Source organism: Danio aesculapii, chromosome 7, assembly GCF_903798145.1.
Source record: "Danio aesculapii chromosome 7, fDanAes4.1, whole genome shotgun sequence".
Lineage (NCBI taxonomy): Eukaryota > Metazoa > Chordata > Actinopteri > Cypriniformes > Danionidae > Danio > Danio aesculapii.
Genome location: NC_079441.1, coordinates 33,140,292 through 33,358,454, shown reverse-complemented (window position 1 = coordinate 33,358,454; position 218,163 = coordinate 33,140,292). Strand labels below are relative to the sequence as shown.

General features: G+C 36.4%; 6 protein-coding genes across 12 annotated transcripts in view; 1 reads left to right on the top strand and 5 right to left on the bottom strand.

Moving 5' to 3' along the window:
* Positions 1–34,234: 34,234 nt before the first annotated feature.
* slc9a5 (solute carrier family 9 member A5) lies at positions 34,235–75,299 on the bottom strand. Its single transcript, XM_056461751.1, has 16 exons — positions 74,883–75,299; positions 64,457–64,759; positions 62,991–63,154; positions 57,043–57,121; positions 56,786–56,963; positions 53,826–54,046; positions 52,858–53,060; positions 49,251–49,340; positions 46,120–46,190; positions 45,877–46,003; positions 41,096–41,187; positions 38,265–38,391; positions 37,798–37,947; positions 37,388–37,460; positions 37,160–37,291; positions 34,235–36,258 (listed from the first exon to the last, which is right to left on the bottom strand). The coding sequence occupies exons 1-16, from the start codon at positions 75,217–75,219 to the stop codon at positions 35,693–35,695; spliced, it is 2,913 nt and encodes a 970-aa protein (XP_056317726.1). The 5' UTR covers positions 75,220–75,299; the 3' UTR covers positions 34,235–35,692.
* A 1,819-nt stretch (positions 75,300–77,118) lies between these two features.
* fhod1 (formin homology 2 domain containing 1) lies at positions 77,119–155,679 on the bottom strand. 6 transcript variants are annotated; one of them, XM_056461744.1, is made up of 29 exons: positions 155,369–155,679; positions 151,849–151,955; positions 144,476–144,540; positions 124,271–124,338; positions 123,486–123,591; positions 122,174–122,268; positions 120,591–120,702; positions 119,683–119,777; positions 119,450–119,593; positions 117,578–117,770; positions 116,607–116,778; positions 112,557–112,661; positions 107,853–107,945; positions 107,238–107,261; positions 104,743–104,787; positions 102,437–102,573; positions 94,596–94,688; positions 91,639–92,585; positions 90,324–90,479; positions 89,907–90,089; positions 88,436–88,555; positions 85,794–85,955; positions 85,308–85,498; positions 84,944–85,136; positions 83,149–83,317; positions 82,067–82,129; positions 81,873–81,947; positions 81,384–81,557; positions 77,119–78,557 (listed from the first exon to the last, which is right to left on the bottom strand). In XM_056461744.1, exons 1-29 carry the CDS (start codon positions 155,531–155,533, stop codon positions 78,478–78,480), a joined length of 4,332 nt encoding a protein of 1,443 aa, XP_056317719.1. In that variant the 5' UTR covers positions 155,534–155,679; the 3' UTR covers positions 77,119–78,477. The 6 variants fall into 6 exon arrangements, with proteins under 6 accessions (XP_056317719.1, XP_056317721.1, XP_056317720.1 ...); XM_056461746.1 differs by lacking the exon at positions 82,067–82,129; XM_056461745.1 differs by lacking the exon at positions 107,238–107,261.
* A 2,196-nt stretch (positions 155,680–157,875) lies between these two features.
* On the bottom strand, positions 157,876–200,843 carry rfx7a (regulatory factor X7a). The gene is made up of 9 exons (XM_056461741.1): positions 200,418–200,843; positions 182,524–182,557; positions 169,629–169,714; positions 169,329–169,451; positions 166,704–166,820; positions 165,403–165,487; positions 165,032–165,239; positions 164,606–164,907; positions 157,876–164,469 (listed from the first exon to the last, which is right to left on the bottom strand). The coding sequence occupies exons 1-9, from the start codon at positions 200,531–200,533 to the stop codon at positions 161,014–161,016; spliced, it is 4,527 nt and encodes a 1,508-aa protein (XP_056317716.1). The 5' UTR covers positions 200,534–200,843; the 3' UTR covers positions 157,876–161,013.
* Positions 200,844–201,295: 452 nt separating this feature from the next.
* tex9 (testis expressed 9) lies at positions 201,296–211,726 on the top strand. Its single transcript, XM_056461742.1, has 12 exons — positions 201,296–201,483; positions 204,424–204,548; positions 205,658–205,721; positions 205,881–205,960; positions 206,042–206,090; positions 206,183–206,253; positions 206,377–206,543; positions 206,625–206,707; positions 209,530–209,703; positions 210,268–210,402; positions 211,018–211,152; positions 211,264–211,726. The coding sequence occupies exons 1-12, from the start codon at positions 201,448–201,450 to the stop codon at positions 211,348–211,350; spliced, it is 1,206 nt and encodes a 401-aa protein (XP_056317717.1). The 5' UTR covers positions 201,296–201,447; the 3' UTR covers positions 211,351–211,726.
* On the bottom strand, positions 211,515–215,103 carry calml4a (calmodulin-like 4a). The gene is made up of 5 exons (XM_056461743.1): positions 215,028–215,103; positions 214,900–214,930; positions 214,642–214,782; positions 212,296–212,484; positions 211,515–211,760 (listed from the first exon to the last, which is right to left on the bottom strand). Exons 1-5 carry the CDS (start codon positions 215,028–215,030, stop codon positions 211,663–211,665), a joined length of 462 nt encoding a protein of 153 aa, XP_056317718.1. The 5' UTR covers positions 215,031–215,103; the 3' UTR covers positions 211,515–211,662.
* A 122-nt stretch (positions 215,104–215,225) lies between these two features.
* The window catches only part of cln6a (CLN6 transmembrane ER protein a), a 5,395-nt gene continuing 2,457 nt past the window's right edge, over positions 215,226–218,163 (bottom strand). For both annotated transcript variants that reach the window (XM_056462859.1, XM_056462860.1), the window contains exons 6-7: positions 216,532–216,651; positions 215,226–215,840 (exon numbers count right to left, since the gene is read on the bottom strand). In XM_056462859.1, coding sequence (XP_056318834.1) covers positions 215,573–215,840; positions 216,532–216,651 — 388 coding nt within the window. In that variant the 3' untranslated portion in view covers positions 215,226–215,572. The remainder of the gene's footprint in view (positions 215,841–216,531; positions 216,652–218,163) is intronic.

Here is a 218,163-nt window from a genome sequence, read left to right as displayed (position 1 = left end):
AAAGACATCCCCATTTAAGTGAATGGTAATTGGAAGTGCATACTGATATGTGTATGTAGGTAATGATATACACTACCCATCAAAAGTTTGGGGTCAGTAGGATTTTTAAATGTGTTAAAACAAGCCTATCCTGCTCACCAACGCTGCATTTATTCATTCATTCATTTTCTTTTCGGCTTAGTCCCTTTATTAATCAGGGGTCGCCACAGCGAAATGAACCGCCAGGCTGCATTTATTTAATCAAAAATACAGTACAAACTGTAAAATTGTAAAATGTTATAGCACTATAAAATAACTGTTCAAAAGAGGTTTATAATTAATTTAATAATTTATTCCAGTGACTTTACAGATGAATTTTCCACTTAATTACTTCAGTCTTCAGTCGTATCACATGATCTTTCAGAAATCACTCTAATATTAATTATTGTTTATTATTATTATTATTATTATTATTAATGGTAATAGTAATAAAAGCAATAACGACTGGAGTAATAATTTCAATTGAAACTACATACAATAAGTAATAAATATATATTTAATAAATAAATATTTAAAAAAAAATTTTTTACATTTGATAAACCGCTTTGAGAAACAGAATAATTTTCTTTAAAAAAAAAAGTGCTTTTTAGTGTTGGTAGTGTGTTAGTACGTTTTTTTTTTTTTTTGCTGTTAAATTATTGTTCTGTATTGTAAAAAAAAAATAAACTAAATAGAAAAAAAATAATAAAGGTAAAATAAATGCACTCACGAAATACATGTTTTAGTCTAATTTAATTTACAAAGAACTCAGATGAGGGAAATTTACTGCATGGGGTCTTTGAGGAAGCACTGGGATAATCAGTGTAATCTGGCTTTTCAGCTCGGCAGCTTCACACACCCAGAGACTGGATCCCTGCTGATAGAATGGACACAGTGTTTTAGCGGGAGGAGAAAAGCTGTCCAAGATGAGTGATTGACAATTGATCTGCCCGCCACTGCCCAATAGCTGAGACAGGATCAACAGGGGGAACGGAGTAATGTGAACATGGGGCAGAAGGGGTCAGTGCCTCAGTCAAATGCACAGCTGGTTTAAGCAGCATTAAGGCACCTTTAACTTCATTTGAATCTTAATTGAATAATTAATTTATTGCACCTCAGTTTCCATGTTGTATGTACAAGAAAAAGTCTGTATGCCTTTTTTCCAGTTGTTAAGATTTTTTTTATTACACTTATAAAAATAAACTATTTTAATAATCTGTAATCTTTAAATAAACTTAAGTAAAACTATAATATTGTGAAACATTCTTACATTTTAAAATAGTTGGATGATAAATTTTATATTGCAATTCATTTTTTGTGATTCAGAAAGTCGAATTTTCACCATGCAGTCATCAGACCAGTCTGTCTTTAGAAATTCTTCATTCTAATATGCTGATTTGGTGGTTAAGTATTCTCATACTTAGCAAACAAAAACTCCATATTGCTAAATTTCTCGTTCAGTTGGTTCAATAAAAGTTTTTGGTACAACACTAAAACACTAAAACTGCTGACAAAGTCAATTTAGCAGTTTTCACATGTTGTAAATTAATAACTTTTTTACAATAAAACCCATATAACTATAGTACTCTGACTTTACCTGAATGCATGTGTGTGTGTTTATACATTTAAATATAAAACATTTTATATATACATTTTTTTAAATATAACATTGTTATTTTTCTACAATTATAAAAACACACAAGAGTTCTGAGTATTTTGAATGACCAAAAAGGTCAAACGAACCGTATACATTTCAGCCTCAACGACTGTTTCCTTTATCTTTGGATATGCATGCCTGTTGCCTTTTGAAAACAAAAACATAACTTTACTTCAGACATGTCTTTTAAACCCTCAAAAATAACATTTTGTCTGCAGTGAAAAAGCTCGTTTCTCCCACTTGCCAGTCAAAATGAGGTATGCACCTTGTATTGTTATTTAAAAAAATACATTCAAAGCTTAACTCTAAAATATCAGTAGAAGCTTTGAATGTATACAGTATGTGACCAAAATTCAATTCAGTGCAGTCTCATGTTTTCCTTTCAGTGCCATCTTGGATATTGATCTTCTTAAGTACCATTTGTAGGACTTTTATATTAATAAACCACATTTAACAAGATAAATTATTTCACAAATGCAGGAAATCAATAAATACATATGATAAAATGTAAAAATTACATTTGAATGAATAATTTGGTGTGTGTGTGTGTGTATATATATATATATATATATACATATATATATATATATATATATATATATACATACATATATATATATACATACATATATATATATATATATATACATATATATATATACATACACACATATATATACATACACACATATATATACATACACACATATATATACATACACACATATATATACACACACATATATACACACACATATATACATCTACTGTTGAAAACAGCATGCACTTAAAAAATTATGTTTGCTGTTTGTTTAAACTACTCTACTAAAACGAGCTAAAACAACATACTTTTAAAGGTTTTTTTTGGGAACAGTTTTTTTTTTATCTTCATTCCACTTAAATTTTTACAAACTAATAAGTTAACTTAATTCCTTCATGTTGTCCCAACACAAATCAATTGTGTGGAACCCAGCATTTTTCAGTGTGGGAAGCCATCATACTCAAACATCTATAGCTTTTATTTGAGACTGACCTGCAAGAGCTGCAAACTGCACATAAGCCTGGATACTGAATTAAGGTCATACTAAATTGAATCCATATATGTGGGTCTGTGCGTTTAGGTTATTCATCACTGGGTTTAGTCATTTGTCTATTTTTGCAGGGGTTCAGTATAAATAGAGTCTGTAAGGCGTACGACCCTGCCTCACTTAAAATTTCTGTGTCAAGCATGTGACCATTCCTCAATTAAATATATTTACTTTTAACCGGGCGTGTAAAAACACATGCTCGTTTGGCTGTGCACCAGGAGCCTTCAACCTTGTAAAGGCCAAGGATCACGGAGATGGATCAGGGTCTCATGTAGTATATAAATAAGTGCTCAATTTTAAGCATAGCCTATAATAGCATTGGTACAGTACCATATTAATGTATTTATTTACTATGTTATGATTACACTGCAAAAAAAAAATCATTATTGAAACAACTAAATTAGAAAACTTCATGCACCTGCAGAACGGATACTCGCTGAAGACACTTGAGAAGACATTAGAACAACTGAAAGAGCACTGAACTTGGATTGAGAAGATGATGCGCCCTGATAAACCTCTTTACAGATATGTTACGGGGAAAATAAAGAACCCTGTTTTTTCCCCAACTAAGCTTTTGTGAATAGGCTTGAGGAAGGGAGTTAAATGCATAACCAGGGGGAGCCAAAGTTCTCTGTAGTGAGGATGGTCACTCACATTCCAGCTGCACATGGTAACAGACCCACTCACAGCCATACCAAAAACATTAGAACTAAAAATTGTATTTAAAAAGTTAAAATTCACAAATTTTGAATCAGGGAAAGCATTTACTGTCTTTTAAAGGTGCATAATTAATTACTGTAATCTTGATTCAAATTCACTCATGAACTTGTTCCTATAAGAGAACTATTCAGTGATGTCTGCAAACAAGAGTGATCACAAAAGAAAACGTGTTTGTCAGTGAATTCAACAGATCTGTTTAAAATTACAATTCATCCAGTAATGAAACAAGTGAAATCTGAATGATTTTTATATTTGTTCATATTAAAGGGCACCTATTGTCCCGCTTTTTCAAGATTCAAGATGCGTCTTTTGTGTCTCAAGAATGTGTCTGTAAAGTTTCAGCTCAAAACATCCATCAGATTATTTATTATACCTTTCAGAATATTGAAATTTTTGGCTGCTCTTGTTGCCTGTGCCGTTAATGCTAGTTCTCCAAACCCACTGTTCCCACATGCCTGTCAGAGTGTGCCTCAATCTCCGCCTCGGCTGTGTTGGATAAACATAAGAGTGACAGACATGAAGTAAGCAAATCTCACGTAACATTTGTGAAAAACACTACAGTAAGAACTTTACCATTGCTCATTTGACGTATTTGTTGTGGAGTTAATTAAAGTCTTTCAATGATTGACACACAATGTATTTACAAAGTTCACGCACACACACAGACATACACAGCGGACACACACGCAGTGCACGTGTTTAACTTTGCACTGTTTTCGCATGCAAATGTGACAGGATACACATTAATATCCACTGCTGTATGGATATTCGTGATGTTGATCCACAAAATAAACCGAATTTAAACGTCCACAAACTGGGATTGAAGCATCTTTTATAATTGTACTGACATGTGGCTGTGGTGATAAAGTAAAGACGGTAAAAATCGCTGTAATTCATTACAAACATGCACTGTTTTAAAAACATTTTAAACTTGTAAAATTCATTCTTGATCACATTTGATGCTGATTGATGATCACAGAGAGCTCAACAGATTTTTTAATCCCAGTTGCTTTTCAACGCACGTCCCGTCTTGTTAATATGATTATACGTGTTACTACTTTGACATGTTAATACATGGCTGTCGATCAATTGGGTGGGCGGGGAAACCGCACTCTTACATCACGTTGCGGTAGGCCTCAAAATGGGAGGGATTTGGATCCTATTTTAAATTAAAAAAGAGACTTATTGTCTTTTTGATCACTCCAATATGACTGTGGACACACTATACCTACACACAGTCCTGTCCAAACAGCTTACAAAAGATGATTTTCATCATAGGTGCCCTTTAACAGAATATTTCATGAAGCTGCTGTCAAAATACTAATATATCTGTGTTTTATAGACTTTTTCATATAGAAAATATCAATTTATACAGAATGATGCAGCTCTACTTTCTCTGTTTCTGACAGTTTGTTTAATATGATATACTGGTAATGGTAATAAATAAAAATACCACTGGCATGACACTTATTATTTGCGCATTGTATGTTTAAGATTATATTCATTTCCAAAAGACTTATAACTTAACTGCATACAAAAAAGTCATAAGGTGCCCACCGGTAACAGTGTGTTTTCCTAATAAGCAACTTTTAACTTTCAGATTTGCAGTATGTTTAACCTTAAGTATGATATTACAATTCACAGATGTCAGTGTATTTTGTGCATTCTGCCTTTTCTTCTAAGACTTTACTCAGTTTGACATTGATATGCTACCCTGTAAATAGACTCAAAAGTGATCTTATAAAGTCTACAAAGTTGCTGTACAGCAGGAAGCAGAATACTGTGTTGTGAGGGTGAGTGGATATTTAGCCATGGGGCAAAAAGCAGCTCTTGTATTGCACCCTTTGTTAACGGCTTGTTATATGGCATGGTCCTTCACCCAAGGCTGTCATCGGGAAAAATGCTCAGTTCCTGTCTGTGTTGGGGGGGGGGGGGGGGGGGGTATATACAAAGAGAGTAGAGTATGAGTTAAAGCAACAGCTGATCAACGGGAATATATTCCCAGATTCGGTCAAAGGCATGAAGAATTATTTCCACAAGAAATGTCAGAGGAATCCTCTTCACAGAAGGTTTCACACACACACACACACACGCACACGCACACGCACACGCACACGCACACGCACACGCACACGCACACAAAACAAGCAGAGTAGCTGGCAGGGGGAAGGACTACCTCTACAGGCCGGAGAGAGCATGTGCTGTGATGGAGAGGTCTGATAACTTAATGGCTGATCAGCATAATAGCTCTCAAACCACATGAAAGGAGGAAGAAATAGTAAAAGAAGAGGAGGAAATGGGGGCAAATGATCAGCACAGCTGTTTTCTTACCTTTAATGGTAAAAAAAGGCCATAAATGAGGAAGTCTACCAACCTTTTCAGACATACTGAAGATAGGAATCAGCGTGTATGCTTAGGGAACAGCAGAACAACAGGCGTCAGGCAGCCAGCCAGTGAACTGTGGAGCTTTACACTATGTTTATGTTGCAACAAATAAACACCCAGAACCCTGAAGTACTTTAAGTCAGGTCACTTTTATATCTATAGAGTTTTTTTTAATATGGACTGTGTCGAAGCGGCTTTACATTGATAAATGGGAAAATAAAAAATAAAAGTTACAATATTACACTTCGTGAGACATATTCATTATGTCAGGCTGGTAAAATGCTATCGTTCTAGCTAGATTAGAATTGATTTAGTCCAGTTTAATATGAATGGTAGTGTTGAAAGACAGAAGAGCAGCTCCACCGACCCCAATCAAGCAAGATAGTGGCAAGGAATCCAAACTCCACCAATGGATGTAAATGGAAAGCAAACCTTGGGAGAAACCAGGTTCAGTCAGGAGACAAGTTCTCCCTTGGTCAAACAGAAAAGAGGTTTTATTTAACGTTAACTTGGCAGAGGTGGTGTTTTTAACTATTCCTAAATGTTGCATCACACATTTTTAGATGCAAAGACACATTCTATCTATATGAGCTTGCTGCTACTGTGGCATCTGTTGTTGGTAAGCAACCTTCAGCTGCTCTCTCCAAGGAACCACCACACACAAACAACTACTATTGCTCTCATGCAACTTGTCTTCATAGAGAAAATAATATAAAAAGTTATAAAAGTATTGAGAAAGTATCATAGTGTTTAGGTGCTCTGTGTGTCGAAGGTAATTTGTCTGCTGTTATAACTGAAATGTGTATGCTTCATACAAAGTGTGAAGCTCATTGGTTTGTCATATGACGCACATTGCGACATTCTAAAATGTCAATGTTTTCATTGAGATGTTTTTAACTCAATGCATTACCCAACACATTTGGAAATTGCATGTGCATTGTGACCGCATTGCTCTCTATTTGCGTGCACTAGCTGTGCATTTCCACTTGAATATAATAAATTTGAGCATGCAAATGTTGCAATACTGTATGTGAATGGCCCCCAAAGACATTGGTGGACACTATCTCTATGGGCTTGTTCCTGTATGCTGCAAATTTCCAACATTTTATGAACCCAAATACATTTTTACTAATCAGATTTTCAATAACTAAAAGCGAGGACTAAATTTGAGCTGTTTAATGGTAAAATGCATAATGACCACATATGTTATAGTATGCCCATCCAAAAAAAAAAGTTCAATATTTTTCATTTAAAATCAATATTACTTGCTGAAAACTTAACTCTACTAGTGCACCTTTTCAATGAAATATTACTAGCATTGATTTTCCAAGAACACATTCACAAGCATAGATTACAGAAAAACAAGACCGTCTGTCTCCAAAACTCAATTTGATTAAATGATTAAACATGAAAAGAGATGCAGTTTGCCTGGCATGACCGACTAATGCACTGCTGATACCAGTTAACCTCAAGTCCTCTGCTTTGTGATGGACTCAAGGGACAGAGAAACTGATTTATTTTTAGATTTATTACATTACACAGTTTATATAAAAGAGAACAAGAGTAAGAGCAAGCGAGAGGAACAGATGACTGCTAGAAAAAAACAGGACATGCTTCTTCCATTATAGTATTCCTATACAGTATTCAATGCAGAAATGGCCTTAAATAATGAGAAGAAAACAAGACAAACTAGAGCAGAAACTGCTGGAATAAGCACTCGTGTCTTGCTATAACAACAGCATCAATTTGTGCCAATATCTTTTACAGGACATGAACATTATCTGCCAAAACAAACAGAGATAGAGACAGAAATCTACCATTCTCAGCTCCACCCATATCAGTAATGAAAACAAGAATTAAACAGATGAATGACGCACACGTGAGGTTCACTGAATGAATAAGACAAGCGTTTGCATGTGCTGAAGCAAAGCAGAGGGAATGACAACAAAACAGTAATACATAAGAAACCTGACCAGTAATTTAACAAACCACATATCATATACATTTAATAACATTATAATCAAAGTATAATCTGCCAAGAAGTGAATTCAGAAAAAAAATCTAGAAAAAAAGATTCATGAGCTGATCCAAATCAGCACCATAGACATGCTTCTAGTAAGTAGTTATCTCTTAAGAGCAATCACTATCTGTTCATTAGTTAATTCAGCAGGGGAGTTCTCGAGATCCACCTGAGCTCAAACTCACCTCTCGCCTTGCAACGGGAGGGAGCCCCGGGCTCGAGGATCTTTTGAGCTCAGGGCTCTCTCCCGGGACAGCATGCCAAAGTAGCTTATAATTCATCATCAGCCAAGTGTGAACTCTTGAAATATTCATTCATTCATTTTCTTTTCGACTTTCCCTTCGTCCCTTTATTGAGCCTTAATATTGACTGTGTATGTAACATTCACTGAGTGTGTGCAAATACAAGCAGATTCGAACAGAATAAGAGAACAGTACCCAAATCATTGTGCCGAACCAGTGCTTCACTGTTCATTGTGTAAGGCCCCCAGCAAATACTGCTGTAATGACAAAATGCTCATTTTGAACACAAATGATAGAAACTATCATCGACAATATATTAAAAGAATAAAATTAAATAATTCTAAATGAAAAACAAGCAAATTCTACCATTTCATTTTTTTTTTTGTATTTTTGGTCATGTTGTTTTTTTAAGTAAACTTTCTTTATTTAAAATAATCCACCAATTTAAATACAAAGATTTACATATCTAGAAATATGTTTATATCAAAGAATTCCATGATCTTTCCAAATCAAGAATTCAAACATTATTAAACTGTTTTACTAAGATTCATTAATTCATTCATTTTCTTTACAGCTAAGTCCCTTTATTAATCAGGGGCCTCCACAGCGGAATGAACCGCCAACTTATCCAGCATATGTTTTACGCAGTGGATGCCCTTCCAGCTGCAACCCATGACTGGAAAACACCCATCACTCTCATTCACACACATACACTATGAACAATTTAGTTTACCTAATTCACCTATAGCGCATGTCTTTGGACTAGTGGGGGAAACCAGAGCACCCGCGTGAGGAAACCCACATGAATAAAATTAAACAATAAAATACAACTGTGTTTTAAATTCAATTTATTTAAAAAATGTAAACAAAACTACAACTGTTGAAGAAATAAATTAAAACAAGAAATGTGAGTTTACAACTTGATTTGACTGTTTTAATGGTTTTTAAATTATTGTTTTGACTTTATTATACTGTTGTCTTAGATTTGCCCACAAGAGATATGAAAGTTTAGATAAGTGTTTTTCTTCTTCACAGGAGCCTGCACTCACCTAATCCCTGAATTTTAAGGATCAAGGTCAGAATAAGGATAGGTTCCACCCCTCCTCCACACAATGCACTTGCAAACAGATATTTCTTAGAAGTATACAATCTACGGCAACTGTAAAGGACCTGAAATACTTGTTTTTTTCATCCGTAAAGCAGCGATGTTTTTTTTATTGCCAGAGCTCGTCTAAAAGCAAACATCTTTGCTTTTGTGCGAGAGGTCCATTGTGCGAGAGATTTCCTGGCTGATGGCATAACACTAGTCTTTAATATTGACTTAGGCTCTGTAAATCACTGCTGCTCCACGCGCCTGTCAGCTATAGCCTCAACAATGACAAGATTAAAAATGTGTCTTCATAATCTCTCTACCAGCATCACATAACACATGTGGACTTTAATTTATCCAATTTTAACTCAATCACAACATTCCTTCAAATTTGATCTATTTGATATTCCCGTTAAAAGAGGAATACAACAGGAAAGAATACTTTGCTAAAGCATATTAGGTGGTCTATCAAGATTCTCAAAGGTCAGTGTGGCTGTAGTGAGTGTAACATATGCTAAATAACTACTTACTACCAAATCTCCTTAAACCAGAGTATACAGCTCAGCTTTTTAAATCTAATTGTGCCACTAAGTGTCTAATGAATGGACGGTTAACCGCAGCTAGACACCCTTTTGGGGACACAAGTAATCCTCACTGAAAAGACTATAAGACTAAATCCACACATGTTCAAAAGTGCACCTGTCTGAACAGTTAAATAAAACCAGAGCATACAAGTCTAATAAACACTACAATGCTTCTTTTTATACCAAGGTGAGGTAAGGTAAAAGCTCTTGCCGGTCACCTGTTGAGTCAACATCTGCGTTTTTATGTTTGACATGAGCAAACACACCTTAAACACGTTTTCAAATGATTCTGGAGCACACGTGAGAGGTTTGCGGTCTAAATGAAACCATTTGTGAGGAATGAAGTGATCATTATTATGACCGTCATATGGAGCTGTTTTTATTTGAAAAAGAACATGCTCAGACTAAACAAGTCTAAAAACAAATAAAGCCATTAAAAAAGCAAGCAATTGTTTTGGACAAATTTCACTGGATAAATGTAATTAAAAAAAAACACACATTCTGCATTAGTCAACATGACAAAATGAAATGCGATATGACAAGATACTTCGGCCAAGTGAAATTCTTTGTGCATATTAATAATAATAAAGAAAAGCAAACAACATATAATTGTTGAATTGAGTACACAAAAAGGCAAAGATTTATGGAATCATGACTCAAGATTTCAATGTCACATGATCCTTCAGAAATCATTATAAGCAGATTTGTAATTTAATAATTATTGGTACTTAATCATTATTAAAGGTCTTGTGAAGTGCTTTGAAATATGTGCATTATTATACATTTTTATTCCATGTTTGGCGTAATCTCAACCTAAACATGATGAGAGGGTGGGACATAGAGTAGCTTCACCCATTTAAAAAAAAGTCAGGCAATAGTGTTTTGTTTTTATCACAGCTCTGCCAGTGAAAGTGGTTGAGCTCAAGTGTGTCAAATGAAAAGCAACTGAGAAGTGTCTTGAAGGGGTAAGGGCATGTCAGATACTTTAGCATTGGATTGGTTATGATGTGATGAGAAACTGTAGTGTGAGGTGACATGAATAAAACTGCTGGTCCGTCTGGGTGAAAGTGACAAACTACAAGCTTTACATGTTTGTATCAGTTTTATATCTTCTAGAGGAAAATTGTCACAGTTTTAGAGCACACTAGCTTATAGATATCCTAAAAACTAATAATACTGATACTAACATCTAAAAAAAACTCATGGGACCTTTAATGAATCTTATTATTATACTGGAAAAAAAAACTAAACTTCATATTTTTTTTAACCATAAAACAATTTACAATGACATTTTTTTAAAATACAAAAACCATTACATTAACCAAAACAAAAATATTAACTTTATTAATATCTTTACGGTCACTTTTGATCACAACAAGTATTTGATGAAACTGAAATATGAAAGATGAATAAAAAATATCATGACACTGAATTATGTGACAATTATGCTGAAAAATTAGATTTGATCAGATTTCCTTTGTATTTATATTTACATTGAGAACAGTTATTTTCTTAATATAGCCTATATATATATATATATATATATATATATATATATATATATATATATATATATATATATATATATATATATATATATATATGCTAATTTATATCGAAATACCGGAAATTGGCTTAAAAATCATATCACCGTCTATAGTGATATATATTGATATCGAATTATTGTCCAGCCCTAAACTGTACTGTATATTTGTTTAGCTAAATCCAGTCTTGGTCAGCAGTAACGATTTCTATCAGTTATGTTTAAAAAATTTCAACCAGTAATTTATAATAACAGTACTGGGTTAGTACACGTACATGCAGATTCACATACACGGGCCTTTATATGAATCTTAAGACACCAAAGCACATAAAAGGTTCAAATTGTGTAGAAGGAGACAGTTTGTAGACATCTGGGTTTCAGACAGTTCAGCCATAAGTCATTAAGTAAGACTGACCAGCGTCATTAACCCCTGACCTCAGCTTCGACATAAACACAAACATACACACTGAGGATAAATGACCAATGGAATGGTCTTCAAAGAAAAAGACTTTCCTTCATAAAATCAATGATAAACCTCCAGTCTGTACATTTATTATGGTGTCTGATTGAATGATGGGCCTGGCTGGAACACTGTGGGAGGAAACACCCAACATACTTCCCTTATTTCACATACTGTACAACCACAGTCAACATCTGCACCCGAACGTTACACCATTTCACAGACCATATCTCTTTTTCAAAAGCATTTATAGCACTTTCTGCTCAATGAAACAGACTCATATATTCAACTTATATATTTATAGCAGAGATGCCCAAACTAGGGCCCGCGGGTCAAGGTTGGCCCATTGTTACCTTTGTTTTGGCCCACCATCTCATCTGAAAAGAAAGTAAGAATTATGGGAAGAGTTGGGGAGTATGATTTTAACAGAGATTGTCATTTCTAATTAAAAATAATTTTTTGTTTGTTTGTTTGTTTTATTGCTAAGCCAAAAAAAAAAAAAAAAAAGCCAACTGAAATTGTTTTATTTAAATGTTCTTTGTAAATATGTAAATAAATCCTGTAAAAAAGTAAATACTGACACTCAACAAATAGAGGACAATGCGAGCAAATCAAGGCAAAATCGGGTGCAGCTTGACTAGTGTAACTCCATACTGCTTTAAATAATGCTTTTACTGTAATAAGTTCATTGTAAAATGTAGAAAATGTATAGTGTGATAGTTAATACATAGCAATGTTTTCTAGTTATTTTTAAATATTATGAAATAAATTAGGAAGTACCCATGGCAACAATATTTACCTTCAGCCCACTAGCCTCAATCTAGTTTGGTTTTTGGCCCTTCATACGAACAAGTTTGGGCACCCCTGATTTAGACATATTTTTCTTATATATTTAAAGTTTAGGATTTAATGAGAATTGGATACAATGAAGATAAAAATTTGTTATACAGGTAAACACAATTACAGACATTTATTATTGTACGATAATAGTTAATAGTTTTATAGATTGAATTATCATTCTCTAATAATAAAAATATCATTGAACAGAATTTATCCCACTGCACATCTAACTTCCTTCACCGTGTCTTTTATTATTTTATCATCATTGTGCATTTTCAACTGCAACAAGGGTGCAGGTTTTTATTCTTGCACTCCTTCTCTCATCTTTCACTTGCAGCAAACTAACGGTTGGACATGGACAAAGATTTTAAGAAATTCGTAGACTTATGATATCTAGCACATAATATTTCTGTGAATTTAAGAATTTTTGAGGACTAAAACTTTAATGTTTTTTTAAATATTTTTTATACCATACAATTATCTTGAATTGGCAAAAAAAATCAGATTACCTATTTTTCCACCAACTGACTTCATTTTACATATCATCGCAAAGTATTGTATGTACTTGTTCAAAACAAGTACCAACTCAGAGGGTATGTGATTTTGAAGGCAGCCAAATCCAAATTGTGTCTCATCAAATTATTTTTAGGACAGTGGATAAGTAATGTGACTAAACGAACAGAAACTAACAGGGGGAGGACTGATGACTCCGCTTACCTGTGACTAATCAGATAGGTGTGTCGTCTACATGCTGTTTCACCACCTCTGATTCACCTTTATTTCCTGAACATGAATTTGGGCAATAACGAGTGTCCTTAAACATTAAGCAATAGGTAACTAACTACTATTACATGTGCGACTAGTTCCAATAATCAGAGTAAGGACGTAAATCACAGTAAGATATTAATGCAAACCCTGTGACTTGTGTTTACATGCTTTTTAAAATTGGATTATTTGCTAAGAAGTGGGGTTATTTATTACCACCATTGTCTGCAAAAATTATGAACTCACATACAGTACAGTAGGTATGTTAATGGCCACTGTTTGAATCTACTTATTAGGCATCATGACAACCACTGAAATACCTATGAGTCTGAAGAGTGCTTGGAGAGTTGTGTTAACAAAATTAAGCTTTAGAATAGCATTTACATTTTAATCACAGAGTTAAGCATTATTATATCATTTACATTTTATTCATCTATAGTGAATCAATGGGTAGCCATAGGAATGCAGTTGTGGGTATGGTGCATTGCTCAAGGAACTCATCTCAGACTTGGTATTGAGGGTGGAAGAGAGTGCTAGTTATGCAATCCAAGCCAATGCCAGGACTGGAACCTGCAACCTTCGGATTACAAGTCCAGCTCTATAAGCATTAGGATAAGCTGCCCCAATGAATAATGTGTCAAGGAGTTTATTCATGAAGTTATGTGAACTGCACAGCATTCAAATACGCCCAAGAAGATGCGCATTTTATTTAGAGAGGTAATAATGTGATTAAGATGTTTACATGCCCGCTTATTGTGATTAAAATCATTATACACAACATAGCAATTATGCTTGCTATGCTTATGAGCTTAATTGCATTCGCTGGATCAAGTATTATGTTTACAAGAAGAAGAATTTATTGGCAAAATTACAAAACTACTGCTAAAAATTCTACATAACAGCATTATGAGAGTGCATGCAAACAGTTAAGATGACAGAGTTTCCTCCATCTTGATTATTAGTTGGAGCACTGACTAAATAAGGTAATTCTGTCAGCACAAACCATTAGACACAGTCTTAAACACAAGTGTGTTCTTCTTCTCCTTTTTCCATCACCCAGAATGGCAATTGATTCCTTGCAAACCCCAATCTGACGCAGACTCACTGATAAACTTGAGTAACTGTTTTTTCCCCCCAAGACTAGTGGTACTCAACATTTTGAATCCATGTAAATTGCAGTAAAATTATGCATTATTATATAATGTATAAACATCATTTGAAAATTGTTTCACTCATCACTTCCAAATTGAGCTTGATAATAATACATACAAATGTATACATTATAAATGAATTAAATGTATAAAAATTTCAAATCCAAAACTACAAAAACGTAGTTTTTTAGAAAACAAAAAAATTATTAAATGCATTTTTATGCAATAAATCATTTTATTTGTATTTGTTTTAGATTATTTATTACTTTTTTGCTCTTATATTAACTATATCTTGCACTGTAAAAAATAAACGTTAATTTTCAGGTAATTGTCTGAATGTTTTTACAAAATTTTCCAGTTTTTTCATTATACAGTGAAATATTGTACCTGTTGTTTTACAGATATTTTCTGTAATTAAAATTTCTAACATTAAATTTACAGTTATTGCTTGTATTTTGCTATATCGTTATTTCTGTTTTTTAAAAGGACATTTTCTGTATTTTCAGAGAGTAACATGTAATTTTATGTTAATATTTACAGATTATTTCTGTTAAAATAGGGAAACAAAAAATCTATCAAATTGTACTATTTTTAGTACTATTGAAGATAGTAATTATATGAGGATTAAAGTGAGGTTAATAATGTCAAATAATAGCCTATAGTTTGTAGGCTGCATATAATGAATGCACTGTAAACATTTTTTTGCGGTTACAATTACTTAACAACATTTTTCTTTTTTTGTGAATGAAAAGAATTGAAAAATAAACAAAGTGGCTTTTGGAACAAAATCAAGCACTTGTTAATTCGGTGTATTATTTTTTTTTTTCAGTTTGTGCTATTCAACAAGCTTTTGAATTCAATAATTTTGGCATTGTGTTAATGATAAAATGATATCGACATAACACTAACTCCCAGATTATTTACACTGAAAACTCAGTTACTAGTCTAAGTTTTAGCAAAACAGGATGACTCCAACCTTTTAACCACTAGGGGACATGAATGAAGAGAAGGAGACTAGCATGTGTTAAGAGTCAGCAGAGTTACCTCACTGTGGGACTGAGCAGGTCCACCCAAGCCCAACTGAGCTTTAAATATATGTGGATTCTCACAGTTCTCTAGCCTGTTCTCACTCCATCTACATCTTTTATCGCTCTCTGACCTTTACTTTTAGAATCTGAAATATTACTTGAGCAGAAAGAGTCAGGCAGATCCTGTAGTGGATCACTAAATGGAGATGAGACAACAGGAAACAAAAGGCCTTCATTGCGATGAAGAAGAGATTCAACCCAGACCTGGGTTTTATGAGCATCTGTTTCTGTTTTAACACTCTGCTCATTCTTATCAGATACCCCATTCATAATGATGTGGAGAAACTGAACAACATGAGGCTGTAAACAACAGTTGAGGTTTTGGGAAAAATATTACAGCCTGACCACCAGGAGAAGAGTCCAAAATATTCTTCCAATTCAACTGCTATCCCACAAACACAAATAAATTAATGTGAAAAGACAACTAGCGTAAGCATTTTCCCCCCACTATGCTTAATTACTTAAAAAAACTAAATGAAACCTTCCTCGGAATGTAATGGATGTTCAAAGTTTAAGGCTCCATAATTAAAGTAAATAAATTATTACTGGAAAAAAAGTTTAATAAAGTGAGCTGACCATTTCTTGATTTCAACATATAATGTGCATTCATGCAATGATGTGCATCTTGAGCACAGTGTAAACACTCTGTTCTGGACCTGCCTGCAGTTCTGTGAACACACTTGATCTTTTTCTGTTGAGCCAGAGGATTCACCCATGGCCAACATCTTATGCAAACCGAATGAGACCTAGATACCATCAGTGGAGAAATCACCAGACTGTTTGTGTAATTTAAACATGAAACACGGGATATGCAGAAAGAGGGAAAGAATGTGAAAAAGAGATGGGATGTGCTTTTTGATTTAAACAGAAAGTGAAGAGTTTAACCTGAGGTTATGAAAATCTAACAGTTCAGTGTTAATAATATTCCATGCCATGTTCCATAACATCACACTGCTTTTAGTATCTCTTATATATGTGCATGTGCGCGATGCATGAGCACATGGGTATTGGAGATGTGGATGGGAGAAAGCAGATGCTTAAAGCTTCAGCAAAGGAAATTGAAGTTTTAGAGCAATGTGTTCACTATTGTCCAGTACAGGCAAACTGCAATATCCTGTCCCTGGTTCTCTCCCTCGCTGTTCTTTTCTGTTCAAGCATATAATACAGACTCATAATCAACCATAACAGCAGGCAGCAGTTGTCCGAGGCCCTGTGAGGTGTTTTTTCATGGTAGAGAGGGGGCCCACCCATAAACATTTTATCCTGGCCCTGTGAACTTTAGCGACAGCGCTACCAGGCAGTGCTGATTTTGCCCACATGACACTGATAAAAATGTCAAGAGGTCTTAAACATCTACTGTGAGGCCAATCTGTGATTACTTCAATTAGCGCTGGCAGTCCAACAAATGGCTTCAAGCAACATAAATACTTTCATGTGCCTCTATGAATTCCCTGCAGCAAAAGTTCATATCATACAACTTCATTTGATAATGCCGGGTGAGACTACTGTAATATTTTTCTGTAGCGATAATCAGAGTGCGAGTTTTGTGATTTTGACTGACCAATCAACACTTAGCATCTTTACTGATGTGTGATGCTAATGAGAAGGTTTAACCAGCAACTGAGTTTCAAAAACAAGTGTTTAAACTAACAATGGCTGTCAAACTGGCATGTTTTACATTGGCTATCAAGTCAGAAAAGACCAAAGAAGATGAAAAGAAACAATTGCGAACACATCTCCTCAACTGTCCTCTAACATATACGACTATATAGGATGTTCAACAATGACCTGAAATACCACCCATAAGAGTGTAAAATTGGAAATCGGAAAAATGGCACATACCTGTAAGTAACTGCCTACTAGGGCTGTGCAATTAATCGAAATTCAGTTCCGATTTCAATTTTGGCTTCTAACGATTACGATAAAACATTAATCAAGTTAAAATTCATATTAACCCTCATTTCTGAAATAAACAAACGAGTTGAGAATCAAAAGACTTGTGAAAGTGAAACCATAAATCAGAACTGTACTGCTCTTAAAGTGACAGCGCGCAATATTCCTGCTGCCGACTGTTTATCATTATTAATCAAACAACAAAAGGACAAAATCACTCACTGCTCTTGACTGAAGGACCTTTGTAGCTATAATTAACGTTTTTTTCTTACAGTGAAGAACGATGCTCAAAGCACAGTTTGTTTCATATTTTTATTCTATTGCATTTATTCCCCTTTTCTTATTTACAGGGAGGAAAATAAATGTATATATACAGTTGAAGTCAGAATTATTAGCGGCCCTTTATATTTTTCCCCAATTTTTGTTTAACGAAAAGAAGATTTTTTTCAACCCATTTCTAAACATAATAGTTTTAATAACTCATTTTTAATAACTGATTTATTTTGTCTTTGCCATGATGACAGTACATCATATTTTACTACATTTTTTTCAAGATACAAGCATTGAGCTTAAAGTGCAATTTAAAGGCTTAATTAGGATAATTAGGCAAGTCATTGTATAACAGTAGTGTCTTCTGAAGAAAATCAAAAAATATATGTTGCTTAAGGGGGCTAATATTATTGATCTTAAAATAGGTTTAAAAATATTTACACCTGCTTTTATTCTAGCCAAAATAAAACAAATAAGACTTTCTCCAGAAGAAAAAAAAATATTATAGGAAATGCTGCTAAAAACTCCTTGCTCTGTTAAACATCATTTGGGAAATATTTCAAAAAAAAAATTCACAGGAGGATGAATAATTTTGACTTATTATAACTGTATATCGTTTTGGATAATCAAGATCACAATTATGACCAAATAATCTTGATTATGATTTTTCTCATAATAGAGCAGCCCTACTGTCTACAAAGTCCAAATAATGTGCTTTAACAATCCTGCATTTTGATTATTTGGATCATGTGTAATTTTATAATGACACACACAACACCAGAAGTATGCACATTTTAAAAGGCAACTATAGGTCTTAATAAACTGCTTGGACAAACTACCTATTCAGTCAGTTTTTGGAGGAAAATACTCTTGGTCAATACTACAGATGAGGGCACCCTATTGATAGTTTTCATGTTTCATGACACTATTAGGGGAATGCCACCCTGGCAGGCAAAACATTACTATCTCCCACAGACCGCCAAGTCTTGGGCTGACTAATTTCTCATTACAGTCATAATTGGATAATTGTTGTGCAATAAAATACAGCGTTATTAACCAGCTTGAGACAAATATTAATCTATGCAAAAATAAATGACGTAGGATATAAAGCAGGGTTGCCCAAACTTGGCTTGGAGGGCCGATGTCCTGCATTATTTTAGTTCTAATCCCAATTAAACACACCTGAACCAGCCAATCAAGCTCTTTCTAGGTATACTAGAAAGCTCCAGGCAGGTGTGTTGAAGGAAGTTGGAGCTAAACTATGCAGGACACTAGCCCTCGGACACCAAGTTTGGACACCCCTGATATAAAGCAAACGTCATACTTCACCAATGACTAAATCACCACTAAATATTCACAAGCCAGATGTAAACATCAACAAATTGTAGCTCTTACAGGGACTTGACGACAGTAAATGGTTGAAAATGGCTATGGGTACAGTATTTGGATAGCAATTTACAATTTGTGATCACATCTGTTTTATTTTTATATGATCCAAATATTAACAGCTTGAAACAGACGGAAATATGAGCAGATTGAGCTGTATTTCTATGGAAATCTCTCTTTTATTTTTGCCCACTAGGTCTCCACACAGGTCACATGAGTGAGAACTATCAATACAGAGGGGAAAAATAAATAAACATACTAGTTTCCTGTCCGGACATAGCATCCCAGGATTAGTTTTGTTTATTGTCCACGATAACACATTACATTGGATCCAACAATCAATTTTTGTGTCTGGCCCTCATTGTTATTCTTAAACCTACATCAAAAACAGAGTGCCAAAATTGAGCTGATATTATATAGACTGAACTCAACAAAATAAAGCATATCTTTCTAAAATATTTTCATTGCAGCGCATAAGATTAATTTCTCATTTTGGAGTGTTGAAAAGAAGTCGGCCGGACAGAGAGGCAGAGGGGGGGATGTTTCCCACACTTTCAGTGCCCTTTGGGTCAGAAATTTTACCTTCGCGTCCAGCTGTAGTGCATAGAAGTATCCAGCCGTGACGGCAACGCACTGTACACACACTACAACAGAGTTCACAAAGGGGTCTCAAACATGAACCTTTACCACCAATTGACCCTTTAAATTATGTGTTCTCATATCCAGGGTATTGTATCAGCCTTCAAACAAACACAGATACACAGAAACCCAACAGGGCTCAGTCACTCAAGAGAGCTCTATGTTTGTCTGATCAGGCCTTTTGTTGCGAGATTAAAGACAGTACGGGGCATGCATTTATTACGACATCCTACACTGGGTATCAGCTGTACTACATAGCAGACAGATGACGGTGAGAATCCAGAAGTGAAGTGTTTGTTCAACTCAGTCTTCCTTTCATGACTGCAAAGCCAGTGTAAATTACAAAAACGCTTGGCGGTTGGACTGGGCTGAAGCACTATTAAATCAACAAAGTCACATTCATCCTGCCACGTCCAAAAGTTCAACAGCCATTCATCTGGACTCCTCATTGACCTAGCTGATGTAAGAACGGTCTTCTTTATGTGTGTGAGGTTAATGGTGTGTGAACTCAATGCAGTCACGGCACACAAAGTCTTAACAGGGCTATTTAAAACAAAAATACTGAGCAGTGCAGGCATCTGTCCACACACACATTCCAGCACAACACTAACAGCACCCATCACACTCTGGATGGACTCATAATTCCAAAATAACTTTATATTAATAAATAACAATCATTTTATAGCATATGGATGGTTCAAGTTAAAAATATGAAACAATAAATGCTTTAGGTAACAAAAAGGGTAAAACAGCAGTGTTCTTTGACTAGGTAAGTAAAGCCACCTTGACTAGGCGGGTTCAGCTAACTTCCAAGAGAGCAAAGCAAGGGGGTGTTTCAGCAAATCTTAGCAAGATGATTAAAAATGATGTGAAAGAGATAAAAATATAATATAACAAAAGCTACAGTATATGCCTACGGTTCTAACTGTAAATGTATATTTTCATTCAGCATGTCTGCAGTTTTATCTACAGCGTTTGGATCATGATTGAAGTCCATGGATATTTTGAATTGCTGCTGATAATACAACAAAATTATACAAAATAATAATATAAAACATATTTGGCCATGAAAAATTAAATTGGGGAAACTTGCATAATGTAAAACTTTTAAAAATACAGTAACAATCATATTTAGTTAACATATTTCATTTATGCTAATGCATTAGCATTCACTAGATTACTGTAAAAGTATAACTGACAATTCTTATATTACCATAGCCCTCACAACTGTTTTTGTCTTGTTTTGTAAATTAATAAAATTTATGAATAAATTAATGAATACAAATAATAAATAATAACATTTATAAATAAATGAATAAAAACACCATAAATTAATAATTATTATTACATTTCATAATTAATAAACATAGCCTTATGTAAGTCAGACTTATTAGAATTATTGAATTTTCATTTCAAAGGATGTTTAACAGAGCAAGAAGATTTTCACAGTATGTCTGATAATAATTTTTTTTTCTGGAGAAAGTCTTATTTGTTTTATTTTGGCTAGAATAAAAGCAGTTTTAAAATTTAATACCATTTTAATTAAATACCATTTTAAGGTTAAAATTATTAGCCATTTTAAGCTGTTTTTTGACAGTCTACAGAACAAACCACTGTTATACAATAACTTGCCTAATTACCCTAACCTGCCTAGTTAACCTAATTAACCTAGTTAAGCCTTTAAGCTGTATAGAAGTGTCTTGAAATATATCTAGTAAAATATTATTTACTGTCATCATGGCAAAGATAAAATTAGGGGGGAGGGGCTAATAATTCAACTGTATATTTTTAGTTATACCCTAAAATGTTTTTAATCAGGCAGGAATGGATTCAAATATTTTTCAGATACTTTATTCAATAAATTCATGAACAACTAAAAAAAAAGTCATTAAACCTCTGGATACAGTTGTTGACATTAGGTCTTGCAGGGAAGAAAAATGAGAATCACTGATCCATGAGTAAAAGTATAATAATCAAATAATCTGTGGTGGTTTTAATTGAAAGTTGGCAAAACAATCTTATTGTTAATTAACTTTAAACTGGAGAAAAAAACTGTGTGAAACAAAAATGGAAAAGAGTGACAACATCTACAAATACTCATCTCTTATATATTTCTATATACATTCAAATGTAAAATTAGTTTGTTAACAAGTTTACAAGAATTACAGTATAATTTGGGAAGGATGAATCCAGTGAAGGCATGCAGAAGAAAAGAGGAGGAAAGAAACTGTCAGGGTGACTTGCTTGGGCATGGAGAGCTGTGACTGCAGGCTGAGTGAGTGGACAAGCTAAATTCCAGAGACAGGTGGAGAGAGACAGGCAAAATGTTCAATCTGAGAGTCACTTACCCTCAGAAGATCCTGCTGCAGCAGCTGTGTCTACTAATCCAAAGTCTTCAGTCCTACAGGATCACGCAGACCAGACAGTCAGTCTCAGAGAAGACCCTCTATGGTAAAACTGGCAGCATGTGAGAGGGAAAAATAAAACACTCCGTGAGACACTCATACACACACACTGAGACTGTCTGTCACTGTGCTAACTCAGCCGGAGAAAACTCCTCCCCTTCCCTTCTCTAAATCCTCCCACTCTCTCCCTCTATCTTTAGGGGAGTGTAAAGTTTTTTACTCACCCTTTTCCACAAACTTATTACCAAATCTGCCTGTTGGAGCATGTGAGACTCTCCTATCTGAAAGCATGAATAGCGAAGACTTGAACGTTATGTTAAGAATTACCTCACAAACATACATGGCAAGTACTGCCTTTCACAACCACCCACACACACACACAGCCGAGCCAAAAAAACTCGCACTGAAACCAGGGGAACATATTCTTGCTCAAATTACGGCATACAGGTTGTGGTTTTGGAACTGTTCACAGGCACAAGGCATCTTGATATACAACCCTTAACAAAACAACCCTAAAGTACACTTGCCCTCACACAGCTGAGAAATACACTAGGCAGGACGGAAACCGTGCCAGATGAAAATAAACGGTAATGAAGGAAAATGTAAAGAACAGGGAGTGTTATTTTACACTGAATTTTCAATCGTTGATGTCTTTTGAAAAATGACTATGAGAAAATATATAATTTTTCCTAAATCCACTTCCTAAAATATGTTTTTCAGTGCATCTATCATGTTGAGTCTACATCATGTCAGAGAAACAACCCCGGCCATTACAAACAGACAGTTCAAAAATAGATCTCTCTTTGGCTGATGATGTAAACAGCATTAATGGATGACAAAACGGATGGAAAGTGTTTGAATTCTGGCAGAGCAGGTTGATCCGCTTCTTTATGTCAACAGAAAGTGTCTATGAGAGGTGTGGATGTGTTACAGACGTAAAGAGCCAAAAACAAAAAGATTTTTTTTCTCAGATTTGTTGAAGCTTGCTTAAAGACTGACTTAAGACTGACATCTCAATGAAATCCTTCTGCTAAAGGTCACTGGAACAGAACACAGGGAGGAAATATCAACCCGGGCGCTTTTTAACCGCTTTACCGAAGTGCATGCATTATGTTCCTAGCCTGCTGTTATTACAGTTTTTCTCAGTGGCTTTGGTGCATTTCTCACAACACTATTTACATTTGCACAACAGTTAATGCATTTCTCAAAACAATTAGTCATTTGTGCACATCATAATATCAGTTTCTCATTCCTTCCAACAAACTGCAAATGCTTTTGGACATGCATCAATAGCTTTCATACAACTCTCTGCTGTTTATAACATTATCATTTGCTTATGTCATATCAGTCAAAATGAACTAAACTTGTGAATGCTGAATAGTCATTCCATAAAAAACTAATAGTCCTCATTTCATTTCTTGAGTCATTACATGCAAAAATGTTGAACTAGTGGTCAAACTCTGTCAAGCAAATTTTATAAAAATATTTTAAAACTTTTTTTTTTTCCTGAAAATCTCTTCTAAATTGAACAACTTCATGAATGATTTACAGACCTATGTATATTGTATGTTCAGTTCCAATATGTACTGCAATATTGTTTACAAATGGCTGTGCAAATAGTATAGTCCTGTCTTGAGAGCATTTTCAGGGAGTGTCACCAAAATCTGACTTTTTTGTATTGGAAAACATTTACAGAGCAAACTGTCATAATGAAAACATGACAAAGACATTTGACTATCTTGATCATAAACAATGGTGTCAGGACTCAGGACTTTTCATCTTGATGACACTGACACTTTCATTGACATGGATACTTGCTTTTGAGGAATGAGCTCTCCATTTTGAGCAAGGGAAACGCTTTTGCAGGTTATCAACTAGGTTTTGAGAAATGCATTAACTGTTGTGCAAATGTAAATAGTGTTGTGAGAAATGCACCAAAGCGGCTGAGAAAAACTCATCAAAAATGCATTTAGTATTTGTTCATGTATAAAGCACCAGTACGCATTTACATTTATTCATTTAGCAGACACTTTTATTTAAGGGTCAATGGAAGAACTCTCATGTTCAAAAGTTTGACGTTAGTAAGATCGTTTAGTTTTATGAAACAGCCATGCACTTATCTTATGCTCGATATAACACGATAACCGTTTTCAAGGTATACTGCGGTTTGGAAAAAGTCAAGGTTTTAAAACCGTCAAAATGTTCTGCTATACTGTTCCTTTAAGGTATGTGCATGATTTTTTTATTTACATTTTTTAGGACAACAGTATCTCCAGCAGAAAAGATATCCAAAGATGCCGTTTTAAATAAAGAAATCTGTGTTTTTGAAACAAATGAGGACAGCAGAAGTCAATAATTCATTTGAACTATTTAGCCTATGTTCACTGTTCCAAAATGTTTGGATTGGAATAAATGTTTCTTAAAATAAAATACATTGTGTTAAAAGGGGAAAAAAGTTTTTGTTTTTTTACCCAGACATTTAAAAAGAACATATTTTAGAGCATAACCATAATACCGCGAAACCATGATATTTTTATCCAAGGTTATCATGCCGTCGGAACCTTGTACCGGCCCATGCATCTTACGCACATTAAATTTTCCCAAAATTAAGTAATATTGCCCAAAATTAAAATTTCAAATATTATATCTATGTTAATATAATGCAATTCATTCCTGTTGTGGCAAAGCTGTACTTCTAGTAGCTAGCCGCTTCATTCCACACCCAGCAAACATTTTTGTGTTTAATAGATGTCTAATAGACATCTTAACATAGACAGCTTGGCTAAAACAAGGCTAAACTTGGGCTGTCAGTAAAAATCTAATAGACATCTAAGAAAAGCCCAAACCTAGACTAGTCGTCAAATAGAAAGATTAGACAAACTTTAAATGTGTAGTCATTCATTTCTGTTTATTTGATGACTAGTCTAGTTTTGGCCTATTCATAGATGTCTATTAGATTTTTACTGACAGCCCAAGTTTAGCCTTGTTTTAGCCAAGACGACTATGTTTAGTCATCTATTAGACATCTTCTTGCAAAATGCTTGCTGGGCAGTGTCTGTCATCTGATTGAACAAAAATTAAGGAAGCATCCAAAAGCATTGTTATCATCATTAATGTTAATAAACATTGTGCTGTTTAATCTTCATTTAGAAAAGGTGGCAGATGTTTCCCTGCACATTATAAATAAAAATTCAAAAGAATAGTATTTATATGTATTAAAGCTTTTTATGCAAATGTAAAACCATTTACTGTCACCTATAATAAATGAAATACATCCTGACTATCTGTCAGCAAAAAAAACAACAACTTCAGAACATAAATATGCTTATTCTTTCAACCGGGCTTAAGCAACTGAAGAGAAATGGCACAAGCTAGTCTGGAGAAGACATAACACGCATTAAATCTACTCAGCATCTCAGTCTGTAAAACATGAGAATACTCAGAACGCTCATCATGGCAGATGGTGCTGACAATTGGCCTGTCTGAACGTAGACAGGGGGTCTCAGATGGCACGAGTGTGTCCTGCTTTTCTCCTTTACTTCAGACTCGCTTCAACACCCAGAACACTCATCAGAATGTGGTCTTTACATCATGAGAGATTCACTGTTATGATTTAGCGGCAAGCGTGCTTCCTGTCTGGGGTCTCCAAACATAGCTAAAGGCTTCAGTGTTATTCAGAGATCCTCATCACAAGTTTCACACACGTAACTTAGAAAGCTTATAATAACCAAGACGAGACAGAGAAAAGAAAGAGTGAAGATGCAAGAGTCAGTACTTCTCAAGTGGTGAAAAAGACCTCTTTCATTGAACACTATGACATCTTAAACATTTACACCCCTAACCTTCACTTCACCGTCTGCTATATATTTGTGGTTATATTCTGAAAACCACGTCTGATGTTTGAAGTCGAATCAAACACAGAGCCAGTTTGGAAAAAAGTATCACAATGTCACTCTAATGGTTTTCGAAAGCAACAAAGGCTTTTTAAGGTGCGGTCACATTCATCTTTGTATGGTGAAATTCTGACAGCAAAACATCTCAGTTGGAATAGATGAAAAAGATCTGCATCAATTGCAACAAAGGTGCAGGGCCAATAAAATTTTTCTCAGTGAAATTCTCAAAACTACCTGTTCGATCTTGACATCATGGTGTCACTTGTGCACTAGAGATGCTCCTATCGATCGGCCGGAGATCGATATCGGCCAATAATCAGATTTCACGACTCAATCAGTACTTGTTGATCTGGCTGATCCCATGAACCAATCGCAAGTGTTTGTTTATGAGTTTACAAGCAGAGGAAGATGCACATGTGCGCAAAGGTTATGCATTAGCAGTGCTACAACACATAAGCAATGTTTCTAAATTGCATTGTTAGTCATTTTTTTATATTGTCATTTTTTATCTGTTATATCTATTTTTTTGGCAAAACTGCTTCTGACCATTATTTGAATGCTACATCCTTAATTTATTAACTTAGGTAAGGCAAGATCTCATATTTAAAGGTAAAATGTGTTTACGCAATGGCAGTTATATAAAGCTTGAAGAATCAGAATCAGTACTTGCTATCGGCCGATCAAAATGACAAGGAATCGGTATTCAGTATCGCTGCAAAAATCCTGATCGGAGCATCCCTATTGTGCACATCAAACAAGCAGTTTCTCATTCCTTTGAACATGTTGCAAATGTTTTTTGGTACATCCATGCAAATGATTACGTCCAATTCATTTCCCACATTAGCAATCGCTTATGTCATGTTGATCAAAATGTATTATTTTAGTCTCTGAACATTTAATCGTTTGTTCATGGCATACGTCCTTACATGCAAAATGACTAAACAAGTCGTCATAATATTTTGTCATATGCATTTTTCTATACATTTCCACTAGACTTTTTTCTAAATCTGCAATTAGTAAATTTCTTCCAGATGAATCTTGACTTTCTCTAATGAAGGTGCATCTCAAAAGAGGTTGTCATATGTTCACATTTTTACTTTTTTTTCTGTGTGCTATGCAGTGTTGTCTTTTAATTTCTGTATCACAATGACATGATCTGCCAACAATTTATAGTACAATCAGCAAAAACATTAAAAATAGCCATAGTTTACATTAGAAGACCCCTCCAGAGCACATTGTTATATTGACAACATGACTAAGTAAGTCTTATTCATATACACAATGACACAAGGACTTGTTATTCTGACGGCGCTGACATGTTTATTGACAAAGAAATGTAGTTTTGAGAGATAAGGATTTTAAGCAAGAGACTGGCTATGCAGGTCATGGTGTTTTGCTAATTGTATGTGTTATTTCGAGAAATGCACTTACTGTTTTGCACATTTCAGTTCTGATCTGTGAAATGTACCAAAGTGACTTAGAAAAACTGTAATAAAAAAATGCTGACAATTAATGCACCAATACTCCTATAGCACTAATTTTGTCTGATACACAGAAGTTCAACAAAAATAAAGACATTGAAGACAACATTCATTCATTTATTTTTTTTCGGCTTAGTCCCTTATTTATCAGGGGTTGCCACAGCGGAATGAACCGCCAAATATTCCAGCATATGTTTTACACAGCGGATACCCTTCCAGCAACCCAGTACTGGGAAAAACCCATTCCAATTCTCACACACACAATCATACACTATGGCCAATTTTGTTTACAAAATTCACCTACAGCGCATGTCTTTGGACTGTGGGGAAAATTGGAACACCAAGAGGAAACAAACGCGAACATGGGGAGAACATGCAAACTCCACACAGACATGCCAACTGGCCCAACTGGGACTCAAACCAGTAACCTTCTTGCTGTGAGGCAACAGCTTACCACTGAGCCACCGTGCTGCCTTGATGACAACATTTTACCATTTTTGTCACTCGTTATATCCCTAGGAATGTTACTCAACACAGTTTTCAACACAGTTGTTTCAGTTATGATTATGAAATCAGACACTTTTGAAAGCTGTAAACATAAATGCCTTCTCCAAATAGTTTTGGTGCATGCATTCTGGCTGATTACAACCTGACAGCCATAAAGCAGAGCTAACATCAAATTAAATGTGTTACAACAGCGTCTACAGACCATTGTGTTACAAGTCTAAATGTTCCAGACAGTGTAAGGTTCAGCTTCGAACATTCTGAAGGACATATGACAGATAAACACCAATAGTAAGAACGCTTATTTATAGCTATACTCTACCATCAAGAGTCATTTGACCATGATGTAAAAAATTCTAAAAGAAAGAAAACAAACCTGTAACAACCTTCACATTCACTCTTTATTGAAGTGAGAACCATCCACTTTGTTCAAAATGCCTAGTCATATGCCAAACAACAAATCTAATAATTCACCTCATCATCAGCTCAAATCTCTTACACACTGCTCCTTCTCATCTCACAATTTACTTATCTAATCCAGTGTTCTCTTGGAAATTCAGGATTCCCTCGTTCATCTGATTCAATACACAGATAAATTTGAAAAGATATTTTCCACAGAACTTATTTAACCCCGCACACTCATTACTGCCTCATGATACAAAAACAACTGAGAATATGTTCCTACACAAATAATAGGAATCCTTATAAACTATAGCATACATCTGAAATATATGAACAGATACACAAAAAGACAGACAGGCAGGCAGGCAGGCAGGCAGGCAGATAGATAGAAAGATAGATAGACAGACAGATGGAAGACGGACGGACGGACGGACGGACGGACGGACGGACGGACGGACGGACGGACGGACGGACGGACGGACGGACGGACGGACGGACGGACGGACGGACAGACAGACAGACAGACAGATAGATAGATAGATAGATAGATAGATAGATAGATAGACAGACAGACAGACAGAGTCAGACAGACTTTAATGGGCCTTTCTTTGCTCAGGACACTTTATAAACAAGAATAAACACATCCTCTTAAGCCTTTTCTCTTAAATCAAACATGTGTTCAATTTTTACAGCTGTGAAGGGTTGGGGATGAACAAACAGTTATGCAACCAAGAGAAAATACTCCTATCCAGCAAGTACACACATGCTGGAAAACAAATTCACAGGCAGTGATTATCTACACGGAGGAGTCAGGGCAAAAACGGCCACAGGCTGTACTTTTTAAAAACACGGAACATATTTTATAATAGCTCTACTTTGTTTTGAGAATAATTTTCTTTTCACACATTTGTACAAGACTGACATATCGATTGATCGTGAATGTTTTGGCAAAGACGACATGAAAGCCTTGCCAATGGAAGAGAGAGGGTGGCAAAACCTCATCTGAGATCATCCGCCTTGGTGTGTGCGCAATGAATAAAAGCACGTACATGATTTACCAAGCAATTCAGGAGAAACAAGGATGATTATATCTGTGATTACCCAGAAGGGGCCTGTTCATAGAACCCATGGAGCTCTAATCAGTTTCTGCTCCGGCCTGACATGGAAAATTCCTGCTCTGGGTTTCGGAGGTCCCACTGACAGATCAGCCAGATATCGGATGATCTGCTGCACAGTGACAATGCAAAGTGTCTGTTAAGAATGTGAGCAGGTTTTCCACCCCAGGGAGCAATATTCACCCAGCCAATAAGGAGAGAGCTGTATGAACACTGCCCTCTAATCTGCTTCGGACAGCCCCACAATTAAGCCCTGAAAGAATAGCTTCGTTCTTGGACTCCTGCACAAGGGATGGCAGCTACTGTGAGCTCCACACACCACTGCTGCTTTGATCACTTCAACGGGCACTAGGAACACACCATCTGCAGGCTGCCAATGGAATTAAATGTGCTCAGAAAGTTTGAGACTGATTGCAAATTTAGTTTTAGCCACATATGCATGCACACACACACACACACACACACACACACGCACACACACACACACACACACACACACAAAATATTATTATAGCACTGATTCTGCGTAGGGTTATCAGCAATCAAACAAAGCCAAAAATACACATAGCAGTCAATTAAATGAATAAACTACACATTCCAGACTAAATATTTATGCAGTAGTTCTAAAGTCGGAAGTTATAAAAGTTATAACTTTTTGAGCTAGGGCCTAAAATATTACATTTACAACCAAAATTGTTGTGAACCTTGAATGCTTCAGAGCTTCTGTCTTTTTCATGTTGTAGTAGTTTTTTGTTGTTTATTTTAGGTGTTTTGTTATGAAAATGTATAATACGTTTTTTTTGGCACAGTACAGAATAACAGTGTGGTTATTTTGTCTGTGAACTATACAGGTGTGAAAGTATTTTTCAGGATAATACATGTTCACATGTTAGTTGCAAAACATTTATCAAGTTTCCAATCAAGTGAAAATTTTTGTAAAAGATGAAATGCTTTACAACTCAAAAATGACTGAACAGCTTCAAAGGACTCTGGAAATATAATTTGTTCTGTACACTCTCACACACATATCTGTGCATGCACACACCCTTTCATTAGTATGTGATTTATACTGGTACCTGTCAACTAGTTAACCTGCTTGGCAGGTTAATTACATCAGTTAAGCCATGAAGTTCAAGGTAATATGAAAATTGGTACACCCTCCAGAATTATCCTTCACCACAAAATCACTTGGTGTCTGCCAGCTTTCCCACAATCACTGAAAAATGTCAAGTTCAAAGGTAAAAAAGTTTAAACACAAAAGGCAATGAAGTTAACAAAACGTAACAATATATTTTACTACAAAAGCTTTTTTCATGCTCATCTTTATAAATAGCCTTGTGAGTAAGCCTAGTATGCATGGGACCATAACCGGTTTTAAAGTTTACCACAGATTAGAAAAAGTCAAGGTTTTAAAACCACTAAAACTCTCTGTTATACCATTCCTAAGGTATATGTAAGGTAGACATGGGACGACAACTGGTTTCAAGGTTTACTGTGGTTTGGAAAAGTCAAGGTTTTAAAACCGCAAACATTTTCTGTTATACTGTTCCTAATGTATATGTGCGCTATTGTTTTTTACAACTATTTAATTTAGTTATTTTAGAGCAACAGTATATCCAACAAAAGGACCCTCCAAAACAAAAGCTACTGGTCAGCCCATGATTCATCTGAAAAACAAGTCCCTTATACACCAACATTCAGCATGTTATAGACCTGAACAGAACAGTTGCTTGATTTATATACAAAGAAAGACATATAAAGATGCCTTCTCAAGTTGTAAAGAAATCTGTGTTTTTGATAATAATGGAGATCAGAAGTCAATGATTTGTTTGAATTATTTAGCCTGACAAGTTTAAAAAGGCAAAAATATTTAAAATGGTTGTTAAAATGAAGTATATTGTGTTCAATGGGGAAAAAGTTGTTGTATTTTACCCAGACATTTAAAAAGACTTAAAGCAGTAAACACAATACAGTGTTACTGTGAAATTGTGGTATTTTTATCCAAGGTTATCATACCGTCAGAATCTTATACTGGCTCATGCCTAATATAAGGTATTTTATGTATTTTTTTATGTGTTGTAAAATGTTTTTAAAATTAATGAAGAAAGCAGAAGTGAACGATTATTTTATTTAGCCTTTCTTGTTTACTGTTCTAAAATATTATACATGTTTCCTAAAATAAAATATACTGTGCTCAATGGAGAAATGTTTTTTTAAGTTTTTTACCCAGACATTTAAAAAGACCTTATTTTAGAGCAGTAACTGCAATACTGTGATACCGTGGTGTTTTTATCCAAGGTTATCATACCATCAGAAACATTTACCAGGTCATGCCTAAAGCCTACTATATAAAATAATTTTAAAAATCCTTATCCACTGAAAAGATTGTTAAATAAAACATGGAAATGCATTTGTCAAAAAGTGTGGGAGTGATTTAAGTCATATGTGTGCTCATCAATGAATGACTGTACTATTTAAAAAAGAAAAAGCATGTGCAGCAATTCAAACACAGTAAATATTTTGCTGCATATAACAAGAAAAACCTGGTGTGCAGCAACTGCAGTGTCTTAGGAGAGCAACTGAATCTGGCCTTTGCCATCGTCATTATATGGGGTGGAGGACAGACACTGCCAACAAATGGAAACAATTTACAAAAATTAATCCACCTCTAACTGGTCTCTGTGGCCTGTGAAATATGGCTCCTGATTGAGCCTGTGTTCTTGCCCTAAAGAGCTCCAATTACACGGTGTTCTATCAGACACATTTCACGTGGTTTTATAGTTGCTTCATAATTCCCTAAAATGAGGCTATTGTGTCACATTCCTGCCACCACAATATCATTTTCCGAGAGCACTTTTCCACCCCTTTACAGGGACCGAGTTCCAGGAGCTTCACTTCAGCCACATTTTCAGTTACGTTAACGTAACTAACGTTAGACTGGCTAAAGATAATGCTAACGATACCTGTGTTACATAAAGCTATTTTCGGGTCAAACAAACACATAGAATATACGTTAGATGTAGAAATTAATACTCCAACTGAATCGTATCTTTGAATCAAATGAATCTTCATTCGGTCAAAATACAACACGCTTCTTGAGCAGTCTTCAGACGTTTGCCATAAGGCATTGATTCAAACCTGTTATATGAAAGTAACTTAACGTTAAGGACTCGTTCGCGGTTCGGACTTTTAAATCTTTTTTTCAAGCTTTTAATTGAATGTGTTTAGCCAACATATGATGTAAGTTATGCTAAAAAACGATACTGGTTATTTCTTTGCACCAAAATTTACTAAAACTTTTAATTAAGATTGCATGATAAAACCATAATACTCAAATTACCTTAGGCGACACAGGAAAGAGCTGACAGAAATCCAAAACAAGTCCAGCTTCTGTAGTACTAAGTAGCTACATTACTAGTGAGTGAATTACACTGTGTTGTTTGTTTCATACGTTATATGTTTATCAGTAAACATACAAATACGACTTTACATTCCTATTGGATGATCCTCACCGAGCCGTTGTAGTAATATTAATACGCGAAGTATCACGGCGACCTATATTATTTAGCGGAATAATTTATATGATGTTTTAATTGACAAAATAGGTTTTATCTGATGTTTATTTTATCATTTTAAATACAGCACCAATAACCCTTGCAAATGGTTTTATTATTGATCTATGGTAAAATAACACGTTTAAAAACAGTAATAAATGAGAGTGAGATAAATGTGTCAAAATGTGCATCTTTTTTCTAAACATAGGTGTTTTTAAAATTACTTCCAGCATCATTTCTACGATATCAATAAGCGCGAAGTAAATTCAATCATAAACTGGATATTAGGCCTTAATAATATTTGATAGAAATAAAATTTGTTAGTTCAGGAAATATCATTGATCAAAAATTACAGCATGTATATGTTTTTATCCATGGATGCTGTGCAGATTAATTTATTGTAAATTTCAGGTTGAATTTTTACAACTCACCAAAAGCCATGAGTGCTCATAGAAACAGTTATGTATGAACATAGTCAGTGGTGTTTCAAGTAAGCTTGTGCAGAGCAACTGCAGAAAACATTGATATTTAGTCAGGTGGGAAAATCACTTAGTCGAATCAGTTTAAAGTCTCCACATTCAAATCTAACTTTGTTCTCTCGCCAGTGACTTCATCGCTGGCTGGGATCTGTTTCAGGACTTAAGGAAGAGAAAATGGCACATTAGCACATAAATGCGCTGTAGTCTTTTGAGAATAGTCTGGGGAAGCCCTGCCTAAACCACAGGGACTCCTGGGTTAAAGGGGACTATAACTTCATTATTCTCTAAAGGTTTCCTTCACTGGGCCTCCTGAGGATCCAAGGATGAAAAACCAGCTGAGACCAACTAAATATGACAGACTGGAATGTATAAGTGATATGTTTTTATCTAAACATTAAAAAGTTAAACTGAAGTGCTCTCTTACATCAGCTTTAATTATGGATGCTATTCAGTGTCGATATTTGGGCACCTATAATTCATATAGATGCTTAACCCACTAAAATAAGCACATGGGAGAAAAGAACAGAAAATTCAATTAGACTTTAAAAGATGTGTTGTTTAATTCCATTTGAATTTCAAAGGGGTCAAATGATTAGGCTGACATTTCTGCTAATGCGACAGGTTCAAGTAAGACAACATAGCACTGAACCACCACTCCATACTGTTACAGGCACAATATAGATCAACAAGGCCTCTTTCTCAGCACAGAACACCTTCTCAAGGCACGACAACCCTCATTACATACACAGAACAACACAGCAATACAAAACAATGGGCCAGTAGCTTCAACACCATTGATACAACTGGACTAAATGGCTTTTAATTTAAAGTGCAAAACTTGTGTACAATACCATTTTATGGTATAGTTAGAACCTTAAAGGAAAAATATGTCAGACAAAAAAACCAACATCACATCCATCTCAAAGTTATAGTGCCTGCATATGGTCGATCAAACTAAACATTGCTGAAATAAGTGCATTAGATTATATAGATGAGTCTGTGCATTGTTGCTGTCAAATATTTTCGAAGACATTCACATCTGACCTACAGTGTTAATAGAAACAAGATATACAAGGTAGCCATTTCCCAACCCCCTACTGCTGATAAATCACAGAAAATGAATGATCCATAAATAACTATTCATGATTAAAAATATTATAGTGTCATAAAATTAAGCAATGCCGGACAAAACATTTTACACTTTGGTTATTAAACAGCTACGTATAGCTATGTAAATTAAAATACAGATTAACAAAGCCCTGTTTTTCCTAAAGCAAAAGCATAAAAGGTAAGGAGATGAGACGTAAATATGAAATAACTTAACACACCTTGCTGTTTCTCCAAAACACAACAACAGAGAGCAGTATATTTGCTGCATAGAATCTTATACATCCTACACGCAGCATAATTATTCCTGATGACAATCATCATGAATTATTTGTCACCTGGTGGATTTGTTATGCATATTCCAATATTTCAATAACTGTGATTAAAGACGCTTGCCTTTGTGTGCTTCATGCTGGATGAAAATGTGTTGTTCTGTCAACCCCTTCTGAATGGATAGAACCTCAGCACTGCTCGTTCTTGTTTTAAAATGGATTGGCTGATTTGAAGAATAAATCTGTGAGATTAAAGATAAACAGGAAGTGATTTGCCGTTCTTAGATGTGTGATTGAGTGACTGAGGGAGGACAGTTCAATAAAAACACTGTTCGACAGACACTCCCAGTACAAACTTGGAATGTGGTTTAGCCTTATAGATGTTCAGTCGCTTTAAACCTCGACAATCACACATGCAGAGGTACATGATACAGAGCAGATCAGAGCTTGAAGATCGCTTCAAACCAACAAATAATTGCATTCATAAAACCCATGAAGTGCTAAAAAAAGAAACCAAATGAGTAGCCTCTAAGTTATTAATTTACTGACTTCAAAAATAAAGTCTGGCCTGAGGAGGTAAATGCCTGCTGTGAGATGATTGAAGGTCCTAAAATGACCATACAGTAAAAAAGCGAGAGTCTCTACAGTTGGGTTGGCTTCCTGCTATGTGGCTCCGCACCAGTGGGTGGCACTGTCACCAGACTCCTAAGATAAACACAAGGATTCCGTCTCTTTCCTGCAGTTTGTGCAGCAGGTGGAGGAGGAGGCGGTGGAGGCCTCAAAGACGACATTAGCGGCTGCATTTCCCGCTGCTGCTGCGAAAGAGCTCCTTCCTCCTCTTCCTCCTTCCCTGTAGGGTACTTGAATTGCCCTGAACTCGGGGAACTTGCAGTGCTTTCTGATCCTGCATCAACACCAGCCCTTTTGTCCTTGGCAGGGGTGCGCAGGGGTCCTCCCAGCCTGGAGAGGGCGCTAACGCGTGGGTGAAGAGGTTCTGCGGGAGCAGGAGGAGAAGCCAGACTCTCCAGAGAGGAGATGCTCTGATTCCAGGCCTGTTGAAGGTCTACTGGGATGATTTTGGTGGCTTCCACAGACACACAGGGAGGGAGGGAACCCATGCCACTTTTCCACGGCAGGTTTTTCTCTCCGCATGTCAGTGAGGGAGGAGCTGTAATTGGGCTCTGACAGACATCCAGAGCTGCTGGTACTGCAAGAACAGACACAAACACAAGAAGTTACACAACCATTGGGAAACAATCAGTTCCAACCCAGGCTCATTATGAAAACGTACCGCTTTATACATTTCTGGAGAGCGCCAAATACATCCCAGGAGACACTTTTTTTTGCAGTTTTTGTTTTCACAAATCCACCTGAGGCTGCTGTGTATGCTTTTTCAGATCTCATATTTCTCTAACAAGTGCCATTTACGCGTGCTGTTCTTATGTAAATCCACTAGAGGCCGCTGTCGACTGACTATCTGACTGACTGAATGACTGACTGAACCATCAACTGACCCACCCTCCTCCTTTCCTAAACCCAACCAATAGTGTTTTCAAAAGCACCGATTGACCCGGCCACACTCTTTCCTAAACCCAACCGAGAGTTTTAAAAGGCAATCCAGAAAAAGAAAATCCCTCGTCTGATTTTTACCACGTTTTCAGATTTTACCACATTCTCCTCCTGTTATTTTCTTATTTTTTGGCTTCTGTTTTAGTTTTACCTGCTTTATGGAACCGTTCTTTGCTCTACCTAAACGCTGTCGTCGTGGTCATCTCCTCTCTACATTCCAAGTCCACCGTCGTACATGTGGAGCTAACTGGACAAACTGATAAGCTTGATTAGCACTTTGGGACTGAGAAAAGCGCATTTAAAATAAAATGTTATTATTATTATAAAAGCGGGAAAGCTGTCCATATGGAGGTAAGCTGTCAGCTGGTAAGCGAGAAAAGAAATGGCGTCATACCGCCCTGTAGTGTTCATTTTAAAAAATGAAATATGTACTTCTGGCTACATAATTCGCGATCTCCAGAAATGTATATGGGGTGCGTTTTCAGAATGAGCCCATGTTGATCAGTTCTCAGGTTTTCACAGCATGATTGTGTTCTCACCTGATTTCGGTCTCTCCTTTGGTGTTTCTGGGGTTCTGCGAGCCACAAAAATAATGCCCACATCATCATCTTTATCTACTTCAGTAGGATCATGTTTATCCTCCTCAGGTGCCAATGGAGCCACAAGTGGGTCTGCAGACATATGTGCGGAAACATGTTACCCATCATGCACTTATAAATATAATCCTTTATTCAAACATGAAAGCAAAACATTTCCTAACAACCAACCTTTGTCCTGCCAGCTGACATTTCGCCTGGGTTTGTCGTTGGTGTCTTGCTCTTTAGCATCTGACCCTTTCCGCTGTAATACAATATAATCAAATATTTTAAAAATAAACATTTTAAGAGACCACTTTTAGTTCTCATCTGGATGTCCTGGATTTACTAGGTATGCATGAATACTAATTTTGTATGGCAGCATTTACATTTACTCTCTCTCTCAATATCATGCACGTGCACATTAACAGAGACAAATTAGCAAGCCATCACTCAAGATACATATCAGTAATGACAAACTTTGACCTTGTCTTTACACTGCCTTTGGGCAGCTGACCTTTCTCACATAGGTATGCTACTCTGTCTAAACTAGCATGACCTCCCTCAAGTCCAGTTAACACAACTCAAAATTGAGCGCTTGCCTTTTTCTGACTGCGGTCTTTCTTATGGCGCTTGTAGCGAGTGGATTTAAAGGACTCCAGACGGTTGCGCATATTCCTCTGGAAAACCTCCCTGTCCTGTCTCTCTTTTTCACCCAATGTCATGAAGTGGCGACTGTAATGGGACTGATACTGCAGGAACAGAGAAGAAGAGGTCAACTGAAGAAAACACACCAGACAAAGTGTCTCCCATTTTACTGACACAATACCATACTTTAGAGCTCTTTGCAGTGACAGAATGTATGGTTTATTAGGACACAAACGTGAGAAATGACATGAACAACAACATACAGTTAACATGGTTTATGAGGACACTTCCTTTGTCCAGACGTTTTCTGTCAGTGCTATGTTTAGTGGTAAGATTATGGTTAGGGGAGAAAATATATAGTTTGGTGTAAAAATCTATGGAGAGAATGTGTGTTTGTGTGTGTGTGTGGCACACTCTGTACCCGTCGTCTGGGTTTGTAGAGGTTTCCAGCAAGCACATGATGTGTCTCCAGCTCTTCCTCTATCTTTGCTCCTGGCACTGTGTCAATCACCTGGAGGTCTAAACATACTCCACTGCCGTTCTCTCTCCTGAGGGGTTACACACACACGTGAGCATGCGCACTGAGAGGTTAATACAAGAACCAACACGCATGCTAACACATGTACAGTACAGTTACACCACAGAGCATGTCTGCACACACCAATACACATAAAAACATCCTCTGAAAATAAAAAAAATTTATATTGTAGTCAGTATCTTTCTTTTGTCCAAACAATCGTTTTTAATATAGTCTATATGATTTTATATTACCTTAAGGAAATATTTTTTACAACCACACCTAATAGCCTAATTTAAGAAACACTATATTAAAGGGCACCTAGTGGCCCGTTTCCACTGAGTGGTACGGTACGGTTCGGTACGCTTTTATGGCCGTTTCCACTGTCAAAAAGCGTACTGAACCAAACCGTACCGTACCACTTTTTCGGCACCCTTTCGAAAGGGTACCAAACACGAGAAAGGGTACCAAAAGGCGGAGCTAGACGCGCAGCTGAACGCTATTGGTTTACAGAGATACGTCATTCGCTTACGCAATAAGCCAGAATGAAAACAAAAAAAACGCTATGTTTGAAATGCACAGCGAGAGATTTAAGCGGAATTATATATACATATAATAATGAGCCATGGTCGACCCGGGCTCAAACAAACCTTGTCAGTCGTCTTGATAAACAGCCACAAAGCCAAGAAGAAGAGCAGATTTACCCTGTGCCCCGTAGTTTTTTTACGAGCCAGTCTGAGGCGCGAGCGGTTTCGCTTTCTTGCTAGCGCTCGCACGCATCTAACATTATATCTGAAATAACAAACTTGTTGAGCTGATGATAATAACCTGCGCTTGATTATTGACGTGCTTTTGAAACCCAATCCTGTCAGACACTGACAAACGCGAGAGTGAAGCGTAAAGAAACGAAGGAGAAGCCGAAAAAACGAGCACATTATTTTTCAGCAAACATGAACAAAATGCCATGTATAACTAACTTATTATCTTCACATTTTGGACTAATATGAACCGGGAATGACGGAATTACTGTCTAGCAGAGGCTGCATGTGCTGCTGAAGATTACAGACACAGATAAGAGGTTTTCGCTGACTTTAGGCTATATTTTGTGTTGTTTTTAACCTAAATACGGACGAAAATGTCTGCTGTGTGTGTTCTTCTGTAGTTGGTAACATATCGGAGACTGTAAGGGGCTGTATGTGTTTATATATGTTCATTTATTTAGTTATTTAATATAATTACAGATGTTACAGTAGGCTGTTTCGCACTGTCATTGATCTGCAGTTATAATCAACTCATGTTCATTGAAAAGTTAGTAATAAACATTTCTACACAAGTATTTGAGTGTAAAGCATCTGTTTTATGAGAAGTGCTTTTCATATGATATGTAAGTGACCCGTACAGCTTTACTGTAGACATTTCCTCAAGTTAGAATGACGTCGACTGAAACTTTCTGTCATACACCACGCCCACCAAAAGGGTACACTTGTTAGTGGAAACGCAAGCCTGATAAAGGTGACCCGTACCAAACCGAACCGTACCGTACCAGTCAGTGGAAACGAGCCATAGGTTACCCCTTTTTTCAGATTTAAGATAAGTCTATTGTGTCCCCAGAATGTGTCTGTAAAGTTTCAGCTCAAAACACCCATCAGATTATTTATTATTGCTGTCTGAAGTTTCTGTATCGTAGCTGGTAAAACCTTGTTGCTGTTTTACTGTACCAATTAGTATTTGATGATTTTTTTTTATGGAGTTGCAACCATGAGCAACCAAGTCTTCTTTTATAATTGTTCTGACACGCGGCTGTGGTGATGAAGTAAAGCTGAAATAAATGGCTGTAATTCATTACACACAAGCTCTTTTAAACTTGTAAAACTCACTCTTGATCACATTTGATGATGTTTCATGATCCTAGCAAACCAAACAGGCCTTTTATTCCTGGTTGCTTTGCGCACGTCCTGTCTTGTTGATATGATTGTATGCGTTAGTACGGAGACATGTTAATGCGCGTGTCAATCAATATTGGTGGGCGGGGGGACCACACGCCTACGTCGCTCTGAAAACCGCTCCAATTGGTCCACTGTTTTTATGTTGCTAAATTAAAAAAAAAAAAAGGACTGGCTGTGTTTATATCACCCCAATATAACTGTCTATACACTATATCTACATATATGTCTGTCCAAACAGCTTTAAAAGTAGATTTTTCATCATAGGTACCCTTTAATGATAGTAATAGTGACTAGATATTTATGAAATTAAGATAATAAATGATAAATGAGAACATTTCAAAACGTACTAAGATATTAAATGAGAAATGATACTTAAATATTAAGTACTTAGATAATAATCATTAATATTCACTGCTTATAATAGTGAACAAAAGTGACAGAAAATACTTTTATAGTGTTATATATCAATTAATAGTGAGATTTAACTGATTTTAAGATCAATAATAATAAGAATACATTTGTTAAGAAATGAATCAGCATATTAAAATGGTTTCTGCAGAATTATGTCACACTGAAGACTTACTGAAGAGTAATAATGCTAATAATGAAGTATTAATTCAGATTTAGCAGCACATGAATAATTAACATCTTAAAAAAATAAGTTGTAATTATTTTAATCTAATAAATGAGCACTTTTGAACTGTACAGAAAATACACTTTGTTTACTAGACAACATCATACCAATTAAGCATTTTTTTTGCGATGTCTCATATATTTTTTTATACTCACAGGTAGTTAGTAACATTTGTAACTTCAGGGAAAGATGTTCTGCTGGCCATTGAAGGCAGAGAGACTCTAGCAGAGGTCAACACATTCCCACCCTGAGAAAAACACACAGACATACCACCAGATATTAAAAATATTATATTACATTTGACTGACTGACACATAATGAACGGCTAAAACAGCCACAGGTTTAATTCAGCAGTCTGAATGCACATGTAAACCAGGGCCTGTATGTATTAAGCTTCTCAAAGTGCAAATTTAGTGTGTAAAGTGCTGAGAACTCATGACATTTGCTGCCTCTAGTTTTAAAATAAAGTATACAGATGCATGGAGATCAACATTAGAAAGCGGATTACAAAAGATTTTCAAAATTGTCCTAGGACAAGAATGGGTGTCGTTGAATAGTTTTATGACAACTTTGATGGAAGGTATTGATCCACTTCAAATGTTGACTACTGCATATATGACATAAAAGTTCATATTTGCTATTTACATATTTAAATAAGTCATATTTGCAATATTTATTTAGAAATTTTACTGCTCACGTATCTACATATTACAAAATGGCCTCTTACATACATTTGTTCTATCCATTGGAATTATGAATTTGTACATATATGGCCACATATTACACAAATATACAATTATAGCTAATATATTTGAACAAATATGTACATATTTGTAATTTCAATAGTTGGTCTTATATAACTATATAAACATATATGAAAATGAAAAACAAGCAAGTAAGCTGCAGTATTTTGAAATATATGTTGCATATATGACATATATTTTATATGTGTGAAATCCAAATATGAACTTTGATGTCATATATGTACTTTGCATACATTGATTTCAGATTTCTCTGTGGATAAAAGCAAGTTTTTAAATTTCTAAGCTAAGAATCACTTTTACTCTCACAGTAATTTAAGCCCTATAGAGAGCTATCAGCTAAGTGGTTTTTCAATCCATTTCCAACATTTTTAAAAATATTTTATTTTGAGTTAAAAACACAAAAAACCTCAAACTAGTTTGGAACCATTCAAAAGTGAGTAAATGATGGTAGGATACATTTTTTGGGTGAACTATGCCTCTAAGAAGTGTTATATGCAGTGCTTAGCATACATATACACCCCATTTTGAAAATGAATATTTTTTCCCATTTTTATCCAGTGAATATAGGCAATGTATTTTGGTGCCTTTTAACAAAACAGATTTCGTTCATTCATTTTCTTTTCGGTTTAGTCCTGTTTATTAATCTGGGGTCGCCACAGCGGAATGAACCGCCAACTTATCCAGCATATGTTTTACGCAGCAGATGCCCTTCCAGCTGCTACCCATCACTGGGAAACATCCATCACACTCATTCACAAACATACACTATGGACAACTTAGCCTACCCAATTCACCTATAGTGCATGTCTTTGGACTGTGGGGGAAACTGGAGCACCCGGAGGAAACAAAACTGATTTATTAAACAGATATATTTATTAAAATAATATTTTAGTCACCAGACATCTTTAGAAATATAAAGATAATACATTTCAATTCAAGCTAAATATTGCAAAAATAAATTACAAACTACGAAATGTCAACAAAATGTTGTATATTTTTAGTTTCTCTTGATTTTTTGCTCTTTTTTACAATTTGATTTCATATTTCTCCCTAACATTAATTTGGGCTACTGATTTTTGGACAGATATAAGTTATTTTGTTATATTAGGTACAGATCTGGCTTTAGTGCTGACTAATCCAATGTATATGCACAAATATAATATTTTAAAGCATCCTGTAGAAAACATTAATTTAAATGAGAGATTTGTGAGGTGTGTACTCATATATGCTGAGCAGTCTAACTACTAACAATTTAAAACATTTAAATAAGGCATGTTTTGTTTTCATGTCATATAGATATCATAATATATATCTTATATATTATATAATACCTTTTTAAGTCATATTGTCAAATGTGTTTTGAATGTAAACTCCTCTTATGAATTCACCATTCAATATAAATTAACCCTAAAATATTCTTAAATGAGAAAATCTACTCAGTGATTTGTCCATGTTTATGTAATCAATCAAAAGCCCTTCTGTTTCCCCCTTAGACCTAAAAGTTTACTCCTACACGTCACTTAAAGTGCAACATAAGGTGCATTCCAAATGGAATAAATCGCCCTCCTAAGGGCTCTTCAGAGTGAAAACAATTATGGGCGCAAAGGGCCCTTCAGAATTAAGAATTTCGAAGGTGTAACTGATGGACACTTCGGACCCTAAAACATTAGGTTTGTTTTGCTGTCACATGCTGTGTTCCATTCAGAAGGGCTCATCCCTAATCCCTTTGAAGCTTCTAGTGTAAACCTTTCGAAGGGGTTAGTTAGGGTATAGGGATGAACCCTTTCGAATGGAGTGAGGTGTGAGATGTATGATATTTAACTTTTAAAGGCACTCTCGCTCTCTTTGCTCTTGAGTCAATTCTTAGCACTGTTCATATGAGTAATTCTCAGAGGCTTGATAAATACGGGCCGCACTCTCCTTTCTTATCGATGGTGTCTCTTTCCACAAATGACTTTTACAGCCGACTAATCATTTCTTGATATACACAACCACTGATTATTTAAACAGTCACCTCTGCACTCTTACCAGATGACCTTACTTCACAGCACAGTGAAATATAGATAGACATTAAGCAAATGCAAAACCATGTCAGAAAAGACGGACTCTTTTTTTTAAACATGTTAGAAACTTTTACATTTTATCCCTAATTCTGTGCCTCTTTCACTGGGTGGTCCGTAAGAGAACAGAGGTTTCTCTATCTTTCAATCTTGTGCTAATATTAGCTTAATAACTCCTCTCAGGAAGCCCAGCTCTATGAAACTCAAGGGCGCAGGAAATGATCTCGCCGGAAGACAAAAGTCCTGCATGACTAAGATTCCAGGTGTTATAAAACTTTTCTGATCTAACATATTGTTTCTGCGCAGAGGAAAAGGAAAAGCAGATAAACTATTGAAAAGGTGAATCTGACATGGAAAATTACGTTTTTTCTAACAAACTAATGAACGGGGAAGCGGGTGACAATCATTAATATAAAAATATATTATATGACACTTCTAGAGGCCCTTCTCTCTTTTATTTCACTCTCTCTGTATGAAGCCATCGCTGGGCATTTAGCAGATAGGTTTGATGTTGCGTCTGACAGGTATCGGATGCCTACAAAGGAGCAGTATTGGCAGAGACAGGGTGGCGTCAGGGGAACTAACAAAGAGAGGAATTATCCTCTGCTCCTCTCAAACCACTCTCCTGAGTCTGAGAAAAGACCTCCAAGCTTTCTCTGCCCACTGTTGTAATATGGGGGATTTCAGCCTTTAATGGTTTAAGGACCCCTGAACAGACTCTCCACCAAGCCAGAGACCCCCTAATACAAGAGTTTTCAGTCTGCCTAAAGACGCCACAGTCCCCCAGATATTATCATTCTTGTGAATTCTTGTGACACCCATTCTAAAATGTAGTACAGGACATCTATATTTCTTGTATAAAGACTTAGATAAAGATTTATAGAGTAGAAAATCGTATATTTGAAATGGGTCTGTTAAAAAGATATATTTAAAAATATACATTTAATATTTTTTATTCACTTTAATAAAAAATTTTTTATTAGTTTTAATTAAATTTTTAAAATATAAAATGTGAAGTAATTGAATTGAATGTGACATTTTTTATTTATTTATGTTTCATTTTAAAATGAATATAAATATAATTATGTTACACCAATGGTCATATTTATAAAAAAAATATATATATATATATTAGAAATTAAACTTTGTTTAGCGGTCATCAGAAACTTAAATCTTCAAAAGTTTTTAATAATTATATTTATAAAAACGACATACATTTATAAAGCGATACTTCAAATTATATCAATTTTGAATTAAATTACAAAAAAATTGTTAAATAGTTATGCACAGTGTTTGCAATGTTGCACCTACGGGTGGGATAGTAAGTTTGATATTGTTCTCTCCTCTAGTTGCTGTTTTCAGTCTCACATTTATTTATTTATTTATTTATTTATTTATTTATTTATTTATTTATTTATTTATTTGAAAATCCTGAAAAGTTTTTTTTTTGTTATTTGAGTAAATTGGAATTCAAAAATGTTTTGTGATAATGTCTCATTCACTGCTCTCTAGGTTTACTAAACTATTATGACTTCCACTGCTGAGAAACCTAGAAATGTGAAAAGGGTCTACGTTTTTACCTAGTACTCATTTTTTGAGTGTGGGCGCCATCTAGTGTAAGACATTTTCAGTACAACAATAATAAAACATGGGACGCCTTACAAAAATATATACCATGACACAGCGTAGAAAGAGGACTAAGGCGAAAAATGAATGAATGAATGACACAGCGTTTGCACAAGATGGCATCATATCATGTTCCTTGACATGTACCATGGAAATAAATAATAATTGTTGTAAATTGTTGTAAAACCCTTGTCCCCGTAAACTAAACTAGAAAAAAGTGTCAGCCTGATCAACAAAAAAGAAGATATTTTGAAGAATGTTAGAAAACAGCGACCATTGACCTCTATAGTAGGAAAAACAAATCCTATGGAAGTCAGTGGTTGCCAGTTTCTGACAATTTTTAAAACATCCAATTTTTGGGTGAAGCAACCCTTTAATGACAGAATATATGCAGTATTTGAAAACACAAATCTAACGTCACCATGAGAAAAATATCAACCTTCCTTTGATATTAAATGACAAACTATGCAACTAGCACCATTTTACCTGATCAATGACACTGATGGCATCTCTGATGTTGATTTTCTGATAGGCTTCCCACAGTTCACTCTTATGGTAGACAGACTTTCTCAGGAGCAACTTACTTAAATAGTTCTTGTCAAATTGCTCCCACCTAAAGAACAAAAGTGAATTACTGACACTAACCGTGCTCGTAAATATTTGCAGAGCACATCTTTCATCCTAATAATAGATTCAGTTGTCATCTAGATTCAGTATTGTATCACTCACTTGTCCCTCCAGTGATGATAGCCATTTAGTCCAGCGATGTCCTCCACAGCTGCCAGAATGTGATCGAAGGCCTGAAGACAGGAGGATAGACGTTTGTCTCATTTTATTTTCTAATTATATTTATTTTTCAGAATATTGTATTTACTTATGATGATTTATTATGTCAGCATCCAAGGCTAAATGTATGGCAAAAACAAATATACACATACAGCTGAAGTCAAAATTATTAGCCCTCCTGTGATTTTTTTTTTTTTACATATTTCCCAAATGATGTTTAACAGAGAAGGGAATTTTTCACAGCATTTTTTCTTCTTGAGAAAGTCTTATTTGCTTTATTTCAGCTAGAATAAAAGCAGTTAAAGAAACATTTTAAGGTCAATACTATTAGCCCCTTGATCATTTTTTTAAATAGTCTACAAAACAAACCATCCTTATACAATAGCTTGCCTTATTACCCTGACTTGCCTAGTTAACCTAATTAACATAGTTAAGCTGTTTAGAAGTGTCTTGAAAAATATCTAGTCAAATATTATTTACTGTCATCATGGCAAAGATAAAATAAATCAATTATTAGAGATGAGGTATTAAAACTATTATGTTTAGAAATGTTGAAAAAAATCTTCTCTCCGTTAAACAGAAATTGGGGAACAAAAATATACAGGGGGGATAATAATTCTTACTGATATTATAATTAATTAATAATTATACTATAATTAACAATTCAACTGTAATTATATATATCAAATGAGCAGACAAGGAAAATAAATTAGAGAGAATTTACATTCATGTAGTGCATTTTTAATGTGTATTGTCATACACCTGAAACGCTTCACAGTCATATGAGGTCTTTCAATGTGAATGCAGGAATATAAATTTGACAATAGAATTTTAGGTACACTTGAATAAAAAAATACTTTGCAGACATCTTTAAACATCTGTGAGTGTTTTTCAAAATATTAAATGAAGTGGCAATTTGTTCGTTTTTGCAATTTAAATTAAAATGAGTTTGGTCTATGCAACATTCATTAATTAATTTTCCTTCGGCTTCCCGTAATTAACAGGGGTCGCCACAGCAGAACGAACTACTCCGGCATATGTTTTATCACAGCCATATTCCTTCCAGCCACAACCCAGTTCTGGAAAACACCAAAACACTCTCACATTCACACACACACACTTATACAATACAGCATCGGTATCAAACTCGAATCCTGGAGGGCCACAGCTCTGCACAGTTTTGCTCCAACCCTATTCAAACCAAGCGGCAACCTCCCGCTCTCCCTCGTGAAGCAAATACGGAAGTGACTGAAACTGCAATTCATCAAAATTCCGCTAGTCCTGGCTCCATATAGAGCAGATTTCTATTGACCCCACTGTTAAAATGGCCAAATTTACAGCAGAAAAAAGCTGTTTACTGACTGGTACAAAGAACGATTTGGGGGCATACAGCTAATATTACCCTTGATGACAACTGTGAGGGGGTGAATTTTTTTATAACTCATCCGTTTCCTTTATATTAGTTTATATTAAGTCTGCATAATTAAGGGCAATGCTGCTTGAGTGACAGCTAGGTCTTGCTGGTCGCCATCATGTCACTTCAGCTGATTCCGGCTGATTAGCCGCTGAACTCTGCATATAAATAGTATTTTTATTTTGTTTTATGTGGCTTTACTCAGTCTGCCTTTTGGAATTATTTCTTACAATTATCAGTTAATATGGTGTGCTGTGTGCACTTCATTGTGCTCAAACCATTCAAGTGGCCTCTATTTTCCAGGTGAGTGAAATTATATATGTATATACCATATCTATAAATGTATTTGTTTTATTTAAGATGATTTATCATTTATAATGTTCTTTAGACCTGTAACACACTCCAGAATCTGACAGATTGATTAGCTGTAGGCTCTAGAACAGTCATCTGAAATGTTGTCATACAGTTTTATGCCTGGATTTCAAAAGTAGCCTTGCGTTTACTAACACAGACTATATTTTAAGTATTTGGACGTAATTTGCATTTTCCTCTGGTAGAAAAGCGTCATAAGAACAATGCTTAGTGGCTCAATGTATTACAACAGTGTTTTTAAAAGTCTATGTATATCAAGTCTAGTTTATTGATATAGTGTACAACCACGCGCATGTGGTCAGAACACAAACAAGTCGCAGGTAATGAAGTATTAATCGTTCTCCCAAAGAAAAGTCTGTCAAAGCAAAATGCTAGCAGGCATCTGTAGCTCTGCTCATGCTCCGCCTCTTTGCCTTTGTTTGGTATCCTCTGGTCAGTGTGATGATGCGCAAACAAAATGGCAATGGTTGGCCACGCCTACTGGTAGCTTCTTTTGGGTTCTTCAGAAACCTATGGGTGACGTCACGGATACTACGTCCATATCATTTACAGTCTATGATTCAAACACACCTGACACAACTAATCAAGGTGTTCAAGGGTAGTCTTGACCACCTTGATTAGTTAGATCAGGCGTGTTTGATTAGGGTTGGAGCAAAACTGTGGAGAGCTGCGGCCCCTCCAGGAATTGAGTTTAAGACCTATGCACCACTGTAGGGGGAAATCAGAGCATCCGGAGGAAACCCTCACCAACACAGGGAGAACATGCAAACTCCACACATTTTATCAAAAAAACAAGGTTTATGTATTTTTAGAGATTTTAACTGGAAAACACAACAAAATGAAAAGAAATATAATTTATGAGGCACCCTATTTCAAATCTCCTGTGTCAGCTCATCTCCACTACAGTCTATGTTTAGCGCAGGTTTTGGAGAGCTCAGCAGGTAGCCTTGAGTCCCAGAGTTTGCATACAGCAGCGGCAGCAGGGCGTGTAAAGCCTTCGCTGAGAGGATGAGGGAAATGGCAAGGGCCCATGTGACCTCTGCCCATGTGTGCACAGCTATTTGTGGAAAGGCAAAAAACGCGCTCTGATGATTAATTCATTGCTGGGAAGAGTCTAACGTCAGTCTGTCTATCGCAATGCCGCTGTTTCAGTCATCAGATCACGCTGCACAGACAGCAAGGTCAACTTCATCACTCACTCATCGCACCACAGGCAGTCATGCACCGACAGGTGACGAGAAACAGACACAGAAAAGAGACAGGAGTATTGGAATAGATATTGACTTACGCGCTCGTGGATCTCTTCGTTAATGGTGGGTTTTCTGTTTGTGCTGCGTGGCACTTTCAGCCATTTCACTAAAGGCTTGATGGTTAAACCCTGGAAAGGACAAGATAAGGGAAATGTCAACAAAACAGACAGAGGTGGCTCCTCCGAATGCTTTCAAGTAAATATCTCAGGACACAACTCTAATAGAAGAGCCAGGTCTGTCTTTCTGATCTTTCAAACAAACAATCTGCCAAATCTAAGGGATAGTTCACCCAAAGTTGGGATTTTCTGTTGATTTACTTATGCTCAAGCCATACAAATATTTTGCTTTCAGTACAACATTAAAGGTCACATTGGATGCCCATTTTACACAAGCTGACATGATTCTTTTAAGTAATGAAAAGTCTACAACTTAATTTGTTTAAATTGCTCAATGATAGTGTAAATAAACACACTTTTTACCCTATCCACAGTAAATCATTTTGCTTCATTTCTCTTTAAATGCTAATGAGCTGTTTACCACACCCCTCTCAGATAGGATAGGAATGTCTGTGGTACCAATCTATTCTTAAGGAACAGCATAGCACACACACATACAGCGCTCAACCAAGCCTCGAGCTATTGCTGACATTTTTTTCTTTATGACCTGAATGGAGTATTTGAAACGTTTTCCAAATTAAAAAGTCAAAATGTGATATATCCCGTGCTTCTGCAGCCGCCATTTTCAATGTAAAATATATTGAAACAAACATACATATATGAAAAGTGACAGTGCTGTATTTAACAAATGCCCAGCTGCACAGCTCTATGAGATGGTTAGTCAGAAACCACAGCACCACACTGACAAACACAGCTCTGCACATGAAGGATGATGGATCTGATACTAAACTCGAGTACACTGAAGCTGGCATTTGATAACTGTAACAATCACCAGCAATCTAGGGACTGTAGATTGCTTGTGAACTACACACACCACAAGAACTACAACTGCTATGATGCTGTGCGACAATCAACACCTGTTCCAGCTGACCATCATCCAGACACTCACTCACACAGCTGCTGTTCATTTCCACTCATCGCAAGGACTATATATATATATATATATATATATATATATCAGTTATATATATATATATATATATATATATATATATATATATATATATATATATATATCAGTTTGTTTTTCCATTTTGTTTTTTGTTACTTCCATGATGCATGTGTGTTTGTTGACCTGGTTTGCTTAGTCTCAGTTTCGTTATAGTATTTTATTAAATATATGCACTTAGTTTTTCTCCATTGCACTACAATTTAACATATGATCAATGAAAGACTATAACAAAAACTAAGACAAGGCAAAACAGATCAACAAACACACAGGCATCAGGGGAGTCACAAAAAACAAGATTGAAAAACAAACTGATATATATTAGTCCTTGTAACGAGTGGGAATGAACTGCAGCCGTGTGCATGTGCGTGCACGCGTGGGTAATGGTCAGCTGGAGTGGGTGGTGATTGTTGCACACCATCATAGCAGTTGTAGTTCTTGTGGTGTGTGTAGTTTACCAGCAATCTACAGTCCCTAGATCGCTGGTGATTGTTACAATAACCAAATGATTCAAACAATAATTATATATTTTAATAAATGCTTAGATCTATTAGAAAAATTGTAGTTACAGATACATACTTTAGATGCAATTTTGATGCAAGTAGAGTATTGTATTGTCTGAGGCACACAAATACCCTCAGTTTATGAAAAACAAGTTGGAAGTTTTCTGTTCAACTTGTTGAAACCAAACTAAACACAACAAAATTTTTCAAAATGAAAATTCCATCCAGTGTCACCGTTAATGTAATTTAAATAACGGACTACAAATCTCACGGTTCGGATTACCCTACGAGGTTTTTGAGTCTCGGATCAGACCATTTTTTGGATCAACAAAAAAGGGAGGAGACAATGTCATTAGCTTTTCATTTATACAAAAATATTACTGCAAAAAACATTGGTTTTAACAAACAGAACCTAGAACCTGTAATTTGAATGAAAATCAAAATCAAGCAAGAACCAGTTGAAAAAAGGAAAATATTCAATACGAAAAATGATCTGTGCTACTGATGCTGATTATGCTAAATATAGAAATCTAACATCTTGTACAACATATCATATTTATTTTTAATTATTGGTTAAACAATTCACACACAAACCTTCATGTTTCATTACAGGTGGATCATTTTTGAAAACCTATTCAGTGACATAATTTTGATGGTTGTTTGTTGCCACCCATTGGTTGCACAATGTAATTGCTACAACACACCAGCGTCAAGTTCCATTAAACGGTGATTTTAATCTTTACCATAAACATCAGTGTTTATATCTGAGCTATAAACTGTTTTCCCAGTACTTATGTGTTGTTTAATTTTTTTGAAACTAACTGAAAAAGTGTAAAAACTGAATCTCTCTAGATTAAACGCAGATTTGAATGCAGCAATTCGAAAGACTAATAAACATATGCAAATCATTATCATTTATCATTCATGTTGCACGGGTATGAATTGAGATCATGACCTTTGAATGTTTAATTACACTGAATGTTTTAATGCACGCTAAACAAACAGTGACAGAAAACACCTTTAATTAATAGTCTAAGAAAGCATTCAGGTCCATCATCATTATATATTACAGGGAGAGTAAATGCTTTCATACATGTGATTTAAATGACGTTATAAATGTTGGATTAACCTACGAATTCAAAAAAAATGTATTAATGCACAGATCACGTGTGTTCCGAACTGTGGGTTGTGATCCGTACGTATCAACCGTAATATGTTACACCCCTAATATTTAGCTGAACCTGTGGTCCTTGGTGATTTATAAAATGCAAGTCCATAGCTTTGCACTACTTTGAGAGTTGAAGAATCATACACTGGTAAAATTAATATTGATGGCTTTTGATGATACATTGAGGTGCATCCATACCTACTTGCATGTAATTCCAAATTCACCAAATGAATTGAAGAATCGCTAAAAAAATGCAGTGACTTTTTCATAGACAATCACTTGTTGCCATCTACTGGTGTTCTAATGTAACACCCTAACTCAGATTCAGTTTACCCACAACCAGCTATTAAAAAAAATGACAATGAATAGTTGCCTAACCCACTGTGCATGTCTGTGGGATCTGTTGACAGATGTGTTTATAACCAAAGTCAGACAGTATATAAAAATGAATACAGAAGTAAGATGTACTATGGCATGTTGTATACACCACTTTGAAAACACCCACAGATATTCTCCATGCATGAATAATGGACGAGATTGGAATAGAGTAAATAGGCTGGCACTGGCCAGATGGGCAAATACACATGGACATTTACACATAGGCAGCATCCATTCATCATAATTGGCATCTCTGCTTCAGAGCAGCTTTGGAAATAACACCAATTTGACACGGCAGTGGGGGAAATGTCATCTCTCCAAGGCAATTACCTGCATGCTACCCACACACATTCACCTAAGTAATAATAATAATCACAGCCTAAAAAAGATGAAACACTTCTATCAACACCAAATGATTCTGTAAAGGTGAGAGGGGAAAACATGAACAGACAAGAATACAGAAAACTGTACCTGAAACATGACTGTGAAGAAAACCACAACTATGGTTGTTGCCACAAAGTAATCCTTGGCCTTCACCTGTTCTTTGTCTAAAAGAACAACCAGAGCAAAGGCCACGGCACCTCGTAGACCGCCGTATGACATCACCACTTGATCGATCTTGTCCAGGGGAACCAGCCTGAACCAGTTCAGGAACCAAGTCTGCCCTATAACGCCTGCAAATGACACGGTGAGCAAACACATAAGCTAAACGTTAGAGCTGAAGCCATTAGCAGCTGTAAATCTGTAGCACAAGATTAGCCCATTATATATAAAAAGTAAACACAGATGAACTTAATGGTACATTTGCAGATTTCATGGTTTAGAAAACCATTAGAAAATCATCATGTCATCATTTATCACCTTCAGTTATTCATATCAAATAAGACGCAAGTGAGATGTGAGATGCAAATGTAGATATTTAATGAAATCTGAGAGACTTTTGTGACTTCAATAAAACATCTATTCATCCGAACTTGTTCGAAATGTTCTTAAAAAGACTGCAGCAATTCATGTGTATTGAGCGATTTAATCTGGTCTTCTGAAGAGATATAACTGCTGGATTTGAGGAACAGATTTAATTTGAAAAAGCTTGACATATTAGAACAAACCTCCTTGGTGAAGATCAAACATACTGGCTAAGACACACATGAATCTCTTTGATTTTCGCGAATTAAGCAACAATGCTTGAGATTCTGTGACCAGATTTGAGTGCTATAAACACTGTTCCTTGATCATATGTGAATCAGATATGAAAACAAAATCTATTTATCATCAAAAAATGATCAAGAAGATGGCATAAACTGCTTAACTCATTTGCATTTCTTTTATGAGCTTTATGAGAGTTTTGAATAATATTCAGTAAGCATTCACTTTTCAACTTAACTGAAAAACTTCTGCACAGTATGTAATTTAATTTAATAGAGCATTGTCTTTCTCACCCATAGCCCTGAAGACTAAGATAAATATGAGTGTGCTGACAACGAGACCAGTGTCCCAGGCCCATTTTGACTTGTCCACAGCTGAGATTCCCAAAAAGATAAAGATGATCGTCTCTGCGATGCTGGCCAGGGTCTTCATGGTGTACTTTAAAGTGGTCCGGGACTTCTGGGATATATTGGCCTCCACATATTTGTTACAGCCAATTCCACAGAAAGTCAACCTGTGGTGAATCAACATTGTCATCAAGATATTGTGTAATATGATATAGTACAACAGAAATATTGTTGATTTGGAGTGACATCTTTGCATTTGCAATTCTTATTGTGTAGCTGTGCTTATATTTCTTAAGCAATATTATACTTGCTAACATTTCGTCATGCTTATAATAATTCACATATAAATTATTTTATTTGTGATTACGCAAAGAAATTATGTTAACTTTAGATATTGCAGTCCTATTATTTCCTATAAGATTTTGTTTGTCTTTCCTGTTTTTGCACTCTTTACTAAAACCGAAGTGATAAGATGTACTTATTAATAATAAATTAGTAAACACCTTTCTGCTTGCCAATTTAACATGTTTCTCATATGATTCTTATATAAGACAAAGATATGACATTTCCCCATATATATATATATATATATATATATATATATATATATATATATATATATACATACAGTGCATTCTCTATACTGTATATAACTTTTTTTGTGGTGTGTTTGTTATATGAATCACACAAAGAATGAAGAGTGCAGATTTATATTGATGAGATCATATTCTTATCATAAATTTTTACACGACTTTTAACCATTATTCTTCAATTGCACTGTGGCTGATTTATTTCAGTTGTAACTCAGTACCACCACGTGCAGTACATATGATGAAGAGCCACGAGGGGGCGCTCTAAGCAATGCATCAGTATATACAATCCTAAACAAAACAAGCAGATCTACACGTTTTTACTTTAAGTCATGTGTAAGAGAATAAAATCCTACATTTTTGTACTACTGATTTCTGGCCTTACAGCACCTTGAATCCAAGCATGACTCTGCATCTTAAAATCTGTTGTACTGCTGTGCTGAGCAATACTAAAATGGGTTAACAATCTAATTCCTCTGCTCATAATCTCATTATGTGATGTATGACCAAGATTTACGGGTCAGCACACATAGCTTGAAAACAATCTAACACAATCTTCAAATTGAAGTCTGTAATGGAAATATTCATAAACAACAGCATCACGCTGATCATACAAACCCACTCATCAGTTCTCAATTTAATGTATCATTGACCCTGATGTTTTCATTATCTTTTCTCTATTATACTCATATGTTTCTCTCGCTCTCTCGTTTGCTGAACTGCTCTTACAGCATGAATCATTCTCTCTATCCGCATTAATCCTGTCATTTAACTTCTCACCATTTTAAATGTCAGCCACTACAGAGTTTGTCACAGAAACTGAATTATTTTTCAACGATGGGGACCTGTCATTGACATTGTTTATACTATTACATAACCCACGTAGATCTTTCTGCATTTCACATTATCAGTCATGTTTAATTTCCACATATTGTTTGCCTTCATAACTAATGTTAAGATTTGTGTGGTCAGTGTTAATAAATATGAAGTTTACAACAACGTAGAGCCTGAATTTTAAGGGGATAGTTTACACAAAAAAAAATGCCTTCATTTGTTACTAGGCCTGCCACAATTTCTGTTTTATTGTGCAATATATTGCACCATATATATTGCGATAAACTATATTGTTGTCATGGTTGCATTTTAAGTGCACTTTATACCACTCACTGTATAATGACAGAATGACAATATAATATTATCATAATGCAAGTACACTCTTCCAAAGAACACATCATATTTTATTCTTAAGAATATTACATTTAATTATAGTCATTTTAACAACTTAATACTTAGGCAATGCTACCAGCTATTTTCCAGATAGTTTAAGTCATCAGGCACCCACATGAAAATATACTAGTAATTTATAGTAAATACTATAGTATTTTTAACCATACTGACACAGACATCTCTAATCAGCTAAAATGTTGTTAGAATTGGTTTTTATGTATGAGCGATATACAGTTGAAGTCAGAATTATTAGCCCCCCTTTGAAATTTTTTTTCTTTTTTAAATATTTCCCAAATGATGTTTAACAGAGCAAGCACATTTTCACAGTATGTCTGATAATTTTTTCTTCTGGAGAAAGTCTTATTTGTTTTATTTCAACTAATTTTTTAAACACCATTTTAAGGACAAAATTATTAGCCCCTTTAAGCAAAATTTAGTTTTGATAGTCTACGGAACAAACCATCATTATACAATAACTTGCCTAATTACCCTAACCTGCCTAGTTAACCTAATAAACCTAGTTAAGCCTTTAAATGTCACTTTAAGCTGTATAGAAGTGTCTTGAAAAATATCTAGTCAAATATTATTTACTGTCATCATGACAAAGATAAAATAAATCTGTTATTAGAAATGAGTTATTAAAACTATTATGTTTAGAAATGTGTTGAAAAAAATCTGCTCTCCGTTATAAAAAATTGAGGAAAAAATAAAAAGGGGGAGCTAATAATTTTGACTTCAACTGTATGTTGCATTACCAAAAATGATTGAGGTCATGTCCATGTATTGTTCGATAAGTCGATATATTGATTATTGTGACAGGCCTACTTGTTACAAATTTCTTTCAGTTTCTTTGTTCTGTTAAACACAAAAGAAGATAATTAGAAAAATGTTAGAATCATTGACTTCCATAGTATTTGTTTGCCCTACTATGGAAGTCAATGATTACAGGTTTCCAAATTGTTTCAAAATATTGTCTTTTGTGTTCAACAGAAAAAGGGAAACTCAAAGATTTGCAACCACTTGAGTAGATGGTCATCTTTGGGTAAACCCTCCCTTTAATTAAGTCTTATTATTCTCGATGATACTCACGAGAGAATGGCGGACAGAGAGAAGAGCTCCGCTGTCAGGTAGGCCAGATAAACCAATAGGAAGATGAACATCGGCTCTATGATGCGCACTTTCTTTGTGAAACGAGTGAAAAAGGCCAGAATAACGGCAAAGATGAGACCAACCAAAGTCCCTCCAATACTGACAACGAGGAAGGAGGCTGGAATGATAAAAGAATGTATTATTACATGTATTTTTGAGTAAATATTACATCAAACAGGACATATTTTTGGACTTACCAATTCCTTTAAAATAGTCTGCAGTGTTAACATTCCCTGGTCCCACTTCCACAAATGATATGTACACCTTATATAAGACCTGTTGAGAGAATTAGAAATGTCTCCTCCAGTTTTAACAATTCTTTACAAGACTTAACAAGGCTGTTTGATGAAAATACAGTAAAAACAATAATGGGTGAAATATTACAGTTAAAAAGTGGAAAGTGCATAATACAATTTGTCATAAACAGTCATGTTTTGTGTTAATGGCTTAAAATAAATAATAGGATTTTTTTTAACGCATAGTTTGAAATGGTTAGCCCTGTCAGATCCTCTGACAGATACATGTTCTGCGGACAGATAAGCTACTTCTGCTTTAATTTGTTTGAGATGTGACATTTTCCTCAGTGACTAAGTGTATCTTTATGACAACAGTAAGCGTTAACTGACTATTGAGTTCAAAGTACTGTCACTTTTACATGATTTCAAAAATCCTCACTAAATAAAAGTATCAAAATAAATAAAAGTGAGTGATTATTTGTTGTTACTGTAGTAAATTTGGGATTTCAGTCTCTATACTGTAGTAAATTTGTGATTTCAGTATCTATCCAGTGTTCTGTCTATTTGTCCTACCTTGTCAGATTGTCCTACCTCCCATTCAAAAAGTAGGTGGCACATTTTGATGACGCAATATGCTACCCATCAGATTTTGCTACCTGTGTAAGTTTTAATGTGGATTAGTATGACATGAAGCTGTAATATTGCCCTAACCTACCTAATCCTTAACCCCAACCTTAGAACCAATCAAATACAGTGTTGGTAGCATAATCTGATGGGTAGGATAAAATGTCAGGACACTGGGTCACGGCAACAAATTGTTGAAAATTTCAGAATCCAAGCCAGGAGACTCATTTCACGCAGAACTATTTATTTAAAACGTGTTGGCTGTTCTGCAGTCAAACAATCATCTTCAAGAAGTCTGTACAATTTTAATTTAGTCTGTGGTTCAGTGACTATCAATAACGTCAAGTGTTTAATAAGCAATAGACCACAGTAGTTTGATTGTGAAATCCCAGCAGAGTTTTATGTAACAGTTCCTAGACATTTAAGTGCATGCTGGTTTGAGTGAGTTTAGATGGCAGCTTTCAATTACAGCATCGATCTGTGTCATGACCATATTTATTGTGTATGTATGAATGAAGAAGGTTATTACAGTCTCAATAGCCCGACCTCAAGTGCTCACTGACCTGCCAGTACAACACACTCAATCACACTATAATCTGCTGCCACTTCTACACGAAGCCTGGTGAGAACCTGCTCAAGAGAGGGAAAATCCCTAGAATGTGACTGTGGTAACTTTACAACTAATCGTATAAATAATGGAGACTTATGACAGAAGTCTCATTACAATCCAGCTCAAAAAGCAGTAAGAAAACCCAGCATAATTATTATGGCTGAGATTTTGTATGGCATTTAAAGGGATAGCTGACAAAAAAATTTACTTTGAAGTTTGTTTTCATTTGCTAACCCACTTACGGTTACAAACCTATTACTTTCTTCATTCTGTGGAAGATTTTGAGGAAGATAATTTAAAGAATGTTTTTAAACAAACATTTTTGGTGCCCAAACAATATTGAATACATCTGTTGGATGAACTGGGAGAATAGGAAGCTGTCTGAAAGGGATGTCCTGGTGCCAACCCCCAAAAGATCCAAAAACATAAATTCACAGCTGCTCAACTCTCCTCTTTTCATCAAAACTGTTAACTGGGAGCTCCACAGGGTCCATATACATGGCCGGGCTTCTATAGTCAAACTTTGGTCACTCGTGCTAATGCAAAAGCAGCAGTGAAAGTATTGTGTTGTGGACAATGTGGAAACACGTATTGTTCTCAGATGAGTCCACCTTCACTGTCTATCCCCAGAGAGAGTTACGGTGTGGAGAAACCCCAAAGAGGCATACCACCCAGACTGTTGCATGCCCAGAGTGGAGTTGAATCAGTGATGGTTTGGGCTGCATTATCATGGCATTCCCTAGGCCCAATTCTTGTGCTAGATGGACACATCACTACCAAGGACTAACAAACCATTCTGGAAGACAATGTGCACATAATGGTTCAATCATTGTATCCTGAAGGCGGTGTTAAGTATCACACTGAAAACCCTAATAAGTTGACTGAACTAAATAAATTTTTGAGTAAACTCGTTGCCTCAATTTAATTGAGTAATGGAGTCTCCCAAAACTTGCCTATTTAAGTTTATTTAACTTGCTGGTTTTGTAGACTATACTAAATTGTTCAGTTCACCAAACTTAGTGTGATTAATTGTGATTTTGTGCTCACTACACTTGAAATCTTAAGTTTATGCATTTTCATGGTACATAAGTTAAATTAACTCATGTTTTTAAGTGATGGGACCGGAATGCAAAATTTTAAGTTCTGTTCAGTCAACTTTACTTGTTTAAGTCAACATTAGGGTTTGCAGTGCAGGATAATAATGCACTAATTCACACAGCAAGACTGGTGACAGAGTGGTTTAAACATGAAAGTGAAGCTTTGGGGTGTTTTGGAGAAGCGAGTCAGGAAACCTTTTTTCCACCAGCATCACATAGTGACCTGGCCACTATTTTGCAAGAAGAATGGCTCAAAATGCCACTGTGCAGGAATTTTATCTGTCATTCCCAAGGCAAATTGATTCTGTATTGTCACAAGAGAAGGCCATACACCATACTAATAAATTATTGTGGTCTAACACCACACCTTTCGATTTCATAGTCCAACTCCTGTATATATATATATACGCAAATACTCAAAATCTATTTTATGTTCCAAAGATAAAAGAAAAACAATCAGTTTTGGAACAAAGCAAATGATGGCAGAATTTTGAAGCAACTATCCCTTTTTAAGTAAGTAAATCAAAATAATATTTAGCATCAACAATTATTTTAGATCAGTCCGTATACAAAAAGGTATAAAAAAGTGAAACCAGAATGACAGACTCGCCCTTTGTGTTGGACACATTTTTAACAGCAATCACAACTGACCTATAAAGAGCAAGTGAGAAATACGCCACTACATGATTCAAGACCTTTATAGAGCACTGTAAGTCTGCCACTACAGTTTATCATATAACCTATGGCATTAAGTAGAATTGATATTCCCATGCGTTCACATTTTAGACAAAGATGGAGCTTGATGTTTTTCAGGGAAGATGATCTAAGATTAAGTAAAGGGGGAATGACTACAATGATAACTACAAAATAAAGACAGACCTGCTACTGTACAGTACATGTGAACACAATTATTTATGATAATGCTGCAGTTTTGATGCTGCAACCTGGCACTATCGAGTATGTCACTCACTTATCAAAAACTAAAAACATATTGAGAGTCTTAAAGCCTTTACTGCATGAGGAAACCTGTTAGAACACAGTTATAATGTCCATGTTAGAACGTTTTTAGTGTGTTTTGCCAATGATGACGGGGACTTTTTTCCATGATAAGCCTAAACCACTGGTACAAAAAGACACCTAGCAAAATAGACTTTAATTATCAATACAGCATATATAGGGATATAATTTACTACAAGAATGCGAAAACTGTCCACTCAATACCAGCACTGCGCACTCTACTTTAACATTTTAATGATATTAAACAACTTATAATCCCAAAAACAAGACATAGTATAAACAATTAACACAAAATCTGCTTCTACAAATCCAGTAGCTACTGTAGGTACCCAGAGTAATTATATAAAAAAATCCAAAGAAAAAAAGCAAAAGGAAATGGTTTGGGTAATTCAGTGGCAATGCCTAAGCCAAAGTCATTTACTATCGATTTGCTTCTCCAGAGCTAGTAAATGACTTTTGGGTATGTCTTATAATATAATCATGTCAGCACAACATCAGAGTGTTCTGGTGTAGAGTTACCATAACAACAGGGATACGACTGAACAGAAAGAACATAGAGGGATGAAGACGAGATTTTCTACGTCTCCCTTAAAGCTTTCCTTGAGCCTTTATAATGCTTACACGTCCACAAGACATTCATTAGGGTAAGAAGATAAACGTCAAAACTCCTCAATATCAATTATGCCAAGAATGACTGTCTATAGTGCTGTACATAGAATTAATTAAAAGTGTTATGCTGTCAAGACGATTTTTTAAATTAATAATTTTATTCAGCGAGGAAAACATTACATTGATGAAAAGTGAAAGTAAATGCTTTTATACTCTTAAATTATGAAGACTAAAATGCAATTTAAAACAAATCTTGCTCTTTCAAAATCAGCGAAAAAAATGAAATGCTGAAAAAAATTTTAAAAATGAAGCAGCGCAACTGTTTTCAACATGAATAATAAGAAATGTTACATGAGCAAATCAGCATATTATTCTGCTTTTTCCAGGATCATGTGACACTGAAGACTGAAGTAATGATGCTAAAAAATCAGCTTTGAAATGTTCATTAATGGCCTTTTAAAATAAATTAAATAATAGTAATATTGCAAGAGCAGAACATAAACTGGTGCATTTCTGGTCAGTTTTGGCAAAGTAAACATGAAACTGCAACAGTAAAGTCCATTATAATCCCTTTTTTGAAATAAATCAAACAATAAACATAGTAAAAAACCCTCTAAAAATTCGTTTCCACCCCAAGCATACTTGGGCATACGCCTCACTAATAGGCCAATCCAACCCAGACTCATTATTGATGCGTACCCATAATTACATTTCTGGAAAGTGCAAAATACATTCCAGGAGGTATGTTTTGTTTGCAGTTTTTGTTTTCGCGAATCAACCAGAGGCCGCTGTGTACACATTTTCAGTTCTCAAATTTCACTCATGAGTGCCATTCGCACCTTTTGTTCTTGCGCAAACCCACCAGAAGCCGCTGTCGATTGACTGACTAACTGACCGACCGTCCGATCCCCCATCCACCACTTTCCCTAAATCCAACCATTAGTGTTTTCAAAAGCACAGATTAACCTGCCCACTGTTAGGCCTGTCATGATAAGGAATTATTGTTGTGCAATATTTTGTCACAGAAATGGTTGCGATAAGCAATATTATTGTCATTTTGAGAATTTTTTGCCACTGATTATATAATGATTATATAACAGCATAATCAAGCAAATAGCCATAAACAGTTTAAAATACTTATCAATCTTAAGGTTATTTAGATTCTATAATTTGATGTTAAAAAGCTAAATGTCCTATTATATATACTATTAAATGTACTATAAGGTAAATGTTCAAATATAACACCGATGAGGTAGAATGTAAATGTCATTGTAAAATGGCTTTAACGTTATTTGTGAATTTGTAAATATATATTGTAATGGTAAAAATGATTGAGGTCATCTTCAAGTATTGCACGATAGGTCGATACAGATGATTGTGACAGGCCTACCTACTGCCTTCCCTAAAGCCAACCGACAATGTTTTCTAAAGCAATCCAGAAAAAAAAAGCCCACCTGATTTTACCACGTTTTCAGATCTTACCACATTCTCACCCTGTTTTTACTTGTTTATTTAAATTTTTTTGCCTTTTGTTTTACCTGCTTTTTGGAACTGTTCTTCACTGGACTCGAATCCCTTCATCATGCTAAACTCCTCTCTGCATCTCAAGCCTGCTGACATATGCGGCGAGCCACTGGTCTAACCGGTAACAGTATAAAAGCCATCCACAGGGAGGTACGTGGTTAGACAGCAGCACAAAAAGAAACAGAAGCTGTCAGCGGCGTCATATATTCATTATATGAATTATGTAGTTCTGGCTACATACAGTAATTCGCGCTCTCCAGAAATGTATACTGGGATATGTTTTCACAATGAGCCTGTTTTGGATGTATCATTTCACTCTACAAGTAGCATGTTTATCATGTAAATGCTATATGTAAATTTATAAGTTAGAGAGGAAAGCAAATGTGAGTAATACAAGAGAAGATTAAATTTTTTAAAAACTGACTCACCACAGTGACGGCATCATTGAGCAATGACTCGCCAAAGACAATGATGAAGAGTGTCTCGTTCACGTGGACTTCTTCAAACACAGCGAGCACTGCTACAGGATCCACAGCCGAGATCAGAGCTCCAAACAGCAAGAACTCCATCAAACCTGCATCCACTTTGTCATCTGCACACACACACACAACACACAAACAAATCCAGTCAATAATTACCAATTTAACCATAGCTAATTACCAATTTAACCATAGCTTAACATGCACTTGCTCCATTGGGACTGTCGTTGTGATCAGTACTGTATGAAAAATAACAAGCAATGGAGTGTTTAATGGAATACTTGGAGTGACCTTTGTTTAATAAAAATAGTATAAATAACAATATGAAACTTAATTGTACGCGCCAAATAATTGAGAAAAATATATATATAATCTCACTATGTGACCAAATTTAATCAAATGTTTAAATGCAATGAATATATAGCATCACCTGTATTTTAAGCTAAATAATGATGATGATGAATACTGCTTTCTTTTATTGCATTGGTGGTATTTACTGAAAAAAATGAGCTATTTTAGTTAATCACTCAAGTTCTCCAGTGCTCTGCAACCTGGGGTAAAAAAAAACAGCGATTAGTGTTTTTTTTTACCAGCCATAAACTGTGTGCACATTGGCTGTGTCCAAGATAGCATACTTCCATACTATGTAGTATGTATGCAAGCTGAGTAGTATGTCAAAATTTAGAGAGTTCAAAAAACAGTATGTGAGAAGTACCCGGATGACCCACTACTTCTGAAGTGTGCATGCGATGCACACTATGCTATCCCATGATTCACCGCAAGATAATTCATGAATGGGAGGGAAATGACGCAACTTACATGGGTGGGTCACATGATCATGACTAAATGGCGGATGTAGTACATCCGAGTTCCATTCATATTGCTCACATTCACACTGTATAGAATATACTTTTCTAACAGCCGTGTAGTAAATTCAAATTCAAATGCAGTACCTACTGAGTAGTAGGAGATTTCAGATGCAGCCATTGTTTTATTTAAAATGTAAACACATGCAGAAAACATATATCTTTTTCATATTTTCATTTCCTATTATTAAATTATAAAAGTGAACTGTAAAGTCTTTAATAATAATGATTCTATTTAGTTATAGTTCTACCACTACTATTGTAACTAACATTACAACTACTGCTACTTTTTTGTGGGGTTTCCAAATGAAAGAGAAGCTTTTTTTTTGCAATTCTCCTCTTTTTTTTCCCACATATTTCTAAAAATTTTCAAAAAACGTTTGTCAGATGCTGCATTTTCATGTTAGAACAAAAATCACAGCACTTGTAAAGTTCGTGTGGATCATATACCTTGAATCGAGCTGCTCAGAGACACTGAAAGCACTGTTAAATATTTTATAAAGCAATTCTATAATCGTGCAAAACCATAAAGCATCCTCAGGCACTCACCTATGACCCCTGCCATCTTGACTCCATAGAGACAGAATCCAGTGCAGAAGGCATTCCACAAAGTGCCTACTACAGCATACATCAAAATGGCACCCAGGTTGTCGAAAAACAGCCGTGCAGGCATGAAATATCCTGCATCTCCCACTATAGTTGGCAGGAGAAAGAGGAAAAAAAGCCCGGGGTCCAGTTGATATGGTTGCTTTTTGCTGGCGAGCAGAACCACTGTGCCCAGAGCCAGACCCAGCAGAATCAGCATACAGCTCTCCGGGACTGCTGTGGTGAAACGCTGAGAGAAATGGAAAACTGAAGGTCACAGACAACAGAAAAGAGAGAGCAGAGAAAAAGATTAAGAAAGATTGATCACAGAAGATCAGAGATATTACTCACTGCCATAAAACAGAGATGAATATGCTTTATTGAAATGTCACTATAGCAATTCATGAAACTTCATCCCTCTCAAACAGATATATGTGCTGCACTGTAACGCAAACGAGCTCGACAGACAATTCATCAGACTAAATAGCATTTTTTGTCTGATATGGCTGTTTCCACTGCGCAGTATGGCACCCGCTTTAAATGATATCACTCCATTGAATGGCCGTTATCAGTTAACAAAAAAAGGGTAACAAACTGTCCCATACCATACCCAGCCTATTCGAATGTTATCACTTGATTTAATGGGCGTTATCAGTGGTTATCAGCTGATAAGAGTAGGGGTCTTCTGTGCCTATTAATAGGCTCTGAAGGCTGTTATCATCCATCCACATGGTTAATCAGCTATACTAATAGACAAGACTCCAGATCCAGATCTGTTTTTACATAACTGTGACGGTTGGGTTTAGGGTTGGAGTAGGGGTAGATGTTAAAAAAATACAATGGATGGGAAATTTAATAAATAACTTAAATAATTCTTGTTAACTTCTGGCCGTATGTGATATTTAGCTGATTAACCTGTGGATGGTTGATAACAGCCTTCTAAGCCTAGTATGCGCAGAAGGCCCCTACTAGCCCATATCTATCAGCTGATAACCACTGATAACGCCCATTAAATCGAGTGATAACATTTGAATTGGCTGGGTATGATATGGTACAGTTCGGTACCCTTTTTTTGTTTCCATTGTCAAAAGGTACCAAAAAGCAAACTGTACCGTACCACTATAACAACCTTGCATCCTCGAAACATCACCACCTGTGAGAGAGTAATACAATTTTTGTGTATGGCATGTGCCAATAGCCTAGTGGTTAAATGTGCTGATATATGGCACTGAGGTATTCACGTTCAATTTCCTGCTCCATTCTCTCTGCTCCCCACACTTTCATGTCTCAACTCTACTGGCCTGTACAATAAAGGTGAAAAAAACCTAAAAAATTAAACCTCTTTCATCAATTAAACCTGAATTTTCTCCATTGACATGAATGCTTTTGTTTTGAGTTTTATATTAGGCTTTTTCAATGTTGTGGCGCAAAATAGGTGGATTACTTGCACACATCTGGCACATGTGCTGGCTTTCACTGCAGAGAACAGTGAGTTTGGAAAGTCTGTCCACTGTCATTGTGGTCAAACAATTTGAATTTCAAAGTCAAAGTGATACTGAAATGTACTGGTATAATAAATGATTTGGCCATTCACTTTCCTTCGGCTTTTTCGCTGGTCAGGGGTTGCTACAGCAGAATTAACCGCCAATTACTCTTGCAGTTTTACACATCAGATGCCCTTCCTGGTGCAACCCAACACTAAGAGTACAACCCTCAGTGCTGGAAAGCACCTATACACTCCCCCATTCACACACTATGGCCAATTAAGTATACCCAATAATGGGGAAACCAAAGCACCTTCCTGGTCCAGCTGGTAGCCAAACCAGCAAACTTTTTGCTGTGAGGCAACCGTGCTAACCACTGTGCTGACACTATGATTTCATCGTTACAGCCAGTAAAAAAAAACATTTAAAAAAAAAAATAGAGATGCTCCGATCAGGATTTTTGCAGTGGATAAGGAGTACCAATTTCCTCTCATGGTGATTGACCAATACCAAGTACCAATTCTGATGCTTCAAGTTTTATAATGCATAAAGCACATTTTCCCTGTAAGTGTGATACTTAAGTGGAGATCTTGCCTTACCTATGATAATAAATTAAATAATAAATGAATGTTGCATATAATTCCTTAAACATGTGTCTTATAACCATTTAGCTTGGACATGTCATGGTCAGAAGCAGTTTTACAGAAAATAATAGTTAAAACAAATACAAAAAACAATTGGTAAGAAAATCACTAACAAAGCAATTTATAAACATTGCAAATGATGGAAGAAGAATTCAACATGTCAGTTCAACTCAATGAATTTTGGAACGCATATTTGATGCATGAGAAGTGAAAATGCACACCTATAAATCCATTACTTCTTCACTAAAAGGAAATAGGTTTAGAAACTACTGTTTATTGCAACAAGTATATTAAGATAAGTTATATTATTAAATATTTAAGTTAATATTTTTATTTAATTTTTTTTATGAAGTTTTTTTTAATTTCCCTAATATATCCAGCCAGGTTTTCATGATCTTGCAATTATGTTGAAAACACAGAACTTTCAGTACTGATATGTAAAAAGACTTTAGTTCTTATATATCCTCTGCTTGTAAACTCGTAAACAAACAACTGTGATCAGATCATGAGCATCCCAAAAAAAAGCTACTCTTTTATTTTTTGTCATACAGATAAGAATAAGACATTATTCAAAATACTGTATGTTCATTTTATTTAACAATACAGTTTGCCTTTATTACAACAGAAAGAGAGAGAGAAAGAGTGTCTAATAGAATGCGCTATGAGGCACAGTCATACAGGTCTATTTTAAATTTGGTTTTGTTAATGTGTGAATTATTTAAGTGAAACATTCTGTGTATGGAATATGATGGATTATAGTATGTTTTATGGGTCATTAACCAAATTGAACACTATTTGGTTAAAGATCTGTGGCAAGAGTCTCTTTTAAATGATTGAGTCTCTAATAAATTATAAATATAATAACCTAGTCTGAATCCATCCTGTTTTAATGTGCGCAAGCATTTATTGCAGTAGACAGCAAAACTACAGCAAGAATTTATGATAAACAGAATGATATCACCTTCAATTGATGTGGAAGCTAACATAGTTATGTCAATTTTACTTTGAACAGGCCTTAAGGGCCAAAGGTCAACAGAAAACATCATATTCTAAAATGGCTTTTAAAGGTCAACGAAAAATTGTGTCATAAAATATCTGTTTGGACTAAAGAGTAAAGATGCACACACCAGTTTTATAGACATTTGCTGCAACACACAATAAAGCAAACCAATAGTCTGCACAGGTAGCAAAAACCCTCATGGCCCATGGCAGTCCACCAGCCTCATTCAAATATTAGTTTGTACCTTGACAGTGCTGTAATTCCATACCATGGTTTCAGATGAAACGTTACACAACACCACTCCAACCCATAATGACTTACAATGACAAATACTGAGTCAATGTGCCACAGTAAGCACAGCATGCTAAACTCACCAATAAAACGCAAGACCATACTATGGCTCCATGGAGAGTCAAGAAGTCATCACAATATTTCCATGAGGAAATGCAGCTTGTTTCCATTCTCACGTCAAACATATCAAATGACATTACAAAGCACTGTCAAGAGAGGAACAATCAGACAGCAATAACCTAGCATGCTCAACTCCCTGAAGCATGTGGTGCAAGTCAATACTTCACAAAAACAACACAAATGTAGTGATCATGTGGACAAAGAGGAAGTTAATAGTCCATGTGATGTTTCATTGTGGATATCCTACTGAAAACAATGTTAATACACAGGGCTGAATATAGCACACACTGACCTCCTTTTACACCATACAAGTGGCCCTCCTGAAATGCAAGAGAGTGCAATCACAACAGATTATAGCATAATGAGAGAATCTAATCATTATTAATGTTTCCATGATCAGAGAGATTTTGTGTAGGAGGGAAAACAGTGCACACCTCCGCCAAGAAACACAACAATCAGCGCTCTCCATGACTCATTCACACAAGGACAGAAAAACACTGACGTACACCCAAAATAAGCATACTAGACATCTGCACAAACACATGCATGTGTGCAGACAAACACTAATATATTCTGATTCATATGTCTAGATACTTTAAAAACATGTTGTAATGAGAGCAGTGTGTTCTCTTAAAAGCATACAGTACTGATATCTGTGGGTGAACCGCTCCAAACTCTCACTGTTGTGATAGAAAATGAATTCATAATGTGTTCATGAAAGTGCTGTTTGCTTTTGCCAAATCATTTTTATCACAAGATCTTCTGCTTTTGAACTATTATGTGTCTAAGCACTTAGCTAACCGTCCCACATGTAATTACAGCCATAATGAAAGAATATTAAATCCAATTAAACCAGTGGCCTTCATTTTCAGGCACAGACAGAGAGAGAAGTTTTGCACATGGAGCGACAGTAATTAGGAACAGAGTGGAGAGCTATTCTGTTATTATCTTTATTAACATTAGAACAGGCCGATCATTAAATTAGAGTGTGTGTATAATGAGATGGTGCCTTGTCTCACCCATGACTCAACAAACTTGAGTATGAATGTTTAAGCACTATGCTATGCTAATGCTATACTAACGATATGGATATCATTACTTGGTGTCTGTCTACAGATAAACTGATAGACAGACTGTATCAGGTCCTGACATTATAAATAACCAGAATTGTTTACCCAGAAATTTAAGATAGAAATAAACTCTATGAGCATTTCAAATGAGAGAGAGAGAGAGAGAGAGAGAGAGAGAGAAAGTGCTTCTACATGTGGTTTTGGTTTTATTCACCAGGATTCAGGTGTTCTCGAAAGAGATAGGGTTTTAGTTGTTGTTTAAAGGATACCATCTGGGAGTATGGGGTCAGACGTATTCTGTTAAGGGCTGTCTTGTCCCTGTATGAACAAAGTAGGAGTTTGGTTCACATTGCCAGCAATACGTCAGACTTGTTTCCAGTGCATGTTGGACTCCGACAGGGCTGCCCTTTGTCACCAATTCTGCTTATAATTTTTATGGACAGAATTTCTATACACAGCCTCAGGCTGGAGGGGGTCCGGTTCAGGGACCACAGGATTTCATCTGTTACTAGCAGACAATGTTGTCCTGTTGGCTTCATTGGACATGGACCTTCAGCATACACTGGGGTGGTTTGCTGTGGAGTGCAATGCAGCTAGGATGAGAATCAGCGCCTCCAAGTCTGAGGCCACGGTGCTCCATCTGAAAAAGGTGGTTTGCCATCTCCAGGTTGGAGAAAAGTCCTTACCCCAGGTAGGTATCTCGGGGTTTTGTTCACAAGTGAGGAAAGAATGGAACGTGAGATTGACAGGCGGATTGGTGCAGTGGCAGCAGATCAATGTATTGGTCCATTATGGTAAAGAAGGAGCCGAGTCGAAAGGAAAAGCTTTCGATTTACCGGTCAATCTACGTTTTTTACTCTCACCTATGGTCATGAGCTTTGGGTCATGACCAAAAGGACAAGATCTCAGGTACAAGTGGCCAAAATGATTTTCCTTCACAGAGTGGCAGGACACACCCTTAAAGATAGGGTGAAGAGCTCTGTCACCCAAGAGGAGCTGATTCTCCAAATTAAGAGAAGTCAGCTTAGGTGGCTCGGGTATCTGTTTCGGATGCCTCCTGGACGCCTACCTAGGGAGGTGTTCCAGGCATGTCCCACCGGGAGGAGGCCTCAGGGAAGACCCAAGACACACTGGGGGAACTCTCTCTCAGCTGGCCTGGAAACACCTCTGGATCCCCCGAAAGAGCTAGAGGAAGTGTCTGGGGAGAGGGAAGTCTGGAGTTCTCTCCTGAGACTGCTGCAACCATGACTTGGCCCAGGAAAAGCGGATGAAAATGAATGAATGAATGAATGAATGAATGAATGAATGAATGAATGAATGAATGAATGAAGGATACCAGTGAATCTGCAGTCCAAGTGAGAACGGGAAGATCATTCCATCAGCATGAAGCATTGAATGAAAAGATTTTAAAAAGTGACTTATAGCCTTTCTGTGATGGCACCTCAAGTCGATGCTCACTCCCCGACCAGAGGCTCCTGGAGGAGCTCCGTTAAAACATTGACTATTTGTACTAACATTTAGTTGAAATTTATTTAATGCATTCATATTATATTACTTAAAAATGATATCAGTCTAACTTATATAAGCCTTTATGAAATTTAGCCATTTTTATACTATATACACATTATACTATCATAATTAGATGACATTTCAGTTCTACTTTTATATCATGTGGCCTTAACTACTACTTGGATCAAAAGATAAATATGTGTGCTTACTGTGTTCATAATGTATTGCAGAACACTTCTGGTGCTCTTGAGGTGGGATACAGGTAGGTTTAGGGACAGGTTTGGTGGTATGTGTAGGTTTAAGGGTAGATTAATGTGTAAGGAATGGTAAACAGTGTAATTACAGTGCAAATGTTATTACAGAAAAAATTACAGAAGTAATTACATTCAGGTATTTAATCAATCATAATTACAATGTAAAAACATGTACATGCATTTACTGTACACAATATCGAATTTCAGTGTAAGTTCATATTAGTTAGGCCACCTAATATAAAGTGTGACCGGCAATTTAGTCAGACTGTGCTGTAAATAAATCAATATGCATACTATTCACTAAATGTCAAAAATCTACTAAAATTGCATGCAGCACATGAATGCATGGCTGAATTTCCATCATACTTCTCTAGCCTCTCTCTCTCTCTCTCTCTCTCTAGATATGCAGTATACAAACTGACTTTCAGAGAGAAACCTTGTACGTCCAGTGATTCTAGAATCATCTGTTGAAATGCAATGGCAGCTTTATATGCTGCAATAGTTAACTATTTTGCAGCTGCAGATGCTCCACTTTCTATAATGATATATTTTTGTGTTTTAGTCACTGTTGAGGGGGACATGTTGTTGCACTGCTCCCTAACACCTGGTCAGTCTGTGTGTGGACTCAGCACTTAAAGTCATCTGACCACTGTGTGCAGGTGCTCAAGATACAGTAGTGCTATTTTCTCCAGATGCAAGACAGATATTCCAAGTGGGTTTTAATGGTGTGTTACCGTAGCAATTATATCAGGGAGAAACAGATGATCGAGCTACCAGCACTAAATCATCTGATGTAACTGCATGTCTTGGCCAAAAATACAAGCTGGAGGGACGCCTGAGAAACACCCACACATGCAAATACAGGAGGCAGTGCATTTTGTGTAGGCTTGTGTACTGTATGAGTGTGTGTGTTTTCATGAATAAACGCCACAAAACATATAACCAGTAAACAATTTTGTACTGCGACTTAAAACTCTACATACAGTCCTCAATATTTAATGTGCGAGTTCTTTGCCATTACTGCACAACTTCATGTCATGGTTTGCATGCCCTATTATGAATTCCCTTGTGTCCAGAAGATATTTGTAATGTCTTTATGGCACTGATCATCACTATGAGCTCTTGCCTAGCAAATGAGCACCCAGAAGATAAATTGACAGACTGATAGATGATAGATTTTCCCATGGGATTTTTAATGGAATTGTTCAATTCATTAGTTACTGTTTAAGGTCTGTGGTAAATATACAGTACTGTAAGCTGCACCCACTCACACCTCAAATACTGTTATGTAATAATTATTCAAAACATACTTCTTTTTATCAATGTATCTGCTTTTACATGGCAGTGTGTAATACACGTTTTAAAGCAAAACACCAATGTATCATCAAGTTACATGAAACAGGACATGTTATTGAGTACAATTGGTCGTACCCAACTGAGTCTGGTTTCTCTCAAGGTTTTTTTTTCTTCACTTTCGCCAATTAGTTAAGTTTTTTTCCCTCTCTGCTTTCGCCACTGGCTTGCATGGTTCGGGATCTATAGAGCTGCGCATCGTTGGATTTGCTCTTCAGTGTTTGGACTCTCAGTAGTGATTATTAAACCACACTGAACTGAGCTAAACTGAACTGAACTTAAACACTACAAACTGAACTACACTGTTCCTATTTACTGTGACCTTTTATGTGAAGCTGCTTTGACACAATCTACAATGTATAAGCGCTATACAAATAAAGGTGAATTAAATTGAATTGAATTGAATACAATTGCTTTCAACCCCTGGTTTCTACACTGGATTCTTCAGGAATCGGCTCAATCAGCTCGCAAAAGAGGACAAATTTGTTCACAAACATGACAGAACATGAAGGAAAAAATATGAATTTTGCTGATGTATTTAATAGCTAAATAGATAAATTAAACACTTATAAATCAAATAGCACAGTAGAAAAAGATACAAATTAAAAGTACTGGAAACTACACCTTGATATGCTGATGTTCAGATCGGCAGAAATAAATGATCGTGATATAATTCTGTGATAAGACACCGGCTATGCTCATCATTGGTAATTTCTTTGACAGCATCATGAGCGCGAGAGTTAAAGAACCACAGAAACGTGGATGTGATGAGAGCAACTTTCCTCTTTGCTGATGTAAAGTTCAGCATAAAGTCTATTCGTTGACCAGTGAAAACAGTGCTGGTTTTAACTATTATGTATACTGTAGATATGATTATTTGAGTTAGTTGAGTAAAGTGTGGCACCAATTGTCTTCAATTCTGAACCTTTTCACAATATTATTATTTTCTGACAAACTGAATTTAGAGTTGGGTGGCGGTGGCACAGTAGGTAGTGATGTCACCTCACAGCAAGAAGGTTGCTGGTTCGAGCCTCGGCTGGGTCAGTTGGCATTTCTGTGTGGAGTTTGCATGTTCTCCCTGTGTTCGCGTGGGTTTCCTCCAGGTGCTCAGGTTTCTCCCACACTCCAAAGACATGCGGTACAGGTGAATTGGGTAGGCTAAATTGCCTGTAGTGTATGAGTGTAATTGAGTGTGTGTGAATGTTTTCCAGAGATGGGTTGCAGCTGGAAGGGCATCCACTGGTGACCCCGGATTAATAAAGGGACTAAGCCGACGAGAAAATGAATGAATGAATGATTGACTGAATTTACAGTTTTCATTACTTGTCATCAAAATCATTTCTTGAATGTAATTAGTCAAATAAGTCAACTTTTTGAAGATATTGTAATTATAAGACCAGCAACTGTGTTTTGTGTGTGTGTGTATATATATATATATATATATATATATATATATATATATATATATATATATATATATATATATATATATATATATATATATATGCTAAGGAATGCAAACATGCAATGTTAAGCTGCTTTGACACGATCTACATTGTAAAAGCACTATAGAAGTAAAGAAGAATTGAACTGAATTGAATTAAACTAAATACTTTATGAACTGGCTTTCTGGCTGCTCCCTTATGAAAACTAACTTTGGTTTTACTAAAACAAAACAAAAAATGGATACTGAACTTTGGTTTGACCATCACATTTGTAGTAAAACTGTGGTTATGTTAATGTTGGCAAAAAATAGTTAATACACTTTTACTATAGTAAACACATGATTAAGTTTCGTAGATATGCATCAATGAAAAACACCATCAGTACCACGAAATATTAAAAATCAATAAATACTATATTATTGGCTATATTTTAGAACAATATCTGCCGCGTCAGGGAGTGATGATGATGTCATCATGACTTAAAAGAACAACTCCACTTTTTGAACAAAAACTATTCGAAAAAATCGAATCGCGCACCTGAAGCTCGAGCTCCCCATCAGCGGATTCAGAACATAGCGTGAGACTGAGGATGATGATGATAATAGAAAGATGATGAGTCATAGCCAATCAGCGCGCGCCGTCACTGTCCGCGGAGACTCGCGCTTTTTGGAGAGCTGCCGGATCGGCGGGAACACAGAACACACGTTGAGCTCACACCGGCTCACACACTCTCAACCATAGACTGCAAAAAAATAGGTCTCAACACAGCGCTCAGAAACCTCTCACGGGGATTTACAGCATGGATTTCACAAACAGAAGATAATTACAAGTAGACAATTAGCACATCTGACCGAAACACACAATACTGTCACTTTAACGCGCTTCGCTTATCTCCCTACAGCTGAAAGCCTTTTTATTATTATTGTATCAAAATGTCCCTGAGGAAATGCACGGTTTTTATTGCCATGACAACTACCCGCGTCGGTCAATTAATGCCAGTGGAAGGGAAGCGCAGGTGGCTTGTGCTTTTTACGCACCGTTTTACACACAGCACCGGCGGCTCGCTTTAATAAACCGAGCTACACACATTCACGACACTGATAACTTTCCATCCTGTCCGCGTAATGAATCAGGATGAAGCGCGAAAGCTTCTTTAAACAATATAACATTATATATATATTCTGGAACACATAACAAACAGACTGTATTACAGAACTTACGTATTTTGGCCACACTGGCCACCAAGAGCCAGCTGGCTATAATGTAAGGTGTCTGCACGTAGCTCCATTCCCACTGCACTATCTTGTATCCTCCTCCGTGGTGGTGAGAAGACTCTCCATCCTCTATGCTCGCCGCCGTAGGTTCCTCAGCAGACCGGGCGAGCGCAATTCCAGGATGCCCATGCTCTCGGGGAATATACCGGGCGGCGACGGGGGATGTGGCGGGAGGAGCAGCGCTCACACCGAGTTTTGGCGGAAGCGATGCTCCTGTCACGTAAAGGTCAGTCGCTGCATCACGAGCCAGCGTTATGAACAGGAGCAAACTCAAGCTCCGCATCTTGCCGGCGCGTTCAGCGGCGTGTCATCTTCATTTCTTTTATATACGCTCCTGTTGCGATGGCAAGCCCTCCGCGGGACGCCCCGTTACCGGTTTACAACATCAACACACACTCCACTTGCCGGTAACTCACGAAGGTGCAGCTGGCGGACACGGACACGTGATCCGTTCGTGCACGAGGAGGATCTTGTTAAGGGGCCGTCACCCATCACAATCATCCTCATCTTCATCAAAACAGAGAGTGCGAGCAAAATCCACGTTATCAGTTAGACTCTATATATGATGATATATGATTATTAAGTGGAATGACATCGACTTTATTCAGAATAATCAACAAGTTGTTTTAGTCACGGAAGCAGCCTACTTTATTTTAAAATGATCGATCACTCAATGATTGAAGTAGTTGTGATGAAATGAATTTAAAATGACACATGCGCCCCCAGGAGGACAAAAAATCCCCTTTACTGATGCCTGTAGTTCAATGGAAAACACTCCTATTAAATAACACTTTGTGATGAGGCATTATTTGTTACAAATCAATGCATTAATTAACAAACAAAATTGGAACGTTTTTGCAGAATTGTTACGGTTGAAAATGTTCGTGTTCATGTTTTTACTGTCATTACTACATTTAGCCGTTTTCATTTATCATAAACCCACTGAAATGTCATTACACCACACTGTAGTCTTTTCATTTGGACTCGATATTTAATATAATATTTTTTTTCAGGTGAGTCAGTATTATATCATATTAGCAATGTCGCAATAGGTGAATGTGGGAAAAGTTACCTGTTATTGTACCTGGTGTATACCCCATTTTATTATCTGAAACAAAAAAGAATATTATACAAACCACAATAAAACAAAAATAATTATAACTTTAGAGTTTTAATGACATTTGGTCAAAACAAATTAGTTTTCTCTTTTCTGATATTCTTCGGATGTGTTTAAAAACATTTTTAGGTATTCAGTCGAGAGGATTTGGCTGTGAAATCCTAATTTTCAATTACTAAAAATGAAAACACAAGCTTTTTTTAGTTTGTTATTTTGACCATCTGACATCGTCTGCAAAAATGCTCACATACACTAACCGGCCACTTTATTAGGTACGTTGTAGTACTGGGTTGGACCCCTTTTTACTTTAATTCTTCAGCAGCAGACCACACCGGGCGCCACTCCTGTCAGCTAAGAACAGGAAACTGAGGCTACAATTCAAACAGGCTCACTAAAATTGGACAATAGAAGATTGGAAAAAACGTTGCCTGGTCTGATGAGTCTTGATTTTTGCTCTGACATTCATATGGTAGAGTCAGAATTTGGCGGTGATCCATCCTGCCCCATTATCAACGATTCAGGCTGGTGGTGGTGGTGTAATGGTGTGGGGGATATTTTCTTGATGCACTTTGGGCCCATTAGTACCAATCATGTCCTCGTGTCAACGCCATAGTCTACCTCAGTATTGTTGCTTACCATGTCCATCCCTTTATGACCACAGTGTACCCATCTTGTGGCTACTTCCAGCAGTATAACACCATGTCATAAAGCACGAATCATTTCAGACTGGCTTCTTGAACATGACAAGGAGTTCACTGTAGTCAAATGGTCTCCACAGTCACCAGATCTCAATCCAGTAGAGCACCTTTGGGATGTGGTGGAACAGGAGATTCGCATCATAGATGTGCAGTCGAAAAATCTGCAGCTGTGTGATGCTATCATGTCAATATGGATCCAAATCTCTGAGGAATATTTCCAGTATTTTGTTGAATCTATGCCATTAAGGATTAAGAAAGTTCTGAAGGCTCCTGGTACTAGTAAGATGTACCTAAAAAGTGGCCGGTGAGTGTCTACTGTATATACATGTGTGTGAATCATGTGAATGAAAACAGATGAAAGAAAAAGTCTAATAAAAGATTTAATTTAATTTTGAACAAAGCTCTGTCTTTGGATTCAAGGCCAACATGTCACTGTAAAACAACGGTGAATCAGAATACAACACTAAAAATGAGAAGAACTGTATTTGCAAGAAAAAAAAAACAAAACATTGCAAACAAACTTTCCTTGTGCAGGTGTCAAAAGTGATGACATCACTGAAGCACTGAAAATGATACATTCATTGTGAGGAACACATGCACGCTCATGCAGACAGGTAATAAAGTCATACAGAAAACAACCCCTAGTGTCTCCAAATTCCTAAAGCATAAAACTCTGTGCAAAAAAGCAATACTATAAAATGCTTAAAATATGTGCGTGTAACAGTAATGATAAAAAAGTGCTGCAGAAACATTCTGGCCTAAATGTGGCATTTCTCTTGCTCCATGCACATATTTTATAACACCATATCAGTGGCATAACTAAAAAAAAAAACAAAAACAAATCAACAATCAAAAACAAAAGGTGTTTAAGTGAAAGAACGCATCAAAACCTTTCTCTTGACTACAGAGCACATCAATAAATAGGACAGAAATGTGATACAGCAGAATACAGGACTGTTGTAGCATCCACAAACCTATCAAGAGAGCACTGCGATAAATAAAAGAAAAACAAACATCTGACCTAGTTTATGTCCTCTCTAATCAAGATCTCCTTGGTATAGTCAGGATTTTCAGTTGAACACCACCCATGGGTCAGCTTTCCAGACACAAATTAAACCTCATCCAAGAGTTTTCATTGGTCAATCATTTCTGACAGTGTCATTTAATCCAGGGTTTGGCTTCATTTACGGGTCCAGAAACCAGTGTTTTGAGTTACCCTATTGCACTGATCTCACGTACTGGCTTCTGTTATTCCAACCATGAGCTATTAAAACAAATATAGCAAAAGACTTGTATTTCCAAAAAAAAAAAGCAGTATTAATCTAAAATACATCTTGTTGACGTATAAACTGTGATCTAGAGTTCTATACAAACCAATTCATACTTAAATCTCTTCAACATATTAAGCATTTTACATCACTGGATCATATACACAGGTATTCTCCATCAGTAAATGTAGGCTGGTATTCAATACTATGCATTTAAAGCTTGTACCAATCAAATCATGATGTGTCTAATGAATATCATGCACACACTTCAGGTATCCATACAGCATACGAGTCGTCCAGTGAATTGTTCGCATTGGCAGGCAGATTTCAGTTCAGGGACTCCAGAGACTGTGTTTAGTGAAGATCCCTTTGTCACAGTCCTTCCTGTCATTATTGCAGCTCTCCTTATGGATTCTTATGCTGCTTTGCAAGTGTTTTTACCACGAGAGCTTCTGGATTCAGACCTTGCCATTAGAATTGCCGAGGCCGAGAGCCTGGACCACTTCCACACTCAGACCACTCTTCAGAGTCCTTCGCACTACAACACACACATACAACATGACATTAACTTTCAGTATGCGGTTTTGGCATTCTGGGTCTGTTTGAACTCAAAGACTCATTATATATATCATTATTTTGCTAAAAAAAAAGATTTTTAACCTTTATTTCTATAGGACACTATAGTGGAGACAGTAAAGCATAGGGAGCAGAGAGAGAAGGGAAGGATTGGCAAAGAACCTTGAGCCGGGAATCAAAAGTCTTGTTGTCTATCCAACTTTTAGGAACAACAAATAATACCTTGACTTCTAGTTGATCTTTTGGTCTCAGAAGTGGCTTATAAGAAAGGCAAAGGCCTCTAGATTACACTTATTTTACCCAAATGAAATATGATCATATCTTGATTTTTAATTAATTAATTAGAACAGTAATGTCAGAATTTGCTTAGATAAAAGTCTTGTCACTCAACAGAAATAACGTACAGTATAGAATATAAAGTCATGGTGCAGTGGAAAAAGAATTAATATTGTGTCTGACTCCCATGAGCTTGGAGGACTGCATGCATATATCTCTGAAATGACTCAAATAACTTATTAATAAAGTCATCTGGAATGGCAAAGAAAGTGTTCTTGCACTTGTTCATTAAGATTCTTTGAATTCATCTTCAATGCCTCCTCCATCTTACCCCAGACATCCTCAATAATGTTCATGTCTGGTGACTGGGCTGGCCAATCCTGGAGCACCTTGACCTTCTTTGCTTTCAGGAACTTTGATGTTGAGGCTGAAGTATGAGAAGGTGTGCTATCCTGCTGAAGAATTTGCCCTCTTCTGTGGTTCGTAATGTAACAGGCAGCACAAATGTCTTGATACCTCAGGCTGTTGATGCTGCCATCCACTCTGCAGATCTCTCGCACGCCCCCATATTGGATGTAACCCCAAACCATGATTTTTCCTTTACCAAATCTGACTGACTTCTGTGAGAATCTTGGGTCCATGCAGGTTCCAGTAGGTCTAATTTCAATTCTATTGTTAATGTTATTATTGTAGTTGTTGTTATTGTTTTAAGGTCACAAGTGGTTGTGTCAGCATTTCACTGCATATCATACAGTGTATGACTCTGTATGTGACAAATAAAATTCATTCATTTTATTTTCAGCTTAGTCCCTTTATTAATCTGGGGTCGCCACAGCGGAATGATCCGCCAACTTATCCACCATATGTTTTATGCAGCGGATTCCCTTCCAGCTGCAACCCATCTCTGGGGAACACACATACACTCTCATTCACACACATACACTAAGGACAATTTTAGCTTACCCAATTCACCTGTACCACATGTCTTTCGCTGCTTCGCCACAAATAAAATGAGAATTTATTTATTTATTTATATTTATTTGATGGCATCTTTGTTTGAAGTTTATAAGAACACTTGAGAATTACTATTATTAACCTTACTCGGAGAAGTAAAATACTGAATTATTTTAAATTCATAATTTCATAAAGTGAAATATTGGAAGACAATTTGTTTTAGAAATAAATTATGATACTAATATAACCTCATGAATAAGTTTTAGAGAGAGAGAGAGAGAGAGAGAGAGAGAGAGAGAGAGAGAGAGAGAGAGCATTTTGAATTTATTGCCATACCAACTTTTCCGGCTATTTCATGGCAAAACCAGCTCACACTGACAACATTTTATAAATATCCCATTTCTATAACAACAATAATAATAACAATAATAATAATTATTATTATTATTATAGAAGAAGACGACAACATCAACAGCAATAAATAATGCATAAAATAAAGATATAAAATGTTTTTTTAGGTTTATATTCAATAAAAAAAGTCTCTCCAGATAAAAATTATTGACTGATAACATAAAAAAAAGGGCATTCCTAAGGTAAAGGTTTAACACTTTAATTTCAATATTGACATTTTGGGGAACTTCTGCTTTGAGTAAATGTGGATGATTTTTTCAAAAAGCATTTCTGATATGTAAAAGGTAGAGGGGAGAAAAATCTATTTCATTGCATTATCCATTAGAGCATTTCATGTCATAATTACAGTAATTTTAAGATGACAACAGGTTATGTTTTGCTATGCGTTTCCACAGAAAACTTCCTAAATTCCTAGCCTCACTATGTGAACAGCTCTATCAGTGTCTAAATAAATCTGTCAGGTGGTACAGAGGTTGCAGGGTACACACCTTAATTCTCAGAAAATTTCTGAAAAGTCGTAACCGTAAATATGACATGGCAAGAACACACCTATTGTCTATAGTGTAATGGTGCTAGAAACTATGTTCAAAATAAGTAGCTTTCTGATGGTCAGTATGACAAAAAAAATAAAACATTTAACTGTAAATCCCCCTTTTGCAAAATTCCCAATCAAATGAAATAGAATAACTGTGACCATGCCTTAAGATACACCAGAACCAGACAGAAAAGATGGAACCAGCATATTTAACTAAAAAAAAAAATCTCATAGATGTATAAAATAATTTTTAGGTTTGGTGTTTGGAGCTTTTGCCTTAAAAAAAAAACAAGTACAGTTCCAAGAACGTGCCCTACAAAAGGCTCTTTGTGGTGTTTGATTTCTGTGTTGTCTGGCAGTTCAGTCTGGAAGAAGCTGAAGTAAAAAGGTGCTACGATACGGATCTGACAGGGAGATTTAGGGGCTTTCAAAAGCTAAGCAATAGTAGAAGCCAGATTAGGTTGTGTTTTGGACACAGGTAGTGTTGAATGCAAACAGTGACTAAATCCTTAATCTCATCCCCCAGGTTTAAGGCTAAAACAACCTTCAGAAATGGTTATAAAGTTCAGTGGTCAAAAAAAAAAACTGCACTGACAGTCAATATCTACTCACATGACTTTCGGTTAAGCCGCGAGCGTTTCCTTGTTTTTGGACTAGACGCTCTCTCATTGGGATTCTGGGTGACAGACTTTACCAGACGATCCATGATCTCATCTGTGGCATCGTCCTGTGAGCTGGCGCTGTCCTCTTTGGCTACACACATGTGTGTGCTTAGCCTGCCCACACCTGTGTAGAAATACAACAAATCTATCAGATATTTGCTGAATAACAGTAGAAACAGATCCAAGATCTTGAATGAGTGAGGCTGGTATTGCTTGGCGACAAACTGAGGAGTATCATTCATTTGCTTCACAGACATTTAGGCAAATAAGAAACGGATGCAATTCATTTTCAATCTACGGTCTATTGTTCCAGAGTTTTCATATCCTTCTTTATTATCATTGAATTAGCCCTCTAAAATCACTTCAAAAGAACTGTTTAGTCCACAATAAATCTGTTAGTTGAGCAGACCCACTCCATGCAGCCTGTGCATAGCTCTACCTTCATCGTCCTCTTCCCGTGCTGACTGGCTCTCTACTGGTGAAGTATGAGCGCTGTCAGAGTCACAAGGCTCCTCTGTGAGATCAAAGGAGCCAACCGTAATGCTCTCATTAATTATCATATTTTAGGATATGTTAAAAGCTACACAAGTGCTTTTTCTTTATACACATCCATGCATCACACAAACTCTATACCTTCATCACTCCATTGAAGAGAGGGAGAAACTGGAGATGTGTCACCAGCAGTAGTAAGAATCTCTATAAAAAAATCCCTCAAATAAATATGATTAAAAATATATGTATTAGTTTGAGTAATTATTTGAGTAATCATTTGAGGATTAATTTTAGTGCACCAAAATAAACCAAAACATTATGCATTTTGTGTAGAAATAGCCTTTTTTCACTTTAATAGTTTAGCACCACATTGGTGTTGCTGCTTAAACATTAGTATATAGATTTTTAGAGTTCTATAATGTACATTCCCACCTGATTTGAGTCAAACAGGCCTCTATAAACCTTATCAAACATTATCTCAAAATTCATTGGCCAATGGCAGCAATATTACTCAAGATAGACAGGTGCCCTCAAAGTCATGGAACTTTGGACAAAGACACAGCATCTAAATTTTCAAATGCTTGCACAAACACTCGTGTAGTACAAACATTTGATTTTTTTACACTTACTGCACCACCAAGCTTCACACTTGAACTCCCAATAACAATGAATATCTTTACAAAACAATTATTATTACTATTATTATTACTATTATTATTATATTATTTTTTAAAAAGCATTTGACAGTCTAGACTGGAATTTCACAAATGAAATATGGAGAATGCGGCAAAAGGAAACAACTCAGCTCAAAATGTTTAACAAAAATATTTCAATCTTTCCTACTCAGGACTTCACATTGCCTTTTTTATAATCTGTTATGACATTTACTAGCATATTGCTCGCTAAAAATGAGTAAAAATGGTCTCTACAATGATAATCAGTATTCATTACAAAATTAAATTGTATATCAGTGTTAGGTAACTAAACCTGTTGTGGAACCTGGAGTTCTCCATATTGCTGAAGATCTACCTCTCTGCAATGTTTATTTTGTAACTTTAATCAAACAAATGTAGATCAGCTAATGAATATTTTCAAAGCAGTAATGCTAAAGGAGAGCAAGACGAAAACTCTACAGGATGATAGAGCAGCAGCAGGAGGACTGTCTGTCACAGGGCTGAATTCATAACTCTTAAATCTGGATTTGCAGTGTTGTTCTCTCTTACTTCGTACGGCACGGCTCCTGCGCAGCAGCTTGTTGTCGTTGTTGGCGATAAGCAGGTTTTTCATGTTTTCATGCTCCTCCTGGGCTGGCTCTGATTCTACTGCTGAAGACACTGGGGATGGGCTGCTTTCCAGAGACAGCTCTGTAACTGCTCCAGAAAACTTCTCTGTCTGTGGGGGGGGGATAGTTAAGAGAATGATTAGTTACTGTCTGAATCTACTCATATGATGATTGTATGTGATACAGGGGGGTTGTGGACAATGAACACTTAAATGAACACCCTGGTATATCAATATCAGTTACACTGCATTGACAACATTTGTGGCAAAATGTCAATAAGAACGAAATTGGAGGGGGGGACGCTGTCACAGGCCTTGCTAAATGGTTTTACACTTCAAACTGCTCAGTGTTTAGACATGGACCACCATTTGTGGGTCTTTAAGACCTTGAACAGAGGAGAGTTAAACTGCTCGAGACTGAGAAAGGACTAATAAACTACTACTGTATCACTAACAATAAAAGTTACAAATTATTAAAAATATAGTACACCCAAAAACCTTATTTCACCCTGTATTCCATTTCAAAAACACACTGTAATAAAAAAATTAAATTTAAAAAATTAAATTTAAAATATTTAACAAAAATCCTGACCTTGACCCTTTCGTCTTGCATGACTATACATTTATCTATTAGCAGCAATGTTCACTCTGGCTTGCCCACAAAAAGCAACGAGCCAGCATTAAAAATACATGGAACAAAAATCCATGAAATGGCATGAAAAAGTATCAGTGTAGCTGTAGGGTTGAGCATCTCCACACTGGAGCTCGGGTTGTCAGAATGAAGTCCTTGCACACTCAGTACAAAGGTTTTGAAAAAGAAAAAATAATAAGTCCATTCAATCCTGATATGATGTAGAGAGGAAGAAGAGATGACAATCATATTAAGAATCAGTGGAATGATCCAGAGATCCAATTAATTAATCATTTATTTTTTATTTATTTCATAACAGATTAATATTTCTGATGCAGTGTATGAACATTTTTGACCCAACGTGAGGTCAATTATTTAATATGTGAAAATTGTGGACGACAATTTTGAGCTTTGTACAACAAACAAAACAGGTAAATATACTGATAACATGCTAAATCTATACATTTAGATTTCTTGAAACTTGTGTGTGTTACTTCTGGGTGAATTGGAGTGGACTGCGTACATCATGAATGCGCAGTTGTGCAAAAGACTAATGTTCAAGGTCAGAACATTTGTTAAATAAATAATAAATCAAATTTGGGTTTGTTTTGAACCAAATCACTATTGTATACCAAACTTGAATATATGAACATGGCTTATGTTATATAGGGTCATTCTTTGATACTTTTGTGTCTTTCTTATAAACCTGCTGGTCAATATTATTTACTGAAATTAATAGAGTGAACAGGACATTTCCTAAATGTGTGATCTGAAAAAGATATACAGCTTTAAAACAACACCCTTTAAACTATCTAACTAAAGATTGAGCAATAATTTAGTCTTGTGTACTTTACATAAACATCTTCTACATAAACATGTATTCAAGGATAAAATAATTCAAGCATATACTAAATAAATAAATAAATACAACAACATGAAACTCTATGATCCTCGTTTTTCTAACATGATTACTATTTTGTCAATTTTGCAGGGTGTGTGTAAACCTGATGGAATTAGACTAATGAAATAAACTGTCGAACATTTAAGCGTAATCCACGTATGCTTTCAATTCATGAAAATATTCTGAAGAGCTTTTGATTGCACACCTCAGTGATCAGCTTGCCCCGGGTTTTGGTGCGCTCTCGGTGGACGGCGCGCTTGCGTTTCTGAGTGAGGACTCTCTCACGTGTGGTGCGATACTCCAGGGCAAACTCACTGATGATCTTACAGAAATGAGTCACTTTAGTGTCCCGCACCGAATATGAGGGATGACCCAAGTACAACAGGAAAGAATGAAACCTGCAGAGTGAAAGCAGCAGAAATGAATATACCTTCCGGTTCAGTTTAATTAAAACATTAACCAAACAACATTCATGCTTATCAGCTTACAGCAAGGATCGAAAACAATTTGGTAATTTAATTTAACATGTTGAATTGAAATAAATAACCATAGTTTATCATGTATTTTACCTGTTAATAATGCGTCTGTGCACTACTTTTAGGATGATGATTCTTTCAGTACAGTCTTTCAGGAATTCAGTCATTTTGTTTTTTAAGTTGGGTTTAGTTTCATGCTTGGCCACAACTTTAAGGTTGTCCCAGGACGTTTTGCATTTTCTTTCCAACTGAATCAGGTTTTCGGATAATTGCTCAAACTCCACCTATGATAAAAGGCAAGGCAGGAGTGATAAATGATGACAATAAATGCTAAATAGATATTTCCATAAGCGCCTTCAATGGCAGAAACAGAACCAAAAAAGAAACCCATGAACACAGCAGTTCCTTCCCGAGTTATAATGCCAACCTTTACAAGATGTGCTACAGAAACAGAGCAGCTGCTATAAAAGCCTACAAGATGGATAGCATGAAAACCCCAGCACCATTTAATAATTAATGTTACTTTTAAAAGGTATGAAACAAACAGAACAAAGACGCTGCACATAAAGAGTCACCTACTTTAGCAGAGCGTGTGATGGCAGCGATCTCAGAGTAAAGGTCAGTCGTATCTGGGTAATTTTCCACCACAAAATTGCAGGTATGATGAAGCAGAGACTGTCTGTGCACAGTGTCCTTCACCTCGGTCACCTTCTCCAGATAACCAAGCTCAAAGCCCTTCGCCTGTGATACAGATGAGAAACGACATTAAAAATCACCTTGTGATGTTCTGTGAACTACTATGATGGCTTTCTCACTAAATTATATACAAATAGTGTATAAAAATGGCTTATTACAGAACAAAGTATGGCACAAATTAACAGTCAGTTTTTTTACATGCCACTGCAACATACATCAAGACTGAAGAAGAGGTAGTGCTGTAAAGACCTGGTTTAATCTGATGACACATTTAATTTATGATTAATGAGATAAAGAAAATATTCCCATATATTTAAATAGCATAAAAATATAATGATAACTATAATAATAAATAAATGAACATTGAAAATAAAGGGTGATAATGTTTTGTTTATTTTGGAGTATGGCACAGGTTTGTCATCTTCTGCTTAACAAGCTCTGATTGGCTATTAGTGTAGTCATCACTTATCAGAAAAATAAAAATAAACACTCACTAAGTGACCAGTAATATAATTCAATCCATATTTTAATATAGTGTCAAATGCAACTCATCCAATCAGGTCTTAGGGTACAAACAATTAGATTTCATTGAAAAAACTAAAATACTGTAAAAAACTGCCAATTTTCACACAATAGAAAAATTACAATAGAAAATAGTTACTTAGTTTAAGAGATATAGAAAAAAACCTGTGGTCCTTTGGGATTTACACTCTTTGAGAGTCAAAAACATAAAAAGGAAAAACAAAATGAATATTCATGGCTCCGGAAAATACAATAAGTTTTTATGAAGTAAATCATTTTAAGCCTGGATAAATAGTTCTGCCAGTGTTCACCTTTTATTTATATATTTTTTCCTGTAAGCTTTTTTTGCCTCAAAGTACCAGTGCTCATTGACTTTAATGACATGTAATGAATCTCCAAGGACCATAGTTTAAGCTAAAAAAATAAAAATAAATAAAAATAAAAAGGTGGTCCAGAGTGTATTTTTAAGGCTTTTGTTTTTTAAGATGCAAAGTAATGTGTGCTCATTATTCATTTGTAGAAAAAATACATATATCACAGTATTTTTTAATATACCTTACATTGATTATATACAGCTACTCAGCTAACATGAAAACGACTTATAATAGTTCCTTTGAATGCCCTAACATGCCCTAACATCAAGAGGCTCTAACATGATGTGCCCTAACATGCCCTAACATCAAGAGGCTCTAACATGATTAGCGAATAGGCTCCACATCACCAGGAAAAGCATCACTCCTCCAATAGCATGCTCTTTGTCTCTGCTGTGTAAATACTGTCATTCAGAGTAGCTGTTAGCCACAGCAGTTTAAGCCTGAATCAGACAGAAAATGAAGAGGACACAGCTGAACCTCATGCCTGTTATCTAAAACAAAAAATCTGCCAAGTGTCTTTCACAAATATTCGCATAATAAGCATGTGTAAATAATATGAAAGTTCTCATATCTTTTGCGAGTTAATTGAGATGTAGAATGCAGTGAAAGCAGCCGCATAGTTTCATGGATAAATGTGATTTTGTAGCTAAATTGTTAGCGGTGCCAAACAGCATTTCCTGTTGTTTACATCCTTGTTTACTTCCTTGCAACCACATACAGTTCACGCCAGAAACTGTGCATGTAATAGATCAATTTTAACAAATAAAATACAGGTTGTGCCTTTATAATCCACAGCTTCTTCGATTCTGGTTGGAGCTGCTCCTTCTTTGAAAAGTTTTTAGCCGAATCCAGCACTGAACTGGGAGAGATTCTGGAAGTTATCCTTTGTCAAATGCTAGAGCTATATATATTTTTTATAATTCTCTGGGACATAAATAAAATTAAACTTTAAGCACTTCTCTCTTTGTGCCGTGTCCTTATGATGCCCAAATTTAGAAGGCATTTTAGCCTTCTCTGCTATAACATTACAGCGCCTCTGGCCACGACCCTTTGCTGCGCAGGGTGAATGCGTGTAATCGGAACCATTTGTGACCTCATTAACCTGGATGTATTTGTAGTCCCCAAACTTTGTTTACTGTAGGCTTTGCTAGGCTTACTATGTAAAAGCCAATGACTCCTATTGCATTGAACTTTGAAAGTCTTACATTCAGTTCACACAGCTACATTACACATGAACTAAAGAATAAAATATGATATCGTAGTGGACCACCCCTTTAATGTTCCACTGACGCAAAAAAGGCATCTACATCTACAGCGTAAACTACAGCAACAGCACATTTTCATATTTGAGTAACCCATCACTTTAAATTTAAAAATAAGTGTGTCTGTCATGGTTCAAAACAACAAAAAAGTTCCACTAATAATAGTGATCGGCATCTTCCAGGTCAAGAGGTCATAAACATTCTACAACAGAGAAAATGTGCCATGCCGGGTCTTGATCATATCTAATCCTCTACAGGCAACAGCAACAGATTAAAGCGTCTGCATACTGTAGATCTGCTCTGGATAATGGCATGTGTCTGTCAGACTGTAGGTACAGTACCTCTGCAGAAGAGGTGAAGCACTTACCCTTGAGCTGTTTAGGAAGTTGCCAATGGCCAGTAGTGTTGCTAGGATACGTTTGAAGGTTTTGTTCTTGGCGAGTTGTTCCATGCCCTGCTTCAGGTCAAAAAGTGGCTCTGCAATCTCCTGCAACAATTATGGGTGAGGGACAGAAGGAGGAGGACACAGACGGAGAAAGAATGTTGGGAAATTAAAGCCAAGCTGGAAACACACTAAAGTCATTAACAATCAAGGTTGACAGAACTGCGTGTAAGCATACAATGTTTCTTTTTTAGTACAGTAATCAGGCTGAATGCAATACTAAAACACAATATGACTGTGTGTAAATCTGAAAATGGACAGAAGGATATTTAAATATGGACATACTGCTCAAGCTCACTGACACAACAAGAAATATAAAGCATGATATCAGTTCAATAGATATTTGTTAGTCATACTAAAACAGAATTTTTGTTGTTTAATTAGTAAGTGTATTGACGTTTACATCAACATAATTCAAGTATTTCAACATTGTACAATCGTTTTTAATGCAGCTAATCTAATCAGATCTTAGAGTAGGAACAACCAGAATAAAAAAAGTTATTATAGAAATAAATCAATTTTTAAATATACTTAAAAAGATATTTTTTACTATAAATGATCATTTTTCATAACAAAAATATTTTATTCACATTAAAATGAAATACTAGGTTTTTTGTATATTAGATCCCCCAAACTTTTGCCTAGAGCTCTACTCACACCATGTAATTTCAGAAATGATTTGGTTGTTTTAAACCATTTTGGCCAAATTCGGGAAAAGCTAAAATATTCCTGAAATCCTAAGCTAATATCTGTGATTGTTATTGTTGCTAATATTTTTGATTGTTGCTTTGACATGTTCATTGACAGCCGCTTAATGGCAGTTGTGATCAAATCTTCCCTCAGATTAAGCTCTGGCAGTGTCAGAAGACTTAAGCCTTGACATCAGCTACGACAATAACCAATAGGAGCGCTAAATCTGATAATGCAAACTTCAAACCAATGCGTGAAAAATCAAAACTTTTGCTGGTTTTATTATTGAGACACGCTGTGAGTAAAATTACCACTAGAGTTTGCTTATGCTTGCCGCGAGGTATTATGTCAGAAGGCAGAATAGTAAATGTGTCACAGGTATTTGAAATTCAGGTGAGTTTTCTTGCTCGTATTTTTTCCATTTGGCACACCTTTATTGTCATTCAGTCTGACTTCATGGGAGCTGAGATCTTACAGTATGACATAGAAGTAATTTTCGTGAAATCTTACATGCTACAATTGTGTAAGATTATAAAAATTTTTTGCAGTGAGGCAGACTTAACTAGAAATATTTATAAAGTGAAATACAAAAATATCCAAACATAACTTATATAAATAACCCTTTCATAATGACAATACTATTGAAGAAAACTGTTTTTGATTAATGTTTTTATTATTAAAATAGGACTTATTCCCCTGCACTGACCTTCTCAAGGGTCTCATAGTTGAGTTTGAAGGCCCAGAGCTGTAATCTGGCTGTTAGGCCGCTGATAGAGGACAGTGTGAGTAGGAACTGCTCTGCGCTGCCCAGTGGTACATCCGGATTGGCCAGCTGCGCCTCCTGAATCTTCTGTTTCTCTTCCTCTGTCGGCGTCATGGTCAGGATTTTCTAAAGACACAGTGTGAAAGCAAAGACCTTTGGTACAAGACCATATTTGATTTCTTAAATTAATCACTAAAAAACATGTCAATTAAATAATTTACCTATTTATTTCAAGTGAATTGAAAGGCCAAAAAGACTTATATTTATTGTCAATAGAGAAATGTACTGTATGTACAGTTTGCAAAAACAAATTTTAAGTGAGCCACTACTGCCCCCCTGTGGGTAAAAGGGCTACAGTACCTCGATGCCTTCTTTACTGATAGCAAACTCGTCAAAGGTGAGGATAGCACTTTTGATCACATGTATAGCAGGCAAAACAGTCATGCCGATGTTGATGGCATTGCTTCTCTTAGGATCAAGCACTGAAATTGCTGCTTTCTTCACCTCAGCACCTTTCTGTAGGAAAAGTAATAAAGGAAATTTAAATGAACAAATCCTTTATAGCATGTGCTGGTCATACAATAGCCTGCATTCAATAGCAGTCATCACCACAGTGACCCCTGATTAATCGAACAACTTAAATGTAAGAAACAAATAGCAAATATAGTAATTTTGTAGACTGTCTCAGTGCATGCCAGATCTGCATTTGTGTGTCTGATTGTTGAATGCTTCATTAAAATGTTTATATAGAGTTTAAGTTTTATTATTATATATAGTTTAATATTTTATATAGAGTATAAGTTTTATTAAATGTAGGTTAAATGCACAAAGGGTTTTAAGCATCAAAACAATAAAAGTGGAATAGAATTTTTTTCTCATTTTGGGGGGACAATTGCAGTGTATTTGGATTGATAGTTTTTTATTTTCAGCAAAAAATATTGACTATTATACATTTTCACCATGATTTACATCTTTTTACACCAAGATGCCATTCAGTGTAACAACAGTTACATATTAAAAATCTTGTCAGACATATTTATAACAAGAATAATTCAATAACATTTTAAAACATCATTAAGAATCACCGTGCAGCTCAAAAACACTAATTATCATTTTAAATATTTATACATTGATCTTTTGAAATTCTCAAATTAACCATCTGTCAAGTTTTTTTTATTATTAAAAACATATAATAGTTCATTCTGGAGTTTTTTTTCACAGCTTTTGTCACAGCATTTTTGTAAGAATGAGGTCTGGACTTAGACTGGACTATTGCAACACCTTGATTGTTTGTTGTCTTTTCTTTGCTGGTGTGCTTGGTAGCATTGTCTTGTTGCATGACCAAATTTTGGCTTTAGCAGTGTGATTTCTGTGTGATTTCTGCTGATTAAAGCATTTCATTAGCATTGCCTGACTTATTGCTATAAATTTGTATTCATCTGATGCTTTATGTTCCAAATATTTAGTAAATATCTGTCAAAGAATTGTCCTAATATGGAAAAATTTGAATTTCATAGGATGTCCTAACTTTCTTACATGACTGTATATGATGCATAAACAGTGTACCTTCACTATATATATATATATATATATATATATATATATATATATATATATAATTATCTTTTTTTATACAGATAAATAGAAAATAAATAGAGTTATATGCTCATTGCACCTTTGCTACTGGAAGATCCTTTCCCTTTGACTCAAAAAGGTGCTCCAGCTTGGCTGTATCAACATCCACTTTATCAAGTGAAGCCCACACTGTTCCCCTCCCAAACTTGCACTTCCTGGGGCTGTCAGATTGCTTCAGCTCCTTCCAGAACAACTTTACTGTTTTCCGTTTCTTCACAAAAGCTGGATCCATCCCCTGAGATGGGGACATGGAGAAGAGTCCCGGAGGAGGAGGAATGCTCAAACCTCCAGGAGGAGGAGGTGGAGGAGGAGGAGGAGGTGAAGCCACACCAACAAATCCAGGTGGAGGAGGAGGAGGTGGAGGTGGTGAAAACAGACCAGCAGGTCCAGGTGGAGGAGGTGGTGGAGGAGGAGGAGGAGGAGCAGAACCCAGTCCTGGCACTGGAGGAGGAGGTGGAGGTATTCCATTAGACAGGCCAGTATCAAAAGTGTCTATATCCAGCACATCAATATCCTCCTCCTCCATCAGATCTGAGAAATCAAGATCTTTAATCCGCAGAGGTCTGGAGCTGGGCTGCAGTTTCTCCCAGACATCCTGACTCCCTCTGGACAGTGGTGTCATCAAGGTTTTCTCCAGACTCTGTGAATGCATTTCGGCTTCAATACTGTACTGTGGACGCAGCTTCTTTAGCTTCTGTTCCTCTGCTAATCTGGCACGAGCAGCGTCAGCTGTGCCACCCAGACTCTCCAGCTCTGCCCGCCGGGACGGGTCCTCTGTGGTTTGAGAAGACAGAGAATGCAGTTTGGAGAGCCGCCCCGCCATGCTGCTGATCCCATGGCCCTCAAGTGCACTTTCCAGACTGGGACTTTTTAGAGCTCCGGAGCTGCTGTTGTTTTTGGAGAAGAGCATGTCCAGCATGAACTTCTTGTGTTCAGAGAGGGTGCTGTGCTGCTCTGCTGTGCTGCCCTGACGTTGCAAACCACCCTCTAGAGGAATCACAACATAACATTCAGTGCTGCAGTGAAAACAATGTCTTTTATCATCATATTTGTTAACTGTAATCATGAAATTTTTGATATTTGTAATTTTATCCATCCTAAAATTAGTCAATAAAAATACAACAAATATTAAGAGTTAGTAATATTAATACCCTCAATAAATAAATAAATAAATAAATAAATAAATAAATAAATAAATAAATAAATAAATAAATAAATAAATAAGTAAATAAATGATTAAATAAATAAAGAAATACTTTTCCCCTTCACAATAAGTTGCCAGAAATTGGCAGGTTTGTATGGAGTTCCATTAGGTGTTTATAATATTTTTTATTCCAAGATCTGTAAAGTTACATTCGACTCAATAAACTTTTGTTAACCACATTAAGCCATTTTACTCACATCTGACAGTTTTAAGAATGAATTTGTTGATTTTTCAATGTTGAATGTTTATACAATTAAAAACTATTTAGCTTCAAAACTTTTGGAGTAATATTTGTAATTTTGTAAACACACAAACAAACCGACAAATTTTAAATCAACAAATTTAATTTACAAATCATATTTACAAATTTTAAATGCACTATGAGGGTTAAAACATCAATAATTAAAAAAGAATATATGATTTAGCAAATGTCTATTGATCATACTGTACATTATTATAGGATGATATGTACATTTTTATTTAGCATTTACAATTAATGCTTTTAATACACTATTTATTTACACAAAATAATATATAATTAATAAAAAAATAAAATAAAGATAAGATTTGTCAGGTAATGACCATAACGAGAATATGTTTATCTGCTGAAAGATACTAACACTGATCAAAATGATTAGTCTATCAAACAATGTACAGCAGCACTCACATCTGCTGCACCACAATCAATCAGACAATAATTTAACAGATCCACAATTGATCAACATATAGTGACTTCATCCAAAAAGAAACATCCTACAGTACCTTCAAAGTAGCCAGTGGAAGCACAGATTATATTGTTTCTGCATGTTACTATCCTCTAATTTTAGAAAACTCAGTGCAGACCACCAGCAGTAACTGCTAACAGTAACTGCTAAAGCACTAACAGCATTGCATCCTCTAGTGTTAACTGCCTAAACCGCTCAATAAGCCAAAACGGAAACAAAAAAGAGGAGATCCCCTCCTACAAGTCTAAACAATTTACATATCTGCCCTCATTTGCAGCTAATTTACACTCCCAGGACGACGAGTCTGTTAGTGGCTGTGTCATTTACAACAAGGCCACTAGAGGAAGAGATGGAATCACTCAAATAGTTCCACTTTAAATATTTCTGCTGGAAATAAAGCTGTTGACCTCCCAAAGAAGTCCTCCCTGACACAGAAATGCTCAAATATTGCTCTGCGTGTGAGATTTACACTGAGCTGAAAGCTGAATAAAGAAACCCACAGGTCAATAGATGGCAAGTGGAGTAAAAGAAAGGTGTTTATTACATTAGTTTTACACAAAAATCCATGTCTCCTCTGACTAGATGCTTGAAAATGCTACTGAAATTTAGTTTTTTTAGAGTAACTGGCAAAGCAGAATAGTGAATTAGAAATGTAGACATTTGTTTAAAAGTATGTTCATGCACTGCAAAAATGCTTTTTTATCGATTTTGTCTTGTTTCTAATCCAAATATCTACAAAAATCTTAAATCAAGAACAATTTTCTAGACAAGCAAACCATATTGTCTTGTTTTTTAGAAATAATAAGTCAAAATTAAGTTTTAAATTAAAACAAGCAATAAGATAAGCAAAATAATCTTATATAATTCTGAAAAAATGTGATTATTTAGATAGTTTTATGGAAAAACTCACTTCATTTAGAAATAGTATTTCTGAAAAGAAGTCAATATTATTTACTTGTCTAGAAAATGCTTCTTGATTTAAGATTTTTTTTAGATATTTGGACTGGTAACAAGACGAAAAACTAATTATTTTGGGTGTGCTGGTGATGTTGGAATTAAATCTCTTGCCTGCTTCATTGTGGGCTGTCGTCGTGTCCTCTGGCAGCTCCAGGGTGTGCCTGCTCACGTTCTCCCCTTGAGACTCCTGACCACTAATAGATCCTGCAAGACAAACAATGGGAAACTTTGAAAAGGGGGGGTAAAAAGAAACAAGTGTCACAAAGAAAGATCTAGCAGTGCCTAAAACATACATAACTGAAAATTAAAACCTGAAGGCAAATATGCAAACCAAAATAAATCACTGCTGTCCCCACCATGTTTCAAAAAAGAAACAACATTTAGAGTTCATGTTATGCGTGGCACCTCATAAAGCATATAATACATCTAAAGACATCCAAAGGACTGTCATGGATTGGTCAGGCTCTCACGACCCCCACTCACGAAGATCACCATCACCTGACTTCTAATGAGCACACAGCTGCATCACATTCACGAGCACCAGATAAAAGCACAGCACTCCAGTCGCTCATTGTCCGGGCTCGTCTCGACGAAAGCGGACAACTGAGCGACCACTCAGCGTAGTCATCCTCAGCTAAACAAACGATTTACTTACCTGTTCTCTTTGTATTCCTCCTAGTCTTCCTGGTCCTCCCGAATCGTCCTGTCTTCCAGTCCTTCCAAGTCTGTGTCATCCTCTGTCAGCTGTATCTGGTGTGTGCTGTCCATCCTCGTGTATTCCTGTTACCCAGCCACGGAGGAAAAGACCCCAACATCATTCCTGATCCTCCTGGCTATCCTTCATGTGCTCCTTGTTGTCATTCAATAAACACCCTAACGTTTCCTTACCTCTGTCTCCTGTCCGCTTCATAACAGAAGCCCGGACCCTTAACGACGACAACATGAGCACCCCCGATCACCTTCAAGAGCTGGTGGACCAGTTGAAGCGGATTCTACAGCCACCAGCTCCACTTTCCAACGCACCACCAGCACCGAGCACTTCCGCCTCCACAGTTTCTTCTTCGGCCCTTCCTTCCAGTCCCATGGCCCGACCAGCGCCCTACTCAGGCGGAGCGGGGGAGTGCAATGGTTTTCTGTTACAATGTTCCCTCATATTCGAAATGCAACCTTCTCTATATCCCACAGATAAGTCGAAGATCGCCTACATCGTATCTCTACTCTCTGGACCTGCACTTAAATGGGCTGAGACGATCTGGAACCAAGCCGGGCCGGTCATGAATTCCATCACTACCTTCACGGAGTATTTCAAAGAGGTGTTTGGACGTTCTGATGGGGAAGTAGCCGCTGGAGAGCAGCTGTATCATCTAAAGCAAGGTACTCTATCTACACAGGAATATGCTCTCCGGTTTCGCACTCTAGCAGCTGCAAGTGGATGGAATGAGAGATCGTTGTTGACCACGTACCGGCTCGGCTTGGAACCCACGCTCCGAATCCAACTGGCCACATTAGATGATACAATGGGTCTGGAGAGATTCATCCAACATTCTCTCCGATGTTCCGATCGTCTCCGTTCCTATCAACAGGACACCATCACCCCCTCGTCTGCACTCCTCCAATCGCCTGAGTCAACAGCCTCTCCAGAACCAGAACCCATGATAATAGAGTCTGGAAGACTGACATCAGCGGAACGACAGAGGAGGCTGACCCGGGGTCTGTGTCTATACTGCGGTGTCAGTGGACACACCCGTATGGAGTGTCCCCTTCGTCCCATTCGGACTTCAGTGAGTGTATTCAGTACGAATATTGAACAATGTAAACCACTTACTACCACCGTACAAATAACTACTGCCTCTATTTCTCTCCTTGTCACAGCCCTCATCGACTCCGGGTCAGCAGGGAACTTCATCTCCCAATCCCTCTGTCGTCAACTCCACCTCCATACTGAGGCGTCCTCGCATATATACCAGATACAACCGATAACCCAGTGCACTCGATCTTCGACCCGTATCCATCGACAATGCGAAGACATCCTTCTTCAAGTGGGGTTGTTACATCAAGAGAGGATTCAATTTCTGGTTCTGGAGGGTGCAAATATGGACATCATTCTAGGGCGCCCGTGGCTGGTGAAGCACGATCCCATCATCTCTTGGGGCACAGGAGAGATAAAGAAATGGGGATCTGGATGTACACCTGCCTGTTTTCCAAATCTCCCTCTTCAAGGTCGGAACCCCATTTCTTTGTTTGCAACATCGGTCGAGAGCCCTCCTGAGAAGCAGTCTATCCACATTCCTAAGGAGTACAGCTCCTTTCATGATGTCTTCTGCCCCAAGAGAGCTTCCCAGCTACCGCCGCATCGGCCATGGGACTGCGCGATCGACCTAGTTCCAGATGCCCAGTTGCCAAGAGGTAGGATCTACCCGCTCTCGCTTCCAGAGAATCAGGCAATGGAAGATTACATAAGGGAGGCTCTGAGTCAGGGGTACATACGTCACTCAAAATCACCAGCCGCCTCAAGCTTCTTCTTTGTGGCCAAGAAGGACGGAGGGCTGCGTCCATGCATCGACTACAGGGTCCTAAATAACGGTACAGTAAAATACCGATATCCCCTTCCTCTGGTACCAGCCGCTTTGGAACAGCTCCGAGAAGCTAAAGTCTTCACTAAATTGGACCTCCGCAGCGCGTATAATCTGATAAGAATACGTGAGGGGGACCAATGGAAGACAGCATTCGTGACCCCTACTGGCCACTATGAATATGAGGTCATGCCTTACGGTCTGGTCAACGCCCCCTCCGTATTCCAAAACTTCATTCATGAAGTCCTCCGGGAGTTTCTTCACCACTGTGTAATAGTGTACATAGATGACATCCTCATTTACTCCCGGAGTGAGGCCGAACATCGCCAACACGTTGCGGAGGTCCTACACACATTGAGAGAACATCACCTCTACCTCAAAGCGGAGAAATGCTCATTCCACCAGAAGTCGATTCATTTCTTGGGATACATCATTGACCAAACCGGTATACGTATGGATGGGAAGAAAATTGAGGCTGTTCTATCCTGGTCAGAACCCACTTCCATTAAGGAGCTCCAGAGGTTTCTTGGGTTTGCTAACTTTTATAGACGGTTTATCAAGGACTACAGCAGGATTACATCACCTCTCACTAATCTCCTCAAGGGTAAACCCAAAGGACTGGAGTGGACCAAAGAAGCAGCCGCAGCCTTCCGCCTTCTTAAGAAGGAGTTCACAAGGGCCCCACTCCTGACTCATCCTGACCCAAATCTTCCTTTCGTGGTGGAAGTGGACGCATCCACCACCGGCGTCGGGGCAGTATTATCTCAACATCATGATACACCGCCCCGACTGCATCCCTGTGCCTATTTCTCTCGGAAGTTGAGCCCGGCGGAGCAGAATTACAGCATAGGAGACAGGGAGCTTCTAGCAATCAAGCTAGCCTTGGAGGAGTGGCGTCACTGGTTGGAGGGAGCCAAACATCCGTTCCAGGTGATCACAGATCACAAAAACCTCCAATACATCAAAGAGGCCAAGAGACTATGTCCACGTCAAGCCAGATGGTCACTTTTCTTCTCACGTTTTGATTTCTCCATTTCCTATCGTCCAGGACCCAAGAATCTAAGAGCAGACGCTCTCTCTCGTTTACACGAGCATCACGATCATGAAGAACTCCCAACGAAGATTCTTCCCGAACACATCTCCATTTGTCCGATCACCTGGAACGCTCCTCCAGTCGTTGCCACTCCGGAAGCCCCTGCTCCGCCGGGATGCCCTCCTCATCGGCAGTTCATACCACCTGAACACCGGGTAGATCTGATCCACTCCTTACATACCTCGCTAGGCACTGGACATCCAGGGATCAACAATACTCTCTCGCTAGTATCCCAACGCTTCTGGTGGCCAAACATGGCAAGGGATGTGAGGCAATATGTTCAGGGCTGTAAGGACTGTGCCCAATCCAAGAGCCCACGTCATCTACCCGCTGGAAAGCTCCATCCCTTGCCGATTCCGAACCGTCCCTGGTCACACCTAGGAGTGGACTTTATCACTGACCTCCCTTCGTCAGAAGGTAATACCTGTATTCTAGTCATAGTAGATAGATTCTCAAAGTTTGTCAAACTAATCCCTCTGAAAGGTCTTCCCACAGCCTTTGAAACTGCCGACAATATCTTTAATCAAGTCTTCAGGTCATTTGGTATTCCAGAAGATATTGTGTCGGACAGAGGTCCACAGTTCATCTCACGTCTATGGAAAGCCTTCTTCAAGCTCCTAGGTGTGGCCGTCAGCCTCTCTTCTGGATATCATCCCCAAACCAACGGGCAGACAGAGAGGAAGATTCAGGAGGTGGGACGGTTCCTGAGGACCTTCTGCAGTGGTCACCAGAACTCCTGGAGCCAGTATTTGGGCTGGGCAGAATATGCCCAAAATTCACTGCGGCAACCCTCCACCGGACTCACGCCATTCCAGTGCGTCCTGGGCTTCCAACCACCGCTCTTTCCCTGGGATGGCGAACCATCTGATGTCCCCGCAGTGGATCACTGGTTCCGGGAGAGCGAGAGAGTCTGGGACGAGGCTCATCAACATCTGCAGAGGGCAGTCCGTCGAAGCAAGGTAACCGCCGATAGGAGAAGGTCTGAAGAACCCAGATACACACCCGGACAAAAGGTGTGGCTATCCACCCGGGACATACGCATGCGACTGCCCTCTCGCAAGTTAAGTCCCCGATTTGTTGGTCCCTTCACCATCGTGGAACAGGTTAACCCCGTCACCTACAAACTACAAGTACCCTCTCACTACCGTATTCACCCTACATTCCACGTATCACTCCTGAAACCCTATCACGATCCTGTTCTTCCCTCCACAGAGCCTGACCACGAAGAGGAACCCCCTCCTCCACTGCTCCTAGAAGAAGGAGCCGTCTACGCAGTGAAGGAGATCTTGCGTTCCCGACGTCGTGGTGGCCAGTTGGAGTACCTGGTGGACTGGGAAGGGTACGGCCCCCGAAGAAAGGACATGGGTTCCCAGAGCTGATATTCTCGATCCTAGTCTCATGGTGGAGTTTCATGAGAGCCACCCTGAGTTCCCAGCGCCTAGAGGCAGAGGGAGACCACCACGGCGTCGGAGGTGTCGGCCCTCAGGAGCGGGCCCTGGGGAGGGGGGTACTGTCATGGATTGGTCAGGCTCTCACGACCCCCACTCACGAAGATCACCATCACCTGACTTCTAATGAGCACACAGCTGCATCACATTCACGAGCACCAGATAAAAGCACAGCACTCCAGTCGCTCATTGTCCGGGCTCGTCTCGACGAAAGCGGACAACTGAGCGACCACTCAGCGTAGTCATCCTCAGCTAAACAAACGATTTACTTACCTGTTCTCTTTGTATTCCTCCTAGTCTTCCTGGTCCTCCCGAATCGTCCTGTCTTCCAGTCCTTCCAAGTCTGTGTCATCCTCTGTCAGCTGTATCTGGTGTGTGCTGTCCATCCTCGTGTATTCCTGTTACCCAGCCACGGAGGAAAAGACCCCAACATCATTCCTGATCCTCCTGGCTATCCTTCATGTGCTCCTTGTTGTCATTCAATAAACACCCTAACGTTTCCTTACCTCTGTCTCCTGTCCGCTTCATAACAAGGACACATTATAGTGTCAAGCTCAATCATTTTTAGCGAATGCTGGCATAAACCTTTTCAATAATGATGAGAACAGTAGGTGTTAAAATAAAAATAAATAAATAAATAAATACATAAAAATCACACAGTAAACACATACTGTAGACACACAATACAGTAGAGCTGTGATGTATTGAAGAAAAAAAAATGTGATGTCTGATAATGTGCTAAATAATGTATTATTCAATATGTGTTATGATACTTTAAAAAATGTTATGATTTTGTTTCAGGAAAGAAAAGCATTGCTACAACTTTTAAATTTGAACAGCCCAAATGAAACAGCAAAAGAAAATCCAAGGCACTCGAAAAATGTGGAAAAAAATATTAAAAAGCCTTTATTAACAAGGCTATTCCTTAAAACTGCGCCTACGCATTTCGGCAAACACTTGCCTTCATTAGGGTAGCAGAGATCACGTGCGTTTGGAGTTTCTTTTGAACACTATTCATTAGAATATCTAAACAATAATAAAATAATATAGTTTAACTCAACAATCATTATTAATACATCGAGAGAGAAAAAATGATAATGAAAATAAAGTAAAAAAGATAATGAGTGTTATACATCATATTTGTTACACAACATATTGGTGAAGTTTGTTCCTCGCTGCTCTGGCATCTGGCTTGCTTGGTTTGGGACTTGTGGAGCTGCGCATCGATGGATTTGCTCTTCAGTGTTTGGACTGTCAGTAGTGAAATTTAAACGCCACTAAACTGAAGTAAACTGAACTTCAACTCTGAAAACAGGACTGGCGCAGTTTCAATTTGCTAGAACTTCTATGTTAGGCTGCTTTGACACAATCTTCACCACTGGTATAGTTTTATTAACCCGAGAACATCAAGAACAATTAGGGTAACATAAAACAGTGGAGTTACTTCTTTGTGGACTAATTGCTTTCCTAAAGGGAAACTTCACTCAAAAATGACAATTCTCTCATCCTTTACAACCCGTTTGAATTTCTTTCTTCCGGTTAACGCAAATATAGTGAAGAATGTTGGAAAAAACAGCCATTGACCATAGTATTTCTTTTTTATTCCATTGTATTTGTTTGCTCCTAGTACAGATGTCAATCGCTGCTTTTTCTCCAACATTTTTCAGCATATCTTGTTTTGTGTCCAACAAAAGAAAGAAATTCATAAAAGTTTACTTCAGAATCACTTGAGTGTGAGTAAATGTTGAGAAAATGTTCATATTTGATTAAAGAACTTTAACTATCCCTTTAACATGGCTTGATTGCATGATCATTTTTCAGGATCCATTAATTATTTTTGTATTAAATCACTCATTTATTGCAAACCATTGCGATATGCATACTGCAATGTTTCAATAGCTTTAATATTTTGCACAGCCCTACAATATAGCTTATTATTTTAGAAATGTAATAATCTAATTAATGTGGCAGGAAGTTTGTGTTTCATACTGTTGTAAACAAGGACTATTTGTTGAAGACAGCTGAGCTAATAAATCTACTGAGTAAAAAAAAAAAATAATAATAATAATAAAAAAAATTCCTAACGTGGAGGAACAAAAAAAAAAGTGAAAGTGGAAGTGGAATGGCCAGAGATTTAGACTAGTGGGTTGCATATGTGCCTGCATGTGTCTAACTATTATTATTCCTGCCATAACAAACAATCAACTCACACTTAATTAGCAACTTTCACCACCATGACTCCAGAGGATAAACATAAAAAGATCATTTCAACCTTCCAGCGATCAATCAAGCTGGGCCACTTCCGATCTATGCCTGACATGCACCGGATGACACAAGTGTAATTAAAAGTGTGCAGTTCCAATAAGCAGTCAGAACCGTCGCAGTCGGAGCTCTGCTAAAAGTTACAAATCTCAGCAGGATTCATTACATAATAGTGACAGACTTGCTCCAGACCAATCAGAGCGCATTCCAGGCTTGGCTTGACTTGGCAATTAACTGTATTGAAGGAGTTGACATAAAGAGTGTAGACAAGCTTGTAATTCCTCATGACAGTGAACACACACAAACAGACCAATAGATGACCACAAAACAGTCTCTCACACTCACACACGCATTCGGGTTTTAGTAAAGCTTCACTGATCAGGGGAAAGCAGAGAGATTAAGACGTTCGGGTAATGACTGGGACTTTGACGGTACAGCAAGCAGTGGATGAGAAAAAGTGTAACAGGACAAAAGAGTTGGAATGCTGCAGGTTCAAAAGGACGAAATGGGCGCATACTTTAAAGGCGAGCATAACTGTGTGACACTGTGAGGAACAGAAGGTCAGGGTTTGATCACCTGTGGTGGGGGTGGAGAGGGAGATCTGCTCCTCAGCTTCAGTGGGCGCCTCACTCTCGCTTGCTTTCTCTTGTAAGGCGGACGACTTCTTGGTTTTCTCCCACTGGGACACAGCCAGAGAACGCAAGAACGTGTCTCTGTAAAGCACCGGAGAAGAAGCACTCCTTTACTGAGCTGACAATGGAGGGTTTCAGGTGATTAAAAAAAGTGATTCTGAGGATACGTTATAAATAGTAGACCTGCTCTCAAATGAGTGGTTGCAGGATACTGTAAACTAGTTCAATAAATCACAAAGGCAATACTAAATTTAAGCTTTCATGATGGAGCACTTTTGGTTTGCCCAGATCTTTCTTTTATTCAGTACAATAAAGAAAATTTGCATTGTTTTTAGAAATTCAGCTATTATCGAGCTTGAACAGGCAAATCTGAAGGACACAAAATTGTTAAAATAACCATTATGGCTTAAAGGGATGGTTCACCCCAAAGTGAACATTTACTTACTATTTACTTACTCGCCCTCAAGTTGTTGCAAACCTTTATGAGTTTCTTTTGTTAAACACTAAAATAAAATATTCTGATGAAAGCTGAAAATCTGTAACAATTGACCATTATAGTACTGAATGGTTACAGGTTCCCAACATTTTTCAAAGTATCTTCTTTTGTGTTCAATAGAAGAATGAAACTCAAAAGTTTAAAACAAGGGTTAGTAAATGATGACAGAATTTTCATTTTTGGGTGAACTGTCCCTTTGAGTAAACATAAGCTATCACGTGTGTACTGGTATATTGTATTCATGCATTCATCAACTTCTACTTAAGCTAAAGTGACTCATGTTCTTGTTTCTTTATGAGAAACAGTTTTATTTAGTTTTAAGATAAAGAATTTATATCTCACAGATCTGTATTGTATGTTTAAACCTTAATATCTTTTTCATAAATTATGAATTGATGAATTAATATACATTTCAATTAAAAGGGATAGTTCACGCAAAAATGCTCGCATCATTTACTCATCCTCCACTTGTTCCAAAATGGTTTGAGTGTTTTTCTTCTGTTAAACACAAAAGAAGACCATCTAAAGAATGTTGGGGAAAAAAAAAATAAAATTGACTTCCATAGTATTTTTAGTTCCTACTACAGATTAGAGTATCTTGTTTTGTATTCAACAGAGGACAGAAATTCCTACAAGTTAAAAACCATTTGAGTGTGGGTAAATGAAGAGTAAATGTTCAGATTTGGGTGAACTATGCCTTAAAGGCACTTCAATTTAAATAATCCCATTAGATTTGGATAAACTAAAATCTATACTAAATATACAATACACACTAAAGCAAGAATAATTAGACAACTAAGATATGCCATTTTAGTCAATAGACTATGACTCAGTTTAAATCAATCTACCATTAAAATGAACACGGTTTACCTTATAGCAGTTATAATCCAGAGAAAAAACAGATTCAAATGTTTATTTACACAAAAAAGGCAACATGACAATACACAGTAGTTACATATTTAGACATCCCTTCAATCCCACCACAAAAATTCAATGTCTGACAAAGCACACCACCACCACCACCATCACCATTCAGAACCCTAAAATCACAAGCCACCATTTAATTTCCCACCATTCACCCTTCCATAAATATAACTATAAATCAATATATAAAATGAATTATGGATGATTAGTTCTTGTTTTGATATACACCAAGCTGATCAGGTTTGATTAACTCATGTCAAGCATTAATTCTCCACCACGGTGATCCAACAGTAGAGTATAATAAGCTTAAGAGTTACAATGAGGCATGTGTGCAAAGAATAAACTGACATATCAATAACCAAGGCAGCAAAGCACACAATTACATAGTTGTTAAAAATTGCATGGTACTGCAACATAAAAATGGGCACCTACATTAAATCATTAATATTACAAGAATTGCACTACATCAATGGTCTCGAACTCAATTGCTGGAGAACCGCAGCTCTGCATAGTTTAGCTCCAACTACCTCCAACTCACACCTGCTTAATAGTCTCTATGTAGTCTTGAACACTTTGATTAGTTGGATCAGCTGTGTTTGATTAGGGGTTGGAGCAAAACTGTGCAGAGCTGCGGCTCTCCAGGAATCAAGTTTGAGACCTATGCACTACATGAAATTAAAGATAATTCAAGTTAAATGACAGGTTAATGTTCACACACAAACACACACAGCCTCAGTTTTTGAGCACAGAATTAGCCCCCAAACACCCGGCCACATGCTGGTATAAGCAGAAAAAGAGCATGTCACCATAATGAGCTGCTGTATACTTACGCATAATTCTTCAGAACTGGCAAGTCTCTATTCACACTCTCTGGACTGAAGAGAAACACTCCAGTTTACACACACTGTCCATATCAATCCTGCTAGCTACACTACACAAACACCTTTCAAAACGCTGGGTTTAACACAATTCTTTCATGTTGTCCCAACACAAATCGATTAAGCTAATTTAAGTTTTCAAAAATTTAAGTGACTTGAACATGAAACAATTAAGTTGTCCCCCAAAAATAAAGAATTGTGTTGTTCCGACTCATTCTAAATAAGTAGTTTGAACAAGCAGCAAAAGTCATTTTTTTGAGCAAATATAGAGAAAAAAATGACTTTAGAAATAAAAGCTGAGCATTCTGGTTTCAAAAACACATTTTTAACCTTTTAACGTGCACTACTTGGAAAAACACATCTTGGATTGAATAATATACTGACACAACTCTGATAAATATTTTGATAACCTATGATAATGATAACCTATGGATAAAAGGTCAACCAGGTGGTTATGATGCCTGTTAAAGGGTTAAGCATTTACTTTAAATCTTAAATGCTCCAAGCTTTTAAAGTTTTGATAAGAAAAAAAAATTGGGTAACATTTTATAATAACTACACACCATGAATCATTTGTTAAGCATTAGCATATAGTTAATTCATTATCTGTTAAGCATAAACTCTACAGTAATAAACGTTAGTAAGCTGTTTAGAACTGCAGATACAAATGCTCTATTCTTGACTTATAAACACATTTATAATGTTCTTAATAATTGTGTTTTCATACTTTAATGATGATTCATTTTTCATTACTAAATTATATTGCATTATTTACAAACCAGTTATCTAAGAATAGTTGGTGGTTTTTAAAGATTATTCAGAATGAGTTAGTAAATGATTAATAAACTATTTAAATTAACATTCATATATCAGCCATTATTATTCAGCCATATATTAATAGTTAATTTGTATGTTAATAAATGCTTTATTAACTCAACTTCATCCAGTTTTGTGACCTAATCTAAAGTGAGGACTATATATGCTTTATAAATCCCTTATAAATGACAATTAAAGGCTCAGTTATATTCTAAACAGTGAAAAAAAGAAAATAAACAACTTTATTCATTTCTATTCATTTGAGGATATACAAATGAAACTGTCTCAAATGAAAAATAAGTCTTTGCAACCTCATCTAAAATAAAATGACAGGACAGTTAGAACATTGCTAAATTACATTGAAATGTTGTTTCATAACATATTGTTAAATTATTACATTGTTGTTGTTTAATCTTATTTTTACAGTCATTTTAATTTTTAGATAGGATTGCAAAAATGTATTTTTTATTTAATACTGAGCCTTTCATTGTCATTTATGAGGGATTTACGAAGCATAAATAGTCCTTACTTTAGATTAGGTCACAAAACTGCATGACATTGAGTTAATAAAGCGTTTATTAACATGCATATTAACCATTACTATATGCCTGAATAATAAGATATAGAAAAGTTGATTTCAATAGTTTATTAATCATTTACTTAATCTGGATTATCTTAAAATCCATCCACCAGTCTTGAATACAACTGGTTTGTAAATAATGTAATGCTTAATTTAGTAATGAAAAATTCTGTCACAAATGATGAAAGTAAATTTATTAAGCACATTATAAATGTGGTTATAGGTCAACAATTGAGTATTTGTAGCTGCAGTTATAAACTGCTTACTAACATTTATTAATGTAGAGTTTAATGCTTAACAAATAATGAAATCACTAGATGCAAATGCTTAATAAATGATTCATAGTGTTTTGTTATTATACAGTGTTGCCAAAAACTCTGGTATTTTCAACAACATTTGAGTTAATCTAGAGAAAATGCCTTCAGAAACAAAAAAAAATTGTAAATTCTGGTTTCAAAAACGTATCTTTAACACATTTTAAACTACTTTTAATGCTTTACTTTAAATCTTTACTTTAAATCTAAAGTTTTGAAAAGAATGAAAAAAAAATCTGGAATTTTCAACATCTATTGTTTTTCATAAATATAGGGATAAAAGCAGGAGTCATCAAGCAGCAACTGAATAAAAAACAACTCTACTTTTCCCATGAAAGAAAGCAGAATAAAGAATGAAAATGAAGGAATAAGCCAGATAGCAAAGAATTATTGACCATCTCTTTCATTTATAAACTAAATATTATGCATGTTAATGAATAGCATAACTCATAAATACCCAAACAAGGATGCAAACAAAATACGAAAAGCTTAAATGTGCATTACTATTAAAAGTGTGATATTAAACCCTTAAATTTTTTAGCACACATTTTTGAGGATTAGTCTTCAGCAGGTATAACAAATCGATCCAATTTATTCCAAGGTTTCCAGCCAGCAGTTGTTTCCTTCAATCCTCCCTCCCCATGACTTTGTCTCCCCAAAATGACTAAGCATCACGATGATTTAAAGTGCGAGCACCTCCAAAAGCCACATTCTTTGGCCACACTGCAGCTACTCACCAAACACTGTCTGCCTGCTGCTGTCTGTAAAAGGAGAGAGAAGCAAAGCGCAGGAATGTTGGGCGCCACAGAAGTCGAGAAAGAGATTAGGAGATGTGCCAAATATTATGAGGGGAAAAAGAGAAAGATCTCATTAAAAAGAAGATGGAAAGAAAACAAGATAGATAATCAGGTAATAGGAAAGTAGAAGAAAAAAACAGGCAAATAATATACTGAACTAAGAACAGAGAATAAAGAATTTCTGCGCGTAAGAATATAAAAACAAGAAACGCACCTGAGATCACGCTTAAACGATAAAAAACTAATCCTCAGTCTATCGATTCCAGATTTTTTAATAATTAACATGCCAGATAGCACTTAGTATTTTTGGCGCCATCAGCAAGTGAGGACTTACCTACTGTATTGTCCTAAAATTCAACAGTCAATGAATTAAGTCCAATTGTGAAATGTTTCAATCGCAGCTCTAGCAGTTCACTTCAGCTCACGGCACTTTAGCTCATTCAAGAAGTTCAAGTTCTTCCCAAAAATATTCCCTCCTCCAATTCCTACACCTCCTCTCACATCTTTTCCCTCTGCCTTCTCCCCTCTTTCCTCCTATCAGAGTTGATGACTTACTTGAAGACTCTCTTTCCCTCTGTTCGGCTGGGCTGATCTGTTGTCGTCTGAGTTGGAGTCTCCGGAGCAGAGTCCGTTTCTGAGAAAGACGCTCTGCGGAGACACGGTTAGTCAGTGCAAGGTCAAAGCTATTGCATTATATGGGCAGTTTCAGTGAATCAGGCCCAGACACACTCATACTCAGACTCACACACTTTCAAAGGTAAAAAGAATGCGTGTGTCAATAAATAAACTCCCCTATTCACTCATTTGAAAGCACACAGATTTTACTATAAGTACGATGTTACTATAGCTACTTATTGTAAACATTTCACTTTATTATAAGCTTAATATTTGTTGTTTTTATTACCAATGATGAATGTCTTCAAAACCATTATTTATGTTGGTTACTGTCATTTTCTTACTTTGGTTTTAAAGTATGGGTGTTGGTAATGTTTTTGAACAAGAGAAAAATTGTTTTGCAACACTGTACAGTTTTTATTGTCCCTTGATTTATTTAATGCATATTGTGCATTTTTCGAGTTCATCACTCATTCATGTTAGATGATTGTGCATTATCTAAAGTTAACAAAAATAAACATTTGATTTTGCAATTTACTAGCAAATGAACAAATTAACTTCAAGTACGAGTAATAAATGCAGTTTTAGCATCAGCCACTGTTACTTCACGTTTACTGAATACATAATATAATGTTAATAAATAATTTTAAACGTCTAATTAAACTTTATTATAAGGTGTTATCATCATCATCATCATCATCATCAATTTCATCATCATCATACTGTAAAAAATGCTGGGTTACACACAATAGATTTGTGTTGGTACACGATGAAGGAATTACAGTTGATGTCAGAATTATTAGTCCTCCTGAATTATTAGCCCCCTTGTATATCCCCCCCCCCCCCCCAATTTTTGTTTAATGGAGAGATTTTTTTTCAACAAATTTCTAAGCATAATAGTTTTAATAACTCATTTCTAATAACTGATTTATTTTATCTTTGCTTCTGATGACAGTACATTTTACAAGATATATTTCAAGATACCAGTATACAGCTTAAAGTCACATTTAAAGGCTCAACTAGGTTAATAAGGCATGTTAGGGTAATTAAATCACTGTATAATGATGACAATTGAAAAACAAATGCTAATAGTATTGACCTTAAAATGGTTTTTAAAAACCATAGCCAAAATAAGACTTTTCTCCAGAAGAAAAAAATATTATAGAAAATACTTAAAAAACTCCTTGCTCTGTTAAACATCATTTGGGAAATCTTTGAAAAAAAAAACAAAGGGCTAATAATTTTGACTTGAACTGTGAGTTGACATCAGTTTTTACAAATTGAAGTAGATTGAACATTAATCAATTAAGATGTCACCATAAAAACTCAAAGTGTGTTGTTTCAGTTCATTTTAAATAAGTAATTTGAACAAACGGCATCATTAGATCCAGTATTCTTCTTATTAGTAAAGTATAAACTTTTTATATAATGAATAACTTTCTTTTAATTAAATCAGTATCACTTTATGAGCACAATGCAGCTGTAACACCAGTTTGCTAATGTAATAGATGCTGCTTCCTCGACTGGGTCACTGCGAACTCTGCTGCTCCAGCACTTTTATTTATCATCTTGCAGACAGCCTGACATCATGGCAGCAGTGAACAGAAAACTGTGAACGGCTTCTTCTACAGTTCTGCTAAAAAACAGCATTCAGGACCACAATAACTCTGTCAAATGAAACTGTCCTGTGTCCATTTACTCAGAGTGCTGTTATGTAATTAGGGACCGAGCACCGAACGGTGCAAGGCCCTATTGGACTTGCTCCGTTTATTATTATTATTATTATTATTATTATTATTATTATTATTATTATTATTATTATTATTATTATTATTATTATTATTCTTCTCCCGAATGAATCGCGATTTTGAGGGTCTAAACATGCCCGAAAACTCACGAAAATTTGCACACGCCCCAGAAGTGGCGAAAATTTACGTTTATTATAGGCTTCGGAAGTGGGCGTGGCAAAATGACTCGACAGCGCCACCTAGAAAATTGATACGGACAAGCCCCCGAGCCACGAATCACGCACATGCACGAAAATTGGCACACACCTCAAACATGCCAAGACCTACAAAAAAGTCTCAAGGAGCGATATCTCAAACCCAACAGGAAGTCGGATATTTATAGCTTCCTGCGGCGAAAAAGTGGCGTTTTTGCCATTTCCAGGCGTTGTACTTTAACGAACTCCTCCTAGGGATTTGATCCGATCGACACCAAAATTGGGTTATGTCATGTAAAGGCCTTGGCGATGTTAAATTGCGAAGCTTTAGAGTTTTCGTCGATGGGCGTGTCCGTGGCGGCCTCGTAAATTTTGACGACTCGCCACGAAACATCAAGTTGTTATAACTCAGGCATGCATTATCCGATCTGCCTCAAAATTCACGCGCTTGATAACCGTCCTGACCTGAACACGTTTACATGCCAATATCCCAATACAGTTATAGCGCCACCTGCTGGCTACAGGAAATGACATGATTTACATCGAAACAAACTCCTCCCACAAATTTCATGATATCAGCACCAAATTTGACTGGTGTCATCTGAAAGCAGTATCGATGATATATTGTGAAGGTCTAGAGTTTTCGTCGATGGGCGTGTCCGTGGCGGACTCGCTAACTTTGATGATTCGCCATGAAACAGGAAGTTGTTATAACTCAGGCATGCATGATCCGATCTGCCTCAAAACTCACACATTTGATAAGTGTCCTGACCTGAACATGTTTACATGCCAATAACTCGATACAGTTATAGCTCCACCTGCTGGAAACACTAAAATTGCCTATAACTGAGCCAAACAATATCCGATCTGCCTAAAACTTCACATTGTTGATAAGATTGCTCTCCTGAACACATCTACATGCCAATATTGAGTCACAGTCATAGCGCCACCTGGTGGCAACAGTAAAATTGCCTATATCTCAGCCAAACAATGTCCGATCTGCCTGAAAATTCACATGGTTGATTAAAATCCTCTCCTAAAGACATCTACATGAAAATATTCAGTCACAGTCATAGCGCCACCTGCTGACGGGAGCAAGTTTGGCATAAATCTGTGATTTTCTCAGATTTTTTTATGTTTCGGCCTAAATTATTATTGTTCGTGGTTCTGTCATCCTACTGCCACCGGGCGGCGGTGAGCCCGTGTGCGAGGTCCCTATCATCGCTGCTTGCAGCTTTAATTCTGTAATGTTATTGTATTCTGTTTCTGTATTCTTGTTATGTATAAGTGGCCACTAGATCACCTTTATTGTTTGTTTTTTATTGTCAGATATTTAAGAGATAGTTCATAGTAATTTACTCATGGTTTAGTCACCCACAAGTGGTTTCAAACCTTTATGAGCTCCTTTCTTTTTTGCTGAATCAAAAAAGGAGATCGGGCATTCTACCAGAAATGTACATTTTCACTTATAAAAAATGTGACAGGGCCTGATCTTTAAGTTTCTCTTCCTCGAAGAATCATACAAAACAAGCATAAAACCAAACAATTCAGTGATAGAAATGTCACTTCCTTTGAGTCATAACCTTAAAGGTGTATTGCATGCATTTTATGTTAAATTTAACGCAAATGTGACTGACTGAAACACGATGACAATTTATTTGTATTATATATTTGGAGTATTTATTTGTAAAATTAATTTATAATTTGATGTTTTTAATCAATTGGTATGAACGAAAACAACTGAAACTTGGTATTTCTGATTTTTTTTTTAAATAACAAAACTATTAAAGCTGTAGGTTCAATTGGGCTGAGGACAAGGACAATGACCGGGTTTGTACATTTGTAAAGAGTTTTTAATAAAGAAAAACAATCTGAGAACCAAATGAATGACATATTGCTTTACAGAATAACTCACAGAAATCAACCATCAGTCCATTTTAGATTTTTTAGGATCAAATAATTTTTATTCACTGTATTTTTGTTTTTATTTCAGAGACAGATTATGTACGTTTCTGGTAGAATGTTCCAGATACTGTATGTTTGAAAAAGTTGGAAACCAGTATCCATTGACATTTATAGTAATTGATATTTTTAATTGATATATTTATAAAAATTAAAAACATGGGGAGTTAATTGCTACTTTAAAAAAATTTATGACAAAGATGACAACTAGTTTGTTGCTTTAACGTATTTTAATCAGTTAATCAGTTTTCAGTCAACAAAGTTTAACTTTTTTTTAACTTAAACTTAACTTTTTAACTTAAATCCGTTTGACTGATGTTAGTTGACATGACTAGAAAAGTTAATTTGTTTCAACTAAAAATTAAAGTCAACAGGATTTTTTTACAGTGTGGTTTCCATCATTACCTTCTTTTGTGTTTAACAGAAGAAAGAAACTCAACCAGGATTAAAACAAGTGGAGGTTGAATAAATAATGACAGAACTATCCATTTAATACAAAAAAAAAACCTTCTTATTTCATGTTTATGAGAGTAATATGATATTTTGCAAATGTTATGGAAAGTTGATAAGAAATGAGATGAATATTTTGTTGAAATTGCTCTAGCTTGCTGACCTACAATTTGGATCTAAAACATTTTTGGTGCATAATAAAGCGCAGACCAGCAATCAGAACAAGTTCAACAAACATCAAACAATTAGTTAGTCAAAGCAGAAGCAGATGAATAAACGGTGATACAGACCTGCTGAAGATGCTTGAGTTTTCCTCTGTTATTGACCTCTCCTTTTTTAACCGCCGTCTAGAAATCCCCATGTGAGCTATGTACTGACTCATAAAAGAGCGCCCCCTAGTGAATGACCAAAGGATTGTGGGAGGGAAGACAGAAAAGCAGAGAGAAACAGGTGGAAGAGTGATGGTGGTTACATGGACAAACAGAGGGTTAATACGTTGACAGGACCAAAACATCAGCAAGAACCAGAGAAATTCAGACCAACCACCCAGAGACATAGAGAAAATATGCAACGCTGCATCAGAAGAGATGGATATCTGCATATAAATTGAAAATGTTATACTGCAGATAAAAGGATTTTTTTTTAAATCAAAAATGAAAATCTGCCCTCAATTTACTCAACCTTGCCTGTGCAAGATGTCATTTTTTTTTCTTTTTCAGAAGAACAATAAAGGGATAGTTCACCTACAAAAAAAAAATTGTATCATTATTTTCTCACACATTATTTTCTTTCAAAGATTTCTGAGTTACTTTATTCAGCTGAACACACAAAAAAGATATTTTAAGAAAACACAAAACCTGTAACCATTAACATCCACAGCAGGAAAAACAAATACTACGGATATTGCAAATGTACAGGTTTTCAGTTTCCTTTAAAACATCTTACTGTGCGTTCCACAAAAGAAAAAAAAAGTCAGTTTTAGAACGGATGGTGAGAAAATGATGACCGAATTTTCAGTTTTGTGTGAACTATGCCTTTAAAGATGATTGTTAGCTGAAACTGTTGTCGTTTGTGTTTCTTTGTGACTCTCTGTGTTTCAAGAGTTAAAAAAAAACACACACGGAAAGGCTAAACAACATTAATACAACAAAAATACCGTGCTCCAGACCATCAGAACTGTGTCCAAGCAATGGTTAAATGTAATAATGTTGTAAATAATGTTCCTTGCACACAGTCTCAGTTACTTTTACTTTACAAGACTCTATCATCAGGCTACACAGGTGTTTATGTTGTTGTTATTTTATTCTTAATACACTGATATTCATTGACATTCATTTTAGGAACAACCAAGGACCAGAGTTTCAGCTGAAAATTCTCTTTAATGATCTAATGAAGAGTAAAGGTCACATTTAGTATGGCTTGAGAGTGAAATAATTATCAAATTTTTATCTTTGGCAGAATTTTTGTTTTTATGTTAGATGAATGTATGCAAGATAATATATACAGTTTAAGTCAGAATTATTAGCCCCCCTGAATTATTAACCCCCCATTTATTTTTTCCCCAATTTTTGTTTAACGGAGAGATTATTTCAGCACATTTCTAAACATAATAGTTTTAATAACTCATTTCTAATAACTGATTTATTTTATCTTTGCCATGATGACAGTAAATAATATTTGACTAGATATTTTTCAAGACACTTCTATACAGCTTAAAGTGACATTAAATGGCTTAACTAGGCAGGTTAGGGTAATTAGGCAAGTTATTGTATAATGATGGTTTGTTCTGTAGACTATCGAAAAAATATAGTTTAAAGGGGCTAATCATTTTGACCTTAAAATGGTGTTTAGAAAATTTAAAACTGTTTTTATTCTAGCCAAAATAAAACAAACAAGACTTTCTCCAGAAGAAAAATTACTATCAGACACACTGTGAAAATGTGCTTGCTCTGTTAAACATCATTTGGGAAATATTAAAAAAAAGAAAACAAATTCAAAGGGGGGCTAATAATTCTGACTTCAACTGTATATTTAAGCAATTTATTTATCCATTTCTAAACATGTAAATATGCATTAAAACATTAAACAAAAATAAATTTAAATTGAAAATCTTGGCATGTTATTGGAATAATTAGACTGCTTGAAACCAGCCATGTTTCTTTAGTATATCACATAAAACTAGCAAAAGATTTTGAGATCTCAGATCAAGAGAGCTGATAGGCAGTCCACAACTATGCCCAGTTCAGGACCTTACAGACCGAACACATCCTGCCCAACCTCACAAAACATTCCTGCAGCTCTACGCAGAGAAGAAAGTGTCCCAAATAAAACATTCACTTTCCACATATATGTGCATGAACTGTTGACTCAATAAGACATTTCCATTTGGCCAAAGGCAACACTTGAAACGGCACACTGTGACTTAGCCAACCAAAACCTCTCACATACCTCATCTACAGTGCCCTCAAACACCTGACAACCTAAACATTTGAAATATTTACAAGTGTGTGTGTAGCTAAATTGAAACGCTGCTCACTCTAGTGTGGTGCGGGTCTATGTTACCAATATACCTGACTGTCAATCTGATGATATAGGGTCCCTTAGTCCCTTTATTAATCTGGGGTCGCCACAGCGGAATGAACTGCCTACTTATCCAGCATATATTTTAACGCAGCGTATGCCCTTCCAGCTGCAACCCATCACTGGGAAACATCCATACACACTCATTTACACACACACTTCGAAAAATTTAGCCTACCCAATTCACCTATACCCACATGTTTTTGGACTTGTGGGGGAAACTGGAGCAGCTGGAGGAAACCCACGCCAACACTGGGAGAATATGCAAACTCCACACAGAAATGCCAACTGAGCCGAGGCTCGAACCAGCGACCTTCTAGCTGTGAGGCGATTGTGCAGCCCACTGCGCCACAGTGTTGTACTTTGATTAGGTTGCCTCTACAAAGTTAGACACTAAGAATGAATACTTTTACCAATATTATTGCTAGGGATGCACCGATAGATACCAGTATTGGGTCGATATTTGGTTAAAATACTAATATCGTACATGAAATGTAGACACCACGCACCGATACCACTCAACAATACTTCACAACATGGATGTGATTTGTTGTCCAACATGACTTCGGTGTTTTAATGTATTGGTAAATGTCATATATATTAATTTCTTATAATGTCATCTATAGGCTACTGAAGAATAAACCGAATATGCAATATGATCCTTGATTATGTAATGTGTGAAGTCATAGATGCATGTCAGAGCAAGGTTATCTTATCTTTTAAATGTCCATGCTTAATCTGTAATCAATACAGGGTTGTCAACAATGCGTGTTTATTTCTGGCTTGGAACAGCCTTCTGTTAAAGATTTTTGTGTTCATCCTTGCTACAGGCAAAAAATAAAACCTCCCTTTAAATGAAGTGCACTTTCATTGAAACCAAATCTAGGAAGTATCAGAATCGGTACTCAGTATCGGCGAGTACACAAATTAAAATACTCGTACTCGTATCGATTTGTAAAAAGTGATATCGGTTCATCCCTAATTATTGCATAAATCTTTATAGCCTTTAATTATGCTCATTCTACCTCTAGCAGATTAATAGTGAAGCTTTAGAGACAGTAGATGCAATAGGAAGGTGATACAGTATTCATCATGATGAACAACTCATGAATATGAAAAAACACATTTTAAAAAAAGACTCTACAGGTAGTTTGTGGTCAACAGCTTGATGTGTGCATAAAAAAGGCACACAGCAAAAAGCAGGACTGTGTGTTTACCTCCATCACACCCTCGCCCACACAGAAGAAACACACATACAAGCCCAAAGCATAAACAAATCTAGGAATGTTTGGTTTGGTCAGTAAAATTCTCTACTGTCAGTCAAATAACAAGGTGTGTATGAGAGCGTGGGTGACTGTTTTTTGTCTGTCAATGTTGTTACTGTTAATTAAAGAGTATTATGTACTGTATTATGAAATAAATGTAAATACTAGATTAAATGAAAACCAAAAAACATATAAATGTATATAATTAAGACTATAATAAGACTGCTGTGGTGTGTGTGTGTGTGTGTGTGTGTGTGTGAAAAGGAGTTATTTATAATAATTATTCAATAAAATATTTTTAAACATCCTTTTTTGATTGATTTTCTTAGACTTTACTGCCTCATGGTGGACAAATATTGCATTGCATTATAAATGAATACGTAAGGTCAGGGGAATTTGTTTTTTTTTAAATTATTATTCATTTATTTAATCGTTAATTAATATTAACTGATTTTTGCTGTGTTTTATTATTTATTTAATACCGTTAATACTCACAGGTTGTGTTCTTGCTGAGGGGCGGCAGCAGACACGGCTCCATTAGTCACAAGAGCCAGAGGTGGAGTTTGGGAGCCAGAGGTGGTTGAGGAGGGACTGGTCAACACAGGACTGCCAGGAGCAGGAGAACACGATGAGTCTGACAGCTGAGGAGAAGTTGTGCGTGTCACCTCTGAAACACAAACAGTACAAGTTAAGAGTGAGTGCTAGATCTGTTAATACAGGATCTGAAATTATGGCTATGTTTACATGGACAGCAGAAATCTAATTATTTACATGATTCTGAATAAGAGAATAGTATGATTAAAGTGTTTACAGGAGTTGCTTATACTGTAGAATATTCCTTACATGGTCATGTTTTATATGTTAAAGGCATAAAAAAGATAAATTATAATGACATATATCATTACATCTCCATTTGACAACATCTAAACCTCCATCATGAACTTTATGTACTGTATCCACATACAGTTTGTCTTCAGTATGCTACCACATAAATACATTTTACGAAAGCTTCAAGTGTAGAAAATTACTTCTTGCAATTTTTGCAAAAAGACATTGCTGAAAACATTCTTCCACAAAAACATAATGCTCTTTTGTTTGCCATCAAGCACTGCGCCACAAAATATGTCACAAAATACAACAAAAAGTCCTACATGTATCATAACAATAGTGTGATTAAGCTTTGCAAATGTTTATAAAATGCTGCACCTCAGCAATGCAATTTAAAAAGTCTTATAATCTGACACATTTGGGAAAAAACACATTTTATTTGTGTTTATTTTGAGTATGACTACATCTAAAGCTCTGTTTACATCTATGATTCTTAATCGTGTTTGTATCAGTATATTTTAGTCCATGTAAACATACTGTATGATGTGCTGCCATAGGTTGTTTGGAACAAGCCAAACACTTACAGCGGACAGCAGAAGTAGAAGGAGGGAAAGTTAAAGAGAGTAAATTAAAGATACCTGATGGAGTGGGACTGTTAGAAGAGACTGAAACAGTTGGGGAGGCTGGTCGAAAGGAGATATCTGTAAGATTGTGAGAAGACGAACGCCGGCTCTTCCTGCCCTCCTGCTCACTGGGTGTCAGTTTCCTTCTGTCTTTACGCACATTAGGTGCTGCTTCATCCATCTCACCATCTTCATACTTGAGGGCTTTCTGCAATAATACATGCAAAAGAAATTATACAGTATTTTTAATTAACGCTGCTGATCAAAATTTATTTTGAAAGAGTACGTTTATGATAAAAAAAAATATTACGCCTTCCTCTTACATTTAAAATATAAACAAAAAAATTAATTAATAACCCCTGGCTTAGTTATGAATGAAGAGCACAGAGAAAATGTGCATGCTTATATGTTTTTTTTTTCTTTCTTACGTTTTAAAATGTATTTTATTTCATTTATTTTTTTTACTGGTGTACCATTTGCATATTTGTATTTATATTTTTCTGTATTGCTGTAGAGCCTAATCTTTATTACTTTTATTGTTAATGTTATTTTATCTATCTTATTAAGGTTATTATATTTTTTCTTTATTTTTTCTTTATCTGAGAGAAAGAAAATGTATCCATAATCCCAAGGTATCCATAATCCTGGACCAGGCCATATCCTGAGCTGATGCTGTGGCAGTCATGGAGGAGCGGAGAGCACGATTCCTCAAAGACCACAGTGACTGATGAGTCTTCGAATTGATCCCAGACTGCAGACCCCTAGACTGCAGCTCTGCACAGGAAGTTTGGCCAGAGGACTAATGGTCGTGCCCAACTGAGCCTGGTTTCTCTTAAGGTTTTTTTCCCCCTCACTTTCATCAATTGGCGAAAACTGTTCCCCGCCACTGGCTTGCTTGGTTTGGGACTTGTGGAGCTGTGCATCGATGGATTTGCTCTTAAATGTTTGGACTTTCAGCAGTGAAATTTAAACCACACTGAACTGAACTTCAACACTGAAAACTTGACTGACTCTGTTTCAGTCTACTAGAACTCCGAGGATTTATATGTTTTGACACAATCTGCATTGTAAAAGCGCTATAGAAATAAACATGACATTGAATTGAATTAAATTGAAAATGTGAACTAATTGTTTTCTGCCAATAGATTGGAACAGTTGATGCTTTGTGATGGTTTGTATTAAATACTGTATCTTTCTGACTAATATGCATTAATAAAACAGAGTTAAACTAAAAATATTAAATTAAAATATATATTTCTTTTGAAACATTATAATAAATATCATATTCAAATATTTTAATAAATAGGAATATAATGAAAAGAAACATTATAAAAACAAATTGAAACCGCTGTTTTGCTTAATTTGTTGTGTAAACCAAATTCTTGGATGAGGTTAAAAAAGAAAAATGATAATTAAAGCCTTCGTAACATTATAAATTGCTTCACTGTCACTTGAGAAAATGTATGCATCATTGCTGAACAAAAGTGCCATTTTCTATTTAAAACCTCTTACTGGCCCCACACTTTTAAAGTGATCATAAAGTGCAAAGTCAAAATGTTGTTGATATTTACATGAGAACTTACTCTGCAATTGAAAATTTCAAAACTCTTAAGTATCTACCTAGCTTAAAATACGAATTATAGTTTTATAAAAGTTAAAAAAATGCATTTTATGTTATTAATGAAAATAATTTTTCAAGGAAGTTAAATTAAGAAATAAAAATTATCATTTGAGGCAAAAAGCTTATTTTAGTTAACAAAAAAACATTGAGCAGCTCATTTAAAAGTATGAAAATGCTTTTCAAGACATCTTTAAATGGTGGTGTACATGTCCAATAAAAGGTTGGCGGCCACCATCTGGTGTGGTTGAGTTGTTTTGGGAGTTTACCTCATAAATAGTGAACTGCTGTTTAAGGTCACCCTCAGTGCCGCTGCTAGTCATGTGTTTCTGGATGATGCTTTCCATTTCTAGCTGCTCCAAACAGTCTGTCACATCATAAAATGAGTCCTGATCGGGAAGCGCTGCCAGTGTCTGAGAGGACAGAGGAAAAATCCCATCAAGGGCACTGAGAGGCAGCTTTGGTAGCAGAACGTGTGTATATGTGTATATTGTTAAAGTACCTTGTTAATGAGGGTCATGGTGTAGATGAGCAGCTCTGTGTCTGATCCATTCTTTGCAGACAGAATGTCTATAAGGATCGTCCAGGGCTTCACACCTGAAAGAGACGAAATACATGTGAGCTCTCTAAAGAGCATTCGTGGCCACTGTCGCATTCATTAAAATACTGATATAAGTTTTTAACCATATAATAGAATCGAGCTGACCATAAATGTTTTATTCCTACATTTGCAGCATCTCCCATTTAATTGTAGGTCTAACAAACAAAAACATTTTTCTTTTATTGATTGCAACATGTTTAGCTCAGCTAGTTAATGGTAACATTAACTAGCTGGTTAACACAGATGAGAATTTCTTAATGTTTTTTTTTTAAACAAAACAACAACAAAAAATATCAAATAAGTAAAGAATTTTGTATATTTCTCTGCAGATGTATATGAAATGTTAGGTTTCATAGTTATATTAAAGCTTTCTTTTCTAAAAAAAACAAAAAACTCACCCAAAAATACTTACATTTAATGGTTGCAAACTATTTTTTCAACTGTTGAACACAAAGAATATTTCAAAGAACTTGGTAATCTGTAGACATCTGCTTCCATAAAGGAAAAAATATACTATGGAAGTGACTACCAGTTTTCAACATTTTTCAAATGATCTTCTTTTCAGTTCAACAGAATAAAGAAACTACAAGAGGAGTAATAATTGGACAATTCAAATTTTTAGGAGAACTATCCCTTTATTGATTTTGTGAGCCACCTATCGAAATGCAATGCTTATTAAAATGGGCATTTGAATATATTAGCAGGTCAGATGAAACTCTTACTGCTGCATTCAGGATGAAACACAAAAACTAAAATTGTAATTGATGGATTCAGAGTATTATGAGAGATGGTTTAAATGTGTGTTTCACCTCTCTTCCCATCCACAATGTTGACGGCCTGAATAAGCAGTGGACTATTGGACTCTGTGTATTCAACAAACACTATCAGCAGCTTCAGAGCAGTCTTCACAACCAGCCGAGACTGAAGAAACAGAGAATGAAGAAATCAGATCATGAACAGTCAGCACTTACAGCACTCATACAGAAGATGGCAGTATCAATCATCACTCTCTAAGTCTCAGTCATAAACTTTTTATTGCTATCAAGTACTGCACATAACAGCATGTGTGATGACAAAAATATAAATATAAATTTAGAACATAAACAAATGTTTTAAATAGGTCAAATATTTTATGTTTGTTGTAAATAAAGCAAGTCTGGCCGAAGCTTTATTTTCTGAGTTACTTGAATTGACTGTTAATCATCTTATTTTCACTTCCTCATTGATATTACGCAGAGGGATATGACTTCAATCTGATGATCAGGATGACTAAATCCATTACTGTAAAAGCTTACAAAACAGATTCATATTAAACTACAGCACAAACATTTATTATACTTGTAAACCACTGTAACCCCAAACTCGAACACTAACCTCTAACCCTAAACCTAACCCCTAACTCTAATACAAACCAATAACTCTAACACAAACCCCTATCTCTAACACAAACCCATAATTCTAACTCTAACCCCTAACTCTATCTCTAACCCCTAACTCTATCTCTAACCCCTAACTCGAACCCCTAACCCAAACCCCTAACACAAACCCATAACTCTAACACAAACCCATAACTCTAACCCCCAACTCTATCTCTAACCCATAATTCTAACGCTAACCCCTAACTCTAACTCGAACCCCTAACGCTATCTCTAACCTCTAACTCGAACCCCTAACGCTAACCCAAACCCCTAACCATAACCACTAACTCTAACCCCTAACACTAACCCCTAACGCTAACCCCTAAACAAAACCCCTAACTCTAACACAAACCCATAATTCTAACTCTAACCCCTAACGCTAACCCCTAATGCTAACCCCTAACTCTAACCCCTAACGCAAACACTTAACGCTAACCCCTAACCCAAACCCCTGACGCTAACCCCTAACCCTAACGTAACCCTTACCCTAACCCTTACTCTAACCTTTAGACCTTTATAATTTTTCCAAAATAATACATGGATTTAGGAATAACTGACTGTGCTGTAAATTCCCTTTTCTTTATATTTGGAAGACACCAAAGTGAACACTGTGTCAATTCTGGAATTATCATTCGGTATATTTTGGCTAGAAAATGTAATGTAATGTAATGCGTATTTATATTAAAAAAGACATTTTAAAGACATTAAATGCAACATACATTTAAAAAAATCAATTACTCTGGGAATATTTAGCATCTGCTCGATGAGTAAATGTAAACATAATCCAGCCATCAAGAACAAAAAGATTACTATATATCAACTTCTAAACATTAAGCTATCAATTATTAATTGTGCAGACATACTGTAGCATTAAATAGCGAATCTGCTTTAATACACACAGGTACTGGTGAAACCCTATCCCAATGTAAGTAATACTGTATTGTGGTCTCGGTGTTTGTGCTGCTATCACTCACCAGGCTGCCGCACAGCGTGTACAGCCATTGTACAGTCTCGTTGTGGTTCACGACGCCATTCATGCCGTCTACAAACAGCATGATCTGACTGAGAGCTGGGAACAGGACAGCAGAGTTTACCATACAGAGTCGGCATGCCCTTAAGGATCTACTGATTTGTCCTAAAGCTTTCCTGTTTGCTGGTCTAGTTCCAGCCAACATAAACTTCCTGTAACTGACAGTCTACTTAGCCAAAAATGTCTTTTGTCCTGTTTGAAGTCTGTATAAAAGATGTGTGGTGCACGTGCATTATAAATATATCATATGATACTACAATAGGCCACTTTTGAAACTAGTCTGTGATCCACACACATAAGGGTCAGAAATTTACATTTTTTATAGAACTAAGGACTATAGATATTTTTAACCTTCATAAGGGCATGTTTAAAATTACCTTTTTAATGGTAGCTTGTGTTGTCTCTTATGTCAAACACTTAATTTAAAACAATTACTTTAATTTAACCGGACATCACAATCAATACCATCTAGGTAATTAAGGTATAATATTGCAACCAAAGAATCATAACTCTTTATTATTGTTCTTGATACTGTTGCAATGGTTTTTAATCGGCGGTTCATTCCGCTGTGGTGACCCCAGATTAATAAAGGGACTAAGCCGAAAAGAAAATGAATGAATGAATGAATGAATGAATGGTTTTTAATCTTGATTAATAAAATGCATATAAATATGTATGTGTGTGTTTTTTTGGGAAACAGCATGTAATAGTCTTGTTACACACAAGGAAATATATTGATCAATGATGTTAGTCTAGTGCAGGGAAAAATATGAAACTAAAATAAATCTCAAATGTGCACTGTGTAAATAATAGAATACACAGAATTCTACACATGAGACAACAACTCTGGTGTTTTCAGCTGTGACTAATCTAATCTCCTCTGGCTACTGCATTCATAAGCTCAATAGAAATGTTTGTGATTGGCTATATTTCTCATTTTCAAAGAGGAGTATTGCAATGTGCACACATTTAAATGGAATGGCATAAAATGGCACTCTTAATTTATTTTATTTTATTAATTGGATTCTAGAAGTTTAGTTTTATTCCACACGGGGCCTTTTTATATTGTTGGTGTTCTGCCCCAAGCCCAGTTACTTTCTGACCTTGATACATGAATCTTTATATAAAGTCATGTCAAGTTAATGAGTAGTGGCAGAACCATTAATAACTCTGCTAACATCTGCAATTAGACCTGAATTAAGTATTTTAAGGAGTGTTGTATATGCTTTAACAGACGTACAGCATAGAAAACAAACCTCTGAGAATGTAGTTTTGGTAGTTATGATCTGCTTCAGCACCCACTTTAATAAAACAAGTCAGACCCTCGGAGATCACAAATTCTGGAACCAAGTCCTTATCATCCTGTGCAATAGAAAACAAAATCATGATTTGATAATGTGTAATTGGCAATGTCAGTGTGTTTGGTCTTGGGCACATATATCTGCTGCTGCTTTGTTTATTATGACAGAGCAAGTAGAGACTTGCTACTGCCAGTACATCCACAGACATGCAATCTGAAAATATAATACACTGCTGCTGCAGCAAACATAATATGTAACCCTTGAAGCAGATATAAATAGGTGGAGCTGGGGTGGAAGCTGGTCTCTAAAAAACACGATGTAACATTACAGCGTGGAACAACACTGAGCATTTAAAAGGTTGAAGAGCAGGCTCATTGGCCGTTGAGGGGACAGCAACCAATCTCCTACACCGTAATTAATGACATAGAAGCAGATTAGGTGACCTATCAGCCTGTATGCATATATAGTTTCACGACAGAACTTTTTATAGAGAACATTTAAATTTTTCCATTTATTTAACAAGGATGCAGTAACTCCATTAATATGAGAATAAAGACATCTTTTAAAGTAAATTAATATAGCACTGGTGAGCATGAAGACTTTGGTCATCTGTATGGGCTACTCCTCTTTGTTCTGTTCTGACTCTCCTTATCTGTACATCTCAAAAGCTTAATCCAGCTTACTCACATACCACTTTTGTTCTCTCTCGTAAAACATGTTGTTTGAGTTCAAAATCTTACCTGGAAGAGCTGCTTTAAAGAAAACAAGGACCGTCGAAGCTCAGGGCCATGAGAGTTATACAACTTTTCTATAAGAGAGAGAGAGAGGGGGGGGGGGGGGGGGCACAAAAAACTATGTTATTCATCACAAGTCAAACAATTGGGTCAAAGATTCATTATTGCAGTGACACATTCCTGAAGAGCCCTTTCAGTAGACACACATACACACCTCATCAAGATGAGCAATTAAAATTACGTAATTTATCTGCTGAGTTTAAAGTTTCCAGTATGCCCGAGGTGTCACCATCTGTGATTCAGTGTCCGCAACTCATTTACTCACACAGATATACAGTTGAAATCAGAATTATTAAACCCCCTTTGAATTTTTTTTTCTTTTTTAAATATTTGCTAAATTATGTTTAACAGAGCAAGGAAATTTTCACAGTATGTCTGATAATATTATTTCTTCTGGAGAAAGTCTAATTAGTTTTTTTGGCTAGAATAAAAGCAGTTTTTAATTTTCAAAAAACATTTTGTGGTCAAAATTATTAGCCCCTTTAAGTTATATATTTTTTCGATAGTCTACAGAACAAACCATCGTTATACAATAACTTGCCTAATTATCCTAACCTGCCTAGTTAACCTAATTAAGCTAGTTAAGCCTTTAAATGTCACTTTAAGCTGTATAGAAGTGTCTTGAAAAATATCTAGTCAAATATCAATTACTGTCATCATAGTAAAGATAAAATAAATCAGTTATTAGAAATGAGTTATTAAAACTTATGCTTAGAAATCTGTTGAAATAATCTTCTCTCCATTAAACAGAAATTGGGGAAACAAATAAACAGGGGGGGCTAATAATTCTGACTTTAACTGTGGCTAGATCTTACTGGTACAAGTGTGGTCTGGAAAAAAAAAAACTACCAATGCACCATTAAGCAGGAGATCTTAACATTTATCTCTGTAGCTCATCATTTTGAGGATTTTTTAGGAGGAAATGAGGAAATGCCTGTCTTTAAACAGTCATTCCAGTCATATAAATGGCTTTATAAAGCAGTGGAATGAAAAGTTAGTCATCACGACCCATAAAAAGGCAATCAACGAAAACCATTAAATCTCCCTGAATTTTTGCTTTCAAAGAGTTTTATTTCCTTGATAAGCATTTACACTCCCAAAACAAATTATTAGTATTTTTTAATTATTATTCATGTGGAGCAATAGTTTTTGAATCAAAACTGTAAATAAAAGTAAATAAATAAAATCAAAGAATGTGCTTTCCACATTCAATCAGCTTCATGAGGAATCCTAATTTTCCTTTGTGACATGGTTCAGCTCGCACTAAGTTAAAATTTTAGTTCTGTGCACAAACACAGTTTATACTAGAAGCTATTTCAAACATGCAATAACAAACACCCATTTAAAGGGGTCATGAAATCTTTGACATATAAAAGGTCAATGTACTATAAAAGCATCCTGATGGTTTCTGATCTCAAAAGTTGTTTGTCCAAAAACAGCATTTACTGAAACCTAGCTGCAGAAATGACTCTTTAAATCTAAGTAACATGTTAGCATGCAATAAGCCGCCCTTGCAATGTATATTTTTGTAGTTTATTCCTCATCTACGTCAATAATTTTTTTAGCATATTTGCAGACATGCTTAATAAACAGTCACTCCTCGAAGCCTGGGAACAGCATCATTTGTAAACAAGTGTTTGAGTGTTAACCAATGCCGCACAACTATAACAACTATTGGTTCAAAAGGTCCAAGACTCAAACAAACATAGTCTTGGACACATTAAAGGTATTAAATGGCTGATTTTGTCCAAATCAGCGTCAAATTTATATAACATGTATTTCCCACGATATCTGGTAAACCCTGGCATGAACATTAGTTTTTAGAGAACCCAGAGGTCATCTGGATTCACAAAACCAGACAGATCATGAACAGTAAATAATTGTACAGTTTGTGCCCAAGTTAATGCCTCACGAGGATCAAATTTTACTGGCCACTGGATATGGTGACATAACGTCAATGAAGCACGTCAGATGAGGAGCTTCTGGCTTTCAGCAAAAGCATAGGTTTCTAATGATGTTTTGTTTTGGGGATCTGCTTTGACAACGAAAAAGACCAAAAGTCTGTCACTATGATGTGTTCTGTTGTAGTTACTGTCCCTGTGTATGTGTATTTACAGTATGTGTGTGTGTACACTCAAGTATGCAAAGGAGAGAAAGTAAAAGAAAAATATAGAGATTGCCAAATAAAGGGGTACAGACAGACAGACTGAGTGTGTGTGCATTTATGTGTTCAGCCAGGCATCTTAGCTCCCTGGTAAAGTCTCAGAGCATGGAGAATGACGTGGTGGTCCACCACCACATACAGCTGCTTATTACTGATAACGTCACACACACACATATGCCAGTATAAAAAAAATATATAATAATAAACCATATTACAGATGGTCCAAAACGCATATCTGCTTACACAAAATAAACAGTCACATATTGCATTTGAGAGAGAGAGAGAGAGAGAGAGAGAGAGAGAGAGAGAGAGAGAGAGAGAGAGAGAGAGCATGATTTTATATAGAGATTTCTCACACACACTTAACAAAATTCCCTCACTTAAAGAAATATACCATATACTTTGCACATTCTTTGCCTGCAAGCATATATCGTTTCATTTTCAACCTCTTATTATACAGGCTAATAGATCAGCCAAGAATTTCACTGTCAGCAAATGTGGTTCCATAAACCAGTCTTCCCAGTCTAAAACTGTACATCACTGACACCGAATGCTTCAGTAGGTTCCCACAGTAAGAGAAAGAGAAAGAAAAAAAAACAAAAAAGCAAATGCAGAAACATTCCAAATGCAAGACACACCTTAATTTTTTAGCTAGTGGCTAAGTGATTAGCACAGTTGCCTCACAGCAAGAAGGTCATTGGTTCGACTGGACCTGGAGGTCTTTTTATGCACATTTACTCCACGTGTCTGCGTTAGTTTCCTCCAGATGCTCCGGCTCCCCTCATAGTCCAAAGAGACACAGGTGAATTGGATAAACTAAAATTGGCTGTAGTGTGTAGGTATTTCTCAGCACAGAGGGTTGTACTTTTAGTAAACAAGAAGGGCATCAGTTTGTAAAACAAAGAGGTTCATTCCGCTGTGGTGACCCCTGATAAAACAGGGAATAACTGAAGGCAAATGAGAGAGGGATTTTATTTAAGATGTAAATGCTCAAAGACCTTGTTATTTCCTGTTACAAATATATTATTTAAAGAGACTGCACATTCTTAGGTCTATACTTTATTATAGATTACTGTCATAGCAAATTGTGAACTAATATACTAAAATGAACTAGAATAAATAATCTTTAAAAATACTGCAACATATAAAGAGCTTAAAGTAAACAATTAATCTTAATCCTTTAACAGGCATTGCAACTGCCTGGTTGACCTTCGTTCCAAAGGTCTGCATTAAAACATACAAACGCTTAAGGAACAATTTAAATAAATAAATAAATAACTTCTGAATGGAATATGAAATAAGTTTGATCACTGGCAATTACTCAGCAGTCAATCAAACAAACAAACTGACAGACATATTTGTCATATACGGTGCACAAAATAAATAAGTACACACCTTTTAAAAAAAATCTATAATTTTTTATTCATTTCTCAGTGAATACTACACACATCACATTTTGATGCACTCAACCCAATCTGTTTTATTAAACAGTTCTATTCATTAATATAAGAATGTGGTCACTTAACATTTTCTTACAATTATAAAGATAATACACTTAAATTCAAATACATTATTGCAAAAACATCATTTAAAAATAACAAAATTTCACCTGAATTAAATATTTTGTGTGGTTCTCTTGATTTTTCCTCATTAATAAAATTTGATTTAATACTTCTCTCTAACATATTAATTTGGGCATACTAACTTTTGCACTATGATCTCAAGTTTTTCTGCTAGACTAGTTCCAGTGTAGGCTTTGGTACAGACTAATCTAAAGTAAAGTAAAGAACAGTGTTTTTCAACCACGTTCCTGGAAGACCACCAACACTGCATGTTTTGGATGTCTCCTTTGTCTGTCACACCCATTACAGGTCTTTCGGTCTCAGCTAATGAGCTGATGATCTTATGCTGGTGTGTTTGGTTAAGGAGACATGGATAATGTGTAGAGCTGGTGGTCCTCCAGGACCGTGATTGAGAAACACTGGTATAGAAAGTATTCCTGTAAAAAACAGATTTGTAAGGGGTGTACTCATTTATGTCAGGCACTGTATTTTTTGCTACTTCTGCTTTTCCTGACCTCATATAACCTCATACAATGGAATGCCCAGTCATACAACAACAGTTATTGTTTATCCAATTAGACCGTCATGAAACGCCACTGTGGAAAGCCCAAAAAACACATGATAAATTTGTGGTGACTTTACTTACACTTACATTTTGACAATAAACACTCTAAATAAAATTGTTTAAAAACTTTTAGCTGAGTAATTGAAATGGTTGAAATAGTTGCGTAATTTATAAAGAAGTGGTTCAATGTGAAGGAAAGGATCATTGCAGGTTTATCTGAGGTAAGTTAGTGACAAAAGCAAATATGACAGAGGAGACAGAATCCTTGAGAGGAACCGTGACTTGGCACATTCTTTATATCACCCTCAAAATGAGATTATTCACACATGACCTTTCACTCGGTTTCTGAGCAATTCCAACTTTGTGGATGTGCCATTTGCAGTAAAAACTTAAAACATAAATTCAGAAAGTACAAGTTAACATTATTTTGAAACATTTGTTTATATTTTATATTAAATGCATTTTATATTTTAAATGAGGAAATTAAACATGCTTTATGAAGGAGTACAAAAAGGTTTGTGACTTTACAGTGAACAACATACTTCTTTTAAACTACACAACCCAAAAGAATGATAATCGAAAAGAGTTTGCTCATTATACATAGAACAAAATATATTTATTTTACTTCACATTTTTTGGTTTATGAGGAAAGCTTTATTATGAATGTAATGTAAAAGTGCCACTTGTGTGACTTTGGTAAACCAAATATAATTGTTTGAAAACATTGACAGAGATATTTGAGTATTTTTAAAGTACTCTAGTATTTTTTTACTATTTTGGTGAAAACTTTAGAATTTTCATGGCAAGGTTCACATTTGCATGGAATTACTTCTCTGAATTCATTGTTCCAGTTTCCAAGGCTAGATGGCTAGACGGTATACCTATACTGTCCAACAAATCAGGATAATAGCCATTTAACACAATCCCTTTTAAGAAAACATCAGCCTCTACAACTGCCCAGAGTAAAAGTATTGAGACCAACACTTTCAGTTGAATTCCATCAGATAGGCTGTAATATTCAGTCCTGACAATGGGTGCAAATGGAGTCAAGTCTTTTGTAGGAAAGCTCCAGCACAGGAAGACATTATGGGCAGGAAACGGAAATGTGGGAAGGCTGACACATGGGAAGAGAGTAACAGACAGCACAACAGTTGAAAACACACAGCACCATAGATATTTGCAAAGACAATGGCAGTAACAGGTCAACAATCACACTGTCGACATGACACTGGAATTGCTAAAGCTGCATGTTCTAGCTGTTTTTCAGAAATTCTCATAAAAAAAGTCCATATATTATGAATCATGATTTGGTAGCATCATGTCATATTTCACAATTTTACTGTATTTTTTGTTCAAACAAACACATACATGTACAGTTTAGGCACGCAAGTAATGCAATTGAAACAGCAAAAAGGAGGACTAAATTTTTTTGTTACATTGAGGTTTTGTACAAAAAAACAATGGGAAAAAAACAAAAACAGATCATTGGCGCTATCATTAATTAGATAGTTCAGCCAAAAATGAAAATTGCTCACTCTTTACTCACCTTCAACTTAATTCAATTCATGTTTATTTATATAGCACTTTTACAATGTAGATTGTGTCAAAGCTGCTTAACATAGAAGGTCTAGTAAAGTCCAATTTTCACAGTTCAGTGTGGATTAAATTTCACTGCTGAAAGTCCAAACACAGAAGAGCAAATCCATCGATGCACAGCTCAACGAGTCCCAAAACAAGCAAGCCAGTGGCGAGGAAAAAAAAAAAAACTTCACCAACTGACGAAGTGAAGAAAAAAAAAACCTTCAAGTGGTTCCAAACCTTTTTGGAGTTTCTTTCTTCTGTTGAACACAAATTTAGACATTTTAAAGAAAGCTGGAACCTGTAAAAACTGACATCCATATTGGGAAAAACAAATACTATGGAAGTCAATGGTTACAGGTTTTCAGCTTTCTTCAAAATATCTTCTATTGTGTTCAACAGAAGAAAAAAACAGGTTCGGAACAAGAGGCAAGATAATAGTGAGTAATTTTTAATTTGGATAAATCATCTCTTCATCTTTCTCAGGGGCTTCTTACATGAAAGCGTTTTCAAATTACAGTACAGATGCTGACAAAATATGTACAGTTAAAGTCAGAATTATTAGCCCCCAGAATTTTAGCTCCCCCTTTTTTATCTCCAATTTCTGTTTAACAGAGAAACTTTTACTCAGTTTAGAGAGAGACTAAATACTGTCTAAACTGAGTAAATTTTCTTCAGAGGATATTGCTTTGTACCCAGACATTTAAAAAGAATATATTTTAGCGCAGTAATCACTGTACCAGGAAAATTTTTCATCCAAGGTTATCATACCGTTAGAATCTTATACCGGCCCATGCCCCATTACAGCACACACCTTAAATGTACATCTCTATGTAGTATACTGTGCTGTATTAGAACCTGCCCTGAAGTACAGTAGGAGCTAATTTGGTTCCCCCAGCTGGCATTCTAATTTTCCAACACCAGTTACCATTTAAATTCAGATTACGCACTTGTTAGTTTGATAGCACACAAACAAACAGATCAAACTCAAATATCTGAAAAGTCTAATGAGTATTCTCTACAGGTTGCTGCTGAATGAAGTTAACTGCTTCAGCTCTTTTTGCCAAACACAGTGTTATTCTCAGTGGCAGTCTGGCAAGACTATGGAAATAAACTTGTGCCTCAGTTAACCCCCATTTGTGTGTTTTCTCAAGGCCTGTTCATCTGAAAGCTGATATGCTGTGAGGAGTGGTTCTTTATTCTGCTCTATTCCATAAGTAGGTAAGAATAGAAAGTGATGTAGGCATACAAACAGGATATTATTTAAAGCAACAGGCACAAAAGATCCTAAATATTCACTGTAGGTTTTCGTGAAGGTCAGGTTTAAACACGACTGAAGCTGTAAACTAAACCTGAACATCTGATTAAAGCTCTCACCTTAGGGCAGGTCAAAGGTTAGGCCCAAAGTTGAACATGCAGATACACAGGCACTCGACACATGTACAAGAAAGTGTCAACCTCATCCGGTGTCTGCAGCTTTTCTCTCCAAAAAGTTCATCCTTTCACATATATTTATTTTTTTGCCATCTTACAAAGTTCTTTGATGTTCTTGATCCATATCTTTGTTTTCTTTTCTTTAACAACAGCCAGAAGCTGCGTCACTATTACACTTCATATGGTGCAAATTGAAACTGAGAACTTAAAATACACCTAAATGAAAACAAGTAATAAAAATAATATACTAAATATTAAAAGGGTGTCTGAACGTCTGTAATTACCTTGGAGACCAAATACAAAGCAGAGAAAAACAACTGAAAGAACTTGTGAGATGAGCATAAATTGTAATCAGAGAGCAAAAACATGCTTCAGACTTAAAAACATGTCAAAATGCAACCCTAACTGCATGTCAACTAATAAAACTCTCACTGCTCCATGACTATTTGAACATAAGAGTTGAACACAGGCACAGTCACTAATAAGACAGAGGTACAGATTTCCTGTGGAGACTTTAATGAGCCTGTTAGCTGAGAACTGCAATCTCTTTTAGCAGTGCCAAAACAAAAGGTCGAAGGTTAGACATTTAATAGGACTGATTCTGTTTTTGGTTACCTGATTGAAGTACATTTAAAGACAGATCCAGTACAGCCTTAAAAGGGGACATTAGAAAAAGCAACTCTCTTTTCTGATTGGCATCAACAGAAAGAACGCATAGAGTTCGCTGCCAAAATGAGTAATCTAAATTATTCCCAGAATCTAGAAGACCATGTTCAAGACATCACTAACAGTAAATGACACAATCATGCGCGCACACACAACAAAACAAATATATGCTTATTTCAATGATAGACATTTGCAAAGGGACAATCTACATAAACTCACAGGGCAAAAATAACATGTTTTTAGATGAAGTTGACTAAAAGTTAACCATCACAATCACTAAACAATACTGATTGTATGTGAAGAGTTAAATGATAGCCTCTTTCTCAACTTTTTCTTCGGTCACATTATCAACATCGTGTGCTAAGCTTAGAGCACCATTAAAAGTATTTTGCGCACTGATATCTTTGTCCAGCAGCCAGAGAGCAGTGCTGTTGTTGGGTGTCTGTGTCCACTTAAGTTCACATGAACAGATCTTTATCATGCAAAGCTTTGTGTGACTGCAAAACCCACTTATTGCACTAGGGATCTTGGCCTCTTATTTAGACTAACAACATACAGTACATGCCCCTAAATCCACTGGATGAGGCATTAGCAACACAGCAACTAATGACTTCAAATTAATGCCGTGTGTGAACAGACATAAAAACACACAAGTACTAGGTGTAACTACTAACTAACATACAGTTTATGGAGGGCTAGTCTTGGGACTAATCATTTCTGTGTGTCAAGGAAAACCCTATTTACAGATCTTATTTGGTGAGAGGGCAGTTGATAATGCATAGAGCACCACATCATGAAATAATTCTGACACTGCTGCCAATAAGTGATGATAAGGACTGACCCTATTACTGATCTAGTAACAACATCCAAGTGTGCCAGACACCTCACACAAAGTGATAGTGGGGAAGAAGAGATACAAGCATCATTACACAGGCTGAAGATAAGCTTTAGCACCGTTTCATAATACTGTTTTGAGAACCTTTCAAGAGTGATTGCTTTTTCTGTTTGGCAAGATTTGTTTAATGGTCACTTTTGCAGGCTTTATTTCTTGCATAAAAGCAACACATTCTACATCAATATTAACAGTAAATGTAGAATGAAATCATCATCATTTTATTCAAATTCACTTCAGCTTTTGGCATGAATCTAGCACACTGCCTTGGGTATTTTGCGTATGCTAGCTATACTAAGCTAATGGAAAGAAAATAGGTTTCTTACGAACACCTTTTACAGGTGCCATAGAAGTAAAATAGGCATAGCATTTCATTCATTTTCTTTTCGGCTTAGTCCCTTTATTAACCTGGGGTCGCCACAGTGGAATGAATCACCAACTTATCCAGCATATGTTTAACACAGCGAATGACCTTTCAGCCACAACCCAACACTAGGAAACCCCCATCCACTGTTGCATTCACACACATACACTACAGACAATTTTACTTATTTACTTCACCTGTACCACATTTGGACTGTAAGGGGAAACCGGAGCACCTGGAGGAAACCCACGCAAACACGGTAAGAACATGCAAACTCCATAAAGAAATGCCAACTGACCCAGCCGGGGCTCGAACCAGCGACCTTCTTGCTGTGAGGCGATCGTGCTACCCACTGGACCACTGTGATGCCCAGCATAGTATTTAATAATGATATGAAAGCAGAAATGAATAAGAGTTAGCATAAATCAGACCAATCGGAATAAAACACAGACTGTTAAACTGTAGTTATGGGAAGTTCGGATCATTTTACTGAGTCGGACCTTTGAGTCTCGTTCATTGAGATGAACGAATCTTTTTTCAAGTCATGTTGTTCAATTAGTCAAAATATTATTAAAATGTTACGAGCTGCTTCCAAACTCATCTACAACCAGCTCTAACGTTGATTTGTTTAGAATTATGTCAGCTCACCTCTTCTGACAGGTCTTTAAATTTGAGTGGTTCTTCATGTCACACTGACAGTCCCATATCTCATATGTTAACCAAAGCACACAGTCTGAGCCGAAAGGAGCCATGATTAGTTACCCTTTCGAGTCTTCTGGATTTTATGTTGTTCGTTCATCCCATGACAGCATGTAAAGAGAGATGACTCGGCTTCTGTCTTTCACGTGATGGACGAACGACTCAATCCCGATAGAGGACTCAAAAAAGGAACTAATCTACTCCTCCACCTGCACAAATGTGCGCATGCACGAATGAACGAATCACACCCTGAGAGGACTCATCATTCTCGAGTCACAAAAAGGATTATTTAAAAATGAACAAATTGTTCAAGAGCAACCCATCACTACATGCACACTCCCAGCAGTGTTTGATTGGCCAGAAAATTTCCTAGTGAGATACCAACAATACAGTTTTTCCATGATATCACATTTTTTAGAGGCATAAGGCCTGTTTAAAAGGTATATTTCATTACTTTATTGTATATATTTTGAAATTTGCGACATGTTATTAACAAGGCAGCAAACACATTTAGACTGCTGAATGTAAGCTTTTAATGCACATTTAAGCATCGTGCAATATAACTTCTCTCTTAGGACTCATTGACACAGAACGCAGGTTTGCTTCTAAAAACACGAGACGCTGTGTCTAATTTAAAAAAAAAATTCTTAGCAGTGGACAATTAAGAGAACATTGATGTTGCCTTGTTCATTTTGTTACCTAGCTGACCAAAAAAGGACAAATTTGTAATCAGTCCTCCAAAAAAAAAAAAGACAGTCTCACTGATTTTCCTCGCAGCAATCCTCACACTGATTGATAAAGCATATAACAATTAACATGCAAGTGTTAAATTGTAATAGACTTTATAACTTTTTCTCTTATTCACCAGTGTGAATATCGATATTTTTGTTACAAACGGCCCTAATGATGTTATGCTTTTATACTTTACATTAGGCTATTATTAGTGCATCAACATATCTAGATATAGTAATAAGCATACTGTTTGTTGGAAAACAACATTTTTTGACATCATTACTGCAAACTTATATGAGCAATAATATCATTCAATGTGGAGGGGGTCTTACAATATTTCCCAGGGGAAAAAAGGGGTCTCAGGCAAAAAAAGGTTGGGAACCACTGGTTTATGCAAAAGTTAATATTAATTTCTTCCTGTGTTTTTGTGAATAAAACAAAACCATGAAAAATAGTGAGTGTGTTGTTAATTGATTCAAAAACAAAATGGTATTTTAGTGAACGACTGCTTTAGATAACCTGCAAAGTCTTTCCAGAATATTAAGAATTTCCGAAGATGTGGTCTAGGCACTTTGACAAAATGCATGTAAACACAGACAGACACAGATGCAGGATTTCCTGGGCTAATGACTCACAGTCCTTTAGCTGGACACATTCCAGCCAAACCCCGGTCCAAATTCGTGACCTCAGCACCTAGTCACAATACCAGCATGAGTATTATGAAGTATTTTTAATAGGGATGAAAGCCTGTGGATGAGTCATATAGAGGCCCAAGAGAAAAGCCAACACAAGGACGTGAAATGCTTCAGTGGTGACTGTGATGCTTTAGATGGTGGACGAGGAGCACACTGCATGAAAAGATGTCACTGAGAGAGATCAGATTGTAATGCTTCTAAACGACTTGGGCACAGATGGAAAGAAGAAAGAGATGGAGAGCTAAAATTGGATTTGCAGCATCATGGAAAAATGTTCCAGGGTTTTGCAGAATAAACCCACAGTATGTACACTGGCACATTGGCTTTTGATTAGCCTAAAGGGGGGGCAAAAAATATGAAATTAAATAAACTCAGAATGTGGAACATAGAGTACTTACAGGCATACAGCACCATGCCTCGCAACAAACCCGCATTATAAATAGACTCCAATAGGATGTCTGGGTCCAGCTAAATCACCCTCGTCCCTGTGGACCAAACACTGGCAGCCATGCTTGGAGCAATGTGGGGTGGGGGGATTGAACACAAACAAAAAAAAAAAGACATCAAATATGACTATACATATAATAGACTTAAATTCACTCACCTATTTAAGCTGCTATAGTGAAGTCAATTGAATGGAAATGACAACAGATGCAAACAGGATTCATAAATGCTCCAGATTATAGACTTGTCTTTCAAAGCATTTCATTGCACGCCAAGTAAGCCAACAAGTCTGAACATGAGCAGCTGATATGAAAGAATCACTTTCACACATTTTGACACAATCATTTCCCAAGCATACCTTTACTTATGACTTTCTATCCTGTGTGCTTAACACTGACCTTATTAAATGTTTTAGCTACACTGTAAAACATATCTGTTAATTAACAGTTTCAGTATTTTGTGTTTTTTGTTTATTTACGGAGCATAATGGGATTTGCTCAGTCAACTTTGATTAGTTTAACAAAGTGATTTTTATTATTAGTTTGAAATAATATAATGCTTAAGAAATAATATTTGTCTATACTGTACATGTCTGTAAAGTAACAGACAACAAACCAACCCAGACAATGTATCATTTAAACTGTTAAAATGTTAATAAAAGTGACTTTTATTGTGGCTGAAAGAGCTTAACGTGCTGCAATTTAATAATATAATACATAAAAAAATTATTTTTGTCTAAATAATTTCAGTAAAATAACATTCCAACAAACCAACACAGACAATATATCAATTTGAACTATTAAAAATGTTAATAACTTTAGAAAGTGACTTTCATCACCATTTATTAGTTTGAAATAACAATGCATAAAAATAATCTTTGTCTATATATGTCTGTAAAACAACAGGCCAATAACAAATCAACCCAGACAAAATATAAATTTAAACTATTAAAAATGTTAATAAAAGTAAATTTTATGGTGGCCGAGAGCTTAACGTGCTGCAATTTAGAAAAACACATGCAATTACAAAAAACGCCAGCAAATTAAGAGAAGATCTTCATCCGTTTGACAGGACACATGCTGCAAATCCATACACATTAAAAACACACTGCATTTTCCCACAACGCAAACAATTTACGAAAATGTGCTGCATTTTCTTACAACACTTTCAAAAACATTGAACACAATGAAAATGTGAAATGGAAAATAAGTTGTAGCAGATCTTTGAAAGGCGAGTTTTTTTGTTTATTTATTTTAACATCTCGATTCCCGTATCTTTTGTATTTTTTTTCCCAAATAACCATTACCTAAATAGCCGAGTCTGTCACGTTTTAGGGTCCTCTTGAAACATTTCTGTTGTGCCCCATGCTATTTAAAAGTAATGTGAGAAAATGCAGCACGTTTTCATAAATTATTTGCGTTGTGAAAAAATGCGCATTTTATAAATTCATTAGCGATGTAGGAAAATGCAGCGTGTTTTTTAAAAATGTGTTCACGTTGTGAGGATTTGCAGCACATGTACTATGAACCAGATAAAGATCTTTTCTTAATATGCTGCTGTTTTTTGTAATTGTATGCGTTTTCTTAAATTGCAGCACGTTAAGCTCTCTCAGCCACCGCACACTTTTGATGTTGGAAGAAAGATCAAGTACCTATATTGCAATTTAAAAGCATAAATAGACAGGGAAAACTGTAAAAATAAGAACATGATTTACAAAATATGAAAAACTGCTAATTTACGGATATTTTTTTACAGTGTAGGGATACTCCGATTACATGTTTGCAGCTTATACTGATCCTTCATGCAAGTAAAGTGCTTTGATTGCCTTTAATTGGCTAATGCATTTATAATGCATTATAATACAATAATCAGGGCTTTAGATTCAACATTTTATGCATTTTTTAAAGAAACTTATGCAGATCTAAATATATCACAAATTGACATTCTTCATCCTAACGTTGCACTTCAATTCATGACGGCTTTAATAGTCAAATGATCCCTTGCTGTATTTAAAAATGTGCTGTTATATACATTTCTAAAGTGATTTCATAAAATATAATTAATTCCTGAGACCTTTTCAAGACTGGAAATGGAAATTCCCTGATAATTCCAGGTTTTCCATGAGTGTGGGAACCCTGCACACTACAGAGACACAGGGATTTAAAGCAGATCAGACAACAACAGTTTAGTCAGATCTAAAAGACACTGAGCATCTTCTGTGAGCTGGCGAGGGTTAAATTTTAAGCTATAAATGGAAGAAGAGGTTTTTAGGTATTTGAGAGGGTTTCTAGGTGTTTAAGAGGGTTCAAAGTGCGCAGGGTGCCGTCAAATTAAAAATAAACACAGCTGTCCTGTGTTGGCACAATGTAGTGCATTTGAAGGTTTAGAATACCACATAAGCGATTGCATAAAATGTTTATTTGACTATGAAAAGTAATACATGTGGCTCATGTTCACGTCTGTGCAAGAGATAGGGGCCTGTAGAAGTGTTAGGGAATGGATGCTTATGACAGACATACAGGCTGGCTTTGCTAAAATCTGAACAGTATGTGCTGCTGCTGACCAGCCACACATAAACAGAGTAAGAAATAGAAGAACGAGGCCTTTGGGATGACCTATCTGCAGCATGGCATTTCCTGCTGGCCAATTTAAATGACACTGTTCCTCCTACACAGAAAGGCTTAGGAAACACTTGAAAAAAAAATTGCCACAACATTTTAGCAGTGCTCTGTAAGTTCAGAAATCCCAAAAATGTACAGTGATAATTAAACTGAAAGGAAGCACAAGAAATCTAAAAGCTAATTATTGTTTTTAACATGAATGGACAAAAAAAAAAATCCATATACTTACCAATTTAGCTTCAGTATTACACACAGCCCATATCAAATGGTTACAATGTATGGCCATATATCTGCACTTTCTATCTGAAGATCTAAAGCAGTGTTTTTCTAAATGCTTGACTTCAATGCCACGTCACTTTTCCTGTTTTTCTTTCTTTGTGTGATTTACTGGAGAAGAATTAAGATAATGAAAGCATAACAACCAAAATAATAATAAAATTAATAATTAATAATAAAAATAATAATAATAATAACAACAACAACAACAACAAAACTACTAACAATTTCTAACCTAAATAATATTTTAAAGTCTGAAATAACTAGAAATAAAATGGGATCCTTATGAAATGTCAAATTTTTACATGACTTTTCCAGAACAAGAAATCACACTAAAATATTCCAATTAAAAAAATTACTGAACCTGTTTGATGCTTATTTAATCCAATTTTAAATCCTTAAGCAATGTTGAGGTCACTGTGGATCTTTGCCCCATGTTGAATCACTGTCCCTAAAGTATGCTGCACCGCTAACATGAGTTTTATGCCATTTTTCTCCGGTTTTTGTTATGCAATTAAGGCAAGGGTGAGTAAAAGTGAACCAAAGACACAAATGACTGTAATGTACTCTCCAACTCAGCACTTCACATTTACAAAACTTTTTATATGGGAGACAATATAAAGAATAATGAACTTGCCTAATATATCAAGTTACAGAAAGTCTGAATGTGGCAAGAGCCTGCGGCTGAGTCTTCTGAGGAAACCTTCGAACTTTTACTGGCAGACAAAAACAAAAGGAGTGATTGAGTACAGGATATGATGAGTTACATTGTTTTGTAGAAACCTGTGCCTTTTAATTATACATTGATTCATTTACTTAATAGGAAAAACAATCATTGCCTCAACCTGACACTTAAACTAGGATTGTCTTTGAGATTTTTTAGGAGGAAGTATTCCACATGACTAAGGCAAATGATGCCACTTCAGCTTATTTCTAAACTAACAGAAATACAGACTGAGATAAAGGCCATACATTACACAACAGACAAGTTGTGGTTATTATCAAATGTTTAATTAGCTGATGCTGTAATTTTACATCAGAAGCACTTCAGTTCTGATATTAAATATTGATATGCCTATACAGAGTTTAAATTGCATAGCCAGTAGCCCTTTTATTCTGAAAGGATACATATTTTACACACTCCTTCTGAAATTTGGGAAGCAATGCAGCAGATTTTTTCATTTCCATAAATTATGTCAACACCAGAGAGCAACAGAGGACACACTCGATGCTTAATGGAAAGGAACACCGTGTTCTTCTGACACAGACAACTTGCTGAATATCAGGAGGAGCATAAAGTACACAAAAACAAGAAAGTAAAAAAGCGAATTATGCAAAAATGGGAAATCAAGTTGTGATTCAGCTATACGACATCACTGGAAGAGGTGCAAATACAACATAAAGACTGATTCATATGCATAGTTTTGGTAGCAGATCATAAAAGAAAACCCTACAATGTAAAATGACCCATTTCTCTAGACAAAATTGCTAAGCAAAAGACAAGCCCATTCCGGATCCAACAGAATTAATAATAAACAGCCATGACTAATAACAAAGGCTTCTTTAAAATGCTGGATCTCCGTCAAATCAGCCACTATTTTTACTCGTATCTGATTGGCTGGGTCAGCTGGCACTGACAGCATCAACAGTGTGCTTGTGGCTCATGTTCAAGAGCTGAAGTCACATGACCATGCAGTCACAGCGAGCACTGGCACAAAGCCTGGCCACTGTTTGTAGCAAATGAGTGAAAGCGTGAGCACAGTTTGAGTCAATGAATCAAACTCGGAGCATGCCAGACACCACAATAGCTCAGCGGGGGTGAGATTGAGTGGACTGATGTGCTCTTTCATTCAGACTGATCCAAATGTGATAACATTTCAGGCAGTACAAAAAAAAGTCAAGAGTTTAGTAATCAATTTTAAGTGGTCAATATAATAATGGAGAAATGGAAAAACATCTCAGATCTGAAAGATGAACACTTCACGCAGAGATGCTAACAAAACAAACAGGCAATTCTACTAAATTCCTGAACACATGACATTCCTGACAACACTATTACAAGCTGCAAGAACTCAGTTTTACCTCAAGACTACGACATCTCAGAAATAAACATTATTGCTTTATTATAGCATTATTGCTGCATTATCTACAAATGCATGGCAACAGAAGCAATTATGCACATTCTACAGATGTATTAGGGCTGGACTATGGCCCTGTTTACACTAATATGTTTTAGTTTTAAAATGCACAAGTTTTGCTACAGTTATGCTTTTAGTCCACACTACCCCAGAGTTTTCGAGCTCCAAAAACGGAGTGTATTGGAAACTGCTGCTCCGTGTCAGTGTGGATGGGGGAAAGCGGAGACATCTAAAAATGGAGGCGTGGCTGGAGACATTATCCTGTCTGATTGGGGCTTTTTCCTCAATAAGAAGTATCCTACACACAGTTCAGTCTTGAACTCTTTCCTTGCAAGTTTGATATGCAAAACAAACTCTCGAGGACACGTCGGGTAAAAAGTGCACTTTATAACATCATTCGCGTCACACTGGCTATGTTGTTTCACTATCTTAACAATATACTGTAAATGAAACATGATATAAGGAACTGTTTATTTTCATTTTGATATTAACTTGACAGACACTAAAAATGTTGAGGCGTCACATAGCTACATGTATATATTTATATGACCGTCATCTTCACTGTATGCTTATTTAAGCAAAACAGAGCCTCTCATTGAAAAATACGAAACATACCCAGTCTCATTTGCTGAATATTAGATTTACTAACCAATAATGGCTATTATAAAAGTATAACGTACAATACTGTTACACAATATAGGAAATAAAGGCAAGCAATCAGTCAACGCCAGAGTGGATGTGGATCGTTTTCATTCTAAAGCTCCATTTTAAAACTAAAATGTATTAGTGTAAACGGGGCCTATATGACAAAATCTCAATGATGTCATATCCTCATAATATATATATATATATATATATATATATATATATATATATATATATATATATATATATATATATATATATATATATATATATATATATATATATTAACCAATTAATATGTTATATTTATTGAGCACATGTAAAGGACTACACTGTAAAACTGCAGGGTTCCACACAATTACTTCCTGTTGTCACAACACAAATAGATTAAGTTAACTTAATTGTTTTATGTTCAATCCATTAAAATCTGTACAAAACGGTTAAGTTGATTAACTTTGTGGTTTTTAACTTTCTCCCAATATTACTCATGTTTCTGGCAGAATCCATGTAATGGTGCAAAATACTATGTTCATTAATTATGAAAAAGTATTACCGAAAACAATGTATTTTGTGACACCACAAAATAAACGATAGGGCATAATATGAGATGATAGACTTTTTATTTTGTCCATACTATATATTGCACAGCCTTAAGATGCAATACACCCAGCTCACTATTGAAGATCGTTGGGAGTGTTGTGTATCATACAGAAAAACCCCTAAGGCTGGACTGGTCTTTCCTGTATTGAGGAATGCAACTCTCATTGTGTCACTCAAATACACACAAACGTAAACAGGTCACACTCAAAAACCATTACCCATTCAAACATCACATCAGCTGACAAATAAATCAGGACAATATAAAAGCAAGACAAACCAAGCATGGGGAGGAGAAGTTCATACTCAATATGAGTGGCTTATGAATTCCCATTTTACTCCTCTGTCACCTTACTGTATGTCACATAACACTAATGATAATGGAATACTAACAACAATGTTTTTCGTTTACTTTATTTACTTATTATACTTATGTTCACTTATTTAATGAAAATCTGGGTGTACAAAAGAATAGTAGAATAATAAAAGATCATAATATGGAAATGGGCATACTGTGAGCTTCAGACACTGTTTCCTCGTTCTTATGTTAATTCCATGAGAGTAAAACCCTGATGGACAACGAGCCAATCAGAAGACAAAACAAACTGTGACGAGACTCACGGGCCATGCCCTTAGCATTTGCATGGATGCCTAATTTGGGTCGTTCATCAGGGCCTGACGGGTATTTCATCAAGCTCTAAGATCATAAAAAAAGCTCTGAGATCACTAACATGCATGCCTCAAGCGGTGTTTCATAAGCAACAACGTTTTCTAGTCAGACAACAGTGACAATTTTCCTTCCTTAGTGAAGAGGCATAAGGTATGTTTAGTTACATCTTTTGTTAATTTATTGTGTTTATTGTGAAATTTAATGTGTATGTTGCACCAAACACTTAAGACTTCTGAATCGTGTCAAATCACTCTGCTCAAACGTCATCTGTTCATGCAGAGGTTGATAATAATTCCTGGCTGTGTTTTCTTTGACAATATAGCTTCAAAATACAACGCCTCTATCTCTCTCTTTTGTCAAGTTTAATTATAATTAAGCCTTTATCCACAACAGATCTGGTGAGCAAAATAGGTTAATGTTAATCTGATGGGGTTTATATTTGTCAGTGTTCAGCGTACATCATGCTGTCTGTGTGTGTGTCTGTAAGAGCTGCAGGTCAGAACAGAGCTCATTAATATTCACGACATAAGCCATATATGGTCAATCATGGACATTCTGATTGTATGGGTATTTTATGGAGTAGCAAATCATTTCTGGATATTTCTGAACTTACCAAAGCCATAAACCCACTATGTAGATATCAGAGAACAATTCAATTTATTAAACCAATGCAGTATATAACACCTTTAAAAGAAGATACACTTGAGATTATACATACCCCTGATGCTCAGGCTCTTTCTGTGACATAGCCACTGGTGCCAAAATAGCCCAAAAATGTAGCTCTGCCTTTTCCCACAAAGCCCAGCAAATGACATAATGAATTTGGCCTTTTTATGCTCTCAAATACTTCATATTTTGTATATGTAAGGATACGTTTAAAAATTGTTTAATAGATAAAACTAACAAAGGTGTTGTGTTATGATCAGAGTCGTGAAAATTTCAAGACAAGCTCTAACTTTGAGCATGTTGAGTGGACTTGACTGCAATTTGGAGCAAAAATATGCACCAAAAAAAATTTCTAAACATTACTACTTCACAACTAATGTTCAGACAGGCCAGCTTAAAAACATTTATGATGACCATAAAACACAAATATGGATTAACTTCCATCTAATTAGTGACTTAAATGAACATTACTTCAAAAACTTATCCTTAAAAAGGATATAGCTGGAATAATCCCAAGTGAAGGGAAAACCAACCAGGAATAATACCATTTCAGCATTTTTGGAGAACCTGGCCCATTTTTTCCTTCTCCAAGACAAATTAAATCAACAGCCAAAGTAGAAAGCCAGAGGTGACGTACTCACCACCTCAGCAATACATGTACAAATCCTTATGATATTTCTTATAAAAACCAAGCAAATCAGTCATATGTTCATTACATAATATGTGTGCAGTGAGGATCTTACCTAGAATAGAATGAACTCGCACTGAAAGCTGCGTACGGAGAATCAAGATGGGCTTTTTGCCTTTTCTGTAGAGAAATGAAAAGAATGACAATCAAGATTCCAGTAACTTGACTTCATTCATCTCATCACAGATACAAAGAAATTTCATTCACCTAAATTTGAAACTACTTGAATGATAACGCAGATGGAAGAATAATGTGAAATCATCATTATTCCAGCTGCAAACACACACACTTAGACTGAAGGCAGACTGGGGACAGCGTCAGAAAGACAGAATATTGGTCGGTAGGGATTAAGGTATGGAAAGAGAGAGTGAACAGGCATGGAAACTATGCATCAAGAGCATTTAGTGGCTAAAAATGGACCTTTCCAAGTCTTACGTGTTCTTCACAGTGTTCTGTGTGGTTCATACACCCAGTAACAAAGCCACTCAAACATGCACACACACCCCGAATTTGACTTCTGTTTTCCAAGTGCTGCTGCTTCACATGACGTGTTTCCTGTCTCAGCGAACCTGAAGGAGATCCAGCTGTAGCTACAACTTCGCCAGTCTTACAAATACATACAAAGCATGCATGCTTTAAACACATACACCCCCTAAATGTGAACAATGTAACACTGTACCTCTAGCAAAATAAGACCCCCCGATTAAAAAGAATTGATGGTGGCATTTCCAAAAGTACATTATGGAGTTGCTAGATCTCCACCAGTTAGGATTCTAATAGCAGCTTTTTGCAATCTGTTTACATGTTCTGTAAACTGTTTATTTAGTTATGTATTCTATAGAGATATAGCTAGACTTTAGATATTGGAAGAACAAAATGGCAATTTATTTATTTAGTTATGTATTCTAGAGATCTCAGTAGATTTTAGATACAGGAAGAAGCAAAAATAAAGCAGTTTAAGATGGAATTTATTCAAAAAATATTAGACAATAATAAAGTCCTTTTCTACTTAAAACATGAAACATGAAAATGATATTTATTTGCGTGATGGCAATGCTTGATTTTCATCATCAATAAGTCTTTAGTTTTACAAGATTTTTCATCAATCTAATAAAATTGGTACACAAATTGGTAACACTTTAGTTTAGGCCAAAATTCACAGTATTACAAACCATTAACTAACAATACTAGCTTAATAAACTACTAATTAGCTGTTTTTTAATATCTAGTGAAGTTTTGGGGCTTGGTTTTGGGTAGAATTAGGGATGCAGAACAAGATCTTACTTTATAACTACTAATGAACATTTAATATCTTTACAGTAGGAAGGTAATAAGTAGTTAATAGCATGAATTGTGACCTAAACTAAAGTGTTACCCAAAACATGTGTTCTTTTCATCACTATGTTCCTATTATTTTTAGTTGACACATTCTTAATTCTATAGCTCAATGAAGACACTTGAATAAAAAGAAAAGTTCAAAATAAAACTCAAGTCCTTGAATTTCTTTATGGGCACTTCTGACGAAAGCATCAATGCAAGCAAATAAACAGATACATTAAACTGACGCTACGCTTTTAAATGTTAATGTAAGTTCATTAACATTGCACAATTAAACAAATCACAGTGTACTTGCTGTTACAATTCAGCTCTTTATAAACAGAAAATAAAGTGGTTTTACAGAATAAGGCTGAACAAATCCACAAATAACAGCCTGGGTATAAGTAGTATTACAGATCCAAGTTATGCAATCCCTCAGGTTAAGCTGACTCAGAGTTCTAGATCTGCGGTTCGGTGTTTCAGCTCTATTCAGTGTATTCTGAGACTGTCAGCCTAAGCCGCGGTCAGATCACATACTGACAAGCTGGCTCTGCTCATATGAAATCACTCGTCTTTTGCTGGGTCCAGTGACTGTGTGTTACTAAGCAACCCTAATAAATGATTTAGTGAAACCCGTACCTGTCATAATAGGTAGTACACTCAGGGGGACACAGACCTCCTACTTAAGAGAGTTTGGCAAGGTTTGTGCAGTATAATGAATTATAAAATATGAATAATAAATAAGCATTATTCTTAAGAATAAATGGCTTCATTCCAAACACTGTCAGCACTGCAGTGTATAAGTTTATTCATCTGCAGGCACATTACAGACACCATTCATATAGGATGTCTTTAACTTCTACTCATGGAGACATGTAATGGTCGAATGTTAAACTTTATTTGTGGAATATCCCTTTTTGAAATACATTGAATGACTAAAACATAAATCAACATGTCATATGGTTAAATAAGCCGTTTTTTTTTAAATGGACAGTTTAGCTTTACAGTTAGTTTAACTGCCATATCAATAAATCAATAAATAAAATAAATGTTCACCAGAATAGGAAGTATTATTGCATACTGCAAAATATTGGATTACCTTAACATTTTGAGCATGCCTGGGTATTTAACAAAATGTATCCTAATGAAATGCCATAGAACACAGATGTTGTGAATAATTCACTGACATTAGTTTACAAAACAAATAACACAAATTGGGGAACTCTAATATTTTAACTCAAATACAAATTGGGGATCTATACAGCTAAAGACAAAACACAAACACAGAGAACGGAGTAATTTCCTCAATATAACAGAATTAGAAATGTTTGTTTCGATTTGGTTATATCTGGTCAAAGGAACAATTGGATGGATGTGGATGTGCTGGGAGTGAGACTACAAACATACAAAAATATATACATCTATATTCTTGATTTTACTTTGTTCTCCCAGAAACACCTGGTTAACAATGGCAGGTCCAAGTCTAAAATGAGATAAACCTATAAATACACACACACACAGACAAAATAGCTGAACAATCTGTGCAGTTCTGAGGAAAGCTGACCATTTCACACCAGAAACCAAGAGTGAGCCAGAGGGGAAACAGGGAGCAACAGAGAGGAAAAGAAAAATAGCGTCACTGTTTCTCAGACCTAACAGTCACGCAGACTCAAATTCATCTCATAAGAATTAAAGGTGGAGTGACACAGATGTAGTTGTTTGAATTAGGAACTAACAAACAATAATCAGAATTATCTGAAATATTAGGAATTAACTAATTAACATGAAACAAAATCTATTGAACGCCCTTTTCTCATGCACATACTAAATTTAAATCTAATAAAAGTGTAAAAACCTGTAAAGACTGTAAATAACCATTTCATAAGGTGGTGATTTTGTATGTGTTTGTGCGATACGATGCAATTTATTTGGAAATGTAACATTCAATTCATGTTTATTTATTTAGCGCTTTTACAATGTAGATTGTGTCAATGCAGCTTAACATAGAAGTCCTACAAAGTTCTGGTAAACTGAAACAGTGTCAGTCCAGTTTTCAGAGTTGAAGTTCAGTTTAGTTCAGTTCAGTGTGGTTTAATTTTCAATGCTGAAAGTCCAAACACTAAAGAGCAAATCCATCGATGTGCAGCTCCACAAGTAACCAAGCAAGCCAGTGGTGAGAAAAAAACTTCACCAATTGACGAAAGTGAAAGAAAAAAACTTGAGAAACCAGGCTTAGTTGGGCACGGCCATTTCTCCTCTGGCCAAACTTCTTGTGTAGAGTATTTTCAGAAAATAGCAAACATGAAGCTTAACTCCTAATGAGATTGCACAAACACACATGAATTGCCCACTGATTTACCAAAATATTAAAGAGTTACAAATTGCCATGTCAAGCGTGTTGGCTAAAATCACTTGTATCTGAAATCACATACTGTCTGAGAAGGTGTTTAATTTGCATTAATCCATAACCACTTGAAAAATGTTCTGTGAACAGCATGAATGAATGTAGTATGAATGTAATCTAAGATGCTTCATATTGTCATATTATACAACATATTATTATGTGGCCAGCATCAGTTGATTGACTCTACTGACATTCACAAATCATTTCCTGTGGCCTCATGGGAGTATACACACTATCCAGTATTCTGCACATGTTTTTGTTGTCGTTTCATGAGCACCACTGATGTGGAAAAACGTTACTTTTTATGAACTATTTTTGCTGTTTGATTTCAGTGTGTGATTTCAGACATAACGTGAGCTAGCGCGAGTGTCCCACAAGACCAATAATGAGGCAAGTACATCATCACAAGCTGAAACAAAGTTCTATCTTCCTTATTTTTGGGTCAACAAATCAAAAACAACTATTTAAGTCTCAAAGTATGTCTTTCAGATCTATAAAGTCAACATACTCTTTTCAGGACGGAGCGCATTGAGATGACCTAATGTTGGTCATCACTGTCTGATGACACCAACATGAAATAAATAAAAAACAACTAAATATAGCATAAGAGAGGGCATTTCTGAAAAACTACCCTTTGTCTTTTGAAAGCAGTCCAAAACATCCAAAATATAAAATCAGGTCAAATCTTGTTAAAACTTCACATTGTTGCACATCTGAAGGAAACAGATTCATCAGTCCAGTGTTGTAAGCTTCTCTTATCCAGTCTGAACGCTCTATCATTATAAAGCCAGCGTTCCCAGCGTCTGTGACTAATGTTGTCCACTCCTTCCCTCTGGCCTAGCTAAGAATATCTGTGTGAGAGTGCGAGCAAGTAACATTCACCTTGTGAACGATTCTCCAAATTTGGTTCTAGAATATGACTAAGATCTCTGACGGACCCAAGAATGGAAATATTCCTTCACTTTTACTGACTTTTTTCTCATGTTTTTCCAATTCGTTGAAATTATAGGGAGAGAAAAGAGAAGGCAAACATGTTTAAAAGTCTCTGAAACCAAATCTACAGTCTTTCAAGACCAATCAAAAGAATAAATTGAGACTTGAAACACCTGATTATAGTCTTTATTATGACTTTTAATATTTCATTGTCTAACTAGTTTGTCTTACATAAATGCCATTTTTAACAAGGTATTTCTCAGGGTTTCTGCAGGTTTCACCAAGTCAAATTTAAAACATTTGAAGACCTTTTTAAGACCATGAAGAATGAAATTTCAGACTTATAAAGGATTTTTTCAGCCTGCAGAAAAAAGAACTAGCCCCATCAAAAAACTAATTCAAATTCATTCTAGTTATTTCTTAGCCACATATTTTAAATGTGTCAAAACAATCAGACCCTAGTTGTATTTTTCAACATAACAAAAACATAATAAATCTTTAAAAACTAATTGTATGCACAACAGACTTTTATAATGTTAGTTATAAATTTAGTTTGGCTAAACGTTTTTTGTAACTGTGGACAGCTAGTTACCTCATACCACCTCCCTGTGTATTATGAAGACACTGTCGCTTTATCATATTTATATTTACAAGCTTTTATACTGTATATACTGTTATACTGCACATTTGCACTGTATACTGTTCTGCGTTATACTGTACTTTTGGACTATATACTGTATTGTGTTATAGTGTACTTTTGCACTATATACTGTATTGTGTTATACTGTATTTTTGCACTATGTACTGTTCTGTTTTATACTGTACTGTTTGCACTATATACTGTTCTTTGTTACACTGTACTTTTGCACTATATACAGTATTGTGTTATACTGCACTTTTGCATTATATACTGTTCTGTGTTATACTGTACTTTTTGCACTATATACTGTTCTGTGTTACATTGTACTTTGCACTACATACTGTTCTGTGTTATACGGTACTTTTGCACTATATACTGTACTTTTGCGCTATATACTGTTCTGTGTTATACTGTACTTTTGCACTATATACAGTTCTGTGTTATACTGTACTTTCTGCACTATTTACTGTTCTGCGTTATATTGTAAACTTGCACTATATACTGTTCTGCGTTATACTGTACTTTTGCACTACATACTGTTCTGTGTTATACTATACTTTCTGCACTATTTACTGTTCTGCGTTATATTGTACACTTGCACTATATACTGTTCTGCGTTATACTGTACTTTTGCACTATATACTGTTCTGTGTTATACTGTACTTTTACACTATATACTGTTCTGCGTTATACTGTACTCTTGCACTATATACTGTTCTGTGTTATACTGTACTTTTGCATTATATACTGTTCTGCATTATACTGTACTTTTTGCACAATATACTGTTCTGTGTTAAACTGTACTTTTGCACTATATACTGTTCTGTGTTATACTGTACTTTTGCACTATATACTGTTCTGTGTTATACTGTTCTGTGTTATATTGTACTTTTGCACTATATACTGTTTTGCATTATACAGTACTTTTACACTATATACTGTTCTGCGTTATACTGTACTCTTGCACTATATACTGTTCTGTGTTATAGTGTACTTTTGCATTATATACTGTTCTGCATTATACTGTACTTTTTGCACAATATACTGTTCTGTGTTAAACTGTACTTTTGCACTATATACTGTTCTGTGTTATACTGTACTTTTGCACTATATACTGTTCTGTGTTATACTGTTCTGTGTTATATTGTACTTTTGCACTATATACTGTTTTGCATTATACAGTACTTTTGCACTATATACTGTTCTGTGTTATACTGTACTTTTGCACTATATACTGTTCTGTGTTATACTGTTCTGTGTTATATTGTACTTTTGCACTATATACTGTTTTGCATTATACAGTACTTTTGCACTATATACTGTTTTGCATTATACTGTACTTTTGCACTATATACTGTTTTGCATTATACTGTACTTTTGCACTATATATTGTTTTGCATCTGCACAACCCTGGTTTGCAGTCCTTGCTATGCACCCTTCAGTGTATTTGTATTGTTTACAAATTTTTACTTATATTTTTAGATTATATTATATGTGTAATTGTATTTATTGTCATTTCTTTTTAAAATTCGACTTTTTGTATTAATATTATTTGTTGGGCACCTAGGGTCTGAGAGTAACGCAATTTCGATTCCCTGAATGTCCTGTACATGTTGTTGAATTGACAATAAAGCTGACTTTGACTTGACTTATTGAGATGTGTTGTTGGTGACTGGATGAGTCTTGGATCGATTGGGTAGCTTTAAAAAAAATTAAGACGCATTTAAAATTATTTAAGAACTACAAGACAATATTTCAGTAATTTTAATACTTTAAGACCACGCAGATACCCTGATTCCTGAAGGATTATTTTGATCTTTCTTCCCATCTTAAATGCTTTACTAATAGTATATTCATTACAATTTTTTACAAGGGAAAGGGGAGGATTTTTTTCTGCAAATGAATTAATTATATTGAGAATACATTTTTGACAAGCTCACTTTTATTTAAACAATCTGCCTTTTTTTTGGTAGAATTTTTTGTTTAAATTATAAACCTGCCAAACCAATAAACCAGTTGTTTTCAGGTCAAGTTGAGTCTCAGATGCAAATTTCCATCTCTGTTGAGCAAAGACAACTAGAGGGGAAAAAAATAAATGGGAGAAAGAGAGAAAAGATGTGAAATCCATTCTTACTCCACGTCATCATAGAGCTGCTCCACATCATCTCTCTGTTCAGCAAGTGATGAATCCAGATCCAGGTAGTTTCCATTGGAAGCCAGCTGCAGTGCACACTCTTCTAGCTGAGAAAAAAGAGAAACAGATGAACATCACTGCCTAGCATTATTCCATGGCACACCACAAAAAAACCCATCACAGCTTTATATTAGCCATGCATGCTTTCTAAATGTGCAACCAGAAGATGTTGGATGTTGAGTTTTCTAAGCAACAAAACATAATCTACATATAAACACAGTTTCCAACACATTCGCATTAGAGTTTATGTGAATGCACTCAAACACAAACATACTGCCACTACAAACAGTCAACTATAGCAAAAGAGAGGTTATTGTTACTGAATGGCAGTGTTTGATGCAGAGTCACGTCTGAAGCGGTGCTCTAATAATGGGTTGATTGAGGAGCTGAGCTTATCTTCTGTTTACAGATCCCACCCTTTCCGCAAGCATCAACTCACTCTACAGCTGCAGGCATTTCTGGAGCTCAGGCATCAGTGGCCGCCTTAAAGAGTTACTTACATTCACTCACATACTGGGATCAGGAAGAAATACTCATATAAACGCATTTGGAAAAAACTAAATCTCTGTGTGCAGAATATATCAACCTGTTTATGCAATAAGTATTTCAGCAATATATGGGTCAAAAATCTATTTTCTTTAAACAACTCATTTACTCACTGTGAAAGTAAAATGTCAAATGGTCAACATAAATAATGCCCTTCATCATTCATTCACAACATTCATTCATTTTCCTTCAGATTAGTCTTTACTTCATAGTTTGCCACAGCGGAATGAACTGCCAACTATTCCAGCATATGTTTTACGCAGCAGATGCCCTGCCAGCCGCAACCCAGTACTAGGAAAGCACAACAGACATTATTATGAAAAAAATAAAACAACATATGTTTTCTGATCAGTATGTATATAAACATATAAAAGAATAGGAGATTATATAATAAGTTGTATAATATTTTACGTGACTAAAAATGACTTAAAATGTAAAGATTTAAACTCGCAATTAGGTAACATTGCTAGTATGAAAATATGTTTGCATTTTTATTAAATACAAAAATTATTATGCCATATTAGACTTATCAAATGGATGTATGAAAACCCACTGTCATCTTTGATCCATATTCGTACACACTGAACCTACTGTAATTTCCTAGCAATCAGGGGTGAATTTATCGTTTGAGCATCGATATCAGAATGCGTGTTTCCACAATAGTCACATAGCAGGATTAGATTATTTGTTAAAGATTAAAAGATAAAAATATGACTACTTCTTTTTATTATTAATACAACGATAATCATGTTATTTTACATTTGACAATATTGTTAGACTCCCCAGAAAACCATAAAGCACTGTTAATTTTTGCTCTGTCGTATTTATATTTGCTTGTAATTTACTATCATTTATGCAGATGCACTGCATAGAAAAACACTTAGTCATCCCAGTCGATCTAATTAATGAAATTTATCCAATTGGAGCTATTCAAAGTATCTGGTGAAATTATATTCATTTCCTAATATATAATCGCAGCAAAACAAAATATCGCAATGTAAGATTTTTCCAATATCGTTCAGCCCTACTAGCAATGTTTTAAATATTATAGCTCCAGCCTCATGAATGACATACAGTTATGGATATATCAGCAATCTACATCCCTGACACACTGTACTAGGAGACATAATCCATGAATACAGTACATGATTATTGGCATAAATGTACAGAGGCCAGCTAGTAAAGTCATTCCTCTAAACCCGAAAAGGTGCTCTAGCGGCGGGCGCTACAGGCCATGGTCATTAGTGTCCTTGTTAGAGGAACCGACTCCCATGGGGAATGTCGCCAGTTCGATCCCAGCTCGGGTGGGTTGGGTAACGTAGGACTGGCGGACTTACATAAATGCCATGCTTCTGGTTGTGCTTGTTATAAACAATAGATGTGTCTGTCAAACATGTCTAGAATAAAATAAACTGTTTTCAGTTAGAAAAAAGGCATACATTATAAATAAATCAATATAGTATATGCACACAGACTTTTAATATCAGTCAGCCAGCCAAAGGGCTTCCTGTGAATTGTCATCCCATACAAAATCGCCAAGTTTTAGATCAGATTTTTTTTTAAAAACAGCAATCTTCACTGCCTGGCTGAAATATGATATAAAGTGGGTCTCAGACCAAACATGATGCACTGCATTATATCTTCCACACCATGTCTTTAAAATATGGAAATTTATTTTACCACAGTATTTTCAATGGAGTTTCTGTGCAAGCCTGCTGCTAACGATGGTGCCTGCTTTAAATTGTCCGTTGTCTCTTTTTATGCTTTAATAACCAAATGGATGCTGAAGTCTTTTTAACTGAATGTATTGTAACTACATTACAACATCAATGTCGTAAAAGTAACCTAATGAAATTGAAAAGAGACACATAAACCTTTCACCAGAAGTTCATTATTGGCTGAAAAACCCTAGCTGTGCATATAGACCATTGATCAAATGTTGGAAGATCAAAAACACCTAAGACGAACAGAACCAATATTCTTGCTCTGGCTTTGTAAAGACCTTCTTAATCTGCAAAATATGTGCTAAAATGATGATTTTCATGTGTAGTCAATATGTCAGAATATCCAGTCTTATTATAATCTTATTTTAAAAAGAAAAATTGAGCCTATATTAATATTTTAAAACCCGTGGAATCCGTTACTCAATATTTAGTTTAGAACTTGCTGCTTTAAATTGTTTACAATATAGCTTTCAGAGTTGTCACACATTTAGCTTGCAATCATATTACCACATTATTATTTTTTTGTGATTACATAACATTTCTTTCACTCATTCAGCTTTTTAAAAGTATGCTTGATGGTGTTTAGCCCAAGTTAAATTGTGGTTACACATGTTGATTTAGATATTCTGGTGACAATTTACAACCACGTCAACTACCTGTCATTAATTTTAGGGTTAGTAAGTAATGCTTATTTATGGTCAGTAGAGTATCTCTTCAGCACAAAACAACACAACACAAACGTTTAATACTCAAATGACTGGTAGCTGCCTTCTAGTAGCAAATTTACACACAGTAAACTACAATTAATATTATGTTTATTTATTTTATTTCATTGATGTATGCAGTTTTAAATGCATATCTACAATTTATGGTACAGTAAAAACAAATTTTAAAAGCATTACTAGTTTGATCTCAATGTTGCCAGTCAGCATTTTTGCTCATCAACACTTCAGATATGCGCACTCCATCCCTCCCTCTATCCCAGTGTAAACTCCCACATACCTGGAGTTCACTTTCTAGAATAGATTAACGTTATTCATTGACAAAATTAACCAAATCTTTCAAATATTAGTCACGAAGCGTGACGTTTAACACAGTTTAAAAGCCACTGGACACGCTCACACTAAGCACTGCAGCAGGTAAGCTCAGGTAAGCACACTTTTATTATAAGGGAAATAAATGAGGCTGACCTTTAGCGGGGCTTCCAGCAGTTTGTGGACACCGGCGATCTGCTCGCTCAACGGCAAATGCTCGTTGAAGTCGTACTGCGGAGGTCTGCGGGGCTCCGGGAAATTTGAGCACACAAACGGGTCCGAGTCCTCCAGGTACTGCACTCGACACGTTATTGTAGCCATGGCTTATCCGTGGTCACAAAAACTAAAAGTGAAGCTCGCTTTCCACCGCAGTTTTCTGTTTGTTACTAGAAGTCATCTAAAAAACAGAAAAGTCACGGTCCCACCACGCGCCGCTGTCAACACTGACTGATCTAAAACTGAGGCTGTACTAGTCAAATTAAAGTACGGGGCGGTGACGTCACCAGGAAACAGACCGAGCAAACTTAGTGAGTCACACGCCTGGAAATACAGCAGCTCACAGCATTAAGGTCATTCCTCACACAAGCATAGGAGCGATACACGTATATTTTAAAACGAGACTCAACAGTGTATGTTATATAGGCTATGCACGGTCTTGACAAGTAATAAAATGTTGTTTATAAGGAGTTATTAAGTCAGTGAGATATTGAGTAAATTAGTGTTATGGCTCCATCTGCTGGTGTGTTGAAGTTTTATCCGTGATGGGTTTGTTAGTATTGTGTTCAAAATTTGCAAATCATGCAAAGTAAAGGGTCCTCTTCAGGCAAAAGGGAGACTTTTTTCTGTAGCCTTCCATGACACACTGTAGTCCCTTATATTTAATAGGTACATACGTATGTTGAATAATAATGACTATTAAATCAATTGCAGTTGTGGTCAACCTGGTTAGGGCAGATAGACCACCTTAGTTAAAATGTTTAACCATGGTAAAAATAGAGCACAAACTGGTTTGCCTTGTTATTTAGTTCACAGAAATGTCTAAGGTTTCTTCCAAAGATACTTTTTTCGAACCCTCCAGTTATTACAAACCTGTTTGAGTTTCTTTCTTTTGTTGCACACAAAAGATCACACTGTGAAATGTGTTGGAAAGCAGTAACCAATGAGTTCTATTGTATTTTTTCCCTAATATGTTTGTTATTTTAACATACTTCAAAATATCTTATTTTGTGTTCAACAAAAATAAATAAATACTAATTTGAAGATACACAGGCAGAGTATTAGTACATTTAAATTATTGAATGAAGTATCTCTTTTTATTTATTATGTATACTAAAGTTTAAAAATATAACAATGTATGGATCTCCATTATTTTTGAATTCATAACAATTTTTTAAGAGCAATTTACAGTCATGAATCAATAAAGAAAAACTATATGTATAATTCTCTCATTTACATGGTAAAAAGGAGGAATCAGGCAAAAGTGTGCTCTGTACATCAACTGTCTTAAGACATCATTTGACATTTCTACTAAATAATGTACCATAAATAACATAATGATTTTAAAGTCATGTAAGCATTTTTTCTCTCAAAATATTAAATTCACATTTTTCATATACACTTTACATTTATCTCAAAAGACTGGAGGTGAAATGAGAAAACAAGCCCCATGTATGACAGCTATCTCAGTATCTCTCTCTCTCTCTCTCTCTCTCTCTCTCTCTCTATATATATATATATATACATACACAACAGGTCAATAGTTTGGGGTCAGTAGGATTTTTTAAATGTTTTAAAATAAGCTTCTCCTGCTCACCAAGGCTGCATTTATTTAATCAAAAATACAGAACAAATTGTAAAATTGTGAAATGTTATTGCACTATAAAATAACTGTTCAAAAGTAGTTTATAATTTAATCATTTATTCCAGTGGCAGCACGGTGGTGTTGTGGGTAGCACAATTGCCTCACAGCAAGAAGGTCGCTGATTCGAGCCCTGGCTGGGTCAGTTGGCATTTCTGTGTGGAGTTTGCATGTTCTCCCTGTGTTCGTGTGGGTTTCCTCTGGGTGCTCCGGTTTCCCCCACAAATCCAAAAACGTGTGGTATAGGGGAATTGGATGAGCTAAATTGTCCGTAGTGTATGTATGTGAATGAGTGTGTATGGATGTTTCCCAGTGATGGGTTGCGGCTGGAAGGGCATCCCCTGCATAAAACATATGGTGTATAAGTTGGTGGTTCATTCTGTAGGGGCGATACCAGATTAATAAAGTGACTAAGCTGAAAAGAACATGAATGAATGAATTTATTCCAGTGATTTTAAAGATGAATTTTCAACTTCATTACTGCAGTCTTCAGTCAAGTGATCCTTCAGAAATCACTCTAGTATTAATTATCATTATTATTAATATTAATATTATTATTATTATCGATAATAGCAATAAAAGCATTAATGACTGGAGTAATAATTTTATTTGAAAGTACATCCAATAAGAAAGCAGTTATTTAAAATTGTAATAAATATTTTCGTAACTTTGCTTGAATCCTTTCAAATTAATATTTACTAAAAGCTTTAGTAAAGCATTTGCATATAACCTGGTCAGGTCTTTTAGACACCATGGTAATTTCACCTACAGAGAACAAACCATTGGCAGTACTTTACAAAATGTTTATTGGTTTTTAAAACCACTTTAAAAAAAAAAATCTCAACATCGGTAAGCACTTTCAATACAAAAGAATGAAGAAATTCTTGTTGAAATGTCGTAACAAATTTATCAAACTAGCATAAAGAGACTGTACATAAACAATAACAACATGAGAGAATAGCAAAGGTAGGAAAAACACACAGAGAACAATTAATTCTACCAGGTCAGAGAATAGAACAGTCACAAATCTGGCCTGCCTCTTCATTAAAGTAGAAATAGTAGTGCTTGTTCAAAAAAAATGTTAACATACATAATAACAGAGGAAGGAAACTCCTCATCTTGAAGACATTTTTAAATAAATAATAATAATATTAATTAAAAAATGAACATAGGATAATTTTCCAAGTCGTCAAAACAATGGTGAATTTCCTTCTGTTGGACAGAAACACTTATTTTGCTATAAAGATTCATGACATTTATGTACAGTGAATTAAATGCATATTTACGCTTTTGATCATGTAATGAACATTGCATTACTTAAACATTTTTAATTAAACATTTTAATTGCTTTCACTCTTTTACAAGTACTTATCAACTGTCTCTTAAACGTAAGAACAAACACTTTTCATCTGAATCTTTTCCACCCCTAAAAAGTAGTTCAAAACAGTATACTGGGGCTTCATGTATTGCACTGAAATTCTCAAAGCAGAAGTTCATTAAAGAAATTAGTGCAATAAAATGAACTGCAAGAACTTTGTGAATTTTCAGTAGTTACATAACCAGTATTAACTGCAAAATCCCTGTCTATCACAAAAAAGATATGCAACCTGGTCATATAAAACCAGAACACATTTTAAAATTCATGCTATATTCACACAAAAGCACACTCGTCTGCAAAACAAAGGCAAGATGCTATAAAAATGGAAACCAGTAAACATTAAATAAGTGGAAAAAATGCTTTAAAACTCACACAAGCTATATTTATACAAGAGATGTCTAGTTGTGAAAACTAGTAACTGTAACAATTAAAAACAAAAACGGTCAAAAAGACCAGCGACAACCATTAACTCGGTCACACTGTCAATATGATTGTTAGTAAAATTGGTAATACAGTGTCATTTTTTTTACCCTTTACAAATGTAGCTTATTTACAAAGCATAACAACAAGGTTTCCTGCTACAAATACCAAAAGCATGAAGTCTGACATGTCCTGTAAATAAATTCAAGTGCTACAGTGGTCAAACAACACTATGCATTCAACAAAACAAGTTCCCTTTTTAAGCCCACAATATTGGCCTCTTTTGGAGCCTAGGTGACGTTTCCACAAATGTTTAAAAAACATGCATATTAAAAGCTGATTTTGAAAGTGGTGAAACTAAAAATGTAGGATTCCTTTAAACGTTTGTTTTTTCTCAGTAAATACAAAACTTGTCTTTGGTATGGAAGTAAGGCTAAGATGGACTTTAACAACTACCACACTCTGCAAACAATGTGTCTCATGTTCTGAAAGTAGTCTACTAGTACTTCAAGTACTTCAGTACAAAATGGTGGAGTAATGATGCTTTAAATGTCTTCATTTCAGCTTTCACAGCAAGTGGGAGTTGGGGTGGGATTTTCGATGAAATTAGCAATGAGCTCATTTATTAGTAATGTAATCTGGGTAATTTCAGTTTTCCTGATGTTTTTACAGCTGGTACGTTTTTATGATTAAGGGGTACAGGCTCTTTAATAGTGCATGTTACAAAGAAGTTCCTGAATGAAGTGCTCAAGTAGAACAGTCACTGAAAATGCCAGAACGAGGCATGTGCATGACAGCATATATACTTCAATCAATCTCATTTACGCAAACTGCTAAATTACAAGCATCAATTTGGGAAATATTCATAGAGACAAAAATCTGGCTAATCAACTATTTCTTGACCTCATTAATGCATAGTTAACAACACAATAGACATTTGGGATAGTTTTACACCTTTTCTTTCCACAACGATAACCTCCTTTGGCATTTTGGTTTCACCGGTTACTAATACCCCCAATATTTCCTTCAAATTCTCTGACTTAAAATGAGACATTTCATGAGCATATTCAATTCGCAAATATAATAAAAGGTGCCAGCTAGTGCAATATCCAGTGCTATTATTATTCAGTGATTGCGTATTAATCAAACCCAGCCTGTCCTGCTGGATAAAATCTGATTGATCTCTTTAAATCTACAGGCTGGGGAACCTGAGACGCAGCTTAGGGAAGCGTAATGCCAAACGAAAAAAAAAACCCACATGGGTTCCAATTTATAAACTGCAATTTAGTTAAACATTAACATATATGATGTTAAATCCTAAAAGTACAGTCATTTATTCACTTTGAACATCATTCATCTAACATAAAACCATTTTGTGCAAGTATATGCATTTTTCCCCAAATAACATAGTGGTTGACAATAAGATTAATTGGCTCTCAATGCTAATTTTAACAATAAGTTACTTTCTGAACAGCTGCTGCGGGTTTAAGCTTTTTAAGCTGTTGGATTTCAATATTAAGCATGACCTGAAAGCTCAACATTGCTGATGTGATCTCTTGTTCGGTTTACTGTAGGAAATTACAGTATGTTCAAAGCTTTATAGAGTTTTCTGCACATGGAAGCACCGATTTTGTCTTCACAGAATGAAAAAGCTAATTAGAAAAGGTACAATACCTCACATAGCTGGTGTGACATCAAAATACAAATTCTTAAATTCTTAAGATAAAGGGTTTAAAAGAATTTCTCATTTTCCAGTCTTCCATGCAATGTCCTTTGAATGCAAAATATTCAAAGGTTTATATAAAAGTTCCATAACTGAATGCTCAAAACAGTGTAGAGGCATAGAAAGCTCTCTGATGAGTTCTTATGTAAAGCTCTGACTGACAGGAAAAAAGAGGAGAAAAAAATGTGACAGCACTCCCCCTGTGTTGTACTAACTACTGAGACAAAAAACTAAATAAAAAAACGGCAGTTTTAAAAGCGCAATAATTTCTGTTCAGCCTGACACTTCAGTATGAGCCTGTGTCATGACATACAGGGGCTTACTGTAGTAGGTGCCGCACAACAATGAGGTGAATACATAGAATGAAAAGATTTCAAAAGTACATACATAGAAAACTGTACAAATATTAAAACAAGCTCAAATTAACCCAGCATTTCCACTGTTGTCTGGTCTTTGCTCTCCAACCAGTCAAAGCCAGCAGAATTTACAGTCTCGCTGCAAATCTGTTGAAAAAGTGGGTCATTCTTTAGATCTTCCAGTGTTGAGTCTTCATATTGTCCTTGCTGTTGACTGGGGTCAAAAAGAAGGTTAGTGTCCAAAGTATTTAAATCATTTATGCTGCCAGTCAGTTCCGAAGTCAGTCGCATATTGTTGGGAAACTCTGAACCTCCCGCACTGAGCTCTGATCCTTGCCCCACAAGCTGTGAGCCAGCATTCAAGCTTTCCGCATGTAAAAGATCTTTAACAGTTCGATCTAGATCCAAGGGTTGCTGGTGCTGATGTTGTTGGAGGTTTTGCTGTAAAGGCAACAGAATGGCCTGACTCTGTTGTTCCTGCCCAAGGAGCTGTCGTCTACCTAAGTGCTGCTGCTGTTGTTGTGGTGGTGGTGGCTGGTGCTCCACTGAGGCTGATTGTGCTTGGCTTTCACCTACAGAGAAGATCATCGGCTCCTCCCTGGCATTTTTCATGAGGTAACCAGGCTTCTGGGACTCAAAGGCTGATGAACAAGGTGAGATCAGAGCTTGGTGGCTGGCACTACCAGGGAGGCTGGGCACTGTGGTGGTCTCCAGAATCTGGGTGAGATTCATGCGGGCAGTGTAGTTGGACGGCATGTTGTTGATTCCGAGGCCACGTACTGAGTCATCTCCATCACCATCCATTTTGTTGATGAGGACACTGGTGATGTTTTTGGTATTAATCTGCTGGCCTGCTTGCATGGGCAGCACCTCAGACTGCATCATCACAGTAACTGGAACGGACTGACTCCTCTGTGCCATGCTGCTGACGCTTGCGTCAGGGTCACTGTTAGAAAATATGCTTAGCACTTCAGGTGTTACAGGTGAGTTGAAATGAGAGACCATGGTGTCAGGAACATTTGGACCTTGGGTCCCACTCAGGTTGCGCTGCCTGACTGCCGGGCTAACGCTCCGGCAACGAAATGTTCCAGAGGAAGAGCTGGCCTTGTTATCAAGGGGTGCTGGGACTGCAAAACCCTCTTTCTTGTTGAGGCTAGCCATACTTGCCACTTGCTGTTGGACAGGTGAAATGGGTGTCAAGCGGCTGATATGCGTGTCATGATGTCTGGTCTGCGACTGATAAGTCTGGCCTGGGATGGCAAAAGCATGAGGCTTTCGAAAGTGGTCATCTACCAAGTCTTGGTAGCTGGGCAGAATGCTTATGCCATTGTTGGAGTTCCCACTATTGTTATTGTATCCACTATTCATCCACTCCAGTTTAGTCTTCCCTGGATGTGTGGCCATTGGTCTTTGCATGGGCTTTACAGGACTTGAAGAGACAGTACTTCCATCATGGTATCCAGTGATGCTTGAGTTAATCGGAGTAAATGCAAAAGGGTTCCTGCATTCAACAGGGCTGGGTGGGACACTACTGCTGCAGCTAGAGTGTGGTGTGCCAATAGGTGTTTGTCGACTACTTCCAAGAGCACTGTCAACTGGAGTGGTAGGAACTAGGCGTGAACAGGGGCTTTCATGCATCAATCCCTGGCCACTTCCCATCATCTCAGAAGTTGGAGTAGGTGTTGGAGTGGGTGTTTGAATTGGGGTACCCCTGCTATGAGCAGAACTATAGTACAAGGTGTTGGTCTGTAGGGTAGACATCATGGTAGTCTGCATTGATTGTTGCTGGCCTTGCATTGAAATATCCACACAGTTGCTGAAATTTTGTATGCTATTATTAATTTTCATCTGCTCCTCCATTTGTACAAGTTCCTCCACAATGCTATCCTGCGTCATGTCATCATCATTAAATGTGAAGTAGCCGATGTTGGTCTGGGTGCCATAGTCACTCATCTGAGCCTCTTGGTTGGAAGGAGAAGCTTGAGTAATTGCAGGAAGGGGGTCCATCACTGGGGTAGGCATTTTCTTTGGCTCAGGCACCATTTGTGCACCATAAACATCTTGATGTTGTTGAGTGCCATCTTGAAGCTCACTGCCCCAAAAGACACCTTTTAGTTCACAAACTCCAGAAGGATTGGTCTGGTCTATAAGCAAATCTTGTGAGATTTTTGTAGCTTGCTGTAGCAAAGCTTGACCTGGAGCGCTAACAGTTCGGGTGACCACAGCTCTGCCTTCAACAGTTGTTGAAGATCCTTCCCATCTCCCTTGGGAGATGCTCCGAGGCCTGCAAACAGACTGAAATATTGTATTCTCCAATGAAGAATCCTGACTTAATGTAGAGGTGGCAGGAACTCTATAGTCCAATCCTGATGAAGCTCCTTCTAGACCACAAAGCATCTCATTGGTTTGGGAGATCCTTTGTGGCCTGTGAACTGTCTGGAAGCCAGAATTCCTTACCGGACCTGCGGTAACTTTGGCCATGGCCGTGAGGGGTGCACTTTCTGGCCTGACTGGAGTACATGATCTTGGAATTTGCTTCACCATTATATCTAACTTTTGTCCAATCGAACCAGTATCTGGTAATATTGAGATGTGGGCTTTTTTAACAGGTGTTGGGCTCAAATCAGTGCATAAGCCAGGTCTTTTGTGAGGGCTCTTGGATGCCAACACTGCATCTTTGGGTGATGTCATTACCTTATCAGTCACTGACTGAGTGCTACCTGGGATTTGGTACAAAGTGTTTTCATTAGTGTTGGACATATTATTGCTGCCAGCAGCCATATTATTGACTCTAAGGAGTGTCCTTCCATTGCATTTGGTACCTGTGCTCAATCCAGGAGAAGCCTTGTCATGAGGAGTGGGTACGCTAGCTGCTCTGGGTTTGAACATTACTGACCTTGGTACACCAATACCACCAACTTCTGGAGTGGCTGCCAGCCTACTAATACCACCCTGCTCTTGCCCACCTCCAGTTATGGCTTCTGTGTTTATTTTAGTATCGCTGATAGGTGTTATGGTTGTTGAACGCCCTGACCGAGCCAAAGCAGATGGCATTGCAGCTATAGAACCACTGCGGACACGAGTAACTGGCTGCGGATCGTCGCTGAGACTAGAAACTCCAGCAGATGCAGGTCTGGCTTTGTTGCTGGTAGGAGCATCTGCTGGCATGCTAGTCCCACTGCCATTAGAGCCCAGAGCTATAGTCGTCATTTTGACTACATTGACCGAACTGACATGTGGAGTAGACATTACAGTCTTTATGGGGCTGTTGGTGATAAGTAAGGTTGGTGAACGTAGAGTTATGCCACTTGAGGCAGATGGCTTGGGCAGAATTTGGGCATACCGGTGACGGGCTGACCGGTCACTTACTGGACTAGCTGAGATATTATGAGGTGCCTTGGGGGACTGTTTAACAGCTTGAACAGATTGGGTAACCACTTGAAAGTTTACAGGAAGAACTTTGCTGTCTGGAGATGCCATGGGAACAGGGCTAGGAGACATTAACTGCCTACTTCTCTGAACCTGCAGGAAATATAAAAAAGGAGGAGAGAGAACAATTATTAAAAAAATAGGTGCAATTACTAAATACATTTCTACACTTGAAAAAACTTAAACAACCAATACATTGTAGTACTTTTGTGTAAAAATTGCAGTTTACCGTGATTGGGCTGGAAACGGCTGCAACCACAATGCCAATAGGTTGTGGCGACAGAAGAGCAGGACTTCCACAGGGTATGCCTGTGCCTGCTACAGGAGTTATGCCCCCATCTGCCCTCCTGGCCAGAGCCTCTACAGGGAGTGGAGAATGCAGTTTCTGTTCTTGCTGCTTCTTCTGTATCTTCCGTTGTAGCTGCTGTTTGGCATCTATGGAGGGCGAAACCAGGGTTTTAACCTGAGGCTGGAATGAGTGTGAATCGGTTGTAGGAGCAAACGCAGATGACTGAATGGACATCTTTGCTCCTGTGGGGAAAAAAAGCAAATGTTTTAGAAAAAGACTACCATTTTAAAGTGTGTAAAGTGTGTAACAGCCACAAGGTGGAGACATTTCCAAGAATAGGGGCAGGCTTTTCCAATGTTACTGTACCTGAGGGGGAACCGGTCATCACAGTAAGAGCAGCCACAGACTTGGTTCCTATGTAGTGGCTGTTTAAAAGAAACCGAGCCAGATCTTCAACGCTGTCAAACTGCCGACTCAGCACCTTCTGTGCCCACTCGCAAACCAACCCACATGCAGCCATGCGCACCTCATCTTCAGCACTGGACAGTTGACCAGTAGACTCAAACACTTCACACTGAGAATGAAAATAATGATAGTCAATACAACAACTTCGACATATGTCATTTCTTCGTATTTGAGTGATTTCTAAAATGACAAAAATGAAAAAAATTTGAAAAGAAAGGTTAAAAAAGAAGAAGAAAAACACAAATAAATGAGAAACAAAACTAGTAACTCACCCCATCACCAGATTTGTGAAGATCTAGGTTGGGAAGAGATGGCATGTGTACAAAGGTCTTCTTCCTCAGTCCACTATAGCAATATGTTCACAGTAGTCAAGGAAATAATATCTGTCCATCATACTTACAACGTTAAATCACATTCGTTTGAAGCAAATTTTGGATCAATTGTTCGTTAACACTATGAAATTAAAGCAGATATTTGATTTAATTATGTCCATAAGTAAAAAGCACAAGTCAGCGTAACAAGTCATGCTGAGCTGAGGTGTAGGCACGAGTACAGACCAGGCAGAGCTATTAGGCTGAAAAAATAGTATTATTTAAATATAAATGTATCTACTCTCATGTGGGTAATGTTTGTGTATTAAAAAGCGACAAGATGTAGATATGGGTTTCCATTTCTTAAACTCCTATTGTACCTTTAACTTCATTCCTTTACAGAGGACTTCACCCAATTCAAAATGGAAGATGATTTATTTGCCAGTGTTTTTATGATGTCAAGTTCATTATTATTTAGAAAAATCTAAAATCACAAAAAAGCCCCAAGTCAATTCTCTTTCACAAGAAAATACAAAGTCCTCTGCTAGAATGAATGCTTTGCTTTCTTGTGCATTAGAGCTGATGAGGATTGAGTTTCTGTTTCAGTGGCAACCGTCAACAACAAGCATGGTTTATTTCAGTGACGCGCCACTCTGAAATTAAAAATACAATTCACACTCACAAATGCACTTTTAACCCTGAGCAAAAATAACCCGGACAGAGTTATACAACATAATTTCTGAGATTTGACGCAACAGCTAAACATATGTTGTTGTTATGTCTATTACTCTTATGGTAGTTTCCAAGATAATTTTAATAAAAGATATATTTCATATCACCAATTAAAATCTTCGAGGTAAAATTTAGCTTTCTTTTTTCCTATAAATTTTTTACGCTGTTCAAATGTTCAATACGAAGTTACCAAAGGTAAAGCTATAGCCTGCACTAGATAACACAGTGCAATGAAATCATCTCTACTACCATACAGAATTAATGGCCACTTTGCTGAATGTCTTTTGAAGATCAAGTATTTGGCAGCCAATAGTAAGTGGGTTTGCAATACATCAAAAGTCTGCTCAAGGACTCAAGGAAGTTTTATTTGATTCGATTTCTGATCTATATTTAGCAGCGACGTGAATTACAGCAACAGATGTTTAGTACACAGAGTTCAGGGACAGGAGGTGAATATATGCGTGCCTGCTTTGGAGGCCTGGAAAGAGGGGGAGGACGGGATTGTCACAAAAAGTTCCAATGAAGGATATTTGGATTTGCCTCGCATGCCAAGTCGACGTGCCTTCATGTTTGGAAAGACGTTCTTCATGATCTTTCCAAAGTCCGCAGCACTGAGAGCATGATACCCCAGACTATCACAGTAACTCCTGAAAAATACACAAAAGTAATAGGAATCAATTACAATTGCACAAAACAAAGGCATCTCAAGCCCCAGGTAATACAGCTTCCTGAATTACATTATATGTATTTATAAAACAGATAAGTCTGGGCCTGGATCCCGATTGCCTGGCCACATTTGAAGCAGCCGTAAATAAGTGAAACATAACAATAAATAATATTTACTGTTAAGCCTGATTTATATTTGCCGCGTTCGCTAGTTCGCTAAAGCGCGCCCGGTGAATGTGATGTCATTGCGGAGTTTGACTTTGGGTGCGCACGACATGATTTCAGCTGGCGGAGCACACAAAATATTTTGAGACTCGAGCCAAGAGTTGGCAAGACGCTGCATTTGATACGAGTTGAATATGAATCACTTTGAAGAGATTTTGTATGAAACAGGTACGCCTGTACAGTAGGGTTAGTCGATGTCAACCAATTTGGCATCGTACGATGTCTAATGTAAAGCATCGCGATGGACGATGGCATCGTCGTTGTAGGCAGTGAATTAATTATTTATGAATAATTAATAAATTCATAACGAATTAATTATTTGTAGTCTACCATTTCAACTATCTGACTCGCATGGTCTTTGTTTTACCCATAACCAAATCATAAATAAATAAGGATAAGTTACACACAAATTACCACGTGTCAATCACTTTTTCTGTGGGACTCTGGCATGAATAGGCAGAGTGATTCGTGTCATTATAATGGCGTCCACAAACTTGGTTGGTAAAAAATATGCACTACCAACAGCAACCAACCAACCAACAGTATCTGAGGTTTTCACTAAATTAGTAAGTACAAGCATAAAAGCGAAAGATTGAAGCAGTGTACTGATGCTGTGACACGTTACCTGATAGATGGATAGATAGAGACAAGATTAATTAAATATCACGTTTAACAACTATAGTGAGACGCGATCCAGCGGTACAACCTCGATAAACTATCCGATGTGCACTGCTCTCTGGGCTTACTGCTGGAGCTCAGACGCTTCAGCGCATAACAGAGTGTTTGTGTGTGGTCACCTGATGTGCGTTTTCAGTGGTATTTTCAAACTAAGACATATTAGTGTAAATGGGGCCGTGTGTATTTTTCGCGAGCAGGTTGCTGCTGCGAAGGGGGCGGGGTGGAGGATCGCGATGTCGGCTCAGCATGGTGATGGGCATTGGCCATCGGTGATGGACAATGGCATTGTCTATCGACCCAACCCTACTGTACAGACATATTTAAGATCCGTCCATGCGTGATCATAGGGATAACCAGATGACCAATAATTCTTGGCTAAAAATTGCAAAAGCTGTGGGAAAGGAGGAAAGTTTTTTGTTAAAAAGTTTAGAAAAACTCAAGGGATAAGTTTGTTAAAACCAAAAAGAGAGGCCATGCAAAAGTGGAGACCCGGGTGGTTTTAATTAACAATTACAGAATATGTTTTTCCACCACTCATATGTTTTACACTGATTTATATATTACAATTTTGAATTTGAAACAATTTAATAGTTACAAAACTATTATTAAGGAACAAATTATTTCTTTGATAACTGGAAAAGAATTTTTTAACCTACCGGTTTACAATACACTGATGCCCTGATTTTCTAGGCTTTATTGGTGGTAATGGTCAGGAATGTTGGTCCATTATTGCTTTGGTATATAGACAGAGAACACAAACTAGCCAGACAGTAATGTGTGAATTGTGGAGTGGGCTAAATCTATTAAAAAAAAATAATAATAATAATTTTTTTTTTATTAAGTGTACTTTTTTGGCTTTTATTCTTTCCATAATAATATTTATATATATATTTGTAGAGCAACCCATGTTCTGTTGACGATGATATTTAACTTTAATAGATAGAACTGTCCGAGATATGAACAAAAGCAGGTGATGCATCAAAGTTTGATTTAAAAAAATGTAATGGTTATAAAAAATCTTGATAATCATTCAAATAAATAATAAAAAGCATAAAAATAATTAGTTTAAAAATCTTGAACAATATTAATGATATGACGAAGTTCCAGAAACTTCCTACTTCTCTGTTTATCCGTCGGATTTTATGGTGGGTTAGAATATCACAATGGTGAACGCATGAAGTATAAAAGCCTCGTCTATTTCGTGAGGTGTGTGCGCAGTCAGCGGAGGTCCGCAACGGGGGCGCCAGGCAAAAGTGTAAATCAGTTTTTATACAGGTATGGAAACTAATTAAGAGACCACTTGAAAATGATCAGCATTTCTCCCATATAAAAAATATCAAATGTTGTCATTAAGAGCATTTTTTCATTTTTAAACACCAAAAAAAAAAAACAGTATTTTACTTAATTTGTTATCATGATCAATTGTGATTTTCTGAAACAAAAATATTCAGACTATAAAATTAAAGAAATAATTCTATAATATTGTTCTGTCATTCCAGAGATCTTAAAAATTCAAGTGGTCTCTTTAAATCCATTTAAGTGGATTTTAAAGAAAAAATACACAATGGCACACAATTTTTGCTTACTTGTACTCATCATAGACTTCCTGTTTAGGCAGCGATGTTTCGGGATGCTCCTCAAGATGGTTACGAATCCAGCTAAATGCGTGCATCTGCTGGGTACGACTTGATGTAATGGAGCTCTGCTCACTGAGAGAAAAGGATTAAATGATACAATTTCAATTAACGAAGAATTGTCTTAGGGCTGTGTCTCTTATCATTAGCAAAACGTAATATGGTAAAGGTCATAAAATGATTACTAAAGAGTTGTAATGCCCTTAACATGACGTGGACATAGTTTTGTAGAGTACATTAAAGCTCACTTACTTTTTCTCATTGCCACTGCTGGGTCCAGAAGGCAGCTTGAGATAGAGGTAGAGTTTTTCAATGTCCGTAAGCTTCTCCACATCTTGCTGTAAAGCAACAGAAACACAGATGATGTGTGTTTAATACTTAGCAGTGCCATGTTTTAAGAGCATGAAAAGCCAAGCACAGGAACCAATAATAAAATCATGAAACAACAGAATGACAAGATAGCATTTTACTTCATAGAAACACTACAAACAAGCATTCAACTATGAGAAACAAGAATTTTTCAAACTGCACAAAGTTAACTCCATTATAAAACATGTAACAGGTTACATTTTACAAGTTAACGAAACAAAAATTACACATACATATATATTTACACTATTGTTTAAATAGATAGGGTCAATATCATGTCCTTATTCGAGATGCATCGGAAACACCACAAGTGTCACATCTGAGTATATAGTAAACAAAACTGTGCCACTATGCCATGCAGACTTCAAATTTAAATAGTCTTTTGCAATTTAATATTCACAGTAACTAGTCCTCATCATGATTAAATTAGGTGGCTGGCGTCTTGTCGGCCATGTGCCGACATATAGTCCATTGCGCTTAGGGCATCCCAAGTCCTGGCTTATGGACCTCTCTACCTCTCGGTCTCTCTCTCTCCAACTTCACTTTCTGTCTAAATACTGTCCTATCCTAATAAATTAACCCTTGAGATGGTTGTACGTGAAAATCCCTGTAGATCAGCAGTTTCTGAAATACTCTGACCAGTCCGTCTGGCTCCAACAACTACACCACGGTCAAAGTCACTTAAATAACCTTTCTTCCCCATTCTGATGCTCTGTTTGAACTGCAGTAGATTGTCTAGACCATGTCTACATGCCTAAATGCATTGAGTTGCTGACATGTGATTAGCTGATCAGAAATTTGCATTAACAAGCCGTTGGACAGGTGTACCTAATAAAGTGGCCAGTTAGCGTATAACTCTACCTCTCCGTATCTCTCTCTCCAACTTTGCTTCCTGTCTAAACACTGTCCTATCCTAATAAATGAAAAATCGCCCAAAAATGCCCAAAATCACCCCAAAATAATTAAAAAAATGATTTAATTAGGTGAAAACTTCTTTTGATTTATTCAGATTTGCCTAATTCTATGGCATTTAGCAATTCCATTTCCATTTTAATTCTAGACAGAAAAAGGGGAAATAGATGTTCGTCAACCGTAACAGCACCCATCGAGACTAAATTATATACCACCTACACCATCCAAAAATAAAGCACATAAACAAATCAAATGAATATTTTCTCCCTTTTCACACAGAGACAGACATGTGCATTAAAGATGTTATTGTGATCTTCAGGTCTCTCCCTTACAGCTCTTGTCGAGTGTTAGTGTAGTAGTAGAGCAGTGAACAGCTCTTCAAAGAGAATGTGTAAGATGTTTGGGTGGGGCAGAGCTGATTTAAATTCTGCCCGAGTAGAGAGCAGCAGACACGAGTCTCTCGCTCCAGGCACAGCTCCCCATCTTCACTTAAATGCTCTTTCACACACAAAAACACGAGCTTCAATACGCAAACATTCGCCTTTTCTGATGCACCCTAAACATAGATTTGATACAGATATAATAGTGACTTTTCAAATATTTTCTGCACAAAGAAATACAATTGCGATCAAAATAAAAATAAAAACAGCAATTTCTGAAATTGAGCTCACTGCTTGGTTCTATTGAAGTTATCCTCAGGAGTAAATGAGGTTGAGAGACAGTGAGAAAAGAACACTTTCATATATCTTACATTATTGATGTTAATCTGGCACATGGTGGTAAATTCCTTGATTATTTGACAAAGCCTGTTTAACTAGCAACCTAACTTTCATGTTTTTTCTGACTTGGTGATGGTGAGCCATTATAAAGTAATTGAAACAGCAGGTTGTCCAACGAAGGCCAAAGTGATTAACCTTTCAGCAATAGCAAGAAAAGCTAGTCGTTCTAAATGTGTGATATCTAGAATATTGTGTCTTTACAATGTCACCAACTGGCTCAAGACTCCCAAAAAGGCTGATCGTCCACTAAAGACAAATGTAGGAGTAGAATTATAATAATAGGTAGAATCTCAATGTTCAATCAGTTTAACACTACAGCTGGAATTGGTCACTAGTTCAGTGCTAAACAGTGTAAAGGCCAGGATGGTCTCCCAAGCTGACAGTAGGCCATTGGACTGCATCAGGCTCTGATTCAGCATGGAGAACCAGTACCGACCTTTGGTGAAAGAGAGCAACAAAAATGGAAGTGATGAAACTAAGCAAACTACACAAGTCACAACAGAACACAAAGGAGGCAGCTGTCATTTTGTTGCATTTCCAAAATATTTGTAAATGATATGAAATAGATAATAAGACATATTTGAAGAGTAAATTCTTCTGTAGTGAGAGAGAAGTACTTTGAGAATAGTACATAAATACTGCTTCGTATATGTGCAGTAGGGCTAAATTGACAAAATTACACTGACATAAATACCTCATTTGCTGTTTAGTAAAAGCTGTGATTGTCTTGCACATCCTGTGAGGAAAGTACAGTGCTGTGATCATTGATCAGTAGTAAATCTCCTCCAGAAGGCCAAACGGTGCTCTCGAAATGCGAGAGTCAACGGTTCAGAATGGTTTGACAAAAAGCACAGCACAAAGCATGAGGGTATACGGAGACAGCCACTAAGCTGTAAACAGAAACTTCCAACGTTTGCCCCGCCTCCAATCTTTTCCGATTGATCTACTGCTGTGGATCTGACAGTGATGAGCTGTGTGTGAACGTTTAAGTTCTTTTAACTTCACACGGCATCCAAAAAAACACAGTGCACGGTGCTTCAAAGGCACAAGACATGAGCGTAATGGTCACACACATGCGTCAAGCACGTGTTTACATTGGAAACAATAGAAAAGTAGTGCCCTAAAAAGAAAAAAACGCATTCTGTGTGAACATCCCCTTGTAATACTATTATGAAATGTGCTGCGTGCTTTATTCGTATTTTATATGTACTTATTTTAAACACTTGACTGAAGCTATAAAGTGAGTTGAGATAATTATGTGGTATTTTTGCACATGCTTTTAGGTTTAACATCCGCAACATTTACTACAAAGGATCTAGTTCACAGAAAAGCAAAGCAATCAGCTGTCAATATCACCGAATGAGCTGTTGTGATTTGACCATCACATGATGATATCGATATTTTCTGTAGTTTGGCAGGGAACTATGTCTCTTTGTAGAAAACACTGATTCAGCTAAACACAAGTGCTGAAAACTTGTCAAATCGCATGTGAATATTATTTAGCCCTAGTGTGCAGCACTAGTTCTGGATTCCATTTGTGAACAGATACTGCCACCTGCGAGTATGAAAAGATGCATCTTTTTATGTAGACAAAGAACATACGTTCCTGTTTTAGTTGGCTGTCATCTGTTTGATGCGTTCAAAAGCAGCTTTTTGGTCCAGATGGGACCAGACACAGAGGTTGCGAGGTGAAACTAGTACTTCGATATTGGCTTGGTGTGCACTGGGCCTGTCTCTGCATTCTCTATATTTGTAGTATTGTATTCCCAACAACAAAAATTTCATTCAAATTTCGAAGGTTAAATTTAAAATGGTTAAATGTTCATGAACCTCTGTTTATTTTGATCTCCACTCTACATGCAATATTAAAACTCAGAGACATTTACTCAGCAACCTGGCCTGAGACCTGGAGAGCTGTGAGCAGCGAATTAAAATAAACAGACTTCAATAGGATTGTACGGCATAACCCCAAACAGGAAGTCATCCAAGGTAAAAATAATCCCGAAGAATACCTAATCCCTCAGCGATCAGAGCAGTCGGTTAAGCCAGCATAAATAAGCCTTTGTTTTCATGGTGTCTGCCTGTGGGAGGAATGGAAGTGGGGATCTTCAAAAGTCCCTCAACGCCACACCAATTAGATGTCCAAATTAGCTCCTTAGAGTACAGGCCATCATCATCAACACAGAAAGTGTATGAAACTTGAGGAAAATGGTCAGAAAATGCAGCTGTCACCTAAAAATCTCTTCATCAGTGAGGGCATCATCACACTTTGCTGAATCTCTGCCCTCCCCTTTCTGCTGAATTCTAAGAATAGTTGTGTCTGTCTTTTCTATTCGCCTCTTCGTTGCTAAGGGAATGATAGCTAGTGAAAAGCTAAAGTTATCAACCACTGAGCGTGGCTACAGTTAACATTGGAGAGGGGTAAGAAAGGTAAGTAAAAATGGCATGAGAATGCAGACGTCTCGGAGCCGAGCGGACAACTCTATTTAAGAGAGAACTCAGCGTGACTTTTAAAAGTGGATAAACAAATGCATGTTAAAAAAATTAAAACATCATTCATGCACTATCGTTCAAATGTCTGGGGCCAGTGAGATTTCTAAAAATGTTCAGAGGAATTGATATGATCCAAAATACAATAAAAAAACCTACAGTATGTGCACTTACAGTGTACTTGAACAAGTGAGGTAAAATAAGATGGTTTCTACATGACCAAGGTTAGGTTGAGGATTAGAGTCTATTAAGCTATAATTAATTATTGTAACGATTATTTACTGTAATAAATATTATAAGTGTACTGTAATTAACAGAAATATATCATTACAATTTGAAATTACTGTTGTTATTGTTAATATATTTTGAAATGTAGTTATTTCCTATGATGGCCAAGCACCCAGCTTTCAGTGTCATGCAATCCTTGAGAAATTATTGTAATATACAGACTTATATCTCAAAGATTAAACATTGTGTAAAAATATGTGTAAAAATTGTGCCGTTTATAATTTTCTGGAACTTTTGATAAAACTTTTTACTTTTAAGAAACTAGTATCAAGAATTTATTCCTGTGTGACATTAACAAAGAAACACTCAACAATGTATTTAAAACAGAAATGGGAAAAGAAAGCCAATATAATTATAACAAATGAGGAATGGTTAACTAATTGTGAAACGCAGATGATCACAATTCATTTAGATTAGGGCTGTCAAAATTAGCGCGTTAACGCACACGATTAATTTGAAATATTTAACGCGTTAAAGAACATTTATGCAAATAACATAGTTTTTTTATTTTCTGTTGTGGCCGACGTGTGTTTAACGTGCAAAGAAATTTGGATAAGACCAAGGACATCCTTTTAGAAGGAAAGTTTCAGTAAAAAACAATTAATGTCACAGCACCAGGCTATCCAGCGTTTCCTCCAGAGTTTCATGCAATTTCAGTTTCATTTTTAATCTTTAGACTTTAACTGCAGTTCAGCAGTTCACTCTCATTCAGCATATTTTCATTCAGGATGAAAATATGAAGTAAGGACTGCTGGAAGAGTGCTGTTTTAATGTAATTTAATACTGCATGGCGAATGGTAAGAAAAACCTCCCCATTTCGGGACTCGGATGGTCCTTTACGGTATTCAAAAATAGCTGCTTACATGGTAGACTCTTAATCAGTATTATCTTAATCATAAAATCAGAGTATTGGTGTCCATGTAAATGTACTGTGTTAGTGCCAAATGATGTCGCAAGCTGTCAAAGACAGCCCATTTCTCTGTCTTCAAGTTGCTTCCATGGGCCCTCAAATGTTTCATTAAGTTTGACGTATTTCCCCCTACATGCAACTTTTGTAAAGCGTCTGCTTCACGTTGCTGTGTCAAAACCCTTGCTTGTAAAATACAGCCATACTTTAGAACGCTTAGTTTAAGCAAATTTGATGAACGCGATTGTGTGTGTTGATGAATCTGAAGAGATCCCTCACGCACCGGGTGCACTGTACTGCGCGCGTTGTCTGTGTGTGTGTGTGTGTAGTCCACTTAGAATCCAACATGGAAATCACTTTTGTTTGTTATTGGCATTGATTGTTTTGAAATTCAAATGGCATTTACATGCCTGTGTTTTATTTCTGTAAAAAATATGGCGTTTCGTGATTAATCATGATTTATTACATTAATAAGGTATATGCCGAAGCATGCTAATAGGACTTTGAATTTGCCAGTAACCTGGGTTGAGCACTTCCGGTCAATTGTATGCCAATGCAAAAATCTGCGCATTTAAGGTCAGTTTACTTTAAAAATCAGCGATCTCCACTAGCTGAGTGATCTCTGATATAAAGTGGGTCTCAGATTGTACACGAAGCACTGCATTAAATAACATTTCCCCCACCATGTCTTTATAATATGAGCATTTATTTTACCCCATTATATTCAATGGAGCTTCTGTGCTAGCCTGCCGATTCTGAAGGGGCGCGTGCGAGTAAACAGCTTTTTGTCTCGTTTTACGCTTGAACAATTAAATGAATGCCAAAGTTTATTTCAAGAGTTCACACTTAGATATTTTTTGACAACTGTTAGCAGGTTTGGCATGCTGTCCCGGGAGAGAACCCTGAGCTCGGAGATAGGTGAGCCCAGGGCTCCCGCCTGGTCCATAGAGCATATGCGGGGAGTACGAGATCAGGTGGTTCTCGAGAGCTCCCCGTGGTAAGAGGAAGAAAAGGAGGAGAAGGGGTGGATGGGGGGTTTCTTCGGAAAACGAAGATAAGAGAGTAGTTCTAGCTAGGCTACTTATAGTGAGTTGGGGTTAATCTGATTGGCTAACTAGTGAATGTAAATGAGTGGCCAGCTGCGGTCAATCATATCACGTGCTCCTCTCGAAATTAGTTTGAAAACTTCACTTAACTGAATGCATTTTAATTACATTACAACATCGATGCTGTAAAAGGAACCGTATAAAATGGGAAAAAAATTCACAATAACAATGAAGTTTATCAGTATGGGAAAAACACTAGCTCGGCATATACCCTATTACTTTTCTTGATTTATCATGATTAATTACAAAAAAAGTGTGATTAATTAGTTCATTTTTTTAATCATTTGACAGCCCTAGTTTAGATTCATGGAGGGAATTTATTTGGAAAAATGTAATCTGGTTCTCTGACACCTAAAATAAAATACTTTTAAACTAGAGCAATAAAATGGTGAATGCTAGAGATAGTGTGGAAATGTATTGGCTGATCATTTCCACATAGTTTGGGATTGTAATATTTTACACACCTATTGGCAAGATTTGAATAAAGAGATAAATGCAATAATGGCATTAAATCTGGAATGCAATTTTAAAACTGTGTGCCTGGGAATTTACTCTTCAAAAATAGCAAAAAATGGTGCATAAAAAAAAAACTAGCAAAAAGGCCATTACAAAGAAATGGCTCAAGGAAGATCCTCCATTTGACACTTGTATTGTATGTCTTTTTGTTTCCATGTTCCTTTGAAAATGTTTTTATTAATGTTTTGGTTGTTTTGCTCTGAACTGTTTTGAAAAAAAGGGAAAAAAAAAATTTTTTTTAATAATTTTATTTACTTAATACTTTCTTTTAACTTTTGATAAATTCAATAAATGTTTTCTGAATAAACATTATAATATACGTCTATAAAGGGTCAAAGAGCTCTCGGATTTCATCCAAAATGTTGATTTTTTTGATAATCATTTAGTTAGGCGATTTTTAAAATTTTTTATTAATCAGATAAAAACTAAACACTTTTTTATTTGCTGTTTTATTTTAACTACATAAAACTGTTAACCAGGGTATTATTTATGTTGAAAAGTATACTTACAAATAGTATACAAAAGCCACATATCGAGTTTATTGACCTATAATTTAAACCTTAAATGAAAAACAATGTTTGCTTTAGAATAGTAACACTTCTCTAAATATCCAAAATATAAATAAATAAAAAGAAAAACAAATATTGTTCTCCTATTATATTCACATTATGAAATTTGTACATAAACACAATGACAACAAGATATTAAGCAGCAAAATTTGTTGAAATATAAAAATGATAAATAATAAATAAACAACAAATACTTAGAAAGTTAGAAATCTCAGTAAGCAAATGTAATGGTATTAGCCTTCGCTGGAAACCACAACATTGACTAATTGTAATATTCTTCTGCTGCCGTCGTTTGCTGATTTTTTTAAATATGTGGTGTCTCACTCTATTTTCACCATTTATTTTAAGCTAATCTAAAGTAGCGCCAATTAATTAATCATCACTATGGCTTGAGGTGAAAGCTCAGTCTTAATAGCGGGCAGGTTTCAGTCTTCTTAGAAGCATCAAATGTAAAATTCTCACATGCCTTCTTCCTGCAGCCAGTGTTGTGTCGAATTCAGCTCTGTGCGTGAATACGGTTTGCAAAGTGGAAATGCAAAACTGAGGGGAAACGGGAAATTAAATTCAACACAACAATTGGAGGGTTCTCTACTCTCCATTGCTCGAACAACTGTGTTTCTTGTTGTCATGTGAGCAGCCCGAGGAATCAATAATGTCATTTGTTGACAACGAATTTCATTATTGATAATTATCGATTAGTTGTTGTGGCCCTAGTTTTGAAGATGAAAAAAGGGTCTCGGGGGTATGGAATGATATGAAGGCGAGTAATTAATGGCAGAATTTGCATATATTTGTAAACCAATTCTTTAAATTTGTTGTAGAATGTAGTTGCTACTCCTGTAAATGAATTAACTTTAATTTTGTAAACTGCAAACACATGACAAGATTAAAAACTAAATGATTAACTGACAACAAAAATGTACTCGCAGTAGACTTGGCTACTGGACTATCTACATCTTTGTGAAAAGCACTTTCACAACTTCATTCATTCATCAGATTCAACTCTTAGATGAAGGGGACAATGGCAAGCAGGTCATGACCACAATAGGAGGAACCTGTAGCTCATCATCACTCAGCTCATTCATTCAGGTGTAATGTCCCCTGAGTAGTGTGCAGGCCCCTTACTCAGCACTGCTGAGCCTACTAGACATGCGTGAATAACTCATGCATTATTCAGAAGGACTCAACCGACGTTGCCCAATTCATACTGACAAGCCTACAGAATTTATTACAAGCAAATTCTTTCAGGCCGGATGCTGGAACAATTCAGCACTGGGACAAAGTGATGATTCAGTAATAGTGGAGTCCTCAAAGTCTGTCAGTACAGTAAGTGAACATAATGAATTGAATTATTGTACAATTTTCAGCATGTATTACAAAGAGCTTCTTAAGGTGGCAGTTCGGCGAAAAAACTGTCGACAACATTTACTCCAATTCATGTTGTTCAAGAACTGCATTGTTGAATTATTGTTACATTATATTATAGTGTAGTGTATGATATAACATTATAGTATATTATATTACATTATATTATAAAACACATAAAAGTGAAAGTGGTCAAAGTGAACGATTTTTTTATTATTATTTATTAGATTTGTTTGATTGCCATTGTAAATGTTAATGTGAGGTAATAGGAGTTAAACAGCAGGGCTTTTAGAGATACTACTATGGAATGAACGTTTGATGAGAGGAGGCTGATGCAAGACTCTGCGAGAGCCGGCAACATCCAGCAGCGGTCAACAGGGGCAGACTAGATGAGAGGACAGAGGAGGTGAACAGTGGACACGGGACACACTGGCTAATGTCTGAAGAGGATTTTGTGTCACTTGTTACCTTGAGGGGCCATTAAAAGATCACCGTCACCTTCTCTCCTCCTCACACACCACAAAAAAACAACTCAAAACACTCCATGTCTGCAGTTATGTGGTTTGAAAAAACAAATCCTGTTCATAAAGACAATCCATGAAAAAAATACAAGCAGGGTCCAATTTTACTACTAAAATTCCATGACTTTTCCATGATTTTCGAGTAACTCTCACGTTAATTTTCATGACCTACTGTTTCATGCAATGTCTACATATGCGTGATAAAAAACAATACATGTTCAAATTTGTTACAGCATATCATAAAACACACAGTAATCTATTCTATTTAGTTTCAGCTTATATTTATATCCATGTAAAATTGATTTAGATAGTGCTTACACTGCACTAATAATGTGAGAGTATGCGATTGGCCAAGAACAGAAAAGTAGTAAAGACAACTAACCTATATTCAAGTATAGAGATATGTTTTTCCAGATAATTCAAAACTTTTCCAGGCCTGGAAAATGCCATGTCAAAATTCCATGACTTTTCCAGGTTTTCCATGAGCGCATGAACCCCTGTACAAGGGTAACTGTTTGATCAGTTAAAAAATAGACTTTAAAAGAGTTCATTGCAGGTATACATTAGTGTTCAAAAGTTTGGGGTTGGTTCAACGAAGCGTCTTAAGAAAGACTGTACAACCCTCAACTAAGCAAGTAAATAACTCGTCGCATTTATGACCAAATATTACACCTAGGCAAACAAATGTCATTTTTTTTAACCATTGGCAAATAAACCTAGATTTCACTCACTAGTGGCTGAGTTAGAAGCTAAATAGTTTGAAGCAGATATATTTTCAGCCTAACAGCTTTTGAGAGTTTCTTTCTCTGTGTCTTGACAGCACAGTGAGCGCACTATTTGTGTTCATATCAAAACTTGCTCAGTGTATCTGATGCTCAGTTAACTCTGTATCCAATCACAACACTATAACGTTATTTTGAGCAAGCACTTCATTCACTGCTGGCAGAGAGCATAGTGTTTCTTTCTCTCAAGCCTTGTTCAGAATGTTTATCCAACAAAGTATCTGATCCTTTAAAGATTTGACACTGTAAGATCCTACTCACACTATGCTATCTGAACCGTGCTTAGGCCCGTTTCCCGGATCGTTTGAGAAGTGTGAGTGCACTGAATCGGGTTCAGGCGCGGTTCACTTGGGCTTTGGTGCGGTACGCTTGTGTGTGAGTACAAAACGAGCCTAAGCCTGAAACTGAAAGCGAGACGTGACTTTTAAGGGACTTTCATATGGATTTATTAATCATTCTTACTGTTCAATGAACACAAACTGTCGTAGTTTATTAAAGACGCAAACTCCTCACTGCACCACAGCTGCGCCTTCAGCAAACCTCCTAATTCCTGCAGCACGAGGACTTTACGACTGTTTATGAGCGTCAAAAGTGGCGGATCTGTTCGGCGAAAAATTTGACTGTGTGTCACTGCATCCCAAACGATTAAAACAATATAACTGAAGAAATGTCCACTGTGGTGAGTGAGCTTCTCTACTGAACAGTGCATCATCGATGACGCAAGCGTGCCCAGGCCCGAATGTAATGCAAGTGCGGGCTGTCGGGGGAGACGGGAGGGGGGACAAGCGTGCTTTGGCCCAGTTCAAGTCAAATGTACATAGTGTGAGTACGCCCTAAGTAAATCATATACTTTGTTTTGGGTTTTATTGTATTGGGTTATTAAAGGATACTCAATACTAAAGGATACTAGATACTAGGGTTACTGGGAATACTAAAGATTACTCTATGAATTGTCGATAACCATTTTAATCGATTGATCTTATCAATGTCAAATTAAGCATGTACATTTAAGGGATTAAAATGATGGTTTGTGCTGTGAGACACACACATCCAGTCTTTCATGGGCACTGGGCAACCGTATGCTTTGAGTTGGTTTGCCAGGTTAACACAAGCACAACATTATTAAGTATTTGTTGTGCAATAAAATGTCTCTCAGTCTCACCAAAGAAAATAAATGTACCTTCCCGACTTGTCAGCTGTTACTGTGCTCATATCAAGCGCATGAAGTGGTTTACAAACATAATTTCATTATAAATAAAAATAAAGAGCAAAAGAAATTAACAAATTAGCATGCAGCTTATTTTTAAACAACTGTGGTGGCTCATACCACCTTACTAATTTTATTATATAAAAACTAGTCTGGGGACTGCTATGTAGTAATGTTTATTCATCATTATTAGTAATAACTAGTAATAAATAAATTATTCTCTCTTTCTCTCTACACCAGTTTATAACCACTGTGCTTAATGTCTAAGTTTTGATTAATTTTTACATTTATTTTTTAATCCATTTTTAAATGATTTTCAATTCAATAAAAATGTTATTTAATATAAATGTAAATATTAATTAAAATTAAATAAATTATATTAGTCAAGTATCAGCCATCCTGCTTTCCAAGATATCAGTATTGGCCTTCAAAAAAACATATTGGTCGACCACTAGAAGCATGGATTCTTGGACATCGCTGTTGAGCATGTGAACACAATGAGCAATTAGGGCCGTTTAAGAACCTGCTCAACAGCACACAAATTGTTAGTAGAAAATTGGCAAGAAAGCTATGAAAAAAAGGTAGGTACTACTGACACCCCCCTGCCACTTTCGATCACTTCTAGTAGTAGTACATTATATGCGCTGCTCCTATAATAAACAGTGGCTCCAATTCCCATTTCTTTGACCACAAAAACATCTGTACTGAAATACTGAACTGAAGTTAATTCTACTTTTATTTGTCCTGAGGAAGAAAGGAATGACTTCACTTTGAGTTTATTATGCCATATATGACGCAGTCTACTTTGTTAATAAACACGATTCCCACTAAACCTCACTCCCGTCCCAGATGAGCCCCCAAGTATAACCAACTGGTCCTACTTCACCCAACTCGGTTTGAGCTAAGGATCGAACCGCCGATTCTTTGTATGAGAGTTGGTTCCTCTAACAAAGAGGCTAAAGACCATGGCCTCTAGCGTCTGTCACTAGAGCACCTTTAGAGGTCAGAGGAGTGATGTTTACCTGGATAGCACTTTGCTAGCTGGCCTGAAATAAAAAGTATTGCTTTCTACTCTATTTTTATTAAATTTAGATTTTTTATGTGAAACTCAACTGCTATAGTACTCTTAAGTATTATAAACGCTGGGTTGTTTTAACCCTGGATTATTTTTTGTATTAAATTTAAACGACACTTTAACTCAATGTTTGGGTTTTGTCTACATTTGACCAAACCTAGAGTTAAAACAACCCAGCATTTTTAGAGTGTTTTAATATAATGTTGTTAATATTTTATATTAATATAGATTTTTTTTTATTTATTGACAGCAATTACTCACCAAAATGCAATCCACCTTCGATTGTACAGTTTTGCTGAAAAAAAAGGAGAAGAGAAAGAATCAGTACGACACAGGGGTAACTTGAGAAACATTCATAAAGCTTATTTTATTAATAAATCAATGGCATTCAAAACATCTTTCCATCCTCTAACCCGTACGCCCTGTCCAGCTCAGACCAATATATCCCCAGGAACACATGTGCTCATGCACAAAAAAAAGTATCTTGCATTAAAGTTCCATAACACTGGAGATCTATAAATATTCCTGCCAATCAGAAAGTGTTGACCATCGGGATGTTTGAGACCGGAATGAACCAGTATAGACTCTATATACAGGTATGGAAAAGGAGACAGGGTCAAATTTTCACCAGGAGTAACGTATAGAGGCTCACAATCATTCGAACCTTCAAAAGGCACGTCAAAGGCACTGTCGATCCGCATTCAGGATGAGATTTACAAATGACCGCTTTTCTTTAACACCACAAGAAATGTCAAGACAGGCAACATGGTGACTGTAAACACTGAGAGATCCAAAAGCAAAGGTTGGCAGATGCATTGAACAACAGAATAGGACATGTGCACAGTGAACCAACATCAACAATTTAGTTTTAATAATGATAACAATGATTGATAAATGCTGGAACAATCCTGTATTGTTTTAAATCCATCAAGTCCTAGATCTGTTAAAAAGCTATAAAGATTTTGATAAAAGTCAAAGGGTACCAGGATTGAGCACAAAAAAATTGTAAAACAAATTGATACATGTGGATCCTGATTATATGAAAGTATATACCGGATCATTTTCGGTGAAGACCACATCACTTATTGTGCTGTTCGATAAGGCCTTAAACTCATTTAATGTGTCCAAAATTAAATGGAATCTAAGTAAAGGGAAATCTGTATAGCATGAGCTGTCATCAACCTGCTGCACAAGTGTCAAAATTTGCTCCACAACTTCACAGATTACCACCATTTTTAAAACTGTAAACACATCGACTGTGAGTGACCTCACTGCCCAATACAAACGTGACCAATAAAATAGCCCCACCCCTGTCATTTGATTGACAGGTTTCAGTCTAGACATCGGAAATTCAAATGCAAAAGGATTTGTGATTTGTGAGTTTTGGCAGGTTACATGTACAACGCGGAGAAAAAGAAAAAGCAAATGAAGCAATTAATATTGCTATTTAGATATGTCAGGCTCATAGCTCATACGACATGGGAAATGAATTAGCAAATGGACTTAGCTTTTTCATTTGAAATGTGGCAGTCACTGTGCGTTCGCGAAAGCGGAAATGCAAACGATAATGCAGGATTTGCAATGCGTCCACATATGAAAAATGCAATTGCAAATCCTATTTGCAATTGAAGTTAAATATTGTCCAGGATATACTTCCATATTATAATCATACATTGAGGTCTTTTAAAAGAAAAACATTTGGTCTGTGCAAGAAACTGAAAATTACCATTGTTGCCAATGCTTGTTTGTCAAAAATCACCAAGGACCACATATTCAAGTAAAACCACATAACTAATGCTATATGAAGAATAATTTTTTTTAAATGCTTAAATTTTTTTTTTAATATTTACTTGGATTGCAAAATAAATAAATTCTGTATTTGTGACAACTCTATTGCCAAGACATAAAACCAAGCACACGACCACTGAATTTAAAATGTGGCTTCAACACAGCAACCCAGATCTCTTTGGCACTGGCCCAGAGTCATCAGGCCATCCTTACTGTTGAGCCCTTATCTGCCAATCACCTAAGATACGTTGCATACAATTGCTTTTAATTATAGGATGTCCAATCAGGCATCGTGTTGCTCCAACATTCTGACTTCTTAATCCAATATAAAAGCATTCAAGCTTATGCCAGAGGCTAAAGCCAAATAACGTGTGTTTTTAGACTGTTCTAGACTGACAGTGTTCATAAGACTGTCCCTATGACCCCTCCAGAGGTCAGAGAACTAATGAACTGTTACTAGGCGAGTTTCTGTTTGCCCCCAAGCGGCTTCAGGCCAGGTAACCCTCATTAAACTGTATCTAGGTAGTCTTGAAGCAGGTTAACGATTGCACCCCTGTTGTCAAGGCCGGCAGTAAAAACAGGATTTGCCGTTAATGTCACTTCATGTTGTTATTAGGCTGTTTCAAGCAGACGCCTGACTTGCTTAATGAGCTTTCATCAACAGCAAAGTTTAACACTATTAGTCCGACGCTCACCTGATACACAGATAAAGAGTCCTAATTTAGAGAGCAGTACGTCTGTGCATTGCACCACTATACGTCATACATGGTGTGAAAGTGGCCTGGAAATGTTTGTGTGGTGGGTGGTAAGCCTAGACATAAGGGAGTTGGCAAAATCTCATGTGCAATGCATGAATAAGTTGGGTTGTGCTATGCAACAGACCAGCCCATTCATAAGTAGTTAGTAGTGTAAGTGGACTAAAAAAACATACTATTGGTGTCTATTGTAGTGTGCAATAGGCTTGCTGCAGCTCTCCTTCTTACTAGGTAAGATTTAATGAGGTATTATCTTTTGTTATGTAGCTTAAGATCACTGATGAATCAGAAATCTGGAAACAAGAGTGATTTCTCACGTAACACTTCTTATTTTTAGAGCTTAAATAACCTCACATTACTCAAAAAAGTTACAATGTTGACCAGCTTAAAAAGGTTGGGATGTCTAGGCTTACTTTTTTGTCAGCTGTCATGCAGATCCAGTGACACAAAATGCACCTTCAAGTATAAATTTTAGAGATAAAAAAAACCTTGGAGTTACAACCAGTAGTGCTTTGGGGGAATCCCAGTGAAATTGGCAAAATTGGCAGTAGTTTTAAGTATTTGGGGACATATGTTGATTGCAGGGCGGCACGGTGGCTCAGTGGTTAGCACTGTCACTTCACAGCATGGAGGTCGCTCTTTTGAGCCCCGGCTGGGCCTGTTGGCTTTTCTATGTGGAGTTTGAATGTTCTTCCCATGTTCAAGTGAGTTTCCTCTGGGTGGTCCGGTTTCCCCCACAGTCCAAAGACATGCACTAGGTGAATTGAATAAACTAAATTGGCCGTAGTGTATGAGTGTGAATGGGAGTGTATGGTTGTTTCTCAGTACTGGGTTGCAGCTGGAAGGGCATCCACTGCGTAAAACATATGCTGGATAAGTTGGCGGCTCATTCTGCTGTGGTGAATCCTGATTAATTAAGGGACTAATCCAAAGGAAAAATCAATGAATGAATGTTGATTCCATTCTTAATTTTTTAGAGAATATTGTTGAACCATTATGGAGTGAACAAGAATATACTTGAAATGGTCTACAAAATATTTTGATATTTAATATGATAACCAGAGTGTTGTAAATCAAGCTAAAACTGTTCAGGATTGTGAATGAGAAGATTAAATTGGTAAAAGTCAGACCTTTACTGATCTAAAGTTAAGCAAGAGGCTTTAAAATACAGTTGAGGATGTTTCTCGCCCCCTTCAAAATAGCCACTTTTCCCCTGTTAGCTCAGTACAAGCCAGGGCTTTCATCAGGTCGACTGAGGCCAATACCTCCAGCGCTTGAACTCGAGCAGTTTCCAATGTTAAGCCAATAGCTTGCAGTGCGGCATGAAAACCACATGTACATATATAGACCCCCCCATATCAATTGTCACCCCCCCCTGCCCCGCCCCCAGTTCAGTGGGATAAAAGCCTAATCAGAACCCACACATAAAGCACCATTGCATCATCATGAGATGATCAAGGTGGAGATAACTAACACACGCAAATTGTAAATAAAACAGCGTTCAGTACCATTATTACAGTAATGGTATTATGTTTTTCTCTTCTTTTTCATTCTTTTATAACACATTTTATCTGTTTTATGCTTATTTTATAATTTTTTTTACTATTTTTATTATTTCTTTTTATTTCTCTTATACTTGTTTCTTTTATTCCTGTTTATGTAAAGCACTTTGAATTGCCACTGTGTATGAAATGTGCTATATAAATAAACTTGCCTTGCCTAATGGTCACTCACCACGGAGGGATTCGCTGCCAAAAATATGTCTTGTATATGATAATCTAACAATCATATACACCGTTTGCAAATATTTGAAAAATGTGGCAAAGTTATATCCGGCCTCTTTGTGTTCTTGCTACATCACACTTTCACTCTGATTTGTTGCTGAATAACCAGTCAGAGCTCTCTTCAGCTGACACTGATTCTATTTGCTGAATCAGGCCAACAAGCTCCGACGTTAACCCGACGAGAGGCGACGTGTAAATCACACCAAAACCGTGCTGCAATGTCTGACAGGAGGATAGTTGGACCAATCGCATGCCTGTCAATAGAAAGGGGCTTCCCTTTGACAATTGATCAGCCTTTATGTCCCTGTTTGTGTATATTCCTAAGCTTGTTTATTGGTTTTACACAATGTTTAATTGAATACAGAGAAAATGATGAGAGCAGTTAATATAAGCAATGTTCCTTTCCAGGTAATTTAGTAAAACTTTTAAGTCAACTTAGTCATTAGTCACTTAGTCACAAAGTCATTTAAATACCTTCACTCAAAGATCTATATTGCAAAACTTTGTGAGATTATTTTTGAACGTCTGTTCTGTGAAATTAACTTAAAGAAAAATTGATCTTTTTATTGCTTTTTCACATTATCGGCCTGTATCTTTAAATAGAACCGTGCGACAACATTTCGTCAGATTGCAGTGCTTCCAACACATAGACTTTACTTGGGTGGCCACTCAGGTATCTTAACAGCCACCAAAGTATATCTAATGACACTTTTTAAAAATATTATTATCATCCTTTTACACTTTTTTTTGCATCCGCCAAATATAACAAACATCTGCGGTCGATTAACTTGTGTATAATCTTCTCTTGTTTACCCAATACGTACTGTTCGTTCTGTGTGCACGAGAACTGTCAAAACTCCCACAGACACGCACCTTTTTGTGTCCAGCCGGGGTTTCTAAATCTACTAAAATCTTTGGGATTTTGCTTTCGCTTTCTAAGCTGTTATTAATTGTATGCACAGTCACGAGAGCGAGAGAAAAATTAAATAATTAATTCCTTAATCTAAACGACTCTGAAAAACTTTACTAAATACTCGGAGGACGAAATTACATCTAAATTGGCTGCAGAATAATTGTACACCATTAGAAATGGGTAAATCAACTCATTTGTTGTATTTAAATAATCTACACATTTTATTGTTGTAATAATAATAATTCCTTACATTTATATAGCGCTTTTCTAAACACTCAAAGTGCTTCACACAATGGGGAGAATCTTCTCATCGACCACCAGTGTGCAGCATCCACCTGGATGACACCACGGCAGCCATATTGCGCCAGACCACACACCACACACCAGTTGATTAGTGGAGAGATGAAGATGAGTTGATTAGACAGAGTGATGAAGCCAATTATGATATGGGGATGGTTAGGAGGCCATGATGGACAGAGGAAAGTGGGCAAATTTGACCAGCATGCCAGGGTTAAACCCCTACTCTTTTTTTTTTAACGGACATCCTAGGATTTTTAATGACCACAGAAAGTAAGGACCTTGGTTTAAAGACTCATATGAAAGACGGCGCTCACTGAGCAGTATAGAGTCCCCTTCATTATACTGGGGCGTTAGGACCCACACAGACCACAGGTTGAGCGCCCCCCATTGGCCTTACTAACATACACTTTTGGCAGCAAGCATGAGGTCTACGATCCAGGTACTGACCTGCTTAGCTTTAGTGGGCAACCATGTGAGAGTTGCAGAGAGCTACCTGCGAGCTGCCGTTTGTGATTATTATAGTTTTTTGAGATATTGTCTGTATTTATTTCTTTTTTCTGTCATTTAGTTCTCATTTGCTGTATATTTTATTTCAATTCAATTTCAATTTATCTTTATTTCTATAGCGCTTTTATAATGTAGATTGTGTCAAAGCTTCACATAGAAGATTATAGTAAAAATTAATGGCTCTGGGATTATTAATTTGATGATGTCAATATATAACATATTTTATACATCTAAAATGCTTTGGCAATACCATACAAAATATCATGCCAATAAAGCAACCTGAACTTGAATGTGAGATAGAGAGAAGCAGGTTTTACCTGTCAGTGAGTGCACATCATAAAAGTAAGAGAAATAGTACATTTCTTTTTTTATTTCAACAGTCATTTTTAACTTTATCCAACTGAAAAGAAATACTTTATTAATAAATATTTTAAAATATATATTTTTAATTAAATTCTGTTTTGTTTGTTGCATATAGTTAACTATTTATGTGATGTGGGTAAAAAGTATGTTTCAATCCAGTTACCACAGCAAGTATATTTCAAACGTGAAGCACTGGATCAGGTCAAAATTTGATGTAAACTAGCTTAAGAGTAGAAGCTTAAGAAATCTTTTTATTACTCAACAGACATACAGCATTATGACATATTAAACATTACTGCCAGGAAGCATGTCATATGTCAGTCTGATGACATTTTTTCACCAGTCACTAACGTGATTTTTGGAGTGCTCGTGCCCATCTCTCTGAGCTTAAGTTTAACATCTGAAAGGGCGCTGTGAGGGGTGACACTTCACTCACTGTAACATGGATCAACTCCCACTTACATCTCATGCAATCATTAATCCATATTACTTATGAACTACAGTTTAACACAACCTCATAAATCAAATATGCTATACTCAATATCTCATTAACCTTAAATGGTATAAAAAAAAAACACAAAAATCATTCATTAAATGTAACTCTGGTTTGTTTTTCCTGTAAACAGTGGCCTGAATTAAGCCACAGACTTTTATCCCATCGGCCAGTGCCCCTCCCCCTAAGATCCCCTCCTCCAGCTGGCTACATGTGCTCAGATCATAACAGGACGTAAACAACTGCCTGAGAGGGAGAGAGAGAGAGAGAGCGCGCGAGAGAGAGAGAGAGAGAGAGAGAGAGAGAGGTGAGGGGTCACTGTGTCACTGGTTGGAAGGGATCGCTCCGACATCTCTATCATTTGCTCTCTATAGAGGCGTCCCACGAAGAGGGCAAAGGCCTGTGAGCTCCTCGGCTAATTCCACTTGAGCAGAGTGCTGAGCAAGAGCAGCCAGACATCACAACACAGACTATAACACTACTGCTAGTCAGCATGACCTACATGTGTGATATTTGTGTGTCAGTGTGTATGAGAGAGAGAGAGAGAGAGAGAGAGAGAGAGAGAGAGAGAGAGAGATTGGGGAGGAGAAATCTCTCTCTCTCCCTCTCACTAACCCACTAAAATCTCAATTGAACCTGCTGAACTCAGCTACTACTAAACCTCATGTCTGCATAAACATACACGCACAAGTCATTTCCACTTAGCACACTGTCATGCTACATTGGTGACTAGGGACGGGCTCATCAGGTACTCCGATAAATTGGATATCGGCTTCGATAGGATCAGGTATAAACCAGATGGGACCAATCTAAATCTAATCTTGTGTGATAGTTTTCAGTGATGTCATCTTGGCGTTTCCATCAACCGATTTTTTTACGCATATTTAAAATGTGCATAAAAACAGGTGCCTGGAAATGTAGAGTGATGGGAAACATGAAAAAAAATTGCTCCAAATGGATTTTTACTATTATAAATGTATATAGTTTTGCATTAAAAGACTTTATTTTGACTTACAAGAGTACATTTTATTTTGAAGTAACAACACACTTCACAATCTAGTACTTTAATTAGTTGTTGCAGAAAGCCAAGAAAAAGGATTATAAAAAAGTAGAGCTGGGCGATATGGCAAAAAAAACTATCACGATAATTTTTTTTATATCGGTCGATATCGATAATTATCACGATAAATGTAAAATCTTTATTTCTATCAATTTTATGGGATTTTAGCATGCACATCTCTTTGTGCAGCCGATTTCACACATTTTGTCAAATGTTTTAGCTGTCTGACAATATAAATAAAATAATAAGCAAAATAAGAATCTTAATTCAGCATTTACTATTCAAGTTTTCAACAACCAAAGACATTACCTACAAGTTAATGGATATTAACATCAGAAAAAAAACAAGTTTGGAACAAGTAAACAGGTAAGTTAATGGTGACAGAATTTTCAGTTTTGGATGAACTCTTCTTTTAATGGCGAGTATGGTGAATAGATAACTAGAGTAGATATCTGACCAACAAAAATACATCAAAATTAAATTACACATTATACAAAACGAATTTCACTGCAAAAAGATACATTTTCAAAGAAATACATATATTTAGTTCATGCCCATCTTAAACAACTGCAGGTGGATGATGCTTCGCTCTGTGGAAAATAAGGATTTAATTAATGATACACTGCTGTAGCGTCTGTCATATATTTGCTGCATTTGTCATAAAGATTATGTCTTGAGCATCTGATTTCTCCTCAGTGATTAGGTCCTTTAAATACATAAAGGTTATTTTACCGTCAATGAGGATATAGTGGTATTGCAGATTTTTTAAAACAAATATCTTAAAGGGCACCTAGATTACCCCTTTTTCCAGATTTAAGATATCTCTTTTGTGTCCCCAGAATGTGTCTGTAAAGTTTGAGCTCAAAACAACCATCAGAGTATATGTTATAGCTGTCTGAAGTGTCTGTATTATAGCCGGTAAAAGCTGGTTGCTGTTTTTTTGTACTGGGCCTTTAAGGCTAGTCCTCCCCGCCCACCGTGAGTGAGTGAGAGAGAGAGAGAGAGAGAGAGAGAGAGAGAGAAAGAGAGAGAGAGAGAGAGAGAGAGACAGAGACAGAGACAGAGAGCGCGTTTAGCTTCGCACTCTGTTTGCACGAATATGTGACAGGATACAGGTTAACCCTCACTGCTGTATGGATATCTGTTATGTTAATGTACAAAATAAACCTGATTTAACGTCCACAAACCAGGACTAAACCATCTTCTTTTATAATTGTTCTTGTTGTTGTTCTGTGCTGATGAAGTAAAGCTGAAGTGATTCGCTGTAATTCATTACACACATGCACTGTTTTAAAACATTTTAAACATGTAAAACTCTCTTTTGATCACGTTTGATGATGATTGATGAACCTAGTAAACTGAACAGACCTTTTATTCCCGGTTGCTTTGCGCACGTCTGGTCTTGTTGATATGATTATATGCGTTACTACAGAGACATGCTAACGCGAGCCTGTCAATCAATATTGGTGGGCGGGGGGACCGCACTCCTACGTCAAGTTGCGGTCGCTCTGAAAACCGCTCCAATTGGTCCACCGTTTTTATGCTGTTAAATTTAAAAAAAAGGACTAGGTGTGTTTATTTCACCCCAATATGACTGTCTATACACTATACCTACACACATATCTGTCCAAACAGCTTTAAAAGTAGATTTTTCACCATAGGTGCCCTTTAATATTAAAAAGGAAATATAAGCTTGACAACAAATATCAATGTCGTAACAAAAGCCCTTAAAAATGCAGCCTGTAGTTTACAGCAAGCATCAAGGGTTTATTGAGATTGTGTTGTCTGTCATATCTTTCGTCTGTCTTTGAGTTTTTTTTTTTTTCTCGTGAGGCACGGCTTTTGAAAATGATGACTTGAAACTCTGCTGGGTTGTTTACTAACACTTGTTTGGGTCTGTAATTTTATTAGCATCTTCATAGGGGTGGTTCTGTTTTAAATGATAAAACAGGTTTGTAGTGTTGCCTGCTTTTGATGACACGAGTCATCTGCGCAGTTTGCAGTGCACGTTGCTCTGTTATGTGTCGGATTGCAAAAAACTAAGTAGCTACAGACTGATGTCTAGTGAAGTTTCAAGTCTGTGACTCCAAGTGCAACTAACACTGTATGGCTGCAAGCTTGTACTGCGTGTGGCATCCAGAAGGGTAGGCTGCAAAATGCCTGCGTAGCGTTACGCATAGTGCACTAATATTAACGAACAATTATTGAACGGCCATTATCGTCCAGCCCTATAAAAAATTTTAATACCTCAGAAATGAAAATGACTTAATGTGATTATTTATTTTATTTGGACCTTGTTAAATGTGGGGCCCATTTTATTTTATCTTCATTACAGCAGTCATTTGTCATGGGAGTAACGTACAGCTGTCGATCTTATTGCTGAGAATTGTCAATTGCATGTAAGTGCTTGTTATAAAATTTAAATAAACCGCAGAGATTGTGTGAGGTTGTGTGTACTCACACTAGGCACAGTTGCCTTGAACCATGCCAAAGCGTAATTGTTCCCTACCCCTCTCCCCCCATGGCCTGCACTCACACTGCATTTTGCCTTCCGAACCTGAGCATGCTTACGTCATCGATGATACGACTGTTTAGTTTAACTGGAAGAGAAGCGCTCTCTCAGCACAGTGGAGATAGATTTAGTTATATCGTTTTGTAATATTTTTAGTCGTTTGGGATGCAATGACACGCAGTCAAACACTTTGCCCACCAGATCCACCACTTTAGACTAGGCATGGGCCAGAAAAAGATTTTGACGGTATGATAACCTTGAATAAAAATACAGTATCCCAGTATTGTGCTCACTGCTCTAAAATATATTATTTTTAAATGTCTGGGTAAAAAACAAAAAAAAAATCCCCTTTGAAAACAATATATTCTATTTTTTAAAAGATTTATAATATTTTGGAGCAGTAAACATGTCAGGCTATATAATTCAAATGAATCATTGACTTCTGCTGTCTTCTTTAGTTTCAAAAAGACAAATTTCTTTACAATTTAAAATGACATCTTTGGCTATATTTTCAGCTGGAGATACTGTTCTAAAAAACCAAAAATAAAAAAATCCTACACATGCCTTAGAAACGGTATTACAGAAAATTTGGGCGGAATTAAAACCTTGACTTTTCTAAACCGCGTTATACCATGAAAACGGTTATCGTGACATGCCTACTTTTGATGCTCATAAATTGTCATAAAAGTCATCGTGCTGCACGTATTAGGAGGATTGCTGAAGGTGCAGCTGACGTGCAGTGAGAAGTTTGCATATTTAATAAAATACGACGGTTTGCTTTGATTGAAAAGTAAGAATGATTAATAAATCAATATAAAAGTCTCTTAAAAGTGATGTTGCGTCTTCAGCTTCGACCTTAGGCACTCTTTGCACTCACACTACAAGCGTACAGCACCAAAGCCCAACGAACCACACTTTGGCACACCTCTTCCAACCAGGTAAGGACCAGTAAACTGAACCGCACCTGGGTTCCACTCAGAGCACTCACACTTGTCAAATGAAACAGGGAAACTCATCCGGAAACATTTCGGATAGCCTAGTGTGAGTGCACCCTCAATTGCATATGCGCAAATGAATTTAAGCAATGCAGCAGACCACTGATTCGTCAGTGGTTTGGTTTCATTGTAGTAAGTAACAAATGTCATTCTGGGAAATGTTTCAAAGTAAAAGTATAGAATTTATTGAAGAAATGTAGTCGAGAGAAAGTTGCAAGAAACATAAAAACTACTTAAACTACTTAAAAAAAATACTTCTACACTGTATTTTTACTTTATAACATCATGCAAAGACCTAATGTTATTTGTATATTTTACTTTAATTTTCCGAGTCTAAGGTTTCCATGTTATCAGATGAATTATTAGAACCAGGAGGTTGTTAGTTGGCAGAGGATGCTAGCATGCTACGTAAGGGCCTGTTTAACTTACTGAGAGATATTGTATTGCAAAACAGTTCATCTAAAATCACAAGTAAATTTCACCTCAGATTGCTGACCTGATCTTACTATGAGCACTGCAGCAAAAAAACTTAACACAGTACAACATCAAAATCCCTTCAAAACCTAACCTTTCATCTGTGTGAATTTGCAGAGCAATACAGACAGAATACAAAACTGAAATTGTTGAAGATGGCTTTGGCTGTGTGTGCAGCTTATGATAGCATACTACAGCATTCACTTGACACAGAAGTATAAATTGGCCTTAAGTGAAAGGCGTCCTTCCAGCTGCTTCTCTGACAGGAACTGTCTGGCTTCCCTGGCTGCTGTGGGCAGAGGGGTGATATAAGGTCTCATACATACAGCTGCTAAATCACTGATATCTACAAGAGGAAAGATATTGAAGATAGAGTACGCATTGATATCCACACTGTCATATAACTTAACATAGGCCCTGTTTCACTTAGCATTTAGATGTTTTGACAAATCACAAGAGGACAATTATAAATATCGGTGTAAATATAGGTGTAGAGAGGGTCTAAAACATTTTGAGCTTGTCCACTATGGAGAATATTATATTTTATGTTCATGAGAAGAAAGAAACTCAAAGGTTGGGTTTTTGGGTTGAACTTATCATTTCAAGCCACTTAAAATTACCACAAGAGAAATCACTGAATCACAAAAACCTTAAGTTTTACCCATGGTTGATACTTAAACTTAAATTTGCTACATAAAGATTGTAAGATAGCACAACCAAACAGTCTTAGTCTGTGATGATAAGTTCTTATCAAAGCAACACACTTTAGAAGGGTGGGAATGAAGCACAAGAGACCAAGTAACTAACCCAATGCTCAGTCACTGTTCCAACAACTTACTGTAAAGGGACTTGTGCCATCTATAACATAGCACTCAGTGAGCAATGAGCATGGTAACAGATGACATCAAATCTAGCGGGACTCCACAAATAAACTACACAGAATACCACTTTCCGCCTGATTCAATTCTGTCGAACTTTAGCATACAACCTCTATGAACAAATATATACGTGTATAATTAAAAAATAATTCAACTTTAATACCTTGGGGAAAAAGCATTTAAGGTTTTTAATACTTTTTAATGGCCTTAAGAGGATAGTTTACCCAGAAATGAAAATCTACTCGCAAGTTACTCACCATCAAGTGGTTCCATACCTTTATGACTTATTTTATTCCGTTGAACACAAAAGAAGATATTTTGAAGAAAGCTGAAAACCTGTAACCACTGACTTCCATAGTAGGAAAAACAAATACTAAGGATGTCAAGTGTTGCATGTTCACAGCTTTTTTCAGAATACTTTCTTTTGTGATCAACAGAACACAAAACAGGTTTGTAAAAAGTAGAGGGTGAGTAAACAGTGACATTTTTGGGTGAACTATGAATAATAATAAAAATTTCCTACATTTACATAGCGTTTTATGAACACTTGTAGTGCTTTACACATTGGGGAGGGGGGGGGGTGTCTCCTCATCCACCACTAGTGTGTAGCATCCACCTGGATGACGCAACGGCAGCCATATTTAGACCCCTAGTTTTTCATGATTTTTTTCCTGATTTTTCACGATAAAAATGACTGATTTTGTGGTGATAATTCACAGAAATTTGTGGACAATTTTGTTATTAAAAATATATATAGATATAAAAAATTCTATATATATATATAGATATAAAAAATTATATATATATTATTTATAAATTTTATTTACCATATTATGTAGCCTACTATGTTAGGTATGCAATCTGACACAATTACACAAGACATAAAAATAAAGCTTCTTTATTTTGGTCTCTTGTTAAGACAAGATCTAAAACAGTAGGGATTAAGCCAAAGAAAGTTTGTATAACGTGCAATTTTTTTATGCACATACTTTTTCTCTTTTTTCAGATTTCACTCACTGGAGAATCTGACATGTACCTCACTCAGGACATGCTTCCCCTACCGTAATACACCTAAAACACAGATTGCCATAAAACTCGTCACAGGGAAGCGTTTAACAAAATCATTTATCGATTTCATGATGGACATCATAATACCAGCCTTACATGTAAAGCAATTGAAGCATCCTTCAATTCGGTCACGTCCAGCGGCTGTCATCCTTGAACCAACCTCCATCATTGTAAACTGTTTGCTGTTCTGTTTGTTCCATTGCTCACACTTTTTTGCAGTCTGAAGTCACAAAACAACCAATTTTTGCGCATCTTTGCATTGACTCCACATGTAAATCACTCCACTTCATCCACGTCGGCACAGGCTGCAAAGCAATTCCCCAGCTCTCATGTAATGTAATGACTGTGAGGGCAGGGCGCAGGTGAGACGTTATTTTTCGACAGACGCACAAATGCATCACGTGCGCTGCGTATCCATCGTCTAAAAGTCATGTAAAACAATAAATTGCAAACTGAAATAAATATAATTTGATTACATGGTTTGGAATTGAATGTTTTATGCAATTATTTAAATTTTTTGCGATTATTTTGCGTTTAATTAAGGATTTTGCAGGATCACAAAAAATTGCGACTTTTTTTTGGTTGATTTTGCATTGGATTCAGCGATCGTGGAATCGCGAAAAACCAGGGGGTGTGCATATTGTGCCAGACTGCCCACACACCAGCTCATAGGTGGAGAGAAGACAAAGTGATGAATCCAATTATGATATGGGGGTTTGGCCAGGATGCCCGTGTTAAATTCTGCTAAATCCTGGGTCTTTTAATGACCTTGGGTTAATGTCTCACCCGAAAGATGGCGCTCACTGAGCAGTATAGAGTCCCCATCAAATATACTGGAGCATTAGGACCAACACAGAGCGCAGGTTGAGCACCCCCTGCTGGTCTCACTAACACCACTTCCAGCAGCAATCTATCTTTCCCATGTGGTCTCCCATCCAGGTACTGACCGGGTGCAGCTTCAGTGGGCGACCATGTGAGAGTTGCAGAGAGCTAGCTGCCGGCTAACTATGGCTTTAATTTTTCTAAATGTATCAGCTTTTAATATTTTAAAGACCATTTATTACAATTTAAAATAAAAATATATATTGCAATACAGTTTTGAATGTAATTTACTATTTAGTATATGATTCTTCAGAAATTATCCACCCTAGCATGTGTTGCGAAATATATTTTATGAAGACTTTTAAGTGATGCTTTGATTAATGAAAACTGTGATTGTGTTATAGTAAATGTGTGTGTGTACAAGACATGCGATGGAACTGCACTTTCCATTAAACTGTTCTGGTCTTTCATCTGTGTGAAAGTGTAAAATGCCATGCGAAGCCAAACATCACACCTTCTAAGTAATTCACAGAAAGCAAATGCCATGACACACAACACTAGTTGGCTGAATGTGTTCTCAAACAGGAAAAAGATAACCCTCAAAAGGGATAGATACAATTTTGTAGGCCTAATAGAAGGTTTATGCAGCAAAACCACAAACACGAATCCTTCCATTGTTCAAGCATCAGACTCAATGTAGGCTGAACCAAAACAAAATCGTCTAACAGCGCCAAAGCTGCAGTTGTGAGCAGCCTGGTAAAAACAGCTGGGCTTTTTGCCAGCGGTGCAATGGCTCATTTTTATTTCTCTTTGAAGGTGATTTCCACCATTGTGTTTGGAACTCTTTCCCTCCTCCCAATTCCATCCTATTTCCCTTCATATGTAGATGAACAAAGATTCACACACGCTCATTTTTTACAGTCATGTCAAAATAATGCGACCAAACTCGGCTGTGTGGGGCTCTACGATGAATATAAAGCTTGTTAGTCTAAAATCACCTTCCAAACTGAGACAACATTTCTGAAATTAGCTCAAAGATCTATAACAAGTTGCACCAAAAAGCACAGCTGATTCTGAACAAAACCTGTTAGTCTAAAATTATTACCTGACAGCATCTCTGAAATTAGCCCAAAGATCTAAACCAACCGCATAGTCATTCAAAACTATGAATCATTCTAAAACGACCCCCTCTGCTGGTCTGTCCGCAAACCTAAATTAATTTTGCTTACAAGGAGAGATTCTAGTAATTCGTCTCCTACCAACATAATTTCAGTATAGGGCCTAGGCACAATATATGCATCAATAATCTTCATCACCTCTGCATAAAGTACAGGACGTCAGTGACAAAGTAGTTACTATTGGCAAATCGCAATCTCTTTTCCACAAGGCTCTCCAACACCATTGCCAAATGTCCTGATCTTTTCCACAGAGACCGTAGCATGTGCCAACCAGCATGCCAAATGCAGATCAGGGGTATCAGCTATCACATCGACAGGCCTAACCTTTAGAGCTCTGCTCGGAGAGAAGGGCAAGCAACACCCGCTGAGACAGTACAATCATCATATGCTCAATCCATTCAGTAGTGCTTAATGAACAGCACAATCTGAGTGAGAATGACGCACATCTTCAAGCTCGCATTCCAGAGAGAAGTGCGGTAACTTTAATCAGTAACAACAAAGACAACACATAAAAGAGCTGCAATGCTGAGGTCTGCCACACACAAAAAATTCTAAAAATCTCATCTAAATAAAGAAATTGGTAAGGAAATTTTATTTCTGGCCTGTAATCAATCTGTGCTGGATTTAAATAAATATTGTTAGTATTTAATGAGTGTATTTTTCTTTATTTGGCTATTAGGTAATAGATCAGTAAAATATCCATATATTAAATAAATATCCATATATTCTCTCTAAAAAAAATTATACTCTGGTTGATAACAGTCAATCCACCATATGAACTACATCCAGACCAAAAAATATATATAGAATTCAAAATAATAATGAATAAAAGTTGTGTTTTAAAGGAAAAACATTGAAAAGTAATGTGTCGTGGTTTCCACAAATATATAGATGCATCAGCATATAGAATTATTTCAGATCATGTCACACATTGCACACCTGAATAATGATATTACCATTGAAAATTGGTGTTTTAAAATTAGATAATATTTCACTGTATTATTCGGATTATCTAAACTCTAGTGTACTTTGTAAACAATTATATAAGTGATAAAAATTCTCACTGGAAATAATCATTTTATGTTCATTGATATCTAAAATCATCAATATGCAGAGAATTTGAAATTCTTAACAAAAATATGCAATTAATACTGAAAGTTAACTCCTGATATCATCAGAAACTCAGCAGCCGAAACCAATATTGCAATATGTATATAAACACTCACTCACTCACTCACACATACACACATACACACACACAATGCACGTGCTACTAAACATATCTATGTCCCAGGATGTACTCTAAGGTTAGGCGTATAGCCGCTGCTGCAGATGCACGTCGTTAAAAGCATGTCTCAACACGCAAAAACAAGGGTGGTGGAGGAGAGGGGGATGGACGCTGCAAAATAATCGTGTCAGCGTTTTTTATTTTCGCTGCCACAAGCAATGTCCACATACAATGATCAATTCCAGGTAAAACTACTGACCTAAGACAATACTGGGTTGGATGACTATGTGCGCAGACGTAATATATCGTCCTTACAATAAATACTTAGTAAAAACAACAGCATGCAGAACGCATGCGCTGCAGCGCTATAAACATCATGAGCCCCATGGCTGCATACTCCACGATGTCTTCAACTAAGCGCTCACCCGCAGAATGAATGAAAATAAATCTTAGATGACCACAACACAAAGTAATAAATAAAGAGGATCAGAATATCATATATCTGTGGGATGCAGTAATGTCTGCGAGGAAAGCGTGTCTATGGGCACGCTGGCCGTTTAAATGCGCGCGTCTGCTGCTGCACGAGAGTTGTTTACCATCGCAGCGCGCCCACTGAATCTGTGGAGAGCGCGTGGTCGCAAGAAACCATTCGCCCAATCCACTACTCAGGCTTTCCACTGTTTTCACAATGTCAAAAGCAGCTCTTTGCTGATAAATGACGCTTTTACATTACATGACAACCAAAGACAGGTAGTCCACCTCATATTTTATTAATCTGCTCAGACAGACCAAAACCCCCGTGTCCAAAACAAACAACTTTGATCAAGTTAACTTGTCGTATACATTATCAGGATAGAACTGGTCTGGTTAGTTAAATACACGTACAGCACTGTATCCATGAGCCACTGTCAAATGGAAACGACGGACCGTCTGGAATAGAGCTAATTAGGATGGAGAGCCTTCGACTCCATTAACCCTGGCATATCCAGCAGCAGCAGCACCCACATAAAATGGGCAACATTTCGGACAGCGCTTACCAGATAGAGTTCTTGATTTTCAGCTGCAGAGCACTCGCCTCGGGCCCTTGCAATCCCTGAACCGCGGAAGGTAAAGGTCCAGCTCCGGGTCCGGACTGCTGCTGGTCATCTGCCATCACGATGCGACTCTGCTGAGACGAGGATGGGGATCTAACAAGTAGGCCTTAACCTGAACCTGGAGAATGCAGCTTTCCTCCGTAAATAGCTCATCACGATCACCGCCTGTTGACTTCAGGGACTGTTCGGATTCGGCTCTGCCAGATCACGTTGGTCATTCATGGTTTGGTGTTGCAGATGAGCTCCTCAGAATCCTTGTGGGTGCACCAGGAGCATGGAGACACTTCGAGCTGCAGCAGGTTGAGAGTCACACACACTACCTACCTACAGCTCGCCTGCCGACTACTGCTGCTGCTGAGAGCGCGCATGCGCACTGCGCCGACAGCGGAAACCCACACGAGGGAGCTGCAGGCAACACATGAGTTCATCTGGTTCAGAAGAATAATCGCTCATTCTCTGAAGCATTACTGGCTGTGCGTAAAGATTGATAATATATCTGTCGTTGTTTTACAAGATTCCCGCAGCATTCAGCTGTTTGTCTTTTTATCGCTTTCTCATAGATTACATCTCAGAGATTGTGCGCGTAATAATTTTTTAAATTAATTAATAAAAAACAATGAATAACATCAATTGACTGACTGTATTAAATATTACACAGAAAACTAGTGATTACAGTGTCCTTAAATATATGTGCTAAATTATAAAATGAGCACATTATTATTATTATTATTACTGTGTATTATTGTTTATTATTACTGCTAGTGATTTTCCAGTTGTATTTGTATACATAACAGTGACCGTAAAATATATATTTTTGGGCATGAGAGTGGCCTATTATGTTTGGGTTTTATGGATAGTCGCTGAGATCGTTTTGGGCTATTTTGGATTAAAGTTTCAGCTGATTTTCTTACACAGACCTGGCAACCCTAATAGACTGTGTTGCTTAGGAACGGGCGTCTCTCCACTAACAAACATGGCAGACAGCACACCCAGACCTGCGCTCCGTCCTGTAAGTGTAACAAAATATAACCCTTTAACACTTTTTCCGAGCGATCCCGTTTTTAGTACAAATTCACCCTAAGTAGTCTGTTGCGTGTTAAAGCAAGTAATTTACATTAGAACAAGCAGTTGTTTGTTGAAACAATTTAACTTTACTTTGATTTAATCATGGTTTATGGTGGTTGATGGAAACAAATTGTATACTTATTAAAGATGTGTGTGTATGAATTAAAAAGTGTGTGGGTGTTTCCCGGTGCTGGGTTGCAGCTAGAAGAACATCTGTTGCATAAAACCAAAGTCCCTTTAAGGCAAGTTACTTCACTCGGCGGCCATCTTTGAAACACCTCTCACTAAATAGGGATCGATGATTGGCTCCTGTATTAGTAGGCGGGGCTTCATTCGCTATATTCCCCGTTACACTTTTCCCCATTCAAAAAGATGCGAGTGACAGGTCTTGTGTATTCTATAGTCTTTGATAAAACATACATTTAAGTCCATAAATATTTGTACGTTACTACAATTCTAACATTTTTGTCTCTATACACCAACACAAGCAATTTGAAATGAAACAAACATGATGTGCTTTAACTGCAGACTGTCAGCTTTAATTTGAGGGTATTTACATCTAAATCAGGTAAACGCTGTAGGAATTACAACTGTTTGCATATGTGCCTCCCACTTGTTAATGGTCCAAAAGTAATTGGACAATTGGCTTCTAAGCTGTTCCATGGCCAGGCATGTGTTATTCCCTCATTATCCCAATTACAATAAGCAGATAAAAGGTCCAGAATACTCTGTATGCCAGAGAAAAGCTGCGGTCACACTGGGCTTTTCTCCCCATAGACTTTAATTCATATGCACGCGAATGCGTCAGACTGGAAACATAAGGTGTAAGGTGTAACATAAGGAAAGTTTTGCAGTTGCAAAGTTCAAGCTTGGTGAACTCTGACCTGCGAAATCGCATCATTCGACTCCGTGAGACCAATCGAGGATCAAACCAGGACCTCTCTGGACAGTAATTTAAAACATCGACCAATTGCTTGCTTTTTTAAAATGTCTAATCATCTTGTTTAATCCCGCCTCTTTTCGCAGCGCCGTACGACACGTACAAACCAAACACTAGTGTGACTGCACACTAGAGTTTGAGCTTGTGAAATTCTGTAGTACGGCATTATGAAAATGGGTGGGATTAAACAAGATGATTAGAGATTTAAAAAAGCGTGCGATTGGTCGATGTTTTAAATTACTGTCCAGAGAGGTCATGCGTTGATCTTCGATTGGTCTCACGCAGTCATGTGATGCTGTTTCGCAGGTCACAGTTCACCAAGCTTGAACTTTCCAATGCAGCAAACTGCGAAACTTGTCGCACAAGCTTGCATTTCCGGTCTGACGCATTTGCGTGCGTATGAATGGAAGACTATGGGGAGAAAAGTCCAGTGTGACCGCAGCTTAATTGGTGGGACATTCCGCTGTGGCGACCTCTGATAAATCAGGGAGCTGAAAGATATTGAGTGACTTATTAAAGACCTTTCAAGAGCAAGTAAAGAAAATGAAGAACAAACAATTTGAAGAAAGCACAATAACAAAATGTGTAACGTTAGCGGTATCGATAGCAATTTCCATCATATTACCCATCAATTTTAGTTCAGTAAAAACTGCACAGTGAGGTTCAGATTTGAACCTGCAACTTGCGGAAATGCAAGCTTGTGCGACAAGTTTCGCAGTTCGATACATTGGAAAGTTCAAGCTTGGTGAACTGTGACCTGCGAAATCACATCACATGATTGTGTGAGACCACTCGAAGATCAAAGCATGACCTCTCTGGACAGAAATTTAAGACATGGTCCAGTCGCTTGCTTTTTTAAATGTCTAATCATCATCTAAATACTGAAACATGCAAACAGCATGAGCAAAACAAAATTGCCTGTAAGATGAACTGCTAAATGTGATGCTCTTTCTCAGCATTTTTCATTATTATTCTTTTCTCTTGTTTTCCAGACCAAATGTCTGAAGGTCCTAAAATCAAGAAAAGAAAGATCAAACTAATGCAACTTTAATATTAAGAATGATTATGTGTTAATGGGCTCAGGAAAATAAGCCTAATGCAAATAGAAAAGTAATTTTTATATCCTGCTGACTATGTTTGGTCTGCTCTCAATGTGTGCATCCACAACAGTGACGGGATTTATAAACTGGGGATTACAGTTGATCAGCACCATAGTTCAGAGCATTGTGGAGGCATTGTGAAGTTTAATCTTAATAGAGTGAAAGGTTTTCATCCACTTGTGTTTTTAAGGCCTGTGACTGGAAGATTTCAAGCTAATTTAAAACATATTTTGTGTATTAGAAATTAAATTTCCTTTAACAAAAATGTTTGACATTTGTATATATTTTTTAATACAACGTATGTTTGTTCTGTTCTTGTTTCAAGCATAAACTCAATTAACTTTGTTTAGTTACTTAGAAAGCTATTTTTTGGGTATAGTTCACCCCCCAAAAAATTCAAACTACAATTTTATTTAGCCTCCATGTTTTAGTTTCATTCTTGAAAACAGAATAAGATATTTTGATGAATGCTGGGAACTGGCAGCCATTGCTGTCCATTCTGGGGTTTTTTACCCTCGGACTATGGCTGTCAGTTAATGGTTTCCAGTATTCTTCAAAATATCTGCTTTCGAGTTCAACAGAAGAGAGAAATGCATAAAGGAACCATTTGGAACCAATTGTTAGTAAGAAAATAGTGAGTACGTTTTCACCAAAATACCAGTTGACTAAGAATTTTAACTCAGATTTAAGACATTTTGATGGCCTGAAATTGTGGAAAGATTAACGCAGAAACCCTGCCAATTTGTGTTAAATTCTCAAAGCCATAAGAAGTAGAATGCAAAATACGTTTCTGATAACAGAGAGAGATGAATAATTGCAATAATACTGATTTCATTGTACTCAGTTTAAAAAGCCTCAAACGTCTTACTCGGAAAGACCTTCCAGCACCAACCTACAGAGCATGACTTCCTCCGCTCCTCTGAAGAAACCACCACAAATGGACCTCTTGGCCAGAGAAGAGGAATACAAGTATTTATGGTTTTATTACTTAACTGAACATTAGTTTAACTAGACACCGTTGATTTTAGCTTTTACAAAGGGTCTCCAAACCTGCAACTGAAGGGACAGTGCCTTTTAAAGTCCAATATGCCATAACACACCTGGCCATCTCTGTGGCAGAGTAAAATGTTGTTCAGCTGGTTGTTCTGATGTGTTTAATTGGAGTTGGCACTAGGGCAATATATCATTACATCATTGATATCTCAATGTGCACATCCACAACAGTCAGGTTGCAAGATCTGGAAATTTATAATCTGGGATTTACAGTTGATCAGCACCTTAGTTCAGAGCAATGTGGAGGCATTGTGAAGTTTAACCTTAATAGAGTGAAAGGTTTTCATCTACTTGTGGTTTTAAGGCCTGTGACTGTAAGATTTCAAGCCAATTTAAACCATTTTTACAATTTTTTTGACTTTGTATAATTTTTTATACAATGAAAATTATTTTATTTACATTCGATTATTTAATTGCTGTTATTTAATACAGTTAGACCCTCCAGAATATCATAAAGCACAGTCTATTTAATTTGTGTCTTTGCTTTATTTTATTTATTTATAGAGAATTTTGAGGGATGAAAAACAATAACAATGATCCTAATGTAATTCCTGTATTACATTCATAATTTCCATAGCTCTCAAAAATACAAAAAGGTCCACATATTAATAAAAATTGTTATGATAGCTGTTTTAATATTAAGTTATGATCGAATCGCCTCTTGTTACAGTTATGAAATAGTTTGGCAACTAGCAGGAAATGTTCATAGGCTAATGTCATGACCACATTGAAATTGTCTATACTTGTAATTTGTAGATTATTTTGCACAGATGCAATGGCCTAAGAAATCATCCCAATTAGTCTAAAATTAGGACATCTTTTCAAATAGAGCTATTCAACTCATCTGATAAAGTTATATTCATATCACATGAAAATTGCAATGTTTTTTCCAATATCATGCCGCTCTAGTCTTTGCTAACATAACTCACGGAGCAAGACTGGACACCTATAATAGGTCCTATAAAGACTTTGGGATTAAAGATTATATAGTAGTATTTTTAATATCTAACTCTAATACTCCACAGGCTACTCAATGCAAAACTAGAAGCGAAAACAGCAGAAATTGTTCGGGATGCAGAAAAAATCATGGTAAGTCTATTGAAAAGAATGTTAAAAACAGCAAAGGATGCTAATAAGAAACCTTTGAAAAAATATAGACTGTGCTTAAAGTATATGTTATGACAAACCCTTTTTTGATGTTACAACAAACCCTGATACTGGCACTCTTTTTTTGACAATGGTTTTTAGAGGGATCAAAATGAGGTGCTCTCCAAACCTATCTTCACTCGTATCTCCATTGATTCTGACAGTGATTTTGAGGTTTCTGGGTACTGGTTCTAACACTTTGACATAAACATAAGTAACATCATTTGCTGTGTGTTATCATAACTCTTTCTTTGTCTTATTAGGAAGCCAGATGCTAAAAAAGAACCCACATCTAAGCAGCCCACTATGACGGTATAAGATGAATAAATATCAAATCAACACAAGTGTGAATGAAACACAAAACCTCATTGTTTACAGGAACTCTTTTCTGTTGTGTTTTATAGATCATGAAAAACAAAAGCATCTCTGCAAAATCCTCAAAACCGAACAAGTCAGGAAATAGAAAGATTCCGCTGTAAGTCTATTTTCATTTTCAAACTGTATATATTAGCAAATGTCTACATAAAATGATCATAATAGTGTGTGGAAGGTGTGTAATGAAGTGTCATAGATCTGAATCATTTTCTTCTGCTTGTAGAAAAGCACCACAGACTGCGGTTGATGATGTTGCTATTCCTGAGGACTTTGGGGATTTCTCACTTGCTAAGACAATCAGCAAAATTGAGGACAGGGTTGGTGATGATCTCACCGAGGAACGCTTACAGGATGACATCATCCCCAGCGCTGGAGATGAGATGGGCGCAGGTGATTTCAGAACACCAAATACTTTAACTATGCTGTTATACTGTTTGTGTTATGGCTTATGCATCCATTTCATATCTACAGAAGCTCAGATCAGATTTTTGAAGGCTAAACTTCGAGTGATGCAAGAAGAATTGAACAGACTCTCTTATACATGCAACAAGAAGGTAAGTCATTTATAATGCATTTAAAGGGATAGTTCACTCCCCCTCCCCATAAAAAAGAGCAAATTATGTCATTATTCAGTCTTTTTGACTTTCTTTCTTTGTTTTTCCTACTATGGAACTCAGTGGTTACAGGTTTTTAAGCCTTTTTTCAAAATATCTTCTTTTGTGTTCAACAGTAAGAAACTCATAATGGTTTAGACCCACTTGAGGATAAGTAAATAGTGAGTAATTTGTCATTTTTAGGCGAACTATCCCTTTAAAGGGTGCATGAATCACCAAAACACTGGGATGTTGACAGTCATATATGTGTCCCATGTTGCTAAAAACCCTATTAGGACACATATATTTTGCTAAAAAATTGGTTGTTTATGCATCGTTTAGAGCAAATTCGTTTTTTTTGGTTGAAAAATAAATTTTGAAGCTGCGTCTCGGTGGTTAGATCATTGTGTAAATTCCAGCAAGGAGATTGGATGTCTGTACGGTCAATTCCGATTTTGTGACTGTATCCGATTTTTTTGATGACCTGCTTACATCATCTTTTTTAAAGTGACTCATATCAGATTGTCTGCATCTACACTGCTCAGAGCAAAGGCGTAATGACCAGAAATAAAAGAGCGGGCGCTGACTAACCGCTGATAATAAAAGAGCGCTTTTTTCATTTCTGTATTTAATCTGTTCACAGGGTTTATTTAATTTTTTCTTTTCTTTTTGACAAGTTGTTTTACTATAGTTTATGACAGAAAAGTTCTCATTTTGCCATCTTTTTTTTTAATCTAAGCATTTTTAAACCAGTAGGCATCTTAATGTGATGTCCATGGCGTGATTTATGCACGTAATTAATGCAACAGTTTTCATTCATTCTTTCATTATCTTTTCGGCTTCGTCCCTTTATTAATCCGGGGTCACCACAGCGGAATGAAACGCTAACTACCCTTCCAGCCACAACCAAACACTGGGAAATGCAGCAGTTTTATATGAGTTTATATTGGTTACGTGGTGGATGTTGCACTCTCTCTCTTGTTAACATGGTTAAATATTTGTGCTACATGACTTCCTAAAAGCTTTTTTAGTCCTCGTGTATGAAATTTAAGGTTTGGGACTGTTCCGAAATGAAAGCGTCAGAGTTGACGTCATTCTCTCGCATTGACAGGTGAAAATCCAATCTACCTGTTTACACTGCAGACACGAGGAGACAGATCGAATTCATATCGGATAAAGGCCTGAATGAAATTGGAGTAAATCAGAATCCATGTGATTTTTTCCTGCTTACATGTACTTGGACCACATCCGATCTATGCCACATGGCCGAAAGAAAAAAATCGGAATTGAGTTACTTGAACCATGCAGTGTTAATGCAGCCAAATGTGGTCATTGAGATTCCAGCATTAATTCATTAATTCTTAAGACTTATTTTGAACCAATCAGCGTGCTCTATTGTGAATGAGATGCAACTTCATTAAAGTGCACCTATGGTGAAAAATCTACTTTTCAAGCTGTTTGGACAGACATATGTGCAGGTATGGTGTATAGACCGTCATATTGGGGTGAAATAAACACACCCAGCCCTTTTTTTTTTCAATTTAGTAACATAAAAACGGTGGACCAATTGGAACGGTTTTCAGACCGATCGCAACTTTATGTAGGAGTGCGGTCCCCCCGCCCACCAATATAGATTGACAGCTGCGCGTATTAACATGTCTCTGTAGTAACGCATATAATTATATCAACAATACCAGTCGTGCGCAAAGCAACCGGGAATAAAAGGCCTGTTCAGTTCGCTAGGATCATCAATCATCATCAAATGTGATCAAGAGTGAGTTTCACATGTTTAAAATGTTTTAAAACAGTATATGTGTGTAATGAATTACAGCGAATTACTTCAGCTTTACTTCATCAGCACAGCCGCGGGTCAGAACCATTATAAAGGAAGACTCTTCAATCCCGGTTTGTGGACGTTAAATCAGGTTTATTTTGTACATTAACATAACAGATATGCATAAAGCAGTGGAGATTAACCTGTTGCCTGTCACATTTGCATGCAAAAAGAGTGCAAATCTAAACGGCCGCTCTGTCTGCCTGTTTGAACTTTCTGTGACTCATCGATGCAACTGCACAACAAATACTCATTGGTAAAGTTCTTACTGTAGTATTTCTCACAAACGCTACGTGAGATCTGCTTCCTTTAAGTCTGTCTGTTGTCTGACGCAGCCGAGGGAGGAGATTAAGGCATGCAGAAAGGCATGTAGAAACGGTGGGCGGGGAGGACTAGCCTTAAAGGTGCAGTACGACAAAACAGACCCCTAGTGCAAAAACGTATAAAATAGAATCTTGCAAAAGGTATAATGAAAAATCTGATGGGAGTTTTGAGCTGAAACTTTACAGAAACATTCTGGAGACGCAAAACACTTATATTAAATCTGAAAAAAGGGCTAGCCTGTGTTCCTTTTAATATGCATGATATAGCTTCGAAGACTCAATTTGCCCGTTACAGTGTTCAGAGAGATGCCACGTTGTGTTGCCAACCGTAATTAAAACAAGTGGAAGAAGAAGAAGAAGAAGAAGAAGAAGAATTGTTTGGAGACATGGGTTTTCGGTGTTGCATTTATAAATGTGCCGAAACAAAAGTTTTGTTTCCATTTTCCCGCGATGAGAGCACAGCTCGCGAGTGGACCCTAGCAGTTAGATTACAGTGGTCTGCTAACACGCGACAAAAACACGTTTGTAATGACCATTTTTTTACCTGAGAGCTTTTCGAATCTAGGCTAAACAATTCAGTCGAATTTACTCTTTGCAATTTACTCTTTGTCTTCTTTGTCTTGAAGGATGATGAAAACAGCACTCTAACAAGTAAATTAAAAGACTTGGAGGAGGAACGGGCAAGACTGCAAAGGACTACAAACATCCAACAGACTCAAGTTGAGAAGCAAAAAGCTTTAGCTGAAGAATCCAGCAGGAAGTCCGAAGGTCTGCAACAGCAAATGGCAGCACTGCAAAAGGTACTACAATCATTGGAAAATATCATTTAGAATTCTTTTCACAAGCTAAAGTGACTTCATGACAGGGCAAGTCCAAGCACACATGTTCTGTATTGATCACTGCATAGGAAACATGTACCATATATAGCATAATAATTCATGTTAATTAAAGCAGTGGCAGGTTCCAGAACAGCGGAATCCCTGGCATGGGCCCTTTAACCTGATTAGTCCTCTATGTGTAAAGTGAGACTATACCACAGCTGCTCAGACAGCACTTGGACTTCTGGGACAGATATCTTTGGAACTCACTGCACCCCTTATGATATGGAAACTGAATAAGGAGAGAATAACAGTACTGGCAGATAAACCAAAATCAAATCAAGATTGGCTGTATTGTGGAAAAAAAACGAACATCTACTGACTTCTTATTTTAAATGTTTTGCATGTACACAGTGTGTGGATGGGTTGAGATTAAAATAATTTTTTTAGACATTCAAAGATTCAACATTGCATTTGCAATCACACACAATCACATTTGTTCGTTTTCTTCAGGTATGTGTAAATTCCTCTGTCTCTAAACTCTAGGAGCTGGAAAGCATGAAGAGGACCCATAAACAGGCAGCCAGTACCCACAGTGCAACAGAGGTACGGTTAAACAGAGCTTTGGAGGAGGCTGAGAAGACTAAAACTCAACTCAACAAACTCAAACAGAGCACTAAGGTAACCAAGGGATGTGTGTTATGATATTTATATGATATCACGATGTGATTTATGTACAGGGGCGGATTAAGTGATTTTGTGGCCCGAAGCAAATCCGACCATGGGGCACAAGTGCTGAAATGCACCCTTTCTACTTTTATTGAATGTTTATTAATATTGCTGTTTGTTAAATCACTCAATCTTCTTTTCTACATCTTAAAATAATGCAATCTCTACATTTTAAATTATTCTTTTTTTTATTGTAAAATGAATTTACAATAAAAAGTAATATATTTTTTTATATAAATTTGACTGCTGGATGATGGGTATTTTATTTTGTAATATTTTATTACATACCATTACTTTATTATATTATATTTGATTGTATACTAAATAATATTTAATTATGTTAAAATTGAATTTGTTAAACTCTCACTTTACAACATATGATAGAAAACGATGTTATATATAGTTTATAGGTATAATTTATACTTCTAGATATTTATTGGGGGCCACTTACCTCGCTTATTGGTTAAATCCGCCCCTGATTATATATTATGGCATTTCTTAGTCTATAATTATCTTCAGATTTAGATTTTTATGCTTTTCTTATGTTTCATTTTTCTACCTCAAAAGGATTTATCTAGTCAGGAGCACCAAAAGATTGAAGCCCTGCAAGCTGACAACAGAAAGCTGGAAAGACAGAAAGCTGAGCTAATTGTGGGTTTCAAAAAGCAACTTAAGCTAATTGATATATTAAAAAGACAGAAGGTAAGAAATCAGGATATTCACGGTATATTCACTTGAAACTGTCATTTATAACTGTAATAATATCATATCTCGCTAAATGTAAAATATTTTATTTTTATTTTGTTCTTAAAGATGCATTATGAAGCAGCTAAGCTGTTGTCTTTCACTGAAGAGGAGTTCATGAAAGCACTGGATTGGGGAAAAGATGGAGACTTATAAATGTCTGTTTGGTATTTTCTATGTAGATTTAAACTAGATGACATCAGCAGCCATTGTTTGACTATTCTAAAACTTGAAGAATCACATGACGCTGTTTATTTGCACTGCCATATAAAGTTGTATTACATTTGATTGCCATCTAGTGGTGAATATTGAAATCACAATAAACATTCAAATGACTTTTTATTGTATAGTTTAAACTGTTGGTTGTTTTTTTTTTTATATACAATGATTACAAAAAATATCTCATTCACATCAGTAAATAAATGCATTATTGAGAATAAGAGCCTGACTCATTGATCTTCATTAGTACTAGTAGTCCACTGTAGGAAGTGTGACCATTCTAGTGAACTCCTCATAGTGAACAAGTCCATCACGTCCCACATTTGCTTCTTTAAAAAGCTCATCCACTGAAAATAAATGCAAATAATACAAATAATTACAAAACAGTTTTTGGGGTCTATTATTATTACACTGTAAAATTTATCAAATGAAATGAGTGTAGCTAACTCAAAATTTACTGAGAGTTAATTCTACTCATTTAAAGAGTTTTGAACTCAGTGTTGAAGGTAATGAGTTAATTAAATACTTCATTACTTCAACTTAAATGGAGTGAGTTCACAGTACTCATAGATTAGTTTAACTCAAATGGTTTGCAGCAATCGGTTTTCTCAAATAGTTTGAGTTGCCTTGATTTATTGGGTTTTACAGTACTCAGTTGGTTTGAGATCTCTTCATTTATTGGGTTTTACTGTGCTCAAATTGCTTCGTTTACTCAATTGCATTAAGTTCACAGTACTCATTAGGATTAGATTTTGAACCTAAATGGTTTGTTGCAATTGGTTTCCTCAAACTGTTTGAGTGACCTTAACTTTTTAGGTTTTACAGTGTAGTGTTAATATATAATTATCCTACTGAATACATGAAGTTTCAGCTAATTTCTACCTTCTTTGTCTGTGAGCTTTTCCCCTAAGCCAGTGAGTTTGGCCCGGAGCTCAGAGGCCTGAATGTAGCCCTTCTTGTGTTTATCTGTCATCCGCATGGCCTCCAGGATTTCAGTCTTAGGATCCTCCTGCTGCATCTGTCTGTGCATCATGGTTAGAAATGTAGAAAAGTCCAGCTCCCCTGTCTTATCTGTGGAGGAGATACAGCAAAAAAAAAGTATACACTGCAAACAAACGTACATCTTTTTATTAATAAAAAGGAGCAAATGGGGTAATACCATGAATTTAATTTTACATTCACTCCTTAATGAGATGTGCTCTGATTAGATGTACTACTCTTTTATTCATTCATTCATTCATTCATTCATTCATTCATTTTCTTTTCAGCTTAGTCCCTTTATTAATCTGGGGTCGCCACAGCGGAATGAACCGCCAACTTATGCAGCGGATGTTTTACGCAGTGTATACCCTTCCAGCTGCAACCCATCACTGGGAAACACCCACGCCCTCCCATTCACACACATACACTATGGACAATTTAGCTTACCAAATTCACCTATAGCGCATGTCTTTGGACTTGTGGGGGAAACCGGAGCACCTGGAGGAAACCCACGCAAACACGGGGAGAACATGCAAACTCCACACAGAAAGGCCAACTAACCCAGCTGAGGCTCGAACCAGCAACCTTCTTGCTGTGAGGCGGTCGTGCTACCCACTGTGCCACCGTGACGCCCCACTACTATATTAGTATTTTATAACAATAATAATGATAATAATAATACATTTTATTTAAAGGTGCCTTTCTGGCAACTCAACGACACCATATGATAAGACAAAACCAATAAAACAACAACTGTTTATTTTTTATGTTTTGAATAATGACTATTTAGGTTCAAAACAATTATTATATGTAATATTACAAAGCTTCTAAGTACATTAAGCGTTAAAGAATTTAAAGAAATGATTTAAACAAGATTAAATATGAAGTATTTGAATACTGAATATTTTTAATTTGAGTAGTTTTGATGTATTTTACTTCCTGTGCCTCTTATAATTTTCACAAAAAAACACAAAACAAATTTGTAATATATACAGTGCACAGCATATATGAGTACACCCCTCACAATACTCTCATTTAAATGAATATTTTTCTAAAGGACGCTTTACAAAATTATATCTGTACATTAGATTAGACTCAGACTCAACTTTATTATCCTGTTTAGGGAAACTAAAATTGCAGCAAGGTGCCATTACACAGGTCAAGTAACATGTACACATTAACAAAACATTACCACACAACATAAAATACAACATTTTTAAGATGCATCTTCCTCACCGCTGAACTCATTTAATAACCTAATGGTCGCCATTCTAAAAAAAAAATTCAAATTCTATTTCTAATTACTAGTCAGTACTGAAGCCAAATCTGGAGCTAATCTAATAAGATAACTTATGATAATGCACCAGAGAGGAGTAGGAAAAAGATTACATAAAATTGTATAAAAGAGGGCAGCGCGATGGCGCAGTGGGTAGCACTGTCACCTCACAGCAAGAAGGTTGCTGGTTCGATTCTCGGCTGGGTCAGTTGGCATTTCTGTGTGGAGTTTGCATGTTCTCCCCGTTTTCGTGTGGGTTTCCTCCAGGTGTTCCGGTTTACCCCACAAGTCCAAAGACATACGGTATAGGTAAATTGGGAAAGCTAAAGTGTCTGTAGTGTATATGTGTGAATGGGCGTTTCCCAGGGATTGGTTGGAGCTGGAAGGGCATCTGCTGTGCAAAATATGTGCTGGATAAGTTGATAAGTTCATTCTGCTGTGGCGACCACAGATCGATAAAGGGACTAAGCCGAAAAGAAAATGAAAGAAATTTATTAAACAGCAAAAATCAAGAGAAAAGAATATGTACATTTTTTGTTGAATTTTGTAGTTCCTTTTTGCAATATTTTGTATTATCTTTTTTATTTCTAAAGATATTCAGTGACTATATTTTAATAAATAGAGTGTTTTAATAAATATGTTTTGTTCAAATGCACCAACAATACTGCTCAAAAATATAAAGGGAACACTTTGAGTTACAGTGTTGTTTAACTGTTTCCTTTATTTTTTGAGCAGTATATATTACCTATATTCACTGATAAATTGATTAAAAAAAATCTTTTTCAAAATGGGGTGTACTCATTTATGCTAAGCACTGTATATATATATATATATGATTGTTATCAGCATTTTGCACTAGTCCAGGTTAAATTGCTATTAGCTACTATTGGCGAGCTACATGAATCTACAGAAGAGTAGATAAAGAAGATATATATCACAATTCATTGTAATATGAGCAAAAAAAATGTTACCTATTTTGTGGACTTGCAGATGTCTGTCCACTTCATTATATGTGGGGCTTGTACCAAGACAGCGCATGACTGTTATAAGGTCTTTTGCCTCAATCTTTCCCTTTCGCTTCTTGTCATAAAGCGAGAAACATTCTTTGAACTCTGCATGAGCACAATACAATTTTACAAAAACAGTCACCCGTACCAATACATGTATTTTACATTTTTACTATATTACTTCATTACAAAAACACAGTATGTCTATGTAACACAGCTCACCATCAATCTGATTTTGTGATAGGAATTTTGCCTGTAAAGGTTTAAACAAAAACAGGCAAGTTGACAAATTTACAATTAATTGGTGAAAATGAAACATAAAAAGTAACAAAAAATCAATACCAACTCACCATGTCTACACACGTTTGGGCTGTTCGGCAAGAGTCACTCCCTTACCTGGAGAAACCAAAGTCCACTGCAGCGTTGACGTAATTGATAGCCCTGTTGTCATAGGAACATTGATATAGGATTCCAGCTATCATGTTATACTGTCTGCTACAGTATAGGTGCAGCTCATGATCACACTCACTGACTCATAACAAGGAATATTTAGGGTGTACAAACTTTATTTTGATAAAACAAGGACATAACAGCCATGGTTTTCAAGTAGGTCAGTATACTGTAGGTAGCATGCAGCTCACTGACTTATAACACTCATATATTTGGGAAGTAAAAACCAAACAAGGGTATAAAAACAACAATTTGACAAAGCCGCAATGAAGATAAATCTTCATTTTTCAGTACACTAAAATGGCAAACATAGCATAGTCTTGTTTACCTTGTAAAGATTCTTAAAAGTAACAGTGGTCTTAACATTTTAATGAATTTTTCAGTGCTATTAAATTTGGTCAAAGAACCATTTGTTTGAAATGTAGTTGAGATTGGCTGTTAGTATTTAATTGCCTTTGATGTGTAACGTATAGAAGGACCAAGGCTCTGGGACGTAGATGATACCGGGATACTTTTTGCGTAACACTTTATCATTCCACAGATACGCAACCCAAACCAGAACCAATCCCAGAGTAATGATGAAGTTATAAAAGAGGAAACGACCGTTGCTGTCTAGCACGAAGCCCATCCGCCTCTGTCGCATCACAGTGGCAACCATAGCAAAAAAGGTGAAGACATACAGGACAAAGATCTGCCCCTCAGTAATCAGATACCTGAAGAATTAAGAACACAACATTAAAGATCCCATGAAATTAAAATAAAGTTTTTTAGATGTTAGTATTGTTAGTTTTTTTTATAATTATTTTTTAGGGGTTTTCACCTTTACTGTGATAGGACAGTGAAGATTTAGAGACAGGAAAGTATGGGGAGCAGAGATAGGGGAAGGGTCGGCAAAGGACCTCGAGCCAGGAATCGAACTCAGGTCGCAGTGAATACCTCAGTGCTATGTGTCGACGCACTAACCAAAAGGCTATTGAGATTCATCAAACAGTGAAAACAACTGCATATTTCAAAGCACTTCACAGGACCTTTAATGTTTTCATTTACGAGTCTGATGTATTGTTAAATATTCGGTTTGACTTGGAAATATGTCACACTGCAGAAGTAAAATGACTTGATTTATGGAGCTTAAAATATGGCAAAACAATCTGAATTTGAATTGTGTTCATTTGAATTATTAACAATTGTAATTTAATAAAACTGAATATTGTACGCCATTAAAAATGTTTTGAATTTCTTAACTTGAATATTTAACATCTGAAATGTAAGACAAATGAATTTAAGTCAGATTTTTATAGACGTATTTTCAAACAAAGCCTCAATATTGATTGTGTTCATTCATGGGAACTAGAAATTCTACCCCTCAAAGAAAATGCTAGCAACAAATGTGAATAGCTGACTTACCAATAATACACAGCACTAGGGCCAAGCAGCAGCCAACCTGAGGTGCTCATCTTCTCATCTTTAACTTGTGTAAAGCAGCCAGTGAAATACAAGAAGATGATGAGGAAGAATGGGATATACCTAGAACGGTGGAGAAGATGTTTAAACTTCTATAGTTTAAAATAGTAAAAGAATTAACAAAGTTTTTTTTTCAAATTAAATTACTGCTGACTCTAAACAGCGTTTGAGGGTCCCCTGATACATTTCCATTGTGGTCTGTGCTATTTGCAGTGTATTTGCAAATAGTATATTAGCATGTGTTGTGAGAATTGACTTGCCTTTATTGTCAAACTGATGAAGAGGTTTCCTCAATTTGTTAGAGTTTTTATATTTGCATGCATTTTCTTAACTTCCAGCATGTTGGAGCTCTCTTTGTCAGTGTACTTAATGGACACAGTCACATTTCTGCATTCCTCTCCTCAAATGTTTGCATAATGAAGCATTTGAAAGTTAATGTTCAAAAGGATTTTTATAAAAGTTCCTTTTGTTGTTTCAAAGCAAATTTGATCTATCTATTTATTTATTGCCACATAACTCATGGCTATTTCATGGCAAAATGGATATACATAAAATTTTACATAATAAAACAAATTCATTTTACAATAAAAAGTTACATAGAGAAATATATAAATAGAAATAAATAATTACAACCCCCCCAAAAAATATTAAAGTTAAATATGATTATTCAGTAAAATTTTTTGTAAATACAGTTGAAGTCAGAATTATTAGCCCCCTGAATTATTATTCACCCCCTGTTTATTTTTTCCCCCAATTTCTGTTTAACAGAGAGAAGTTTTTTTTTAACTAGGCAGGTTAACGAGGCAGGTTAGGGTAATTAGGCAAGTTATTGTATAACGATGGTTTGTTCTGTAGACAATCGAAAAAAAAAAAAACTTAAAGGAGCTAATAATTTTGACCTTAAAATGGCTTTAAAAAAAATTAAAAACTGCTTTATTTCTAGCCAAAATAAAACAAATAAGACTTTCTCCAGAAGGAACAATATTATCAGACATACTGTGAAAATTTACTTGCTCTGTTAAACATCATTTGGGAAATATTTAAAAAAGAAAAAAATATTCAAAGGGGTCTAATAATTCTGACTTCAACTGTGACTTAAGATTCTTCCTGGTGGTACCTTTTTAAAAATGTTCATCAAACTTTCCTTATAAAATTTTTTCCTAACGGTATTCAAACTTCCACATTCCAACAAAATATGTTTCATGGTAAGAGCAGCTGGGCAGTCATTACATTTAGGTGGTGCCTAAATAGTCAACCTATAATGTCAAATTCGACATCTAGTATAGTCAGTTATTATTTTCAGGTTTATTTCATGTGTTGCAATGCAGATAATAACATCAACTAATAAAAAGAGATCAACATGGTAGATGTTAATTCCACTAGTGTTGAACTGAATCCTCTAACCCAGTGTTTCCCAACCCTGTTTCTGTAGGCACAGCAACAGTACATATTATGGATGTCTCCGTTATCTGAACCATTTGTTTCAGGTTTTGGAATCTCTTCGATTGTTCTGTTGAGTTGATTCAGGTGTGTTTGATTAGGGAGAGGTTAAAAAATGTATCTTGTTTTCCTTCA

Coding starts and splice junctions, on each gene's coding strand:
- slc9a5 (XM_056461751.1), bottom strand. CDS start 75,219: ATGCGGAGCTTGAGTTTGCTCCTGTTCATAACGCTGGCTCGTGATGCA. Junction 64,760..74,882: donor GGCCAGTGTGGCCAAAATAC/GTAAGTTCTGTA, acceptor TGTGACCTTCAG/TTTTCCATTTCTCTCAGCGT. Junction 56,964..57,042: donor AGACTATTTTAAAGGAATTG/GTAAGTCCAAAA, acceptor TTATCATTCCAG/CCTCCTTCCTCGTTGTCAGT.
- fhod1 (XM_056461744.1), bottom strand. CDS start 155,533: ATGGCTACAATAACGTGTCGAGTGCAGTACCTGGAGGACTCGGACCCG. Junction 107,262..107,852: donor GAGGGAAAGAGAGTCTTCAA/GTAAGTCATCAA, acceptor CTCCTTTTACAG/ACAGCAGCAGGCAGACAGTG. Junction 88,556..89,906: donor ACTATGAGACCCTTGAGAAG/GTCAGTGCAGGG, acceptor TAATTGTTGCAG/GAGATTGCAGAGCCACTTTT.
- rfx7a (XM_056461741.1), bottom strand. CDS start 200,533: ATGGCAGATGACCAGCAGCAGTCCGGACCCGGAGCTGGACCTTTACCT. Junction 166,821..169,328: donor GAAGTCTATGATGAGTACAA/GTAAGCAAAAAT, acceptor TGTATTTTTCAG/GAGTTACTGTGATAGTCTGG. Junction 165,240..165,402: donor TTCACAAATCTGGTGATGGG/GTGAGTTACTAG, acceptor TTTCATTCTCAG/TGTGAAGTGTTTGAGTCTAC.
- tex9 (XM_056461742.1), top strand. CDS start 201,448: ATGGCAGACAGCACACCCAGACCTGCGCTCCGTCCT. Junction 205,961..206,041: donor AGTGATTTTGAGGTTTCTGG/GTACTGGTTCTA, acceptor TTGTCTTATTAG/GAAGCCAGATGCTAAAAAAG. Junction 206,091..206,182: donor CTAAGCAGCCCACTATGACG/GTATAAGATGAA, acceptor TGTGTTTTATAG/ATCATGAAAAACAAAAGCAT.
- calml4a (XM_056461743.1), bottom strand. Junction 214,783..214,899: donor ATCACAAAATCAGATTGATG/GTGAGCTGTGTT, acceptor GTGCTCATGCAG/AGTTCAAAGAATGTTTCTCG. Junction 211,761..212,295: donor AAAGCTCACAGACAAAGAAG/GTAGAAATTAGC, acceptor ATTTATTTTCAG/TGGATGAGCTTTTTAAAGAA.